At 41.1% G+C, this 287,375-nt stretch overlaps 16 protein-coding genes across 22 annotated transcripts in view; 10 read left to right on the top strand and 6 right to left on the bottom strand.

The window, feature by feature from the left end:
- The window catches only part of psmb12 (proteasome 20S subunit beta 12), a 4,059-nt gene extending 2,664 nt beyond the window's left edge, over positions 1–1,395 (top strand). The window contains exons 5-6 of the mRNA XM_065470332.1: positions 1–24; positions 974–1,395. The exon at positions 1–24 is cut by the window's left edge and continues 121 nt beyond it. Of these exons, the coding sequence (XP_065326404.1) occupies positions 1–24; positions 974–1,101 (152 nt within the window). The 3' untranslated portion in view covers positions 1,102–1,395. The remainder of the gene's footprint in view (positions 25–973) is intronic.
- Positions 1,396–5,500: 4,105 nt separating this feature from the next.
- On the top strand, positions 5,501–10,529 carry psmb9a (proteasome 20S subunit beta 9a). The gene is made up of 6 exons (XM_065471606.1): positions 5,501–5,785; positions 5,943–6,010; positions 6,140–6,271; positions 9,045–9,174; positions 9,855–9,996; positions 10,192–10,529. The coding sequence occupies exons 1-6, from the start codon at positions 5,735–5,737 to the stop codon at positions 10,317–10,319; spliced, it is 651 nt and encodes a 216-aa protein (XP_065327678.1). The 5' UTR covers positions 5,501–5,734; the 3' UTR covers positions 10,320–10,529.
- Positions 10,530–11,330: 801 nt separating this feature from the next.
- On the top strand, positions 11,331–15,710 carry tap2a (transporter associated with antigen processing, subunit type a). The gene is made up of 11 exons (XM_065471604.1): positions 11,331–11,868; positions 12,118–12,232; positions 12,340–12,470; positions 12,585–12,790; positions 12,950–13,147; positions 13,249–13,377; positions 13,759–13,947; positions 14,052–14,225; positions 14,402–14,561; positions 14,733–14,869; positions 15,374–15,710. The coding sequence occupies exons 1-11, from the start codon at positions 11,355–11,357 to the stop codon at positions 15,578–15,580; spliced, it is 2,160 nt and encodes a 719-aa protein (XP_065327676.1). The 5' UTR covers positions 11,331–11,354; the 3' UTR covers positions 15,581–15,710.
- A 55,015-nt stretch (positions 15,711–70,725) lies between these two features.
- On the top strand, positions 70,726–80,255 carry brd2a (bromodomain containing 2a). 2 transcript variants are annotated; one of them, XM_065470326.1, is made up of 12 exons: positions 70,726–71,259; positions 75,362–75,665; positions 75,752–75,889; positions 76,108–76,258; positions 76,348–76,547; positions 76,663–77,151; positions 77,242–77,370; positions 77,491–77,682; positions 77,777–78,036; positions 78,127–78,437; positions 78,544–78,669; positions 78,831–80,255. In XM_065470326.1, the coding sequence occupies exons 2-12, from the start codon at positions 75,387–75,389 to the stop codon at positions 78,956–78,958; spliced, it is 2,403 nt and encodes an 800-aa protein (XP_065326398.1). In that variant the 5' UTR covers positions 70,726–71,259; positions 75,362–75,386; the 3' UTR covers positions 78,959–80,255. The 2 variants fall into 2 exon arrangements, with proteins under 2 accessions (XP_065326398.1, XP_065326397.1); XM_065470325.1 differs by lacking the exon at positions 70,726–71,259 and adding an exon at positions 71,300–72,847.
- Positions 80,256–83,501: 3,246 nt separating this feature from the next.
- LOC135932724 (estradiol 17-beta-dehydrogenase 8-like) lies at positions 83,502–89,029 on the top strand. The gene is made up of 9 exons (XM_065470319.1): positions 83,502–83,547; positions 84,395–84,597; positions 84,671–84,787; positions 85,009–85,104; positions 85,866–85,951; positions 86,026–86,110; positions 86,472–86,514; positions 87,187–87,261; positions 87,355–89,029. Exons 1-9 carry the CDS (start codon positions 83,502–83,504, stop codon positions 87,372–87,374), a joined length of 771 nt encoding a protein of 256 aa, XP_065326391.1. The 3' UTR covers positions 87,375–89,029.
- A 5,034-nt stretch (positions 89,030–94,063) lies between these two features.
- On the top strand, positions 94,064–95,218 carry LOC135933518 (collagen alpha-1(V) chain-like). Of its 2 annotated transcripts, XM_065471601.1 has the most exons (3): positions 94,064–94,230; positions 94,538–94,606; positions 94,771–95,218. In XM_065471601.1, exons 2-3 carry the CDS (start codon positions 94,544–94,546, stop codon positions 95,059–95,061), a joined length of 354 nt encoding a protein of 117 aa, XP_065327673.1. In that variant the 5' UTR covers positions 94,064–94,230; positions 94,538–94,543; the 3' UTR covers positions 95,062–95,218. The 2 variants fall into 2 exon arrangements, with proteins under 2 accessions (XP_065327673.1, XP_065327674.1); XM_065471602.1 differs by lacking the exon at positions 94,064–94,230 and having other exon boundaries at positions 94,501–94,606.
- Positions 95,219–97,327: 2,109 nt separating this feature from the next.
- LOC135933517 (estradiol 17-beta-dehydrogenase 8-like) lies at positions 97,328–101,917 on the bottom strand. Of its 2 annotated transcripts, none has more exons than XR_010573786.1 (9): positions 101,804–101,917; positions 100,657–100,859; positions 100,467–100,583; positions 100,150–100,245; positions 99,244–99,329; positions 99,059–99,168; positions 98,481–98,523; positions 97,731–97,805; positions 97,328–97,637 (listed from the first exon to the last, which is right to left on the bottom strand). XR_010573786.1 is itself a non-coding variant. In XM_065471598.1 (9 exons), the coding sequence occupies exons 1-9, from the start codon at positions 101,847–101,849 to the stop codon at positions 97,618–97,620; spliced, it is 771 nt and encodes a 256-aa protein (XP_065327670.1). In that variant the 5' UTR covers positions 101,850–101,917; the 3' UTR covers positions 97,337–97,617. The 2 variants fall into 2 exon arrangements, 1 of the variants encoding a protein (XP_065327670.1); XM_065471598.1 differs by having other exon boundaries at positions 97,337–97,637; positions 99,084–99,168.
- Positions 101,918–102,276: 359 nt separating this feature from the next.
- On the top strand, positions 102,277–107,152 carry LOC135932726 (estradiol 17-beta-dehydrogenase 8-like). The gene is made up of 9 exons (XM_065470323.1): positions 102,277–102,372; positions 103,318–103,520; positions 103,594–103,710; positions 103,932–104,027; positions 104,847–104,932; positions 105,008–105,092; positions 106,089–106,131; positions 106,809–106,883; positions 106,977–107,152. Exons 1-9 carry the CDS (start codon positions 102,327–102,329, stop codon positions 106,994–106,996), a joined length of 771 nt encoding a protein of 256 aa, XP_065326395.1. The 5' UTR covers positions 102,277–102,326; the 3' UTR covers positions 106,997–107,152.
- Positions 107,153–110,432: 3,280 nt separating this feature from the next.
- LOC135932839 (collagen alpha-2(XI) chain-like) lies at positions 110,433–132,166 on the bottom strand (the record flags this gene model as incomplete). The annotated part of the gene is made up of 58 exons (XM_065470579.1): positions 110,433–110,648; positions 112,096–112,332; positions 112,497–112,565; positions 112,879–112,988; positions 113,115–113,400; positions 113,480–113,533; positions 113,631–113,666; positions 113,775–113,828; positions 113,937–114,098; positions 114,249–114,302; positions 114,432–114,539; positions 114,783–114,836; positions 115,273–115,326; positions 115,413–115,466; positions 115,633–115,686; positions 115,797–115,904; positions 116,014–116,067; positions 116,151–116,204; positions 116,453–116,506; positions 116,608–116,661; positions 116,796–116,903; positions 117,136–117,189; positions 117,316–117,369; positions 118,574–118,681; positions 118,776–118,883; positions 119,172–119,225; positions 119,347–119,544; positions 119,714–119,767; positions 120,198–120,251; positions 120,394–120,447; positions 120,551–120,595; positions 120,877–120,930; positions 121,122–121,166; positions 121,306–121,359; positions 121,448–121,501; positions 121,894–122,001; positions 122,187–122,240; positions 122,406–122,450; positions 122,559–122,612; positions 122,779–122,823; positions 122,921–122,974; positions 123,811–123,855; positions 124,025–124,078; positions 124,256–124,300; positions 124,982–125,035; positions 125,541–125,585; positions 125,693–125,746; positions 125,851–125,904; positions 126,204–126,257; positions 126,503–126,556; positions 128,685–128,738; positions 128,841–128,897; positions 129,278–129,364; positions 129,722–129,796; positions 129,943–130,005; positions 130,094–130,135; positions 131,075–131,128; positions 132,017–132,166. Coding segments are annotated over 58 exons (4,356 nt in total), but the record flags the coding sequence as incomplete, so codon positions are not given.
- A 10,254-nt stretch (positions 132,167–142,420) lies between these two features.
- On the top strand, positions 142,421–143,768 carry LOC135932769 (collagen alpha-1(V) chain-like; the record flags this gene model as incomplete). Its single annotated transcript, XM_065470441.1, has 4 exons — positions 142,421–142,507; positions 142,815–142,883; positions 143,048–143,284; positions 143,757–143,768. Coding segments are annotated over 4 exons (405 nt in total), but the record flags the coding sequence as incomplete, so codon positions are not given.
- A 5,960-nt stretch (positions 143,769–149,728) lies between these two features.
- On the bottom strand, positions 149,729–154,407 carry LOC135932725 (estradiol 17-beta-dehydrogenase 8-like). The gene is made up of 9 exons (XM_065470321.1): positions 154,313–154,407; positions 153,166–153,368; positions 152,976–153,092; positions 152,659–152,754; positions 151,753–151,838; positions 151,593–151,677; positions 150,855–150,897; positions 150,105–150,179; positions 149,729–150,011 (listed from the first exon to the last, which is right to left on the bottom strand). Exons 1-9 carry the CDS (start codon positions 154,356–154,358, stop codon positions 149,992–149,994), a joined length of 771 nt encoding a protein of 256 aa, XP_065326393.1. The 5' UTR covers positions 154,359–154,407; the 3' UTR covers positions 149,729–149,991.
- A 3,684-nt stretch (positions 154,408–158,091) lies between these two features.
- LOC135932681 ((3R)-3-hydroxyacyl-CoA dehydrogenase-like) lies at positions 158,092–161,871 on the top strand (the record flags this gene model as incomplete). The annotated part of the gene is made up of 8 exons (XM_065470298.1): positions 158,092–158,376; positions 158,450–158,566; positions 158,788–158,883; positions 159,704–159,789; positions 159,865–159,949; positions 160,850–160,892; positions 161,569–161,643; positions 161,737–161,871. Coding segments are annotated over 8 exons (807 nt in total), but the record flags the coding sequence as incomplete, so codon positions are not given.
- A 3,306-nt stretch (positions 161,872–165,177) lies between these two features.
- LOC135932723 (collagen alpha-2(XI) chain-like) lies at positions 165,178–205,765 on the bottom strand. Its single transcript, XM_065470318.1, has 65 exons — positions 205,663–205,765; positions 194,578–194,739; positions 192,815–193,025; positions 192,452–192,614; positions 192,185–192,307; positions 190,419–190,532; positions 186,437–186,550; positions 184,857–185,072; positions 183,858–183,911; positions 182,889–182,930; positions 182,738–182,800; positions 182,517–182,591; positions 182,073–182,159; positions 181,636–181,692; positions 181,480–181,533; positions 181,276–181,329; positions 180,982–181,035; positions 180,627–180,680; positions 180,469–180,522; positions 180,317–180,361; positions 179,758–179,811; positions 179,033–179,077; positions 178,802–178,855; positions 178,588–178,632; positions 177,697–177,750; positions 177,555–177,599; positions 177,335–177,388; positions 177,181–177,225; positions 176,962–177,015; positions 176,669–176,776; positions 176,219–176,272; positions 176,077–176,130; positions 175,896–175,940; positions 175,646–175,699; positions 175,320–175,364; positions 175,163–175,216; positions 174,966–175,019; positions 174,483–174,536; positions 174,118–174,315; positions 173,943–173,996; positions 173,547–173,654; positions 173,345–173,452; positions 172,085–172,138; positions 171,905–171,958; positions 171,565–171,672; positions 171,377–171,430; positions 171,222–171,275; positions 170,925–170,978; positions 170,796–170,849; positions 170,579–170,686; positions 170,416–170,469; positions 170,196–170,249; positions 170,056–170,109; positions 169,583–169,636; positions 169,232–169,339; positions 169,049–169,102; positions 168,737–168,898; positions 168,575–168,628; positions 168,431–168,466; positions 168,280–168,333; positions 167,915–168,200; positions 167,679–167,788; positions 167,297–167,365; positions 166,896–167,132; positions 165,178–165,398 (listed from the first exon to the last, which is right to left on the bottom strand). Exons 1-65 carry the CDS (start codon positions 205,730–205,732, stop codon positions 165,252–165,254), a joined length of 5,379 nt encoding a protein of 1,792 aa, XP_065326390.1. The 5' UTR covers positions 205,733–205,765; the 3' UTR covers positions 165,178–165,251.
- An 18,627-nt stretch (positions 205,766–224,392) lies between these two features.
- On the bottom strand, positions 224,393–246,903 carry rxrba (retinoid x receptor, beta a). Of its 4 annotated transcripts, XM_065470311.1 has the most exons (13): positions 246,805–246,903; positions 245,867–246,015; positions 243,380–243,615; positions 242,705–242,858; positions 242,431–242,610; positions 239,459–239,479; positions 237,376–237,536; positions 237,003–237,132; positions 235,676–235,808; positions 232,957–232,992; positions 231,074–231,165; positions 230,828–230,933; positions 224,393–230,176 (listed from the first exon to the last, which is right to left on the bottom strand). In XM_065470311.1, exons 2-13 carry the CDS (start codon positions 245,880–245,882, stop codon positions 230,029–230,031), a joined length of 1,413 nt encoding a protein of 470 aa, XP_065326383.1. In that variant the 5' UTR covers positions 245,883–246,015; positions 246,805–246,903; the 3' UTR covers positions 224,393–230,028. The 4 variants fall into 4 exon arrangements, with proteins under 4 accessions (XP_065326383.1, XP_065326387.1, XP_065326385.1 ...); XM_065470315.1 differs by lacking the exon at positions 232,957–232,992; XM_065470313.1 differs by lacking the exon at positions 239,459–239,479.
- A 10,699-nt stretch (positions 246,904–257,602) lies between these two features.
- Positions 257,603–269,635, bottom strand: LOC135932567 (major histocompatibility complex class I-related gene protein-like). Its single transcript, XM_065470068.1, has 7 exons — positions 269,584–269,635; positions 267,405–267,662; positions 266,926–267,204; positions 265,574–265,870; positions 265,386–265,484; positions 262,327–262,379; positions 257,603–257,737 (listed from the first exon to the last, which is right to left on the bottom strand). The coding sequence occupies exons 1-7, from the start codon at positions 269,633–269,635 to the stop codon at positions 257,603–257,605; spliced, it is 1,173 nt and encodes a 390-aa protein (XP_065326140.1).
- A 5,822-nt stretch (positions 269,636–275,457) lies between these two features.
- Positions 275,458–285,864, top strand: LOC134623138 (major histocompatibility complex class I-related gene protein-like). The gene is made up of 6 exons (XM_065469921.1): positions 275,458–275,513; positions 276,421–276,692; positions 278,659–278,937; positions 279,878–280,180; positions 281,989–282,090; positions 285,731–285,864. The coding sequence occupies exons 1-6, from the start codon at positions 275,458–275,460 to the stop codon at positions 285,862–285,864; spliced, it is 1,146 nt and encodes a 381-aa protein (XP_065325993.1).
- Positions 285,865–287,375: the final 1,511 nt, after the last annotated feature.

Below are 287,375 nucleotides of genomic sequence, written 5' to 3'. Positions count from 1 at the left end.
AATGCCTGCAGTTTGCCACTAACGGTACCGTTTTTTCACCATGTTTACATCAAGATGTTAAAATATTTTGCGGGGAAATTGTTGATTGCATGAAGAGGAAAAATCACAGTACAGGAGAAAATGATTGTTCTTGGAAAATGTTTGCTGGGATTGTGATGAATTTAACATAATTGAAAAATATTTATACATCAATTTAAATTGAACTTTTAACCACATCTTACACTCTTAAGCAGGAGATTTAGCTTAAAGAAATGATCCTAAATGATAAATAAACTGGTACTCATGCAGTGTTTTTCTGGACTTTTACTACATGCCACACACATTAGACTGAATCATAAGCTTTGTGTCAAAATGCAGTTGCAAAGGAGACTTTACATATAACTTTATATTTCATATGTAGTCTTTATATTTTATGCAAAAACTACTTTTCAAGGTTTCTGTATTTAATTATGAGGAAACAGATCAAACATCCAGAGTATCAGTACTTCTTTCTGTTACTCTTTATCACAGGTATTAAATTGGCATTAAAGTTTTTCTATGTAGACTGTGATATATAACATGATACTGAAATTCAAATTTGGGTGTAAAATTGATTTGGTTGCTCCTGTAGTTATTAAATTGTTTTTTTTTAAAGCACAAAAATTCAACCCACCCCTGTGAAGCTGGAGGGTCTGTAACTCAAAAAATATCTAATACACACATATAAATCTTATATATAAACTCACGTTATTGTAAAAAAAAAAAAAAAAAAAAAAAATCAGCTGTTTCTGAGTGGGAGGCTTTCACTGGTGTTATGATGTTATATAAAAATCAAACTTTGTGTTTGTTGGTGACACAGCTGTAAATGTTAGAAGTTGTATATATGCTGGAAACTGATGACTTCTTACTGTTCAACTCAAATAATATTTTTATTCCTGCCTTTCTTCCTCTCCTGCCCTCTTTTTGCTTCATCCTTTTCTCTCCCTGCTCACAGCTCTTGCTCTGGCCATGGGCAGAGACAACGTCAGCGGGGGTGTCGCTCACCTGGTGGTGGTAACAGAAAAGGGGGTGGAGCATGTGGTTGTACCTGGTGACAAGCTACCCAAGTTCCACGATGAGTGACCGCCTTCGTTCCTCCTACCATCAAACCAATGAAATCAAAGAGCGGTTATTTGGACGCTGGATTTGTATTACCTGTTTTGTCTGTTTAGGATGTAACAAGTTAAACACTCAACTGAAGTCAGACTCCTGAAAAACAAGTTATTTCTACTCAGTGAAGACGTTGTGGAAATCTAGAAACACTGCTGTAAAAACAAGTCTTTATTACTGAATTGCAAGCAGTCAGAGGTAGTTATACAGAAATCAACTTTCCACCCTTGTGACCAAACATCAAGTTTTTGTGGGGTTTTTCCATGTCAGAAAAAATAAATAAATAAAAAATAAAATATTTCCATTTCCAAAATTCTTTCTTTTTGTCTTTTCTTGCAATTGTTGCTGTTGTGGTGCTCTTTCAATATTGTAACTGTGTGATTGTAAGTGACAATAGGATTAATAATAACTTTATTTGTATAGTCCTTTTTAAAACAGAGTTACAGTGCTTCACTGTTTGAGTTAAAGCCACACATTGAATTAGACATGCTCAAACATACAGACACATAAAAAGACACTTATAAAAATCTATAAAAATGTGTTTTCATCAGTCATTTGAAACAAATCAGAACAGTCTGAAGGATTGCAGTTTGACATGAGGTATGGAGGACTGAGAGGTGCTTGTGAAAAGTGAAAGGCAGAAGAAAATTAAAGTGTGTTTAAAAGTCCAAGATGATTGAATGACTGTAAAAGTTTGATTTTTAAAATATTTCTGAGGTGAAGAAAATAAGTCTGAATGAGCTTTTAGTGTACGTGAAATTCAAAATCCAGATGTTGGTGATGATTTGATGTTACTGGTGAGGGACCAATGTACTGACCAACCTCCTTAGAGAAACTGTCTGGGCCTTTACAGAAAAGTGCAGCTGTGTGTCATCTGAATAGCAATAGTAGGAGATTCTATCAAAACCAGAAACCTAGCGGTAACAAATAAACATAAACAAATAAACAAAACTGGTCCAGGGATAGACCCACTGGGGGACTCAACATAAGAGGTGCAGATGAGAACATACATTGATTTACATGATTTCTAAATTATCTGTTTGATAAATAATCTGTTGATAAGAGTAGCATGAGCAACAAAGGCTGCAGATAAGTTGATCAGGTCTAAAATCTAATGTTCACCTTCATCTGAGCGCGTTAGAATAACAGTAATTTTCCATAAAACTGTTTCAGTGCTGTGGCTTTGTCTGTAAACAGACTGGAATTTATCAAAAATGTTGTTTCTTTCAGTGAGCTGAAGGAGCTGATGAGCAACAACTTTCTCAGAGATTTTAAACATGAGTTTGGTAATTGACCTGCAATTATCTAAAACTTTGTGATCTAAGGAGGAAAGATGCTGGCTATTTATGCTGGCTGGAAAGCAGCCAGGGGGTTACTATATAACAAAGAGAAGGCAGGGGAAGATGACAGGTCAGATCTTTTCAATGAATTTAGCACAGTTAATGTCCATTGGACAGGAAGAAAAACTTATGTGTGAGAATATATAAAAAAGATTTGTTGTAGAAATCATTTTAAACTTGGACAACAGACCTGGGTGAGAAACTGCCAGTTGACAGGGTACAGACGTGAACTACAACCTGATACTGTTGATTTCAACATTAAAGAAATCTAAAATTTTGTCACAATCATAAGAAGAGGACAGAAGACAGCAAACTGAGCAAGAATCTCCTATGGTTTCCAACAATAACCTTGGACTCTGTTTATTATAGTTAATTAGTGAATTAGCAAAATAAGATGTTCTCACACTCATGAGTTGGATGAGCGTGGTTAGTAACTCCTTCGTGTGGAGGTAGTGAACGTGGAGATTCATTCTGCACTGTCTTCTGTGGAGACTGATGTGATCACTGATCCAAGGGGAAGAACTGATGACTGAGGCTAATCTGACCCTCTACTGCATGACTTTTTAATTTTTTGGGAAAAAAATATTTCTCCCTATTTTGGGGGAGTTTTAGGGTCCCTAATAATATATCAATCATAAAATTTGACACCCTGCCCCCCCCAAACAGATATTGGTTTGTTGCTTCAAGGCAACACTGTGCGACAAGGGTAGTAAAATGCCTTCTATAATAAGTTGTATTAATACAACAAGGATGAACAAATAAATAAACAATGTAAACATTTCACAAAACAATAAAACACCAAAATGCATCCAACATTTGACCCTAACCCTACGCACGCACGCGCGCACGCACGCACGCACGCACGCACGCACGCACGCACGCACGCACACACACACACACACACACGTTGTGTTTCCATCACTTTTGTGGACATTACATTAACTTACATTAATTTCCTGGAGACTTATCCTGACTCTACCCATCACTATTCCCTGCCTGAACCTTACCCTAACCCTGACTCAAGCCTTCACCTTAAAATTGAATGATTTACCTTGCAATTTGTCCCCATAAAGTAGGCGAGACCTCACAATGTGAGTGTGTAAACAAATTTGTGTCCCCACAACAATAAGTAATACACGACCACACACACTGACACCTGCACAGCAATATTGGTATGGCAGGGATCAGGCCCACACAATGTACTTACACATGGCCCACATACCGCAAAGAATGACGGCCCTTTGGTGGCCCAGACCTGGTTTGCCAGAGGTGGCCCACACATGGGCCAGCACAAGGCCAGTTTCAGACACCCTGGTGGTCCTGTGCTGGCCCATGTGTGGATTACCTCTGGCAAACCTGATCTGGGCCACCAAAGGGCCGTCATTCATTGCGGTATGTGGGCCATCTGTAGGTGGTGTGCAGCCACGGGCCAGTTGTAGACATACTGGCCCTGTGCTGGCCTGAACAGTTTCAGCTCTGGCCCCAGATGTCAGCCTAATGTGTACCTTAATCAAGCCATGCAATAACAACATGTGCCGGAACATGCAAAACAGTGCAAAAGTAACATGCCGAAACTGTTCAGACAGTGAATGGACTGATTTTTATATAGCGCTTTTCTACTCTCCCAGATTACTCAAAGTGCTGACTTGATACCAGATCCTGGCCAGACCTGCTTGCTATTTGGGCACTAACACACACACAGACACAGTTACTTTACCAACTGACCCCTGACCCCTGAGCTCCTAAGTGTCCCTCAAACCTCATACTCCTCTACTTCACTGTCACTCCCTGAAAGCTCACTGTCCTCACTTTCTGAGGACAGAAAATGCACATTCCCTTGGTTTCCTTGCATAAAAGGTTTTTACATCCATGTCCTGTAATTATGAGTAGATTGTAAAATAAAAAGCATTGACTATAATCATATAAAGGCACACAAACACATCTCTACACACATATGCAAATGCACTCAATTGCTTGAAATAAATTGGGCTAACTGCGCAGTGTTGCCTTGAGGCAACGAATGAAAATTAACAGTTTTACTGTATAAATAAATTTTAAAAAGTAGAAAAAACAATCAAATATGCTTCTTAGCATATTCATGCACATACAAGTATTTTTTTTAATATACATCTATTTCACTATAAACATGTAAAATAGTGATCTTTATCTTGCCTCCGAATGGAGATGTCTCTCATGTAGTGCAGCTTGCAGAAAGGGGTCCTGCCCCCCCCCCCCCCCCCCAAATATAAGTCACACCACCTTCAACTCATCATTTTATTGGAAAGAGATGTGCCTGGTAGCATATTTTGAAAAAAAAAGTGTTTTTTTTGAAGGGCCAGTGTAAGGTATGAAAATGTGGTTTGTTGCCTCAGTGCAACGCTATGCAGTAGAGGGTTACTGTGCAATCCTATCCAGAACTGATGAACAAACACTATTAAACCAATGAACCCGAGTCCCTGAAATCTGAAAAAAAAAAAAAAAAAAGTTGTGGATACAGTCATAATAGAAAGGAGAGCAGAAAATCTAGCTGCCCAGTGCTCATTAAAGATATAAAACTAAACAAATTTGTCAAAAATGACACATTTGTGAACTTATGCAAATATTATAGATAAACCAAGAGTAAAAACCTTATCCACTGATAGAAGTGTGGCCACAGTTATGTGTGGGCTCAGTAACACTGCACTAAATTTAAAAAATGTTAAGGAATTCTGTGGCAGTGCAGTTAGAGGGATCAGTAATAAATAAAGTCACCTACCAAAATGATTTTTAAATTTAATATCACCAGATGAGAGAAGATTAGAGGATTCACGCAGCAAATCATTGCAGGATCTGGGAGGTAAAGGGAGTAAATTACAATACAACATAAACCGAGAACACAGTTTAAGTATAAATGCGCATTTTTGGCTCCCCTGTTCAGCTGTCATACTTTCTCAGTGCTGACCTACTTAACTGCGTGTAGCACAATGAAGCTCAGCTGACTGAAACACGGGCTGTTACTGGTGCAGCTCACTGCTGAGGGTGAACAAGCCTGACTAACTTTCGATTTCAATTTTATCAGGGAAAACATGGCGTCCGTCTAAAACCTGCCTGTAGAAATCATTTGGTAAATCAAATCAATAGAAAAGTAGTAAAAATAGAAGTTGAAGCATAAACGAAGGCTTTCTAAAACGTAAAAAAGTGAAATAAAACTGGAGCTGCTCGACCAAACGTTTCGGTTTACGTGAGGAATCAGACTGCTGTCGGTGTGTGGTTATCTCTGCATCAGCATGTTGGAAGAAACAGCACCAGAATGGCTGTCAGAGGAGGTGAAAACAGGAGTAAGTATGAAGTTTTATGTCTTTTATAAGTTTGGTGGACTGTTGATGTGCGCAGTGCTGCGCTCTCTCTTATTTCGTGGGCTAAATGCGAAAATTACAGCTGCGTGTTAAGCGGAAGTAATTCTGAATATTGTTTTTTTTTCCCTTTTATTTGCAGACAACCATTATTGGCATAGAGTATGATGGTGGGGTCGTGTTGGGGTCTGATTCCCGAGTGTCTGCTGGGTAAGTCGTGCCCGCGCAAACGTGCGCGTTCGCTGTGTGACCGTTTCTGCCTGCATAACAGTTCCTTCTTCCTCCTATTTTAACATATTCACCCTTCATTCTGAATCTCTCCCTTCATCCTCCACGCAGAGAGACGGTGGTGAACAGGGTGATGAACAAACTGTCTCCCCTTCATGACAAGATCTACTGTGCTCTGTCAGGATCTGCAGCAGACGCTCAGACCATCGCTGAGATAGTCAACTATCAGCTGGATGTGCACAGGTAAATGTACAAAGTACTGAAAAAAGGCTGATACATTGTGATCTTTTCATAAGTAATGTTATAATTTAATAGTAAGATTGTAAAACAGAAAAAAGCTTAAAGTCTGATTAAGCTTGTTTGCATACAGCCCTAACCGTAACCCAGAATGTTGGGATGCTGTGTAAAATCTAAATAAAAACACAAGAATGATTCACAAATCTGATAAACCACTATGTTATTCACAATAGAATGTATAAAAACATCACACAATTGAAGTGAGGAAACTATTTAAAAATATATTAGCTCATTTCACATTTCTATGGCTGCAGAACATATGAAAAAAACATAGGGCCATGTTTACCACTGTGTAGTTACCCCTCTTATTTTACCAACAGTCTGTAAACATCTGGGATATGAAGAGAGCACCTGCTGAACTTTTGAGAGAGTAATGTTCTCCCATTCTTGTGTGATAGAGCAGTTTAGCTAGACTAGACTGCATGCAGATTCTTCTACTACGAGTCATGCTTTTGTTATAGCTTCAGTATGTGGTTCAGCATTGTCATGCTGACATATGTAAAGTCTTGCCTTAAAAAGACATGGTCTGCAGTGGAGCACATGTTGCTCTAAAATCTGTATATACCTTTCATCATCAATCATGGCTGTAGTGGTTGTAGCTCAGGAGACAAAGCAGGTCAATAACTAATCGGAAGGTTGGTGGTTCGTTGGTGGTTCCTGTAGTTTCAGGTAAATGATAAGAGGTAGGAACGTTTGTGCTGGGTTGTTGTTGGGAGGGGGATTAAAAATAATAAAGGATACTCACTGGAGTAATGGTGGGTCTTGTGTGTCTGTGAGTTATGCCTCCAGTTAGATAACACCCACAACCTCTAATAACGGAACAGTTCCTGCCTCCCCCAGTTTGCATGGCAAGTATCATTCAGCAAGATACTAACCCCAAATTGCCCTCGATAATTCCACCAGAGTATGAATGTGTATGAACGTTTAAATTGAAAGCACTTAAAGCATAGAGAAGGTGCTTGTGCGATGGGTGAATGTGGCACTTTGTGCTCCACAACAGTAGAAAAGCGCTATACGAATCAGTCCATTTACAGTGCCTTTTCAGATGTGCAAGCTGCCAACGCCATCAGAGGGTCAGACTTTCAAACTAAGCCAATAACAAGCTAGATGGTCCCATTCCTAGTCCTTAGGGACCGGTGTCCATGTTTTCCCAAGAGAATTTCAAATTGTGATTCATCTGACCACAGAGCAGTTTTCAACAATTCCTCAGTCCATTTAAAATGAGCCTTGGTCCAGAGAAGATGGTGGTGTTTCTGGCTCATGTTCACATAGGGCTTCTTCTTTGGATGACAGAGCTTTCACCTGTGTTTCTGGATAGCACGGTGAATTCTTTGCTCAAAGACAGTTTTTGGAAGTCTTCCTAAGCCCATGAAGTGAGTTTGATGACAGAAACATGCCTGTTTTTAATGCAGTGCCACCTGAGGGCTCAAAGATCACAGGTTTCCAGTACTGATTTTCAGCCTTGTCCCCTGAACACAGAGATTTCTGCAGACTTCTCTAACTTTGTTGATGATATTATGACTGTAGCTGATGGGATATTCAAAGTCTTGAATTTTACATTCAGGAAAATTATTTTGAAATTTTTTAAAAGTAGTCAGCATTTTTGTTTTTGCTGATTGCTGAACGTATGCCCAACTTTACGTCTGAGTAACTCTGCCTCTAAAGGATAGTTTTTTTTGTAGCCAATCAAGTTACTGACTTGTTGCCAGTTTACGTTATTAGCTGTAAAATGTTCCTCTGGCTTTTTCTTTTTAGTATCACTTACTTTTCCAGCCTATTTTTGCCCCCATCCCAAACTTTAGCTCATTTTGAATTTGTTACTGCCATCAAATTCAAAATGAGCTATTTTTTTTCATTAAACAGTAAACTGGCTTAAACTTTTAATGTATTTGATATGTTCTATTGTGAGTAAAATATGACTTCATGAGATTTTTAAACCATTGCAGTCTGATTGTATTTACATTTTACAATGCACCACAACTTTACTGGAATTGGGGATTTATAAGCTTATTAAAAATTAATATGTTTAAATCTATCTCTCAATATCTTTTAACTCTAATTACCTTTAGTTGATTCACCTACATTCCAGTAGATGTTTTGGAACATATAAAAAAAGATAAATGTTAACACTGAGATGGACCAACAGAGTTCTGTCAGCGTCCTGAGTCTTTGACCCAGTATTTTTGTTTTAAATTTGTGATTCAGTCTTATGGAATTAAGAGACTTTCAGGTTCTAGTTCTGTATTACTACTCTGTATTAGTCTTGAGTTCAGTATTTCTTAGTGCCTCTGGGTATTTTGAGTTCTTGGTTTTTGATGTTAATATCCTTTTTCGTGTCCTTTCCTGTCTCATTCTGACAACTGTGCCCCCAGTTTGTTCCCATGTCTGTCTGTCTCCCTGTTAATGTCTGGTTTTCTTGTCTTGTCAAGTTTCTGTGTCTTTAGTTCTAATCTCAGTTTTTTCCAGTTGCCATTCCTATTATCATATCGTGCTTAGTCTGTCTCTTTATCTCCAGGGTCTGTGTGAAGTCCACGCATCTAAGTCTGGTCTCAGTGTGTGTTATTTCCTGTTTTATTTTGATAGTCTTCTGTCTTGTGTATGTGATGTTCAGTTTTGCTTTCTCATCAGTCAGATTCTGACAGTATGACTCTGCATACCAGACAGTACAAGCTGTGATGCAGTTTCATAAAGTATGTATTATTATGTCTTCTTCTGTCAGTATTGAGGTTGGTGAGGACCCTCAGGTTCGCTCAGCTGCCACTCTGGTGAAGAACATCTCATACAAATACAGAGAAGAGCTGTCAGCACATCTAATTGTTGCCGGCTGGGACAGAAGAAATGGAGGGCAGGTCAGTAATCACATAGTTTATTTATTTATATAGCACATTTAGAATCACATGTTGGTGGTTACAGTTTGAAAGGAACAAATAGAGCCTTTAAAACACAGGTGTCAAACTCCAGTCCTCCAGGGCCGCTGTCCTGAAACTTTTCCATGTTCCCCTACTGCAACACACCTGAATAAAATTAGTAGGTCATTAACAAGACTATAGAACTTGAGTGCATGCTGAGTTACAAAGTCAGCCATTTGATTCATGTTACAGCAGCTCATGAGTGAATGAACATGGCGCAACAAAAGTACTTTTAGAAGTACATTTTTCCAAACACTTTACTTCACTTTAATTTACTTGAGTAGGGTTAGGGGTTGCCACCTCAGCATGCACTCAAGTTCTATAGAGTCTTGCTAATGACCTACTAATTTTATTCAGGTGTTTTTGCAGCAAGGAGACATGTAAAAAATTCAGGACACCAGCTCTCGAGGACTGGAGTTTGACACCCCTGCTTTAAAAGATCACTGGGAAAAGTTTCATTAATACATTTGTGGTTCAGCAACATCTGCTGCTTGTTGCTAGGTGCTTTGAATAAAATGCCTTAATGAGCCAACACACTTGATGTTATTACAGGTATCATCCATATAAATGACATCGCTTGGTGATATAATCCCTCCTTTCCTGTGCCCTTTGACCTCCAGGTGTTTGCAACTATGAAAGGACTCCTGACACGTCAGCCGTTTGCTGTTGGCGGCTCTGGCAGCTCGTATGTTTACGGATTTGTTGATGCTGAGTATCGCAGAGGCATGAACAAGCAGGAGTGCCAGCAGTTTGTTGTCAACAGTAAGATTTTTTCTTGTGTTTTTTTCTACAGGGCTTCTGATGATTTGATGCTCAGGGGAAACCAGACAGTTGATGTTTCTTATACTGACTGCTCACAACACCTACTCTTCTATTATGTCATATTACAGCTCGTAAATATGTTAATAACATGCGTTGTAAAAATAAAATTGTGTTGTTCATTTCCCTTTCTCATAGCTCTCTCTTTGGCAATGAACCGTGATGGCTCCAGCGGCGGCGTGGCTTACATCGTCACCATCGATGAACACGGCACAGAGGAGAAAGTGATTCTAGGAAATCAGTTACCCACCTTCTTTGACCAATAGCACATAAGTTGTCCTCACAGAAGCTGTGGCTCACAGTTTTGGCACAACTGTCAATTAACTCAGCCTGTGATGAAACAATTAAGGAGCGGTATACCTTAATAATAAGTTGCTGCATATCTCACTAATATCCAAAGGTATTTCAAGTTTATGTCAACAAACCTTTGTGTAAATGAAAGTCCGTCTTTACAGTTGATTACATTTTTGTTTCATCAAATGAAATAAAATGGAAAAATAAGTTTTGCATTAGATGATGTTTGATTTCTCTGCAAAAGACAATTACATTACACTGCTGCTTTTGTTACTCTTCATCATCAAGGGCAACCGTAGCCTCTTAAACTTGCTGAAGACTCATTATTTAAATCTTTTTAAACAATAAATAGGTAATATTTGGAAAATATTCAGAGCCCCCGATATTCCATACCTCCACAGGGTTAACACACAAAGAATCCTTGGATAAAAATTGAGTGGGAATTTTGTCAAGAATGCAACTGGTGTAAAAATCTGTGCCAAATCAAATATGTGAATCTATCTGCATGTGTTGACCACTTGTAAATAAGGGAGTGGCTGAAACCCCGGATGTTCCTTAAGCCTCAATATAAGTAATAAATGTTACCATCTTTTATGAAAGGCCTCTGGTCAGAGAAACAATTCTCCAAAAACAAATCACAGATTTTCTTCATTTCACTCAACAGAAACAATCTTCAAAGGCTGCTTTATGTTCTAAGGAAAATAAACTGTAACATTCATATTAACATTTGTAACATTCAGTGTCTCGTACACTAAATGTTACAGTTGCAAGTTTAATCCAGGACAATGTCGGTTGTTAGTTTGGATGTGCAGTGAAAAAAAAAAGAACTTCATATAAGTGATATTAAGAAGCGGTTCTGCACTGTCCTGCTTCAGTTGGTCTTCCTTTCTGTATTTGGGTTTATGGGAAACCCCTCATCCTGTGAGAAAATGAAACTGAAAGTAAATAAACCTAAAACTCTGGTCCTGCGACGCAGCAGGTCATTTGAGGACGAGTGTTGCCGAAATATGGCAGCGATCACAGCAACAACAATGCGCAAAGTCGTTGCTTTTACTTTAGCCGTTTCTGTCGACCTTCTGTTGTTTTACGCGTCAGGATTTACGGTGTTTCACAGCGTGTTTGGACACTTTACGCGTCTCTGGCTCTGTGCGGCTCTCCGCTGGTTGGCTCTTATCGGCGTCTGCCTGCTCACACTCGGGGACCCCAAAGCTCTGTTGATTCGGTTTATAACGGCTCACAGTCTGCTCCCCGCGGTGTTTGAGACCGGGACCAACGCGCTTTACAGAGAGGAGAGCGAGTGCGGCCAGCTGGGAGATGTGCGCTGCTGGCTCATGTTCAGCGGAGCTTCGCTCGCTGCTGCGCTGTTTTGGGAGATCACCATCCCGGACACCGACGAAGAGGCCGAAGGCAAAGAGCAGAAACAGAAGTCGAGAGTGCTCTTCATGAGAGTCGTCCGACTGTTCAGACCAGACTATCCCCTGCTGTTTGGAGGACTTGTGTTCCTGTCGCTGGCTGTCATCTGTAAGTATACTGTGATACTTCAGCTCTAACAAAGGTGATGCTAAGATAATAAGACTGATGGCTATGAACACAGAAAAGAATGATGAACACTAGGAAACTTTATTATTGTACATATTTTAAAATAGTACGGTCAATATGGGAGATGTTATCCTCTGAAGAGCTACTATTCTGTTTTTGGAACTAAATTTATTCTGATAACAATGATGATGGTTTATTTGATTTGATTTTTATTTGTGCATCTCTTCTCAGGTGAGATGTTCATCCCTTTCTACACTGGGAGAGTCATTGACATCCTTGGAAGTAATTACCAGGAGAATGACTTCCTGTCTGCTCTCATCTTCATGGGCCTTTACTCTCTGGGAGGGTAAGAGGCAGACAGTGTATTTTCTTCAGGTTTATTCTGTTTCTGTCAATCAAATGTAATATATAACTGACTCTTTTTTTTTTCCAATTTATTGATGGTTTGATTAGTTCTGTCAGTGCTGGCTGCAGAGGGGGTCTTTTAATTTGTGCCATCAGCTCCTACACATGCAGAATCAAAGTTAAGCTGTTTGGGGCTTTGACTCAACAGGAAATTGGATTCTTTGAGACCATAAAGACAGGTAAGGCTGTCATGTGCACACAAAGGACAGAATAAGTAAAGAAGAAAATAAAATAACGAGGCCAAGGAAGGACAGAATGACTTCAGTCAATGCTTTTATCAATTTTCCATGCAGGTGAAATCACATCCAGGCTGTCTAAAGACACTAACCTGATGGGAAGAACAGTGTGTCTGAATGCCAATGTGCTACTGAGGACTTTCCTTAAGACAATGGGCATGATCTCTCTAATGTTGAACCTCTCATGGAAGCTCACATTCCTGGTACTGATGGAGACTCCCATCACTGGCCTCTTACAAAACATGTATGACACACACTACCAGGTAAAAGCAGGTTTACAAGAAACAATAAACTGATACTGAATCCACATAGTCATAAGTGTGTGATGCCATGGAAGTAACCTTAATTAAAATAAAAGAAATGTGAGTGATTTACAAAGGTTTACAGTAAATTTGTTTCCTTCTTTCTTATGCTTTCCTCAGAGGTTGACCCTGGCTATGCAGGACTCTATGGCTTTAGCAAATGAATCTGCAAATGAGGTAGTGTCTGGAATCCGAGTAGTACGAAGCTTTAACACAGAACAACATGAAATCTGCCGCTATGGTGACCGCTTGATGGTCACACACACCATCAAAACTCGCCGGGACACTGTTAGGGCTGTTTACCTGCTTGCACGAAGGGTAAGATGTTTGTTTTTTGTGTCTTTTAGAAAACAGGGTGTGTTTGTACAAATTGTTGTGTATTGCCGTATTCAGCAGCATTGGTGTGTGTGTCTATACAGCTGACAGGGTTGGCCATGCAGGTCTTTGTGTTATACTATGGACGGCTTTTCATCCAGAAAGGACAGATGACCACAGGGAACCTGGTTTCCCTCATCCTGTACCACTCAGATCTTGGAGACAACATCAGGGTATCCCATAATGCTTTCTGTTATGTTATCATTCAGGACTTGTGATTACAAACTTTCAAGTGAATTAGCCTGCAGCATCAAAATCGAAGTTTCTGAGCTCCAAAAATTCCAAAATCACAAAATAACTGGAGACAATATTTTGCTGGAACATAAAACCTAAATGCTGCCTCACCAGGTTTTTAACTCATCCTCAGCACAGGTAGAAGAACAGGGTCAGATGACTGACAAAGTGTTGATGGTTCAAAGCTTTTACACCATTTTTCACTATTTTAAGTATTTGATAGCAAAATATTATATCATATGCAATATTGAACATACATGCATCTCTCTGAAAAAAAGGGTAATTAAGTGATCCATTTACCAAAGACTGTCATCTTCCAGACGCTCACCTTCATCTTTGGTGACATGCTGAACTCAGTGGGGGCTGCTGGGAAAGTGTTTGAGTACTTGGACCGAAAGGCTCTGGTCAGTGCAGACGGAAAACTCCAACCTGATCATCTGAGAGGACACATCAGCTTCAAGAGTCTCAACTTCACCTATCCTGCAAACCCCAACAAAACTGTGCTACAGGTGAGAATGCATTACAGGCGGGTTGGTTAATGTGGGTGTGATTGTATTAGACATTTATTCTGTTAGAATAACCACTGTTATCGTTTAATTATAATGTATGTCAGGACTTTTCGTTGGAGCTGAAGCCTGGTCAGATGATGGCACTGGTGGGTCCGTCTGGAGAAGGAAAAAGTACCTGTGTGAGTCTGCTGGAGCGATTCTACGAGCCTCAGGATGGAGAAATCCTGCTGGATGGAGAACCATTAAAATCCTATGATCACCAGTTCCTCCACAAGAAGGTGATTCATCATGAATCCTGATGCTTTTTGAGAGCTTCAGTCTCCTGTCTGTTTTTAAAATGTCTATTTATTCAAATATACTAAAACATGATTTTTAGATCATTATATTAATAATCTATCTCTGTAAGAAGGTTGTTTGCATTCTACATGTATAATGTGTCGTGTGTGTTTAACAGATCTCTGTGGTGAACCAGGAGCCTGTGCTCTTCTCTGGCACCATCAGACAAAACATTGAATACGGGCTTAAAGGATGCTTGTTGGATGAAATCAAGGACGCAGCAATGAAAGCCAACGCCCACGACTTCATCATGCAGCTGGAGAAAGGCTACGATACAGGTACAGAGTTTAAACTTCCTCTCAGGCTGTTTTTCATGGCTGCATGCAGACCTGCTTTGCATGAAGTTCTTCATCACTGGGACATCAGGACATTGTAGATTTACTCTGTATTATAACATATGAATACGTTTGCATTAAAACTTAATCTGTGACTTTATGTCCGTTTCTCAGAGGTGGGTGAAGGTGGAGGTCAGTTAGCTAAAAGTGAGAGGCAGCGCATCGCCATCGCTCGGGCTCTCGTCAGACGGCCTCAGGTCCTAATTCTGGATGAAATCACCAGCTCCCTGGATACTGAGAATGAAAATAAAGTATGTTGCATATTTAAAGTTCTCGCCAACAGCCAGAAGCTTCTAGGTTTACGATTCAAAGAGGGACTCAAAAATAAAGTTTAATGTGCTTTTAACCCCTACATGGCGAATTTGTCCACTAAACTCAAACACTTATGACTACATGTTGTAACTTTAATACTACAAAAGTCACAAACAGTCTTGAGTCTTCTGCAGGTGTTTAGATCAGAGAGCATTTTGATTATCTGCTCATTAGTCTTGCATGTTTGAAACCATCATAAACATGTATTTATTTCATAACAAAACAGTAATTTATTTAACAGAACATGCTGTTAAAAGTAGTGCAACATTCTTATTTTTCTGTTATATTAACTAATGTTATAAAATTAATTTCTTTTAAAATGTTGTCCTACTAATAGGAAATGTTTTTTGTTGTTTGTTGTCTGTTACCATGCTTTCACATAGAAAAAATAATTCACGAGGTAGATAACTAATAATATATTTTTTCCTTCTGCCTCTGCACAGATCCAGCAGTCTCTCTCCAGCATCCCCAACCAGACCCTCCTGGTGATCGCTCACAGGCTGAAGACCATCGAGAACGCAGATCAGATCGTTGTTGTAAGTGGTGGCAAAGTTAAAGAGCGAGGGACTCACCAGGAGCTGATAGACATGAAGGGAAGCTACTACAAACTGAGAGAGGAGCTCTTCTCTGAAGGAAACTCACCACAGTAACAGTAACAGTAACACTGAGTCTGTGCTGAAGCTCGATGTCCTGAGATCTTTGTGTGTAAAACTGCTGCAAACAGATGTGTGAGAACGAGCCGGAGGTTATGTAAATATTGAATATATGTTGTTTTGTATAGAGTGCTAATAAACCTTTGATTAAATTATACATATGTGTGATTTTTTTCTTGGCTAGATGTCTTCATGATATAATCTTGTTCCATTTCCTGGCTTTTGATAAAGGTGAATAAATGTTTAACACATCAAACGTATGACGCCATAAACCTCGCTTTGTCATTAATCAAAGAGATCAAAAGTTACTTTATTTCCCTCCAAAAACTTTGATAAATTCATCACAGACTCATCTAAATGTGCTGGATTGTTTTCCCATATTTATTTTAAAAGAAAAACCTTTCACTGGACATTTAATGGCTTCGGCTATTTGATACGTTTTTCCCAATGAAGGAAAAACTGAGATGGTCACATTTTCAAAATGCCACGGTGCAGCTGAAATGAAAACAATAGTACCCTGTTACTTTACTGTGGGTCAGACAGGAGAAACAATTAAAAAATAATTAATTGTACTAAACGCCTAAATTACATAAATACTCCTGCTTGTAGTAATCTAAAGGCTTCTGTGACACAGATCGGTGCCTCTCCTGTTCATCGCGTCTCTGGTATCTCTGGTTTTGAACCATCTAACTGCATTTTGATGCCCAGAATGAAAATGAAAGAATTTTCGATGCTGCCATCAAATCTATGTGAGGGTTGGGTTTTTATTGTTCGAGCTGATGGAAACTCCCCGAGTGTCAGAGCTGTTTTTACTGGCAGTGAAGTTTTCTGGAAAGTTGCCTGATGCCATAAACACAAAACACAGCAAAACACCAACACCCCCTATCGACAAAGATCAGACACACCTGAACCAACGTGTTGCCATTTGGTCATCAGTCTGTGCATCCACAAAATGGCGGCTGAGGTCAGGTGACTCAAACGGGGTCAGCATTTGTTTCTTTTGATTATTAATGAACCTTAAAACTTAACAGCACTGTGGCTTTAAAGTTTTATGAACGTGTTGTATTTGTATGTACTGCAGCCCACAACTAAAACAGCACACGTGTATCAGAGTAATTTCTAAAAGATGACATGAAAACTCAAACAGTGGAAACATCACTCACACATTAGGATGTTGCACTAAAACCACAGTGTCTGCTAACAGAACATTTAAAACATGGTGCCATATTTTCCCCGTCCATTAGATTAACTCATTTTCATCAGCAGGAGGGTAAAATGCTCGTCCAGGAGTGAAATTTGGTCTTCTATTTTCTTCTTGAACTGTGTTTTAAATCTCCGGGTCGAGCAATTAAAACGTGTCACAGTCCATCTGAAAACAAAGACTTTTCCTCTGTGTTTAAACTCTGATAGTTTGGAGTTCCCAGGTTTCTGCTAGGTCTGTGTGACTCATTGCTAATCTTGGCTGTTTCCCATCCACAATCATTGCACTGCCTGCAGGTTAGGAAGGCAAACTTCCATCCGCCATCTTAAGCTGACACTGAACACCGAGTCACAAAATGGTCGACACGTGCAAATAAATAATAATGGATTGGATTTATATAGCGCTTTTCAAGGTACCCAAAGCGCTTTACAATGCCATTATTCATTCACGCTCACATTCAAACACTGGTGGAGGCAAGCTACGGTTGTAGCCACAGCTGCCCTGGGGCGGACTGACAGAAGCGAGGCTGCCATATCGCGCCATCGGCCCCTCTGGCCAACACCAGTAGGCGGTGGGGTAAAGTGTCTTGCCCAAGGACACAACGACCAGGACAGAGAGGCCGGGGATTGAACCGGCGACCTTCCGGTTACAGGTGCCCTTCCCAACCCCCCTGAGCCACGGTCGCCCCCGTGTCTAAAGTTAGACACTCGGTAAAATGAAAGACGATTGTGTGTATGGTGGAGACTCAATGTAAATATGTTTATGTACTGTATAAGAATCTGTGTTTCTCTGTGTGAGTGTTTGTGCCTCGAAGCTTTTGCCTAATCACCACTGCACCACACCACCGAGGTGGAAAGTCCCCGCTCTTCATGCTTTCACTTTCTTTTTATTTTATAATGCTTTTTATCCAGTACCAAACTTATCCAAACCACAGACACGCCCAAAGTCTTGTGACCAGTCTCTTTAAAAAAAACAAATACATACACCAACAAATCATTATCAACACTGAACTGAACAATATCGATCATGTAGCTACAGAGAATCACTCTGCAGGTAAAAACTTCCTCCTGGTGTTTATGTGGATGTTACACCACCCACTGAAACACTGCTGCAGACCGAGTGGGACAGGTTTTATTTTTACTCTGTGCTTTGAAGGCTGACGAGGTTTAATCTGACACAGACAATGACATTACTTTTCTGGAAGATGCATCTAAAAGAAAATATAAAAACTGTCATGTTAAAATGTGCAGTAACAGCAGAGCCCCTCCACACATCGAAAATGTGAACTGGAGCCCACAAACTCACAGATCCCAGGTCTGAGCAACGAGTCAGATCCACAAAGGGTCAACCCGGAGACCCAAAGCCTCCATCACCAACGAACAGGGCCCCTGTACAGGTCCTGTTTCCATCCATACCCTGATGCTTCACAGCTGCACAGTATTACATATTCTTAATCATAATCATTATTCCAAGTGAATCTGTTTGTCTTTTCGCGTACAAAAACACTAATCAATCATTTATCCCACTAGTCTGATCATGTAGTTACAGAGCATCGTTCTGCAGGAAAATATTGTGTTTGCAGGAACTGGTTTGTTTGGCAACAATAACAGACAGCTAACAGGTGCCATTTATGATCCTAGTGATTTATGGCAATACACTTTATCTAAAGATTTTAAAAAATATTATAGGCTTTGATCTTATTGTAATTTTCACTTCTGATCACTATAATTTAATATTTTGCAGTAAAACATGGCTGCAGAAGCCTTGTGAGAGTAAAAACAGCTCCGTTAGCTGAATCATGTTACGTCCTTTCAGCTAAAAATGATTGAAAACCACATTTAATAGACATAGTATGATGAACCCAAACTGAGTTTGGATTTGTCACCTGATAGGTTGTATTTGTGGTTGATTCTATATTTTATATTATTTAATCCAGTCTGCAGGCCAAACAGCTAAAATTGAACTACATGGACGTTTTTTTGTATTGTACACATTCATATTTTTGGCATTTGATCAACAGTTTGTAGTTTGGTTTGATTTCTGTACGGTCAGCTAGGGCGCATTGAACGTACAGAAACAAACTTTTGTCCTTTGGAGCTTCATCAGGGTCAAAATGCCGGCTGACCTGCAAATATTTACTCTGTACAGTTTCCACCATTGAGTCATGGAAACAGCTCTACCTTTATTGTGTCAGGAGTGCACGATCATAGAAACTTCTACATTATTTATTTTATATTACATTTTCTGTCACTGAAACACTTTGCTTGCTGTGTCCATGCAGCAGCACAGAGCACTGAGTCATCCTCACAGACTGGACTCTGTATAACATTACACTCACTTCTCTCTAAATCAAAAGCATCAAATCAGCCGATGCAGCACGACACGCAGCAGAAATGACACCAGTGCAGCTTTATGTCCACACTCCATCACATGTTGTTTGAAACATGAGAACATGAGTTTGAACACAGCAGAATAGACTAGAACAGACATGAGCAGCATGCTGCTGTATTAAACCTGAAAAAAATCACTGATCTTAGAGAATAAGATGATTCTTGACAATTATTTTGATCTACAGTTTTTCCTGCAGTAATAAGAGCTGCATATCTTCACTGTGGGGTATTTTATATAGTTTTATTGTCAGGTAAACCTCCCCCAGTCTTCTGCGAATCCCCCAAATTCCCCAGATGATCGCAGGAGTTGCAACATTTAAGGCAGGACATTTGTAAGATTACAGTCAAGAAGTCGTTTCCCAGTTTGATAGCAATGAAATATCCAATCAAATACATGCTGTGTCATGCGGTCAGCTGGGGGAAGTCCCGGCAAAAATACTGAAGCTCTGATCTGAGGTCTGCTGTTGAGTCCAGTGAGAAAAAAAACAGAAACCAATCCTTTACCAGCAAAACAAAACACATGACCTGGATCTGTGATAAAGGCAGAGTAAGAGCGCCGCGCCTGGCTGTGTCTGGCACTTTACCAGCAGCCATGTGACTTACTGTAAGCAGTGAGTCGGGCAGTTTGGTAAAAGTTGGGGACTCTCAGAGAGCTCAGCACTGAGAGGACTGACTGCGCATGACTGACATCTAGTGAGAGAAAAACAGAGCTGAACATGGAAAACAAACAGTTCTCACTCATAAACCACAACAAGACGTGGTTATAAGCAGTGCTGCCATGCTCCATGCACCCGTCAAGGGTCGTTGTTATTATGTTATGATCAGTGACAGCAGTGTTCGAAGCCACAGCAGCTCACAGAAACCCAACAAAACCAGATCAAACAGCAGCAACAGACAGAGAAAGCAACTTTTCCTGCTTATAGAAAACTATAATGTGATTTATGTGCGTGACTCACTTTACATATAGTTTAAGCTCTCTATATTTCAGCAGCTCTACAGATAGAAACCTCATTATGTTCTTGGATTCTGTGAGAGGGTCTGACACAGAAGCTTTATTCAAAGGTCACATGAGGACAGCCAGACGTTCAGGATGTCAGGGCTGGTGGGAGGATTTACTTAAAATAGAGCTGTGATAAAGAGCATTAGACGACCAACAGACCCCCAAAGTGCTGATCTGGGCAAAATATTGAAATAATAGATTTTGAGTTTCCCGCTGAAAATATTGTATTAACACTGTTGTTAAAACTAAGTATTACTCACGCTCACACTTCTATTTGAAATTCTTACCAAACTGCCCAGAAACACCAGATAAAGACAAACTGGGACACCTGTGGACCAGTTTGTTAGCTCGTCTGGTTTTTATGCCAGTTCACTGGAACTGATTCCAAAATCCACAGACTCCCATTTTAAACTGTTCTTCAAATTATTTCATAATAAAACGTTTGCATTATAATAAACAGCATGCTGTTTTTAGTAGCAAATATTCTTATTCCCGCTTTGTATTATATCAAATAGTGTTTTGTATGAAATGAATTGCTTTTTAAAAATTGCCCTAATAATTGGAGTGGTGTATTATTACATTCAATGCCTGTATGACTAACACTGTCTTCTGACATCCTTCAGCCCTGTTTCACTTAAAACAGAATCACCAGCTGGATTATAAACATTTCTTTCTGACTCTCACAGATTCAGCAGTCTCTCTCCAGCATTCCCAACCAGAACATTTTGTTAAGATCACACGCTGAAGACCATCGAGAACGCAGATCAGGTTGTTGTTGCAGAAAAGTTGGGAACCAGGAGCTGATGGAAGCTTTTCACTGAAAGAAACTCACCACAGTAACAAACTGCTCAGTCTTGAAATACTGAGATCATTGTTCTGCACAACTGTGCAGCATAAAGATGTGTGAGAATGGACTGGAGTTTATGTAAATATTTAATAAATGTTTTGTATTTACTGCAATTAAAGGTGAATAAATGATTGACACACATACGGGAAAACCATAAACCTTAACTTATGATCAGAGAGACCAAAGGTTGCTTTATTGGTACTTTATATCCCAAATAAAGATTAATAAGCAGCATCAGAGATTGATGTAAACGTGGTATGGAATGCGTTGTGTCCCACATTTATTTAAAATAAAACCTTAAATAAATTCACAGGACATTTAAATGACTGCGCAGTGAGAACAGTGGCTTTGGCTGAAAGGGGATCCTTTTTTTTTCCACTGAAGTAAAAACCGATGGTGCCACTAAATGGGTGTGACTGTAGTTATGTAATATAAGAGTGCACAGTTCACTGTATGGAAAGAGAAAAAACATAAAAGGTTAACAAACGTGAAAAAATTAAATCCTTCATTAACACTAAGAACCATAAATATTCCAGAATTTCTGTTATTTAGCACAGTTACAGGATCTAAGAGCTGCTGTGTTTTTTAACTCTGGTTTTCAGCCATCGAACTGCATTTTGATGCAATGAATCAAAAAACGAAAGAAACTGATGAATGCCTTCATATCTAATGGAAAGTCCCTGACTATCAATGCTGTTTGTTTTTGGAAAACCACCAGATCACCTCCTTCAAACAGCATAACACCAACCCCCTCTGTCGACAAAGATCAGCCTCAGTTTGACCAACCCGTGTCGCCATTTTGTCACCTTTCCGTGCCTCCACAAAATGGCACCTCAGGTCACAGCCGGACATTCATCAGTGTTTGTTTCTACGTAACGTTAATGAACTTTTATCATCTTTAAAGCTTAGCCAGTGTTGAAGACTTTAGGAATGTGGTCTGCACAGCTAAAGACAACCTTCTGAACAACACTGGTATATTTAATATCTACCTGTATACGGGTTTTGCTGCCTTATTTTTTTCCCTAAACTTTGGAGCTACTTATTCTCATTGGCTGAAGTGTAATATTCCAATGCAGTACTGTTCCTTTATCTACTTAAAGTTTGTTTAAAATCCGATCTAATAAAACCTTCAGCACCACAGCGTCCTCTCCTCAGTAGTTAAACTCTGACAGCTGCCAGGTTTTTGGGCAGCATGACTCAATCTTAAACTTGGCTGCTTCCCATCAGGAGTCACGAACCGCCTGTGAGTTACGGAGACAGGCGGGCACAAAATTACAGACCGCCATCTTAGGCTGACAATCAACACACATCCAGTCACAAAATGGCCGACAACCACGTAAAGTGTTAGATTCCCAGTTAGGTAAAAGATGATCCCCTCCATTACCAATAAGTCATGTGTATACTCAAACACGCGCCTGTAAATATTTTAACGTACACGTGTTTGTGTTCGTATGTACGTGCGTTTGTGTCTCGAAGCTTTTGCCTAATCAGCGTAGCGCCATATCACCACACCGCTGAGGCGGGAAGTCCCCGCTCTTCATGCTTTCACTTTCTTTTTTGTGTAATGCTTTTTATTCAGTGCCAAACTCAACCACACCACAAACACGCCCAAAGTCTTGTTCCTGAAACATGACGTCTGTGATTCTCTGTCAGTTTGTGTTGGTTTGGGGTTTTTTGTTTTGTTTTTTGCAGTGCTTTACATCAAACAGCCACATCAATAATGTCACTAAAGTGAATAATACTGATAATCTGATTTCAGAGCATTGTTCTGCAGGTAAATATTTCCTGCTGGTGTTTATGCGGATGTTACTTCGCCACGTTCCACCCACTGAAACGCTGCTGCAGACCGAGTGGAACAGGTTTTATTTTTACTCTGTGCTGTGAAGGCCGGCGAGATTTAATCTGATGACAAACACTGACATCATAAATTTTACTGAAACAAATATCTCAGAAAATTATGATGTCAGAAATATGAAAACACTCATGTTAAAATTTATGCACCTGCCCAATGGCAGCGTCCTCCACTGAACCCTGCATACTTCAAAGAAACTGACCCGATGGAGTTTACTTGACTCCCAAACTCACAGATCCCCGTCTGATCTGATGGATCACGGTCAGATCATCTAAAGCCCACTGTGTAAACTCCAGGACCCAAAGGATCAAATGCCAACGTCCAAACACAGCATGACACCCTCCACAGGTCCTGTTTCCATCCCTGATGGTTCACAGTTGGACCGTGTTAGGATCCTCACATCCTAACAGATCCTAACACGGAGGATTTAAACTTCAAGTCACCAAGTGTGTGCTACACCATTTTTAGTCTTTAAAATATTTCCTATTTTATAAATTAATGATATCATTAATTTATTATCCAACAACTTTTTTTTCACAGGGTCATGGAAAGTTGTGCATTTGTTTATTACGCCATAAATATATGTATGTGTAACATATGTTTTTAACATTACAGGTGTTCTAAATGTTATTTGTTATTGTGATGCTTGGTGGTGAACCGTGGCTAACAAATCTAGAAGAGAAATATTCACTGGTGCAGACTGGGCCTGAGGCAGATGCTTAATGCAGAGCAGAGTAATTTTCTCTGGGCTAAAAATGATTGAAAGCCATGTTTGATGATATTTAAGCATTTTTAGAATATCAGTCACAGATAAAGCAAACAGTACAGGTATGATAAATGCAAACAGAGGAAGAAGAATCATTTTATTGTCATCATGTCTTCATACAATGAGATTTTATTTTGTAGCTCTCGGCACAGAAAAGATGAGACACTAAGCTCACCCTTTTACATGCACATAAACACACACACACACACACCTGAACATACACACAAAAAAGAAAGACCCTTTATAAAGCAGCACTACATAACTCCACCATGTGTGCAGGTCTGCAGAATAAATATGTGCAAAAAGTCACAGAACTGAAATGGATTTCACAGCTCTGATCAAGCAGCTGTCTCTCAGTCTGGTGGTTTATAAACAGTCCATTGTCAGGGTGGGTGGGGTCTGCAGCGATACGTGTGGCCCTTTTTTGGATCCGTCCAGCAAGTCCAGCTGTTGAAGTTGACTTCGAACAATCCCTAGTGCTACTGAGACAGAGGATGCTTTCTGTCGTTGCTCTGTCGAAGTTCAAAAGCAGCTGAGAAAGTCTGGTCTGTTTTAGCTTCCTGAGGAAGAAGAGCCTCTGTTGGGTTTACTTAGCAGTTTGGTTTGATTTGATACCCTTTAACTAGGAAACAATGGAGTCAAAAATCAAATCAGCTGTGCAACAGAAAAACAACATTTTTGGATCTTTTGTATATTTTATATTTTTTAGTAGCCAAAACTCTGCTCGCTTATCTCTGAACCTTCACGGCCCGTGTAGGATAAAAAAAATAGTGACTTCACAGACTGGTTTCAGCATGCATTACACTCACTTCTCTCTCAACTGAAACTAATGAAGCCGCCAATGCAGCACAAAAATGACACCAGTGCAGCTTCATCATCACGTGGTGTTTGAAACATGAGATCATGAGTTTAAACAGAGTAGAAATACATGGAAAAGGATTGGATAGAATAATCAGGAGGAGCATGGTGCCATATAAACTTCACTGATCTTAGAGAATAAGGTGATTCTTGACAATAATTTTGATCTACAGTTTTTCCTGCAGTAATAACAGCTGCATATCTTCACTGTGGGGTATTTTGTACTGTCTTATTGTCAGGTAAACCCCCCCCAGTCTTCTGTGAATCCCCTAATTTCCCCTGGGTGTCGCGGCCATTGCAACATTTACTGCAGGAAGTTCGTAAGATTACAGTTGAGAAGTCGTTTCACAGCTTAATGGTAATGAAACATATCCAGTCAAACACATGCGGTCTCACACGGTCATCTGAGGGAAATCTGGGCAAAAATACTAAAGCACTGATCACCAGAGAGGAAAAAATACCAAACACAAACTGATCCTCATCAGCAAAACAAAACCCATGACCTGGATCTGTGACAAAGCCTTTAAGGCAGAGTAAGAGCGCCGCGCCTGGCTGTGTCTGGACCTTTACCAGCAGCCATGTGATTTTCTATAAACGCTGTGAGCCTGGCCGTTTGGTAAAGTTCGGGACTTTCAGAAGGCTCGCCACTGAGAGGACTCACTGGGCATGACTGTCATCTAGTGACAGAAAGAAAACAGAGCTGAAAATGAAAAAATAGCGATGACTCATAAACCACAAGAAGTGGTTATAGGCGGTGCTGCCATGCTTCACATGCCTTTGAAGGGTTTGTGTTGGTATGTTATGATCAGATCCACAGGAAACCAAAATCATGTGAGTGACAACAGTGTTTGAAGCCACAGAGGCACACAGAAAACCCACAAAGCAGCTCAGATAGGAGGCAGCATGTTACAGAGAGCAGCTCCTCCAGTTAATGAAAACACTGCTGTAATTTATTTTTGAGTGCATGAGTCACTTTGTATGTTTAAGCTTTATATTTCAGCAGGTCTACAGATAGAAACTCCATGATGCTGTTTGAAGCCTCGACACAGAAGCTTTATTCAAAGGTCACATGAGGACAGCCAGACTCTCAGTGTTTCTGGAGTTCAGCAGCTTGGTGGGAGGATGATGTCATTTACTTAAAATAGAGTCAGGATGAAGAACATTCAAAGACCAACAGCACCCCGAGTGCCGATCTCCAGCATTTCACCAGAACACCGACCACGTGATTTCCTGTAATTCAGTGGCTGGGTTGGTGTTGGCAAAAGATCTGAATGACAGACTTCGAGTGCCCCCAAGTGGGAGTGAAAAAGAGTGAATTAAATGCTGTGAATGTTGTACTGACACTAATACTCTGGTACTGGTGTTGCTCAGACTGCAAAGCAGTTTGGTTTTACGTCAGGACACTGTAACATTAGTGTGTGAAATGTTATCTAATTAAAACTGTTGTCGTTACTGGTTACTGGAGGACCAATAGCACCTCAGTTGTTGATCTCAGACATTTTTTTTACTAGAAACAAGACAACCACGTGATTTCCTGTAATTCAGCTGATCAGGAGAACCATCAGCTGCACTCTGACTGGGTTTGGTGTTGACAAAATGTCTGTAGGTAGATCTCGAGTGCCCCCCTGTGGGATTAAATAATAGTGAATAAAATGCATTGAATTAAGTGCATTGACACTAACACTCAGGTGTTGTTCAACCCAACGTATTTTAAATTCTTACCAAACTATCTGAACAACTTCAGGAGTTTAAAAATGAAGCTGACATAGAAATGTGTAAAACTATTGTTTCTGTATAATACAGCAGATAATGTAACATTACAGGGAACTCATTCACAGGTGGACACAAGTACCAGAATTATTACATATATACGTTTATGATTACTTATTCAGGAAACTCAGGATAGTGGCTATTGAAACATGAAATAAACTAGTCCTGCCTTTTTGAATGATCCTTGGGTCAAACCATACATGTTCAATCATGTATAACTCAACGTTAGTTTGAAATTTCTGTTTTGTTATTATAATTTTCAAACAGGGTGTGAAATACAGTATTATAAGTAATCCTGAAAGCCTCCAGAAAGCTTGCTGTTTATGGTGGCTCGGGATTTAGAGCAGGTTGTCTGCTATTCAGAAAGTCAGTGGTTTAGTCCCCAGTTCTTGCAGTCTGTTAAAGTGTCCTTGAGCAAGATAATGAACCCCCAACATGTCCGTCTGGTTTTGTGTGTGAGTGACTAAAAATGTCTTGAATGCTACATGAGAGAAAAAAAGCCCCGTATACACTACAGTCCATTTACTAAAGTAGGAACAGGTAGAACTTTAAATAACAAACCTAACAGACCTCATAGTTTACTTAGATTATTTAAATGAGTTGAACCAATATAACAAACAGGTGGGCGGAGTTTGTTGATTCACAGCAAGGTTTGAACCTGTCCATTGATCTACTTGTCAGGTTAACTGACCCCTAGTGGCTGTTGGTGTGATTGTAGGTGGTTGTCTGTCTCTCTGTGTTAGTCTCCTAAAAAATAATCAGTTAATGGCGGGTGGTGTGGTGGTTAGCCCTGTTGCCTCACAGCGTGAATCCACCATCTGACCGGGGCCTTTCTGTGTGGAGTCTGCATCTTCTCCCCTGTTTGTGTGGGTTCTCTGTGGGTACTTCGGCTTCCTCCCACAGTCCAAAGACATTTAATTAGTGGCACAAAGTTAACTGATGAATCTAAATTGCCCATAGGTGTGAATGGCTGTGTGTCTCTCTGCGTTAGACCTGCAACAGACTGGCAACTTGTCCAGGGTGTACCTCACTTCTTGCCCTTTGGTAGCTGATGTAAGATACCAACAAGGTCCGAATAAGTTTTTAAGTTATATATTTGACTTACTTATAGTCAAAAGCATGAATATCAAGAGTGAAACCTCTAAATTTTTATCTAGTGGTTGAAATCGAAGTAAAGCATCTGTTTCCTAAGATGGAAATTAATCTGAAAATGTAAAAAAATGTAAAAATTAAAATGGCCACTCGGATTTTTCAAATTACTGGAACAAACAATGAAATTGTGGACATGTATCTGCTTTTGAATGATTATTTCAATTATGAGGCACTTAATTTAGTGCATGTAACAGCCCCTCACATGACATCACATAATGTATTCTAATTTTGTTCATCTCAGTTTCAGTAAAATTGAGGTTCTTGTGTTTTGGCCCTGACAGTTTCTTCTACAGAGGTCAGTCAGTACATCGGTCCTCTCACCAGTAACATCAAATTACCTGCTAAGAACCTTGGTACCATCTGTGGTCTTGAATCTCACATCTCAGAGCTCATGCAGCCTTGTTTCCTTCACCTCAGAAATATTGCAAAAATCAAACCTTTACTGTCAGTCAATCACCTGAAACGTTTAATTCACCTTTTAATTTTCTCCTGCCTTGATTATTGTAACTCACTTTTCACATCTCTCAGTCCTACATAGCATATAGTCTCAAAGAATCACAGCATCAAGGTCCCTAAAAACAAACACTAGCCGACGCTCACACACACCTATTCTTGCATCTTCCAGCGTCCACTTTAAAATCCTGCTTATTTGTAAAGCTCTACATGGACACGCCCCTCTTCATATAGCAGAGAGCTTATCACTGCGGCTGGCCTCTCTGATCCTCCAACCAGAATCTACTAACTGTCCTGCTGATTTTAAAACCAGAAGCAATTGTGGTTTTAATGTTGTGGCGCCCAAACTACAGAACAACTTTCCTCAACCCATCAGGTCGGCTGATTCTGTGGTTTGTGTTAAAAGACTGCTGAAAACTAATGTTTATAAGTTAGCCTTCCTATAATCTTTTCTCCTTTATTTTGGGCCACAGATTACAACAATTTGCTGTTAAAAGAAAACAAAAGTTCCTCTAAATGAAGGTGTGATGGAGCTGTATTATTTTTCATAAATGCCCCATTTTCCATCAGGTTTGCTGTGGTTCAAGCTGCAAATCTGTGTGTGTAATTGTAGCATTTCTCATTTTAAAAAGAGCTTTTCTGTCTAAAACAAACCCTAATAATTAACAGAATCTACAATAATGTAAAATATTTACATGAGGAAAAGCAGAAGCAAATTTATCAGCAGTAAGGTGATTAAAATCACATGTGGAACACAGAAAATCCAAATTAAGAGACAAATTAAAAAAAAAAAAAGCATGATGAGAATAAAAATGTCCACAGAATAAAGAGCATCAATAAAAGAAAAATTAACCCAGAGTAATAATAAGATCTGAAACATGTCCTCGTTGTGTATAGGGCCAGCACATGTTGGGTCAGCTTAAAAGATTACATCAGTGTGAGGACCTTTGCAACATATTCATCTAACGTTCATCTATGTGAATGTTAAAATCTCCAATAATAAGCAGTCTTGACAGGTTCAATGTGGAAGACAAAGAGTCACAAAAATCCTTCAATAAGGAGGTACATGGACCAGGTAGATGGTAAATAAAAACACAGTAAAACTGATTATTTCTTCCATCTTTAAAGATCTTAGACTCAAATGAAAAGGTTTTGGAGCTCACGGCACATAAAGCTGCAGCCAGGCGCCACATCCTGAAGAATACGAGCTGAAGAATAGAAGATAGCTCCACGGGGGAAGTGTGTGTTAGCCAGAAACAGGAAATCCATCTCCTTGGACACAACATAATCATTCAAGATAAAATTCTTATTTGAGATCCTGGGAGGAGATGAGCTGGGATCTTCACTGATGACAGCTGGGCAAAGAACACCGTGCACATAAAACTCACTCATCGGTGGGGAGACCATCAGAGGTGAAGGGAGATATCAAGTTGAACGTGTCTTATCATGCTTGGTTATGTTCTACTGTTAATAAAATATTTATTTATGAGATTTTTAAATCACAGCATTTTATTTTTATTTAAATTATATACAATGAACCAGATTTTGAAACGGTTGTTGTATGCTCCTACCCTCAAGCATGGTCACAAGTTCTGGGTAGTGACTATAGGTCACTGAGAGGCCACCTGTGTGGCAGAAACATACCTCCTGAGAAGGATGGCTGGGCTCTCCCTTAGAGATAGAGTGAGGAGCTTGGTCATTCATGAAGGCCTCAGAATATCTTATTCACAGTATAAACTACATACAGCACTTTGTAAAGCACACAAACACCGATGATTCTCCCATTTTTAGACACATACTGTACATGAAAACAGGACACCAGCTAAACAGCCTGAGGCACAGCTGTATGGGCTCAAATTGTGGTCATAAATATATATATATATATATATACAAATATTTTGTACTTGTAAATCAAATGCGTATTTGTGTACTGAATTTTGTAACATTGTAAACCAAAATATCTGAAAGTTTTATGTTTGTGCATCTACAGATGAGAATTTGTTCAACACAAATTTTGTACAAATTTTGACCTGATTTTTCTTCCTTTCAGCTGATTGGTCAATGTCATGTCAATCACAAATTTAACAATCCAATCCGAGAACTTTACTGAGCTTCACGTCCTGGAAGGGTAATACAGTTTGAAGCTGGAGGATCTCTATATAAATATTCCATAGCAGCTAGGTCCCCTAACTTTCGGTAGCTGTTGAAAGGATAAAGTTGTGGTATATCAGTGGTTAGAAATACCATTATTACTTTAGGATTAGTTTAACACAAAGTCAGGGCTGACCCGGGACCATGGCTGTGAGTCTCAATGCTCAGCATAAAGGTCCTTTCACATCAGACGCAGCATGTGCTGCTAATGCTAACTGCTAACTAAAAGCCAAGGATCCAGAATTTGTTGCGCCGGCTGCTGAGCTCTGTGGGTTTTTAGTAGATGTGTCTCCATCTCTGACTTTATGTCCTCTACAAGAGTTTGTGTTGTTTTATCTTCAAATGTTGAATAAAAACATGCATCACTAATTCATAATGAAGAAAGCTTTGTAACTATTCCCACTAGTGAAGAATGTGTCATTTCCACAACACTGCTTTCCCCCCTGAGGTCCGCAGCGCTGTTGAAAAGGCTCTGGAGGTCTCTGTATAAGAATGTAAACCTGTGACACAAAAAACACCAAACTCAGACCACCACAGACTGTTTTCCTTCGTGGTGATGAAGGAAAACACTGGGCTGGCATGTAAAAGGGCATTTATTCATCCTAATTCACCCCTAATGTCACATAACTTTGCCGACATGTGACCAACAGTAATGTTTTAATGTTCTTCATTATTAAACATTTGCATATAAATAAGTGACATCAAATTCAGTACTTACTTTTGACAGTTCACTCTTCGGCCGCTCCCTTCTGCTGTCTGCCGTATTTTGCGGCAAAATTATCCACACCCACCGCCGCGCTATGAATTGTGGGATATATGGGACCACGAAGCGTGCACTGGACCACGCTTGATATTTGGGGAAATCGACGGCGCATTTGGAGTATGCATTTGAAATACACTTCAAATTGGGACAGCCGTCGTCGCGTGGCGGTGACGTAATCACACTCAAAATGCGTACTTCAAGCGTGCGGTCTCTGAATTGGGACACAGCCAGTATGTGCTGCTAATGCTAATTGCTAAAGAAAAGCCAAGGATCCAGAATTTGTTGCGCTGGCTGCTGGGCTCTGTGGCTTTTTAGTAGATGCGTCTCCTCCTTGTCGTTTCTATCTCTGACTTTATGTCCCCTACAAGAGTTTGTGTTGTTTTATCTTCAAATGTTCAATAAAAACATGCATCACTAATTCATAATGAAGAAAGCTTTGTAACTATTCCCACTAGTGAAGATGGTGTCATTTCCACAACACTGCTTTCCCACCTGAGGTCCGCAGTGCTGTTGATAAGGCTCTGGAGGTCTCTGTATAAGAACGTAAACCTGTGACACAAAAAACACTGAACTTGGACACATACTGACTGTTTTCCTTCGTGGTGATGAAGGAAAACACTAGGCTGGCATGTAAAAGGGCATTTATTCTTCCAGGACCTGAAGCACCCCACCGACAGCCAAACACATCTGTTCTCTGATTGGATTGTTACATTTGTGATTGACATGACATTGACCAATCAGCTGAAAGGAAGAAAAATGGGGTCAAAATTTGTACGTGTAAATTGAAATCCACACGCAGCCAGGGAGCCTGAGCGCAGAGTTTTACACGTAGTTTTTTGCTTTGTATCTGTAACCAGACTTTAACAAAAAAATTTGTAAGTCGTGTAAATATCTTTTACAAACACAAATCTTTTTTACACACACACACAAATTCTCATCTGTAGATGCACAAACATAAAACTTTCAGATATTTTGGTTTACAAGGTTACAAAACTCAGTACACAAATACGCATTTGATTTACAAGAACAAAATATTTATGACCACAATTTGAGCCCATACAGCTGCTCCTATTTGAATAGAAGTATGTTGAACAATACCCTAGTGCCAATACAACATATTAATTGCATTTAATTCTTTCTTCTTTTTTTTTAATCCCGCTCGGGGGCACTCATGTTCAAATCTTTTGCCAAGACTAGTCTCAGCAGTGGACTGCTGACACTTTACTAGGCCAAATGAATTCCATGAAATCGCAGGGTAATCTGGCTTTATGGTGAAAATGCCTGGGCTGGTCATTTAATGCTTTTCTACCTCCTCTCTCTTTTAAGTAAATAAATCTCCCAATTTGTTAAAAAAAACGTGACTATATAGGATAAAATAAAATTTCCACTTTTGAAATGTTTCACACATTTATTTTAAATTCAGAGTTACACAAAAATTATTAACACATGTAGCGTGTTTGTAGCGTTCATACACCTATAAGACCAAGAAGACCGAGAAGACCAAGGAGCTCATCGTGGACTACAGGAGGAATGCTGACCCACATCCACCCATCTACATTAAAGGGGCGGCTGTGGAGCGTGTGAGCAGCTTCAAGTTCCTGCGTGTCCACATCTCTGAGGATCTCACCTGGACGACCAACTGCTCCAAGTTGGTCAAGAAGGCTCACCAGCGCCTCTTCTTCCTGAGGACTCTGAGGAAGAACCACCTGTCCTCAGACTTCCTGGTGAACTTTTACCGCTGCACCATCGAGAGCATCCTGACCAACTGTATAACAGTCTGGTATGGGAACTGCTCCGCCTCGGACCGGAAGGCGTTGCAGAGGGTCGTGAAAACCACCCAGCGCATCGCCGGAGCACCACTCCTGGCATATGAAAAAGAAGCACACATTTGGAGAAACTGTGCTGTAACTTCACATATTGTGAAGTTTTCTGACTAAAGTGACTTGAAAACTTGTGCTGTACAGCTTACTAAGGGGTCCTGTGATGGGCAGTGTGCAATTACACAAAAGAACAAGTTAAATTTCACCATAACGCTGACTGGAGAAAAGGGCAGTTTGGAAATTTAATTGACATTACAACTGATGCACATTACTCTACAATGAGTGCTGTAATCTAACATCAACATTCTCGCCCGTGGAAATAGCTCTAAGATAATAAGAGAATACGGCAAATGAGATCACAGGATGGCCAAAAATGTACTTTAAAATGAGATCTTGTTGTTTCATTGGAGCAGTAAAGTATCGTAACAAAGAATAAGTGCAACTAGAAAGCGAAAATTTCAGAAGAAATTTTAAGTGTGCCTATGCCGCTGGTAAACAGTGTAGTTTGCCATTCATACAGCTACAGAGAGCAAAACTCAGCAGAGCAGCCATTCTCCACCATGAACTATGGTAAAAACAAACACCGCTCGCACCTCACAGATGACAGCTTACAATTTTGGGTAAAGATGAAGTGACTTTGTACAGCCCCGATTTGCAGACGCTGTGCACATAGTTTCATGAGCAGAAGTCCCATTGTACCACGGCAGACCCGACAATGTTTGCATGAACACGCTTTGAAGCATTACGTTATGGACCACTTTTCACACATAGTTGGTGTACCCACACAGCCGGCTGTAGCTTTTCAACTCACAGCCTGACACACACCCAAAAAACAGCCGAGAGAGCACAGACTACGCCAGAGAGGCGTGATTGCAGATGCCGCTCAGGTGGGTCCACCTCCCCTGCAGCGGCACTGCAGACCACGCCCCGCCACACACATCAATCACGTAAAATAAATATTTATGCACTTTTGCATTCACTTTTTGTTTTTTGTTATTTTTACACAGTGTTCTGAATGATTAACAATGGTCTACAGACAATCTTGTGTATTATTATACAAACTTTGGTTGTAAGATGCCCTACCTGGCCCCCTGGCAAAAGCTTTGCTAGATCCGCCCCTGCACAGTTACCAGCTGTCAGCTAAATAAAAAAGGAGCTTGGTGTTTATTTCTCTCAGAAACAGTTCATAACTTCCCTTCAACTCATTCATGTCACCTAAAAAAAAGGTAAACCTGTTTCTCCATCACCAGTTCAGCTCTGATGATTCGGTAAGGTCATCTCCTGGTTTCCACCAGCCGCTTCTACAGCTGTGGCTCCAGCAAACATCAGCTGATACTAGAAATTAAAATCAAATGAATTCTAACAACAGCTGATCAAGCTTAAACGTGCTGCTGTTGTTTAGCGCGATAAACAAACAAGAGAGAAAAGCCGATCATTGATCAGTTTCATGACTGAAGTTTGAACAGGCGAGAGAATGACAGGGGAGGCTGTCATAAAGTTCAACATCAGTAACTTAGCGCGCACACAGCTGTATAGAAACTCCGTCGTGCTAGCTAGCACGCAGTACAAGTTATTATAACTGATTGTAAAAAGTCAGCACAACGAAAATAAACTACACCTAAACTCGGTTTATATCTGACCCAAATAGAGTGCAGTTCATAACTTCTTACCTGAAATTCAGTTCACCTCACGCTCTGACCGGCAGCCGCCTGCTTCTCCTGCCTTCGGTTTCCCTGATCCACGATCTACCACCGGTTGATCGGCGGTCGCCTCGCCGCCTCGTTCCCTGCATGCTCTGTCTGACACACACCGGTGGATAGCTGCCCTCGGTTGTAGCTCCGCGTCAGCGACCACCAAACAACTCAGTTATTTTTTCCACATCGACCAGCATCTGGACAATCCACCGCCTTTCACTGTTTGTACCGTTACTAAAAAAAAACCCTCATCGGCTCATAAAAACGAAAAATAAGTCCAGCTATGACCCTGAGTCAAAAAGACAGCCAGTTAGCTAGCTAGCTGTCTAGCTCTTTGCAGGCACCGAAACCATCAGAGCTAATATGGGATGTCTTGGTAACACGAGCACATATTTGAAGTTTACATCTGGCCAATCCACCACCTTTCACTGTTTATACCGTTACTAAAATGAATAAATAAATAAATCATTTATTTATTTAAAATAAGTCCAGCTGTGACCACGAGACTTTACGAAGGACCGGGTGTGAAACCAGAGTAAGCCGCTCTCACTGTCATCCAGGCCGGCTGTAGCTTGTTAGCAAAGCCGCGCTAGCCACACTAGCCAGCTAGCCTCAAGCAGAAACGACATCGTCAGAACATTGTCGCTAATATGGGATGTTTTGACAAAATGAGCAGATATTTGAAGTTTACACACCTATATTCTCGCCTGAAAATATCTTAAAAGTTTATTTTGTGACCTAGAAACAGTATTAAGAGGAAAATAAAAACTAAGTGATGGCCACCATTGTTTGACTCGGCAGAGGCGTGCTATGAATTGTGGGATATTGAGTTTTCCACCAAGCATTACCGTAACTTTTGAATGATTTGCGCAACCTTAAAAATTCCAATGGCTCCTGAAAGCAGCGACGCTGTGCGCACCGTTGATATTGTCATCATTACGGTAATCCAAATAAGGGTAGACAGGCCGTACTACTCCCGGCATACCACTAGAGAGAGCCAACACACCACAAATGAAGTTTGAAATTTGTATCAGTGGGACCAAAAGATGGAGCCAACACACCACAAATGAAGTCTGTTTCTATGGCGCCAAAAGAAGAATCTTTCTAAATTTGCACTAAAATATTAATATTTAAAAAACTATAAAAGTCATAAACACCAAAAGTGTATACCATACTAGTCCAGCTCCAGCCGCACAAAATGATCTAACATATGTAACCCTATTGTCAAAACTGTTTGGCAGAGAAGCGCGGGAACATTTTCACTAAAATATTAATATTTAAAAAACTATAATAGTCATAAACACCAAAAGTCATAGCACACCATTCCTGATCCAGTCGCACAAAATGAGGTAACATATATGAAGCTTGTCTCAAAACTGCGAGGCAAGATTCGCTGCAAAATTTCAGGCGGAAACTGAAGAATAATAATAACTAGAAAAATTTGCATTTCCTGCGAAAATGCTGTGTGGATGCCTTAACGCTGAAGCTGTCTGCTGAAAAGCTGAAAAAGATGAAAAGTTGCATAAAGTTGTATGGTGGTGAAAAAAAAATGTCACCCTGAGAAGGATCCGAACCGGGGCCTCCAGAGGTCAAGGCAGCTACTCATCTCACGGACCCAAACTCATTCTCACAAAGAAGAGGTGGAGAGACGGACAATTCTGCTGAAATGAGCAGAAGCTGCTGAGAATTGTGCTGGTAAGAGGTGAAAAGGCTGAAAATTTTGCAGAAAAGAAGTGAATCAGCAGAATTTCTGCTGAAAAGAGGTAAAGAAGCAGAACGTTGAGCTGAAAAGAGATGAATCAGCAGAATTTCTGCTCAAAAGAGTTTTTTTTCTGAAAACAGCTGATATTTGTGCTAATAAGAGGTGAAAAGGCTGAAAATTTTGCAGAGGAGGTGAATAGGCAGAATTTAGGCTGAAAAGAGGTGAAAATTCTGCCAAAGACTTCAATCAGCAGAATTTCTGCTGAAAAGAGTTCTGCTGAAAAGAGGTTTTTGCTGAAAATAGCTGAAAAAGCTGGGATTTGTGCTGAAACATGGTGGAAAAACTGAAAATTTTGCTGAAAAGGGGTGAAAAAGCTGAAATTGAGTTAAAAAGAGTTAAAAAAAAGTTTAATTGTTAACTGAAAGAAATGTTGCCATAAGCGGGATTTGAACCCAGGCCTCCCAGTCTGAGAACGGCTGCTCATCTCACTGAGCTAAAACACAGCTCAGCCCAGCGAGCAGAAACAAGTGACCACATTGATAATGTGTTCCATTCATTTCAATGGGCAAAAATATTGCAAAAAATATTCAATATCTCAAAAAGTATAGAAGTTATGAGCACCAAAAGTCATAGCACACATTAGCAGAAAGAGCAGAATTTTTTAAAGTTTGAACTGAGAAAATCGGCTGAAAACTGAGGGAGTAGTTAATCGGCAAAGAACGGAGCAACTAGAGGAATAATAAAGATAAAGAATAAAGAGAAACAGGAAAACAATAGTGTGGATGCCATGAGGCATCCACACAATAATAAAGATTAAAGAGAAACAGGAACTCAATAGTGTGGAAGCCCTTATAGGGCATCCACACAATAATAACTAGAAAAATTTGCATTTCCTGCGAAAATGCTGTGTGGATGCCTTAACGCTGAAGCTGTCTGCTGAAAATGATTGAAAAAGGTGAAAAGCTGCAAAAATTGTATGGCAGTAAAAAAACTGAAAAATTCTGCTAAATACACGTGAAAAAACAGAAACTTTTGCTGAAAAGAGGTGGAAAGGCAAAGATTCAGCTTAAAAGGGGTAAAGAAGTTCAAATTTGTACTGAAAAGAGGAGTGGTGAAGAGGTTTCTTTTGAAATTAGCAGAAGATACTGAGATTTGTACTGATAAGAGGTGAAAGGCTGAAAATTCTGCTTAAAATAGGTGAATCAGCAGAATTTCTACTGAAAAGAGGTAAAGAAGTAGTTGCACTGAAAACAGGTGAATCAGCAGAATGTCTGCTAAAAAAGACATTTCTGTTGAAAACACCTGAAAAATCTGGAATTTGTGCTGAAAAGGGGTGAAAAAACTCACAATTCCGCTGAAACGGGGTGAAGAAGAGGTGTTGGGCTGTTGAGAAGAGTTAAATAAGTTGAACTGACAAATGTGATGATATGGCACAAATACTATGATTGGGTACAAATACTATAATTTGGCACAAGTACTATGATTTAGTACAAATACTATGATTTGGCAGAAATACTATGATTTGGCAATAATACTGCATTTTAGCACAACTACTGAGATTTTTTGAAAATACTATGATTTAGAAAAGATATTATGACTTTGTACAAATCCAATCTTTTGGTACAAATAATATGATTTGGTTCAGATGCTATGATTTGAAACAAATACTATGATTTGGCAGAAATACTATTATTTAGTTGAAATACTATGATTTACCAGAAATACTATGCCTTAGTAGTAATACTATAACATAACAGATATATGATGATTTTGCAGACATTCTGGTTTTACACAAATACTATAATGTGCCAGAAATACTATGTTTTAGCACAAATACCATGATTTGCTATAAATACTATGATTTGGCACATATACTGTATTCAGCAGAGATACTATAACAAAATAGAGAGTCTACGACTTAGTAGTAATACTATAACTTAATAGATATACTATGATTTTGCAGACAGTCTATGTTTTTGCACAACTAGCACAATGTGGCATAAATACTATGATTTGGCACAAGTACTATGCTTTAGTAGAAATACACTTATTGGCAGAAATATTATGTTTCAGTACAAATACTATGATTTGGCAATAATACTGCGTTTCAGTAGAACTACTGAGATTTGATTGAAATACTATGATTTAGAAGAAATACTATGACTTCGTACAAATACTAGGTTTTGGTTCGAATACTATGATTTTCAAAAAATACTATGATTTGGCACAAGTACCATGATTTAGTACAAATACTATGAACTGGCAGAAGTACTGTGATTTAGTAGTAATACTTTAACATAACACATATACTGTGATTTAACAGACAATATGTTTTTGCACGAATAATACGATTTCGCTCAAATACTATGAAATTGCAGTAATACTATAATATTGAAGGAATACTATGATTTGGTAGAAATACCATTCCTTAGTAGTAATACTATAACATAACAGATATACTGTGATTTAGCAGACATAGTATGTTTTTGCACAAATACTACGATTTCGCTCAAATACTATGAAATTGCAGTAATACTATGATTTTGAAGGAATACTTTGATTTGGTAGAAATACTATGCCTTAGTAGTAATACTATAACATAACAGATATACTTTGATTTTGCAGACATAGTGTGTTTTTGCATAAATACTACGATTTCGCTCAAATACTATGAAATTGCAGTAATACTATGATTTTGAAGGAATACTTTGATTTGGTAGAAATACTATGCCTTAGTAGTAATACTATAACATAACAGATATAGTGTGATTATGCAGACATAGTATGTTTTTGCACAAATACTACAATTTGGCAAGAAATACTATGTTTGGGCACAAATACTATGATTTGCTATAAATACTATGATTTGGCAAATATACTATAATCAGCAGATATACTATAACACAACAGAAATTCTACGACTTAGTAGTAATACTATAACATAACAGAAATTTTAATTGGGCACAAATAACATGATTTGGCACAAATACCATGATTTGGCACAAATACTATGAATTGGCAAGAAATACTATGTTTTTGGCACAAATACTATGATTTGCTATAAATACTATGATTTTGCACATATAGTATAATATGCAGATATACTATAACATAACAGAAATTTTAAATGGGCACAAATAACATGATTTGGCAAAAAAATACCATGATTTGGCACAAATACGATGATATGGCAGAAATACTATGATTGGGTATAAATACTATGATTTGGCACAAGTACTATGACTTAGTACAAATACTATTATTTGGCACAAATACTATGACTTAGCAGAAATACTATGTTTTAACATAAATAATATCTTTTGACAGAAAGATGTAGTAGAAGTACTTTGATTTAGCAGAAATACTATTATGGAGGAGTAATACTTTAACATGGGAGAAATATTGATACACACACATATACACAGAGAGTAAAGGGAGCAGTGGCTGTTAAGACTCTGGGCTTGGTATATCTAGGTCAGCTAAATTGGCTGCACCTGCTGTAATCAGCATTTACACACACAGACACAGAGAGAAGTAGGAGTCTTCTTCAGTGTATTTCTCACATTCAGGACTCCCCTCGAACAAATGGCCATCATTTCCTAACCGTAGGGGCTAGAACGCTCATTCTGACACCGTTTTGTTCAGAAGAGATGGGGGAATCTGCAGGTCTTCATAATTCAGAGATAAAATATAAATTATAGAAGATATATGACTTGTAATACACTGTAACTGAGTAGAGGCAAAGCAAAACTGCCTTGACTTGCCCTCAAACAACGTTTTGTAACTCTAAATCTATATGGAGCATCAAAATGATTCTTTCACCGTAAGAAACAGCAGGCTTTGGTGAACAGTCATGGAAATTTTCAGGTCTCTCTGGAAATCCATCAAAAAGATATGACGAGAGAAAAAAGTGCCCCATTTCCAGAGTTTGAAATCTGAAGAAATCTGAGCGAATGACGAATTTCCTACCCTCAAACAAGTGTAACTCATCTCAGAACGGTAATAGGTGAGAATAAACTTCTTGAATTGTGTGCATCAGTAGTGTCTGACGATATATTGGCACAAGCGTTATGTCTCAACTTTGTTTTGTTAAGGAGATATGACGATTTGAAAATGCCTGTCATTAGAGAAATCCAGCGGTGATTTTGAACAAACTCTCCATTCAGTTTCTATGGAGCGTTTTAAGACCTTGTGTTGCTCTGAGGAGATTTGCAAAAATTCTATAAATCCCACAACAATGATAGTCACATTTTCTGAAAGCCAGCAAAAATACCTACGTTTTGATGTATAATTTGTGGGGCTTGAGTGGAAATTGAGCGAGTAGCAAGAAGTTGTTCAGACATGAAGAGAAAATTCAGAAAGGACAAGTGCACACTCTGAGTTAATTGCATAGCAACGATAACAACGCATGTATTTTCTAATAAATCACAATTTTGCAACTGAAAACTTAAAGAGGTATAAGATTAAAATGGTAAAAGATCTGAAAAAGCTGAATCATACAGGAATAGCCCAATAATCTGAGAACATTTTAAAGTTTGAATGGAGTTTCTAGGTGAAAGTATGAGGAAGTAGTTAAGTTTCAAAAACAAGCAAGTTTTAGCAGAATTTCTGAAGATTTCCATTTATTTCAATGGGACAAATTAAAGGAAAAAAGTGTAATATTTTAAAAAGTATAATAGTAATAAACACCAAAAGTCATAGCACACATTAGCAGAAATAGCAGAACAGTTTAGAGTTTGAACTGAGAAAATCGGCTGAAAACTGAGGAAGTAGTTAAACGGCAAAAAACGTACGGAAGCAACCAGAATAAAGTATAAAGAATAAAGAGAAACAGGAACTCAATAGTGTGGAAGCCCTTTTAGGGCATCCACACAATAATAATAATAAATCCGACGAATAGTAATATGTGTGCCTCTTGGCATAGGCACACATAATAATAATAATAATAATAAATCCGACGAATAGTAATATGTGTGCCTCTTGGCATAGGCACACATAACTAGAAAGCGAAAATTTCTGAAGAAATTTTATGTGTGCCTATGCCGCTGCTAATCTGTGTAGTTTGCCATTCTTACGGCTGCTTAGGGCAAAACTCAGAAGAGCAGCCATTCTCCACCATGAACTATGGTAAAAACAAACACCGCTCACACTTCACAGATGACAGCTTACAGTTTTGTGTAAAGATGAAGTTGCTTTGTACAGCCCCGATTTGCAGACGCTGTGCACAGAGGTTCATGAGCAGAAGTCCCCATTGTAGCACGGCAGACCTGACAATGTTTGCATGAACACGTTTTGAAGCATTACATTATGGACCACTTTTCACACATGGTTGGTGTACCCACACAACCGGCTGTAGCTTTTCAACTTACACACACCCAAAAAACAGCCGAGAGAGCACAGACAACGCCCGAGAGGCGTGATTGCAGATGCCGCTCAGGTGGGTCCACCTCCCCTGCAGCGGCACTGCAGACCACGCCCCGCCACACACATCAAACACGTAAAATATATATTTATGCACTTTCGCATTCACTTTTTGTCTTTTGTTATTTTTACACAGTGTTCTGAATGATGAGCAATGGTCTACAGCCAATCTTGTGTATTATTATACAAACTTTGGTTGTAAGATTCAGATAACTATTTAATAAAAGCTAAATATTTTATATGAGAGTAAGAAAGAAAAGTATATCTTTGTGTCCACCTTTCTCTGTTAATGGCCTACCTGGCCCCCTGGCAAAAGCTTTGCTAGATCCGCCCCTGCACAGTTACCAGCTGTCAGCTACACAAAAAAAGGAGCTTGCTGTTTATAGGGAGTGCAGAATTATTAGGCAAATGAGTATTTTGTCCACATCATCCTCTTCATGCATGTTGTCTTACTCCAAGCTGTATAGGCTCAAAAGCCTACTACCAATTAAGCATATTAGGTGATGTGCATCTCTGTAATGAGAAGGGGTGTGGTCTAATGACATCAACACCCTATATCAGGTGTGCATAACTATTAGGCAACTTCCTTTCCTTTGGCAAAATGGGTCAAAAGAAGGACTTGACAGGCTCAGAAAAGTCAAAAATAGTGAGATATCTTGCAGAGGGATGCAGCAGTCTTAAAATTGCAAAGCTTCTGAAGCGTGATCATCGAACAATCAAGCGTTTCATTCAAAATAGTCAACAGGGTCGCAAGAAGCGTGTGGAAAAACCAAGGCGCAAAATAACTGCCCATGAACTGAGAAAAGTCAAGCGTGCAGCTGCCAAGATGCCACTTGCCACCAGTTTGGCCATATTTCAGAGCTGCAACATCACTGGAGTGCCCAAAAGCACAAGGTGTGCAATACTCAGAGACATGGCCAAGGTAAGAAAGGCTGAAAGACGACCACCACTGAACAAGACACACAAGCTGAAACGTCAAGACTGGGCCAAGAAATATCTCAAGACTGATTTTTCTAAGGTTTTATGGACTGCTGAAATGAGAGTGAGTCTTGATGGGCCAGATGGATGGGCCCGTGGCTGGATTGGTAAAAGGCAGAGAGCTCCAGTCCGACTCAGACGCCAGCAAGGTGGAGGTGGAGTACTGGTTTGGGCTGGTATCATCAAAGATGAGCTTGTGGGGCCTTTTCGGGTTGAGGACGGAGTCAAGCTCAACTCCCAGTCCTACTGCCAGTTTCTGGAAGACACCTTCTTCAAGCAGTGGTACAGGAAGAAGTCTGCATCCTTCAAGAAAAACATGATTTTCATGCAGGACAATGCTCCATCACACGCGTCCAAGTACTCCACAGCGTGGCTGGCAAGAAAGGGTATAAAAGAAGAAAAACTAATGACATGGCCTCCTTGTTCACCTGATCTGAACCCCATTGAGAACCTGTGGTCCATCATCAAATGTGAGATTTACAAGGAGGCAAAACAGTACACCTCTCTGAACAGTGTCTGGGAGGCTGTGGTTGCTGCTGCACGCAATGTTGATGGTGAACAGATCAAAACACTGACAGAATCCATGGATGGCAGGCTTTTGAGTGTCCTTGCAAAGAAAGGTGGCTATATTGGTCGCTGATTTGTTTTTGTTTTGTTTTTGAATGTCAGAAATGTATATTTGTGAATGTGGAGATGTTATATTGGTTTCACTGGTAAAAATAAATAATTGAAATGGGTATATATTTGTTTTTTGTTAAGTTGCCTAATAATTATGCACAGTAATAGTCACCTGCACACACAGATATCCCCCTAAAATAGCTCAAACTAAAAACTACTTCCAAAAACATTCAGCTTTGATATTAATGAGTTTTTTGGGTTCATTGAGAACATGGTTGTTGTTCAATAATAAAATTATTCCTCAAAAATGCAACTTGCCTAATAATTCTGCACTCCCTGTATTTGTCTCTCAGAAACGGTTCATAACTTCCCTTCAACTCATTCATGTCACCTAAAGGGTAAACCTGTTTCTCCATCACCAGTTCAGCTCTGATGATTCAGTAAGGACATCTGCCGTTTTTACAGCTGTAGCTCCAGCAAACATCAGCTGATACCAGAAATTAAAAGCAAATGAATTCTAACAACAGCTGATCAAGCTTAAACGTGCTGCTGTTGTTTTGCGCGATAAACAAACAAGAGAGAAACGCCGATCATTGATCAGTTTCATGACTGAAGTTTCAACAGGCGAAAGAATGACAGGGGAGGCTGTCATAAAGTTCAACATGCGCACACAGCTGTATAGAAACTCCGTCGTGCTAGCTAGAACGCAGTACGAGTTATTGTAAGTGATTGAAAAAGTCAGCACAACGAAAATAAACTACACCTAAACTCGGTTTATATCTGACCAAAATAGAGTGCCGTTCATAACTTCTTACCTGAAATTCAGTTCACCTCACGCTCCTGCCTTCGCTTTCCCTGATCCACGATTGACCACCGCGTTAGCAACCACCGGTCATCGGCGGTCGCCTGCCCGGCCTCGAATGTCTCGTTGGCGGCATGTCCTTTCTGTCACACACCGGTGGATAGCTGCCCTCTGTTGTAGCTCCGGCTAGCCACCACCAAACAACTCGGTTATTTTTTCCACATCCAGCTGTAACTCCGATTCTGTGCGACCATTTGCGAGAGACCGGGGAGGTGAAACGAAAGAGAGAGTGTCCCCTCGCTGTCCATTTGCAGCCAAGTGTGGCAGCTAGCTAGGTAGCCGTCTAGCTGTCAGGCAGGACCTACGTAGTCAGAGCACTGTCGCTAAATATGGGATGTCTTGATAAAACAAGCAGATATTTGAAGTTTACACACCTACATTCTCGCCTGAAAATATCTTAAAAGTTTATTTTGTGACCTAGAAACACTAATAAAAGACATATAAAACGAAGTGGTGGCCGCCATTGTTTAACTCGGCAGAGGTGTGCTATGAATTGTGGGATATGGAGTTTTCCACCAAGCATAGAAGCCATTGTGTTTACCATAACTATTCAATGGTTCGCGCAACCTTAAAATCTCCAATGGTTCCTGAAAGCAGCGAGGCTGTGCGCGCCATTGATATTGTCATCATTACGGTAATCCAAATAAGGGTAGACAGGCTGTACCACTCCCGGCATACCACTAGAGAGAGCCAACACACCACAAATGAAGTTTGAAATTTGTTTCAATGGGACCAAAAGATGGCGCCAACACACCACAAATGAAGTCTGTTTATTTGGCGCCAAAAGATGAATTGGCCTAAATTTGCACTAAAATCTAAATATTTCAAAAACTATAAAAGTCATAAACACCAAAAGTCACACCATACTAGTCCAGCTTCAGCCGCACAAAATGATGTAACATATGTAACCCTAATGTCAAAACTGTTTGGCAGAGGAGCGCGGGAAAATTTTCACTAAAATATTAATATTAAAAAAACTATAAGAGTCATAAACACCAAAAGTCATAGCACACCATTCCAGATCCAGCCGCACAAAATGAGGTAACATATATGAAGCTTGTCTCAAAACTGCGGGGCGAGATACGCTGCAAAATTTCAGGCGGAAAAAGGAAAATAATAACTAGAAAAAATTGCATTTCCTGCGAAAATGCTGTGTGGATGCCTTATCGCTGAAGCTGTCTGCTGAAAAGCTGAAAAAGATGAAAAGTTGCAAAAAGTTGTATGGTGGTGAAAAAAAAAATGTTGCCATGAGCAGGATTTGAACCTGGCCCTCGTGGGCTGAAGGCAGCAACTCATCTCACTGAGCCAAACTTATTCTCACAGAGAAGAGATGGACAGACGGACAATTCTGCTGAAATGAGCAGAAGCTGCTGAGAATTGTGCTGATGAGAGGTGAACAGGCTGAAAATTTTGCAGAAAAGAGGTGACTCAGCAGAATTTCTGCAGAAAAGAGGGAAAGAAGCAGAATGTTGCGCTGAAAAGAGGTGAATGAGCAGAATTTCTGCTGAAAAGAGGCAGAAGGTTCTGTATGTAGAAAAAGAAACACTGTTCAACCATGTGTGAAATAAATAAAGAAATGAAATGAAAGAACAACCTGGTTCTGCTCAATCTCACCAATCAGAGGTACTGCCTCTGTCTGCTTCATCAGGCTGTGTACTTGTTTCTGCCATGGAGCGTTAACAATTGTGCTGATAAGAGGTGAAAAGGCTGAAAATTTTGCAGAAAAGAGGTGAATCAGCAGAATTTCTGCAGAAAAGAGGCAGAGAAGCAGATACTTGCACTGAAAAGAGATGAATCAGCAGAGTTTCTGCTGAAAATATTTTTTTTTATGAAAACAGCCAAAAAAGCTGGAATTTGTGCTGAAAAGGGTTGAAAAAAATGAAAATTTTGCTGAAAAGGGGTGAAGAAGCTAAAGTATACCAAAGCAAAGTATTTGTGCCAAAACTTCCATATTGTGGTACTACTACATTACAACATGAATACGGATTAAAGATGAAAGAAACTGGCAACAAATTCCTCCACTACAAACCAGTCTGATACCACTGTGCAGTGTTCATGTTTACTAAGGCACTACCCAAAAAGCAACACAAGAGGGCACTCCAACACAAGAGATGACCTATGTACACTGATGCACTTAGTAACAGTCAGCCTCCTACTTTGCCACTACGTAATACAGCGGAAATACAGTAGCAGAAATACAATGTTTTTGCAGAAGCACTGTAATTTCACTCAAATACTATGAAATAGCAGTAATACTATGATTTGGCAGAAATACTATGTTTCAGTACAAATACTATGACAAAGCAGAAATACTATGACTTAGAAGTAATACTATAACAAAAGGGATTCCTCAAAATACTATGAAATTGCAGTAATTCTATGATTTGGCAGAAATACTGTACTTTGTACAAATACAATGCTTTGGTAAAAATACTATATTTTGATTTTAACTCTATGATTTGAAAAAGATGAAAGCATTGAAAAAGGTGAAAAGGCTGAAATGAGCAGAAAAGAGATGAATCAGCAGAATTTCTGCAGAAAAGAGGCAAAGAAGCAGAACGTTGCGCTGAAAAGAGGTGAATGAGCAGAATTTCTGCTGAAAAGAGGCAAAGAAGCAGAACGTTGCGCTGAAAAGAGGTGAATGAGCAGAATTTCTGCAGAAAAGAGGCAGAATTTCTGCTGAAAAGAGGCAGAAGGTTCTGTATGTAGAAAAAGAAACACGATGAACCATGTGTGAAATAAATAAAGAAATGAAATGAAAGAACAACCTGATTCTGCTCAAATTCACCAATCAGAGCTACTGCCTCTGTCTGCTTCCTTAGGCTGGGTACTTGTATGTATTTCGGTCCATATTAGAAAAGCTGCTAAAATTATAAAACTTTGCAGAATTGTAATAAATGATCAATATAAATGACAGGTCTGTGATAGTGTTTAAATTTGTAATGAAAAAAAAATGTTGAAGCAAGGTGGGATTGAACCCAGGACCTTTGAGCTGCAGAGCCGTGTCATTACTGATTGCGCCACCTGGCAAGGGGGCGGGCGGCTGAAAAACAAATAGATCAGCAATCAGAAATAGATCGCGGTGAGAGGCGAAAAGCGCCGTTTTTTGGAGTTACAAAACGTCGTGTAACTCAAAAACTAGGAGGGCTAGCAGCATAATTCTTGTACTGGGTGAATCAGCGGACTTTGGTGTATTTTGACTGCGATTTTCATAGCTCTTTGTACCTCCGTCGCGGAGATATGACAAGAGAAGGAACGGCTTCATTTTCAGAGTGTGAGAACTGAGAGGAGGACAGATTTCCACCCCTCAAACAAACGTAATTTATGGCTCAACGGTAAGATGAATGTAAAAACGGCTTCCACTGTGAGTGTCAGCAGTGTCTGAAGATATATTGGCACAAGCCTCATGTCCTAACTTTGCTTTGTTAAGGAGATATGGCGACTTCAAAATGCCTCCCGTTACAGAATTTCAGCTCTGAATTTCAAAACCTCCCCATAGACTTTGAATGGGAAGTAACCAGACTATGTGTCACTTCGAGGCAAATTGCGAAAAAACGGTAAATCTCACAATAAAGATAGTAACATTGTCTGAAAGCCAGCAAAAATACCTACGTTTTGATGTATAATTTGTGGAGGTTGAGTGGAAATTGAGCGAGTAGCAAGAAGTTGTTCAGACATGAAGAGAAAATTCAGAACAGACCAGCACACACTCTGAGTTAATTGCATAGCAACCATAGCAACGCATGTATTTTCTGAAAAATCACAATTTTGCAACTGAAAACTTAAAGAGGTATAAAATGAAAACCGTAGAAGATCTGAAAAAGCTGAATCACACAGGAATAGCCCAATAATCTGAGAACATTTTAAAGTTTGAATGGAGTTTCTAGGTGAAAGTATGAGTAAGCAGTTAAGTTTCAAAACCAAGCAAGTTTTAGCAGAATTGTGGAAGTTTTCCATTCATTTCAATGGGACAAATTAAAGGAAAAAAGTGTAATATTTTAAAAAGTATAATAGTAATAAACACCAAAAGTCATAGCAGTCGTTAGCAGAAAGAGCAGAACAGTTTAGAGTTTGAACTGAGAAAATCGGCTGAAAACTGAGGGAGTAGTTAAGTGCCGAAAAACGTACGGAAGCAACTTTAAGAATATTAAAGAATAAAGAGAAACAGGAACTCAATAGTGTGGATGCCTTTGAAGGCATCCACACAATAAGAAGAACTAGAAAGCGAAAATTTCAGAAGAAATTTTAAGTGTGCCTATGCCGCTGGTAAACAGTGTAGTTTGCCATTCATACAGCTACAGAGAGCAAAACTCAGCAGAGCAGCCATTCTCCACCATGAACTATGGTAAAAACAAACACCGCTCGCACCTCACAGATGACAGCTTACAATTTTGGGTAAAGATGAAGTGACTTTGTACAGCCCCAATTTGCAGACGCTGTGCACATAGTTTCATGAGCAGAAGTCCCATTGTACCACGGCAGACCCGACAATGTTTGCATGAACACGCTTTGAAGCATTACGTTATGGACCACTTTTCACACATGGTTGGTGTACCCACACAGCCGGCTGTAGCTTTTCAACTCACAGCCTGACACACACCCAAAAAACAGCCGAGAGAGCACAGACTGCGCCAGAGAGGCGTGATTGCAGATGCCGCTCAGGTGGGTCCACCTCCCCTGCAGCGGCACTGCAGACCACGCCCCGCCACACACATCAATCACGTAAAATAAATATTTATGCACTTTTGCATTCACTTTTTGTTTTTTGTTATTTTTACACAGTGTTCTGAATGATTAACAATGGTCTACAGCCAATCTTGTGTATTATTATACAAACTTTGGTTGTAAGATGCCCTACCTGGCCCCCTGGCAAAAGCTTTGCTAGATCCGCCCCTGCACAGTTACCAGCTGTCAGCTAAATAAAAAAGGAGCTTGGTGTTTATTTCTCTCAGAAACAGTTCATAACTTCCCTTCAACTCATTCATGTCACCTAAAAAAAAGGTAAACCTGTTTCTCCATCACCAGTTCAGCTCTGATGATTCGGTAAGGTCATCTCCTGGTTTCCACCAAACTACACCTAAACTCGGTTTATATCTGACCCAAATAGAGTGCAGTTCATAACTTCTTACCTGAAATTCAGTTCACCTCACGCTCTGACCGGCAGCCGCGTGCTTCTCCTGCCTTCGGTTTCCCTGATCCACGATCTACCACCGGTTGATCGGCGGTCGCCTCGCCGCCTCGTTCCCTGCATGCTCTGTCTGACACACACCGGTGGATAGCTGCCCTCGGTTGTAGCTCCGCGTCAGCGACCACCAAACAACTCAGTTATTTTTTCCACATCGACCAGCATCTGGACAATCCACCGCCTTTCACTGTTTGTACCGTTACTAAAAAAAAACCCTCATCGGCTCATAAAAACGAAAAATAAGTCCAGCTATGACCCTGAGTCAAAAAGACAGCCAGTTAGCTAGCTAGCTGTCTAGCTCTTTGCAGGCACCGAAACCATCAGAGCTAATATGGGATGTCTTGGTAACACGAGCACATATTTGAAGTTTACATCTGGCCAATCCACCACCTTTCACTGTTTATACCGTTACTAAAATGAATAAATAAATAAATCATTTATTTATTTAAAATAAGTCCAGCTGTGACCACGAGACTTTACGAAGGACCGGGTGTGAAACCAGAGTAAGCCGCTCTCACTGTCATCCAGGCCGGCTGTAGCTTGTTAGCAAAGCCGCGCTAGCCACACTAGCCAGCTAGCCTCAAGCAGAAACGACATCGTCAGAACATTGTCGCTAATATGGGATGTTTTGACAAAATGAGCAGATATTTGAAGTTTACGCACCTATATTCTCGCCTGAAAATATCTTAAAAGTTTATTTTGTGACCTAGAAACAGTATTAAGAAGAAAATAAAAACTAAGTGATGGCCGCCATTGTTTGACTCGGCAGAGGCGTGCTATGAATTGTGGGATATTGAGTTTTCCACCAAGCATTACCGTAACTATTGAATGATTTGCGCAACCTTAAAAATTCCAATGGCTCCTGAAAGCAGCGACGCTGTGCGCACCGTTGATATTGTCATCATTACGGTAATCCAAATAAGGGTAGACAGGCCGTACTACTCCCGGCATACCACTAGAGAGAGCCAACAGACCACAAATGAAGTTTGAAATTTATATCAGTGGGACCAAAAGATGGAGCCAACACACCACAAATGAAGTCTGTTTCTATGGCGCCAAAAGAAGAATCTTTCTAAATTTGCACTAAAATATTAATATTTAAAAAACTATAAAAGTCATAAACACCAAAAGTGTATACCATACTAGTCCAGCTCCAGCCGCACAAAATGATCTAACATATGTAACCCTATTGTCAAAACTGTTTGGCAGAGAAGCGCGGGAAAATTTTCACTAAAATATTAATATTTAAAAAACTATAATAGTCATAAACACCAAAAGTCATAGCACACCATTCCTGATCCAGCCGCACAAAATGAGGTAACATATATGAAGCTTGTCTCAAAACTGCGAGGCGAGATTCGCTGCAAAATTTCAGGCGGAAACTGAAGAATAATAATAATAATAATAATAATAATAATAATAATAAATCCGACGAATAGTAATATGTGTGCCTCTTGGCATAGGCACACATAATAATAAATCCGAGGAATAGTAATATGTGTGCCTCTTGGCATAGGCACACATAATAAATCCGACGAATAGTAATATGTGTGCCTCTTGGCATAGGCACACATAATAATAATAAATCCGACGAATAGTAATATGTGTGCCTCTTGGCATAGGCACACATAACTATGTATGAACAAGTATCACTGCTATGAAGTTTCCATGTTTTACATACAGACTCAGGGCTGCTAGTTTCCTTTATGCATTTTCTTATTTAAACGTTGGTGACTTAGAACCTCAAAGTTTAGCAGCACAACACTTGTTTCCTTTTTTCCATCAACTATTTCTTTTAGTCATCTGTGTTTATCACTGCAATATGTCACAATCTGTTTTTTCAATAACCACAAAGTACACAAATACAAGATTAAATATTTTATTTATCAAAGATACAAAATTACACATTCACACAATGAACAAGGTTTCTATAAAAATTACACACAGTGTAAGAAAAACATTATAACATACAAATAAGTGTTTTATGATTATCTGACATAGTTTAAAAGGATAAGAATTAAAGTTTTTTTTAAAAATCGTGTTCTCTGATGATCACATTACATGTATCACATTTTCAAAGCGTAGAGTAGGGAGCAAAGTATTCACAAAAACAGTTTTAGAGAACTTACACACCTTTACTTTTTCCACAGTGCTTGTATGCCTCTTGCAAAACTTTGTACTTTTCACCATAAGACACAATAACTCACGATTATCTAAGACCAGCCATGAAATGTCCGCTTTTCTTCACAATCATTTGTCCCCACTGCTGCTCTCAGATCCAAAGCAGTGTTCTTCACTGGGGGGAAAAATGGCTCTTTTGGTGGTTCATAAAAAATATCTCAAAAAGCGATGTTTTAAGTGGAAAAAAGCTTGAATGTGGTGAGGGGACCAGAAACACTGGGTTGCAGAGCAGTTGGTAAGGACTTGTATATTTTTGGAGAGTCTGCAAAGTCTCAAAAGCTGTCTCGGTTGATTTCAAAAACTCTGATGGGCTTTGCTCGTGAGAAGGCCGTAAATTTGGTCCTGCTCCTTATTGGCTGTGTGGAGCCCGGCTCCGATATCTCATTGGTAGCGGGTGAAGGTCAGCCTTGAAGGCGGAGCTCGTGTGGGTGCAAAGTTTCAAACGAGCTAGGCAGCATTTGGGAGCTGAGACAGCGAGTAAGACAGATTGTCATTTTACCCTGAGCGCTGGATGTGAGAAGATCCTGGGAACACAGACTAAAAGTTTTTAGGGAGACCCCTGTTAACTTGCATAAGGTTTGGGGATAGAGGGGAGACGCTGTGAAGGTATGCTATCGGGGTTTTTGGATATGCTGTGAGCTTATCCTAGGGGGGGTTTTGGGATCATGAGAGTTTGTGACTCAGACTTTGATTCTGAATTTCCTAGTTCAGATTAAACAAATGCAAATAAAATGTAATAAACTTTTCCATCAGGGCATGCAGCCTCTCTCTCTCCCCATCCTCACTGTTACAAAAGCACCAGTTTAACCAAGTACTTCACTATGGTTTAACACACACACACACACACACACACACACACACACACACACACACACACACACAGCTAAAGAGATGGCATTTTTTAGCCATAAAAAGTAAACTTAGAAAATCTATTATTAGAAAAAAATGCTCTTGATGATAAAAATTCTATTCTATATTAATATGAAAATTAAAGAGAATGAAATATAATTTTATTAATAACATATTTTTATTAATATCATATTGTTATGGCTACCATATACTTTATTACTTCCTAGGTCATAAACCATTTTATTGGGGGTCATAAATCACTCAGTTTGACATAGAATAGAAGAATAGAATAATCCTTTAATTGTCCCACAAGGGGAAATTTGGTTGTATGAGCAGCAAAAAAAACCACACATATACAAAAAAGAACAGGACACAGAACAGAAAACCCAAAATATTTACATCATGGACAATAGTTACCAGAGCAGAGTACAGTACAATTGTTAAAATTAGCGTACAGATAGTGTGCAAACAGAGCAGGATACTGAAAGATGTTTAAATAGTTAAGAACATTTAGAATAATTAGAAAAGTTAGAAAAATGCAGATTGTATATTGTACCTGTGCATTAAAAAGTAGACATGTAACTCCAATAAGTTAGTGTATATATAAGCTGAGAAAAGTAATGTGCAGTTATAACAGTAGAAGTTGTTACAGCACTGATGATGACATGAGGGGATAAATCCCTCCTACTGTAGAACACTGAATAATAGTGCCTGAGGTCCAAGAAGGAAGCCAGAAGAGCCTCAGCTTTCCAAAATGTTTAGATGGGAGCAAACAACACTCAGGCTTAAATAATGGGAGTGCTTAATATCATTTCTCCTGAGACACTCATTAAAGCTCGAGTGAAAAAAACTTTGAAAAAGACCAACAGACTACAAGAAAAAGAAAACTGGGTGATTACAAGGGTCGTGTGATCTCTCAGGCTGAGAGGAGGAACTCACTGCAACGAAAAATTAAAAAAAAATTCTCCAGCATCAATGGGACAGTGCCAGAAATTATACCATTAGTGACAACATAATTTTAATGAGAGACAAGGACATTTAGTGAACGATAAGATGAGATGATAAGGTTTCATAGAATATGTTATAATCAGCAGATGAATCGGGGCCGTGGCAGCAGTGACACGGATGGTCCCTCATGGTAAAGAGCCACAAGGGGCCGGTATGTCCATGAGCTTTAGTGACCGAAAAACCAAGATCGTGATACAAGCGGCGAAATAAGCTTCCTGGGAAGGGTGGCTGGCCTCTTCCTTAGAGCGGGGGTGAGGAGTTCAGTCATTTGAGAGGGGCTCAGAGTTGCAACGAGAGTCCTCCACATTGTAAGGAGCCAGCTGAGGTCGAAGGTTTTAAACAGACTGCTCCCGACTGTCCTGTGTTCAGCATAAGTTACCACAGTGACTTAGCTAAAGCTGGGCATACACTGCGATTTTTTCAGTTGTGTTATTCAGCTCCTGCTCAAACTGTACGATTGACTCGCAGTGGTTAAAGTTCGTAGGTCACGATGCAGGGTCTCACACTATACGGCCCGATGCTCTGATGCGACCTGAGTGCTCACACTGTGCGTCCATAACACAAAATCTGTCTCTCGCTCTCCCCCTCTCTGTCTTTCACTCACACAGACACACACACACCACCACCATCACCTTTTCTAAATGCTCATGAAAAACACTAACCAGGCAGCTGCAACTGAGCAGCATCCAACTCTTTTCACGGTTGTTGTGGTCGTGATAATTTTGTCAGGCCACATCGAAAAGGCTCAAATGAGCTAGCCAAAATTCTACAAGTTGTGCCTCCATCGCTTGTGTCCAGATCACACATTGCACTGCCGTGCTACTCCATCTTTTTCACTTCCATTTCTGTGTTTGCGCGTGCACAGTGTGAGAGGCTGCATTGATATCCTCACGAGGGGCGACAGGATTTCAAACAGGTTTGATGAGGATTGATGATCGGGAGCTGGTTGTGAGGTGTTCATTGCTTCTCGTTACCCCATGTATACTACACAATGCACGATACACGATTAAGGCGAAACTCGGGCCGATCCCCAAAACGGCCAAAAATTGCACCGTGTATGCCCAGCATAAGAAAAGAGCCACTTTTCTGACTTTAAGCTCAACAACCAAGTTAGTTTACCCCTCTGGCAAACTGACTACATGGCTCAGTTCTCACTCTAAACAAAGTCCCACATGCTAAATCAGGAAAGAAAACGTGGGTAGCAGCATGAAACACATTGTGAGCAACCCGGGATTTATAACAAGAACTTTCTGATTATTAGATTTTACTGAACGTTAGAGCAGCTTACAGTATCAGAACAACTTTTAAGTTACATACTTGTTAAAATTATTAAGTTATTATGATATAGCTTACTTCCTCTTGGGCTAATAATGGGGCAAATAGGTGAAAATGAAACACTACAAAGCCTAATGTACACCATGGACCCCTGCTATGAAAAAAATAGAATTTTTTGTTACTGCTGGCTAGCTGCACTGAAACATATAAATCCATTTGTTATCCACTTTATGAATGAGGCCTGCTTGGAGGAGTGCCTGTTTGAGTCAGGTGCACTGGTGCTTCACTGGCGTGCTGATCCACACAGGTGTACACACAGGTGTACACGGACACAAACTACACCTTTCTTGGCTGCTACCTCAAAGCACATTGTGTGCTGTCGGTCCTGCGTGCTGCACAACAACATTTAATATTTAGTATTTACTGTTATTTACACTTGGCTAGATTAATGCGATGGTGTTGTTTATTATGTTTCTCTCTTTTTTTGTTTGTTTTCTCTTTTTTCTCTCAACAGGTGATTTTTTTTAAGTGCCCTTTCTCACTGTCCCTCTTATCTGGCTGTTTTTTCCTTCATCTTTCTTTCTACCTTTCCTATCCCCCAGCCATGTCTGTCAAATATCCAAGCTAACATTGATCACAGCATAGAGATCAGATTGTTTATGATAGATAACTAGCTAGCAGCTTTGTTACTGCCAACACAGTTTCCTGGAACTCAATAAGTTATTTATTGTGAAGCAGCGGGCCGGAGCTTGCTTCAGTTCACGTCCACGTCGCTGCTTCATTCAGAGTGAATATGCTGGCTGGTTCAAAGTGACAGGCAGTGAAACTTTGGCACAACACTCCGTGTTTTTAAGATGACTGAAACACCTTTTCACGTATTGTACCACGTGCACTGTGCGTTAACTTTTGCTTTAGTGTATTTTGGACCCATCAAGGAAGCGTTCGCAAATGTGGGAATACTTTGAGTTGGCGACACCCAATAAGGTGAAATAGATTTACTGTCAGTGTTTAGTCAAATATACTCATACACGCTAAAGACGTTAGAAGCCATCCTAAACAACTCTGATGACCCATTTTTATTGTACAAAAAATAAAAAACAAACATCAGTACTCGTAGAATCTGCTCTCTCCTTTGTAAATCGGAGAGATATAAAACATCATTCACAGCCTTCAGGCTTTTCAGTATTCATACAATAATACATGAGCTGTGTCAGACATGTGAATTTCCCTTTGGGATCAATACAGTTATTCTTATTCACAGTGTTATATTATTTAAGGGGTCAGTTTCTTACTGACTGTAAATAAATAAAAGATGAAGATTATGTGGGGAAATAAGATGAAGAAATCTGGGGTGAAAAAGAAAATAATGACACGAGTACAGGCTTTCCATATAAACACATCACAGCACATCAGTCACACCCACTGCTTCATTAACAACATCTTCCCTGTCCAATATTTAATGTATAATCAATGACAAATCCATTTCTCAATGCTTTCATAAAATAATTATTTTCTAGATGGAATTACTCAGGCAGGTGTTTTTTATATGGAATACAAATAACAAATATATAAAATTATACAATTAAGTCAGATTGGGAGGACATTTGAGTGATTCTTGCAAGATTAGTTACAATTTTAAAAAATGTTTGAAAGGTGAATCACAATGTGAGGCTTTATGTGGCAGTGTAACAACCACCGTTGCCAGTAGATGTCACCCAAGAGTGCAATGAATGAAGCTTTGAATAATAAACCAATTTATGGCACAGTGGTTCAAAAAGGTTCGGTGGCTCATAAAGACTCAATTGGCATCACATATGCGAGGCATTATCTGGCAGTGCATCAACCACTGTTGCCAGTAGATGTCGCCCACTTTCATTTTCATGCACTTTCATTTTTACTGCTGCACCTAATGAGGAATAAGTTATTTACTCCTTAATCACAGAGCTAATGTACTAAATCAAAGCTCTGAAGACAACTGTCTGCAACTTTGTGGTTGTAACAGGACAGCAGAGCATGTGGTCTCCTGCTTTCTGATTTGCCGATCTCTCACTCTGGGAGTTTTGCATTACAGCTCCCACTATAAGTGCACCTAAAGTCAAAGTGTGCAACTGTGTTATTGAGAGGGTGCGTTAGAGCAGCTGTATTCACTGATTTGGTTATAATCTGAGTTGTGGTTGTTAGTGTGTAACGAAAAAATAAAACATGAATTACAACAACAATATTTAATACAATCCAATCTGTGTGTGTAATATATATATATATATATATATATATATATATATATATATATATATATATATATATATATATATATATATATATATATATATATATATATATATATGTATATATGTGTGTGTGTAGTTTTATGGTAAAAATGCCTGAACTTTGAAATTGGGGTACAGTATGTCTTCTACTGCTCTTCATTGTAACTATATTTTACCCATTTACACATAAGTCTACAGCACAGAGAGTATAAAAGATGGACTAAAATATGTTAGAATTTGGTTCAAACAGATGAAAGGTTAAAGAGCGAATTTAATGATGAATTGAGTTACAACTCCAGCTTTGACACACATCATTATAAACTATCATTATAAATATAACTACGTCCTAAACATCATTATAAACTACAGGTGTGCAACGCACAGACACACATGTCAGGTAATCAGTGCTTAGTAATACACTAATAAAATAAGTAATTTCAGTCATCAAAATTGAAGCACAAACCTCTTTGGGTAACATTAGTCAGATAATGCATTAATCTAACTTCTGAGAGGTTACAAAACTGTTAAGCATAAATGATTTGTTAGATAAAAGGTTACTGTTAAGCAGGGCAATAACTGCAGGAGAGACAGACCTCAGAGGCTTACGCGGCACAGTAATTAGATTATTAAGCCTGGGTGTGAAATATAGTCAATGTGAGATGATAATAAACTGGAACTGGTAAAGATGAGGTGGCTGACCTTGAGACTGGGAAGTCAGGCGGCATAACAGCGTCTGTGCAGTTGGTGAAACAGCAGTCCAGGGACCAGGGCCCATATCCCTAAAGAATCTTTGTGCAAAAAGTGGCTCCTAGCGGCCAAATTCTAAGAAAATTCTCAGAGTCATGACGTTTTCTTAGAATTTCCCCTAAAAGTGACACGATAATCCCAGTTAATATAAAAGCTATTCCTCAAGATTCCTAGCGCTTAAAAGGGCTCCTAAGGCGAGATCTGCTAAGAGCAGGGAAGAGGACTTTTAGTGGCTTAGGAGTTCCCCTAAGCAGCTGCACAAAATGGCCAACAGAAGAGGCAGGAGAGATACCTTTATGTTCGTTCACCAACTGGGCCAGCAACAAACCTTGCTCCTCAGTCCAGTTCGGCTTGCGAGTCCTTTTTTTCTCCATTTTCTGTGTTTGTAGGATATTTGTTAACAAGCCTTTATAAATAGACCAGCCAGCAATCACAGACATTGATAAAAGCTGAGCCGTGTTACCCTCGTTAAGACCACACTGGACTTGTAATGTTGTGATTTCTACTTCATTAGGGACAGCCCCTTGAGATAGGTCATGTTGTTTTCAATGGGGTCCATATGGGAGTGAAAGTACAAAATATGCCAGCTAGGATGTTGATATGAGCAAATAAGACACGAATCATTATTTGAACAGGGTGTAATGAGTTTAAGTTTTCACATATTTTAGATTCTAATGTTAGGCTATAACCCCTACAGCTTACTATTCATTTTCCAGATATTTTCTTGAATGTGAAATATTATTTACAATTACAGTCAGCATAAGATTAGTGTGTATAATTATGTTTATTGATTTGAGGGTACATCCTTTGCTCATTCTCACCAAAAGCTCATTTCCATCAAATTTGTAGGATCAACCAATCACGGCTTTTGAAATGATGACTCACACCTAGCAACGGGGTCAACCACACCTCCTCACTAAGATAGGATTTTCCATCCATTCCTTGCTCAGAGTTCACTGAAAATGTTCTGGAATCACTTCTAAGCTAAAACTCCTGGCAAGGAATTTTTAGGTTAAGTTAGGAGCTCTCTGAGAGGATTCTCAGAATCTTTAGGGATACGGGCCCAGGTCTAGAGTAGATGGTCAGGCAGACTAATTGCGCATAATAATTAAGACTGACTAATTGGAGGGACAAATACCGATGTTGAGAAAACACGTAGGTCCTTAGCTTGTGTGGTGGCGACAGGGTAAAAACTCTATGATAAACTCGTTCATATTCCTGAGGTCCAGCTTCAGATGGATTCGTCTTGTAACATTGAGTAACGTCGACACACAGCATCGCTTGAGGTTAGCAAGATGCTAGCAGACAGGCTAAAAACAAAGCAAACCAGGCTAGTTACGTAGCAGACTACGTCAGGAAACCAGCCTAAAGGGGCGTGCTGGGCAGCAGCCGTGACACCGAAAGAGCTGAAGACGATGTTACAGTCTCATCAAGACCCAAGATTTAGTAAATCCAGAAAAAACTTTAAAAGTCGGTAATATGGACAAAGCGCCCGGAAGTTACGCCAATAAGAAAGCTATTTTAGCTGAACAACAACAATATTCAATTTAATTTTATTTATACAGCCCCAAATCATAACAGCAGTAACTTCAAAGCGCTTTATATCCTTTTATTATATGTTTGTAACTTCAATTCGTATTACACACCTTACTGCCTTAAAGTCAGTACTGCAGTTTGTATTGAGCAGAGGGTAGAACAGTGTGAGCGCACTCCAGGGAAAACCACATGCTGGTAAGTATAGAAAAGCTCACTGAACCATCAGACCACATCATCCACATAACAGAGAAGTGACAAGTTTAAGAAAGCCCTGCAGAGCCCTACACAGGAAGTGGTGGCACTTTTGATTTCTTTCTTTTCCCTGCCATGGGCATGCTTACTGTTTAAAATAAACAGTGAAAAGCAAAGAAAACAGATGAATCATAATAATAATTTCCACTGTTATATATGTAATATGCAGATTTTAGGAGGTGCAAGTTCATTGGTGCTTCAGTGAGCACAGAAATGGCACACAAATTAGAGGGGAGATACATGCTTGTTGAAATTAAGGGAATCCATGAGCGATTTGGGGTCTTGATAAAACTGGATCTGCAGAACATTATTTTTCTTTTTTTCAGCTTTAATTATTTAGAACTGTCTGTGTGAACAAATCTGTATGAAAACCAGAGGCGGAGGCAGACATTTGAAACACCCGGGGCTTAGCCCTAAAGGGTAGTATGCACGTGGGACTTTTTTTTGGGGGGGGGGAGTTAGAAATGACTGAAAGATTAATAGGCTCTGTTTTGAGTTTTGTTTTAAAAAAATGACTTCATATAGGGAAAAATATATATGACATATGCAGGACACCTTAAACTACTTTTTTAATTAAGCAGCAAGGCAGAACAAAATCAGTGCTGTATCAAGACACGAGGACTAAACCCCAATTCAACCAGACCCAGAACTGATCCGGAATTAAACCAGGACTACAACAGTTCAAAATCAGGACTACTTAGGACTTATCCAAGACAGAACCAGAATCAAAACTAGATGATAGTAGCACTAAAATCATCATAGACCTGCACTACACTTATTTTTTAATTCTACCAAAGTCCACTATTTAGATTCAGAAAAGTTTATATAATTATTTAGCCTTGTTGTGCAAACAAGCCTGCATAACTTAATAAATATATAACTTGAAAAATAACAAACCTAAAAAGAAACACGAGGTACGAGATACATGAGTACCTATGATACGGTGATACTTTTGGTAAACAACCATTTGACTAACATGTGTGTCTCACCTGCTCTTGTTCCCTCTCTGTTCTGTCCTCATTCTCCATCTCCCTCTGTTCCTCTCTCTCCCTCTCTGCTCCTCTCTCCCTCTCTGCTCCTCTCTCCCTCTCTGCTCCTCTCCCCCTCTCTGCTCCTCTCTCCCCCTCTCTGTTCCTCTCTCCCCCTCTCTGCTCCTCTCTCCCGCCTCTGCTCCTCTCTCCCCCTCTCTGCTCCTCTCTCTCCCTCTTTGTGCTGACAATCATCAAATATATAGTTGAAACCAGATATTTACATACTCTTCAGATAAAAACACAAACACTTTTTTAATTGTAACATCAAATCAGACTAAATGTTTGTTTTTTTAGATTGATAAATATAAAAAACATATTTGTTAACTTTAAGAGTAAAGAGAGAAACTATCTGTATTTCTTAATTGTAAATGGCACCAAATTGTATTCAAAACTGAGCCACACTTATGGAGCTCCACAATTCTTTTCCTGGTGTTTTGGTTGACATCTCTTGATTTTCCCATGTCACAGAAACAGGCTCTGTGTTTTGCCTTATATGCATCCACAGCTGTGCCACCAATTTACTCACATGGACTCTACTAACCTATCAGAAGCTTCTTCAGCTCAGAATGGAATCGTCTGGAGTTTTCTTATTAATTAACAATAAACTTAGTGTATATGTTCTCCTAAATTTGATGAAAGTGATAAATATAGACAGCTCTCTCTCTCTTTATTCTGACATTTAACTAATTCAAAATATATTTCAATATTTATCTAAAACAAAAGTTTACTCTAAATTGATGTTGTACAGTAAAAATGTTTTATGTTTTCTCCCTAAAGTGTATGTAAATATCTGGTTACAAATGTGAATATACTGCTGTGTACTGAAATTCCTCTTGTTTTGCATAGAAATATACTGAACAACATACAAAGCATAATATATAAAATAACATTTACCTGACATTTTTCTTTGAAAGAACCCTCTAATGTCCATTCTTATATTTCAGTACATAACTGAAACTGTCGGGGAGGGTAACAACTGAAAATATGAAATAAACACACATGTAAGCTAAGACTCTCTAAAAAAAATAGCATTTGTTCGGCTTTTCATTTCGCCATTTGTTGATTCACTTGAAGAGCAAATAACGTAATATTGGTCAAGTGATCAGTTTGACATCAATCTTTCGTGATAAACCGTCATATTTACATTATTTGTACAGTACGAATGATTTGCTTTGGTACCTGGTCGAACTTAAGCTCTCCCCTGTCTGCCTGGCTCCGTTTCTCCAACAGCGCACTCACAGGCAGCAGCTGCCCCGCCCCCTCGCTCAGTCGCTTAGTGCCTGAGCTCGGATCATACCAATATCAGGGGGGATTTACGCACAGTCGTAAATTCCCACAGTGTGCACTATGTGCTTCGAATATTGTGTGTACTTTTTGTTTTATACAGTTGTCAGCCAGGCATCTAACTATGAAAAAATTACACTCCAAAAGACCCCGGGCTTCTGACAAAACAACCCGGGCTTAAGCCCAGTAAGCCACCCCCACGCTCCGCCCCTGATGAAAACCCAGTCACTTTTACAGTCAGCCAGACATTAACTTAGGCTACACCAATCTTAAGATGCATATTTACAGCATTTTATATTTTAAGTCTGCAATTATTCAAGTTTGTTTAAAACAACATTAAAGTTCTCATAAGCACAAATGTTTTATATCTGTAATTCTTTTCTTCTCCTAATGCTCATTCAAAATCCCATCACAGTCTGCCTTTCTGCAGACTTTCAGCCATTTGGGAGAGAAAATCATCATTTAGTTTACAAATGTTTTCTCTCAGTTTAACTGAAGCTGATTTGAAGCATCGGCAAAGTTTATAAAATCAGGTGATTAACTTAAAAAAACAAAAATAACTGAGAGGCATTGGAGCGGTAAATATAGCAAAAAATGAGCATAATACTAAAGAATGAGAGAATACCTTTTTAATATATCTCATTTTATTCTGAGCTGTAATTTGACCAATAATAAAGATTTTAATTAGTTTTGAGAAAATATGCTGATTCTAGAACATAATATTATTTTGCTATTATTATTCTGTCGAAGCCAAATTGTTTGGAATTTTAAAAAAAATAGAAAACTAGTATAAAAACTAAATAAATAAATACAGTTTGCACTTTTGGAGTGACAGTATGCAGGAAACCAGGAGCATAAAATATGTTTATTCATTTAAAATTTTAACGTAGTCGCCATCAGATGGAGACATAATACAATTCAAATACCAAGTGTGACTTGGAGTGGTCAGTAGATGGCGCCATATGTTTTCTAAACAGGTTAGACGGTCATGCCCACATCAAGTTTCAGGTTCAGGCTTTTTCAGTAATCAGAATATCGTAAATGTGAAAACACATGCACACAGATGAGCTCTAAATGGAGAGACTGTAAATGTAAACATCAACAACAGAACTTCATTAAAAGCTACTTTCATGGCTTATTCACAAGAGGGCGCCACATCATGCAGCTTAACATGATTCACTAAAAGCTTTGAAAAATAAAGCAGACAGACTCATGTTTTTATAAGGATAATACAATGTTTGTCTATAAACAAACACAGATACTTGTCTAATTTCTCTCTCATTATCTCCATCTTAGCCTCCTCCTCTTCCTCCTGTTGGTAGCTCTTGCAACTTCTCTCTCTCCCTCTAATGCACTTCCCAGATCCCAGTCCCCTTCTCGTTTACAGCTTTTCTAACTGCTGTATATACGGACTATGAAAATGCATCAGGCCTCTGCAGCCACAATGGGAGCCCCGAACTAAACGTTAAGCCTCAATATATTAGGGAATGATCGGTCCTCAGGCAGTTAAGCCCTTTCAAGTGTTTAGTGCTTCGAGTGTTTAGTGCTTATATGCCTATAAATGAAAAGTAGGCCATAAATTAAACTAAGCTGCAATGAAGGAGAAACCGTGGTTTATGTTTGTGGGGTAATAATTGCAAATCATCATTAGGCTGTAACACAATGAGTGATGTTGTGGGATTTCAATGGCAACACTATTGTCTTTGGAACAACAGGTCAAGATTCAAATCTTGGCCAGGGCATGCATCCAGCAGGGGTCATGAGGCTTGGCCCCCCATGCTACCCAAGCATACCTCAGAATATGAGCAACATACATAACTGAATACCAGATTAAAAGCAAGGAAAAAAGGGTTCAATAAATGTAGTTATTTATATTCTACAGGCTGCAGCTGTGAACTACAAGATCTGCTTCTAAGGCCTGCAAACAGAGTCATATCCAGATGGAACTACAGCAGGGAGACGACAGTTGTTGATAAATATAAATATATCGGCATAAAAACATTCATAACTTACTTTTAAAACACAATTCAGAAAAGGTTGGGGCAAATTTAGGATTTAGATACTGAGCTCTCAAAGATGTAGCTCAGATCTGTTATACGAGCTCCTGTTTTATAGGTTGGACACAGACAGACTCGACCACACAGCAACTGTGTGGTCTGAGACTGAGTACTTAAGTTCAAAAACAGATAAAAAGTCTACTTAATATTTGTGTGGTTAATCAAACATGTCATAACTGTAAGTCTGTTTTAATAATTTTCTGTGTTTTAGAAATTGTGTTTGCCAGTTTTTCAGTGCTTTTTAAGTTTGGCATGTATCGTTATAATGCTGTTTTTGTTTCACCATTCCTGTGCTTCGTTTCCTAAACATGGTTGGATGAATCTATATCTCTGTATAATTTTCCTTTGTTGTCTGTAAATGCCATCAATCTGTCAGACTGCAGATGAAAATGAGCTTGGATGGTTAAAGCTGATATATTTATGAACTTAAGGGCTCATGCAGATTAATCTGCAATGTCACTTTTAAATAAAGTAAACAAAAACACAACCCCAGTGTCTCAAGTCTGAAAGTTACTCCTAAAAGTGAATCTCCATAATTTTAATTTACGACTGTGGTCAGAAGTTTACATTCACCCATTGTGGGCGTAAAGTCAGTAATCTGGCTCTTTAATAACTTCTTTGAACTGTTTTTTTTCCATGGTGAAATGATTGTACAGCATACATCAGAATCAGAGGATGTTGTCCAGCATTGTCCTCATTTTGGACAACATCCGCCTCTCTGACACCACCTTAAGGGAATGCAGCTCCATCCCCACAACATTACTGGCCTTGCAGATGGGTTTATTGAGTCTGCTAATATCTGCGACCCTCAACCTGCTGCCCCAGCATGCAACAGCTTAGATGATGGTGATGGCACTGGTCACAAGAGACTCCTAAAAAATCCTGAAAGACCTCAGCCACCTCAGAAAACAGAGGCGGCTCTGGCCCTTCTTGTGGAGTGCAGTGGTGTTTATTATCTGTGTACTCTGAGGTATTCTCCACAATGTCCACATCGACCTCCTGGATTGAAACAGGGGTCACAGGTTTCCATCTCATCACCCTCACTGATGAATCCAACCACCGAAGAGTCATCAGAAAACATATGAAGATGGCAGGACTCTGTGCAGTAGCTGGTGTAGAGGGTGAAGAGGAAAGGGGAGAGGACAGTGTCTTGTGTGGCCCCTGTGTACATCTTTAAAGGTTTAAAAAAAAAACAACTGGATGCACAAGTTTGAGTTTATTTTGGATTTTCTTTAATCCACACAAGGTCAAAAATATAAATATAAACGCATCAAAACTGGTTTTGGAAATAATAAAGCAGGCTAACATGAAGCTTCTGGAGACTTTCTGAAAGGTCCAACCTCACCCATGATGGAAATGTGTGGCTTACGCTTAAAAGCTGGGTCCCAGTCAGCAGACCAACTAATTTAAATGAACTTAATCATTTCTGCCCATATGGTTAAGTATCGGGTCAGAATGATTTCAGAAGCTTGTTGGCTACTAAAACCTTCTGATCGAGGTGCAACTTGCTAAAGGACATTTAATCAAATATTAGTGTGGATGTATACACACAGATATGAGCCTGTATTTATAGCACGACCCTGTTTTTGTTACTAAAGTCATTAAAGATGAATGCTGTACAAACATTCCATCCTGGAAAAAGAACAGGTCAAAGAAATCATTAAAAGCCTAAAATGAAGGAACATTTAAATATAAATATGTGTAAACAGCAGTCAGCCTGTCTTCATTATCACTCAGACTTACTCTGTTCTTTCCTGCAGGACTGAATAAACCAGCCAGTTAAACTTTCTACAAACAGCAGTTGGAGAGTTTCAAAGGTTTAACGATTGCACTGTTTTGCATATTCCTGTGAGAGGTAAACAGGCGGGGAGAGGAGGCACAAAGGGATGATAAAACTGCCTTCACACCTGAGGACAACCGTTTTTCTGGCTGTTAAACACACTGAAACAGTTCTGTTTCTATGTCTGTTGCTGTCTTTCACTTTCTTCTTTCTCTGTACTTTGTATATTGTAACTTTCTGCTTCAGCCTTAAAGAGTGGCCAGCAGCAGTTCACAGCTCCACCCTTCAAACAAAACTAGCAAGCCTCAGAGGCATATGCTCCAAAAGAGATTACTCATGTAGGATTAAGCATGATAATCTCATCTCTTGTTCATGATTATCTTTGTTGATTTTGCTGTGGTGTAGCTGGTTTATGAGCTGAACAGTGAGCAGAGCGCAGTGAAAACTGTTATAAACACATTGATCAGAGCACTGGTAACACTTTCATTTCACAGACTCCCCGTCTTTATCTCCACCCAGGAAACCTTCCTCAAGAGAAAGACCGTCTCTATTCATTTGGAAATGTCTCACCTCTCTAGTCACGACTACCCTTTTCTTTTATAATGAAGTGTCCTACTCAGTGTCACACAACTCACTTTGCATGAATGCATAATTAAGCTGCTGTTGTCTTCCTAGTCGTTACTTCTTGCAGGAGTCCAGCCTGTGAGTCTTTCAGTTTCAGGATCTCTGCTCTTTAAACTGCTGAAAGTCACAACGAGACTAGAAATGTGTTGAGCCAGATAAGAAGTAAAAAGGACTTCACTGGTCTTAAAGTTGCTTTTGGTTGATTTATAGCACAAAGAGAAACGAAAACAGTCCCACAAATACAAGCAAAGCATGAAGCAGTGAAAAGAAGGAGTTATAATAACTGTTCATACAACACAGCAGCTACATCAGTTTAACAGAGGGGGATTTATTTTTGACGACTATTATTACAGTATAGCTGGAGAGTCAAATTTATTTTATAGGCTACAGTTGTAATTGAATTTGTATTCTGTTATTTTTGTCATTAAAGTAATATGGATGGTGTTTGTTAGGGTCAGATTTTAAAAGTTAAAAACAGTATAAACACTCACAGTCATGTAGACACAGCAGTCTCAGTACATAACGGATCTGAGCCTGCGGACAAAAACTAAATTAAAGGCGTGTTTCGTGTATATTTTTAGTCACTTTAACTTTTTCTGTGCGTATACAGCATCATTTCAGTTGGTTTCTGGTTTTATGGTTGTATTTCACACCTGGTTTTAGTTTTTAGTTTAGTTAACTACAACAACCTTGGTAAAACGTACTGTAACACTTACCTGTTTGGCTCCAAGGAAGGTGATTTCCACCACAAACTCATAAAGTCATAAAGCTGCAATGTTGGTTGGGCCAAAGTCAAAGGGAGAGCATAAATAATTTTTTTTCTTTAAAGTTGATAAATTACTGTGTGACAGCAACCATGACATGAAAAACAGCTTAGCTCAATAAAATAAATACAGAGCAAATGTAAAGGTATAAAAAATACATACAAAAAATCGATGCAGTAAATCTCAATGTTAGGGGAGGATTTTCTGTATCTGTGACAGCAGAAGTGAAAGGGATGTTAGAGAAAGTGTAAAAGCTGCTCTAAATGAAAATGTGAATGGTGCCCAACAAATATGTGTGTGTGTGTGTGTGTGTGTGTGTGTGTGTGTGTGTGTGTGTGTGTGTGTGTGTGTGTGTGTGTGTGTGTGTGTGTGTGTGTGTGGACGGGTATTAACATCTTCATGGGGACCAAAAATTGGTAGTTTACTATACTTGTGGGGACAAACAGCCCTTGTGGGGACCAAAATCCCGGTCCCCACGAGTTTGAAGGCATTTTTGAGCCTCAAAATGTGGTTTTAGTGTCAGGGTTACAATTAGGTTATGGTTAGGTTTAGGGTAAGGGTCAGGGTTAGGCATTCATTTTTGATGGTTAGGGTTAGGGTAAGGGGCTAGGGAAAGCATTGTGTCAATGAAATGTCCCCACAAGGATATAAATACACACATGTGTGTGTGTGTGTGTGTGTGTGTGTGTGTGTGTGTGTGTGAGAGAGAGAGAGAGAGAGAGAGAGAGGAAGAGAGAAGAACCAATATTCATATTACACCTTTAGGGCTGTGATGCTCATCATCCTAATATCCTCCTGTTGCAGCCTCGACAGGATTGCGCTCGTTTGTATCCTCCTGATTTGTATCTTCTAACACTGAGACCGTTTTAAACCTCTGTTGGGGATTTTGTACCTAATACAGCAGTGCAAAAATCTTTACAGCTGCATGCATGAGTACCCATTCATTTCAGATATTTTCATTCATTTATACACTCACACTGAAAGTGAAGCATTTACAGCACTTTTCTAGTCTTAGAAAACTATTTCCAGTTTATAAGACCAGTTAACCTAAAATGTGTTATATGAAGCTTATCTGGAGCACCTGGAAACAACCCAGCGGGAACAAGAAGAACAAAGGCAAACAGGTTGCATCCATCCAGTCTTTGCTCACCCAACACTGACATACAAGACTGACAGAATGAAACTGACAAAATGTATTTAAAGTAACTTAAAAACATAAAAAAACTGTGAAAACCTAAAAACTGCAAAATATAATATACTGTATATTAATGTATCTTTTACCTCAACATCTCCACACCTTAAAATGGTGCTAATATGGAAACCTACATACACCTTTGTGGTCCTTGAAAAGGCGCATTGTTGTCTTGAGTTGCATTAAGCCCACATTTGTGTAGACGGTACCTGTAGGGACAGAAACAGACTTCTGCTGAACCCCAGGTTCTGTGTTTCTGTGAGTGCATGTTAGCAAAGTGAAAAATGAAATAATAGAGGCATGTGCATCAATAACACAATCAGCCCAATGGAAACAGTGCAAATGTGTTCAGCTTTGCAAAGCAAACAGTGACACATTGGGATGCAAATGAAAAAAGCAGCGAATGGAAAATCAGCAAATCATGTGATTCTACACATGTGAGCCCCACTGTTGACATAGTAAGCATGAGTTAGCATGTGGGTGACATGAGAATCTGCAGAGAGAAGGATGTTTAAGCGATATCAGCACAGAAACGCTGCTGAACGGGAACCTGAACTGCACAGTGAGCTTCTGTATCCGAACACTGCTCCTCACATCAGCAGTAAAAGGAACTGTTGTTGCTAGGGAAGGCTCGTCAGCCATAATGAGTGAATGGACTGAAGCAGAGAGCTGCACATACAAGGTTACGCAAACACGAAAACAAAACCCAGGCACTCAGAAAGCGTTTATTGTAGTGCAATCAATTTAACAACATCTAAGATCCCTGAGTCTGTCTTTCTGTAAGGAAGGAAAAAGCTTCCATGGTAACTGTTTCTGGTTGATTGCTCTCATGTGACAAGATTACGCAGTCAAACATGGATAGAGAGAGCGGGAGACAGAGGGGGGAGTGTGTGTTTGTCAGGGAGAGAGCAGGGCTGATGAGTCAGAGGAGGCTGATTCTGACGTAATCCTCCCTCCTCTTCCTCTGCCTACATTACTGTTTCTTGAAATCCAAGGCTGATCCTGCTTCCAATGCAAGAAACAAACATAAAGGCATTAATGTAACTGACCTACTCTTTACCATCTGTGATTCCATATGTTATGTAACTCTGGATATACTTCACAGTATTTCTTCAGGTTATCATTATATGAGCCTGAGCAATAGTCTAATGCATTACATTTGGGAGATTATTTCAAGATATCTACAACTTTAAATGTACACTCCACTTAAATCTAATGCTATGATATCTAAAAGTACACCTAGTTTAAGTGTACAGGCCTGTGGATTGCTGATTATTTGGTAATTCAGTTCTTTTTAGTTAAAAAAAACAAACATTTCAGATATCCACAGGGACATTATTTCAACATCCACAGTGGTTATACTTACACATCCATGTTATTTGTCCAGGAACAAAAATGACTCACGAGTCATTCATGAGGCTTTCACTTTCACTAAATACAGTTTCACTTTTTCATTCTTGAATAAAATCCTGCGGTTCAAATGGTTTTCTTTCAGAATTTTTATTTCAGATACACATTAGATTTTAACAGGTAAAAATTTCACTTCAGATGTTTAAAATTAGAAGTAAAACTTTTTATGATAAAGTTGCAAATATCTAGAAATGTTTAGCAGTGGACAGAGGATTGAAAAACTCCACTGACTATTAAACTTATGACATCAACAACAACATGTGTCTCAGTCAAAATTATATTCTTTATAGTGAGAATCAAGAAAGACAAAGTCAGTAACTGTACTATAAATAGAGTATCTGTATATTCTATGAGATAATTATCAACAAATACTGCAGTACATATACACCACCTATCAAATTTCAGCTTGCACTGGTGAATGCAAGTGTTTACTTTTAAAATGTGATTTACAAAAGTTACAAGACTAATAAAGAAGAATTATGTAAACAAAATTATGAAATGTGCATCTTTGTTGTCATTATCAATATTGCCTCTATAAGCCCAGCTCGTATATGACACCAGCACCGCAAAACCAGTAAAAATATTTGTTTAACAATAAACAGTCCGTTGATACAAAGATATGATCACATACAGGATATGCAGTTCAGTTTTCATCCACTGTGCAACATTTTCAGGCCGGTTGCACAATAATCACACCCTTATTGTGCAGATTGAGTATTTATCTAGCATCCAACAGATCACCAGCTGTTCCCTGAGTGTGCCTGGGGGAACATGTTTTGGATAACTGCTGTCTAAATGAATTACCTGCTAACTGAAATCTGGGATCAAAAGATGCTGCTTTTATTATTTTTGATAACACAGTTACGTGTCTGATAATCTCATTGGAACCCAGCAGTGAAATGATAAATCCACTTTAACGTGATGCAAAAGTCTCGACTCATCAGGGACTACTTCAGTGAAGCTCATTGTCCATTTTCAAGTCTGATTTGAAATACAAATACACATAAGGTGTTCATAACACTACACAGGCACATAATACCTGAAAAATAACAAGACTAAATTAAAAAATAGAGACAAAAACGGAGATGATGGATATGGGTATAAAGAGACATACATACTAGATAGGACAGGGTGAGGGAATTAATAGATTGTAGTTCAATGTCAGAACAAGTTAAATTGTTGCTAAAAAAAACTATTTACATAAAATCCCCTGTTTATCCCCTTTTCCTGCTTTAACCTGTAAAATAACACTCATCACTTCCAGCTGAATCCCACCTCCTTCCAGGGAACGCTCAGTGCAGAACACAAGAACGTATTTTATGGGTGAAACTGCTCCTGGATCAGCCTCGCCCTTGCACACCGGGGGCATTGTTGGCAAGGCGTCTTCATGGGATAAGCGCATGCGCATTGTTTCATGCTGCAACGCAGACGCAGATCGACAGCAATCACGATCAGAAGAAAAAAACAGATGCCAGTACTTTTTAGACAAACTTCGACAAATGAGATGTGGATTATTAAGGCGATCATAAACGGATTACAGGTGCGAGAGTTGGGGAAATAGCGCAATCAATAATCGTTTTTTTGGTCACGTGGTCAGGCCTGGCCAATCAGAATGTGCCAAATCCAACGGAAAGTATGTCCTTTGTTCGGATATTTCGACAACTTTATTCACCTAATTGTGGCGAATAATCTGTGCGTCTCTCTGGATATGGATATGGACACGGTGTTTTTATGAGCACGGGTTCGCGTTGAACACATTTTATCGCGGTGTTTGCAGAATGCCACGTGTCCAGATTTGATGAACGGGCACGAGTCGTCACATGACTCCCCTCCCCCACCCTGCGCAGGGAATGGGGGAAGAAGGCGGACATGTTTGAGGGAAATGTGTTGGTTAAAAAGTATCGAGGTGGAAGACAAGAAGATAATTTGAAGAAAGGTTTCGCATTATTTTGGGATTTATCATTGGAATTTCTTATTTACTTTACATTCCAGACTTTATTGACTTATACTCAACATTGATTTTATTTTTTTATATATATATATTTAAAAAATGTTTAGTTTAATGTTTGTTTTTACAGCACAATGTTATGAAAACGTTAGAAATATTTGAAGGTGTATTAATATGTGCCAGTGCTGTATCGTGTATTTCAGTGACATTGCAGGGAATTTGTAACCTTGGTGTGGGGGATGGGCGCAGTGGTTAGGTAACCTTTTGTGTGTCGTCGTTTCAATTTGTTTAGGTCGTTTTTTAAAAAAAGAAGCCGCTTATATAGGTTTATGAAGTACGATTTTTGTACAATTATCTTGATGTTATATGGTCTTTTATTGTTTGGTTGAACCACAAAGGTGTGGTGTGATAGTTTAATCTTTAAAACAATAGTTCGATCTTTAATCATTCCCTTGGACTGTATTTGTTAACGTAGTTGTGTAGATATTTCGGTTGGAGCTTGATTTAATCAGGCTTTGGATGAGGTTGTTAATGAAAACTGCTGTGTCATTCAGGCGTTGGTTTCTGTGACCTTATAGGTGTTCGTGTTATTGAAGGTTGTTTTTGTTGCTGTTGAAAGATGTAAACGATGGCTTCAGCACAAACATCGTTTAGTTAAATTAACTGTAAGGCCTGATCTGCGCCCTTTCACAGCGTGTAACTGTGGGTCGTGGAGGCCTCGTTTTACAGGCTTGGCTGGTCTGACTGTTAAAATTGTGGTGCTTTCTTTACCAAGTGTTGGGGATCTTACACCGTTTGCGCGTGTAAATCTAATATACAGCGTTTTACAGGTTTTTCTTGACATTGTGTGTTTTGAGTTGAGGATTATTTGATCATATTACTGTCTCTCAACGTGCTTAAAGATGGCGGTTGTGCTTCTTTTCCCTTAGATAAAAATGCGGATGTACTGTTTAGTACAACGCTCGTGGGAAGAAGCCCTTGGCTCTTCGAGGGTACGCGTGACTGGATGCAACAACCAATAGGCTTCATGGTATTTACCCTGAAAGCCCGCGTTACAGCAGCTTTGACCAATACCCGTCGTCGCTCTCAACACGTTGACGTAATGTAATAGGATAAGGAGCAGGCTGGCTTCCTTGCCCTCGCTTTCTGTGGAGGATAATATGGCGGAGCCAGTTGCATACAGTATATCTTAGAGGCTGTAGAAGGGTGGACCAATAGTGTTGTGCAACTTATTTGACGGACAGGAAAATCTTGCGAATAGGCTGACCTGAATTGCAGGTTGTGGAGTTTCAGTATCCAGGGGTGTGGTCATTTTAACTGACGTCGTGAACAGCCAGTAGAAATTCAAGGGGCGGGGACGTTTTGGGGTAGTGTGTCCAATGGGTTTTGCGACGGGTCTATAAAAAGCCGGGTGTAGTCGCATAGTCGCCATTTCAGCGAAGCAGATTTGAAAGAGAACGCCGTGGCGGGGAACGGAGAGATCTGACGACTGGAGACGGATCCTGGTTTGAGTGTAGCTAAAAACAGAATCCGGATCCATCCCGATGGAAATGGCTGTTAACCCGCCCATTGACAGGTATCTACCGGTATAACTGACTCTCAGCTTTCCATCAGTCGGAATATTGTGAACATTTATGGTTATTTATTTTAAATATAACGGAACGGGCACCCTGTTTGCTGTAATGCCAGTTGAAGAGAGGTGGACGCTGTGTATGCTACAGGAAGGACTTTATCGCGTCGTTACAGGCATTAGAAGTGACTTTCATGTGGAAGAAGTAAGGTTGTTTTGGGCTTTTTAACATAACAACTGCGACTGTTGAGCGCTGTGCCGGCGCCATTTTCGGCTGCCGTTGGCCGCTCTCTCCCACTGTCTAGCAGTTAGCATTGCTAGCGCTAGCCTGAGCCCAAAGGGTTGCTCATGAGACGCGTAAGTATCACATTTGGTGCTGTATGTCTGCGTTTATTGACAGTGACAATTGACAATGCTGACCTGGCATCTTTTAAGAAGGCAATAAAGTCTTTATCTAATGTATAAATGTGGCATTTGTATAGCAGCAAAACCATAGTTAAGCTAGATCGGTGTGCAAGTATATACGTAGGGGAGTCGGGAGCACAGCCACGGCAGAGTCACTGCGTGTTTCGCCGGTTTGTTGTTGTAGCCATGTGGCGGTCATGGGGTTGTTGTGATCGGCGGTGCAACGACTCGCCATTGTAGCATAACGGCTAACGCTCCGTTATCAGTAGCACCACTACCGGTTATTTATGTATTATTAAAGTAGTATTGCCACACATACAGAGAGCCTGTCAATGTCTCTACTGTGGTAAATGTTATTTTTAATGTAGGGTTAACGGTATGTATGTTGGGTGTTTCCCTTGGTTGCCTGGTTACAGCGCACACTAGCCCCAGTAGTTAGCAGCTGCTATCATTTGAACTAATCCGATAATGCCAAAAAACTATGTATCTAAATATTATAAAATTTTAATACTTAGTGGAGAATCTATTTTTGTCTCCTAATTTGTTAAATATTTTTTTGGCCAACATGTTTTTTGTGTAGTGCTGTTAATATTTTGTACATGATTATTTCCCTTTTTAATAATAAAGTACACTAACTGTCAAATGTGTTTCCAACAGTTGTATCATTTAAAATGACTGCTTTACAATAGCTTTGCACTCCTTTTGTTGTATCATGTTGCTAATTCTTCTTACATTTTGTGTGTAGGGTGGATCAGTGCAAACATACCCTTAGGCTATGCATAGGAGACTTAAGCTACTAACCCCATGGGTTATATTACTTGCACTGTTTGCTTAAATGTGGAACTAAAAAAAACAATTTTCTGTTTTGACTTAATGGTAATTGTGCAGCATCCAATAATACAACACCAGCTGTTTCAGGCTTTTGGTAGAGCAGTTTTTATGCGGATGACCTTAAATACCCCTCTTGCCTTGGTTAGTCTTGTAAGTCTTGTGGTTCAGATGGTGGGTCACGGTGAGTCAATACCTTGCAGCACTGAAAGAGGGGACAATTGAATAAACAGAATTGCTGGTTTTTTACATTTTTTTTTTAAATTAAAAATACTAGCAGTAGTGTCACTGTAGATTTGATGCTAATGCCACCAACAGTCCCCATCCAAGCAACCAGACTCTGAAAATACTGTACAGTTAATGACATAAAATACAACGACTGTTACTATATCCAGTACCTGTGACTATGCTGTTTGGCTCTAGAGTGTGTAAGGATATGCTTTCTTTACACCTTAGTGTTATTAAAGGTACACGTGGAGGCACAATGGTAAGTCAGGTCAACACCAGAGTTCAACAGAGATGGTCTTCCTCCGCTGGTGCAAAGTTGTGTTAAATATTGGTAATATGACTTTTGTAGAGAACTGTTTTCTCCTGTCATCTAAACATAACTCCGAAGTCATCAGGCGCTCATAGGTACAGTCATGGTTGCAGAGAACGAGTTTAGACAGTCGGTGTCTCGCACCTGTCAAACACAGAACAACAAGAAGTAGGAGTGGCTTAGTGTTAATAATACTGTGACAAGTTAATTTGTACCCTAAGCTCTGTTTATATATAATCATAATCCTGTGTTAATGACTAATGGGTGGCTCGTGGTAGACAAGGTTAGGAATTAAAATTTTTGTGTGTAAATTTTCTAGACTATTCCAGTCATTACAGTAACATGGCAGCTTAAACTCCTCCCACAATCTAAGTTTGTTTTTTTTGTTTTGTTTTTTAAGCATGGAAATGGGTGTGGGGTTTAAGTCTGAGTGAGACGTGTAGAAGAGGAAGTGCTCGGACCAGTCCTCCCAGTGTGAGCGCTCAGGGTCAGGCAGATGGGTGCTTGCTAACAAACGTGTAGTATCATTTTTGACTTTGTATCAAATTTGACACGATAACAGGAAGCATATGTCAACAAGGGAACACTTATTTATGATGAAAGTTGATTAGCTTTCATGGTAATCCCAGGATGTACAGCACAGAATATTAATTGTAACCTTTCTATAATGAGAAGAAAACCTTCATAGAATTTCATCATCACAGCTCAAACCAAAATACTCAGTTCCTTTGTAACTGTGCTCTCTGCAGCTCCCATGTTGGGCCTGATGCCGGTATGTTGGGAATAATGATGGATCAGAACTGTGGCACAGCTGGAAAACGCATCCGAAAACCTTCACTGCTCTACGAGGGCTTTGAGAGTCCTGGAATGCCCCCCCACAGCCAGATGGCCCCTTCCGGGCCCCCGCAGCCCCCGGTGAAGGACCCCAACCGCCAGGGGAGGATGACCAACCAACTGCAGTTCCTGCAGAAAGTCCTGCTCAAATCTTTGTGGAGGCACCACTTTGCCTGGCCTTTCCACGAACCCGTGGATGCTGTCAAGCTCAACCTGCCGGTGAGTGTATAGTTTCAGGTTTCAGCTCCTGTTTAAAAAGTGAAGTTTGAATGTTTCCTACCCTGAAAATGCCTCTCTTCCTCCAGGACTATCACAAGATCATAAAAACTCCAATGGACATGGGCACAATTAAGAAGAGATTAGAAAATAACTACTACCGCAGTGCCAGTGAGTGCATGCAGGACTTCAACACCATGTTTACCAACTGCTACATTTATAACAAGGTAAGTCTGCCCTGGTCAATATAACCAAAAATTGTCTGTAAAAATATATAGTATAAAATATTTAGAGCAATACTACCCTTGTATATTATGTATCTATATATAAGTATGTCTTTAGATGTTGCCTATAGTTATTAACTATAGTTAATGAATGTATTATGTATAGAGTGTGTTAATATCATTGTTTTAAAACCATTTTGTGTGAATTTCCTTCTCTGCAGCCGACAGATGACATCGTGCTGATGGCTCAGTCTCTGGAAAAGGCGTTCCTGCAGAAGGTGGCTCAGATGCCTCAGGAAGAGTTGGAGCTGCCTCCCCCACCTCCACGTAGCAAGTCAGTAAAAAATGGCAAAAAAGGGAAAAACAATGCAGGTGAGCAGATGCGTCAGGCCAGCAGCTGTAGTACACTCAGGACGAGATCAGACACTTCACAGCCTGATTCTCCTCTTTCACTCTTTCAGTCTCTGGAGGCGTGACAACAGCTCATCAAGTCCCAGCTGTCTCTCAGTCAGCATACTCGCCTCCCACTCCAGAAACGCCTGACTCAATCCTCTCCACCCCACCACAAACCATTTTGTCCAAGAGCATGCCTCACACCTTTCAGACTGAGCAGACCATGCCCACCATCACAGGTCTCCTGCCCACCCAGCCCACGGCTAAGGTAACTGTAACGTTTGACTTCTTGTATTTATATTTTTGGAATTTGTTTATTCATGGAGACTAGTCATGAAACTGGATTCCTCTGACTTCCTCTGTTTTTCTTTTCTCATCTACAGAAAAAAGGTGTGAAGCGGAAAGCGGACACAACCACTCCGACCACCGTACCCATGCCTATAATGAGCACGATGGGCGTTAGTGGCATGGGGCTGGGGCACAACTCACCGCTAACCCTGACCTCTCTGAGGGTGGACCACAACAGCGGAATGGGCATGGGGATGGGGATGGGAATGAATATGAACATGAATATGGGCCGACCAGCAGTGGTTGTGGGCACCAAAGGAGCAGGAGGGAACAGGAGGGGAGTGAGCGGACGACCCATCAAACCTCCTAAGAAGGACTTACCAGATTCTATCCTGCCGCCGCCTGTGCGCCGCAGCAAGCTGAGCCCACAGATGCGTTACTGCAGCGGCGTCCTGAAGGAGCTGCTGTCGAAGAAGCACGCTGCGTACGCCTGGCCGTTTTACAAGCCTGTCGATGCCTCGTCGCTCGGTCTTCACGACTACCACGACATCATTAAACAGCCCATGGACCTCAGCACCATCAAGGTACGCATTCATTCCACAGACTGAATTTATCACTTCTGAAACCGAAGTTCAGAGACTGTTTATCTAAAATCTTTTCTTTTGTTGTTTTAGCGAAAGATGGATGGCAGAGAGTACCGTGAGGCGCACCAGTTCTCCGCTGATGTTAGACTGATGTTCTCCAACTGCTACAAGTACAACCCTCCTGACCACGATGTGGTGGCCATGGCCAGAAAACTCCAGGTGATTTTCTTTGTTTCAATGATTAAAAAATCAATTAGAACTTTTAAATTCTTGCAATTGTAAACTTCTACTTCTCGTTTTCAGTTGCTTTTTTTAAACCAAACCATTTTCTCTCTCCAGGATGTTTTTGAGTTCTGTATTGCTAAAATGCCAGATGAGCCTCCAGCACCACCTAGCTCTTCCTCCTCTTCCTCATCCTCTTCATCCTCCTCTGAGAGTGAGCTCAGCAGCGAGAGTGAGGAAAGCGACAGCAGCCCAAGCTCCGACTCTGAGGAGGAGAGGGCGAACCGTCTGGCAGAGCTGCAGGAGCAGGTGTGTACCGCAGCATGTCTGTAAACACATGTTCACACACAGGTTGTTCGCAGCACTGATGCCATTTTATCTTTTTATTTTTTTGATCTTTCAGCTAAAAGCTGTTCATGAGCAGCTCACCGCACTCTCCCAGGGCCCCATCGCCAAACCCAAGAAGAAGAAAGACAAGAAGGACAAAAAGAAGAAGAAAAAGGTTGAGAAAGAGAAGCACCGGAGGATAGAGGAGGATGTGACACCTGTCAGGCCGCCCAAGACCCCGAAAATGACCAAAACTCCAAAATCTAAGAGCAAGAGTGTGCCCTGCCCCGTGATGCCGATGAAGAAGGCACCGAGCAAGAAAAACAACAAGAGCAAGTGAGTGCTGCCACCTACTGGACAGTTTATGAGTTGACTGTATTGTGCACATTTTTATTTTGTTAAACACTGCCTGCTTTCCTCCAACAGATCCAAAAAGGCCAACGTCATCCCGCAGGTGGCCCACGATCCCCTCGTGAGCCATTTTGACTCAGACGAAGAGGAGGAGACGGTGCCTATGTCGTACGACGAGAAGCGCCAGCTCAGCCTGGACATCAACAAGCTGCCCGGCGAAAAGCTCGGCCGCGTCGTTTACATCATCCAGTCCCGTGAGCCGTCGCTCCGAGACACCAACCCCGAGGAGATCGAGATAGACTTCGAGACGCTGAAGCCGTCGACGCTGCGGGAGCTGGAGCGATACGTCATGACGTGTCTGAGGAAGAAACCCCGAAAGCCATACAGTTAGTGAACCTCATACAACAGTGGAAAAAAAGTTATGAGAATTGGGTTAGTTGATCTTTGGTTAAAGTTCTCCAGCTCATTGATGTTCTCGTCTTCTGTCTGCAGCGAGTAAGAACAGTGCAGGAAAGTCGCGGGAAGAGCTCGCTCTGGAGAAGCAGATGGAGCTGGAGAGAAGGCTGATGGACGTCAGCGGTCAGCTCAACTCTGGAAAGAAGCCGACGAAGACCAAACGTAAGTTGTCCATGGTTGAAGAGTGAAACTTTATCAACACTGACTAAACTGGTCCAGGTGTTGAAAAATGACCAAAAACTACAGCCATGGATCATAATGTAGTTTTCTTGTTTTCCTCTGAGCACATCAGGCCTTGATGTTGTTTTGTTTTCTTCCTCCAGCCGAGAAGCCTGCAGCCGACACCCACACCCAGCCGTCGCGTCTCAGCGCCAGTAGCTCCTCCTCTGACTCTTCTTCATCATCCTCTTCGTCCTCGTCCTCAGACACAAGCGAGTCAGACTCTGGCTGAGAGACAGACTCTTCATATGAAAAGATGTCCCGCTGGACTCTTTTCTCCCCCGAGTGGACTGAACTGATTTAAAGCTGCTGACGGAGCTGCAGGAAGGGCCAGCGAGCCCGGCAGAGATGGAGCGTTCCCGGCGCTCAGCTCCCACCTGAAGGAGGTTCCTGCTCTCCTCCCTGAAGAACCGGCCTCGGCGGGTGGAGCGAGGGAAGCTCCATCTCCTGCACATAAAGAAGATCGAGGCGTGCGTTGGAGGGATAAGGGTGCTAGAGCCAGAATGTGTCTAATTTCTGGAGATAATTTTCCCTTCTCACCGTGCTCCCTGTCTTTATGCTGTATAGACGAGGTGTACAGTTCTCAATACATTTCTTTTATAAAGAAGCATTTTATGGAGCTAATTTATTCCCTCATTGTGGGAACAATGAAACTGGCATGAGCGAAGTCGTTTTTGTTTGTTTCGTTTTTTTTTTTCGAGTGGATAAAGAGGGGAAATGTTTGTGTGTGTGTTTCTGTGCGAATGACATCGTGACGTTCTTCATAGTTTTGACGCAGGCGTTGAAAAAGTGGGTCTGCACACAGAAGCACCTTCAGAACGCATGAGATACAGAGGAGCTGACGAACATCTGCACACATCTGTTGGAGGGGCATGAATGTTTCTGTGTCGGCTGTTTTCTCATCCTTTTCTCTGTAAACGTGTTGCTTTTTCTAATGTGACCAATCTGCTAATAAATTGTGGGGGCGTTTCGTCCTGTGCTCAATAACATCTGTTCCTCTGATTTCTTTAATTCAGTCACAAAAACATCGGATCAGAGAGGTTTCAAATCCAGAAGTTTGTCTTTAAACAATCGGCCTTCGAGATCGATGGCAGCTGAAAGTTTCAGTTTTGAGTTTACTTTGTGTGATTAAACTTTAGTTACAGCAGGTTAGAGACGGCGAGTTTGTGATCGAGTAGACGCCGACGACGGATTCGTGTTGTGATGATGCACTGTTTCGTTTCTTTTCTACTACTAAACCAGTTTGTGATTTTAGGTAAGGTGTGTTTTTTGTTTTTTAAAATCGATTGTTTGTCTGCAGTGGATTATTTATTTAGGAGAAACTTTTCATACTGAAAGCAAACGTTTGTGGGCAGGTTACCGGTCGGGGTTGTGGAAGTGTAGATAACCTACAGCCTCTGAGCATGTTTTTGTTTCCCTTTGATTCCTTTTTTAAAGTATTTTCAGTCTGAAGTTTGTCAGAACCCTGAAGCCTGTGTACTCCATCGCTTCACCTGAACATCTGTACATAAATAAACTGAGACGTCTTTTCACCGACTTTGGCAACGTTTTATTGACATCCTGAGTTCAAACAACACAACATAAAAAAAATACACCAAAGTTTTCAGTTTGGTGATCAAAGAGAGGCGCAGATTAAAGTATTAACTGCAGTTGGTTTATTCTTCTGCTGAAAGAACTTTTTAACCCTGATCTGGACTTTTTAAAACACAAAAGCTCATCACAGACGGGAACAGTACACAACTGGAACTGAGCATTAAAATCGAGTTCCTCTGAATGACGTTCTCACAGTGCCTGACTTCATGTATCCTCACATATGCAGCCTGCATCCTGCTGCAAGCAGTTTTCCTGCATATTAAAAATCCTGAGATTTTCTGACATGTTTATATTGATTATTAATAATTATTACTAATAATAAATAAAAGGGAACAAGCTGATACTCCAAACCACTCCTGCTGCTCTCTGTAACCCCACAGACCAGCTGAAACTTCCAAACATGAGTTTTTTTGACAACAGATAAAAGTCCAGAATAACACAGAAGATCTTTTAAGTATTTGATGTCACATTTAAAATCTATTCTTAACTTGGGAGTCTTAATAAGATTAAACTGAACCTTTTATTAACATTTTATTAATGATATATTTATATCAGCCTTTAAATGTATTCAGTAGTGATGCTGACAGCTGGGACAGATATTTGCTGGTAAAGATATTTTTGTGATATTTTAATTGGATTTTCAGTAAATTAAGGTGTTTTTTCTGTTCCAGCAGAATTAGTTTTTGCTCTTAGTCTAGTTTGACTCATTTTTCATGAAAGCTCCTTGAAAGATGAAAGTGAAAACCAGATGAAGCAAGATGAAGTTACCAGGCAACAGGATCTCTTCTTGGAAAATAAATAGAGCAAAGAGGACACAGTGAACTGGACTTCAGCACATCGCTGACGCTGCTGATAAATTTCTGTTTCATTTCTCAGGAAAAAGCTGGACTGGAGTTTTTACAGACACTTAAAAAAGTGCAAGAATAAAAACAGACAACAGAATTATGACGAAGACGATTGTAAATCAAAACAATGTGTGGCTAAATATATAAATGTTCCTCTAAAGGTTTCTGCAGCACATCAGTGTCAGATTTACTGATCATAAGATATTTAATGAGAATATTTAAATAAATCTACCCAGTAAATAAGGAAAATTAACTATATTCTAAACTATAAACGTTACTGAGTTCTCACTGCGGTGTAGACTGATGCATTGAGTGTTTCTTCTTTAGTCACCTTTCTCACTCACTGTGTGTTAATAGACCTCTCTGCATTGAATCATTCTTGTTATTAATCTCTGTCTCTCTTTCACAGCATGTCTTTATCCTGTTTTCCTTCTCTCACCCCAACCGGTCGCAGCAGATGGTCCCGCCCCTCCCTGAGCCTGGTTCTGCTGGAGGTTTCTTCCTGTTAAAAGGGAATTTTTCCTTCCCACTGTCGCCAAAGTGCTTGCTCATAGGGGGTCATATGATTGTTGGGTTTTTCTCTGTATCTATTATTCTAGGGTCTACGTTACAATATAAAGCGCCTTAAAGTGACTGTTGTTGTGATTTGGTGCTGTATAAATAAAATTGAATTGAACAGACTGATAACAGAGATTGACTGCCCTCCAGTGGCCACAATAAGCAGTTACACCACTGGTATCCTGCCACATGTAAATACTTCCAGTATTGTGGCAACCACAAGAGCACCTGGCTTTAGCCACTGTAAGGTGTGGAGCTCCACAGTAGGCGGAAACGTGTGACTTCGACTTTAATAGCGAAAATTAAATTGCGTTTTGACCACATTGACGGAGCAGAGAAAATATACTAGACAACAGATTAAGTTGAAATTATGAGATAAAAACATTTTGCATGTAAAAAAAAAACAGTTTAGGTTTCAGCAGAAATAACACGTTACACTTAGCATGTAATAGATTTGGGGAGAAAAGACTTTACAAAAAGATACTTTACAAGATACTTTTATTCGTGACATATGTATGTATTGACATACAATTTAATAAAGGCTAACTAAAATCTGGGCAATAAAAGACATGAATAAAGTGCAATGTGCAGTAAATGGAACAATTTACATTGATGTTACAGACAGTGAAAAGTAGTGAAGTGAATTTGTTCAATAAGAAGCAAAAAACAAATACATTTGAAAGTGACCGCTATAACACATTTTTCTTTACTCAAGTAAAAGATAGATACCTCTGTTTAAAAATATTCTAGTAAAAGTATTGACTCATGTTTTTACTCAAGTGGAAGTAAAAAGTACAGGCTCCAAAACATACGTAAAGTACAAAAGTATAAAGTAAGGCAAAGTAAAAGTAGAAAGTAGGCACAAAAAAGTAGCGAAGTAAAGTACAGATACCCCAAAAGTCTGCTAAAGTACAGCAACAAAGTATTTCTACTTCGTTTCTTTCCATTTCTGATGCCAACAATAAATAAATCATATTTTAATGCAAAATGTGGTTTAAAGACTCCAGCTCTCTTACTTAAACCAGAGCCAGGAAACAAACATCTGTGTTTCTCTGCTATGGAGCACGAAAAAAATTACATGTTTAAAAATGACCGTTTTAAATATTTCCATGCTGTAACGCATGATCAGTGTAAGCGGACTAGTTGATTCCTACTAACGGTGAATGACTCTGTCCCAACCTTTACGATCCACTTGCGCGGTTTCCACTGTACCTTTGCAAGTCACGTGTCACGTGTTTCTGCCTACCGTGGTGGTGACGTGTTTCCGCTTTCTGTGGCGCTCCACAGTGGCTGCAGTGTTAGACCCTTCTCAGTGATCGCTGGTATTTAAACAGCTGTAAATGACGTGTTAGACTAGAATCTGTGAAACATATGTTACGAAGGAAATGTGTTTGTTAAGAGTGAAAGAATAACAAATATAACATAACAGTTCTGTAAAGATATTTAAGTGGCCAAAAGTTTGTTTGATTATAATGTAGAAACAATAATCATACAGTCATAAAGATGCCTGCAAAACAGGGCATTTATTTGTTTTTAGATATAACCGCTGTGTAAATCCTGTTGACTACAGTCTATTTGACATTTTAGGGAAAGACATTACACATAAAAACACATACACAACATTTTTGATAGACGGTCACTTTTTGGCCCAACTCCGGTATCGATTTCAAAATAAAATGCCTGTATTGGCTTTTATTCTTTTACTGATGATGTTGGGTTTTCTCGTTTTTTATCGCCGCCTTATGGACAAACCTGAAACTACAACAACAGCAAACTGTCATGGCGGCTGCCACAAGGCTCATCTCAAGGTTGACGCTGGTCACCGGTTAGTTGATGTTTTATTACGGATCATTCACAGAGAAATAAACCCGACAGTTTCTTTTTGTCTCAGATGTTTTTGCTCCGTTAAACCGGGAGAGGTTTTCTCCGCTATCTCCGCAGCTGAAGGAAACTCGCTCTTCATTAAACTTCTCTGAGAGTTCAGAGGAGCTGTGAAGTTTCAGACTGACGTTCAAACTAAGGAGATTTATTCTGTATCATGTGAAGCTGTTGAAAGTATTCAGCTGCAGCTGATTCATATATAATTAGACACATTTGTGCAGCTCGGTTATTGTTGCCGTGGAATAAACCGACGACAGGAAGGATCGTTCATATAAAAATTAGCCTAAAGAGCGAGCCCACTCCTTCCGGTCTGTTTCTCTACCAAAGGTTGGCAGGTTATAAAGAGATTAAAATTCAGGCTGCGGCTCAACATCTGATGCATAAAAATTTCACCTGTGGAGAAAATGTGACTTCATATTGTGTTTTAATGCAGGCAATGTTAATGTTTCCTCCTCATGTTTAAGTCATTTGTAGTAAATCACAACCTTTCATTTTAAAACAGGAAACACAAACATCAAAAACTTCATTTCCAGACAGGCAGCACATCAGCAGCTCCTAAAATATTAAACATGGACGTTTACTCAGAGCAGGAAACTTTGAGCGGACCTGAGAGCCCTGCAGTCGTGTTTTCACGACTAACTCTAGTCCAGATGTTTTTGTGGGAGCTTTTATTTTTTGTTTTCATTTCAGAAACATCCTGAGCTCCTGACGCCTCAGACAGCAGCGTCTCAGGCTGCTGTTTCCTCCTCTCTGCTCCTGCTCTGACTTCACGCTCCTCTCTTCCCACCCAGGTGGAGGCAGTGGGATCGGGCGGGCGGTGTGCCAGCGTTTCGCCTCTGAGGGCGCCTCCGTGGTGGTCGCCGACATCAGCGAGGAGTCGGCCAATGAGACGCTGGGGAGTCTGCAGAGCGACCTCAGAGGGCAGGTCCACACGGCGGCTGTGGTGGACGTGTCGTCTAAAGAGAGCATCAAGAAGCTGTTAACGAGCTTGCAGGTGAGAACAACGCTCCTGCTGCGTGTTCGTCTTCTCCTCCTCCTTTAACGTGAAGCTCGTCTTCCTCCTGCAGACTCGGTACTTCCAGCCTCCCTCGGTGTGCGTGAATGCAGCCGGCATCACTCAGGACGACTTCCTGCTCAACATGGAGGAGGAGCAGTTTGATAAAGTCATCCAGATCAACCTGAAGGTAGGCGGTGCTGACACCTGGCAGCTTCTTCTCCATCTCACTCTGCAGGCTGAGAGACGACTGAACACACAGTTTAAAATGACGGGAACAGCAGAACAGTGACGGGCTGTTTATTTATTTCCTGTTAGTGATTAAATCCACTCGAGCTCAAAGGTAAAAATATATTTGAATCCTGTGTTAGATCAGAGTGAAAGGATTTATTTTTAATTTTTCTCTCCCAGGGTTCATTCTTGATCACTCAGGCGGTTGCTCAGGCTCTGGTGGCCTGTGGAGCGCCCAAAGGATCCATCATTACTGTGGGCAGTATCGTGGGAAAGGTGAGATATGAGCAGGCGCGGTGTGGGTCACAGTTTTGTACAGAAACATAAAAAAATGAGTCAAAATTGGAGATTTTTGTTCTTTAGTTTAATTTAAAGGGAGAAAATAAAATAACAAAAAGAATTAAAGACAGAAAAAAATCTCATTGGTCATTATTCTGTTTACACACACAGAAGTAAAAAAAAACACCCGAACATAAACCTGTAGGCAGGCTTTGAGTTTACAGTTTTGTATAAACTGTCCTGTTTATGTCTCTGGTTCCAAACCTGCACATTATTAATGAAACTCTTATTTTTTGCTCTGAGAGTGAAGCTGAGCTGACAGCAGACTGAAGTCTCAGCAGTGACTCGTCCTGCAGCTCCACTTTAGTTGAGATGCATTCAGTGTCCTGTGAGACGATCGAGTCACGACAGTTTCAGTGTCAGTTTATTTTCCTGCTTGACTTTTTTTGAGTTTCTTCACATCTGTTTGAAATTAATTGTATTTACATTTTATTTTTACATCTTAATTTATATATTTGTGTAAATAAAAGCTCAAACTCAGAATTGGATCTTGTGTTTGTGCTGGCTTCAGGTAAAAGTGCAGTACATGATCCTGCAGATGATGTCTGAGTTTTTGTTGCCTTGAAGTTTTCAAAGTAAAAGACGCATGAAAGATATTGTACTCCAGAAGCAGCTTTAAAAACCACTGCAGGTGTTCCTCTCTCTGCGGGTCCATTATGGTTTATGGGGTCTCATATCTGTGTGGTTGTTGTTTGCAGGTAGGAAACATCGGTCAGGCTAACTACGCTGCCTCTAAAGCTGGAGTCGAGGGTTTAACCAGGACCGCCGCCAAAGAGCTCAGCAGGTAAAATAAAGTGATGCAGCGAGGCGCATGAGCTGACCGGAAACTCACCTGTGTCTCCGCCTCTCTCCCTCCAGGTTTGGGATTCGCTGTAACTGCGTGCTGCCGGGGTTCATTACGACTCCGATGACAGATAAAGTGCCAGAGAAGGTTATTAGCAAGGTACAACACACACACAGACACACACACACTCACAAGTACACACACACACAGGTATACACACACACACACACACACACACACACACACACACACACACACACACACACACACACACACACACACACACACACAGGTACCTGGAGAGGTGATGCTGCTGAATGTGACGTGAAGCTAAAATAAAACATTTGATTATTTTAGTTTTTTCCTTTTTCCAAAACATTTTCAGGATGGAGTCAGATCACTGCAGCGAGCTGTTAAATGTCATAAAAACTCATAAAAATGTTGTGACTGAAATAAAGCTGCCAACATATTTAATTACTTTCTGCTCCTCAGTGAAGCTGCAGCCATGTTTGTGTTTCAGATCGAGTCCTTGGTGCCTCTGGGAAGGATGGGCGAGCCGGCGGGTCAGTTTCACATCACTGATGCTTTTCACTGTCACTCTTCATCCACGACATCAGATTCATACATGTGTCATTCTGCTCCGGCCACACCGACACCAGCTGCATTTATATTAATCTAAAACTGTTGGATGAGTGTGATTTGTACAAACATATATATGGAACATGAGAACATCAGTGTTTCTGCATTTTAGAGTCATCAGCCACTTTAACGAGTGTTAAAATAGGACTGTGTTAGAAAACAGGAGTCACACTGAAACTGTGTCACACACGGTGAAACAACCGTTCAAAATACAGCCAAAATTCACTTTTTTGCATTTTTCTCAGAGAATAACGAGAAACAGATCAAACATCTGTTTCTGTTACACTGCTTCATTAGGATGATGCAGTTTTGTAGTTTACACTGTGACACTCACAGCGGGGAAAAAAACGATTGACGAGTTGAAGTTTTTCAAACAAATGTGTTTTTCAATTCTGAAAAAAAAGTTTAGAGGGCTCAAAAATGCTGAAAAAAATAATGCATATTGAAAAATGCATAATTTCAGCCCAGCTGGTGCACTCTGACAGCTGTAACTCAAAACATTTGTACCATGAAGGTGAATGTTTGCATGGCCTCATAAAACAAACTAAAGTTAATTTATTAAAAAGATCAGCTGATCGTCTCTTTGTGTCCTCCAGAGGTCGCTGATGTCTGCGCCTTCCTCGCCTCGGACGACTCTCAGTACATCACCGGAGCCAGCATCGAAGTGACAGGTGCAGTTTCTCTATAAACTTTTCATTTCACATGACAAATGTTTTCAGTTTAACGAGAATGCCAACACATCAGGACTCGTCTTTCTTTGTCAGGCGGACTTTTCATGGGTTAAATCAGCCGTCCGGCGAGCACGTGACTGAAGACTGTGAGACTAGTTTCTACGTAATTATTATTTTTGACTCTGATTTTGATTTTGTGAATGTTTTTGTAATTTTGATGTGAACCTGTCACATGTTGTCTTAATAAACACTAGAATGTAATGTTGAATCTGAATGAAGCTTTAAAAAAAGTTTTCACATGTTTGTGTGTTTTTGGGGCACAGCTGGTTTGAAGCAGCTACTTTTGAGTTACAGGCATGTTTTAGTTTTTAGTGTCTCCATACCATCATCACCACCAGAGCCTCCTCAGGTTTTCTGTCTTCTCTGAGAAGGTTTACATAATAACTCTGGCTTTAAAAACATTGTTGGAGGTCAAAGGTCAGCACACACAGTTTGAACCTGAAGGCTGAGCGTCCTCAGATGTTGCAGGTGTTTAACTCTGAGCTGTGAGCTGAGCTGCTGGCAGGCCTTTCAGGGCTGTTTGTTTCCTAATCAGAAGCATCTTTGCTCCATCTGTGCTGCAGTTTTTCTGTCTTTTATTGTTGAAACCACAGCAGGTTTCACTTTGAGTCGTCTTCAGCAGATGCTGTTTCTCAGCTAAACATGTGAGTTTGGAAACAGGACGTCTCAAAGACGACGTACCAGCACATTACGTCCAATGTTCCCTCTAAGCTGCGCACGTGCGCAATTGCGCACTGCTGGCACGGTCTCTGCGCACAGAAAATCTGCGTTGCGCACAAAAAAAAATCTAACCTGAATTGAAATTAAAATGAATACTTTAACAATTCTGTTTTGCAGTGTTAGTCAGTAAGTGACTGGCTGCTCCCGTGTGGGATTAGAACGATGCCACCTTATCCCATAGTCCAGCCAATAATGCGATTCACATTCGTATATACGCAGCTAATCAACGTGGTTGACAGGCTATGACAGCGTCCTTATGTGCCGACACCGGAGTTTTAGCTAGCAAAGCGGCGTGGCTGATGTGGAGTGAAGCCTCGTTAATGAATATGTACAACCATTGGAGATGTGAGCAGGACAGACGGAACAACTGACGGAAAAAGTGTGGACTTTATACCAGTTTTTAAATTGTGTTGATAGGCCACGTAAAACCAGAGTTATGATAAAAATATATGTAATGTTTGGTTTTCTTCCTGAATACTATCGTTGTTTATATTTACTGCGGGAAGAAACGGTGAAAACAGCGTTTTATAAGAAAAAAGGCTCGAAAGCCTGTGAGCAAAAACAAACCCCCACCCCCTCTCTCTTTCCTATTCGTCCAAAAAAGTACCATGTCGACCAATCAAAAAATGGTATGGCAACGTGGCATTTAGTTGTTAAGAAACGGGGGGAAGTTTTAGGAGTGAAGGCGGTGCTTTGAGATGTGAGAGATTTGAGACGTTTAGCGCAAATCTTGTGTAGTTAGTGTGTAGTGTAGTCAATAGTTTTGTTGTGTGTGTCAGAACAATGAGGCGACTGCTGAATGTTACAGGTGTTACAGGAGTGATACATCTGCTGTTATCAGGCCTGCAGGTATCAGGCTGTTTTTCTCCTTTATCTCATAGTGGACAGAAATCATTTTTTGGAGTGGCACAAATAATTTGTGTGGCATCAAATTTGATGCAGAACAGCTGATTGTTCTGTAAATAGTTTGACATGTTTATTTAAAAATACATTGGTTGCATTTAAAAAAAAATAGCTGCAAAAAACTTTGTTGTTTGCCAAACTGAGTTACTTTTTTGAAGAAGTAACTATATAATTAATTGCCCAACATTGGTCATTATATACTATATTTTGCAGACAGAGAGTTACAGGACTCTCTCCCAGACCACAGACTCATACTCATAATACAAGTCAGAGCTTTATAAAAAGAAAAAAAGAAAGTTGTGTTTTCGAAATTGGAGTTCAAGTTATTTTTACTTCCAATAGTGTTAACATACTACACAGGCCAATGGCTAGATTTTTTTTTACATTTTCATTGTAAATGGGCTGAAGCAGTTTAAAAGTAGTCTAACATAAATGTAAATGCTGTGATTTGATTATTTTAATAAACCATGTAACTTGGATGGATTAGATGCTGGCGTGACCACAGTGCACACGTCTGATGTCGCTCACAGTGGTCCAAGGGATCGCTCAGAGAGTTTGTGTGTTCGCTCAGACACATGAAAAATTAGAGGGAACATTGCACACAGGTACACACAAACATACACAACGCTGATACCAAACCTGCTGTGTTGTGATTAATGCACCGAGCAAACTGTAAGAGAAGGTTGCTGCAGTTTAGTCATGCAAAAGAAGATGCAGGGATGGCAGTCTGGCATGCAAATGCGTGTTAGTCACATAAAACCACAAAGTGTAAAGTTGTGTAGATCAATGACTCTTACCACCATGCTGCTACAATAAAATACATGCAAATCAAAACTGTATTCACAAACAATCGCCTACAAAAATACGTTATGAAGAGAAAACAGGGGAATATACCCTCCTCACAAAGGTCAGGGGAACAACCATGAATGCATTTACTAACACAATCACGTGCACTGACATTCTCGTAACAGCAGGATAAGGTGCACATTATTGATGTAGAAACTGGTGGTGCAGAAGTACAGTAGGTGCATGCGGTAACATCCTCCCAGACAACGAATTAATCATGCAAAACAGTAACAGGACATCAAAGATGCTCTGTGTGTGTGTGTGTGTGTGTGTGTGTGTGTGTGTGTGTGTGTGTGTGTGTGTGTGTGTGTGTGTGTGTGTCATTAAACTCCATGTAGTGAGCGATCACAGGAAAGCTTCTGTAAGTGAAATAATGATGCTGTGCTGTGATTACCAGCTGATTACCCAATGTATGACAAACCACACCTAGTATCTGGTAACATGACAAACATTATGAAATCCACTGCATCTGTAATCTAACCTGTAATAACTGTAATCCAAAACATAGAGAGAAGAATTTTAAATATCTTAACGCTCTCTTTAAGTCCAGTTTACATGATTATCAAACCTGTGAGGCTATTAACTTCATCTTACAGCAATTCATTAAAAAATCTCCTTTTGAAGGTGTTTGACGTCATTTGTAACCTAAATAAAACAACACAGCTGCACCCTCACTGCCCCAGTGCCCCCACCTGGCCACATGTGAACACACAACATATATGACAACATGTAAATGATAAATAATCCTGTGTGATGGGGATGGAGGTAATGACATGTTAGCGCTCAGTCTGGATTAACGAGAGAAGCTGATGTAATAAAACAAAAAGGGGGCGTGGAGTAACGAGTGCAGAGAGAAAGAGGCAAAAATAAAACAAAAAATTTATGAATCATGTCTAAAAATTTAGATTACACCCCAGCACTTATAAACCTAATAATACATGATGGATTATGAGCCAGTTATGGTTTAAATGCCTCGCTCTCCCTCTCATTCTCCCTCCCTTCCACAAACCCTGCTCGTGTTTTCCCTCGCTCTCGCTCCCTTTTTACCTGTTGGTTGGGGGCCCCAGGTTGGGGAGAGGGGGGCGCGAAAAAGGAGGGAAAGCCTGTTGTTTCCTCATAATAATAGGGGTATTCATGGTCATCCTGCTCCTCATCAAAGTACTGAGACAGATGGAAGGAACACGAAAGCAAGAGGAAGAACGCATGAGGAGGAGTTTAGATTTTCACGGGGAGGTTGAGAGGGGTTTTAGAGGCCATGTAGGGATAAGTGAAGGTTAAGATAAAGAGTATGTGATGCAGCATGGCTCCAACAGTAGGAGACAGGAAACAGCATGATGAGAAAACACAAAGCTTTGACTTTTTTCCACTCATCAGAATCTGTGTCAAAAAGTGTTTAAATATGTCGGTACACAAGAATCTGGATGAATGAGAAAACAGCAAAAAATAAAGCAACAGTAGAAGCCAATGAATAAAATCACAGAGATTTCTATTCATCCAAAAAAGAAAAAGTCATCTCAACAGTATCAACATGACAGGGTTTGGGAGTGTTGGAGCTCTGAAGTGACCGATAATTTATTCTGATTTAACATCAGACAAACTTCTAAAACAAAGTCTGTGTACTTTGGATGGATGCAGACGATGCAGTCACTGCCAGCTCAGTTTGTTTTACAGTGAAGAAGGCACCGAGCAAGAAAAACAACAAGAGCAAGTGAGTGCTGCCACCAGTGGCGGTCCTAGCCTGTTTGGCGCCCTGGGCGAACATTCCCTGTGCCCCCCCCCCCCCCCCCCCCCCCCACACACACACACACACACACACACACATACATATGAAGAGAGAGAGAGTATGCATAGTATGCAAACGGCTACTAAACAGACATCATAATTCGTCATACAATGGGAACAGGACAAATCAACAATTGACACTGACTAATTAATATTATATTATTGTATATATTGTTTGGCGTTTAGTCTGTTACTGTTACTATTTTTACCATTTCTTCTTGGAGGAACTGTAACCCACATAATTTCCTTAGGGATTAAGAAAGTATTCTGATTCTTAATGTTTTAGGAGACATGACCTGCCATTATCCAATGACACATCTGCTTACCTGTATCTTTTGCTCGTTTCTCCTTGTAGGAGCCATAATTAAATGTATTGAATTTTAATGATCACTGGGTTTTCATTTGTTTGGTTGCTATGGTGATGTGTAACGGGAGTCACGTGGGTGCTAGCGGTGACATTAAGAGGGCGTTGTCAGTCTGTCTTTCACTGGTTTGATTTTGACAGAGAGGAGTGCTGGGTAGCCGTAGTTTTTGTTGACCGCAGCACAACGAGTTTCCCCTTGTTGCATTAGAGCTGTGATGTTTTAAGAGTTTGAATCGCGAGCCGATCACATTGCTCTGTAAACTTTTCAAGCACTTTAATAAACAAGCAAGCAATTCCACCTCTTGCATAATTGCGTACAGTTGACTTCGCGTCAGGCAAATAGGCAGGCTCAATCCCCGGCCTCTAGCGACTGTGGAAGTCGCTACACTCCTCCTCTTCTTTTCTCTTTTTTTTAAACTTTAAAAACGGGTTGTGTGTGAGACTTTAAATAAACAAAATATGATATGACAAATATACAAAATATACATTTTAAATTGTTATTGATCCCTTTACCCCGAGTCCTAAGGTGTATATTTATTTTTTTACTCTTAAATATTTATTGTTTGTTTACTTGCACTGCTGTAACTGGAGTCTCGTCGTCTCGTCTCTCTATATACTGGACTGTATGTAGCGGAGATGACAATAAAGTTTACTTTGACTTCAGCAGCGAGCAGGCCCACCGAGGGCTCTCGCGCTCACTTTTCGCGTATAGAATTTTGAAAAAACATCGGTGCAAATTATAAGTCTGTATCATAATGTCTGGTGCTTTCCTGTTTGTTGGTTTGTTTTTATTTTGTTTTATTTTGCCAGTTGGTTATTAGATGCTGCTCCAGCCAGCCAGAGTATCCCGCGCCGCCCCGCAGGAGGCGCACCTCGCAAACGGAGGGCGCCCTTACTCCCAGCAAATGGGCGATAGAAACCCGATCGGTGCCTACGACATTCCCGATTTGTGCTGGCTGATGTCGGGGCAGCATGAGTACGAGCAATTTTTTATTTTTTATTTTTTTGCCGATACCCGTGATGCCGCCCCCACCACGATGCCGCCCCGGGCAACCGCCCGTGTCGCCGGTATCTAAAACCGCTACTGTTCATGATGTTATCCATTTTCAGTGACTTGCAACACAAAGCCTCCTGGTGCAAAATACACTGAAAAGTCCAAAAATCACGTCCTCCATTTGCAGATTGCACTTTATCTCTGAACTTTTTTTTACAACGCCTGCTTTCTTCCCGATCATTGAGGGCGCACCATCTGTAGCCAGGCTGACAGCGCGGGACCAGTCCACTCCAACCCTGTCCAGCGCGCTGACGAGTGCGGTGAAAATATCAGCTGCGGTCGTTGTATCTGTCATCGGTACCAACTCCACGAACTCCTCGGTGACGGTCAATGTGTCATCAACTCCGCGGATGAAAATTGCCAGTTGTGCAACATCTGTAATGTCCGTGCCTTCATCAATTGCAACTGAAAACGCAATAAATGACTTTACTTTTTGCTTCAACTGGCTGTCCAAATCCGCTGAAAGATCAGAGATCCTGTCGGCAACTGTGTTTCTTGTCAGGCTGATATTTGCAAAGGCCTGGTGCTTTTCAGGGCACACAATCTCCGATGCCTTCATCATACATGTTTTTACAAATTCACCCTCACTAAATGGTTTTGAAGCTAGTGCAATTTCATTAGCAATGAGGTAGCTAGCTTTCACTGCAGCGTCACTGATGTCTCGGCTGTGAGTAAACACAGACTGCTGTTTCTTCAAGCCCGCCAACAGTTCATTCACCTTCTCTCTTCTCCGCTGTCCTTGAAAGTTGTCATATTTGTCGGCATGAAGACTCACATAGTGGCAACGGAGGTTATATTCTTTCAGCACTGCAACATGCTGGGAACACACCAAACATACAGCTTTCCCTTTCACTTCCGTGAATAAATAGGAGGATGACCATTTTTCTTGGAACACTCTGCACTCTGCATCCACTTTTCTCTTTTTTGACAGAGACATATTGGGGCAATGAGGGTGCCAGAGCACATCAGGTTTAAATTTCGCGGGCAAAACAAAGTAGCTCACAATTGCTATTGCGCCATCCAATGGACACAATTGGAACAGCAGTTTCTTTATTGAAAAATTGCAGCTCATTTTTATACTTTACAAAATCATCTCACGGGCCGGATTAAACCTGTTTGCGGGCCTGATCCGGCCCGCGGGCCGTACGTTTGATACCCCTGCTCCAGAGACTCCTTCAAGGTCTTCTGTAATTTTACTACTGGAGAGACATGTTTGTACCCGAGCAAGGACGTCAACACGGTCAGTCCAGCAATCTGGAAAAAACAACAACTGTGTCAAAAAACAGGTTTATTAACTAAACTAATAATAATTTGGTTAAATTTCCAACATGTTTGGGTTCCTGAAGCGTTTGTGGTGGTTTCTATTTTCTCATTTTATCTAAGAAAAAAAATTATTTAACATTTATAATAAAACTAAGATGTCAGAGCAGTAATGTTGAGGAAATTTGCCGTCCAGGTTAAAAAAAAGGTGTTTTTATCTGTCTGTGTGAAAACAGGTTAAATGAAACTTTAACTATAATGTGTGACGTGGATCATTGTGGTCACAGGTGGAGATGAGCTCCTGGGACAAAGAGACTCCAGGATCGTGGTACAGTCAGTTTTCCACTGGTAGTAAGGTTAGTAATTAAAAGTTTAATAGTTTAGTTCTTAGCTTGACCTGTTTAACCTTCTTTCCCTCGTTTGTTTGCATCCTTTTCTTTTGCTCTTACACTTTTCCTCCTTGCTGCTTGTTGTCTTATCATTAAATCCTTTCCTCTCCTCTCTGTTCTCCTCCTCCCAGTTCTCCTACGTCAACTCTAACGGTGAGCCCGTGGGCGTGGTCCAGCTGGGCTTCCTGCGCCTCCTGAGCATCCAGGCCCGTCAGAACCTCACCTACCACTGCCACCGCTCCGTGGCCTGGGCCGACCAAAGCGCCAAGAACAACTACAAAAGGGCGCTGCACTTCCTGGGTGCCAACGACGAGGAGCTGAGCTATGAGACCAACCCGTACATCAAAGCCTTGATCGATGGCTGCTCTGTGAGTTCACACACAAAACTACATCCAGACCTGTTAAAGGCTCCGTGTTACTGAAGGTTTTGGAGAGCTGTCACATCTTTCTTCTAGACCATCAAAATGATGATGGTCCAGAGTTAGTCTGACCCTCATCCAGTCCTAGTAAATTAAACTACCTTTTCTTCTGTGATGTTACAGTCACAGTAGAAAAAATTAAATTATTGCCATCACATTACCTTGGAAATGGTTGCTTTGCAGACAGAGAGCAGGTCTACAACCTCTCACAGTCAGCTGAAAACTTCTAAGCAACTTTGGTGCATCAAGGTGCTGCTGCTGTAGTTTATATAATAATATTATATAAACTAATAATATTTTCTGTCTGTCAAAGTGGGTCATTTTTTACATTTTTCATAGATTCCGTTTAAGAAATGGCAAACAACAAACTGTGTGCCTGGAGTTGTCTGTTTTCTGATCTGTTTCCTCTGAAAATGCTCAGGTACAAGGGTGAACTGAAAGTAAGTGAAAAAGTAGACGATGTGCAAAGAAAAACTTTGACCACTTAAAATGTAAAGCAAGCCTGACTCCAAGCAAGACAAACATGAAGAAATGAGAGGAGATCTGAGACTTTGTGTAGTTTAAACCAGAAATGCTCCCAGATAAGTCGAGTCTGCTCTTTGCAAAGAAACACAAAACAGACGAGCTCATCGATGCAGACTGACTCAGATTAATGCAGCATCTTGGCAAATTGTGTTTCTAGATGAAGCAGACATTATTGGCAAACCTTCACCAATCTGTCTGAGAGTGACTGCAGTCGGTCCAAGTCGGACTGCGATTGGTTGGAGACAGTTCCCCTCACAGCAGGCGGTCACCTTGACATCAAAAATGTTCACTCATAAGTTTCGAGCGGCCACTTTTTTACTCATAGTCACAAAGAGGTTGGAGTTTTATGTCGTATGACTGAGCTGTTGGAGGAAGCAGAGTAGTTTAACCCCAAACTGTGTCACTTTCCTCATCAATAACAAAGAGACAGTATTTCATGTTATCTTTGAGGTTGTAGAATTCAGAAAGGTGTTTTAAATTTGAGAACAATCACTAATTACACTATGATGACACACAGTTTCACATGTAGCTGCAAAACATAAGAGGAACATTTAGAGGATTTTATGAAGTGTTTAGCTGTTTTATTCTTAGAGAGGGTGCAACTTGAGTCAGCTGTTTTATATAAAGAAAAGAGCTAACCACGTCTGCTCTGACTTGTCAAAGTACTTGTTCATAGGCAACAACATGGGGAATAATTTCTATTAATAATGTATTTTAAATGCTTTATTATTTAGCAGTTTAGAGCTGTACAGGTTTTCTTGGTAATTATGTTTTTATTTCTGTGCATTTTGTTATTAATTTATCTTCTGGATCAGCTTCATGTTTTGTTTTTTTACTTTAATGTATTTTCCCCAAATCCTCAGTAGCATAATCTGCATTGGTGACAATATTAATTTATGTCTTGGTAATATAACAAAATATCCTCAAATTGTTTATGTGCTCTCCATTAAATATTTATTATGGTCTACTTTAGTGATTGCTGTTTCTATTTGTTACTAGAAGGTGAAACAGCGACATCTTGTGGCCATTCTGAAATTATGCCTCTGTTTTCCTCTTTATTTAGATCAGAATCAGTTTGGTTTCATCACTAGTCACAAACTTTTAAAGAACTGGGATTAACTCGTTAACCTCGTTAGCTTAACTTTGTTCTCTGCAAGTAATTATTTCAAAATGCTTTCAGACATTTTATGTGTTTTTGAGTAAAAGACAGGATTGTTTGAGAGCTGCTAGCTTCACTTTTTATAAAGACAAAAACAGAAACTTCAGTTTTTCTTTGCTCGACTTTTTCACAGACAAATTTTGGCATCGTAATTTTTTTTCTCTCCTCCTCTCAGCAGCTGTATTTAAACTTCTAAAACCAAGACAAGCCCAGCTGTGTCACTCAGAGGGGGGACGTAATGTGCTGGTACGTCGTCTTTGAGACGTCCTGTTTCCAAACTCACATGTTTAGCTGAGAAACAGCATCTGCTGAAGACGACTCAAAGTGAAAACTGCTGTGGTTTCAACAATAAAAGACAGAAAAACTGCAGCACAGATGGAGCAAAGATGCTTGTGATTAGGAAACAAACAGCCCTGAAAGGCCTGCCAGCAGCTCAGCTCACAGCTCAGAGTTAAACACCTGCAACATCTGAGGACGCTCAGCCTTCAGGTTCAAACTGTGTGTGCTGACCTTTGACCTCCAACAATGTTTTTAAAGCCAGAGTTATTATGTAAACCTTCTCAGAGAAGACAGAAAGCCTGAGGAGGCTCTGGTGGTGATGATGGTGTGGAGACACTAAAAACTAAAACATGCCTGTAACTCAAAAGTAGCTGCTTCAAACCAGCTGTGCCCCAAAAACACACAAACATGTGAAAACTTTTTTTAAAGCTTCATTCAGATTCAACATTACATTCTAGTGTTTATTAAGACAACATGTGACAGGTTCACATCAAAATTACAAAAACATTCACAAAATCAAAATCAGAGTCAAAAAATAATAATTACGTAGAAACTAGTCTCACAGTCTTCAGTCACGTGCTCGCCGGACGGCTGATTTAACCCATGAAAAGTCCGCCTGACAAAGAAAGACGAGTCCTGATGTGTTGGCATTCTCGTTAAACTGAAAACATTTGTCATGTGAAATGAAAAGTTTATAGAGAAACTGCACCTGTCACTTCGATGCTGGCTCCGGTGATGTACTGAGAGTCGTCCGAGGCGAGGAAGGCGCAGACATCAGCGACCTCTGGAGGACACAAAGAGACGATCAGCTGATCTTTTTAATAAATTAACTTTAGTTTGTTTTATGAGGCCATGCAAACATTCACCTTCATGGTACAAATGTTTTGAGTTACAGCTGTCAGAGTGCACCAGCTGGGCTGAAATTATGCATTTTTCAATATGCATTATTTTTTTCAGCATTTTTGAGCCCTCTAAACTTTTTTTTCAGAATTGAAAAACACATTTGTTTGAAAAACTTCAACTCGTCAATCATTTTTTTCCCCGCTGTGAGTGTCACAGTGTAAACTACAAAACTGCATTATCCTAATGAAGCAGTGTAACAGAAACAGATGTTTGATCTGTTTCTCGTGATTCTCTGAGAAAAATGCAAAAAAGTGAATTTTGGCTGTATTTTGAACGGTTGTTTCACCGTGTGTGACACAGTTTCAGTGTGACTCCTGTTTTCTAACACAGTCCTATTTTAACACTCGTTAAAGCGGCTGATGACTCTAAAATGCAGAAACAACACTGATGTTCTCATGTTCCATATATATGTTTGTACAAATCACACTCATCCAACAGTTTTAGATTAATATAAATGCAGCTGGTGTCGGTGTGGCCGGAGCAGAATGACACATGTATGAATCTGATGTCGTGGATGAAGAGTGACAGTGAAAAGCATCAGTGATGTGAAACTGACCCGCCGGCTCGCCTACCCTTCCCAGAGGCACCAAGGACTCGATCTGAAACACAAACATGGCTGCAGCTTCACTGAGGAGCAGAAAGTAAATAAATATGTTGGCAGCTTTATTTCAGTCACAACATTTTTATGAGTTTTTATGACATTTAACAGCTCGCTGCAGTGATCTGACTCCATCCTGAAAATGTTTTGAAAAAAGGAAAAAACTAAAATAATCAAATGTTTTATTTTAGCTTCACGTTACATTCAGCAGCATCGCCTCTCCAGGTACCCGTGTGTGTGCGTGTGTACCTGTGTGTGTGTGTGTGTGTGTGTGTGTGTGTGTCTGTGGGGGGGGGGGGGGGGGGGGGGTGTTCGTGTACAGGTGTATGTGTGTGTGTACCTGTGTGTGTGTACCTGTGTGTGTGTGTTTGTGTGGGTACCTTTATGTGTGTGTGTGTGCGTGTGTGTGTGTACCTGTGTGTGTGTACCTGTGTGTGTGTGCGTGTGTGTGTGTACCTGTGTGTGTGTACCTGTGTGTGTGCGTCTGTGTGTGTACGTGTGTGTACACCAAGCAGCAGCATCACCTCTCCAGGTACCTGTGTGTGTGTGTGCGTGTTGTACCTCGCTAACAACCTTCTCTGGCACTTTATCTGTCATCGGAGTCGTAATGAACCCCGGCAGCACGCAGTTACAGCGAATCCCAAACCTGGAGGGAGAGAGGCGGAGACACAGGTGAGTTTCCGGTCAGCTCGTGTGTCTCGCTGCGTTCCCTTGGTCTCACCCGCTGAGCTCTTTGGCGGCGGTCCTGGTTAAACCCTCCACTCCGGCTTTAGAGGCAGCGTAGCCAGCCTCACCGATGTTTCCTACCTGCAAACAACAACCAACATGAGACCCCATAAACCATAATGCACTAACGTAACAGAGCGGATCACCTGCAGTGGTTTTTAAAGCTGCTTCTGGATGAAAATATCCTTCGTGCGTCTTTTACTTTGAAAACCTCAAAGGTAACAAACAGTCAGACATCATCTGCAGGATCATGTACTGCACCTTACACCAGGAACCGTAACTGGAGCGACATCATACAGCCTCAGAGTTTAAGCTGAGAGTCTAAATTACTGTGCACTGCTGACTCTACAGCAAAAACATCAGTTTGAGCTTTGATTTACACAAATATGAATTAAAATTTAGACATTAAAATTTAAATTCAATTAATTTCAAACAGATGTGAAGAAACTCAAAAAAAGTCAAGCAGGAAAATAAACTGACACTGAAACTGTCGTGACTCGATCGTCTCACAGGACACTGAATGCATCTCAACTAAAGTGGAGCTGCAGGACGAGTCACTGCTGAGACTTCAGTCTGCTGTCAGCTCAGCTTCACTCTCAGAGCAAAAAATAAGAGTTTCATTAATAATGTGCAGGTTTGGAACCAGAGACATAAACAGGACAGTTTATACAAAACTGTAAACTCAAAGCCTGCCTACAGGTTTATGTTCGGGTGTTTTTTTTTACTTCTGTGTGTGTAAACAGAATAATGACCAATGAGATTTTTTTCTGTCTTTAATTCTTTTTGTTATTTTATTTTCTCCATTTAAATTAAACTAAAGAACAAAAATCTCCAACTTTGACTCATTTTTTTATGTTTCTGTACAAAACTGTGACCCACACCGCGCCTGCTCATATCTCACCTTTCCCACGATGCTGCCCACAGTAATGATGGATCCTTTGGGCGCTCCACAGGCCACCAGAGCCTGAGCAACCGCCTGAGTGATCAAGAATGAACCCTGGGAGAGAAAAATGAAAAATGAATCCTTTCACTCTGGACTAATACAACATTTAAATATATTTTTACCTTTGAGCTCGAGTGGATTTAATCACTAACAGGAAACAAATAAACAGCCCGTCACTGTTCTGCTGTTCCCGTCATTTTAAACTGTGTGTTCAGTCGTCTCTCAGCCTGCAGAGTGAGATGGAGGAGAAGCTGCCAGGTGTCAGCACCGCCTACCTTCAGGTTGATCTGGATGACTTTATCAAACTGCTCCTCCTCCATGTTGAGCAGGAAGTCGTCCTGAGCGATGCCGGCTGCATTCACACACACCGAGGGAGGCTGGAAGTACCGAGTCTGCAGGAGGAAGACGAGCTTCACGTTAAAGGAGGAGGAGAAGACGAACATGCAGCAGGAGCGTTGTTCTCACCTGCAAGCTCGTTAACAGCTTCTTGATGCTCTCTTTAGACGACACGTCCACCACAGCCGCCGTGTGGACCTGCCCTCTGAGGTCGCTCTGCAGACTCCCCAGCGTCTCATTGGCCGACTCCTCGCTGATGTCGGCGACCACCACGGAGGCGCCCTCAGAGGCGAAACGCTGGCACACCGCCCGCCCGATCCCACTGCCTCCACCTGGGTGGGAAGAGAGGAGCGTGAAGTCAGAGCAGGAGCAGAGAGGAGGAAACAGCAGCCTGAGACGCTGCTGTCTGAGGCGTCAGGAGCTCAGGATGTTTCTGAAATGAAAACAAAAAATAAAAGCTCCCACAAAAACATCTGGACCACAGTTAGTCGTGAAAACACGACTGCAGGGCTCTCAGGTCCGCTCAAAGTTTCCTGCTCTGAGTAAACGTCCATGTTTAATATTTTCGGAGCTGCTGATGTGCTGCCTGTCTGGAAATGAAGTTTCTGATGTTTGTGTTTCCTGTTTTAAAATGAAAGGTTGTGATTTACTACATGTGACTTAAACATGAGGAGCAGAGGACAGGAAACTAACCTGAGCTACAATAAAAAACATTATCTCCACTAAAACACAAAATGACATTTTCTCCACAGGTAAAATTTATTATGCATCAGATGTTGAGCTGGAGCCCGAATTTTAATCTCTGTATAACCTGCCAGCAGCCTGAACTGTGAATAATTAATTAGTGTGCATTAAAAAGAATGTAATGTTATCTTTGGGAATATTTGGTAGAGAAACAGACCGGAAGAAGAAGTGGGCTCGCTCTTTAGGCTAATTTTTATATGAACGATCCTTTCGCCTTTCCTGTCGTTAGTTTATTCCACGGCAACAATAACCGAGCTGCACAAATGCGTCTCAGTATACATGAATCAAATGCTGCTGAACACTTTCAACAGCTTCACATGATACAAAATAAATCTCTTTAGCCTGAACGTCAGTCAGAAACTTCACAGATCCTCTGAACTCTCAGAGAAGTTTAATGGAGAGTGAGTTTCCTTCATCTGCGGAGATAAAGGAAATAACCGCTCCCGGTTTAACGGAGCAAAAACATCTGAGGCAAAAAGAAACTGACGGATTTATTTCTCCGCGAATGATCCGTAATAAAACATAATCTAACCGGTGATCAGCGTCAACCTTGAGATGAGCCTTGTGGGAGCCGCCATGACAGTTTGCTGTTGTTGTAGTTTCGGGTGACACTACACTACCCGATCCGTACCGGAAATCCGATCGGCTGTGTCCAAATTCATGGGCTGCATCCTCCTGAGGACCCGGCCTTCGCGGTCTACGTGGGCCGGGTCCTCAGAAGGTCGGGTAGGCCGGAAGTAAACGGCTGGGGAAATTGGACGGTCTAGCCTTCTGAGTAGCGTCACCGCTGTCTCGGTGGAGTTTAATAAACTCGGCCGTCTGCTCCTTGCTGTCTAAAATATAACAGGACACTGGCGTAAATTCTCGACCATCTCACATTTCTGTTTAATCAGTTTTCTGTTTCTGTCCGACCTTCTGAGGACCCGGCCCACGTAGACCGCGAAGGCCGGGTCCTCAGGAGGATGCAGCCTATGAATTTGGACACAGCCGATCGGATTTCCGGTACGGATCGGGTAGTGTAGTGTCACCCGAAACTACAACAACAGCAAACTGTCATGGCGGCTCCCACAAGGCTCATCTCAAGGTTGACGCTGATCACCGGTTAGATTATGTTTTATTACGGATCATTCGCGGAGAAATAAATCCGTCAGTTTCTTTTTGCCTCAGATGTTTTTGCTCCGTTAAACCGGGAGCGGTTATTTCCTTTATCTCCGCAGATGAAGGAAACTCACTCTCCATTAAACTTCTCTGAGAGTTCAGAGGATCTGTGAAGTTTCTGACTGACGTTCAGGCTAAAGAGATTTATTTTGTATCATGTGAAGCTGTTGAAAGTGTTCAGCAGCATTTGATTCATGTATACTGAGACGCATTTGTGCAGCTCGGTTATTGTTGCCGTGGAATAAACTAACGACAGGAAAGGCGAAAGGATCGTTCATATAAAAATTAGCCTGAAGAGCGAGCCCACTTCTTCTTCCGGTCTGTTTCTCTACCAAATATTCCCAAAGATAACATTACATTCTTTTTAATGCACACTAATTAATTATTCACAGTTCAGGCTGCTGGCAGGTTATACAGAGATTAAAATTCGGGCTCCAGCTCAACATCTGATGCATAATAAATTTTACCTGTGGAGAAAATGTCATTTTGTGTTTTAGTGGAGATAATGTTTTTTATTGTAGCTCAGGTTAGTTTCCCGTCCTCTGCTCCTCATGTTTAAGTCACATGTAGTAAATCACAACCTTTCATTTTAAAACAGGAAACACAAACGTCAGAAACTTCATTTCCAGACAGGCAGCACATCAGCAGCTCCGAAAATATTAAACATGGACGTTTACTCAGAGCAGGAAACTTTGAGCGGACCTGAGAGCCCTGCAGTCGTGTTTTCACGACTAACTGTGGTCCAGATGTTTTGTGTGGGAGCTTTTATTTTTTGTTTTCATTTCAGAAACATCCTGAGCTCCTGATGCCTCAGACAGCAGCGTCTCAGGCTGCTGTTTCCTCCTCTCTGCTCCTGCTCTGACTTCACGCTCCTCTCTTCCCACCCAGGTGGAGGCAGTGGGATCGGGCGGGCGGTGTGCCAGCGTTTCGCCTCTGAGGGCGCCTCCGTGGTGGTCGCCGACATCAGCGAGGAGTCGGCCAATGAGACGCTGGGGAGTCTGCAGAGCGACCTCAGAGGGCAGGTCCACACGGCGGCTGTGGTGGACGTGTCATCTAAAGAGAGCATCAAGAAGCTGTTAACGAGCTTGCAGGTGAGAACAACGCTCCTGCTGCGTGTTCGTCTTCTCCTCCTCCTTTAACGTGAAGCTCGTCTTCCTCCTGCAGACTCGGTACTTCCAGCCTCCCTCGGTGTGCGTGAATGCAGCCGGCATCGCTCAGGACGACTTCCTGCTCAACATGGAGGAGGAGCAGTTTGATAAAGTCATCCAGATCAACCTGAAGGTAGGCGGTGCTGACACCTGGCAGCTTCTCCTCCATCTCACTCTGCAGGCTGAGAGACGACTGAACACACAGTTTAAAATGACGGGAACAGCAGAACAGTGACGGGCTGTTTATTTGTTTCCTGTTAGTGATTAAATCCACTCGAGCTCAAAGGTAAAAATATATTTAAATGTTGTATTAGTCCAGAGTGAAAGGATTCATTTTTCATTTTTCTCTCCCAGGGTTCATTCTTGATCACTCAGGCGGTTGCTCAGGCTCTGGTGGCCTGTGGAGCGCCCAAAGGATCCATCATTACTGTGGGCAGCATCGTGGGAAAGGTGAGATATGAGCAGGCGCGGTGTGGGTCACAGTTTTGTACAGAAACATAAAAAAATGAGTCAAAGTTGGAGATTTTTGTTCTTTAGTTTAATTTAAATGGAGAAAATAAAATAACAAAAAGAATTAAAGACAGAAAAAAATCTCATTGGTCATTATTCTGTTTACACACACAGAAGTAAAAAAAACACCCGAACATAAACCTGTAGGCAGGCTTTGAGTTTACAGTTTTGTATAAACTGTCCTGTTTATGTCTCTGGTTCCAAACCTGCACATTATTAATGAAACTCTTATTTTTTGCTCTGAGAGTGAAGCTGAGCTGACAGCAGACTGAAGTCTCAGCAGTGACTCGTCCTGCAGCTCCACTTTAGTTGAGATGCATTCAGTGTCCTGTGAGACGATCGAGTCACGACAGTTTCAGTGTCAGTTTATTTTCCTGCTTGACTTTTTTTGAGTTTCTTCACATCTGTTTGAAATTAATTGAATTTAAATTTTAATGTCTAAATTTTAATTCATATTTGTGTAAATCAAAGCTCAAACTGATGTTTTTGCTGTAGAGTCAGCAGTGCACAGTAATTTAGACTCTCAGCTTAAACTCTGAGGCTGTATGATGTCGCTCCAGTTACGGTTCCTGGTGTAAGGTGCAGTACATGATCCTGCAGATGATGTCTGACTGTTTGTTACCTTTGAGGTTTTCAAAGTAAAAGACGCACGAAGGATATTTTCATCCAGAAGCAGCTTTAAAAACCACTGCAGGTGATCCGCTCTGTTACGTTAGTGCATTATGGTTTATGGGGTCTCATGTTGGTTGTTGTTTGCAGGTAGGAAACATCGGTGAGGCTGGCTACGCTGCCTCTAAAGCCGGAGTGGAGGGTTTAACCAGGACCGCCGCCAAAGAGCTCAGCGGGTGAGACCAAGGGAACGCAGCGAGACACACGAGCTGACCGGAAACTCACCTGTGTCTCCGCCTCTCTCCCTCCAGGTTTGGGATTCGCTGTAACTGCGTGCTGCCGGGGTTCATTACGACTCCAATGACAGATAAAGTGCCAGAGAAGGTTGTTAGTGAGGTACAACATGCACACACACACACACACACACACACACACTCTCACACACACACACACACACACACAGACAGAGGTATACACACACACAAAGGTACCCACACACACACAAACACACACACACACACACAAAGGTACACACACACACACACACACACAAAGGTACCCACACACACACAAACACACACACACACACACAAGGTACCCACACAAACACACACACACACAGGTACACACACACACACACACACACACACACACAGGTACACACACACAGAGACACACACACATACACCTGTACACGCACCCCCCCCCCCCCCACACGCACACACACACACACACACAGGTACACACACACACACACACAGGTACACACACACACACAGGTACACACACACACAGGTACACACATGCACACACAAACACACACACACACAGGTACACACACACAGGTACACACACACACATAAAGGTACCCACACAGGTACACACACACACAGGTACACACAAACACACACACACAGGTATACACACATACAAAGGTACACACACGTACACACACAGACGCACACACATGCCCACACACGCACACACACACACACATAAAGGTACCCACACAAACACACACACACAGGTACACACACACAGGTACACACACACACACACACATACACCTGTACACGAACACCCCCCCCACAGACACACACACACACACACACAGACACAGGTACACACACACACAGACACACAGGTACACACACACACACACAGGTACCTGGAGAGGCGATGCTGCTGAATGTAACGTGAAGCTAAAATAAAACATTTGATTATTTTAGTTTTTTCCTTTTTCCAAAACATTTTCAGGATGGAGTCAGATCACTGCAGCGAGCTGTTAAATATCATAAAAACTCATAAAAATGTTGTGACTGAAACAAAGCTGCCAACATATTTATTTACTTTCTGCTCCTCAGTGAAGCTGCAGCCATGTTTGTGTTTCAGATCGAGTCCTTGGTGCCTCTGGGAAGGGTAGGCGAGCCGGCGGGTCAGTTTCACATCACTGATGCTTTTCACTGTCACTCTTCATCCAGGACATCAGATTCATACATGTGTCATTCTGCTCCGGCCACACCGACACCAGCTGCATTTATATTAATCTAAAACTGTTGGATGAGTGTGATTTGTACAAACATATATATGGAACATGAGAACATCAGTGTTGTTTCTGCATTTTAGAGTCATCAGCCACTTTAACGAGTGTTAAAATAGGACTGTGTTAGAAAACAGGAGTCACACTGAAACTGTGTCACACACGGTGAAACAACCGTTCAAAATACAGCCAAAATTCACTTTTTTGCATTTTTCTCAGAGAATCACGAGAAACAGATCAAACATCTGTTTCTGTTACACTGCTTCATTAGGATAATGCAGTTTTGTAGTTTACACTGTGACACTCACAGCGGGGAAAAAAACGATTGACGAGTTGAAGTTTTTCAAACAAATGTGTTTTTCAATTCTGAAAAAAAAGTTTAGAGGGCTCAAAAATGCTGAAAAAAATAATGCATATTGAAAAATGCATAATTTCAGCCCAGCTGGTGCACTCTGACAGCTGTAACTCTGAAAACATTTGTACCATGAAGGTGAATGTTTGCATGGCCTCATAAAACAAACTAAAGTTAATTTATTAAAAAGATCAGCTGATCGTCTCTTTGTGTCCTCCAGAGGTCGCTGATGTCTGCGCCTTCCTCGCCTCGGACGACTCTCAGTACATCACCGGAGCCAGCATCGAAGTGACAGGTGCAGTTTCTCTATAAACTTTTCATTTCACATGACAAATGTTTTCAGTTTAACGAGAATGCCAACACATCAGGACTCGTCTTTCTTTGTCAGGCGGACTTTTCATGGGTTAAATCAGCCGTCCGGCGAGCACGTGACTGAAGACTGTGAGACTAGTTTCTACGTAATTATTATTTTTTGACTCTGATTTTGATTGTGTGAATGTTTTTATAATTTTGATGTGAACCTGTCACATGTTGTCTTAATAAACACTAGAATGTAATGTTGAATCTGAATGAAGCTTTAAAAAAAAGTTTTCACATGTTTGTGTGTTTTTGGGGCACAGCTGGTTTGAAGCAGCTACTTTTGAGTTACAGGCATGTTTTAGTTTTTAGTGTCTCCACACCATCATCACCACCAGAGCCTCCTCAGGCTTTCTGTCTTCTCTGAGAAGGTTTACATAATAACTCTGGCTTTAAAAACATTGTTGGAGGTCAAAGGTCAGCACACACAGTTTGAACCTGAAGGCTGAGCGTCCTCAGATGTTGCAGGTGTTTAACTCTGAGCTGTGAGCTGAGCTGCTGGCAGGCCTTTCAGGGCTGTTTGTTTCCTAATCAGAAGCATCTTTGCTCCATCTGTGCTGCAGTTTTTCTGTCTTTTATTGTTGAAACCACAGCAGTTTTCACTTTGAGTCGTCTTCAGCAGATGCTGTTTCTCAGCTAAACATGTGAGTTTGGAAACAGGACGTCTCAAAGACGACGTACCAGCACATTACGTCCCCCCTCTGAGTGACACAGCTGGGCTTGTCTTGGTTTTAGAAGTTTAAATACAGCTGCTGAGAGGAGGAGAGAAAAACAATAACGATGCCAAAATCTGTCTGTGAAAAACTCGAGCAAAGAAAAACTGAAGTTTCTGTTTTTGTCTTTATAAAAAGTGAAGCTAGCAGCTCTCAAACAATCCTGTCTTTTACTCACAATCACATAAAATGTCTGAAAGCATTTTGAAATAATTACTTGCAGAGAACAAAGTTAAGCTAACGAGGTTAATGAGTTAATCCCAGTTCTTTAAAAGTCTGTGACTAGTGATGAAACCAAACTGATTCTGATCTAAATAAAGAGGAAAACAGAGGCATAATTTCAGAATGGCCACAAGATGTCGCTGTTTCACCTTCTAGTAACAAATAGAAACAGCAATCACTAAAGTAGACCGCAATAAATAATTAATGGAGAGCACATAAACAATTTGAGGATATTTTGTTATATTACCAAGACATAAATTAATATTGTCACCAATGCAGATTATGCTACTGAGGATTTGGGGAAAATACATTAAAGTAAAAAAACAAAACATGAAGCTGATTCAGAAGATAAATTAATAAAAAAAAATGCACACCAAGATAATCACCAAGAAAACCTGTAGAGCTCTTTAAACTGCTAAATAATAAAGCATTTAAAATTCCTTATTAATAGACATTATTCCCCATGTTGTTGCCTATGAACAAGTACTTTGACAAATAGCGACACCTTGTGGCCCTGTGCAGTAAAATCATGACAGCAGTTTGGAAGAAAAACAAGAGTCAAGCAGCTCTTTTTAAAAAGATTATATATTACAGAAACAAGAATTTAAAAAAAATTACTTACAGACATTATAAAATACTTTTTTCTCTTTTCAGCACCATATTTTTATGTTGAAACGGCTTCAACACAATAAAAACAAACAAATAGTTGAGGTCATTCTCTCTGGAGGAGGGCAGATTTCTTTGGTTTTGGGTTTTTCGGTCATCCATCCTCCGGTTTCCTGCTATATATATTTAAAAAAGCACAAACAAATAAAACCAGAACCCCAAAATTAAATCACCCCATCATTTTTCACTTTCTATCCCACAGTGGCGACGACCTTCGCCCCCCTGCCTCTCTCACAGCCTCTCTCCCCCGTGGTGGTTCAGAAATGTAAACCGTGCCTCAGTATTTTTACCATCACAGCTCAGATCGATGCAGACTTTAAGTAAAAAGTTGTTCCGCGATTGCAAACCTGCAAAAGCCAACAAGTGAAACAGCAGCAAGGACAGGGACGTGACAGAGGTGGAGAGTCACCGTTTAATCATTACAGTGGAAGCAGGATGTAACAGCACAGTACAGTCGATGCAAACACTAAGACGGGATCTTACAGTAACGTGTGGCCACAGATTCTTATTTTTATTCCGTACAAAAGGAGTTTGAACAGGGCGGAGCACCGCAGTGAGTTTGACCTTCAAGTGTCAGCTGCAGGAAATAAATACAAACCACATGTGACTGAAATATTGGTTGGTTCTTGTTTTTTTAATCTCAAAGCACCCTGTTAGTTTTAAATAAATACAATAGAATATCACTATTTCTGTACAAATGGTATGTAATGCACATCTTCCCCAGGTACAAGCTTCATGAATTAGAAGAGACTACAGGAAATGAAGGAGTCGGAGTGGACACTACACCTTTGACACGTTTGTGTAATTAGCACCTTGCCACACAGGTCAGTAAAAGCGTGCATTTTTATTCGCTGCTGCAGGAAAAACAGGAGGGATCTGAAGCTCAGACATGTTTAAACACTGATGCAAAACAACAAAGAGTCCAGACTCAGCAAACACCGGAGCGGCGTGGTGTTAGCGGCCTCGGTGAGGAGTGAGTTAAAGAATCAGGTCTTTAAAAAAAGGCACCAGCAGCATGCAAATACAACAGCACTGCATTTAGCACAGTTTACAAAATGAATGGCTTTGATTTCACTGATCTCACGTCTCTCCTGCCTCGTGCATGCATCACATCGGCTCAGCGCGGTCTCGCTCCTCTCGGGGTGGAGGAGGGATTGTCCTGCACCTCACCACACGTTAACCTCGGTGCTCAGTTCCCTGTGTTTCTGCCGCTGTCGTTAATTCTTTGGTTCCTTAAAGTGTCAAAAGATCTGAATGTTTCTGAAAGCAGCATGACTGAAGAGTCGCCCCTGATGACCTCACAAAGAGCTTCATCTACAGCTCAGGGGAACGTTTCTGACCTCTGGCTGTTGTTTTATGGTCACGTTTGTCTCCTGTTTTGCTTTCATGTGATTTTAACTGCATCACAGATAAAGGCGGCTGCACGGGAGCCTCTCACAGCCCAAGCGACCGTCAGTCATGCTGCCTGCAGAGTGAATGTCGATTAAAGAAGTGGGAATGAGTGTGACCCGTTTCTGGGAGGAGATGTTGGATGGGGAGGTAGAGGGGGGATCAGAGACGGGGGCTTCAGACCTCAGGTTGCCGGCTCGCTCTCAGGTCGGTGACGTTAAAGAAAACACTGTTTTATGTTGAAGAACGCTCCCTCCTGGTTTTATCTTCGTTTCTCGCGGCTGATCGAAGGTTTCCTCTCCGCGAGTTTTTCAGATTTCTCTCCTCTTTTTTTGTTTTTTGACGTCCATTAATTGTTGGGAGGATGTTGATTCCCCGGACACGCACTTTACTGTGAGCGCGTGTTTGTCTCACAACAGCAACTGCATATGTAAGTGTGTGTCTGTGTGTGTGTTTTATATCATTTACAAATTAATTTACAAATTACTGGGCATGAATGTTTATCATATATAAGTGTGTCTCTAAGTGTGTGTGTGTTTGCGTGTATTGTGTGTGTTTGTGTGTTCTTAGGCTTGGAAACAAACAGGTCCCACTTCAAAACCAAACTGCTGGTTTTTCTCCCCAAAGTCTGACACCTTGATATCCCGCAGAGGAAGATGCTCCAGCTGTGGCGTGCTGATCTCCAGGACCGTCCTGTCGAAGCCCTTACGATACTGAGAAGAGACACAGAGACACACGTCAGAAAACCACAAAATGAAAAATGTTTATAAAGTCTTTGTAAGCTGGAACATTAGTTTGAAAAGAAGGCTGAAGTCAGAGCAGACGTTGTTAGCTCTTCTCTCTCAAAAATAAAACAGCTAAACACTTCATAAAATCCTCTAAATGTTCCTCTTATGTTTTGCAGCTACATGTGAAACTGTGTGTCATCATAGTGTAATTAGTGATCGTTCTCAAATTTAAAACACCTTTCTGAATTCTACAACCTCAAAGATAACATGAAATACTGTCTCTTTGTTATTGATGAGGAAAGTGACACAGTTTGGGGTTAAACTCTTGTGCTTCCTCCAACAGCTCAGTCATACGACATAAAACTCCAACCTCTTTGTGACTATGAGTAAAAAAGTGGCCGCTCGAAACTTATGAGTGAACATTTTTGATGTCAAGGTGACCGCCTGCTGTGAGGCAAACTGTCTCCAACCAATCACAGTCCGACTTGGACCGACTGCAGTCACTCTCAGACAGATTGGTGAAGGTTTGCCAATAATTTCTGCTTCATCTAGAAACAAAATTTGCCAAGATGCTGCATTAATCTGGGTCAGTCTGCATCGATGAGCTCGTCTGTTTTGTGTTTCTTTGCAAAGAGCAGACTCGACTTATCTGGGAGCATTTCTGGTTTAAACTACGCAAAAGTCTTGAGTCTCCTCATGTCTTCATGTTTGTCTTGCTTGGAGTCAGGCTAGCTTTACAGTTTTTAAGTGGTCAAAGTTGTTCTTTCTGCATATTGTCTACTTTTTCACTTACTTTCAGTTCACCCTTGTACCTGAGCATTTTCAGAGGAAGCAGGTCAGTGTTCATAGATCAGTGTTAAACCAGTTAAACCAGTGTTAAACATTCAATCATTCAAGCAAGCATAAAAAAGGCACCTGACTCAGCATGAATCAGTGTTGTGTCTACAGAAAACGGACAACTCCAGGCACAGTTTGTTCCATTTCTTTGGCTGAATCTATGAAAAATTTAAAAAATGGCCCACTTTGACAGACAAAATGTTATTTTTAAACCAACAAGGTGATTCCCAAAGAGCGACTAGTTGAAAACATATCTCAGCATGCTGTGCAGTGTGCCCTTAAAAAAATCTGAGGAAACTGGACAAGACCAAAGTAGTGGTGATAGTCCTAAAAAACTACAGCAGCACCTTGATGCACCAAAGTTGCTTAGAAGTTTTTAACTGACTGTGAGAGGTCGTAGTTTTTTCTAATGTGACTGCAACATCACAGAAAAAGAGGCAGCTTAATTTACTAGGACTGGATGAGGGTCAGACTAACTCTGGTCCATCATACATGATTATGATGGACCAGAGGAAAGATGTGACAGCTCTCCATGACCTTCAGTAACACGGAGCCTTTAACAGGTCTGGATGTAGTTTTGTGTGTGTGAACTCACAGAGCAGCCATCGATCAAGGCTTTGATGTACGGGTTGGTCTCATAGCTCAGCTCCTCGTCGTTGGCACCCAGGAAGTGCAGCGCCCTTTTGTAGTTGTTCTTGGCGCTTTGGTCGGCCCAGGCCACGGAGCGGTGGCAGTGGTAGGTGAGGTTCTGACGGGCCTGGACGCTCAGGAGGCGCAGGAAGCCCAGCTGGACCACGCCCACGGGCTCACCGTTAGAGTCGACGTAGGAGAACTGGGAGGAGGAGAACAGAGAGGAGAGGAAAGGATTTAATGATAAGACAACAAGCAGCAAGGAGGAAAAGTGTAAGAGCAAAAGAAAAGGACGCATTCAAACGAGGGAAAGAAGGTTAAACAGGTCAAGCTAAGAACTAAACTATTAAACTTTTAATTACTAACCTTACTACCAGTGGAAAACTGACTGTACCACGATCCTGGAGTCTCTTTGTCCCAGGAGCTCATCTCCACCTGTGACCACAATGATCCACGTCACACATTATAGTTAAAGTTTCATTTAACCTGTTTTCACACAGACAGATAAAAACACCTTTTTTTTTTAACCAGGACGGCAAATTTCCTCAACATTACTGCTCTGACATCTTAGTTTTATTATAAATGTTAAATAATTTTTTAGTTTTTTACATATAAATGAGAAAATAGAAACCACCACAAACGCTTCAGGAACCCAAACATGTTGGAAATTTAACCAAATTATTATTAGTTTAGTTAATAAACCTGTTTTTTGACACAGTTGTTGTTTTTTCCAGATTGCTGGACTGACCGTGTTGACGTCCTTGCTCGGGTACAAACATGTCTCTCCAGTAGTAAAATTACAGAAGACCTTGAAGGAGTCTCTGGAGCAGCCCTGATTGGGGTCGATCCAGTACTCTCCTGCAGAGGGCGACAGAGGAAAGAGGTGGAAAAATCTAAAAGTCTGACTTTGACTCTTAAAGATGTTCATTCATCATCATCCTGATGTAAGTGTCAGGATCAGCTGGCAGGTGTGTTTTCCGTTACCATCTTTGAGGTCCGGCTGGCTGAGGTTCAGGTCCTGGCAGGTGCGTGCGGGGCTGTCCTGAGTGCCCAGAGGGAAACGCATCGTCTCGATCTCTTGACGGAGGGAGTTGAGAGAGCCAAAGATCTCCTCCATGCCTTCGCTGCCCATCAGGAACTCGGTGCCGGCGGTGTCAGATGCCGGCATGTCAGGGTCAAACTCCGGCGCCAGCTGGCTGGCATCGATGGAGCGTTTGGACTTGGGACTCCTCTGGATGGGCAGCGGCTGAATGACCTCACCAGGTGGGCCCTGGGAAGCAAGTTTATCATTAACTGCAGTTCAGAGAGCACATGGAGAAGATTTAAATGAAGAAAGGTGGGGTACTGACAGGAGGTCCAGGAGGTCCCTGTACTCCTTTTTCTCCCTTTGGTCCAGCTCCTCCCTAAATCCATCAGGAAAAGGAAAGAAGCATTACATCATCACATCCATCCATCTTTGGATTTTCTAACAACTGCACTCATGTTAGCATGTTTACTCACAGATGCACCCTTAGCTCCTTTGATACCTTGAGGACCCTGGAAAAGATGTCAGACTTTAATAAAACGGCTACAATGACAGGTTTCAGGAGCAGGAGGAGGAAGAATGATGTAATGTTCCTGGAATAAAACAGCACAGGCACTTACAGGAAGACCAGGAGGACCAGCAGGGCCGAGGGGTCCGGTGCCTCCAGGAAGTCCCTGTGTTACAAGAAAAGACATGAGAATCCTTTCCATAAAAAAAGAGTCGAATAAAATAACAAGGATTTCACTGCCTGCTCTTCATCATGTGACAGAGGTCAAACTTACGGTCTCTCCTTTGGGTCCAGAGGATCCCTGAGGCCCAGGAAGGCCTCGGTCTCCCTTCTCTCCCTGCTCTCCCGGAGGTCCGATGAGACCGATGAGACCTTGGTGTCCCTTCTCTCCCTTGGCTCCGGGGTCTCCACGCAGCCCGGGCAAACCAGGCGGTCCCTGCAGGAGGAGATGCAGAGAAAGAAGAAAAGAAGAGGACAAAAGCAGGGAGGACAGACGAGAAGAGGAAAGATGGAGGATTAAAGAAAGCAGCAGGAGCAAAGTGCAGCGTCACGGAGCATCAAGTGCAAACTTTGTGTTTGTTCTTACCAAAGGTCCAGGAGGTCCTTTCTCTCCAGCAGCTCCTGGTAATCCTTGCTGGCCCTGAAACACAATTATTAACACACTTAGTGAGCGAACAGCAACACATCATACAACAAGTGTCACACACACAGTGAATTTGTTTAGTTGCTCTTTTAATAAACCCAAAAATGACTGATAAACTGAACTGACCACTGATCCCGGGAGTCCTCGAAGACCTTCGGTTCCTGGTTTTCCTGGTTGACCCTGAGGGCCCACAGGACCCGTCTTTCCTGGGGGACCGACTGCACCTGGATCTCCCTGTGAAAGGTGATGCCAAAGAAACATGATTAAAAGATTCCTTCTTTGCATCAGTAAAGGTTATGCATCACAAAAATAAGATTGATAAGAACCTGAGAAAAACAGAGTTAATCATTTATTGTAGAATCATTATTAGAAATAAAGGGTCAGTAATCAGATGTAAACATAGTTTTGTCTTATCATCTGCCATAAGCTTATACTTACTGTGATCTGTGCAGATCATTTAGTAACTGAAGGACTCACCTTGGTTCCCTTCTCTCCCTGACGTCCCTCTGCTCCTCTTGCACCAGCAGGACCCTGACATGTAAATGAGGTAACAGTGCATCAATGAACATAAGTGATAAAATTCTGTATTCCTTCAAAGTTAATAAGCTTTTCACTAAATCATATAAATGTTTTGTATTTTAAATAGAGGCCAATTAAAGAAGGAAAGAAGGAAAGAAACAGAATAAATGTTTGATGGTGTCCAGGATGCTTTCACTGTGCTGCGCTCAGGGTGGGTGTTTGGGTGGTGAATACTCTAAACATGACTGGTCAGTAAACACAACGAGGCTGCGTCTCCTTATTTGACATAAATCTGCTTATGCTCAGGTAAATAAAATGTCAAACTGCAAAACTCTGTAGTTATTTTCACCCTTTTTTAAAAGCTGGAAGCATTAAAAAAATGTCTATATAGCAAAACTTGCTACTTAAGTGATCTTTCACAGCAGCAGGTTAGACTGGGTGACCTTACCCTCTTTCCTGGGGGGCCAGGAGGTCCGTTCTCACCAGGAGGTCCGGGGGTGCCCTGCGATAGGAGGCAGAATGAGAAGATTGAGGAGCTGGATCATTTCTAATCCTTCATTTCTGTATCTTTGCATCTTTTTTACTCACAGCTTCTCCTGCTTCTCCGTCCTCTCCTCTCTCTCCCTTGGCACCATCCTGACCCTAAAGACAAAGACGATGATGTCAGAGGTTTTTCTTTGGGCTGTTCGGTTCAGCACAAAGCTCAAACGTGCAGTGAAGAGGCTGAACTGAACTGTCGACAGCTGTGGAACCACATTTAACATCCCTGCAAATAAATAAACGTGAATCATTCAAAAACAACACTTACTCTGGGCCCAACCTCACCAGGGGGGCCGGGATCACCAGGGAAACCAACAGGACCCTGAAATTAATAAAAAAAGACCCATGATTAAACACGGTAAAGAGATCTGCGGTCAGTGATCTGTGTGGCAGTCTAACTGTGTATGTTCTGGAGTGTCCAGGTTCTCATACTGGGTTTCCTTTGGGACCGTCATCTCCTGGTCCTCCTCGTCCTCCGGCAGGTCCAGCAGTTCCAGGTTGGCCCGCTTCTCCCTTCTCTCCGCGCTCTCCACGAGGACCCTGTCCACAGAAGTGCACACCTCTTTGTTTACTCATGGATGATATTTAGATATCAGCGACAGGATGAGCTCCTGATGCATCGGCTCAAAATAGTGTTAAGACTGCTCACCTTCTTTCCAGGCTCTCCTACGATTCCAGGTGGTCCGGCCTCACCGGGCTCTCCCTGTGGAACAAACATCACATATTTTAATCCAGTTTTTCTTTTTTTGGACACAAAGCTGTACAAATATTCCCTCAGTACTGCACCTTCTCTCCAACAGGCCCAGGATTACCAATACCACCAGGAGGACCTTGAGGACCCTAAAAACAGACAAAAAACTGATCAAATAATTTCCATCAACAGTTACTCGGAGGGAAAAGAATCAGATAATCTACTTTAATTAACGCTGAACAATGATTTTTAGTTTTATGAGAGTTTACTATGATAAAATTAACTTGATGTAAAAGGTTAGGTACCATTTTATTTCTGTTACTGAAACATTTTTAATAATTCCTGTTTAGCTTCCTGTGAGTTTCACAGAGGTTCAGTAAAAGCTCCAAACACTCACGTCAGCTCCGCTGGGTCCAGCAGGGCCACGGGGTCCTGGAGGGCCTGGAGGACCCTGGAAACATAAAGAGGATTTGGTTATTATCATCATTTCATTAATTTTGTTTCATACGTCATTACCAGTTATTACAATATTCATGTGTTTGTGAAACTCACCATAGGTCCAACATCTCCCGTCTCTCCTTTCTCTCCGGATGGTCCTGGCAATCCCTGCAGAGCAAAGGTCAAAGTTCTGGATTAGGAGCTTTGCATAAGAGTGACGCTCGACGTTCACGAGCATTTCCATCGAATCCAACGTAAAGAAAGGAAGTGTTGTTGCTTTTTGATGTTTTCATGTTTTTTACCTGGAGTCCGATGGGACCTGGCGCTCCTGGGAAGCCTCGAGTTCCCTCGTCACCTTTAGCTCCGAAAGGACCCTGCTGCCCCCTCGGTCCAAGATCTCCATCAGCACCCTGCACCACAGAAGAAGAAGAACAAGGACAAAAACAGGAGATAAGAACAGTTAATGTGCTGTTCTCCTGACTGGATGGGTCTAAACTTCTCATCATATCAGGAATAATCGTGTATATTCATCACATAACTACGTTTTCATTTTAACAAGACCTTTATCAAATCAGTAAAGTAAAAACTGCAGCCATCATCAAATGCAGGCACTTGAAAAAAAAAAAAAGAGTTTCTACTCACAGCTGGACCAGGCTGACCTACAGGACCGAGCGGCCCGGGTGGCCCAGGAGGACCCTGCAAAAAACCAGAAACAAGCACATGAACACTGAGAAACAACAATCATTAAGAAAGAAACAGCATTATTAGATTCTGATCGTTACCATCAGAGGTAAATATTAACCCCTGATTTAAGTCACTCACATGCTCTCCTTTGCCTCCTTTGGCGCCCTTCTGACCGGGCTCTCCAACCTCACCCTGAAACAATAAACAAAATTCATCTTATTTTTTACGCTCTGAGTTATTTTAAACTTAAACTGTTTTCTCTTTGTTTTATATTTGTAGCACCTTGGCCAACATTGTTGGATGTAAAGTGCGTTATAAATAAAGATGCTATTTTGACTCTTGACATACAGGCAGTGTTGGGCAAGTTACTTTGAAAAAGTAATTCATTATAGTTACTAGTTACTTCTTCAAAAAAGTAACTGAGTTAGTAACTGAGTTACAATATTCTAAAAGTAATTAATTACTTGAAAAGTAACTATTGCGTTACTTAAAAAAAAAAAAGTTTAACCCTCTGGGGTCCAGGGTATAATTGGCCATTTTTAACTACTTTTGATTTTCCCTCCACATTTCACCTTTAAAAACTATTTACTTTGCCTTGTTTGGTATCATCCTTTTCAGCACAACCTCACGTGTCTGAATTTACAGTCATGTTTTCATTTTGACAAACTGTGTTAACACAATTGATCTAAAATCAGACAAAAAACATAAAATCCGAAGGAAAAAGTTATATTTTTTACTGTAACAACCACAAACATGTTTAATGAATCATATTTCATAACTTTAAATGCAAATATAAATTGACAATTTTAAAATCATATGCACAAGTTTTGCAAACAACATCACAGCCTGATACCTGCAGGTCTGACAGCAGCAGGTGTATCACTCCTGTTTCTACCTGGAGATAGCAGTCGCCTCATTGTTCTGACACACAACACAAAACTATCCACAACACTACACACTAACTACACAAGACAACACGTCACTCCTAAAACTAAAACTTCCACCTCTTCCTAAACTACCAAATGTCATGTTGCCATATACATTTTTCCACCAACAGGAAAGGGCAGGTTTTTTTTTTTGCTGCTTAAAGCTGTAGCGCCCAGATTACTTACAGCTACTTCTGTGCAACTGATGTAAGATGCGGTAAGCTGAACACAGCTTCAACCGTCTGTTTATTGAAAAATAGTAACGCGACCGCATTTTCTTGTTAGTAACGGTAACGGCGTTGTAACGATAGAAATAGTAATTAGTTACTGAAAAAAGTAACGCCGTTGCTTGTAACCCCGTTATTCCCATCACTGCATACAGGCACCACCTTCTGAAGTGAAACATTCACCCTGCAGCTTTCCAAGAATCTTAAGCTAAGGTGTGATCTCTGTTACTTAGAGCTACTGGCCTTGTCTCCGTCCTCGCCGGGAACTCCAGCTGTTCCAGCAGGGCCGGGCAGACCCACAGGTCCCTGCACTCCGTCGCGACCTGCTGGGCCAATGGGCCCTTTCTCACCCTGAGCAGGAGAAAGAGAGAACAGAGAAATCAATAATTGATATTCATCATTAGCTGGACAGACTAAATTTGATTAACACATCCAGAAGACTCACAGGGACTCCCTTCTCTCCAGCTGGTCCAGGTGGGCCCTGAGGGCCTGGTCTGCCAGGAGGTCCAATGGGTCCAGCAGTACCAGCTGGGCCCCGCTCACCAGGAGACCCCTAAGAAATACATGAAGTCAGCACCAATCACAGCAGGTTTTCATTAAGTGATTAATGAATTCTTAAGTTGGAAGAATGAGTAACAGATTTTAAAAGTTTTTAAAATATTTCTATCTCATAGTGAGAGATTTGAAAAATGAAACAAATACAATGATGGTTAACGTCCAAACTCAGAGTACGCGCTGTTCTCTCCTCACTTAACTGAGAGATCCAGATTTGCCTCCATTATTTCTGCACTATGAACATTTTTTTTAAATGAGTTGTTTTTTAATATGAACAGAAACCTACAGCAGGTCCAGGAGGTCCAGCAGGTCCTTCGCCTCCCTTCAGTCCTCCACCACCCTGGAAGAAATGACCATGCGGGAATAATCATCACACTCTTATTCTAATAACTGAGAGAAGAAATGTTTCTTAAACACCTGGATCCTGGCTTGATGACATATGCTGGATCATTTATACTCACAGGGGTTCCAGGAAGTCCTCTCTCTCCTGGGAAGCCTCTCAGTCCTGCAGGACCATCTTTTCCAGGGCGTCCTGGGGGTCCAGGGTCCCCCTTGGTGCCCTCTTTCCCTGAGGGACCAGGAAGCCCCTGCTCGCCAGGTGGACCTAGAGGTCCGGGATGGCCACGCTCGCCCATGGGGCCGGTCTCTCCTGATGGGCCCTGGAAGGTGGACATGGAGAGGGTTGAGAGAAGAAGAAAGCAATGATGGAAGGAAGAATGCAAAGCAGCAGGGTGTGAAGATGGAGAAGTGAAGTGTTTAAGTTGGCTCGTGATTAAGAAGCTCGATGTGTAGCAGTAACAGTATCTGCACCACGATGAATGAACTCACCTGAGGTCCAACAACACCAGGAGGCCCAGGTGGACCCATTTTACCTTGGAAACCCTGCAAGAGACAAACTCAGTTAACAGTTTATCTAGAAAACACAGACGCTCACATCTCAAAGGCAAAGACGTGTCCTCTCATAACCATCATCACAGTCTCAGCGACTGAGAGGAACCTGGAAAGAAAAATCTGCTGTGATGATTTTTTTTTGTTTATTTGACACAAAACACAAAAAATTCTTCTCCATAAATACAGATTCAAGCATCTCTGTGCATTTAATTTCACAGATCACTACTTAAATACTTCAGACAGACAGAAGACAGCAAAGCTGGAGGAAGACATGCAGTGGATGGTCTGGATTAAAACCCACATCTATGGATTAGCCTTAAGGCATATGGGCCACCTGCTCCACTCAGTGAGCTCAGGTGGAGCCACCTTTAAGAAAGAAAAATAAATAAATGAATTAATAAAAATTACAAATTTAACTTACAACTTCTCCTCTCTGTCCGGGATGTCCTGGCAGGCCATCCTTTCCTGGTGGTCCCTGTAATAAAACAATAAACCAATTTTATCAAACTGTACAAAGTACCTCAGTTTTTTTATTAATAGCTCAGTGATATCAACCTGAATTTGTAACATTACTAAAATCAGTCTGTGAGGAACCGTAAATGAAAACGTTTACTTACAGGAGGTCCCTTTGGTCCGGGGAAACCATTGGCTCCCTGAGGTCCTGGCAATCCCTGAGAAATCATATGTGGTAAAGTAAGAACATTAAATACACGACTCAAAATTAAAAGTAAGTGTTTCCAAGCAGGACACGCTTCTGTGAACTTCAACACTCACCCTCTCTCCAGGAGGACCATGAGGTCCATCACTTCCTGAGGTTCCCTGACAGGAGCAATAAAAGAAGAATGAATTAAATACAAACTCTTCTTTTCTTTATTCAAATTATTTACAGGCAAAAATCAAAAGCAATGAATGGCATCGAGGGTTTTTAGGCAAGTCTTGTTTAAAAAATAAAATCCAGCTCTGACATTTTTGTTCAAATATTAATATAAAGATGAGATCCGGGCAATTTCTTTCACACATTCATGTAAAAATATGAAGTGAAAACAAGATTCATCAGTAAATCACAGTGTGGACAGTTTGTTTCAGGTGTGCAGACAAACCTTTGCTCCTGGTTTCCCCGTGGCCCCCCTCGGCCCTCTCTGCCCTCGGGGGCCCTGATGGTCAAAAACAGCATGTTTAGTTAAGTTACTACGATACACTCAAATCATATGAAGGAATAATTAAATAACTCTGTGTTTCTGCTGATCACCAGAGGTTACACTGATGATGGGTGATGTACTGATATTCTTTAACGCTGTGAGCAGAGCAGCTTCTAAAACCTGAACATAATAAACAGAAAAAGTACCGTCGGGCCTCTTTGTCCTCTCGGACCTGGTTTGCCAGAAGGACCCTGAAGAGAATCAGAGAGACAGTTAACATTAAACATTAGTTAACATTAGAACTTTTGTTATAACCTGAGCATTTTAATCCTTGTTAAGTTTAAATGTCTGACTTTTGATGTTAATTCTTCCACAGAGACGTCGTCTTACCCTTGTTCCCTTCTCGCCGTTTGAACCAGGGAATCCTGGGAATCCAAGAGATCCCTAAAAACAAACCAACATGTAAGGATCAGCTGTTCCATCAGGATCAACCACTGAGTCAGTGTTAATGAAAGGCACGTGCTTCTCTTACCTTTGGTCCTTGTCTTCCAGGATATCCAGGAACTCCAGGTACACCGAGTTTACCCTGGAAACAAACGATGACGTAATTAATCACAGCAGGTGTGGCTGCGTTTTCTAACCTGCTTCACTACAAACCAGCTAGTTATGACTGATTAATGCTGGCATGTAGGTGAGAAAGCTGAGAAGCACTCGACATAATGCACAGGTGTAACGGTTACATTATCTTGTAATAAAATTCATGTTATAAAGTTAAATGTCAGGTGCAATGGAGAAATTCACATCAATAAAACATAAAAAACCCTCAATCATTTATAAAAATTCAAATCCCAGTTTCAGATCCCAGGTACAGGTAAAATATAATTCTTACACAAGTTTGTTATAAAGTATTAAATGATGGTCTGAATAATAAAAAATAATTACTTTTATGCAGTCTTGCTGTAATTAAACAGTTCATACCTTCTCACCAATCAGTCCAATAGCTCCAACCTCACCGGGGGGTCCAACACGACCCTTTGGCCCCTCCGGACCGTCCTCTCCTCTGGGCCCTGATACTCCAATCTCTCCCTGTAAGAGATCAGAGTGGAAACAACGCTGTGAGATTAAATCTGTGCTGTATACAAAGCAATACCAAAGCAAATATTAACATGGGTTAGATTAAAAATCTGGACCAGTCCTTCATTCAGCCATCTAGTGTTACATTAAAGAATCAGCCAACTGACCAATCAGCTGCTTCATTATTCAGACTTTACCCTTTCTCCCTTGACACCAAAATCTCCTTTAATTCCCGGGAAGCCGTCTTCTCCCTGGCAACAAAAACAAATAAAAACACAATGAATAGATGTACATGACATCAACCTTGTTTTTACTTATAAAATGCAGTCACATGATATCTCTGTTTTCCTTTTTTAATCACCAAATGTTCACATTAACACCATCTTATTGTGTAAATGTGATATTTATTCATTTACCTTTTCTCCTTTGTGGCCTTTCAGGCCGCGGATTCCTTGTTCTCCCTGTGATCACAACAATTTCATAATCAGTACATTTGCATTCTAATAAATCACATTAAAAATGTCTTTGCCAATTTCTTTTATGACACATTACAAATGAAGTGCAGTGACCTTGACGCCCCGAGGACCAGGATAGCCGATAGCTCCCTGAGGACCGTTAGGACCCTGCAGACCAAAGAAAGCAGGTTTACAGCACAACACACACTCTGTGGTAACTACGACCACAAGGACAAACCTGACAGAGGTTACAGGTCTCCTGTTATGATGGATAATAATTTGGTGATTTGGGTTTGTTATAGAAGTGATGGAGTGATGGAGTTATGACACCCACCTGGTTTCCCTTGGTGCCAGAAGGCCCCTCCTTTCCTGGGTGACCCTGTGACATGAAAACAGAGAGTTTAAGGCTTAGAAAAGACATCACCTAGCTTTAGGTGGTACAACTTAATAAACAATATAAAGAAAGACAAACATACAGGAGGCCCATCAGCTCCAGGCATTCCTGGGAGACCTGGTTTTCCTGTGGGACCCTGGAGAAGGAGACAAAGCGTATATAAGGTCAATAAATGCTCCTTATTTGAAACGTCTCATATCTGAATGAAGCGCGCTTTTCTGCTTTGTCACTGACGAGTGCGACAGACTCACATGGTTGAAGTATGAGTGAGAGAAAAGTGCACTGACACAGAGTACCAGTGTTATTCTATAAGACTCAGAGTGCTGAAATCACTGCTCGTCTTTTTCCTTCTTTTGTAAGTATTCTCTGGAGGGGAAAGTGTTGATGTGAATGAGGTAAGGATGCATAACTTCACTTTAGTTTCAGAGATATTCATGCTGTCACTGTCACAGCTGCAGCTGTAAGTGGTTGTTGGTTATATGAGAGTGACTGCAGCCTTCATGCAGTAGTCAGCTGTGTGCTGTACTGCGTGTGCATGAGGTAAACCCTGCACTTGATATCAAACTTAATTTAGAAGATTCATTTTTAAGTGGAATAGCATAAGATCATCATCTCTGACAATAACCATCAGATTTTCACCTTTGTGAGATGTGTGAATTTGATTGGTTACTATAATTCTCAAACATCCCACAGACTCCTGCTGTAACAGGTGTTTAAAGATCTCTTCCCGTCCCATCACATAAACAGTTGTTCTCCTCCAGACAACAGCACATCCTACTCCTTTTGTTTACTTTCTCAGTGTCGTCACTGCAGTATTTAAATGTGAGAGTTGGAGAATAGAGTTGAATAATGTAATGAATTAATAATATTCCAACTATTATATGACTGTGTATTGTTGAATAGTTATTCATAGCCAACATTCATTATGTAACTGTACTTTAAATAGAGTATGATAAATATTTAAGGTCTTACTTTCTCTCCTGGGGGTCCGAGGGCCCCCTGAGGTCCCGGCATTCCCTGCAAAAACCCCCCAAAACACACGTGTGACCTTTAATCAGTTTATGTAATTATTACAATTTAAGCATTAATCTTTCTTTATATCTTTGTGTGCATGTTCCTGCATAGCTATTCCCATACATTATCACGTATCAGGTACGTGATAATGATCAGGTGTTCTGTGTCTCACCTGAGTTCCTGGGGTTCCCTGCTGACCTGGAGGTCCTGGCTCACCTTGGGGACCCTGAGAAACAGAAGAGGAGAGAATAACGATCAGCGCAGGGCAAAGTGAAAGGCAGAGGAGGAAGAGAGAATCTGTCAGGAATTAGCTAAAAGAAAAGCTTTGTGTTAACATTATGAGTTGTGATCTTAGATGTTCAAATACACATGATAACATGATAACATGGAAACTGTTACTGACCAAGCTTCCTTTGGGACCGTGGGGTCCATCGTTTCCTCGAACACCCTGAGAGAAGAGCGAGAGGAAGAAATTAAAAACAATTCCCCATAAATGTCTGAATGTCAGCTTCTAGTCAAAGCATCCAGGGAACAGGAACTGAAAACATCATCTCTGGTGCTTTGCTCAGCATCACTCATAGAAAACGAAACATGTTGATGTCGATGCAGGTTTGTCTTTGTGGGCATCTTCCTACTTAAAGTGCAGTCGTCTAATTTTACACAGGTTTTTGGAAAAAAGTGCACAAAGTGTTCGTCTGAAAACGCTGGTTTGTACTTAAACATGTTATAAAATTTGAAAAGAAATGTGAGAGTGTAAGGTAATAAAAAGTGTTCGCTGTGTTTAACATTACATATTGAAAATCTGTAAGAAAAATACGTGTAACAAAAACACTGATGTTTCTGCTTCTGTCATATTAAACTGATGGAGTAAAATTCCCTTAAAGCTAAAACTTTACTTTAGCAGAACAAGCAGAAAGTTTAAATATATCATGCATTCATTTTTTTTACATGTTTTTATTGTTTTGAGGAGACTGTGGGAACATCACATGCTCATTTTTAGATTTGGGATGAAACCAGGTGACTGGCTGTTGGTTCAGGTGGTGCTGTGGGTGCTCAGTGGTCAGAGTGGGGTAAAACAATGCAGCCAAAACACCAGCAGAAGGGTGGGTGTGAAATCGCTTTTACTCACAGGAGGTCCGGGGATTCCTGGAGGACCTTTGGGTCCAAGCAAACCACGAGGTCCCTGCAAACACACAAGGACACACAGGCGTAAGACGCTCATGCAAACCAAGATCATTCACTCACACATACTAATGTTTTTAATGGAAATGAAAGGAAAACATAATTCATAAAGAAAGAGAACTTATGTGTTTATAAAGTATAAATATATGTGCAGAATGAGCTATTTAAACAAGTAATCTGCATTTTCCTTCTTTATCAAATCTAAAAGTTTGACCTTCAACTAGCTGCATAAAAAATTTCAGTGATTCTAAAAGCACGTTGGCTCCTCCTCTGTCTTTGTGTTACTGCACTACATTATTAATTACAGTAAAGATCCCTAAAATATCATAAAGGCATGATGATTATGAAACAACAGGTGCAAAGGTAACCTTGTTATGTGAGATATAAAAACAGAGGCATGTATTTTGGGGGACCATTTAAAACACAGACAATAAAAGCACGAGTAGAATATAAATAGAAAATAGTGGGAGATGTAGAATCAGCTGGGCTGTCACTGAAACACTCACTGGTTCACCTGGGAGACCCCTGGGTCCAACGTCTCCATCATCTCCCTACAAACACAGAAGAAGAAGCACGTTATGGATGAAAAGATGCTGATCAGCAGTGACACAATATCTGAATGTAATAATAAGATTATAATATTCGCAGATCTACGTACCCGCTCTCCGTCCTCTCCTGTGCCCCCTGGTGGTCCCATTGGTCCAGAGTCACCCTAATAAAATATAAGGATGAAGCAGATGTAAATAAATTATTCTCCAGTGTTAATAAAGATTATAACTGAAAAACAATCATTGTTTTTGAGTTTGTTGGACTGACCCTGTGTCCTTTATCACCAGGCAGACCAGGAAGACCATCAAAACCACGGTCGCCCTGTGAAAGAGACAGACATAAACATTATTATCTCACTTTAGAAGATAGAAATACATCAGAAACGATCTTAATACAATAACAATGAGTCAGCATACGGCTGAGGCTTTAGGATCCATGAGAAAGACTTTGATACAGCTGAATAATCAGGGAGAACAAACTGACTGTGTCGACGTTTTGGCACCAAAATGACACCAGGATTTAAATTTTAATATCAATTCTTATTGGACCAATAAAAAAAGCTACAGAGACAGAGTGGAGGCTTCAGGCTGGTGGTGTTTAAATAAAGGCAGTGAGGGTACCTTAGCTCCAGGCTCTCCTGGCATTCCTCTGGCACCATCGGCTCCAGCACGGCCCTGTGAGGAGCAGAGGAAGAACATGTTTAAGTAAACCTACGTTTAAAGATGGCTTAAAGAGGACCACAGGTGAGCATCTGGATGGACAAAAACCGGCTTTTAGAGGTTTTTAAAACTTTCTGGTGACAACCTGAACTGCAGGCCTGAAACGACACCTACTCTCATAAAACTTAAAAAATAAAAAATAAAATACAACGACAAGTGATACACACATCTTAATAAAAATGTCAGCTGTTCATACTCACTCTTCTTCCTGCTTTGCCTGGAGGGCCCATCAAACCGTGGGGTCCCCTTGGACCCTGAAAATAAACCAGAGGCCCGTCAGAAGTGCCAGTTATAACTGTGATCTCACAGACATGGGCTGAAAAGGTTCACTTAAAACACAATACAGGAGTAATAATAATTAAAGCTGCAAGCAGCGATATGAGGGCCCTCGCACCCCAGCATGTCGAGCCAAGCCCAACATCTAAAAACCAGCGCTTCAGATCTGATGTCACATTGATGGAATTCATGCATTTATCCACCAGCTTAAATTTTATGTCATTCAACTATTATTATAGTCATCCCACTAGGTGGCGCTCTAACCATTACTGACAAATGGCATAATAAACATTTCCGAGCTCGAGTCTCATCACACCTGCCATCTTTGGGAGAGATTGGACATTTTGTTTTGGAGTGACAGCAGATTACTGCTTTTTGGCGAGGGATTGAAACTCCACGTGCCGCCATGACCACCCCGTTTCCCTGAACGTAAAAAGCTTCGCAATTTAACATCACAAAGGTCTTTAGATTCAACACACTGGAGATTGGGTCAATATGATGAAATCCCTTGGAGGAGTTCGTCAAAGAACGGTGCCTGAAAAGTAGCGAAATTGTCGCCAAAATTAGACATTAATTTCAAAATGGCTGACTTCCTGTTGGATTTGGGATATTGCTCCAAGAGACTTTTTTGTACATCTTGATATCTTCCATAAGCCTACCAGGTTTCAGACTCATAGATAAAACACAGAGCAGGGGCTGTTGTTTTGAAATTTTGTAGGGGGCGCTGTGGAGCCATTTTGGGCTATTCAATGAAAATGGTAAAATAACAAGAAAGCGCTCATCACATTGGAGGTGTGCGCCAAATTTCAAGACATTTTAAACTTTCCAAGCCCCTCAAAAGGCACTTCATTGTTCATGGTGAACTGCGTTGCCACCAGGGTGCGCCGTTCAGTTTAAAGTCACAATTTTCTCACTGAAGCATCATGAGGGACTGATGGTGATATTCACCGCTTTTGAAGTGGCCACGATGAACCTGTAAAAGTCAGTACAACAAAATGAAAGACATGACATTTCCTGTTGGCACTAGGTGGCGCTCTTCGTATTCTTGACAATGGGCACATCAATCTGTTCAGGGCGGGTCTGTTATCATGCCTATAAAGTCTGGTTCTGATCAGACTGGATTTGATTGAGTTATACTAATTTGTTTCTTCATGGCGAGACATCAATGTTCGCCATGCTGCTGGGGTCACACCCTCTGACGAAAAGTCACAGTTTTCACTGTAACCCAAGACCAACTCCTTAAGGCTTTCCTGGAGAAATTTGAGGGTGCAAATGTCACCCATCACAATACTGTACCCCAAAGTGTAAAACATGACATTTCCTGTTGCCACTAGGTGGCGCTGTCCCTGGTGTCAAATATGGCAGTTGAAATATGTTCAGGGGTGGAGCCTTATCATATGTGTGCTCTTTGGTCCACGTCGGACCATGTATGACAGAATGAGTGACAATAAGATTTTCATGGCAAGTCATCGAAATTCGCCATGGCGCCACGGCCTCACGGTATTGTGAAAACTCAAAAGCTCCGCAATTTAACATCGCCCAGGTGTGTAGTTGACACAGACCAAATATGAAGCTTATACATTCAAATCCCAAGGAGGAGTTCGAAAAAGTTCGAGGCATGGAAATGGCAAAATTAGAGCCAAAATGTCACCTTCAATCCAAAATGGCGGACTTCCTGTTGGGTTTGCGTCAATGGTCCCAATAACTTTTTAGTTCGTCTTGGCATGATACACATGTGTGCCAAATTTCATACATGTAGCTCAAAAGATGTGTTCGTAGGGCTGCATTTAACAACGCATAGGTGGCGCTACAGAGCCATTTCCCACTGCTCATATGTGTAACCATGAAAATACAAAATTTTTCACCAGACCTGACATGTGTGCAAAATTTCATGAGTTTTTGAGCATGTTAAAGCCCTCAAAAAGGCAATTCATTTCAATGAAAAATAATAATAATAATAATAATAATAATAATAATAATAATAATAATAATAATAATAATAATAATAATAAACAGAGCAGATACAATAGGGCCTTCGCACTTTTGTGCTCGGGCCCTAATAAAGTCACTGCATTAATAATTTTACACACAGCTGTTGTGATTTACCTGAGGACCGGGGTCTCCAAGCTCTCCCTTCAAACCAGGACTTCCTGGACTTCCCTGAAAGAGACTCAATCATCTCAGTCTCATTTTATTAATGATGATGTCATATACACTTAGAGAACAGACCGATTATTATGATCCAAATGAAAGGTAGCGTACCAGGGGTCCAGGGCGTCCGGTGAATCCCATTGGTCCAGAAGGACCCTTCAGAGCCATCTACAGAAAACATGACAGCTCCTTATAGCAGTGATTCAGGAAGAAACTCTGTTTGCATATTGATTTATGTTCCCTGGATAAGATCATCATCTTAATGTTCACAGGATACCTGCTGTCCTGTTCACAGGTTTTCTGTTATATTTGTGTTTTTATAACACATCATCTCTGTTCTGTGTTCTCTTACTGACCACATTAAAGTCTTATTCTGATTCTGAGTTTTCATAACATAAATAGAAAAAAAGAAAATAATTAACAAAGTGCAGTTTTTAATGAAATATTAGAAACAATGTCTTTCACAAAAGGTGACAATACCAGGGCGAAACAAAGCATCAGTAATCCACTCGTAGATAGAAAAGCTGAAATAAAAACTCATATCTGACCCTGGCTTGGGATAAGATGGCTGCAGCCTGAGCTTCCTGTGCAGAAACGACCGGCCCCTTGTCTCCTCCACTCTGCCCGAAGCGGAACTGCAAACACAGAACAAACATTCAGACTCAGACCTGATCAGTGACGCAGGAATTACTCTAACATATATATAAAAAACAAGGAATAAACATTTGAGCAAGCTCAACATCTGAGAGCATTCCTATAGACTGTAGCTGTGTTCAATGAGGAAAACCCAAAATAATCTAACTTTGAAAGACCCAAATCTCGATGCTTATAAAAAACCAACACTGACCCCTAACCCCTAACACGGACAGTAAAGAGTTAAAATACATTCAGATCTGGTTTAAACAAAACATTTGTCCAAATATGACTCATATTTATAGCTATTCTGATAGTTTCCATAATCAGTAAAGGCTGAAAGGTTAAAGGTGACTTACAGGCAGCATGAGTGAAGTTCCAGGAGGTCCAGGAACCCCATCAGCTCCAGGAAGACCAGGCCTACCAGGAGGGCCCTGCAGGATATCAGAGGGGCAACGGTGAGTCGGCCAGTATAAGAATTTAAAAACATGATCAATTCAGCTCCTTTTGTATAGCACATGTGTAACACACAGATTCAGATCCATGCCTACAAACCTTCAGATAAAGGAAAAATACTCACCCTCTCTCCGGGGTCACCGGCAGAACCAGGAGGTCCAGAAGATCCAGGGGGTCCAGTGGGGCCCTGCCAGATAAAAATTAAGAGTTCAAATATTTGTTGACAGAAAGTGAGGATTTATTTTTTAAGATGGAGAAAAATAATATTAACTTACAGCAGGTCCCTCAGGTCCTGGAGGTCCTTCAATCAGCATCCCCTGCAAAATCCAAAATCAAGTAAAAAGACAGACAAACCCTCCACCAACAGACGTCCTCTTAATGTCTACTCCATTAATCCTCTAATGGGTAATGAGCAACACTTCAGAACGTTTCTTAACTGGCCTCACAAGCTACAGCGCCACAAATATTTTTGTAAAGGTAAATGTGCATAACTACAAGGTTAACTGGCCACTTTGTTAGGTACACTGGTTCAGCTGCTTGTTAACACAAATATCTAATCAGTGATCTGAAAAAGAGAAAATATCCAGTGAGTGCAGTTCTCTGGGAGAAAATGTCTCAATGATGTCAGAAGTCAGAGGATAAGGACTGCTTCAAACTGACAGCAGGCAGAGAAAACTTAATTAATCACCAGTTACAACAAAAGCATCACTGAATGCAAACTGTGTTGAACCTTGAACAGATGAGCAGACCAGGTGCTGCTCCTGTGAGCTCAGAACAGGAAACTGAGGCTACAATCAAAACTGGACAACTAGAAAAAAGTTGCCTGGTCTGATGACAATGCAGGAAGATGAACCACAGAGCTCAGATTTCCTCAAACTGGTTTCTTGGATAAGACAGTGAGTTTACTGTATTCACATGACCTCCACAGCCACCAGACCTCAGTCCGACAGAGCACAGAGGATGTGCATTACAGATGTGCAAATCTGCAGCAGCTGTGTGATGCTATCATCACCAAAGTCTCTGAGGAATGTTTCCAGCACCTTGATGAATCTAAAGAATTAAGGAAGTCCAAACTGACTCTAACAAGCAGCTCCTAACAAAATAATTGGTGAGTGTATGTCTTGGATTACTGTGAACAGGATAGTAATGGGAAGGTTGCCAGTGCAATTCCTTGTAGCTTCTGGTAAAACAACACCCCCCCCCCCCCCCCCCCCCCCCAAAACATCCGGTCAGGTAAAACTGTTGAATTGACTCACAGGCTCCAAGACAGCAGGCTCGCCTTTCTCTCCTTTCTGGCCTCTAACAGCAGCCTGAGGAAAACACACATGCAGTCAATAACAAGTAAGGACAGAAAAAGTGTGTACAAAGTCACTGAAAGCATATTTCAGTGTTTTGACTGCATGCACTGACACAGAGGACAGCGACAGCATATATCAAACATTATCGTACTAGAGTTGATAAAAGAGTAAAATAAAATGAAAACCTGCTCTGCTTGAATAAAAGTGTAAGCTTGTATCCAAATACCATTGATTCAGCAGCTCTCCAAACTGTCGGTCCATGACTTACAGACTTATTTATGCACAGATACAGAATCCTCTGAGCTTAGCACCAAAAAACAAAGACATACACTCAAAACGACATTCAGGGCAAAAGATCACCTCTGAATGCCTCTTTATGGAGCGTATGTGACAGTATAAGTTACTGTTAGGCTCAATACACACACTATAAAATCAAACCCATTTCAACCACTGCTGTGATGACTTGACTTTGCCTTGAAATGCATTCGCTGTCCGTTTCTCTGTGACTGACTGAGTTTGCAGGCTATAAAACGGAGACTGTGAACAAATTTTACATGAATGTCGTCCACTCTGAATTCAGTTTGGTGAATGATGGTCACTGATGGTTCATGTATCCAGTCTGGATAGCTGAAGTTTCTAAACTCCTTTTTAACTCCATGTTTGAGGACCATCTCTGTGCCAGTTCTCAAAGCAGGGTTCAGTGTTTGTGTTCAAATTAGCTCCCAGAAATCAGAAAGTGAATAAGAGAGGTGAGTAAACAGAAGGCATGCAGATAATCTCTCTCTTCAGTGGCAAACTCAAACAAGTCACGTGACGGGACACCGAATGCAATTTCACGATACTTTGTAGAGCTGGTTGAAATGTTTTTTGTGTTTTTGCCTCTGAAGCAAAGCGACTTACGCCTCCCTCGTCTGTCACAGCGGACAGGGCGGGGCCAATGTTGCCATCAACCTCTGCAGTCTCTGGTGATGGTTCATTGTAGTCCCTGTAGTTATAGTCGTACTCCTTAAGGCCCACGTCCCCAGTCTCATACTCCTCGGTGAAGAGCTCTTCTCCAGTACCACCCGCCTTGGCGGCGTCTACCTCTTCTCCCACCAGTGCTGGCTCCACCTGAGGCTGTGACGAGTTTATCGTAGCCACAGCGGGATGGACGGAGGGGCACGAGAGAATGATTCAAGCAAAGGAAAAGAAAAGGAGCAGAAATGACGAGGAGAATAGTCAAAGAAAGGGACAGAGGTGTGCAGGACGGGGAAATGTTCAGGGTGGAATTGAAATAAAGAATGGAAGGAAAGGAGAAGTGGAAGAGGAGCATACAGAAAGAAGTGAGTCTTACCTTTTATAAATAAACAGTCACAGAGGGAGAGAACACAACAAGACATCTGGCAGACCGTACAAGCTACAGACGATCAGGTTTATCCTGGAAATCCTAAATCTTCCATTAATCATCTAAAGTTTAGTTTATTCTGGAATAATTTCACCAAAGCTTTTTAACATCAGTCCTCGTGATGACCTGTAATCAAATATGTTCTCATAACTGTAGAAGTTTGAGAAGGAAAAACACTCTTTTAATGGTGAAGCTAGTGTCTGGTACGTGCACACACAGAACTGATGTTAAACACTTTGTGAAAGCGAGCTGCTACGCAAAGCAAAAACTATGTTATTTCTTTTTTTTTTTTACTTACCATGTAAGTTTAATAACAAACAAGAATCCAGTGAATTTACTGCAAAGTTTTCTAATATAAAAAAATCCACATTGCATTAATATATCTGACACACCCTCCCTGATAATTATGAATAATGTCGATATTTGGTTTCTAAATCATATCCTGAAAAGAAAATGTGGCAAAAATCGAAACTGGAAAACAAAACAAAATCAAAAATGTGATGAATTTGCAAATCATCTAGACTACATCTTTAGTACAGTTAGATTTTCTCTCAAACAAGAATGCATTTAATTCATCTCTTTTTTTGCTCTGGTTGAAAGCACATATCAAATATCCTTATGTGGATCCTGTTTTCACAAGATGTTTGTTCTTATGTCGAGATAACGACAATGATGGATCTCGAGATGAGAACAAAACGGGATTCTTGCTGTTAGGAAAAACGGGAACCACGTAAAAATATCCGATGGTACACTCAGATGATTGCGGTGCATTCTGTTTTGAAAGAGGTTTTTCTTATGTCTTGTCACGTGACATCGATGCCAACAAAACAGTGATGAGTGGTTAGAAAAGTAAACGGAAAAACAAAGAGCTTAAACTACTTTGTTACACTACAAAGACTGGGCTCACCACCACACAGGAATCACATCATCCTCAGGGAGGTTTTATTAAAACCACTCGTCTTCTTTTTGTCTCTGTGTGTTTATTTTCAGCTTTGCTGTTGGTATATTTCTAATTCGCATGTCAAGTTTAAGCTGTTCTGTGGACTCTAGCTTGACTTGATGTGTGTTTCTGATAAGTGTGTTATCTTCTTTTTACCTGTACAGCGTTTTCTTCTTGTCCAACCACCTCACCCTCTGGCTGTGTGAAGGTCTCCTCATAGTAATAATCAGTCTCTGTAGGGGTGTGGCCAGCCTCAGAATATTCAGTGTCTACATCCTAATTGGTCAAGTTGACAGGAAGTGGGGGAGCAGGGAGGAAGTAAGCAAATTCGATTGAGAGAGTGTGGTTAGTTCAAAGTCTGCTTCTGGTTCATGATGAGTTAAAAGAAGAAATGAGACATGAAACTGTGGTTGGCAAAGGCAAAGAGCTTTTTAGCTGCAACTCACATGTTTAAAGTTTAAAGAACCGTTTTTGAAAAGAAATTTCAGGTCGTTTCAGAATCTCAGTGACTATAAATGTTGCCTTACGCAAGATTTAGAGAGTCATTGAGATAACTGTGGTGAGATTTCTTTTCATTTCTTCGCTGAACCATTTTTGCTTTTTAAAGCTCACAAGCCAAGACTTAAGAAAGGGTGAAATATGCTCGTATTGGTGGTAGAACTGAGAGCTTCTAGCCATCCCACCAGGTGAAAACATCATAACATGATGCTCTGGGATGAACTAGTTTCACCTCAGGATGAGACAACAGTGAAACAACCCCATTTAACAGCCTCACAGAACACGACACAGTGAAGTCGATCACTGCTTTCCAGAGCATGCACCTCACGTGTCTCCACCTCGATGAACATTTACTGAAATTCTGATTTTAAGCAAAGCATGATGGAAAGTTCTGTGAAGCTGCTTTACTCACATGAGATACAAAATATGACAGCAGACAGGGAGACGGAGATCAGGGAGAAAACACAGGTACGCAAAAAACAACCAAAACATAGAGAGGACAGAGTGACAGGGAGGTCTGATGTGTTGCAAGTGTGTCAAATATGATAGTATGTGTTGCATTTATGTGCCATAGCAATCCATGCTCATTCATTAGACCAGTATGTTAAAGGTTTCCCCGGAAAGAAAGAAACAGAGGGCTGGAGTGCGTTTATGTTCTGACATCCAGTTTCAGCAGCTTGAAGGTAGGAGTGAAGTAAAGAACAGTGAAACCGTTCGATTAGCCATGCTTCACTTTGCACCGCTGTACCATATCATATGTAGAAGTTGGCGTGATCATGGAGATCATATGATATATGAACAGACAGCTTGGTATGAACCAGCTTCCATTCTGAAGGCCAGATTTTGCATCATCGAGGATTTGCATCAAAATTACTGAAAGTTCAAAGAATTCACAAAAGAAAGCAGGAAAAAAAAGGTTTCATAAAACTTTTGCTGCAGATCCTGGATGATGGAAAGATCTGGAAAAGAGATCGGAAAGATGGGACATACGACTCGGGCTGTTCCAACCCAAACATCGGCCTCCTGCTGTACCTGCTGATAACGGTTGGTAACTTTCTTCGGTGGGACTCCAGTTCCGCTCAGCGCTGTTTTGCCAAACGGTGGGAAAGGTTTGTGGAGCGATTTTATATCCGGTACTTTGTTGACTCTTGTGGGTCTGGGTGGAGTCGGTCGGACTGGGGCAGATGTTGCAACTGACTTCGTCGGGGGGGAATCCCTGACGAAGTTATTCAGCCGTTTGCTCACCGGGGGGACTTTGGTCACAGCTTTAACGTCTTTGACGTCTGCCTTGCTTTGGGTTTTTACTTTTGGAGCTTTAGTGGCTGCAGATTTTGTAGGTCCTGGTTTTGATGCTTTGGTGGGTTTAGGTGCCTTGGTGGCTTTGACCACAGTTGTTTGAATTTTTGTTGTAGTTTTGTGGTTGCCATTAGCCTTAGCCCCACCATTGCCGTTACCTTTTGCTTTAACATCGGTGGCCGTTTTGCCGTTTCCATTGGCTGTCTTCTCTGTTGTGGCTTTTCCATTGCTGCTAGCCTTCGAGGTAACAGGAGCTTTCTTCTCAGCTACAACCTTACCATTGCCATTTCCATTTACTTTGACCTGAGGTGTTGGTTTGGCTCCAGTTGTAGCTTTTGCATTACCATTTGCTTTCTTCACAGCGCCAGTTTTACCGTTGCCATTCTTTGCTGGGGCAGCTGTGGGCTTAGATTTGGTTGGTTTGATTTTAGACAGGAGGACATCTGCTGCAGTGGGCTTTGCTTTGGAGGACTTGGAAGCTTTGGTGGGCATAGGCGGCTTGATGACGAGTTTATATGATCCAGACTTGACGGGTTTAGCTGGAGTGGGCTTGGTTTTTATAAGTGTGGGTTTAGCAGATGCTGCTTTCTCAGTGAGTGCCTTCTTCTAATATCCGTGATTATTGTTTGGTTGAGATGTTAATTTGTATGTAAACGTGAATATGGACAAAGACAATGAGAGAGAGTGGAAGATGACAAAGATACACGGAGATGGGGAGGGGGATGAAAAGCACAAACAAGGGATGACAGAAGGAGAGAGAAAGACAAGAACGCATGTTTTGAGAAACAATGACATAAAGATGGCTAAGGCTCGGATGATTTACTGAGACTGTACAGGCATTACTGGATACAGCACAGAAGCACACTGACACCACTTAAGCATTAAATCGGAATTTACACCAAGCTAGCCAAACAATATGAAATATTTCATGTCTATGAACCAATTTATTTGAGTTTGTTTTTGCTGATCTCTCCAATAATGCCATTCCCAATACTAAATAACAAAGCAGCATCTTTGTGCTAATAAGAACTGAGGCTGTGGTTTGGCAGAGGCACTGAGAGCGTGATCGGGCAGGTAAAGCTGGCTGCAAAACACTCACACATACACACACAGGCAATGTTCCCCCTAAGCTGCGCACGTGCGCAATTGCGCACTGCTGGCACGGTCTCTGCGCACAGAAAATCTGCGTTGCGCACAAAAAAAAATCTAACCTGAATTGAAATTAAAATGAATACTTTAACAATTCTGTTTTGCAGTGTTAGTCAGTAAGTGACTGGCTGCTCCCGTGTGGGATTAGAACGATGCCACCTTATCCCATAGTCCAGCCAATAATGCGATTCACATTCGTATATATGCAGCTAATCAACGTGGTTGACAGGCTATGACAGCGTCCTGTGCCGACACCGGAGTTTTAGCTAGCAAAGCGGCTGGCTGATGTGGAGTGAAGCCACGTTAATGACAACGTGCACAACCATTGGAGATGTGAGCAGGAGAGACGGAACAATTGACGGAAAAAGTGTGGACTTTATACCAGTTTTTAAATTGTGTTGATAAGCCACGTAAAACCAGAGTTATGATAAAAATATATGTAATGTTTGGTTTTCTTCCTGAATACTATCGTTGTTTATATTTACTGCGGGAAGAAACGGTAAAAACGGCGTTTTATAAGAAAAAAGGCTCGAAAGCCTGTGAGCAAAAACAAACCCCCACCCCCTCTCTCTTTCCTATTCGTCCAAAAAAGTACCATGTCGACCAATCAAAAAATGGTATGGCAACGTGGCATCTAGTTGTTAAGAAACGGGGGGAAGTTTTAGGAGTTGATGCGGTGCTTTGAGATGTGAGAGATTTGAGACGTTTAGCGCAAATCTTGTGTAGTCAGTGTGTAGTGTAGTCAATAGTTTTGTTGTGTGTGTCAGAACAATGAGGCGACTGCTGAATGTTACAGGTGTTACAGGAGTGATACATCTCCTGTTGTCAGGCCTGCAGGTATCAGGCTGTTGTTCTCCTTTATCTCATAGTGGACAGAAATTATTTTTTGGAGTGGCACAAATAATTTGTGTGGCATCAAATTTGATGCAGAACAGCTGATTGTTCTGTAAATAGTTTGAAATGTTTATTTAAAAATACATTGGTTGCATTTAAAAAAAAAATAGCTGCAAAAAACTTTGTTGTTTGCCAAACTGAGTTACTTTTTTGAAGAAGTAACTATATAATTAATTGCCCAACATTGGTCATTATATACTATATTTTGCAGACAGAGAGTTACAGGACTCTGTCCCAGACCACAGACTCATACTCATAATACAAGTCAGAGCTTTATAAAAAGAAAAAAAGAAAGTTGTGTTTTCGAAATTGGAGTTCAAGTTATTTTTACTTCCAATAGTGTTAACATACTACACAGGCCAATGGCTAGATTTTTTTTTACATTTTCATTGTAAATGGGCTGAAGCAGTTTAAAAATAGTCTAACATAAATGTAAATGCTGTGATTTGATTATTTTAATAAACCATGTAACTTGGATGGATTCGATGCTGGCGTGACCACAGTGCACACGTCTGATGTCGCTCACAGTGGTCCAAGGGATCGCTCAGAGAGTTTGTGTGTTCGCTCAGACACATGAAAAATTAGAGGGAACATTACACACAGGTACACACAAACATACACAACGCTGATACCAAACCTGCTGTGTTGTGATTAATGCACCGAGCAAACTGTAAGAGAAGGTTGCTGCAGTTTAGTCATGCAAAAGAAGATGCAGGGACGGCAGTCTGGCATGCAAATGCGTGTTAGTCACATAAAACCACAAAGTGTAAAGTTGTGTAGATCAATGACTCTTACCACCATGCTGCTACAATAAAATACATGCAAATCAAAAATGTATTCAGAAACAATCACCTACAAAAATACGTTATGAAGAGAAAACAGGGGAATATACCCTCCTCACAAAGGTCAGGGGAACAACCATGAATGCATTTACTAACACAATCACGTGCACTGACATTCTCGTAACAGCAGGATAAGGTGCACATTATTGATGTAGAAACTGGTGGTGCAGAAGTACAGTAGGTGCATGCGGTAACATCCTCCCAGACAACGAATTAATCATGCAAAACAGTAACAGGACATCAAAGATGCTCTGTGTGTGTGTGTGTGTGTGTGTATGTGTGTGTCATTAAACTCCATGTAGTGAGCGATCACAGGAAAGCTTCTGTAAGTGAAATAATGATGCTGTGCTGTGATTACCAGCTGATTACCCAATGTATGACAAACCACACCTAGTATCTGGTAACATGACAAACATCATGAAATCCACTGCATCTGTAATCTAACCTGTAATAACTGTAATCCAAAACATAGAGAGAAGAATTTTAAATATCTTAACGCTCTCTTTAAGTCCAGTTTACATGATTATCAAACCTGTGAGGCTATTAACTTCATCTTACAGCGATTCATTAAAAAATCTCCTTTTGAAGGTGTTTGACGTCATTTGTAACCTAAATAAAACAACACAGCTGCACCCTCACTGCCCCAGTGCCCCCACCTGGCCACATGTGAACACACAACATATATGACAACATGTAAATGATAAATAATCCTGTGTGATGGGGATGGAGGTAATGACATGTTAGCGCTCAGTCTGGATTAACGAGAGAAGCTGATGTAATAAAACAAAAAGGGGGCGTGGAGTAACGAGTGCAGAGAGAGAGAGGCAAAAATAAAACAAAAAATTTATGAATCATGTCTAAAAATTTAGATTACACCCCAGCACTTATAAACCTAATAATACATGATGGATTATGAGCCAGTTATGGTTTAAATGCCTCTCTCTCCCTCTCATTCTCCCTCCCTTCCACAAACCCTGCTCGTGTTTTCCCTCACTCTCGCTCCCTTTTTACCTGTTGGTTGGGGGCCCCAGGTTGGGGAGAGGGGGGCGCGAAAAAGGAGGGAAAGCCTGTTGTTTCCTCATAATAATAGGGGTATTCATGGTCATTGTGCTCCTCATCAAAGTACTGAGACAGATGGAAGGAACACGAAAGCAAGAGGAAGAACGCATGAGGAGGAGCTTAGATTTCCACGGGGAGGTTGAGAGGGGTTTTAGAGGCCATGTAGGGATAAGTGAAGGTTAAGATAAAGAGTATGTGATGCAGCATGGCTCCAACAGTAGGAGACAGGAAACAGCATGATGAGAAAACACAAAGCTTTGACTTTTTTCCACTCATCAGAATCTGTGTCAAAAAGTGTTTAAATATGTCGGTACACAAGAATCTGGATGAATGAGAAAACAGCAAAAAATAAAGCAACAGTAGAAGCCAATGAATAAAATCACAGAGATTTCTATTCATCCAAAAAAGAAAAAGTCATCTCAACAGTATCAACATGACAGGGTTTGGGAGTGTTGGAGCTCTGAAGTGACCGATAATTTATTCTGATTTAACATCAGACAAACTTCTAAAACAAAGTCTGTGTACTTTGGATGGATGCAGACGATGCAGTCACTGCCAGCTCAGTTTGTTTTACAGTGAAGAAGGCACCGAGCAAGAAAAACAACAAGAGCAAGTGAGTGCTGCCACCAGTGGCGGTCCTAGCCTGTTTGGCGCCCTGGACGAACATTCCCTGTGGCGCCCCCCCCCACCACCCCACACACACACACACACATACATATGAAGAGAGAGAGAGTATGCATAGTATGCAAACGGCTACTAAACAGACATCATAATTCGTCATACAATGGGAACAGGACAAATCAACAATTGACACTGACTAATTAATATTATATTATTGTATATATTGTTTGGAGTTTAGTCTGTTACTGTTACTATTTTTACCATTTCTTCTTGGAGGAACTGTAACCCACATAATTTCCTTAGGGATTAAGAAAGTGTTCTGATTCTTAATGTTATAGGATACATGACCTGCCATTATCCAATGACACATCTGCTTACCTGTATCTTTTGCTCGTTTCTCCTTGTAGGAGCCATAATTAAATGTATTGAATTTTAATGATCACTGGGTTTTCATTTGTTTGGTTGCTATGGTGATGTGTAACGGGAGTCACGTGGGTGCTAGCGGTGACATTAAGAGGGCGTTGTCAGTCTGTCTTTCACTGGTTTGATTTTGACAGAGAGGAGGGCTGGGTAGCTGTAGTTTTTGTTGACCGCAGCACAACGAGTTTCCCCTTGTTGCATTAGAGCTGTGATGTTTTAAGAGTTTGAATCGCGAGCCGATCACATTGCTCTGTAAACTTTTCAAGCACTTTAATAAACAAGCAAGCAATTCCACCTCTGGCATTATTGCGTAAAGTTGACAGCGCGTCAGGCAAATAGGCAGGCTCAATCCCCGGCCTCTAGCGACTGTGGAAGTCGCTACACTCCTCCTCTTCTTTTCTCTTTTTTTTAAACTTTAAAAATGGGTTGTGTGTGAGACTTTAAATCAACAAAATATGATATGACAAATATACAAAATATACATTTTAAATTGTTATTGATCCCTTTACCCCGAGTCCTAAGGTGTATATTTATTTTTTTACTCTTAAATATTTATTGTTCGTTTACTTGCACTGCTGTAACTGGAGTCTCGTCGTCTCGTCTCTCTATATACTGGACTGTATGTAGCGGAGATGACAATAAAGTTTACTTTGACTTCAGCAGCACGCAGGCCCACCGAGGGCTCTCGCGCTCACTTTTCGCGTATAGAATTTTGAAAAAACATCGGTGCAAATTATAAGTCTGTATCATAATGTCTGGTGCTTTCCTGTTTGTTGGTTTGTTTTTATTTTGTTTTATTTTGCCAGTTGGTTATTAGATGCTGCTCCAGCCAGCCAGAGTATCCCGCGCCGCCCCGCAGGAGGCGCACCTCGCAAACGGAGAGCGCCCTTACTCCCAGCAAATGGGCGATAGAAACCCGATCGGTGCCTACGACATTCCCGATTTGTGCTGGCTGATGTCGGGGCAGCATGAGTACGAGCAATTTTTTTTTTTTTTTTTTTTGCCGATACCCGTGATGCCGCCCCCACCACGATGCCGCCCCGGGCAACCGCCCGTGTCGCCGGTATCTAAAACCGCTACTGTTCATGATGTTATCCATTTTCAGTGACTTGCAACACAAAGCCTCCTGGTGCAAAATACAGTGAAAAGTCCAAAAATCACGTCCTCCATTTGCAGATTGCACTTTATCTCTGAACTTTTTTTACAACGCCTGCTTTCTTCCCGATCATTGAGGGCGCACCATCTGTAGCCAGGCTGACAGCGCGGGACCAGTCCACTCCAACCCTGTCCAGCGCGCTGACGAGTGCGGTGAAAATATCAGCTGCGGTCGTTGTATCTGTCATCGGTACCAACTCCACGAACTCCTCGGTGACGGTCAATGTGTCATCAACTCCGCGGATGAAAATTGCCAGTTGTGCAACATCTGTAATGTCCGTGCCTTCATCAATTGCAACTGAAAACGCAATAAATGACTTTACTTTTTGCTTCAACTGGCTGTCCAAATCCGCTGAAAGATCAGAGATCCTGTCGGCAACTGTGTTTCTTGTCAGGCTGATATTTGCAAAGGCCTGGCGCTTTTCAGGGCACACAATCTCCGATGCCTTCATCATACATGTTTTTACAAATTCACCCTCACTAAATGGTTTTGAAGCTAGTGCAATTTCGTTAGCAATGAGGTAGCTAGCTTTCACTGCAGCGTCACTGATGTCTCGGCTGTGAGTAAACACAGACTGCTGTTTCTTCAAGCCCGCCAACAGTTCATTCACCTTCTCTCTTCTCCGCTGTCCTTGAAAGTTGTCATATTTGTCGGCATGAAGACTCACATAGTGGCAACGGAGGTTATATTCTTTCAGCACTGCAACATGCTGGGAACACACCAAACATACAGCTTTCCCATTCACTTCCGTGAATAAATGGGAGGATGACCATTTTTCTTGGAACACTCTGCACTCTGCATCCACTTTTCTCTTTTTTGACAGAGACATATTGGGGCAATGAGGGTGCCAAAGCACATCAGGTTTAAATTTCGCGGGCAAAACAAAGTAGCTCACAATTGCTATTGCGCCATCCAATGGACACAATTGGAACAGCAGTTTCTTTATTGAAAAATTGCAGCTCATTTTTATACTTTACAAAATCATCTCACGGGCCGGATTAAACCTGTTTGCGGGCCTGATCCGGCCCGCGGGCCGTACGTTTGATACCCCTGCTCCAGAGACTCCTTCAAGGTCTTCTGTAATTTTACTACTGGAGAGACATGTTTGTACCCGAGCAAGGACGTCAACACGGTCAGTCCAGCAATCTGGAAAAAACAACAACTGTGTCAAAAAACAGGTTTATTAACTAAACTAATAATAATTTGGTTAAATTTCCAACATGTTTGGGTTCCTGAAGCGTTTGTGGTGGTTTCTATTTTCTCATTTTATCTAAGAAAAAAAATTATTTAACATTTATAATAAAACTAAGATGTCAGAGCAGTAATGTTGAGGAAATTTGCCGTCCAGGTTAAAAAAAAGGTGTTTTTATCTGTCTGTGTGAAAACAGGTTAAATGAAACTTTAACTATAATGTGTGACGTGGATCATTGTGGTCACAGGTGGAGATGAGCTCCTGGGACAAAGAGACTCCAGGATCGTGGTACAGTCAGTTTTCCACTGGTAGTAAGGTTAGTAATTAAAAGTTTAATAGTTTAGTTCTTAGCTTGACCTGTTTAACCTTCTTTCCCTCGTTTGTTTGCATCCTTTTCTTTTGCTCTTACACTTTTCCTCCTTGCTGCTTGTTGTCTTATCATTAAATCCTTTCCTCTCCTCTCTGTTCTCCTCCTCCCAGTTCTCCTACGTCAACTCTAATGGTGAGCCCGTGGGCGTGGTCCAGCTGGGCTTCCTGCGCCTCCTGAGCATCCAGGCCCGTCAGAACCTCACCTACCACTGCCACCGCTCCGTGGCCTGGGCCGACCAAAGTGCCAGGAACAACTACCAAAGGGCGCTGCACTTCCTGGGTGCCAACGACGAGGAGCTGAGCTATGAGACCAACCTGTACATCAAAGCCTTGATCGATGGCTGCTCTGTGAGTTCACACACACAAAACTACATCCAGACCTGTTAAAGGCTCTGTGTTACTGAAGGTTATGGAGAGCTGTCACATCTTTCTTCTGGACCATCAATGATGATGGTCCAGAGTTAGTCTGACCCTCATCCAGTCCTAGTAAATTAAACTACCTTTTCTTCTGTGATGTTACAGTCACAGTAGAAAAAATTAAATTATTGCCATCACATTACCTTGGAAATGGTTGCTTTGCAGACAGAGAGCAGGTCTACGACCTCTCACAGTCAGCTGAAAACTTCTAAGCAACTTTGGTGCATCAAGGTGCTGCTGCTGTAGTTTATATAATAATATTATATAAACTAATAATATTTTCTGTCTGTCAAAGTGGGTCATTTTTTACATTTTTCATAGATTCCGTTTAAGAAATGGCAAACAACAAACTGTGTGCCTGGAGTTGTCTGTTTTCTGATCTGTTTCCTCTGATAATGCTCAGGTACAAGGGTGAACTGAAAGTAAGTGAAAAAGTAGACGATGTGCAAAGAAAAACTTTGACCACTTAAAATGTAAAGCAAGCCTGACTCCAAGCAAGACAAACATGAAGAAATGAGAGGAGATCTGAGACTTTGTGTAGTTTAAACCAGAAATGCTCCCAGATAAGTCGAGTCTGCTCTTTGCAAAGAAACACAAAACAGACGAGCTCATCGATGCAGACTGACTCAGATTAATGCAGCATCTTGGCAAATTGTGTTTCTAGATGAAGCAGACATTATTGGCAAACCTTCACCAATCTGTCTGAGAGTGACTGCAGTCGGTCCAAGTCGGACTGCGATTGGTTGGAGACAGTTCCCCTCACAGCAGGCGGTCACCTTGACATCAAAAATGTTCACTCATAAGTTTCCAGCGGCCACTTTTTTACTCATAGTCACAAAGAGGTTGGAGTTTTATGTCGTATGACTGAGCTGTTGGAGGAAGCACAAGAGTTTAACCCCAAACTGTGTCACTTTCCTCATCAATAACAAAGAGACAGTATTTCATGTTATCTTTGAGGTTGTAGAATTCAGAAAGGTGTTTTAAATTTGAGAACAATCACTAATTACACTATGATGACACACAGTTTCACATGTAGCTGCAAAACATAAGAGGAACATTTAGAGGATTTTATGAAGTGTTTAGCTGTTTTATTCTTAGAGAGGGTGCAACTTGAGTCAGCTGTTTTATATAAAGAAAAGAGCTAACCACGTCTGCTCTGACTTGTCAAAGTACTTGTTCATAGGCAACAACATGGGGAATAATTTCTATTAATAATGTATTTTAAATGCTTTATTATTTAGCAGTTTAGAGCTCTACAGGTTTTCTTGGTAATTATGTTTTTATTTCTGTGCATTTTGTTATTAATTTATCTTCTGAATCAGCTTCATGTTTTGTTTTTTTACTTTAATGTATTTTCCCCAAATCCTCAGTAGCATAATCTGCATTGGTGACAATATTAATTTATGTCTTGGTAATATAACAAAATATCCTCAAATTGTTTATGTGCTCTCCATTAATTATTTATTGCGGTCTACTTTAGTGATTGCTGTTTCTATTTGTTACTAGAAGGTGAAACAGCGACATCTTGTGGCCATTCTGAAATTATGCCTCTGTTTTCCTCTTTATTTAGATCAGAATCAGTTTGGTTTCATCACTAGTCACAGACTTTTAAAGAACTGGGATTAACTCGTTAACCTCGTTAGCTTAACTTTGTTCTCTGCAAGTAATTATTTCAAAATGCTTTCAGACATTTTATGTGTTTTTGAGTAAAAGACAGGATTGTTTGAGAGCTGCTAGCTTCACTTTTTATAAAGACAAAAACAGAAACCTCAGTTTTTCTTTGCTCGACTTTTTCACAGACAGATTTTGGCATCGTTATTGTTTTTCTCTCCTCCTCTCAGCGGCTGTATTTAAACTTCTAAAACCAAGACAAGCCCAGCTGTGTCACTCAGAGAAAAATAAATTATTTATTCTCAATGATCCCAACTAAACCGCCACAAGATTGGTTCAGATCTCTAGATTCATATATGTCCAAATTCCTTTGGAAAAATAAGCCCCCACGTATAAGCTTAAAAACACTACAAAAGACCAAGGATAAAGGAGGATTAGAACTACCTAACTTTCAGCACTACTTCTTAGCCAACAGGCTCCAATTTATCTCAGGATGGCTAAAACATACCCTCTTAGATGAACCTTGGCTAGATGTAGAACAAGCACTTTGCAATAATCTAGAGATTTCAGATCTACCATTTATCAGCTCAAACATTCAACGACATGAATGCTTCAAAAGCGTCAACATTAGCTCCTCTCTGACAGCATGGTGGGAGTTTCTGAAGTTGACAGAGTCTTCATTAATCCCATGCAAACGTACACCTATCTGGAACAACCCTGACATATTACAAAACAATAATATGATAAACTTTTCAGATTGGAGTGGTAAAGGAATCAAATATTTAGAACATATACTAGAAGGAACAGAATTTATTTCATTTGACAGACTAGTTACACAATATGGGATCAACAAGAAAAGATTTTTAGAATATCAACAAATTAAATCCATAGTAAAAAAGAAATTTAAACCGGGTCAAGTTGAACTACAAACACCACCAAGTGTGGTTCAATTTCTTACTCTTAAAACCCCCAAATTACTATCCAAAATATACAGAATGCTTTCTAAAATAGATGAATCAATATCACTTCCTATTGCAAAATGGGAAGCGGATTTATCAGTTAACTTAGACCAAAACTTCTGGTCTCAGATTTGCTTAAAAACCTTTCATCTAATTAGAAATCCCAGTCTTCAATTAATTCAATACAAAATACTACATAGAGTGCACTATACAGGTCATCGGATGTTCAAGATGGGCTTTACGTCTACCAACAACTGCTCACACTGCCAAACCAATTCACTGGACAATTATATCCACGCTCTTTGGTTCTGTCCACCAGTTCAGAAGTTTTGGCATGAGATATGTGAAGACTTATCGAAGTGTCTGAAATGTAACATTCCAACTTCTCCTTTAGTGTGTTTGTTGGGCAGCTTAGATAATGTCACTTCAGAAAAGAATATAGCCCACATGGTTTTCACTGCCCTATGCATAGCCAAGAAAACAGTCCTCATGAACTGGAAAAATAAAAATAATCTTAATTCTAACCAGTATAGAAATTATCTATTAGATTACATTAGTCTTGATACAGCCTCTGCCACCACATCAGATCAATTGCTCTGGGCTCCTTTGATCAGCTCCATCACCTAGTGGGGGTGGGGGGTCATAGTTTGGTCCCACCTTTACTGTTGTGATTGGTGTGGGGGTAGGGACAGGCTTAGGGCGTCGGGGGGTTCCCCAGGAGCATCTTCCTTGGGGGGCTCAACCCGGGGTAGCGGTCATGGCCAATTAAGGGCTCTGTTGGCTCTTAGGTGACGGTTTCCTCGTGGCTGCGTGCAGCGGGGCTAGGGGAGGGTCTGTGCTGACGGACGTGGGTTACTGACCTGGTAGCCTGGCTGCCCCTGGGTGGGTCCGGGACGGGCGTGAGGTTCTGGGGGCGCTCCGTCTCTGGGCTGGGGCCCTGGCCGGGCCTCGGGGGCTTGGGTCCTGGTTGGTGTGTTGCTGGGGTTGTGGGCGGGTGGGTATATGGGGGCCCAGTCCTGGCGCAGGGCGCCGCCAGTGCATCGAGCCACCTGGGGGACTCTTCAACTGGTGGGGGAGGTTGTCACATCTTGCAGGAGCTTTCCTCTCCTCAGGAATTCTCTCTGCAGGAGGGGGAGATATAGGAGAGGTGGAGGAAGATCTCAGCCTGGGCGTCTATTGTCTTGTGTAGTCTGGAAGATGAGTGGATGATGGGGTGGGTGCAGTTTTCTCTGTAGTGGGGTCGGGTGGGCTGTCCCGGGCTCTGTGGGGCCGGGCGGCGCTGCTGCACTGGGCCCTGGTCCGGATGGGCCTGGGCCCCCTTTCCCTGGCGGGTTGCAGAGCATGGGGGTGCCTACTGGGGTCAGCGGGGAAGCTGGCCCCAGGGAGGGGTCACTTGCCCCTCCCTTTCTTCCCTCCCCATCTCCAGCTGCCTCCCTCTTCCCGCCCCACCACAATCACCCACACATGCAGGGCCTTGGGGTAGGGGTGTGTCACCAGGGTGCAGAGGAGGCATCCCCCCCCTCTGTCCCCTTCTGGCTGCCTCTGCCTCAATTTTATCTCACAACTTAGACATTCACATTACTCACACTCTCATAACACATACATATAGGATCTTGGGGGTGGGCTCACAACACGGACTCCAAATTACCATCAGGGTGTACACCTCACCCCTGGCGTCGTTGCCCACCTCTCAATTTTAAATACACGTAGACATTGAGGGCTATCAGGAGGGGCTATGCGCCTACCTGCTGCTCTCTGGCAGGTAGCTCCATGCCCTCCTGGGTTTTAATTGCACCTTAGAACACATATACATCAACACTACATATGAGCGGGTAGAGGGAGGTTTGGAGTCTTCACACACCCCCGGTCTCTGCGGCCTGCTGGAGCGGGGGGGCTAGGAGGAGGAGTTGGCCGTCCGACTGGGGTCTGGGGTGTGGGGCCTCTCTGCTGCTGCGGAGTCGGGGCAGTCTGCTTCTCCCCACTGCAGGGAAAAGGGTAACACCACCTGGGTCTGGGTGCAGTTTCCCCCTCCAGGGGCAGGGGTACCTAGACCCGGTTCTTAGAGTACGCTTGGGGAGTGTGATTGTGTGTACAGCGTCTCTTTATGTCTGTCTCCACGTTGGTTGAGTGTGGAGTAATTGCCTATGAGAGCATGAGGGTGGGAATGGATGTTTGTATTTGAGTGTGCCTGTATGTCTGTGTCTATATGTCAGGTTGGGTATCAGACGCCACCTCTCTGGGGACATCTCAGGCCCTCCAAGGTTTGGAGGCCTATCTCCCCCCACCACTTCCCCTGCCGGTGGCGGACGCCCTCAGACATCGATGCGTTGGTGGTTCTTTGTGTCCGGGGGTGGGCGTCCGGGTACACACCGGCTCACTCCTTGGTGGCTGCTTATCGGGGCCTGGAACCTGGGGCTCGCTCGGGCCACTTCGGGGGTGGGGTGCCCTCGGCCTCTCGGCCTGGGGCTCGGTCACTCAGGCACAGCTGGCTGCCGGCGGAGCTCACGGGCACGTCACTGCAACCCCCCCTGGCTTCTGCTCCGCGGCTGCTGAGTGATCCCTCATCTGGGACTCTCCTCAGCTCTTTCTGGGACAGTGGCGCGGCTGCCCCTCTGTTGGTCTTCCTTGGTCTCTTGTGTTCTGGGGGCCTCTGGATGTCTGGAGTTTTGATCTCCTCCATACCTGCTTCATGCCCTGGAGGATGGGACTGTGGCCCCCCACACCCTCTAGCAGATCATTACATTAAGGAACCTTTTAAATACAAGCGCGCTCATGCTCACAGGTGTACACACAGGTGATCACACACACAAACTACACCCTTTTTGGCTCCTACCTCAAAGCACACTGTGCGCTGTCGATCTTACGTGCTGCACAATAATGTTTAATATTAAGTATGTAGTGTTATATTCCCATATATCATTGTGATGTTGTTTATTCTATTACTCTCGTTTTCTTCTGCTTGTTTTCTTTTTTCTTTCTCAACAGGTGATCCAGGTGATCGATATATGTATTTTTTGTCTGCTTATTTTGTTTGTTTTGTTTTTTCCCCCCTCTTTCTTTCTCCCTTTTCTTTTCCCCTGTCCCGTATCTAGCAAGTAAAAAAAAAAATAAAATAAAATAAACAATAAAAGGTAAATCAAATGGACCATTACGGCAAGGCTGGGATGGTCCATTTGGTAAAGTAAATCCGTTGGGCATCTTTCTTCGCCTTTAGACAATAATTCTGATGGCAAAAGAACCAAACGGGACAGGTTTAAAAAAATAAATAAATAAATAAAAAAAAATAAAATAAAGACAAAAACAGAAACTTCAGTTTTTCTTTGCTCGACTTTTTCACAGACAAATTTTGGCATCGTTATTGTTTTTCTCTCCTCCTCTCAGCAGCTGTATTTAAACTTCTAAAACCAAGACAAGCCCAGCTGTGTCACTCAGAGGGGGGACGTAATGTGCTGGTACGTCGTCTTTGAGACGTCCTGTTTCCAAACTCACATGTTTAGCTGAGAAACAGCATCTGCTGAAGACGACTCAAAGTGAAAACTGCTGTGGTTTCAACAATAAAAGACAGAAAAACTGCAGCACAGATGGAGCAAAGATGCTTGTGATTATGAAACAAACAGCCCTGAAAGGCCTGCCAGCAGCTCAGCTCACAGCTCAGAGTTTAACACCTGCAACATCTGAGGACGCTCACAGGTTCAAACTGTGTGTGCTGACCTTTGACCTCCAACAATGTTTTTAAAGCCAGAGTTATTATGTAAACCTTCTCAGAGAAGACAGAAAGCCTGAGGAGGCTCTGGTGGTGATGATGGTGTGGAGACACTAAAAACTAAAACATGCCTGTAACTCAAAAGTAGCTGCTTCAAACCAGCTGTGCCCCAAAAACACACAAACATGTGAAAACTTTTTTTAAAGCTTCATTCAGATTCAACATTACATTCTAGTGTTTATTAAGACAACATGTGACAGGTTCACATCAAAATTACAAAAACATTCACAAAATCAAAATCAGAGTCAAAAAATAATAATTACGTAGAAACTAGTCTCACAGTCTTCAGTCGCCGGACGGCTGATTTAACCCATGAAAAGTCCGCCTGACAAAGAAAGACGAGTCCTAATGTGTTGGCATTCTCGTTAAACTGAAAACATTTGTCATGTGAAATGAAAAGTTTATAGAGAAACTGCACCTGTCACTTCGATGCTGGCTCCGGTGATGTACTGAGAGTCGTCCGAGGCGAGGAAGGCGCAGACATCAGCGACCTCTGGAGGACACAAAGAGACGATCAGCTGATCTTTTTAATAAATTAACTTTAGTTTGTTTTATGAGGCCATGCAAACTTTCACCTTCATGGTACAAATGTTTTGAGTTACAGCTGTCAGAGTGCACCAGCTGGGCTGAAATTATGCATTTTTCAATATGCATTATTTTTTTCAGCATTTTTGAGCCCTCTAAACTTTTTTTTCAGAATTGAAAAACACATTTGTTTGAAAAACTTCAACTCGTCAATCGTTTTTTTCCCCGCTGTGAGTGTCACAGTGTAAACTACAAAACTGCATCATCCTAATGAAGCAGTGTAACAGAAACAGATGTTTGATCTGTTTCTCGTGATTCTCTGAGAAAAATGCAAAAAAGTGAATTTTGGCTGTATTTTGAACGGTTGTTTCACCGTGTGTGACACAGTTTCAGTGTGACTCCTGTTTTCTAACACAGTCCTATTTTAACACTTGTTAAAGTGGCTGATGACTCTAAAATGCAGAAACAACACTGATGTTCTCATGTTCCATATATATGTTTGTACAAATCACACTCATCCAACAGTTTTAGATTAATATAAACACAGCTGGTGTCGGTGTGGCCGGAGCAGAATGACACATGTATGAATCTGATGTCCTGGATGAAGAGTGACAGTGAAAAGCATCAGTGATGTGAAACTGACCCGCCGGCTCGCCTACCCTTCCCAGAGGCACCAAGGACTCGATCTGAAACACAAACATGGCTGCAGCTTCACTGAGGAGCAGAAAGTAAATAAATATGTTGGCAGCTTTATTTCAGTCACAACATTTTTATGAGTTTTTATGATATTTAACAGCTCGCTGCAGTGATCTGACTCCATCCTGAAAATGTTTTGGAAAAAGGAAAAAACTAAAATAATCAAATGTTTTATTTTAGCTTCACGTTACATTCAGCAGCATCGCCTCTCCAGGTACCTGTGTGTGTGTGTGTGTACCTGTGTGTGTGTGTACCTGTGTGTGTGTGTACCTGTGTGTGTGTGTGTGTGTACCTGTGTGTGTGTGTGTGTGTCTGTGGGGGGGGGGGTGTTCGTGTACAGGTGTATGTGTGTGTGTGTGTGTACCTGTGTGTGTGTACCTGTGTGTGTGTGTTTGTGTGGGTACCTTTATGTGTGTGTGTGTGCGTGTGTGGGCATGTGTGTGCGTGTGTGGGCATGTGTGTGTGTGTGTGTGTGTGTGTACCTGTGTGTGTGTACCTGTGTGTGTGTGTACCTGTGTGTGTGTGTGTGTGTGTGTGTGTGTACCTGTGTGTGTGTGTGTGTGGGGGGGGGGGGGTTTACAGGTGTATGTGTGTGTGTGTGTGGGCATGTGTGTGTGTGTGTGTGTGTGTTTGTGTGGGTACCTTTGTATGTGTGTATACCTGTGTGTGTGTGTGCGTGTTGTACCTCGCTAACAACCTTCTCTGGCACTTTATCTGTCATTGGAGTCGTAATGAACCCCGGCAGCACGCAGTTACAGCGAATCCCAAACCTGGAGGGAGAGAGGCGGAGACACAGGTGAGTTTCCGGTCAGCTCGTGTGTCTCGCTGCGTTCCCTTGGTCTCACCCGCTGAGCTCTTTGGCGGCGGTCCTGGTTAAACCCTCCACTCCGGCTTTAGAGGCAGCGTAGCCAGCCTGACCGATGTTTCCTACCTGCAAACAACAACCAACACGAGACCCCATAAACCATAATGCACTAACGTAACAGAGCAGATCACCTGCAGTGGTTTTTAAAGCTGCTTCTGGATGAAAATATCCTTCGTGCGTCTTTTACTTTGAAAACCTCAAAGGTAACAAACAGTCAGACATCATCTGCAGGATCATGTACTGCACCTTACACCAGGAACCGTAACTGGAGCGACATCATACAGCCTCAGAGTTTAAGCTGAGAGTCTAAATTACTGTGCACTGCTGACTCTACAGCAAAAACATCAGTTTGAGCTTTGATTTACACAAATATGAATTAAAATTTAGACATTAAAATTTAAATTCAATTAATTTCAAACAGATGTGAAGAAACTCAAAAAAAGTCAAGCAGGAAAATAAACTGACACTGAAACTGTCGTGACTCGATCGTCTCACAGGACACTGAATGCATCTCAACTAAAGTGGAGCTGCAGGACGAGTCACTGCTGAGACTGCAGTCTGCTGTCAGCTCAGCTTCACTCTCAGAGCAAAAAATAAGAGTTTCATTAATAATGTGCAGGTTTGGAACCAGAGACATAAACAGGACAGTTTATACAAAACTGTAAACTCAAAGCCTGCCTACAGGTTTATGTTCGGGTGTTTTTTTTTACTTCTGTGTGTGTAAACAGAATAATGACCAATGAGATTTTTTTCTGTCTTTAATTCTTTTTGTTATTTTATTTTCTCCATTTAAATTAAACTAAAGAACAAAAATCTCCAACTTTGACTCATTTTTTTATGTTTCTGTACAAAACTGTGACCCACACCGCGCCTGCTCATATCTCACCTTTCCCACGATGCTGCCCACAGTAATGATGGATCCTTTGGGCGCTCCACAGGCCACCAGAGCCTGAGCAACCGCCTGAGTGATCAAGAATGAACCCTGGGAGAGAAAAATGAAAAATGAATCCTTTCACTCTGGACTAATACAACATTTAAATATATTTTTACCTTTGAGCTCGAGTGGATTTAATCACTAACAGGAAACAAATAAACAGCCCGTCACTGTTCTGCTGTTCACATCATTTTAAACTGTGTGTTCAGTCGTCTCTCAGCCTGCAGAGTGAGATGGAGAAGAAGCTGCCAGGTGTCAGCACCGCCTACCTTCAGGTTGATCTGGATGACTTTATCAAACTGCTCCTCCTCCATGTTGAGCAGGAAGTCGTCCTGAGCGATGCCGGCTGCATTCACACACACCGAGGGAGGCTGGAAGTACCGAGTCTGCAGGAGGAAGACGAGCTTCACGTTAAAGGAGGAGGAGAAGACGAACACGCAGCAGGAGCGTTGTTCTCACCTGCAAGCTCGTTACCAGCTTCTTGATGCTCTCTTTAGACGACACGTCCACCACAGCCGCCGTGTGGACCTGCCCTCTGAGGTCGCTCTGCAGACTCCCCAGCGTCTCATTGGCCGACTCCTCGCTGATGTCGGCGACCACCACGGAGGCGCCCTCAGAGGCGAAACGCTGGCACACCGCCCGCCCGATCCCACTGCCTCCACCTGGGTGGGAAGAGAGGAGCATGAAGTCAGAGCAGGAGCAGAGAGGAGGAAACAGCAGCCTGAGACGCTGCTGTCTGAGGCGTCAGGAGCTCAGGATGTTTCTGAAATGAAAACAAAAAATAAAAGCTCCCACAAAAACATCTGGACCACAGTTAGTCGTGAAAACACGACTGCAGGGCTCTCAGGTCCGCTCAAAGTTTCCTGCTCTGAGTAAACGTCCATGTTTAATATTTTCGGAGCTGCTGATGTGCTGCCTGTCTGGAAATGAAGTTTCTGATGTTTGTGTTTCCTGTTTTAAAATGAAAGGTTGTGATTTACTACATGTGACTTAAACATGAGGAGCAGAGGACGGGAAACTAACCTGAGCTACAATAAAAAACATTATCTCCACTAAAACACAAAATGACATTTTCTCCACAGGTAAAATTTATTATGCATCAGATGTTGAGCTGGAGCCCGAATTTTAATCTCTGTATAACCTGCCAGCAGCCTGAACTGTGAATAATTAATTAGTGTGCATTAAAAAGAATGTAATGTTATCTTTGGGAATATTTGGTAGAGAAACAGACCGGAAGAAGAAGTGGGCTCGCTCTTTAGGCTAATTTTTATATGAACGATCCTTTCGCCTTTCCTGTCGTTAGTTTATTCCACGGCAACAATAACCGAGCTGCACAAATGCGTCTCAGTATACATGAATCAAATGCTGCTGAACACTTTCAACAGCTTCATATGATACAAAATAAATCTCTTTAGCCTGAACGTCAGTCAGAAACTTCACAGATCCTCTGAACTCTCAGAGAAGTTTAATGGAGAGTGAGTTTCCTTCATCTGCGGAGATAAAGGAAATAACCGCTCCCGGTTTAACGGAGCAAAAACATCTGAGGCAAAAAGAAACTGACGGATTTATTTCTCCGCGAATGATCCGTAATAAAACATAATCTAACCGGTGATCAGCGTCAACCTTGAGATGAGCCTTGTGGGAGCCGCCATGACAGTTTGCTGTTGTTGTAGGCTGTGTCCCAATTCAGGGTATGCACGCTTGAAGTACGCACACTACGCGTACTACGGACGGTGCGTACTATAAGTACGGGAAGTGCGGAAGTGAGAGGCTTGTGAAATGGGAAGGTCTAGCCTTCGTCGCGCTGTTCAGGTTGCCTAGCAACCATGATACTAACCGCAAGAAACGTGTCATACAGCTTTGTGTGACAGAAATGAAGGAGAAAAATGTTTTGTTGGTCCTTCAGTTTTGTCATGACATCACTTTGATTAGTTGAGTATCTGAGGCTGAGACCACGGGACTGTAAAACATGATAGTTGGGCTTCATTTCTGTACTGAACAGTCATTTAAGATTAGTTAGTAAATAACAATCAGCTAATATTGTTCATGAGACTAAAATCATCTCACTGTGGTAATTTAAATATAATATGGCCAATATTATATGTATTGTCAGATTATTATGGTATATATATATATATTACAGGATATATTACAGCAGTGAGCTTGAACTCTGGGTCAAAGATTTAAGTTGCAGTTATTTATATGTCCTATCACCTTAAATCTTCACTCAAAGACAAGTATCTTTGACAGTGTATATATAGATGTATTATACATAAGAGACAAATATTGTTCGTCTAATATGTTGGCATTATTACATTTGGCTCAATGCTTACATATGTGTGTAAAAAGGAAAATGTACGAGCTGTGAAAACTGTTTCTGATACAATGAAGAGTAGACTGATATATTAAATATTCCTTTATTGGGTGAGAAAATCAGACCATGTCATAACTGCTTTAAGTCATACAGAATAGATATCAGAGCCTTAAACAGGCTGACTTCTGCTAAATGGGTCAAACTGGGCAGAAAGTATATGATGTTACACTATAGATCAACTTACCTCAGAATATATAAAGCATATAAACAATTACAGCAATATGATGCAACAAACAGCAGTACTACTAATCCAAAATACTCAAAGCTTCATAGAACTGAAACAAACATTTATTTTTAGCTCCATTCTGCTGCTGATACATACTTTAGGTTTCTGAATATTAAACTTGTTGCTGCCTTTCATAGTGTGTAACTTGAAGGCCCTGAGTACTTTCTCCCACACTGAAAACACTGGGATGATAACATTATTTGAACATTACCTAATAAGACTGATTCAGGACAGACAATTAGTGATTTTAAACTTTTCTACCAGTCCTTCACAAACAGGGAACAGTCTGTCTATTCTCTCCATCTGTCAGCTGCTGCTGGCTCTTCCTCCTCCTCTTCCTCACACACTGCTGAGTTTGTCCTGGTGGATCATCAGGGGTGCAAAGCCTCACAGATGATGTGCAGCAGTGGGTCCCTCAGTCTGTCCTCACTCTGGACACTTGCAGTTGTCACACATGGAAATCAAATGTGTGATAAGCTGCAGGATTCAAACACAAGTGTAACTTATAAACACATGTTCATACTTTTATTCCACAATCAGAGAGAAAGAAACAGAGAGAGAGTGCAGGACAGACAGACAGGTGACAGTCTCAGGTGTATACACTGCTACAAAACAGCACAAGAGAAGGAGGATTTAGCGTTTGTGTTATTACGAGTGCTAAACAAGAAGAGTCCCAGATGGTACAGTGGACACATGTGTGACTCCTGTGATTAAAGCATCTTTCTTTCAGCTTAACGAGTGAACCGTCAGCTCGTTCAAACACACGTTAAAGTCCGTTTGGCTCGACACCACCGAACAGAGGCAGCAATATAACATAGCTAACATTAACAGTGCAGTGAATCCTGCTTGTGCCGTGATATTCAGGACTGCAAACCGAGCAGCATCACTGACTTTCAGCTTGTTGTGTTTGTGGATATATGACTGACTTTAATTATCCATAAAATAATCACATTCTCTGTAAGATTAAGGTCAACTATATATATATATATATGTTTAGAAGTAAAGGCTTTAAAACCAAGTTAACGCTGAAAGTGCAAACATCACTAATGTCACATAACTTTGCCGACATGTGGCCAACAGTAATGTTTTAATGTTCTTCATTATTAAACATTCGCACATAAATAAGTGACATCATATTCAGTACTTACTTTTGACAGTTCACTCTTCGGCCGCTCCCTTCTGCCGTATTTTGCGGCAAAATTATCCACACCCACCGCCGCGCTATGAATTGTGGGATATACGGGACCACGAAGCGTGCACCGGACCACGCTTGATATTTGGGGAAATCGACGGCGCATTTGGAGTATGCATTTGAAGTACACTTTGAATTGGGACAGCCGTCGTCGCGTGGCGGTGACGTATTCGCACTTGAAATGCGTACTTCAAGCGTGCGTACCCTGAATTGGGACACAGCCGTAGTTTCGGGTGACACTACACTACCCGATCCGTACCGGAAATCCGATCGGCTGTGTCCAAATTCATGGGCTGCATCCTCCTGAGGACCCGGCCTTCGCGGTCTACGTGGGCCGGGTCCTCAGAAGGTCGGGTAGGCCGGAAGTAAACGGCTGGGGAAATTGGACGGTCTAGCCTTCTGAGTAGCGTCACCGCTGTCTCGGTGGAGTTTAATAAACTCGGCCGTCTGCTCCTTGCTATCTAAAATATAACAGGACACTGGCGTAAATTCTCGACCATCTCACACTTCTGTTTAATCAGTTTTCTGTTTCTGTCCGACCTTCTGAGGACCCGGCCCACGTAGACCGCGAAGGCCGGGTCCTCAGGAGGATGCAGCCCATGAATTTGGACACAGCCGATCGGATTTCCGGTACGGATCGGGTAGTGTAGTGTCACCCGAAAACTACAACAACAGCAAACTGTCATGGCGGCTCCCACAAGGCTCATCTCAAGGTTGACGCTGATCACCGGTTAGATTATGTTTTATTACGGATCATTCGCGGAGAAATAAATCCGTCAGTTTCTTTTTGCCTCAGATGTTTTTGCTCCGTTAAACCGGGAGCGGTTATTTCCTTTATCTCCGCAGATGAAGGAAACTCACTCTCCATTAAACTTCTCTGAGAGTTCAGAGGATCTGTGAAGTTTCTGACTGACGTTCAGGCTAAAGAGATTTATTTTGTATCATATGAAGCTGTTGAAAGTGTTCAGCAGCATTTGATTCATGTATACTGAGACGCATTTGTGCAGCTCGGTTATTGTTGCCGTGGAATAAACTAACGACAGGAAAGGCGAAAGGATCGTTCATATAAAAATTAGCCTGAAGAGCGAGCCCACTTCTTCTTCCGGTCTGTTTCTCTACCAAATATTCCCAAAGATAACATTACATTCTTTTTAATGCACACTAATTAATTATTCACAGTTCAGGCTGCTGGCAGGTTATACAGAGATTAAAATTCGGGCTCCAGCTCAACATCTGATGCATAATAAATTTTACCTGTGGAGAAAATGTCATTTTGTGTTTTAGTGGAGATAATGTTTTTTATTGTAGCTCAGGTTAGTTTCCCGTCCTCTGCTCCTCATGTTTAAGTCACATGTAGTAAATCACAACCTTTCATTTTAAAACAGGAAACACAAACGTCAGAAACTTCATTTCCAGACAGGCAGCACATCAGCAGCTCCGAAAATATTAAACATGGACGTTTACTCAGAGCAGGAAACTTTGAGCGGACCTGAGAGCCCTGCAGTCGTGTTTTCACGACTAACTGTGGTCCAGATGTTTTGTGTGGGAGCTTTTATTTTTTGTTTTCATTTCAGAAACATCCTGAGCTCCTGACGCCTCAGACAGCAGCGTCTCAGGCTGCTGTTTCCTCCTCTCTGCTCCTGCTCTGACTTCACGCTCCTCTCTTCCCACCCAGGTGGAGGCAGTGGGATCGGGCGGGCGGTGTGCCAGCGTTTTGCCTCTGAGGGCGCCTCCGTGGTGGTCGCCGACATCAGCGAGGAGTCGGCCAATGAGACGCTGGGGAGTCTGCAGAGCGACCTCAGAGGGCAGGTCCACACGGCGGCTGTGGTGGACGTGTCGTCTAAAGAGAGCATCAAGAAGCTGTTAACGAGCTTGCAGGTGAGAACAACGCTCCTGCTGCGTGTTCGTCTTCTCCTCCTCCTTTAACGTGAAGCTCGTCTTCCTCCTGCAGACTCGGTACTTCCAGCCTCCCTCGGTGTGTGTGAATGCAGCCGGCATCGCTCAGGACGACTTCCTGCTCAACATGGAGGAGGAGCAGTTTGATAAAGTCATCCAGATCAACCTGAAGGTAGGCGGTGCTGACACCTGGCAGCTTCTTCTCCATCTCACTCTGCAGGCTGAGAGACGACTGAACACACAGTTTAAAATGACGGGAACAGCAGAACAGTGACGGGCTGTTTATTTATTTCCTGTTAGTGATTAAATCCACTCGAGCTCAAAGGTAAAAATATATTTAAATGTTGTATTAGTCCAGAGTGAAAGGATTCATTTTTCATTTTTCTCTCCCAGGGTTCATTCTTGATCACTCAGGCGGTTGCTCAGGCTCTGGTGGCCTGTGGAGCGCCCAAAGGATCCATCATTACTGTGGGCAGCATCGTGGGAAAGGTGAGATATGAGCAGGCGCGGTGTGGGTCACAGTTTTGTACAGAAACATAAAAAAATGAGTCAAAGTTGGAGATTTTTGTTCTTTAGTTTAATTTAAATGGAGAAAATAAAATAACAAAAAGAATTAAAGACAGAAAAAAATCTCATTGGTCATTATTCTGTTTACACACACAGAAGTAAAAAAAAACACCCGAACATAAACCTGTAGGCAGGCTTTGAGTTTACAGTTTTGTATAAACTGTCCTGTTTATGTCTCTGGTTCCAAACCTGCACATTATTAATGAAACTCTTATTTTTTGCTCTGAGAGTGAAGCTGAGCTGACAGCAGACTGAAGTCTCAGCAGTGACTCGTCCTGCAGCTCCACTTTAGTTGAGATGCATTCAGTGTCCTGTGAGACGATCGAGTCACGACAGTTTCAGTGTCAGTTTATTTTCCTGCTTGACTTTTTTTGAGTTTCTTCACATCTGTTTGAAATTAATTGAATTTAAATTTTAATGTCTAAATTTTAATTCATATTTGTGTAAATCAAAGCTCAAACTGATGTTTTTGCTGTAGAGTCAGCAGTGCACAGTAATTTAGACTCTCAGCTTAAACTCTGAGGCTGTATGATGTCGCTCCAGTTACGGTTCCTGGTGTAAGGTGCAGTACATGATCCTGCAGATGATGTCTGACTGTTTGTTACCTTTGAGGTTTTCAAAGTAAAAGACGCACGAAGGATATTTTCATCCAGAAGCAGCTTTAAAAACCACTGCAGGTGATCCGCTCTGTTATGTTAGTGCATTATGGTTTATGGGGTCTCATGTTGGTTGTTGTTTGCAGGTAGGAAACATCGGTGAGGCTGGCTACGCTGCCTCTAAAGCCGGAGTGGAGGGTTTAACCAGGACCGCCGCCAAAGAGCTCAGCGGGTGAGACCAAGGGAACGCAGCGAGACACACGAGCTGACCGGAAACTCACCTGTGTCTCCGCCTCTCTCCCTCCAGGTTTGGGATTCGCTGTAACTGCGTGCTGCCGGGGTTCATTACGACTCCAATGACAGATAAAGTGCCAGAGAAGGTTGTTAGCGAGGTACAACATGCACACACACACACACACACACACACAGACAGAGGTATACACACACACAAAGGTACCCACACACACACACACACACACACACAAAGGTACACACACACACACACACACACACAAAGGTACCCACACACACATAAGGTACCCACACACACACACACACACACACACAGGTACACACACACACACAGGTATACACACATACAAAGGTACACACACGTACACACACAGACGCACACACATGCCCACACACGCACACACACACACATAAAGGTACCCACACAAACACACACACACAGGTACACACACACAGGTACACACACACACACACACACATACACCTGTACACGAACACCCCCCCCCCCCCCCCCACAGACACACACACACACACACACACACACACAGGTACACACACACACACACACACACACACACACACACACACACACACACACACACACACACACACACACACAGGTACACCCACACAGGTACACACACACACACACACAGGTACACCCACACAGGTACACACACACACACACACAGGTACACACACACACACACACAGGTACACACACACACACACACACACACACAGGTACACACGCACACAGACACACACACACACACACAGGTACACACACACACACACACACACACACACAGGTACCTGGAGAGGCGATGCTGCTGAATGTAACGTGAAGCTAAAATAAAACATTTGATTATTTTAGTTTTTTCCTTTTTCCAAAACATTTTCAGGATGGAGTCAGATCACTGCAGCGAGCTGTTAAATATCATAAAAACTCATAAAAATGTTGTGACTGAAATAAAGCTGCCAACATATTTATTTACTTTCTGCTCCTCAGTGAAGCTGCAGCCATGTTTGTGTTTCAGATCGAGTCCTTGGTGCCTCTGGGAAGGGTAGGCGAGCCGGCGGGTCAGTTTCACATCACTGATGCTTTTCACTGTCACTCTTCATCCACGACATCAGATTCATACATGTGTCATTCTGCTCCGGCCACACCGACACCAGCTGCATTTATATTAATCTAAAACTGTTGGATGAGTGTGATTTGTACAAACATATATATGGAACATGAGAACATCAGTGTTGTTTCTGCATTTTAGAGTCATCAGCCACTTTAACGAGTGTTAAAATAGGACTGTGTTAGAAAACAGGAGTCACACTGAAACTGTGTCACACACGGTGAAACAACCGTTCAAAATACAGCCAAAATTCACTTTTTTGCATTTTTCTCAGAGAATAACGAGAAACAGATCAAACATCTGTTTCTGTTACACTGCTTCATTAGGATGATGCAGTTTTGTAGTTTACACTGTGACACTCACAGCGGGGAAAAAAACGATTGACGAGTTGAAGTTTTTCAAACAAATGTGTTTTTCAATTCTGAAAAAAAAAGTTTAGAGGGCTCAAAAATGCTGAAAAAAATAATGCATATTGAAAAATGCATAATTTCAGCCCAGCTGGTGCACTCTGACAGCTGTAACTCAAAACATTTGTACCATGAAGGTGAATGTTTGCATGGCCTCATAAAACAAACTAAAGTTAATTTATTAAAAAGATCAGCTGATCGTCTCTTTGTGTCCTCCAGAGGTCGCTGATGTCTGCGCCTTCCTCGCCTCGGACGACTCTCAGTACATCACCGGAGCCAGCATCGAAGTGACAGGTGCAGTTTCTCTATAAACTTTTCATTTCACATGACAAATGTTTTCAGTTTAACGAGAATGCCAACACATCAGGACTCGTCTTTCTTTGTCAGGCGGACTTTTCATGGGTTAAATCAGCCGTCCGGCGAGCACGTGACTGAAGACTGTGAGACTAGTTTCTACGTAATTATTATTTTTTGACTCTGATTTTGATTTTGTGAATGTTTTTATAATTTTGATGTGAACCTGTCACATGTTGTCTTAATAAACACTAGAATGTAATGCTGAATCTGAATGAAGCTTTAAAAAAAGTTTTCACATGTTTGTGTGTTTTTGGGGCACAGCTGGTTTGAAGCAGCTACTTTTGAGTTACAGGCATGTTTTAGTTTTTAGTGTCTCCACACCATCATCACCACCACAGCCTCCTCAGGCTTTCTGTCTTCTCTCAGAAGGTTTACATAATAACTCTGGCTTTAAAAACATTGTTGGAGGTCAAAGGTCAGCACACACAGTTTGAACCTGAAGGCTGAGCGTCCTCAGATGTTGCAGGTGTTTAACTCTGAGCTGTGAGCTGAGCTGCTGGCAGGCCTTTCAGGGCTGTTTGTTTCCTAATCAGAAGCATCTTTGCTCCATCTGTGCTGCAGTTTTTCTGTCTTTTATTGTTGAAACCACAGCAGTTTTCACTTTGAGTCGTCTTCAGCAGATGCTGTTTCTCAGCTAAACATGTGAGTTTGGAAACAGGACGTCTCAAAGACGACGTACCAGCATATTACGTTCCCCCTCTGAGTGACACAGCTGGGCTTGTCTTGGTTTTAGAAGTTTAAATACAGCTGCTGAGAGGAGGAGAGAAAAACAATAACGATGCCAAAATCTGTCTGTGAAAAACTCGAGCAAAGAAAAACTGAAGTTTCTGTTTTTGTCTTTATAAAAAGTGAAGCTAGCAGCTCTCAAACAATCCTGTCTTTTACTCACAATCACATAAAATGTCTGAAAGCATTTTGAAATAATTACTTGCAGAGAACAAAGTTAAGCTAACGAGGTTAATGAGTTAATCCCAGTTCTTTAAAAGTCTGTGACTAGTGATGAAACCAAACTGATTCTGATCTAAATAAAGAGGAAAACAGGGGCATAATTTCAGTATGGCCACAAGATGTCGCTGTTTCACCTTCTAGTAACAAATAGAAACAGCAATCACTAAAGTAGACCGCAATAAATAATTAATGGAGAGCACATAAACAATTTGAGGATATTTTGTTATATTACCAAGACATAAATTAATATTGTCACCAATGCAGATTATGCTACTGAGGATTTGGGGAAAATACATTAAAGTAAAAAAACAAAACATGAAGCTGATTCAGAAGATAAATTAATAAAAAAAAATGCACACCAAGATAATCACCAAGAAAACCTGTAGAGCTCTTTAAACTGCTAAATAATAAAGCATTTAAAATTCCTTATTAATAGACATTATTCCCCATGTTGTTGCCTATGAACAAGTACTTTGACAAATAGCGACACCTTGTGGCCCTGTGCAGTAAAATCATGACAGCAGTTTGGAAGAAAAACAAGAGTCAAGCAGCTCTTTTTAAAAAGATTATATATTACAGAAACAAGAATTTAAAAAAAATTACTTACAGACATTATAAAATACTTTTTTCTCTTTTCAGCACCATATTTTTATGTTGAAACGGCTTCAACACAATAAAAACAAACAAATAGTTGAGGTCATTCTCTCTGGAGGAGGGCAGATTTCTTTGGTTTTGGGTTTTTCGGTCATCCATCCTCCGGTTTCCTGCTATATATATTTAAAAAAGCACAAACAAATAAAACCAGAACCCCAAAATTAAATCACCCCATCATTTTTCACTTTCTATCCCACAGTGGCGACGACCTTCGCCCCCCTGCCTCTCTCACAGCCTCTCTCTCCCCCGTGGTGGTTCAGAAATGTAAACCGTGCCTCAGTATTTTTACCATCACAGCTCAGATCGATGCAGACTTTAAGTAAAAAGTTGTTCCGCGATTGCAAACCTGCAAAAGCCAACAAGTGAAACAGCAGCAAGGACAGGGACGTGACAGAGGTGGAGAGTCACCGTTTAATCATTACAGTGGAAGCAGGATGTAACAGCACAGTACAGTCGATGCAAACACTAAGACGGGATCTTACAGTAACGTGTGGCCACAGATTCTTATTTTTATTCCGTACAAAAGGAGTTTGAACAGGGCGGAGCACCGCAGTGAGTTTGACCTTCAAGTGTCAGCTGCAGGAAATAAATACAAACCACATGTGACTGAAATATTGGTTGGTTCTTGTTTTTTTAATCTCAAAGCACCCTGTTAGTTTTAAATAAATACAATAGAATATCACTATTTCTGTACAAATGGTATGTAATGCACATCTTCCCCAGGTACAAGCTTCATGAATTAGAAGAGACTACAGGAAGGAGTCGGAGTGGACACTACACCTTTGACACGTTTGTGTAATTAGCACCTTGCCACACAGGTCAGTAAAAGCGTGCATTTTTATTCGCTGCTGCAGGAAAAACAGGAGGGATCTGAAGCTCAGACATGTTTAAACACTGATGCAAAACAACAAAGAGTCCAGACTCAGCAAACACCGGAGCGGCGTGGTGTTAGCGGCCTCGGTGAGGAGTGATTTAAAGAATCAGGTCTTTAAAAAAAGGCACCAGCAGCATGCAAATACAACAGCACTGCATTTAGCACAGTTTACAAAATGAATGGCTTTGATTTCACTGATCTCACGTCTCTCCTGCCTCGTGCATGCATCACATCGGCTCAGCGCGGTCTCGCTCCTCTCGGGGTGGAGGAGGGATTGTCCTGCACCTCACCACACGTTAACCTCGGTGCTCAGTTCCCTGTGTTTCTGCCGCTGTCGTTAATTCTTTGGTTCCTTAAAGTGTCAAAAGATCTGAATGTTTCTGAAAGCAGCATGACTGAAGAGTCGCCCCTGATGACCTCACAAAGAGCTTCATCTACAGCTCAGGGGAACGTTTCTGACCTCTGGCTGTTCTTTTATGGTCACGTTTGTCTCCTGTTTTGCTTTCATGTGATTTTAACTGCATCACAGATAAAGGCGGCTGCACGGGAGCCTCTCACAGCCCGAGCGACCGTCAGTCATGCTGCCTGCAGAGTGAATGTCGATTAAAGAAGTGGGAATGAGTGTGACCCGTTTCTGGGAGGAGATGTTGGATGGGGAGGTAGAGGGGGGATCAGAGACGGGGGCTTCAGACCTCAGGTTGCCGGCTCGCTCTCAGGTTGGTGACGTTAAAGAAAATACTGTTTTATGTTGAAGAACGCTCCCTCCTGGTTTTATCTTCGTTTCTCGCGGCCGGGCGAAGGTTTCCTCTCTGCGAGTTTTTCAGATTTCTCTCCTCTTTTTTTGTTTTTTGACGTCCATTAATTGTTGGGAGGATGTTGATTCCCCGGACACGCACTTTACTGTGAGCGCGTGTTTGTCTCACAACAGCAACTGCATATGTAAGTGTGTGTGTGTGTTTTATATCATTTACAAATTAATTTACAAATTACTGGGCATGAATGTTTATCATATATAAGTGTGTCTCTAAGTGTGTGTGTGTTTGCGTGTATTGTGTGTGTTTGTGTGTTCTTAGGCTTGGAAACAAACAGGTCCCACTTCAAAACCAAACTGCTGGTTTTTCTCCCCAAAGTCTGACACCTTGATATCCCGCAGAGGAAGATGCTCCAGCTGTGGCGTGCTGATCTCCAGGACCGTCCTGTCAAAGCCCTTACGATACTGAGAAGAGACACAGAGACACACGTCAGAAAACCACAAAATGAAAAAGGTTTATAAAGTCTTTGTAAGCTGGAACATTAGTTTGAAAAGAAGGCTGAAGTCAGAGCAGACGTTGCTCTTCTCTCTCAAAAGTAAAACAGCTAAACACTTCATAAAATCCTCTAAATGTTCCTCTTATCTACATGTGAAACTGTGTGTCATCATAGTGTAATTAGTGATCGTTCTCAAATTTAAAACACCTTTCTGAATTCTACAACCTCAAAGATAACATGAAATACTGTCTCTTTGTTATTGATGAGGAAAGTGACACAGTTTGGGGTTAAACTCTTGTGCTTCCTCCAACAGCTCAGTCATACGACATAAAACTCCAACCTCTTTGTGACTATGAGTAAAAAAGTGGCCGCTCGAAACTTATGAGTGAACATTTTTGATGTCAAGGTGACTGCCTGCTGTGAGGGGAACTGTCTCCAACCAATCACAGTCCGACTTGGACCGACTGCAGTCACTCTCAGACAGATTGGTGAAGGTTTGCCAATAATTTCTGCTTCATCTAGAAACAAAATTTGCCAAGATGCTGCATTAATCTGGGTCAGTCTGCATCGATGAGCTCGTTTGTTTTGTGTTTCTTTGCAAAGAGCAGACTTGACTTATCTGGGAGCATTTCTGGTTTAAACTACGCAAAAGTCTTGAGTCTCCTCATGTCTTCATGTTTGTCTTGCTTGGAGTCAGGCTAGCTTTACAGTTTTTAAGTGGTCAAAGTTGTTCTTTCTGCATATTGTCTACTTTTTCACTTACTTTCAGTTCACCCTTGTACCTGAGCATTTTCAGAGGAAGCAGGTCAGTGTTCATAGATCAGTGTTAAACCAGTTAAACCAGTGTTAAACATTCAATCATTCAAGCAAGCATAAAAAAGGCACCTGACTCAGCATGAATCAGTGTTGTGTCTACAGAAAACAGACAACTCCAGGCACAGTTTGTTCCATTTCTTTGGCTGAATCTATGAAAATGTTAAAAAATGGCCCACTTTGACAGACAAAATGTTATTTTTAAACCAACAAGGTGATTCCCAAAGAGTGACTAGTTGAAAACATATCTCAGCATGCTGTGCAGTGTGTCCTTAAAAAATCTGAGGAAACTGGACAAGACCAAAGTAGTGGTGATAGTCCTAAAAAACTACAGCAGCACCTTGATGCACCAAAGTTGCTTAGAAGTTTTTAACTGACTGTGAGAGGTCGTAGACCTGCTCTCTGTCTGCAAAGCAACCATTTCCAAGGTAATGAGATCACAATAATTTAAAAACACAGTTTTTTCTAATGTGACTGCAACATCACAGAAAAAGAGGCAGCTTAATTTACTAGGACTGGATGAGGGTCAGACTAACTCTGGTCCATCATACATGGTTATGATGGACCAGAGGAAAGATGTGACAGCTCTCCATAACCTTCAGTAACACAGAGCCTTTAACAGGTCTGGATGTAGTTTTGTGTGTGAACTCACAGAGCAGCCATCGATCAAGGCTTTGATGTACGGGTTGGTCTCATAGCTCAGCTCCTCGTCGTTGGCACCCAGGAAGTGCAGCGCCCTTTTGTAGTTGTTCTTGGCGCTTTGGTCGGCCCAGGCCACAGAGCGGTGGCAGTGGTAGGTGAGGTTCTGACGGGCCTGGACGCTCAGGAGGCGCAGGAAGCCCAGCTGGACCACGCCCACGGGCTCACCGTTAGAGTCGACGTAGGAGAACTGGGAGGAGGAGAACAGAGAGGAGAGGAAAGGATTTAATGATAAGACAACAAGCAGCAAGGAGGAAAAGTGTAAGAGCAAAAGAAAAGGATGCAAACAAACGAGGGAAAGAAGGTTAAACAGGTCAAGCTAAGAACTAAACTATTAAACTTTTAATTACTAACCTTACTACCAGTGGAAAACTGACTGTACCACGATCCTGGAGTCTCTTTGTCCCAGGAGCTCATCTCCACCTGTGACCACAATGATCCACGTCACACATTATAGTTAAAGTTTCATTTAACCTGTTTTCACACAGACAGATAAAAACACCTTTTTTTTTTAACCAGGACGGCAAATTTCCTCAACATTACTGCTCTGACATCTTAGTTTTATTATAAATGTTAAATAATTTTTTAGTTTTTTACATATAAATGAGAAAATAGAAACCACCACAAACGCTTCAGGAACCCAAACATGTTGGAAATTTAACCAAATTATTATTAGTTTAGTTAATAAACCTGTTTTTTGACACAGTTGTTGTTTTTTCCAGATTGCTGGACTGACCGTGTTGACGTCCTTGCTCGGGTACAAACATGTCTCTCCAGTAGTAAAATTACAGAAGACCTTGAAGGAGTCTCTGGAGCAGCCCTGATTGGGGTCGATCCAGTACTCTCCTGCAGAGGGCGACAGAGGAAAGAGGTGGAAAAATCTAAAAGTCTGACTTTGACTCTTAAAGATGTTCATTCATCATCATTCTGATGTAAGTGTCAGGATCAGCTGGCAGGTGTGTTTTCCGTTACCATCTTTGAGGTCCGGCTGGCTGAGGTTCAGGTCCTGGCAGGTGCGTGCGGGGCTGTCCTGAGTGCCCAGAGGGAAACGCATCGTCTCGATCTCTTGACGGAGGGAGTTGAGAGAGCCAAAGATCTCCTCCATGCCTTCGCTGCCCATCAGGAACTCGGTGCCGGCGGTGTCAGATGCCGGCATGTCAGGGTCAAACTCCGGCGCCAGCTGGCTGGCATCGATGGAGCGTTTGGACTTGGGACTCCTCTGGATGGGCAGCGGCTGAATGACCTCACCAGGTGGGCCCTGGGAAGCAAGTTTATCATTAACTGCAGTTCAGAGAGCACATGGAGAAGATTTAAATGAAGAAAGTTGGATTACTGACAGGAGGTCCAGGAGGTCCCTGTACTCCTTTTTCTCCCTTTGGTCCAGCTCCTCCCTAAATCCAGCAGGAAAAGCAAAGAAGCATTACATCATCACATCCATCCATCTTTGGATTTTCTAACAACTGCACTCATGTTAGCGTGTTTACTCACAGATGCACCCTTAGCTCCTTTGATACCTTGAGGACCCTGGAAAAGATGTCAGACTTTAATAAAACGGCTACAATGACAGGTTTCAGGAGCAGGAGGAGGAAGAATGACGTCATGTTCCTGGAATAAAACAGCACAGGCACTTACAGGAAGACCAGGAGGACCAGCAGGGCCGAGGGGTCCGGTGCCTCCAGGAAGTCCCTGTGTTACAAGAAAAGACATGAGAATCCTTTCCATAAAAAAAGAGTCAAATAAAATAACAAGGATTTCACTGCCTGCTCTTCATCATGTGACAGAGGTCAAACTTACGGTCTCTCCTTTGGGTCCAGAGGATCCCTGAGGCCCAGGAAGGCCTCGGTCTCCCTTCTCTCCCTGCTCTCCCGGAGGTCCGATAAGACCGATAAGACCTTGGTGTCCCTTCTCTCCCTTGGCCCCGGGGTCTCCACGCAGCCCGGGCAAACCAGGCGGTCCCTGCAGGAGGAGATGCAGAGAAAGAAGAAAAGAAGAGGACGAAAGCAGGGAGGACAGATGAGAAGAGGAAAGATGGAGGATTAAAGAAGGCAGCAGGAGCAAAGTGCAGCGTCACGGAGCATCAAGTGCAAACTTTGTGTTTGTTCTTACCAAAGGTCCAGGAGGTCCTTTCTCTCCAGCAGCTCCTGGTAATCCTTGCTGGCCCTGAAACACAATTATTAACACACTTAGTGAGTGAACAGCAACACATCAAACAACAAGTGTCACACACACAGTGAATTTGTTTAGTTGCTCTTTTAATAAACCCAAAAATGACTGATAAACTGAACTGACCACTGATCCCGGGAGTCCTCGAAGACCTTCGGTTCCTGGTTTTCCTGGTTGACCCTGAGGGCCCACAGGACCCGTCTTTCCTGGGGGACCGACTGCACCTGGATCTCCCTGTGAAAGGTGACGCCAAAGAAACATGATTAAAAGATTCCTTCTTTGCATCAGTAAAGGTTATGCATCACAAAAATAAGATTGATAAGAACCTGAGAAAAACAGAGTTAATCATTTATTGTAGAATCATTATTAGAAATAAAGGGTCAGTAATCAGATGTAAACATAGTTTTGTCTTATCATCTGCCATGACCTTATACTTACTGTGATCTGTGCAGATCATTTAGTAACTGAAGGACTCACCTTGGTTCCCTTCTCTCCCTGACGTCCCTCTGCTCCTCTTGCACCAGCAGGACCCTGACATGTAAATGAGGTAACAGTGCATCAATGAACATAAGTGATACAATTCTGTATTCCTTCAAAGTTAATAAGCTTTTCACTAAATCATATAAATGTTTTGTATTTTAAATAGAGGCCAATTAAAGAAGGAAAGAAGGAAAGAAACAGAATAAATGTTTGATGGTGTCCAGGATGCTTTCACTGTGCTGCGCTCAGGGTGGGTGTTTGGGTGGTGAATACTCTAAACATGACTGGTCAGTAAACACAACGAGGCTGTGTCTCCTTATATGCTCAGGTAAATAAAATGTCAAACTGCAAAACTCTGTAGTTATTTTCACCCTTTTTTAAAAGCTGGGAACATTAAAAAAATGTCTATATAGAAAAACTTGCTACTTAAGTGATCTTTCACAGCAGCAGGTTAGACTGGGTGACCTTACCCTCTTTCCTGGGGGGCCAGGAGGTCCGTTCTCACCAGGAGGTCCGGGGGTGCCCTGCGATAGGAGGCAGAATGAGAAGATTGAGGAGCTGGATCATTTCTAATCCTTCATTTCTGCATCGCTGCATCTTTTGTACTCACAGCTTCTCCTGCTTCTCCGTCCTCTCCTCTCTCTCCCTTGGCACCATCCTGACCCTAAAGACAAAGACGATGATGTCAGAGGTTTTTCTTTGGGTTGCTCGGTTCAGCACAAAGCTCAAACGTGCAGTGAAGAGGCTGAACTGAACTGTCGACAGCTGTGGAGCCACATTTAACATCCCTGCAAATAAATAAACGTGAATCATTCAAAAACAACACTTACTCTGGGCCCAACCTCACCAGGGGGGCCGGGATCACCAGGGAAACCAACAGGACCCTGAAATTAATAAAAAAGACCCATGATTAAACACGGTAAAGAGATCTGCGGTCACTGATCTGTGTGGCAGTCTAACTGCGTATGTTCTGGTGTGTCCAGGTTCTCATACTGGGTTTCCTTTGGGACCATCATCTCCTGGTCCTCCTCGTCCTCCGGCAGGTCCAGCAGTTCCGGGTTGGCCCGCCTCTCCCTTCTCTCCGCGCTCTCCACGAGGACCCTGTCCACAGAAGTGCACACCTCTTTGTTTACTCATGGATGATATTTAGATATCAGCGACAGGATGAGCTCCTGATGCATCGGCTCAAAATAGTGTTAAGACTGCTCACCTTCTTTCCAGGCTCTCCTACGATTCCAGGTGGTCCGGCCTCACCGGGCTCTCCCTGTGGAACAAACATCACATATTTTAATCCAGTTTTTGGACACAAAGCAGTAAAAATATTCCTTCAGTACTGCACCTTCTCTCCAACAGGCCCAGGATTACCAATACCACCAGGAGGACCTTGAGGACCCTAAAAACAGACAAAAACAACTGATCAAATAATTTCCATCAACAGTTACTCGGAGGGAAAAGAATCAGATAATCTACTTTAATTAACAATGATTTTTAGTTTTATGAGAATTTACTATGATAAAATTAACTTGATGTAAAAGGTTAGGTACCATTTTATTTCTGTTACTGAAACATTTTTAATAATTCCTGTTTAGCTTCCTGTGAGTTTCACAGAGGTTCAGTAAAAGCTCCAAACACTCACGTCAGCTCCGCTGGGTCCAGCAGGGCCACGGGGTCCTGGAGGGCCTGGAGGACCCTGGAAACATAAAGAGGATTTGGTTATTATCATCATTTCATTAATTTTGTTTCATACGTCATTACCAGTTATTACAATATTCATGTGTTTGTGAAACTCACCATAGGTCCAACATCTCCCGTCTCTCCTTTCTCTCCGGATGGTCCTGGCAATCCCTGCAGAGCAAAGGTCAAAGTTCTGGATTAGGAGCTTTGCACAAGAGCGACGCTCGACGTTCACGAGCATTTCCATTGAATCCAACGTAAAGAAAGGAAGTGTTGTTGCTTTTTGATGTTTTCATGTTTTTTACCTGGAGTCCGATGGGACCTGGCGCTCCTGGGAAGCCTCGAGTTCCCTCGTCACCTTTAGCTCCGAAAGGACCCTGCTGCCCCCTCGGTCCAAGATCTCCATCAGCACCCTGCACCACAGAAGAAGAAGAACAAGGACAAAAACAGGAGATAAGAACAGTTATTGTGCTGTTCTCCTGACTGGATGGGTCTAAACTTCTCATCATATCAGGAATAATCGTGTATATTCATCACATAACTACGTTTTCATTTTAACAAGACCTTTATCAAATCAGTAAAGTAAAAACTGCAGCCATCATCAAATGCAGGCACTTGAAATTTAAAAAAAGAGTTTCTACTCACAGCTGGACCAGGCTGACCTACAGGACCGAGCGGCCCGGGTGGACCAGGAGGACCCTGCAAATAACCAGAAACAAGCACATGAACACTGAGAAACAACAATCATTAAGAAAGAAACAGCATTATTAGATTCTGATCGTTACCATCAGAGGTAAATATTAACCCCTGATTTAAGTCACTCACATGCTCGCCTTTGCCTCCTTTGGCGCCCTTCTGACCGGGCTCTCCAACCTCACCCTGAAACAATAAACAAAATTCATCTTATTTTTTACGCTCTGAGTTATTTTAAACTTAAACGGTTTTCTCGTTGTTTTATATTTGTAGCACCTTGGCCAACATTGTTGGATGTAAAGTGCGTTATAAATAAAGATGCTATTTTGACTCTTGACATACAGGCAGTGTTGGGCAAGTTACTTTGAAAAAGTAATTCATTATAGTTACTAGTTACTTCTTCAAGAAAGTAACTGAGTTAGTAACTGAGTTACAATATTCTAAAAGTAATTAATTACTTGAAAAGTAACTATTGCGTTACTTAAAAAAAAAAAAAGTTTAACCCTCTGGGGTCCAGAGTATAATTGGCCATTTTTAACTACTTTTGATTTTCCCTCCACATTTCACCTTTAAAAACTATTTACTTTGCCTTGTTTGGTATCATCCTTTTCAGCACAACCTCACGTGTCTGAATCTACAGTTATGTTTTCATTTTGACAAACTGTGTTAACACAATTGATCTAAAATCAGACAAAAAACATAAAATCCGAAGGAAAAAGTTATATTTTTTACTGTAACAACCACAAACATGTTTAATGAATCATATTTCATAACTTTAAATGCAAATATAAATTGACAATTTTAAAATCATATGCACAAGTTTTGCAAACAACATCACAGCCTGATACCTGCAGGTCTGACAGCAGCAGGTGTATCACTCCTGCTCTCTACCTGGAGATAGCAGTCGCCTCATTGTTCTGACACACAACACAAAACTATCCACAACACTACACACTAACTACACAAGACAACACGTCACTCCTAAAACTAAAACTTCCACCTCTTCCTAAACTACCAAATGTCATGTTGCCATATACATTTTTCCACCAACAGGAAAGGGCAGGGTTTTTTTTTTGCTGCTTAAAGCTGTAGCGCCCAGATTACTTACAGCTACTTCTGTGCAACTGATGTAAGATGCGGTAAGCTGAACACAGCTTCAACCGTCTGTTTATTGAAAAATAGTAACGCGACCGCATTTTCTTGTTAGTAACGGTAATGGCGTTGTAACGATAGAAATAGTAATTAGTTACTGAAAAAAGTAACGCCGTTGCTTGTAACCCCGTTATTCCCATCACTGCATACAGGCACCACCTTCTGAAGTGAAACATTCACCCTGCAGCTTTCCAAGAATCTTAAGCTAAGGTGTGATCTCTGTTACTTAGAGCTACTGGCCTTGTCTCCGTCCTCGCCGGGAACTCCAGCTGTTCCAGCAGGGCCGGGCAGACCCACAGGTCCCTGCACTCCGTCGCGACCTGCTGGGCCAATGGGCCCTTTCTCACCCTGAGCAGGAGAAAGAGAGAACAGAGAAATCAATAATTGATATTCATCATTAGCTGGACAGACTAAATTTGATTAACACATCCAGAAGACTCACAGGGACTCCCTTCTCTCCAGCTGGTCCAGGTGGGCCCTGAGGGCCTGGTCTGCCAGGAGGTCCAATGGGTCCAGCAGTACCAGCTGGGCCCCGCTCACCAGGAGACCCCTAAGAAATACATGAAGTCAGCACCAATCACAGCAGGTTTTCATTAAGTGATTAATGAATTCTTAAGTTGGAAGAATGAGTAACAGATTTTAAAAGTTTTTAAAATATTTCTATCTCATAGTGAGAGATTTGAAAAATTAAACAAATACAATGATGGTTAACGTCTAAACTCAGAGTACGCGCTGTTCTCTCCTCACTTAACTGAGAGATCCAGATTTGCCTCCATTATTTCTGCACTATGAACATTTTTTTTAAATGAGTTGTTTTTTCATATGAACAGAAACCTACAGCAGGTCCAGGAGGTCCAGCAGGTCCTTCGCCTCCCTTCAGTCCTCCACCACCCTGGAAGAAATGACCATGCGGGAATAATCATCACACTCTTATTCTAATAACTGAGAGAAGAAATGTTTCTTAAACACCTGGATCCTGGCTTGATGACATATGCTGGATCATTTATACTCACAGGGGTTCCAGGAAGTCCTCTCTCTCCTGGGAAGCCTCTCAGTCCTGCAGGACCATCTTTTCCAGGGCGTCCTGGGGGTCCAGGGTCCCCCTTGGTGCCCTCTTTCCCTGAGGGACCAGGAAGCCCCTGCTCGCCAGGTGGACCTAGAGGTCCGGGATGGCCACGCTCGCCCATGGGGCCGGTCTCTCCTGATGGGCCCTGGAAGATGGACATAGAGGGTTGAGAGAAGAAGAAAGCAATGATGGAAGGAAGAATGCAAAGCAGCAGGGTGTGAAGATGGAGAAGTGAAGTGTTTAAGTTGGCTCGTGATTAAGAAGCTCGATGTGTAGCAGTAACAGTATCTGCACCACGATGAATGAACTCACCTGAGGTCCAACAACTCCAGGAGGCCCAGGTGGACCCATTTTACCTTGGAAACCCTGCAAGAGACAAACTCAGTTAACAGTTTATCTAGAAAACACAGACGCTCACATCTCAAAGACAAAGACGTGTCCTCTCATAACCATCATCACAGTCTCAGCGACTGAGATGAACTTGGAAAAAAAATCTGCTGTGATGATTTTTTTTGTTTGTTTGACACAAAACACAAATAATTCTTCTCCATAAATACAGATTCAAGCATCTCTGTGCATTTAATTTCACAGATCACTACTTAAATACTTCAGACAGACAGAAGACAGCAAAGCTGGAGGAAGACATGCAGTGGATGGTCTGGATTAAAACCCACATCTATGGATTAGCCTTAAGGCATGTGGGCCACCCGCTCCACTCAGTGAGCTCAGGTGGAGCCACCTTTAAGAAAGAAAAATAAATAAATGAATTAATAAAAAAATACAAATTTAACTTACAACTTCTCCTCTCTGTCCAGGATGTCCTGGCAGCCCATCCTTTCCTGGTGGTCCCTGTAATGAAACAATAAACCAATTTTATCAAACTGTACAAAGTACCTCAGTTTTTTTTATTAATAGCTCAGTGATATCAACCTGAATTTGTAACATTACTAAAATCAGTCTGTGAGGAACCGTAAATGAAAACGTTTACTTACAGGAGGTCCCTTTGGTCCGGGGAAACCATTGGCTCCCTGAGGTCCTGGCAATCCCTGAGAAATCATATGTGGTAAAGTAAGAACATTAAATACACGACTCAAAATTAAAAGTAAGTTTTTCCAAGCAGGACACGCTTCTGTGAACTTCAACACTCACCCTCTCTCCAGGAGGACCATGAGGTCCATCACTTCCTGAGGTTCCCTGACAGGAGCAATAAAAGAAGAATGAATTAAATACAAACTCTTCTTTTTTTATTCAAATTATTTACAGGCAAAAACCAAAAGCAATGAATGGCGTCGAGGGTTGTTAGGCAAGTCTTGTTAAAAAAAAAAAAATCCAGCTCTGACATTTTTGTTCAAATGTTAATATAAAGATAAGATCCGGGCAATTTCTTTCACACATTCATGTAAAAATATGAAGTGAAAACAAGATTCATCAGTAAATCACAGTGTGGACAGTTTGTTTCAGGTGTGCAGACAAACCTTTGCTCCTGGTTTCCCCGTGGCCCCCCTCGGCCCTCTCTGCCCTCGGGGGCCCTGATGGTCAAAAACAGCACGTTTAGTTAAGTTACTACGATACACTCAAATCATTTGAAGGAATAATTAAACAACTCTGTGTTTCTGCTGATCACCAGAGGTTACACTGATGATGGGTGATGTACTGATAGGTTATTCTTTAACGCTGTGAGCAGAGCAGCTTCTAAAACCTGAACATAATAAACAGAAAAAGTACCGTCGGGCCTCTTTGTCCTCTCGGACCTGGTTTGCCGGAAGGACCCTGAAGAAAATCAGAGAGACAGTTAACATTAAACATTAGTTAACATTACAACTTTTCTTATAACCTGAGCATTTTAATCCTTAAGTTTAAATGTCTGACTTTTGATGTAAATTCTTCCACAAAGACGTCATCTTACCCTTGTTCCCTTCTCGCCGTTTGAACCAGGGAATCCTGGGAATCCAAGAGATCCCTAAAAATAAACCAACATGTAAGGATCAGCTGTTCCATCAGGATCAACCACTGAGTCAGTGTTAATGAAAGGCACGTGCTTCTCTTACCTTTGGTCCTTGTCTTCCAGGATATCCAGGAACTCCAGGTACACCGAGTTTACCCTGGAAACAAACGATGACGTAATTAATCACAGCAGGTGTAGCTGCGTTTTCTAACCTGCTTCACTACAAACCAGCTAGTTATGACTGATTAATGCTGGCATGTAGGTGAGAAAGCTGAGAAGCACTCGACATAATGCACAGGTGTAACGGTTACATTATCTTGTAATAAAATTCATGTTATAAAGTTAAATGTCAGGTGCAATGGAGAAATTCACATCAATAAAACATAAAAAACCCTCAAATATTTATAAAAATTCAAATAAATACTTGTTTCAGATCCCAGGTACAGGTAAAATATAATTCTTACACAAGTTTGTTATAAAGTATTAAATGATGGTCTCAATAATAAAAAATAATTATTTTTATGCAGTCTTGCTGTAGTTACACAGTTCATACCTTCTCACCAATCAGTCCAATAGCTCCAACCTCACCGGGGGGTCCAACACGACCCTTTGGCCCCTCCGGACCGTCCTCTCCTCTGGGCCCTGATACTCCAATCTCTCCCTGTAAGAGATCAGAGTGGAAACAACGCTGTGAGATTAAATCTGTGCTGTATACAAAGCAATACCAAAGCAAATATTAACATGGGTTAGATTAAAAATCTGGACCAGTCCTTCATTCAGCCATCTAGTGTTACATTAAAGAACCAGCCAACTGACCAATCAGCTGCTTCATTATTCAGACTTTACCCTTTCTCCCTTGACACCGAAATCTCCTTTAATTCCCGGGAAGCCGTCTTCTCCCTGGCAACAAAAACAAATAAAAACACAATGAATAGATGTTCGTGACATCAACCTTGTTTTTAATTATAAAATGCAGTCACATGATATCTCTGTTTTCCTTTTTTAATCACCAAATGTTCACATTAACACCATCTTATTGTGTAAATGTGATATTTATTCATTTACCTTTTCTCCTTTGTGGCCTTTCAGGCCGCGGATTCCTTGTTCTCCCTGTGATCACAACAATTTCATAATCAGTACATTTGCATTCTAATAAATCACATTAAAAAATGTCTTTGCCAATTTCTTTTATGACACATTACAAATGAAGTGCAGTGACCTTGACGCCCCGAGGACCAGGATAGCCGATAGCTCCCTGAGGACCGTTAGGACCCTGCAGACCAAAGAAAGCAGGTTTACAGCACAACACACACTCTGTGGTAACTACGACCACAAGGACAAACCTAACAGAGGTTACAGGTCTCCTGTTATGATGGATAATAATTTGGTGATTTGGGTTTGTTATAGAAGTGATGGAGTGATGGAGTTATGACACCCACCTGGTTTCCCTTGGTGCCAGAAGGCCCCTCCTTTCCTGGGTGACCCTGTGACATGAAAACAGAGAGTTTAAGGCTTAGAAACGACATCACCTAGCTTTAGGTGGTACAACTTAATAAACAATATAAAGAAAGACAAACATACAGGAGGCCCATCAGCTCCAGGCATTCCTGGGAGACCTGGTTTCCCTGTGGGACCCTGGAGAAGGAGACAAAGCGTATATAAGGTCAATAAATGCTCCTTATTTGAAACGTCTCATATCTGAATGAAGCGCGCTTTTCTGCTTTGTCACTGACGAGTACGACAGACTCACATGGTTGAAGTATGAGTGAGAGAAAAGTGCACTGACACAGAGTACCAGTGTTATTCTATAAGACTCAGAGTGCTGAAATCACTGCTCGTCTTTTTCCTTCTTTTGTAAGTATTCTCTGGAGGGGAAAGTGTTGATGTGAATGAGGTAAGGATGCATAACTTCACTTTAGTTTCAGAGATATTCATGCTATCACTGTCACAGCTGCAGCTGTAAGTGGTTGTCGGGTTATATGAGAGTGACTGCAGTCTTCATGCAGTAGTCAGCTGTGTGCTGTACTGCGTGTGCATGAGGTAAACCCTGCACTTGATATCAAACTTAATTTAGAAGATTCATTTTTAAGTGGAATAGCATAAGATCATCATCTCTGACAATAACCATCAGATTTTCACCTTTGTGAGATGTGTGAATTTGATTGGTTACTATAATTCTCAAACATCCCACAGACTCCTGCTGTAACAGGTGTTTAAAGATCTCTTCCTGTCCCATCACATAAACAGTTGTTCTCCTCCAGACAACAGCACATCCTACTCCTTTTGTTTACTTTCTCAGTGTCGTCACTGCAGTATTTAAATGTGAGAGTTGGAGAATAGAGTTGAATAATGTAATGAATTAATAATATTCCAACTATTATATGACTGTGTATTGTTGAATAGTTATTCATAGCCAACATTCATTATGTAACTGTACTTTAAATAGAGTGTGATAAATATCTAAGGTCTTACTTTCTCTCCTGGGGGTCCGAGGGCCCCCTGAGGTCCCGGCATTCCCTGCAAAAACCCCCCAAAACACACGTGTGACCTTTAATCAGTTTATGTAATTATTACAATTTAAGCATTAATCTTTCTTTATATCTTTGTGTGCATGTTCCTGCATAGCTATTCCCATACATTATCACGTATCAGGTACGTGATAATGATCAGGTGTTCTGTGTCTCACCTGAGTTCCTGGGGTTCCCTGCTGACCTGGAGGTCCTGGCTCACCTTGGGGACCCTGAGAAACAGAAGAGGAGAGAATAACGATCAGCGCAGGGCAAAGTGAAGGGCAGAGGAGGAAGAGCGAATCTGTCAGGAATTAGCTAAAAGAAAAGCTTTGTGTTAACATTATGAGTTGTGATCTTAGATGTTCAAATACACATGATAACATGATAACATGGAAACTGTTACTGACCAAGCTTCCTTTGGGACCGTGGGGTCCATCGTTTCCTCGAACACCCTGAGAGAAGAGCGAGAGGAAGAAATTAAAAACAATTCCCCATAAATGTCTGAATGTCAGCTTCTAGTCAAAGCATCCAGGGAACAGGAACTGAAAACATCATCTCTGGTGCTTTGCTCAGCATCACTCATAGAAAACGAAACATGTTGATGTCGATGCAGGTTTGTCTTTGTGGGCATCTTCCTACTTAAAGTGCAGTCGTCTAATTTTACACAGGTTTTTGGAAAAAAGTGCACAAAGTGTTCGTCTGAAAACGCTGGTTTGTACTTAAACATGTTATAAAATTTGAAAAAAATGTGAGAGTGTAAGGTAATAAAAAGTGTTCGCTGTGTTTAACATTACATATTGAAAATCTGTAAGAAAAATACGTGTAACAAAAACACTGATGTTTCTGCTTCTGTCATATTAAACTGATGGAGTAAAATTCCCTTAAAGCTAAAATTTTACTTTAGCAGAACAAGCAGACAGTTTAAATATATCATGCATTCATTTTTTCTACATGTTTTTATTGTTTTGAGGAGACTGTGGGAACATCACATGCTCATTTTTAGATTTGGGATGAAACCAGGTGACTGGCTGTTGGTTCAGGTGGTGCTGTGGGTGCTCAGTGGTCAGAGTGGGGTAAAACAATGCAGCCAAAACACCAGCAGAAGGGTGGGTGTGAAATCGCTTTTACTCACAGGAGGTCCGGGGATTCCTGGAGGACCTTTGGGTCCAAGCAAACCACGAGGTCCCTGCAAACACACAAGGACACACAGGCGTAAGACGCTCATGCAAACCAAGATCATTCACTCACACATACTAATGTTTTTAATGGAAATGAAAGGAAAACATAATTCATAAAGAAAGAGAACTTATGTGTTTATAAAGTATAAATATATGTGCAGAATGAGCTATTTAAACAAGTAATCTGCATTTTCCTTCTTTATCAAATCTAAAAGTTTGACCTTCAACTAGCTGCATAAAAAATTTCAGTGATTCTAAAAGCACGTTGGCTCCTCCTCTGTCTTTGTGTTACTGCACTACATTATTAATTACAGTAAAGATCCCTAAAATATCATAAAGGCATGATGATTATGAAACAACAGGTGCAAAGGTAACCTTGTTATGTGAGATATAAAAACAGAGGCATGTATTTTGGGGGACCATTTAAAACACAGACAATAAAAGCACGAGTAGAATATAAATAGAAAATAGTGGGAGATGTAGAATCAGCTGGGCTGTCACTGAAACACTCACTGGTTCACCTGGGAGACCCCTGGGTCCAACGTCTCCATCATCTCCCTACAAACACAGAAGAAGAAGCACGTTATGGATGAAAAGATGCTGATCAGCAGTGACACAATATCTGAATGTAATATTAATATTATAATATTCGCAGATCTACGTACCCGCTCTCCGTCCTCTCCTGTGCCCCCTGGTGGTCCCATTGGTCCAGAGTCACCCTAATAAAATATAAGGATGAAGCAGATGTAAATAAATTATTCTCCAGTGTTAATAAAGATTATAACTGAAAAACAATCATTGTTTTTGAGTTTGTTGGACTGACCCTGTGTCCTTTATCACCAGGCAGACCAGGAAGACCATCAAAACCACGGTCGCCCTGTGAAAGAGACAGACATAAACATTACTATTATCTCACTGTAGAAGATAGAAATACATCAGAAACGATCTTAATACAATAACAATGAGTCAGCATACGGCTGAGGCTTTAGGATCCATGAGAAAGACTTTGATACAGCTGAATAATCAGGGAGAACAAACTGACTGTGTCCAGGTTTTGGCTCCAAAATGACACCAGGATTTAATTTTTAATATCAATTCTTATTGGACCAATAAAAAAGCTACAGAGACAGAGTGGAGGCTTCAGGCTGGTGGTGTTTAAATAAAGGCAGTGAGGGTACCTTAGCTCCAGGCTCTCCTGGCATTCCTCTGGCACCATCGGCTCCAGCACGGCCCTGTGAGGAGCAGAGGAAGAACATGTTTAAGTAAACCTACGTTTAAAGATGGCTTAAAGAGGACCACAGGTGAGCATCTGGATGGACAAAAACCGGCTTTTAGAGGTTTTTAAAACTTTCTGGTGACAACCTGAACTGCAGGCCTGAAACGACACCTACTCTCATAAAACTTAAAAAATAAAAAATACAACGACAAGTGATACACACATCTTAATAAAAATGTCAGCTGTTCATACTCACTCTTCTTCCTGCTTTGCCTGGAGGGCCCATCAAACCGTGGGGTCCCCTTGGACCCTGAAAATAAACCAGAGGCCCGTCAGAAGTGCCAGTTATAACTGTGACCTCACAGACAAGGGCTGAAAAGGTTCACTTAAAACATAATACAGGAGTAATAATAATAAAGTCACTGTATTAATAATTTTACACACAGCTGTTGTGATTTACCTGAGGACCGGGGTCTCCAAGCTCTCCCTTCAAACCAGGACTTCCTGGACTTCCCTGAAAGAGACTCAATCATCTCAGTCTCATTTTATTAATGATGATGTCATATACACTTAGAGAACAGACCGATTATTATGATCCAAATGAAAGGTAGCGTACCAGGGGTCCAGGGCGTCCGGTGAATCCCATTGGTCCAGAAGGACCCTTCAGAGCCATCTACAGAAAACATGACAGCTTCTTATAGCAGTGATTCAGGAAGAAACTCTGTTTGCATATTGATTTATGTTCCCTGGATAAGATCATCATCTTAATGTTCACAGGATACCTGCTGTCCTGTTCACAGGTTTTCTGTTATATTTGTGTTTTTATAACACATCATCTCTGTTCTGTGTTCTCTTACTGACCACATTAAAGTCTTATTTTGATTCTGAGTTTTCATAACATAAATAGAAAAAAAGAAAATAATTAACAAAGTGCAGTTTTTAATGAAATATTAGAAACAATGTCTTTCACAAAAGGTGACAATACCAGGGCGAAACAAAGCATCAGTAATCCACTCGTAGATAGAAAAGCTGAAATAAAAACTCATATCTGACCCTGGCTTGGGATAAGATGGCTGCAGCCTGAGCTTCCTGTGCAGAAACGACCGGCCCCTTGTCTCCTCCACTCTGCCCGAAGCGGAACTGCAAAAACAGAACAAACATTCAGACTCAGACCTGATCAGTGACGCAGGAATTACTCTAACATATATATAAAAAACAAGGAATAAACATTTGAGCAAGCTCAACATCTGAGAGCATTCCTATAGACTGTAGCTGTGTTCAATGAGGAAAACCCAAAATAATCTAACTTTGAAAGACCCAAATCTCGATGCTTATAAAAAACCAACACTGACCCCTAACCCCTAACACGGACAGTAAAGAGTTAAAATACATTCAGATCTGGTTTAAACAAAACATTTGCCCAAATATGACTCATATTTATAGCTATTCTGATAGTTTCCATAATCAGTAAAGGCTGAAAGGTTAAAGGTGCCTTACAGGCAGCATGAGTGAAGTTCCAGGAGGTCCAGGAACCCCATCAGCTCCAGGAAGACCAGGCCTACCAGGAGGGCCCTGCAGGATATCAGAGGGGCAACGGTGAGTCGGCCAGTATAAGAATTTAAAAACATGATCAATTCAGCTCCTTTTGTATAGCACATGTGTAACACACAGATTCAGATCCATGCCTACAAACCTTCAGATAAAGGAAAAATACTCACCCTCTCTCCGGGGTCACCGGCAGAACCAGGAGGTCCAGAAGATCCAGGGGGTCCAGTGGGGCCCTGCCAGATAAAAATTAAGAGTTCAAATATTTGTTGACAGAAAGTGAGGATTTATTTTTTAAGATGGAGAAAAATAATATTAACTTACAGCAGGTCCCTCAGGTCCTGGAGGTCCTTCAATCAGCATCCCCTGCAAAATCCAAAATCAAGTAAAAAGACAGACAAACCCTCCACCAACAGACGTCCTCTTAATGTCTACTCCATTAATCCTCTAATGGGTAATGAGCAACACTTCAGAACGTTTCTTAACTGGCCTCACAAGCTACAGCGCCACAAATATTTTTGTAAAGGTAAATGTGCATAACTACAAGGTTAACTGGCCACTTTGTTAGGTACACTGGTTCAGCTGCTTGTTAACACAAATATCTAATCAGTGGTCTGAAAAAGAGAAAATATCCAGTGAGCGCAGTTCTCTGGGAGAAAATGTCTCAATGATGTCAGAAGTCAGAGGATAAGGACTGCTTCAAACTGACAGCAGGCAGAGAAAACTTAATTAATCACCAGTTACAACCAAAGCATCACTGAATGCAAACTGTGTTGAACCTTGAACAGATGAGCAGACCAGGTGCTGCTCCTGTGAGCTCAGAACAGGAAACTGAGGCTACAATCAAAACTGGACAACTAGAAAAAAGTTGCCTGGTCTGATGACAATGCAGGAAGATGAACCACAGAGCTCAGATTTCCTCAAACTGGTTTCTTGGATAAGACAGTGAGTTTACTGTATTCACATGACCTCCACAGCCACCAGACCTCAGTCCGACAGAGCACAGAGGATGTGCATTACAGATGTGCAAATCTGCAGCAGCTGTGTGATGCTATCATCACCACAGTCTCTGAGGAATGTTTCCAGCACCTTGATGAATCTAAAGAATTAAGGAAGTCCAAACTGACTCTAACAAGCAGCTCCTAACAAAATAATTGGTGAGTGTATGTCTTGGATTACTGTGAACAGGATAGTAATGGGAAGGTTGCCAGTGCAATTCCTTGTAGCTTCTGGTAAAACAACACCCCCCCCCCCCAAAACATCCGGTCAGGTAAAACTGTTGAATTGACTCACAGGCTCCAAGACAGCAGGCTCGCCTTTCTCTCCTTTCTGGCCTCTAACAGCAGCCTGAGGAAAACACACATGCAGTCAATAACAAGTACACACGCTCACACACACACACACACACACACGCACACACACGCACGCACACACATGCGAGACAGAAAAAGTGTGCACAAAGTCACTGAAAGCAGATTTCAGTGTTTTGACTGCATGCACTGACACAGATGACAGCGACAGCATATATCAAACATTATCGTACTAGAGTTGATAAAAGAGTAAAATAAAATGAAAACCTGCTCTGCTTGAATAAAAGTGTAAGCTTGTATCCAAATACCATTGATTCAGCAGCTCTCCAAACTGTCGGTCCATGACTTACAGACTTATTTATGCACAGATACAGAATCCTCTGAGCTTAGCACCAAAAAACAAAGACATACACTCAAAACGACATTCAGGGCAAAAGATCACCTCTGAATGCCTCTTTATGGAGCGTATGTGACAGTATAAGTTACTGTTAGGCTCAATACACACACTATAAAATCAAACCCATTTCAACCACTGCTGTGATGACTTGACTTTGCCTTGAAATGCATTCGCTGTCCGTTTCTCTGTGACTGACTGAGTTTGCAGGCTATAAAACGGAGACTGTGAACAAATTTTACATGAATGTCGTCCACTCTGAATTCAGTTTGGTGAATGATGGTCACTGATGGTTCATGTATCCAGTCTGGATAGCTGAAGTTTCTAAACTCCTTTTTAACTCCATGTTTGAGGACCATCTCTGTGCCAGTTCTCAAAGCAGGGTTCAGTGTTTGTGTTCAAATTAGCTCCCAGAAATCAGAAAGTGAATAAGAGAGGTGAGTAAACAGAAGGCATGCAGTTAATCTCTCTCTTCAGTGGCAAACTCAAACAAGTCACGTGACGGGACACCGAATGCAATTTCACGATACTTTGTAGAGCTGGTTGAAATGTTTTTTGTGTTTTTGCCTCTGAAGCAAAGCGACTTACGCCTCCCTCGTCTGTCACAGCGGACAGGGCGGGGCCAATGTTGCCATCAACCTCTGCAGTCTCTGGTGATGGTTCATTGTAGTCCCTGTAGTTATAGTCGTACTCCTTAAGGCCCACGTCCCCAGTCTCATACTCCTCGGTGAAGAGCTCTTCTCCAGTACCACCTGCCTTGGCGGCGTCTACCTCTTCTCCCACCAGTGCTGGCTCCACCTGAGGCTGTGACGAGTTTATCGTAGCCACAGCGGGATGGACGGAGGGGCACGAGAGAATGATTCAAGCAAAGGAAAAGAAAAGGAGCAGAAATGACGAGGAGAATAGTCAAAGAAAGGGACAGAGGTGTGCAGGACGGGGAAATGTTCAGGGTGGAATTGAAATAAAGAATGGGAGGAAAGGAGAAGTGGAAGAGGAGCATACAGAAAGAAGTGAGTCTTACCTTTTATAAATAAACAGTCACAGAGGGAGAGAACACAACAAGACATCTGGCAGACCGTACAAGCTACAGACGATCAGGTTTATCCTGGAAATCCTAAATCTTCCATTAATCATCTAAAGTTTAGTTTATTCTGGAATAATTTCACCAAAGCTTTTCAACATCAGTCCTCGTGATGACCTGTAATCAAATATGTTCTCATAACTGTAGAAGTTTGAGAAGGAAAAACACTCTTTTAATGGTGAAGCTAGTGTCTGGTACGTGCACACACAGAACTGATGTTAAACACTTTGTGAAAGCGAGCTGCTACGCAAAGCACAAACTATGTTATTTCTTTTTTACTTACCATGTAAGTTTAATAACAAACAAGAATCCAGTGAATTTACTGCAAAGTTTTCTAATATAAAAAAATCCACATTGCATTAATATATCTGACACACCCTCCCTGATAATTATGAATAATGTCGATATTTGGTTTCTAAATCATATCCTGAAAAGAAAATGTGGCAAAAATCGAAACTGGAAAACAAAACAAAATCAAAAATGTGATGAATTTGCAAATCATCTAGACTACATCTTTAGTACAGTTAGATTTTCTCTCAAACAAGAATGCATTTAATTCATCTCTTTTTTTGCTCTGGTTGAAAGCACATATCAAATATCCTTATGTGGATCCTGTTTTCACAAGATGTTTGTTCTTATGTCGAGATAACGACAATGATGGATCTCGAGATGAGAACAAAACGGGATTCTTGCTGTTAGGAAAAACGGGAACTACGTAAAAATATCCGATGGTACACTCAGATGATTGCGGTGCATTCTGTTTTGAAAGAGGTTTTTCTTATGTCTTGTCACGTGACATCGATGCCAACAAAACAGTGATGAGTGGTTAGAAAAGTCAACGGAAAAACAAAGAGCTTAAACTACTTTGTTACACTACAAAGACTGGGCTCACCACCACACAGGAATCACATCATCCTCAGGGAGGTTTTATTAAAACCACTCGTCTTCTTTTTGTCTCTGTGTGTTTATTTTCAGCTTTGCTGTTGGTATATTTCTAATTCGCATGTCAAGTTTAAGCTGTTCTGTGGACTCTAGCTTGACTTGATGTGTGTTTCAGATAAGTGTGTCATCTTCTTTTTACCTGTACAGCGTTTTCTTCTTGTCCAACCACCTCACCCTCTGGCTGTGTGAAGGTCTCCTCATAGTAATAATCAGTCTCTGTAGGGGTGTGGCCAGCCTCAGAATATTCAGTGTCTACATCCTAATTGGTCAAGTTGACAGGAAGTGGGGGAGCAGGGAGGAAGTAAGCAAATTCGATTGAGAGAGTGTGGTTAGTTCAAAGTCTGCTTCTGGTTCATGATGAGTTAAAAGAAGAAATGAGACATGAAACTGTGGTTGGCAAAGGCAAAGAGCTTTTTAGCTGCAACTCACATGTTTAAAGTTTAAAGAACCGTTTTTGAAAAGAAATTTCAGGTCGTTTCAGAATCTCAGTGACTATAAATGTTGCCTCACGCAAGATTTAGAGAGTCATTGAGATAACTGTGGTGAGATTTCTTTTCATTTCTTCGCTGAACCATTTTTGCTTTTTAAAGCTCACAAGCCAAGACTTAAGAAAGGGTGAAATATGCTCGTATTGGTGGTAGAACTGAGAGCTTCTAGCCATCCCACCAGGTGAAAACATCATAACATGATGCTCTGGGATGAACTAGTTTCACCTCAGGATGAGACAACAGTGAAACAACCCCATTTAACAGCCTCACAGAACACGACACAGTGAAGTCGATCACTGCTTTCCAGAGCATGCACCTCACGTGTCTCCACCTCGATGAACATTTACTGAAATTCAGATTTTAAGCAAAGCATGATGGAAAGTTCTGTGAAGCTGCTTTACTCACATGAGATACAAAATATGACAGCAGACAGGGAGACGGAGATCAGGGAGAAAACACAGGTACGCAAAAAACAACCAAAACATAGAGAGGACAGAGTGACAGGGAGGTCTGATGTGTTGCAAGTGTGTCAAATATGATAGTATGTGTTGCATTTATGTGCCATAGCAATCCATGCTCATTCATTAGACCCGTATGTTAAAGGTTTCCCCGGAAAGAAAGAAACAGAGGGCTGGAGTGCGTTTATGTTCTGACATCCAGTTTCAGCAGCTTGAAGGTAGGAGTGAAGTAAAGAACAGTGAAACCGTTCGATTAGCCATGCTTCACTTTGCACCGCTGTACCATATCATATGTGGAAGTTGGCGTGATCATGGAGATCATATGATATATGAACAGACAGCTTGGTATGAACCAGCTTCCATTCTGAAGGCCAGATTTTGCATCATCGAGGATTTGCATCAAAATTACTGAAAGGTCAAAGAATTCATTAAAGAAAGCAGGAAAAAAAGAAGTTTCATAAAACTTTTGCTGCAGATCCTGGATGATGGAAAGATCTGGAAAAGAGATCGGAAAGATGGGACATACGACTCGGGCTGTTCCAACCCAAACATCGGCCTCCTGCTGTACCTGCTGATAACGGTTGGTAACTTTCTTCGGTGGGACTCCAGTTCCGCTCAGCGCTGTTTTGCCAAACGGTGGGAAAGGTTTGTGGAGCGATTTTATATCCGGTACTTTGTTGACTCTTGTGGGTCTGGGTGGAGTCGGTCGGACTGGGGCAGATGTTGCAACTGACTTCGTCGGGGGGGAATCCCTGACGAAGTTATTCAGCCGTTTGCTCACCGGGGGGACTTTGGTCACAGCTTTAACGTCTTTGACGTCTGCCTTGCTTTGGGTTTTTACTTTTGGAGCTTTAGTGGCTGCAGATTTTGTAGGTCCTGGTTTTGATGCTTTGGTGGGTTTAGGTGCCTTGGTGGCTTTGACCACAGTTGTTTGAATTTTTGTTGTAGTTTTGTGGTTGCCATTAGCCTTAGCCCCACCATTGCCGTTACCTTTTGCTTTAACATCGGTGGCCGTTTTGCCGTTTCCATTGGCTTTCTTCTCTGTTGTGGCTTTTCCATTGCTGCTAGCCTTCGAGGTAACAGGAGCTTTCTTCTCAGCTACAACCTTACCATTGCCATTTCCATTTACTTTGACCTGAGGTGTTGGTTTGGCTCCAGTTGTAGCTTTTGCATTACCATTTGCTTTCTTCACAGCGCCAGTTTTACCGTTGCCATTCTTCGCCGGGGCAGCTGTGGGCTTAGATTTGGTTGGTTTGATTTTAGACAGGAGGACATCTGCTGCAGTGGGCTTTGCTTTGGAGGACTTGGAAGCTTTGGTGGGCATAGGCGGCTTGATGACGAGTTTATATGATCCAGACTTGACGGGTTTAGCTGGAGTGGGCTTGGTTTTTATAAGTGTGGGTTTAGCAGATGCTGCTTTTTCAGTGACTGCCTTCTTCTAATATCCGTGATTATTGTTTGGTTGAGATGTTATTTTGTATGTAAACGTGAATATGGACAAAGACAATGAGAGAGAGTGGAAGATGACAAAGATACACGGAGATGGGGAGGGGGATGAAAAGCACAAACAAGGGATGACAGAAGGAGAGAGAAAGACAAGAACGCATGTTTTGAGAAACAATGACATAAAGATGGCTAAGGCTCGGATGATTTACTGAGACTGTACAGGCATTACTGGATACAGCACAGAAGCACACTGACACCACTTAAGCATTAAATCAGAATTTACATCAAGCTAGCCAAACAATATGAAATATTTCATGTCTATGAACCAATTTATTTGAGTTTGTTTTGCTGATCTCTCCAATAATGCCATTCCCAATACTAAATAACAAAGCAGCATCTTTGTGCTAATAAGAACTGAGGCTGTGGTTTGGCAGAGGCACTGAGAGCGTGATCGGGCAGGTAAAGCTGGCTGCAAAACACTCACACATACACACACAGGTACACACAAACATACACAACGCTGATACCAAACCTGCTGTGTTGTGATTAATGCACCGAGCAAACTGTAAGAGAAGGTTGCTGCAGTTTAGTCATGCAAAAGAAGATGCAGGGATGGCAGTCTGGCATGCAAATGCGTGTTAGTCACATAAAACCACAAAGTGTAAAGTTGTGTAGATCAATGACTCTTACCACCATGCTGCTACAATAAAATACATGCAAATCAAAACTGTATTCACAAACAATCGCCTACAAAAATACGTTATGAAGAGAAAACAGGGGAATATACCCTCCTCACAAAGGTCAGGGGAACAACCATGAATGCATTTACTAACACAATCACGTGCACTGACATTCTCGTAACAGCAGGATAAGGTGCACATTATTGATGTAGAAACTGGTGGTGCAGAAGTACAGTAGGTGCATGCGGTAACATCCTCCCAGACAACGAATTAATCATGCAAAACAGTAACAGGACATCAAAGATGCTCTGTGTGTGTGTGTGTGTGTGTCATTAAACTCCATGTAGTGAGCGATCACAGGAAAGCTTCTGTAAGTGAAATAATGATGCTGTGCTGTGATTACCAGCTGATTACCCAATGTATGACAAACCACACCTAGTATCTGGTAACATGACAAACATTATGAAATCCACTGCATCTGTAATCTAACCTGTAATAACTGTAATCCAAAAAATAGAGAGAAGAGTTTTAAATATCTTAACGCTCTCTTAAAGTCCAGTTTATATGATTATCAAACCTGTGAGGCTATTAACTTCATCTTACAGCAATTTATTAAAAATCTCCCCTTGAAGGTGTTTGACGTCATTTGTAACCTAAATAAAACAACACAGCTGCACCCTCACTGCCCCAGTGCCCCCACCTGGCCACATGTGAACACACAACATATACGACAACATGTAAATGATAAATAATCCTGTGTGATGGGGATGGAGGTAATGACATGTTAGCGCTCAGTCTGGATTAACGAGAGAAGCTGATGTAATAAAACAAAAAGGGGGTGTGGAGTAACGAGTGCAGAGAGAGAGAGGCAAAAATAAAACAAAAAATTTATGAATCATGTCTAAAAATGTAGATTACACCCCAGCACTTATAAACCTAATAATACATGATGGATTATGAGCCAGTTATGGTTTAAATGCCTCTCTCTCCCTCTCATTCTCCCTCCCTTCCACAAACCCTGCTCGTGTTTTCCCTCACTCTCGCTCCCTTTTTACCTGTTGGTTGGGGGCCCCAGGTTGGGGAGAGGGGGGCGCGAAAAAGGAGGGAAAGCCTGTTGTTTCCTCATAATAATAGGGGTATTCATGGTCATTGTGCTCCTCATCAAAGTACTGAGACAGATGGAAGGAACACGAAAGCAAGAGGAAGAACGCATGAGGAGGAGTTTAGATTTTCACGGGGAGGTTGAGAGGGGTTTTAGAGGCCATGTAGGGATAAGTGAAGGTTAAGATAAAGAGTATGTGATGCAGCATGGCTCCAACAGTAGGAGACAGGAAACAGGATGATGAGAAAACACAAAGCTTTGACTTTTTTCCCACTCATCAGAATCTGTGTCAAAAAGTGTTTAAATACGTCAGTACACAAGAATCTGGATGAATGAGAAAACAGCAAAAAAAAGCAACAGTAGAAGCCAATGAATAAAATCACAGAGATTTCTATTCATCCAAAAAAAGAAAAAGTCATCTCAACAGTATCAACATGACAGGGTTTGGGAGTGTTGGAGCTCTGAAGTGACCGATAATTTATTCTGATTTAACATCAGACAAACTTCTAAAACAAAGTCTGTGTACTTTGGATGGATGCAGACGATGCAGTCACTGCCAGCTCAGTTTGTTTTACAGTGAAAAGAATGAATGTAAGCTTGCAAAGCCTATAATACTTAATGTAACGTGCACAACCAGTCTCAGTAAGTAAAGAGGCTCCACCTTAAGCCATCGTGATGCCAAATTCTTATACTTGAAAACCAATGAGAATTTAACACAGTTTTATGTTCTAACAGGTCCTTTTCTTTCAATCCAATGTATTTTTAAAAAAATGGAAAAGACACTGATGTTTGCTTGTATCATCCTCATTCCCCTACCTTTCTGTGTTCCACTGCTCTAAGAAGTCAACAGCATAAAATCATAAAAGTGTAAAAAATGTAAAATCACAGCTCTGAGATGGGACGATGACAACGCCTCTGCTTTACGTCACCGAATGGGAGACACAGACTGTGGAGGTGAGGAGGAAAGCGGATGGATACAAACTGTTGCTGATGACGAGGATGCGAGAGAAAGACAGAAAGGGGGAGCAGCACTTTGATGACATCATCAGATGACCCAAACTGAACCCAAGGACTTCATTTTCAGATGAACTTTAGTAGATTTAGTTTGACAACTAGACTTTTTAGAATTTTAAAAACTTTTTCCAGAAGGTTTAAAATGTATTGTTTACTTTTTTCTGATCTCAAGATGTTTTCAATATGTTGTATTCTAAGATAAATAAAAACAATAAATAGTTAATAATCCTAATGATAGAAGTTTAACAATGGCATAGGCAGTGGAACTGATGGATATAAGAGAGATATTTTGACTACTGCACTTTGCACTGACTGCTTAAAGTTTATTGTAAGCATTCAGCAGGCTGGTCAGTTTTAGCTCTTGTTCCTGCTTTTTATCTTTCAATAGATACAAAATATATGTTTTATTTAAATTATTGGGATTCAGTGACAAGTTTTCTTTCTCCAGGAAGTGTCACAGAAATCCAAAACAAAGTCCGAGATTCTGTTTGGGCATCTTTTACCGGAGCTACAGACGAGCCCTCAGTTTTGTGAGCTGTAACTGATGCTCCTCAGGGCTTTACTTTATATTTACTTTGTGTCAACAAAGCACCACGAATGTGACTCTAACAAAGGTTATTGTTTCCTGTAGGAAGATTTTTAGATATTAAATCACTAATGAATTGATGTCTGTTTCCGGACTTGTTCTGCTGTGGTGTTACTCACGTATGTGTTGGGGTCCTGAGCTTGGGTTTTGGGCAGAGGGGAGTCACAGTCAGGGCTGTAGTGTTCACAGAAGTCATAGGCAGCTTGTGGGTTGGAGGCAATCATCAGCTGTTGGATGTCTCCCTGTGGAGGAAAAAACAAACACATAATTAGAACTTGTTTCTGTGTTTCTGTGACCAAAACACGAACAAACGTGTGATTTTCCTGCTCAAACTTTGTTGCCACCCAGTCAGTGACATCACAGTTTATCTTGATTGAGCTCCTCACCTGGAAAACCTCCTCGTCCAGCAGGCGGGCTCCAAACACTGTGATGCCATTGGTGTCAACCACTGCCTTGTTGCCCCTGGGCAGAGGGCGGGTCATCTTCTTCTTGCAGTCCAGCAGCAGTGTCACGTTCTTCTTGGAAACAGAGAAAGCAATGCGATGCCACCTACAGACGAGGAGGAGGAACCACAGGCAATTCAATGAGCAACGTGAGAACAGCCTTACATAAACAGCCATCAGCAACCCCTCAAAAAAAAAAATAGAATTTCCACACAGCCAGCAAACACTGGTCCCATTCACACCTACACCACCACAATCATGTCATTTCAACTGGTCACAAACTGGTTGTTGTTGCTGGTTACTGACTTGCCATCAGCCAGGTTAACGCCTTTGAAGAGTGGGTAGTCCTCGGGAGCTGGCTTGCCGTTCTGGTCTTCGTACAGGAAAACAGGTGAACGTCCCAGTTCGATACCCAGCTGCTGGACGCCCTGCTCGCTGTAGATGGAGAGGAGGAAGGCCTGGAGGCCAGCCTGGGCTTTGACCAGAGCCATGACGGAGAAATTCTCCGGGAAACGACCTGAGGATGAGAGCGAGGGAAGTATCAACCATATTTGTGGATGAGGAAAGATGACAAGAAGGAAGCATTTAGGGAGAAAGGTGTGCAGACTGGAAAGGAACATAGAGGCAGAAAGTGGTAGAAATGTGAAAATAACACTAATGAAGAGCTTTAAATGATTAAATACACATGTCAGCATGAAGTGCTTTATTTATATTGTCACGCTATGATCCCACGTGGAGCTGGCATAGATGGTGTATCATATAATGACAGCTGGAGAAAGAAGGCTGAACATCAGCTTTGACTTTTGAGGATTTATTCACAGCCACATAAGTGCTACCGTCTCCTTTCTGCCCTCACTCCGGGGTGTCAGGCAGCTTCTAAAGTTAATTTGTTGTGGGTCTTCCACATACTTTAACTCTGCTCCTGCACTGCAACACATAATTATACTTTATATCCACGAGCATCACGCAGAGGGCTCAGCTGCTCCACACAGCTCAGTGCAAACACATACCACGACCTGTAAGAATAATTACAGGTTTCCTGTCTGGAATTCATGATAAATACTAAATGCAAAGCTGTTTTTACACTGTGAGGTGGAACAGGTTTAAATAATACTACCTTAAAGGTTAAATTCCTTTTTCCCAAACAATCTTAAATATTAAAATCAGATAAGATCTGCTATATGGCAGTAATACTGTGTAAAATTGATATAGCCTGCAGCTACATTCAATATATAAACCCTAATTATTACAACCTAAGTTAATTATTACAACAGAAGCTGTCAGATTCATGGCACATTTATGAACAAAAGAAAAGACTTTTCTCTGTCTGAGACTGGGTTTGTTTCAGTCTTGTGCTCTTTCAATGGCATCTATGAAGAATTTTAACAAAATACAAACAAAAGTCTCTTCACAACATTTAACTCTGTGCCTCAAACTTTTTTAGACATATAATTATAATGTTCATACTTTAAAAAAATGCCTTAAACGCCTCACAATAAAAGCTGTTGTTCTGCAGCACTGTGCAAAAATCTCCCTTCACTTCTTTAGATGTTGCCAAAGAGACATATTTGTTAAATTTTAAAAGTAGTCTTGAGCTGCTTTCTAAAACGTATCACTGCATGATGTGCACCGTATCCTTAAAAAAGCAGCATGGATGCATTTGAACAGAGTATGGAGCAAAAGGAGAGCTCTGAATGTCCTTCAAGAAGCCTGGAGAAGTGAGTTCAGACTGTGTTGAAGAATAATGATAGTCATATCAAATATTCAAGCTGTTTTTGCCTTATATACTCTTACATACTATGCATGTAGGTTTGCACATTTAATAAATTGTTGCACCCATTTTCAATTTTTCAAGAAAAATATAATGAACTGAGGGGTGGCTCATCCAAAGTACTGTACTGTACCCAACTATTGTTGTGTCAAAACACTTGGCTGTAAGTTGGCTGTGTAAACCAAAAATGATGATATATCAGGTGTATTCACCCCTGAACAGCTGAACTCTGCAGCTTTGCTTTGTTTCTAAGGTTAAAAAAGCTTTTTACAAAGCGACCAGCCAGGTGGAGGCCTACCTGAGAATAGCTGCTTGGTGGGTGCGGAGATCTGGGCCTTCTTGGTGATGCGGAAAGCATGATCGGGGCTGCTGGAGCGACGGGATGTGCAGAAGCCAGGGACCTTCTTCACACCCTCAGGGAGAGAGGGAACCTGCAGAGCCCGTAACACATCGACCGGGTCTAATGACAAAGAAACAAGCAAAGAAAACAGTCATTACGGTTATTTTTAAGAAGTTACGTTCACTAAGTAAACAAGTAAAATCTTAAGGCTGAAGGTTTAGTTGCTAGAAATACTGCAAAATGACTCTAAATCAGCACCTTACACACAGTCATCATTAACACAAACTGGTCTGTGGAGCTTTCAGAACAATGGAAACTAAAGAGATAACATCTGAATTACAGCTGTTTCTGCACAGAGTACTTAACTCTTTTTCTTCAAGCAACTTAAAGAAGTCCAGACGCTTTTCTTTCCAAGATCTTTAGACCACCATGACCTGGATGACTGAGAACCTTCACAGACAACTCTTTTTTTCTTTGCATTCAACTCAAACAGAGTGAGAAAAAACAGCCTCACACATTGAGTGATTACTGCACAGCAGGCCTAAATATTGTGTGTTCAGCTGTTTTCTCTAATAGCTTTCTAGAAGGCTGTCCGTCCTGTAAGCTGTATAGAAATAACTGAAAAGACCTTTTTAATATTGCCAAATATTTTACAAAAAAGGGGCAGTTTTATTTTTCATTGCAGTCATTCTTTGCAATTTTCCCCAGAGAATCAAAAAAGTCGATCTCAAATGTTCTCGAATCACTAATGTGATATAGGATCAGGTCCAGCAGATGCCCACAATGGCTGCCACTGTACATTTAGGTTTAATGTAAGAAAGGGGGCCCTGTGTCAGAGCGAGCGGGCAGCCGTCCAAGCCACATATATGAAGCAGTGCAGGGCAGGTACAGGAAAGCTCCGTTTAATGCAGAGCGCAGACAGTGGCGTCTATTCTGCTCGCGTTTATCGAGCAGCTGAAACAAGCGGCTGTTGACGTGATCGCGCTGAGTCAAATGAAGATTTGTCTGACACCACACAATCATTTCACAGTCCCCCCTGACACGCAAACGCAGGAATGCACGCGCTCGCTCGACAAATATTCAACACATACCTGAACATCGTACAATCACACACACACAGCCTCACATCCCGTCTCCACATCGGAGGTCAGCCAGTCTGTTTCTGCACTGCGGCTGACTTTCTCACATTGCTCAAAGGCACTGTGTCACTGAGGAACCTCTGAGGTTCAGGGTGTGATTCCCTTTATGATCAGCTTAAACAAACAGAGCTGTGACAGCAGGTCGAAGCAGACGTGCTTATAGATACTAAACCCAGCATTTAGAAATCAAACAGTAATACTGCACAGGGAGAAACTTATTATAATTATATCTTATTAAAAATGCTGCTCCCTGTACATCAGTCAGGAATGTCTCTGTTTGAAACCAGCATCCTTGAAGTATTGATTTTTATTATCGGCATGTTTTAAGGCTGGATAGTTTGATATTTATAAAAGGCTGCATAACTGCTTGTTAGCAGCATCAGGGAGACGTTATACTGTCACTGTAGCAGGTCCAGGAGTTTTTTATTATATATAAATCTACATGATTCTCATTTAAAGACTTAAAAAAATAACAGTGAAGTTTGTTTCTTATGAAATGCTCAGAGCTGCTCTGCACTCTGCTGTCCACTTAGATAGAATAATAAATACACATGGCACAAATTCTGCCAAGGTGTGAAAACAACTGGCCTGCATAAAAAAACCAGTGAAGTGTAATTACAAAGTATATCTGACTGAGGTTTTAAAGTGAGGCAGTTACATCCTCCCTCAGTGTTGGCGAGCCTCTCTGTGTTTGAGCTTACTTTACTGTTAACAACCAATTAAGCTCATTTACAGCCACCCTGCTGTGGCACCTCTCATAATAAACTTATAGCATCACTGATGCATTTCTCTGGTACAAAAAAATGACAGAAAAAAAAATACCACAAGTCTTTTTCGAGACATATCAGCTTCTATATGACAAGTTTCTTTTACTTTTTTCACCCTGCAGCCACATTAATAAACCGTCATTTCCACGTACTTCAAATAACGTCCTATTTATAGACAACCTGTAATTATTCCACCCTCAGCATGTTTAAAAAGCACAGTGGACCATATAACAGCATGGCACTCACTCTAATAACAGCAGGGGCACTGTTACCACTGTGGACATCACAGCCAAACATGTGAACAGTAAAGAAGTGAAACAGTGTGAGACGTGTGTTTCCTAAACTATCGATCAGGCACAAAGTTATAGATCAGACTTCAGAAGACAGAATCAGGAGTAAAGTTTCAGATTCAAAGTGTGAATGACAGAGTCAGAAAAAAGCAATGATGTAATCAACAGTTTGACTACATCAGCATCATAAATGACTTTAAGTTGTCACAGATCATCAGCCTTCACCTGTCTGCTGCTGTCAAACATAAAGATCCACCGTCAGCGGCTCGTACTGTGACAACATGAGGCTATTTATTGTGTTTATCAGCCATTTATGAGGTTTACACTGAGGTTGCCTCAAATCACACTCGTCCCATCAGAGGTGCGTATGTTTAGGTGACACCCAGTTTATCAAGAGCACAGTTTATGAGATCGTGCCCACAAACTGTAATATTTATTCAGACAGAGCAAACGGTGCATTAATATTGACTCCTCAACCACAGCCCATTAACGTCACTCTGCACCACAGAGAGAGAGAGAAGGAGGAAGAGAGGAAAGGGAAGATGTACAGTTTAGGGAATATAAGGAAAAGGAAAGCTTGAAGTTAGTGAAAGTGGAAACCTGAGACAGGTTAAAACAGAAGACACAAATGAAGAAAAATCCTTCAATAATATGAAAAGAAACTCTAGACTTTTCTACATTTTTCATTTTCAGACATCGGTGTCTCGACTGCATTAGCTGTACATGATATAATAAAGTAAAAAGAAGTAAAGAACAAACAGGAGAAAACTAGGCTCCATGCTATCCCTGACTTTCAATGGAGTTTCCCTAAATTGAAAAAAGCTTTCCAGGACCTGGAGGATGCTGATCTATTTATCTGCATAACTTTTAAGTCTTTTGCAAATCTTTGCAGCAAAAAGAGAGAGAAGAGGTCCAGGCAAAGGTGGTGTGTGTGTTTGTGTGTGTGTGTGACAGCAGACAGCTTGGTTCTGTGATGGCAGGATACTGGATCGGATTGCACCCCGAGCTCCCCCAGTACGCCCAGTACAATGTGCCGCTCTGTTCCCGACTCCCTGTCCGGCTCACATTTGCAGACGGGGCCCTTCCTGCCCGAAGGACCACAATCAGGACAAAAACACACCCACAAAAATAACACGCTGGGCCACAGAGCTACACACAGCCAGGCGGAGAAAAGTGCACCGATACGTGAGATGAGGAGTGGGAAAAATGAAACTAGACAAGGTAAGAAAACAGACGGCACAAGCTCTCCTTCTTCACTTCTCTCTCCTTCCTCTTCCCAGTTCCTTGCTCGTTCGTACCATAAGCGCTAACAGATGGCTGCAGCCTTTTGATGTAAATGTGGGCTAATTACTCTGCTGTCATTAAGACAGGAAACAGGGCTCCCAGCCACCCGAGGGCACATTACAGTAGCCTGTACAGTTATACCTACTGACAGCCTGAACATCTATCTATCTATCTATCTATCTATGAACACAGCAAGTGTAAACACTGAAAACAGTGTTAAAATTGATTAAAATCTCTACTTAAAATCTATTAAGTGAACCTGAACAATGCCACAATATATTTTAAAAAGATTATCAGACTCTGTCTGTGTGTTTTATCCTTAAACCACGGAGTCTGGAATAATGGTTTGCTGTTCAGTGTATAATGAGCTGCTGGAGCATGGAGTAGATGTATTTTTGAACAGGTGCCCCACGACTGAAACAATCCTGTCCCTGTTACACTGGGAGCCACCCAGTTACACCGAACCACAACTGACCAAACACGCAGACCACAAGCTTCTTCCACTGTGATAGGAAACACATGTGATACTCATGGTGGCGGTCACACTGTAAAATGACTCGTGCAGCTGAAACTGCAATAAGCTCCTGCAGGGTTTGACCTGCTGCAATTCCCCAGAGTCACCACTAGATGGAGCCGAAAGAGACTTAACTAACTTTGTGACATGAGCACAGTCGAGGCCTGTTGAAGGGCTGGAGCCACACATGTTACACCCACACGCATAAGTGTTTACATGTACACACTCAGTGCAAACAGACACACTCACAGGAGTGTGAGATAAACTGTGCTTGTGCGTATCGACAAAGTAACTGCTAACAGGAGTCGGTACACTCTGTTAACGAGCAGCTTCATTGACTTAACAGAAAACACAAAGCAGCTGGACACGCAGATTAAACTCTGTATGCACATAACGTCAGAAAGAGGATTACTGGGGAGGAAAGCATGCACAGAGAAGGAATAAAGCTCGTTGTGTTCCTCATAAAGAGCACGAGACCTTAAAAAACTCCAAAAATATTAAACATTAGGAAGAAGGGACTCATAGTGACACGCATCCGATCCATCCACTTATTCTGTACAAACTCTTCTTGGATTAGAGTTTATCGTAATGTACAATGACTTAAAGGACACTCTAGACACGTTTAAAAAGTTTAAAACATCAAAATAAAGAAAAAAAAGAACTAAAGACAAAATTATGGGTGATAGACTTCGGTTAAATATTACAATATCTTTATTTGTTGAAACTTGTGTACGAGGTGACTGAGTTCACTTGATTCCCCCTCCACTGCTTTGTGACTAAGACTATTTGTGTGTGTGTGTGTGTGTGTGTGTGTGTGTGTGTGTGTGTGTGTGTGTGTGTGTGTGCGCGCATGCGTGCCCTTTGTATTTCTGGTACAGCTGTGCCAAATACCAGACACACACTCCAGCTGACACCATGACCTCTCACCTCTCACCTTTACACAACTACAACGTTGTCAGGCACAAAGAGCAAGAGAAGTGCTATATTGACCATGGACTAACACACACACACACACACACACACACACACACACACACACACACACACACACACACACACACACAGATAAGCACTTTAGAGTCACTCATATAAGAAAATACTTAAAAAAAATTAAAACTAATTTCCAAAACTGTCTCATAAAAGTTGTTCTGTGATCACCAGCTGTGTCTCCATCCAGCCTGCTGACCACAGAAGCTTGCAGCTCAAGCTCCAGGTTATAATTTCCAACATGCTGCTCTATAGTTATGATTTATTTATAATGCCTGTGTATACAGACAGAAAATCCATTATGAGAAGCCGTGCTGTAAAAAGGGAGTTATTTGAATTGACATGATTTATTTGGTGTAAGCCGAGGCTTTGATTAGTCAGTGTGTGGCTGTTTGCAACATAAATGTTACACCATGTGACACAATCTGTAACTAAAAGAGAGAAAACCAAAGCAGGACTCGCCTTTGTACCACACGAATGTCACTAAATCTTCCCTGAAAACCTGAAGGAGGCCAAAAAAAAGAAGAAACTGAACAGACAGCAGCAGATCGCTAACACTGGAGGTAACACACGTGGATTAAGAATATAATAATTCAATAAGAACAGTTAATCCACTTAAAACATAAAAGTTAGTGCCATTCATCCTACTCTGCTCCAGAAAGCAAGTCGAGTTTGTGAACTTATTTGAAGTAGAAGATGATAATATTATTTTTCATATGAGCATCCGGCACTCTACCAGTACATATATGACAGAAAATAAGAAAAACCTCATTAGATTCACTTTAAATGTCTTTATTTCTACTAAACTTGGTCTTATTTTAAAGGGTGCCTCTTTTGCTTTCTTTGCTTATCCTGTAATCTCTGATGGTCCTTTAAAGTCAGCGCTCAGTGAGTTTAACTGTACTGCAAATCCAGTCATTCCTTTGAAAAAACAAACAAAGCATCTGTCTCTTTGCCTTTATACTTAAGCTTGTATGCTTTGTTTTCAGCTTTTAATACCTGCCTCTAAGTTTAGAGTATCTGCACTAATGAATCACAGTCTCCGTGTGGTTTATAAGTAACTGCAGGGCAGTGCCAACATTTACTGTACGGCAGCTCCCCGTGTGCCATTATGTGGTCTGTGCCAGTCTGCGTGTGCGTCCCCGATGATGCCAACGTGTATCATGCAGAGTCTCGTGTGGTTTCAAAGCTGCAGGCCGCAGTCTCAGTTTGGATCTGAGGGTGGCTACTGACACCACAAGGCCTACCCGGGACCAGAAGGCCCCGGAGCAGGAGGCAGTGACGAGTGAGTCCCTGTAACTTACTATCACATGGAGCAGACAGAGAGCAAAGGCACAAATTAGACACCAGTCTTAAGACCGTTGGTGCCCCTGTGCTGAATGAGCTGAGCTCTGGCTGTGCTTCACAAATCTGAACAGTGCACATCACAATCTACACTTTTAACTGAAAAGCACTCATTACACTGAACACTTTTATAACAGAGAAAGAAAAATGAGCATCAGTGCCAGTTTACTTGGGTTCACATAATTCTCTCCTTATAAAAGCTGTTTGTAGACTCCACACACATAAACTGGGCCATTTCACAGAGAGACCTTCTGAAAACTGCTACTGCACATTACCCACAATCTATATTTTACCATTTAAATGCTGTAAACAAACACAGATCTGAAACTATCCACAGTAGAGATAATTTATTTACCATAAATCAAACACTTTAAGTAAGAATGAACCAGACAAAGAGGCGATAAGAAAGAGAGGAATGGGAGCAGTAAGCAGTTGGAAATCCCCTAACAAACACACCACACACACACACACATACACACACACACACACGCTCATCATGTATTCTGTGGCAACAATTTAGCTGCAGGAACACATGTGAGGCGGCGGTGGGTAAACACCACTGCAGGGGGAATGCATGAGAACTTTGACTCGTTGTAAAGTTGTGTTGAGGCTCTTACTTATGCAGGAAAATTATCCCTTCAGGACTGCAACATTTAAAGCATTCAACCCTCAGAAATCCAAGATAGAAGGGGATAAAGTCTGAAGACACCTCAGTAAATCTGAAAAACACCGACTCTGAATACTAGAAATTCTGTCGTTATTATAGAATTAAGATCTAACTGGGACTTTCCCTGTCTTCCACACATTACATGCTGGGATAAACTCCATAAATGCCACTCCACCTGTGAGCTCAATAAAGACAAACAGATTTAGAGACAGGATTAAGTGGGACAGCTGGTGGTTACTGCATTAAGAAAATGTAAGGCCCCAAAATCTTCAAAGTGCTTTTCTGTCATCGTTCATGCTTCAGGGTAGCATTTTCCAGTGAAGTCTAAAAACATAACTGGTTAAAGCCACAATTTAAAACTATTTTCAAATGCATAGACAGCATTGATGTCTGGAAAAAAGATGTACATTAACATTACATGTAAAATCACACAGCTGCTCTCCATACCCTCCCACATCAACTTCCTTGAAGCAGCAAAATAACAGTGACTAGGAATAGCATCCTATACAGACAGCCTGTCATTATAAAGTTGGCACGCTCTCACGTCGTTCTTGCACATCTTCTGCTCAAACAGAATGTCTCCCAAGAACGACTATCCCCACGCACAAACCGCTAAATCATCACCTATAAAACTGTGGAAACGAGACCAACTATCTTCAGCTAACTCAAGTCTGCAGTGCTAATGTGGTTTCGTCTGAGAAAGGATTTCACAAGTTCACAGTCTGAGGGGATGTCGTGGGTTAGAAATGAGGCCTGACAGTGTTTCAGCATATCTCAGCTTTGACGTATGCATGTTTAATCTTGTAGGTCTAGACTGAGAGAGTAGGTCAGCGTGTCACATATTTTGTTACAATACTGGATTCAATAACGCATCAATCCAAGAGTCAGGACAACCTGTGGAGGCTCGAATCCAGGAAACACAGGAAGTGTTAAAGATGAAAAGTAAACCGTGCACAGTGTAGGCTGCGCTGTGATATCTGTGTCAGTGTTCAGCTTCCACTTTGTTAATAGTTTTTAAACTACTGGATATTAGATGGCATTCTGACAGGCATTAGGAACATGGGCTGTGTTTGCGATGAACTGTGCATTTCAGGCAACCTGCTCTCACATGTCGTGTTCTGCACCCAAAGACACTTTACATTACATATGGTTAGGTTTAGATTTAAGCACTGGTGAAGATTTATTCATCCCAAAAGTAGACATAGAATGAGAGGGAGCGTGAGAACTGCCTGCAAGGCTCGACTTAGGGCAGAAGTCAGCTGAAAGTTTGGTGTTTTACAAAGTCTCTGAGAAAAAACTAAACCTGATATTGTAACTGCATGTTTCTCCTCACTGTGATTAGACAGAACTCTTTATCTCAGTTTTAAAGTGATGGCTGTTGGATGTAAAATGCAGATATTTGATGGGGAAAGGCTCCTGATGGCCAAGTGTAAAAAATCTGAGAAAAAATAGAGAAGTGTGCAAAAAAAAAAGTAAAACAGAGGAAAGAGGATAGATGTGCCACATCAGGGGAGCATGATGACAGGGCAGGGGAAAACCAGGGGGACGGGGTTAATGCTGCTAAACTGAGTCACGTGCGGCTGAAATACCACACACTTCCATTCAATCACAAGAATGAGCTGTCAGGCTCCTGCTCCACCGCCACATATAGTGGCTCTATTCACTGGCAGTGAGGGAAGAAGAGAGAGCGGAGTATGTTATGTTTAGGCTGAGTGAGACAGACTGCCCTTTGAGGAGCGGTCGCCTTTGAAATGAGGTTGAGGAACATCCATGTCAAGAAAATATTGGCCTCTGAATTTCTGCTTCTTTGAACAAAACTCTGCTTTCATGTGTTTCTGGGCGTGTTGCTCTCTGGGTGATGGCAACATCTTCATTCTCTCAGGACACATCTGAGAGCAAACATCTGAGATTCAGACCATCTTCCCCCCTCTGAATCTGCATTTCACCGCCGCAGTGTGGCGCTGTTACAGTTTACTCTGACATCTGCTGCTGAGCCACACCACGCACACAGAAACGCGTATGCAGTCCGTGCACTGGGCCAGTGTGAGCAGGAACCCCCCACACGCGCACGCAGCACACCCTGAGAGGTCGCGTGAGTGTTTAACTTGCGTCACGCTGACATTATCACAGAGCAGGTGATTATAAAACTTTTTTTCCTACCAGCGAACGAAACCCTGTGATTTAGTGTATAAGCGCTCACAGCCTACCCGGGCTGCTGCACACAGAGGCACATTCATGCAGATGAGGCATACGTTTCCACACCCTGAGCTGGACACAAACATCCATAGCTTGCAGACGCACATACGCAAACACAAGTGCACAAAGCACGCACACACTCGCAGACACTGCTCGCTTTCAATTCCGAACCCCTGCGACCGAGCTGTTCCGCCGCATAACAACCTATTCATGAAAAGCAAAAATGTCTCCAAAATACACACGGGACACGGCTGGAAGGTGCAATCGCCTCTCGCAATCTGAAATTGGAAACGCGGCCAAAGAATACATTGGAGGAGGCGAGTTGTACCACAGAAGCCCCCGCGGTCCGTAAAGTGCTGCAACTGTGCTGGCAAACAGCGCACACTTAGAATAAAGAGCCAACCTGTTAACGTCCAAAGCAACAACTGCTTTAAATTATAAAAGTTCATGACATCTCAAATAGAAAACGTTTATAAATCCACTGCAGTGAAAATTTTTTTATTTTTAAAACAGTTACAGTTTGCGCTAAAACACAGCTTTTTGTGCCACGCTTTAAAAAAAGTTTCTTTTCAGGTAAAACTAAAAAGCATCAAATACGCGATTTTTTTCTGAACTAATCCAGACTATAAACGCGGATAAATGGATTCTGTTAAAAATAACTTGAGACGACTAGCGGTCTATCAAGGAACAGCAGCGCATACGGATCATTCCTTCAACAAATCATGAAGTCAACAGTTTAAAATCCCAAACTAAAATAATCCTGGAAAACCAGCCTGGTGTTGGCTGGGAATACAGTTCACTTTGTCTTATTGAGATCTCTCAGAAATCCCTCCTCTTTGAACAACCGGAGGCAGTGATGGACGGACTGGTGCACAGGCTGAACTGGTAAACACATTCATATGGTTCCAGCTGGTAGCCCAGTGCACACAGAGTCCAATATTTAGTTAGAATAAAAGAAAAAAAAACTAAAAATACTAGAATCCAACAAACCAAATGTTTTATTCGACAAAGCTGCTCAGAAACTACCAAACAGGATTTTGCACCGTCTTATCCCATGCCCCCCTCCGGGTAGGGGGCACAGAAATGAGCACCATCCTGTCAGAACTATTCGGAACTCTACATAACAGGGTCAAGCTAATACAGAGCATATAGAGTTCAGATCAGAAGAAAACCACAAAGAAACTGATCAGATTAAAACATATAAAAAATATCTGCATGTTTCGTAACAGAAACAGATGATGACACCTGTCAGACGTCTGAATGCAGAGAGGAAGACAGATTCCACGAATGTGAAATTAACAGCTTGTTTGAATGCATTAGTTTTAAAGTGGATAAAGGCCGTTAATGGTCATAGAGAAAGACAGAATGCCGGAGAATATTAGTTTATTTTTTTTCCAGATTCAGAATCGGACACCTCTGCATCACCTGATCAGTATTTTCCAACCAATATCAGTTCGATATCAGCAGTTAGTCGTTAGTATGGTTCAGATTCAGGCCCCAAAGAGAAACACAAGTCACAAAAGACCGTTTTAGGAATAAGTCCTTTAAGTCCTCAAAATATAAACGTCTAACTACGTAATTCTTGCAGGCAGCAAATACCAAACAGATTTAGATATTTGGATCCCGTGGGGCCCACTGATGGGGCACTGCTGCCCTCATTCTTCTGGGAATAAGTAAAGAACCACGTCAGGTGCGCAAACGTCCCGTAACGGAGAGATACAGACTCATTACGGCCACAGTTTATTCAAACAGATGGAGTTTGAGACAGAAAAACAAAACAAAACAGGAAACCATATTTTAACTGTTTAAAGAATAAAAATAACCTGATCAATAATAAGTGGAAAATCTGTCTTACCTGCTCGAACCACAGTTGTTTGGCACACGGCGAGCGCCACGGTTACCAAGGCGAAGGAGGTGAAGTCCATGCGCCATGGTCTCCGTTTCTTCCGGAAGGGACAAGCTCCAATATCCATAGTGTTGCAGTAGTTCTCCGGCCTGGGTCAGCTGTAAATGTGGGATATGGGGGAAGTTATCCTCTCGCAGAAAGCCAGCCGACGAGAGGAGCCCGACTGACCCTTCTGTGAGTAAAACAGACAAAAAGGCACGCCTCTGGAGACGTCTTTACCTTTCTCCGGAAACCTTCCTTAATGAGTTACCTATATTAATGCACCAAACCTAAAGACTAAAATGGGTTTGGGGTGAATAAATATATTGTATATTGAAGTTTAATCCCTAGCACTGAAGCCCCATTGACTCAGATTGGGTACGAGTACCCAAAGTGGAGAGAGCAGAGAGAGACCTGGAATCACGCTCTCTCTCCCTTCTCTCTCTTTCCCTCTCTCCTTCTTTACTTTCTCCCACGAAGAGTGAGAGCGGTTGTGTATGTGTGTGTGTGTGTGGAGAGAGACAGAGGGGGAGAGAGAGAGCGAGCGAGAGAATGGTAAAGGTGGAGAGGGAGGGAGAGGGCGTGCGTAATAGCGCGCCGGGCGCACATAGAAGTACGTGTACGAGGAGAGTCTGGGAGTGGAAACTGGGTCTTTTCTTATGATCGAGCCGCAAAGATGTTTCAGCTTTTCTGTTAACTGTGAGTTATTAACTCAATTTCAGTGAAACCTTTTTGTGTTTGTCTCGATTCCCTCTCAAAAGCCCAAATTACTGAGATGAGTATTTATCTTTGCCACTTCCTGCTTTCTGCGTCTGTACCTGCGACAGGTAAATGCAGGCTTTGTAGAGCAAGCAGGGCTGCTCAGGTAAACTGAGGATGAGACGGCTGCTGTGCAGAGCAGCTGAATGAACGTTGAGTCAGCCAATCAGACCTCTGTCCGCGCCACTAGCCACGCCCCCTCGGCTAAATCCTCGAAGTTCTACCCTTATTCTGATTGGTCGGCCCCACGTGGCCTTGTTTTGCAGGTGTCGGATGGAGATGGAGAGATGAGAATATTATCTTTCATTTATTGTGTAAAGAACTTTTAGGAACTGGAGATTTGAAATAAAATATTTGAGAAGTTCGGAGACAAAGTTAGAGAGACAAGACTGAGATATGTGCACAGGAGGGAAACACGGCATAGGATGTTGAAAATGGAGCTGCCATGCAGGAGGAGAAGAGGAAGACATCAGAGAAGATTCATGGATGTAGTGAAGAAGGACATGCAGAGTGTGACAGAGGAGGATGTAAAGGGAAAGGCTGATGTGAGGGGAGATCATTCACAGTGGCGACCGCTAAAGGAGCAGCAGAAAGAAGAAAATGAAATATCTGTGCTGAAAAGAAAAAAAAATGTTTGCATGTAAGAAAACATGCAGACACTCCAAATTCTCAAGACATAAACCAAACAAATGAATTTAGTACTGGAAGAATTCTGAGTTATGCCTCAGAGAGACTTGAAGAATGTACACCTGATGGCTTTACATTGTACTCATCCATTTATTTAACAGCACAAACGTCCAATGAGGATCACTCAAGACTATCCATTAATTCCCATCCAGATTTCAGTCAGTCAGGACTCCACCTCGATCTGTCTGCCCTGCATGTGCACCTTGCAGTAGATGGCACCATGTGATGGCAGCCGTCTTTCTTCCTCAGATTCAAGATTCAAGCTCAAGAATGACACACTCTCCCTCCTTTCCTGCGCGGTACAGATGAGGATGGAAAGAACTAACGTACATTTCCAGCCTTTTAATATTTGTAAATACATCAGATTATTGCAGATTTTGACCTTAACTGTGCAAAAAGCTGATGCAGTTTAGGATGCTTTAAGATTCACCAAGGACATTTAAATACTAAAGTTAACACTGTTTGAGTGAATCTTTAGTAGCTACCCTCCTTACTCTTGCACCTTATAACAATATCATGCAAAGAAGAAAAATAACCGGCATGTTTTTAATGGCTAAGGAATGCTGCCTTAAGACATAATGAACTCTTTGCCAACAAAACCACAACCTGTCATCTCCAAAATTACCAGAGATGAGTCAAAAGCAACTGAACATCATAAATTTTAAGAAATTGTAGTACAAAGACACTGAAGTAGATATTTTACAGTATCTAACAGGTGTTTATGACGTCCCGTGCTGCTGTGTAAACTGCACGAGCACTTCTCACATTTCAAATTAAAAACCTAAAGTAATAAATATGTGTTCAGACACCTCAGCTTCTTCTTTGTTTTTTACATGCACGGGTTGAAATCGTCTCCTTAACAAACACAAACCCTGTTAAGCAGTAATATCAAACACACATTCCTTTCATATAAACTCAAAGCTGCTTTCATTGGCCTACATGTCCTATACGTATATTTCAAAGCTGCCTGTGTGCCCTGCTGTAAACGCTCCACACAGCCCATGCTTACTCACTTTCTTTGAATGCAGACTTCACATCCAAAAAGCAGCAATCAACTGTAATTATCTCTTGATGTTCCATACCGCTCGCTCTTTCTCACCACCTTTCATTTCTTCTCTCCTATTTCTGTGTGATTCTCTGAGGGGAAAACAGGGGTGTGTTTGCATTCTCTGCTAAATCCCAGATAACTGCCCTCACTAACAACTGTTCAAAGGGCCTGGTGGTAATGGCAAAGTACACAAAGGAAAATAGGGTATAAGTTATTTACTTAACATGCAAACAACACAATTTTTCATCACCACAATGCCGTAATTCTTTTTGATGTTCTGCAAACGTTAAACCTAAAATAGAAAAGAATGCTTTAGATCTGAGCAGCATCACGGCTCAGGTGACTTTCAGTCAGTTTGATATGATGTCATGTGTGTTGATAAATGAATGATAAAGGTTTTCCTTTATTAAAGACTTGTACTTCCAATCACAAGTTGACCTACTGCCTGCTGTTTTAATATTTGTTTATATTTAAATGCATAAAAAGAGGAAGTGTGAGCAGATCCATTCCTAAATTACAGGAAAATTATATCATAAAATCTCCTACAGGCATGTATTTAGGACTCCACTTCCTAAACTGGAGCTAAATAGTGTGGAGACTTTTCCCCTCCCCCTGAGTTTTTTACTAAAATACTTCAAATGCAGCAGTGAGCAGCATGGCCCAAACTGCATGACAATATCTGGGTTATTTATTTGAAAACACTGTCAGTCTGACCCAACTGAAGAAAAATGAAATTAAGGTATTTCTTACAGTGCAGATAAGAAGTGGATTATGGCAGCAGACTAAACATAAGCATGCTACGAGTATACATTAAAAACTAAATATTTATGTCAGTGTGGCAACTTTGCTGAGTGTGAGGGTAATGTCTGGAAGGAAAGGCATTTCCCAGGAAGTATCTGTGGCCCTAACACCATAAACCATTACTGTATCCGGGTCGTGAAAAAACAAGTTTTTTTTACCACAAGTTTTATAAATAAAGTTAGCATGTAAAAGCACAACCAATCACATTCCAGCAGCCTGTGAGCTGCATGAGAGCGCTGCAGAAAATGAAAGGAGTCTCATTGCAGTTGTCAGGCTTTGTAGAGCCTCACTGGGCCGCCAATGAGGCTCTACAAAGTTCTGTAAAGAGTTACACAACTTTTTAAAAAAAAAATTTAATAAAGTTTTTAAAAATGCTTCAGCTAACACAACATGCACACGGTTCAAAATGTTAAGTTGACAAAACTTAAAAAAAAAATTCAAACCTTTATGTTGTTTCCACTTTTTACTTCTATCAGGTCAAGTTGGCCCAACTTTTCTTCAAGTTGAAAAACTGAGTTATCACATGTTTTTACAGTTGGTGGGTAAACTTCATGCTTGTGTTTGGGGCACATTAATACTAAAACGTTTCAGTTTATTATTTTACATATTTCATATTTTATACTGATCATTTATAGAAGAGCAAACATCACCCAGAAAATGTGCTGAGCAGTCAAACCCTCCTCAAAACATTCAGACTGACATCATTTACAGAAGAGCCTGAGCTTTCTACATGCAAAAAGTTTTCATACATTAAATGCGTACGATCAATAAGAAGAAAAAACACGGGGCTCATGTTAACAGTCTGATATCCACATGTTGCTAAAGCACCCGAATTGATGTTAACATAACGTGACTTTATCTTCACACAGAGTCGAGAACACATTTTTAAGAACGTTTATTACTAAAAGTCTCAACTAAGATCCAAAAAGTTTGTTGGACAATAAAAAAAGTAGTTTAGCTTTAATCAAGTTTTTTCATTGAGTGTAAATTCACTGTTTATAGGTTGTATTCTTCACCAGTGATGACTAACACTGCAGTATAAAAACTCTGAGAATGCTGCCACAGTTTCTGTAGCACTGGTTATATATCATGGACAACGCTGGATTTGTCTTATTTATTTATTCTATTTATTATTTATTCATTTTTAAATCAGGGGTTTAAACAATGATTAACTCCACCATCTACATTTGAAGAACATGTGTTCTAGTAGCAGGACTCTCCCTGGCTCAGATTAGGCCTTTGCTCTGCATACAATGAATACTGGGCGACTTGATGTGACATAAATCTCTGCATCCTCTTGTTACTTCTGATCATTTAATAATATTTATTACATTTGAGTTAAAGAACATAAAACAATTTAAAATCACAGTTCTGGTGATTTACTTTTGGCTCTGGCTTAAACTTCTTCTGAGGGCATCAAACTTGTTCAGCGTTGAAAAAACTCTGATACTAAATTTCACGTGAAGAGAAAAAGGACACGCTTTAAGTACCGTGTCCGTGTTTGAGCCGCTGTGCAGCAGTAATGACTGCTAAAAGAAGAAAACGCACTGCCCTCTCATAAGAAACTACAGGGGTGAGCTCTGATGAGAAGGGCCGGCCATTCTGTGATCACTCAGCGAAACCATCAATAAGGCTGCTGCATCCATCAATTATCCATCAAGAATCATGAGGAAAATGGGCCCGGGCACTTTTAGACCTAAATATTATTACATGAAAACCAAGGAAAATATAGCTTTCCATGTTCACAGATGCAGAAGAAAAACCATGAAAGTTTTCTTTGTTGGAATAAAAGTGGAGGTCAGCAGAACAGCTGCAAGGCTGAAAAATCAGAAAGAGTTAAGCACAAAATATTAGTAAATTTAATGCATTTAAATGGCGTCTAAATACCCTACACTCAAAAGTTACTCTATCATCCACAGTCCAGCTTTACTGAGCTGTTATTTTCTCTGTAAGAGTATTTGTACTAAATCAGAAAGTCCAGGAAACGCTCCCTCAGTGCGGCCGCTCTGGGTTTTTATTTTGGCTTTCTAGACACACTGGATCGAGTGTTTTTGAGGACAGACTGTTTGTTTCTGGCTTCCTTGTGCTCTGAAAGTAGATGCCACGGGCCGTAAAAAGAGACACCCCAAGAGACATCTGTGGTATGTGTTTGCTTTTAACTGTACATACAGCTTTGATTCACTTAACCTAAAGCATTCAAGTGGAGAGCTTTTGTTGTATTCATGGTTGAATCACAGACAGAAGACAAAGTGGTGTTCTTGTTTGTTGCCCTTTGTTTTTCACTGTAATGTTACTATGTTGCCAGTTTTCTCATCTTAAGAACAAAAGTTTCTATTCTCATCCACACAGGATATCATAAGAAAATTTACTTACAACAATAACTGAGTCGGTTGGGTTAATGTTGAAGAATTAAACACAGATCCCAAATGTGGAAATTTGTAATACGACGAGGAACAGAAATTTAACAGATTAAAAACAGCAAAATATGGTCTTACGTGTTAATTTGGAAAAAAAAAACAAGCTATAATAGTTTTGTTAACCACTGAACATGTACGCTGTATTCTGACATCCAAACCAAAGACCGCATATCTGCAACTACATGCAGGTGCTTGAGCAGGTGCTTAGGCTTACAGAGGCATTGTGCACCTCTGCAGGGCAGTTTTGGATTTAAAGAGTAAACTGGAGGAAACACTAAAACCAAGACAACAGCAGGAAATAAAAGAAATGCAGTTCATTCTGTTGTTTAGTTACATTTCTTTACACAGATCAGCATAATGTGGCTTTAGTTGTTAGCCGGTGTTGCCGTCACCTTGTGAGAGTTTGTCTGTATGTGTGTCAACATGGAAAAATGTCATCCTGGAGACACCTGGAGTTGCGGAAACTACCACGAAGGTGGTTTTGAGTACTTTGGCCAGTGTCTGTGCGCCCAGATGTCTGTGGATAGATTCTGTCATGGCAATAGAAACTGTCCAAATGGAGCTCTGAAACTTTACAGGTGCGTCGCTGAGATACAAATGAAGCCAAGGTCAGTGAAAGGCGTGGGCAGACAACTTACTGAGTTTGCAGTTGGTCTGATATCATCACAAAGTTGTCTCTAGTTGTCTAGACTAACTACCCGTACAGTCAGAGCCTGGGCTGCAGGACATTTATCAGCTGGACATTTGAATCACTGGCCAGCACAACCGCAGAGTTTTATGATGAAAGTAGTTTGATGTGAACTACAGGGTGACAAAAAGACTGATGGCCTCAGACATTCGGTCACCGCCGAGTGGAACGCGGGTGGTGTCGCCCGGTCTTGTTATTTGCGTTTGACGGTGCACGAAGCAGCCAGTTTACCCGTGTAGGAGTAAATTTCTATTTACAAGGCAAAATAAATGTAATAATGTGCGTGTATATGTTCACAAGCAGACATTTGATTTGTGGGCTCACCATCAAAATTGTAATCAACGCATTTTATCTTTTACTTTATTGTGGCAGCTCTATAACATCTCATTATTTTGTTGCTTTTAGAGCATGAAAAATTGAAAATTTGGGTTTTAAAACGTTTAGTTCAGTTTTAGTATACAGTGTGTTTTATCCAGTGTGACCACACCCTTTCCCAAGTACAGCAGAAGCAAGCGTTCCCTGGCAGAAGCAAAATCCGCACAATCTGCTAAGCATCCATGTTATGGAATGACCACAAATTCCAAAGAACTAGGACTGCACGTATTCCTTCAGTCGCAGCATGACTTCATCATCCTCAAACAGACTTATGGCAAATCCCTGTGACCACTTTAACAAGAGGTGAGGCTGCGAAAATACCCTGACATCCAAAAGCAGGTGCTTACACTTGTTCTGTCCAGAAAAAAGGAAATAACCTGTGAGGCAGGTCAGTGCAAACCCTGTAATTACTCAATTAAGCTTCAATGTCAGCTGAGCGGGGATTAATAAAGCCTTCTAATTTTCCAGACAGAAATTTAAGGGTTTTAAGAGCCCAGAGGCCACAAGGTTTCCCTGAGGGTGCGCTCCATCAGACGTGGCCACCCACTGAACAGATTTCTCAGAATTCATCCAATCAGACAGCAGAAAAGTCTTTGCTGGCTGTAATGCTGGTATACAGCTGATAAAGCCACATAATGTGGCAACATCTGAGTCAAGACAAGCAAGGGAGACTTCAAGGATAAATGAAACCGAGACAGGGAAGTCTGCAGAGGGAGAGCAAGAGATGGCATTAGCTCAGGAGATGGACTCAGCAAGTGGCTGTGGGCAGCTCGCCCTCTCTCTCGCTCTGCCATTTCCAAAAGGAGAACCTTGTAATTACAATAAAGCGACCATATTATATTGCTGACTTCCTTGAAAAGTCTGTATTTTACTGGGCAGGGCTGCAAACGCACACACACCCTGCTAGCCACAACACACTGAAATAGATCAGAGCAGGGGCTCGCTGGGAGGAAAGAGTAAGGGAGTGGACTGATACTCTCGGCACCAACAGTGGCTCCAAAGAGTGAGTGTGTGTGTGTGTGTTTGTGTGTGTTGAATACACTCCACTCGTCTTACTAAAACAGTGTGAAGGTGTGCTGAGTCAGGTAAGTAAAAAGGAAAAGAAGGAGGAAATTTATTTGGAGAATGGCTCAGTGATTTTGAATCTGGCCACCAAACACACCCAGCTAACCACATACCTCGAAATAGGCAGGGGAGGAGGAGGAGGGTGGACAACGAGGGGTGACGGTGGGACAGAACGAGGGAGAAGGAGGTACAGCGAGGGTGCACACAAGTGGGTGTGTTTTTCTCTGTGGGGTGAGTGTTTGCGTGCCAGCTGATGTATAACAGAGCATATGTGTGTGCAACACAGAGGGACGGTTTATATATGAGCACACTGTATATTTATAAAGTACACAAGTCCTTTGATGATAATCGATAAACTGAATAGTAAAGAAAAAAAAAAATACAAAAGGCGTGTGTGTGCCTTTCTAAGCGTTTCTATTCCATTACTTTCTTTCAACACTTAGCAATTCTTTTCTGGGAGTTTGAAGGCAGCTTCTTTAGCCTTTGACGTTAAATATAGCAACAGGAGAACTCCAGGATTTGGTCAATTTAGCACAATTACTCACTGTTAGAAGGTAATTTGCCCAGGTGGTGCATAATAGTTGTACTAATAAAAGGCAACTGAAAGAACTGTGGCTATAGCATGAACAAAAAAGAGAAGGTATGCTATACTGAGCCATAAAATTATCTATATATATAAATATATATCACTAGATATTTGAGCAGCAGGTTTCACCTAAGGAATATTAAATTGTCAGGAGCTGAAATTCAGCCCACTAAAAGTCTTACTGTGCTTCACAGGGGCCACAGATCCATATCTAACCAACAGTGAAATGGCACAGAAAAACGTGCACATTAGTAGCAGCAATTCATTTTTTCTCTCATAAATGCCAATGAATATTGCCTAAGCCTCAAATAACCACATCTAGATTTGCATCTAAATACCAAAATCCCTGAAATGAAACAGAGCCAGAGATGGTGGAGAGCGATAGGACTCACATGAAGGTTTGAGGAAACTAGTGCCTGGGAGGGGACGTTAGGGCCGTGGAAAGGTACAGGCAGGAAAAAAGTCACAGCAATGAATAGAAAGGGAGAGCTGGTGGTGAGGGGCACACAGGCATGCAGAGGGTGAGAGGCAATGAATGAGGGCCATTGATAAAGAGGGAAAGCGCGGACAAGGGTAAGGGGAGGGAGAAAGAGAGGGAGGGAGGAGGGATCAAAAGGTATTTACACATCGAGATTCCAGAATAAAACTGAGGAGGGAGAAGGTGGCTGCAAGGATGGGCAGATGCATCTGACCTACTGACTAAAACACAGGGTGGAACCTCGGCGACTTTGACACAGCAACATTTTTGTGTCGCTAAAGCTGCACGTTTTTCCACAAATGAAGTCACCTCAGCAGCCGGCAGACAGAAGCCTTCAGTAAAGTTTAGAGAAGAGTTTCCCTCAGAATGAGAGCACAAAGGTGACCTCAGTCCTAAAGTGCTAGTTCCCATGAAAACACAAAAATAATCCTTCGGTGTGGTCATGGTTATACTGTTCGAGCACAAATACAATTACATATTTTATGAAGGTGGTGGATATGTAGTGCCTCTCCAGGAGACTTTCAGATGCCCCAAACTGCATTTTCTGTGTTTTTTCCACTAAAGTAAAACCTGTTTCCAAAAAGGGTTAGAGCTTTGTGCTGGATTTAAATATAATCATAATGCATCTTTTTTAAAAAAAAAAATATATATAAACCTTTTAAATGTTTAAATGTAAGCGTTTTATGGTTATTTTGAGTTTGGTGTTTAGGACAGATGCAGGTTTACCTCCTTTGGTAACTGAGGAGAGTAGATGCTGTAGTCTTAAAGTCAGTTTCCCTGTTTTTTCCACAATGAGCTAAATGTTCATGAAGTATTTTACAAAGTGGAGAATCCTTTTCCATGTTTACGTTAAAGCTAAAAACAACTTATCAACTTCATAAATTTCTGAATAATCAGGTTGGAATATTTTCCACTATTTTCCCTTCTCACATGTGACACAACAGGAAATGATCCACCTCAAACATGTTTATACAGTTATAAATGTTCCGCTTCAAACATTGTTGGAATTGCTACTGAAAGTAAAAACCTCAGGATGCTGGAAAAATGTACATAAAATCAATGAAACAAATTGAGAAAAATATTTTCTCATTTGAATTTTACATCTCACAGAAGTTGGGATGGGAGCAACAAAAGGCTGGAAAAGTTAGTGGTACTAAGAAACAGATGGAGAAAATACAGGTTTATGATATTTACAAATCATTGTGTTTGTTTACATTTCTCACAGCATCCCAACAGTTGCGTAATTTGGTCACAAACTGGGTATAAAAAGAGCATCGTATAGAGGCAGTTTCTAAGGAGTGAAAATGGGAAAAATTTAATCAACCAGCAAAAAAAAAAAAAAAAAAAAAAATCTGTCTACAAATTGTGGAACAATTTCAGAATAATTATCCTCTAAATGATATAGTGAAGTCTTTGAATAACTCATCATCTATAGAACATAATATCATCCAAAGATTTAGAGAACCTATTTCAAAATGACTGAGGAAAAGTAGAAAACTATTCTACAGTCAGACGAATTTAAACTTCAAATTCTTTTTGAAAAACGTGGATGCTGCATCCTCCAGACCAGGGGTCTCCAACTCCAGGCCTCGAGGGACGGTGTCCTGCAGGTGTGTCCTTGATCCAACACAGCTGATTCAAATGGCTAAATGTCCTCCTCATGTCTTGAAGTTCTCCAGAGGCCTGGTAATGAACTAATCATTTGATTGAGGCCTGTTGACCCAGGGTGATATCTAAAACCTGCAGGACACCGGCACTGTAGGACTGCAGGACTGTTGAGCAGCTAGAGTCTTCTCTCAGACAAGAATGGGATTCATTTCCCAGAAGTCCTGCAGCTGGACTCCTCTGTTTCCAGATGTTTAGAGACTGTTGTTAAAATGAGAGTGGTAGACACAAACCTCTCCAAACTTATTGGTGCCACCAAATTTCAAAATGAGTAAATAAGTATCAGTTTATGCATTTTCCAAATCATTGCACTCTGCATTCACATTTTTCACAGCATTCCAACTTCTTTGGAATTGGGGTTGTACTCGGGGTGGTTTGGTGAGGCGGAGCTGCTGGAGTAATTTTCTAAAAACCGAGTGAAACCCATGTAGAACTCCCTAAAAAGAAAGAAAACTAAGATGACTGAATGAATATCATGAAAATTAACAGCAGTGCAAATAAATCTGTGTAGGAACCTGGTTGGTGAGGTGTTACACTTCCAGCACTATAAGCTGCAGTTCCCTGTGAAAGACAGAGCTGCTGACTGGCTCTACAAAGACAGGAGAGCACTTTAAAGTGAAAACAAGCTCGTCTTCTTCATTGTAAAGGATGAAAGAGGAGAAGCACCAAGAATGTGAGGCATTAGGAGTATTTGGTTGGTTGAACGATGAAGGGACAGAGGGCAGCGAAGCCCAGCTGTAACCCCTGACTAATCAGCTGGACTCTGCGAGGTGGAGGTGAAGGTCGGCTGGGTCAGTTTGGCATTAGGTCGACACTTTGCTGTGCCTGACCCAGCTGAGCATTTCAAAGAACGATGGAGGAGCTGCAGCTGAAGCGAGGAGCTTAAAGGCTCCTTTCACACCAGCTGCTGAACTGAACTCCTCCACGAAACGCGTTAAAATTTCAAGATGGCAAATGAGAGAAACAGTCACCCTCAATGAAAAATGGAGGAGACTATAAAATTTGGTTTAAGGCATATTAAGGGATTCAGCTTCAGGTTTGGTAGCAATTACATAAAAACAACAAAAACCCAGCACAGTTAGTTCGGAAAATTAACATAACGCTGGGTCTTAGCAGGACAGCAGAGAGAAGTTTCTCACTGGTGCATCTGTCATTATTTAAACTGTACTGTACACTTTCTACGTGACAAGTCTTCATGGTATGTATTGAAGATGAAAACCTCAGTGCATCATGGGAAGCCCCTGCAGCCAAGGTCTAGTGAAGCTTAACTATAGGAGGGTTCAGGGTCACCTGATCTTTAAGCCTGATCTTAAAAGTAGAGTGAGTGTCTGTCTCCTGAATCCAATCAAAGACTCTGAGTAGACACTGAAAGATAAAGTTCATTTGTTTTTCTACAATGTGGGAACCCATCAGCTAGCCTCTGTGGGTCCAGCCTCTGGGGAAAAAGGCTAATTTTTCAGGGCCTCCAGACATCCGGAATGAGATTTTCTATTTCCGTTACAATCCTCAGTTTGTAGATAGTGATAATCGCTGGCCAATATAATCCCTTTTTTAATCTCCACATAAATTGTTTACCTGAATATAACGAATAGACATTTAAGCATGAGTGATCAATAGGACTTGGACTACAAGAGGAAACCAGAAAGCTTCTAGTGCCAGTTTCACACAGATTTGACACATTAACATACAGAATCAGTTTGTCGAGATTGCCGTTGATGCTGGTTTGAACAGACAACTAACAAACCTGAGATGTACCTGTCGGTAAACCAGGTGAAGTCAGTACAGCAACCAGGTCGTGTTGTTATCTCGACACGAAGCTTCAATGTACTTGAACATTTGTGTGTTCAAGTACAAATTAAACGTTTTCATTAAGCTTTGATTTAAAGCAGACACACCTGCATATTATTTAACTTTCATTTTGACATGTTTGGCATACAATAATTAAGTATTATATTGTAGTATTACAAGTGTGATCATCGTGCTATCGGCCCACGTTTGCAACAACCTGTGTTGCAACAGCAATAAAGATAACTCAGCTCACTTTTAAAGGCACGCTCTGCAGATTTACTTAACCTGAACTTAACAACTGTTTCCACCGACGAGTGAAGGCTCAGTCCCACTCTCACAGAGCTCACTGACAGAGGGACTCCTCAGCCTGCCGAGGTCAACGAGGAATGCACCGGGGAGGGGGGAATGTACCACAGGGGTGTTGAAGAGTGGGTGGGGAGGCAGAGGAGGAAACCCAGAGGGGGGAAACAGAAGGGTCTTTTGTGAGACAGGAAGCTGCTGAGACCAGGGCCTTCTCTCTGGTACAGTAGACAAATCTGGGATATGAGAACCATGGCGAGAGCAAAGGTGAGGTGCAGCGAGGAAGGCGGATAAGATCGAGGACAGACGACAACAAAACGGCAGATTAAAACAGATCAAAGTGTAACAAGTGAGGCGGAAGACGAGAACACAGTGAGAACCTAAGGTGCTCGAAAACCTACATAGTGTGATTTATCATATTACTCCTCTTTTGATGCAATTATCGATACACTGACTTCAACAATAAATGTTTTTATTGCAACATGCAGTCAGTTAATTTAAACCTACTTGTGTTGAGGACAAACTTAGATGGGAGAAAGAGGACAGAGGTAAATCAGAAAGCTTACAAACTGAGCTAAAATATTAAAATGAATTGATTCACTGATAATAGCAGCATCACTGCACTACAGTACCATTGTTCTGTATTATAAACCCACAGTTACAGTACTGTAGCAGTGCTGTAACTATTACACTATGATTCCCATCCCTGTGTGTCGGTGAGACTTGGCTGTCCTACAGACAAAAGATCAAAAAGAGGGAAACAAATTAATAATTTCCAAAACATGAGGCTGAACATAGAGATGCACAGTATTGGTACACAGACACAGTTAATGAGGTCAGGGAAAACTTGCAATAAAAACAATCTGAGCTCATTCCGGTCTGTCTGTTCATCAAAGAGCTTTTCATCTTTGCCTGCAGCTCAGTCCCATCCGGGTCATTACTGTACGAGCAAAACAGCCGAGGATGCAGCATAAATGAAAACACAACGCTCCCTCTTCCGTCTTCTGTCTGCCAATCTACGCTTCCCTCCTTCTGCATCTACTGGATTCCCCTCGCTGACACATCGCGCCCCTCTCACGTTCAGTCCTGGCAAACAGTCAGGAGCTCGTTAATCTTCCCACACACAGACTTCCCACTCGCTCATCATTACGGTGAAATTAAGAGGCAGAGCTTTGCGATGTTATTTCCATTAGAAATGCTTCAAATCTTCCATGCACACCGGAACCCATCAATCGAGGAGGACCCTCGATTGATGGGTTCCAGCTCTACAGATTATTTTTATTATTAAACTTTAATATTTTTGAAAAAATGATCAATAAGATGATGGAGTTTGTCCATGACTTTAATAGATTAACTACACCTGATCCATACTTTGGTAATATGAACATTGCTTGCATTTGTTTGCCTCTACTGACCAATCATGTCGCACTTCTAGGAATGTAATGTATTGAAATTTTATGTCTATTTTCCCACTTTTTTGGTGTTTAGATCTCTTAAAATAAAAATTTAAGGCTGAATGATTTTTATATGACCAGTAGAACCAGTTACTTGAACTGAGATGGACAAAACAGGCAGTCATTATGCTTAAAGGATTATATTTGATTTTCTCTCCTGGTTTAGGTTTTTTACCTTTACTGTAAAATGGAGAATACACCACAAACTGCACGTAAAATGTAGTTTTGGGGCACATTCCTTGATTACGTGCCCAGTTGGCACCACCACGATGTCTTCCTTTAGGCCTTTCTCTCAGCCTGACATATATTTATCTGCCATGTTTCTTTGATTTGAAAGCAAAACCAACTATCCTCAAATGTAGAATTATATACTTTGTGTGGGACCCGTTCTCAGTTTCACCCAGATTTAGCTCTGCTCAGGAGGCGCTCTCAGTCATCTAAGTGCACGCTGGCTCAGAGCTGGTCTGTGTATACCCAAAACCTAGCATATCATTACGCCTGAAAGAACATGGGGACAGTGGCTGACCAGTAATTTGGCTTTTATAAATGTTGTCACCACTCATTCCAAGGTTTGTCCCCGTCCCAAAAGTCTGAACCGTACAGACATAACATAAAAAAGACAGAAACGTGACTTTAAACTTGAAATGAGACAGTAATGGCGTTTCCAAGTATCTAACATGTACCACCCCGTGTCACCTAACAGAAAAGTTTTATTTAATCACAATAAACTGTCACGACTACCTTCAGTGGGTGGTTTAGCAAGATAACTGTTTTTGTTTTCATTTATTTTACTTTTTCAGAGTAGGTTAGCTTACCAAATATGACCGCTCTCCACAGCACCATAATGGACCCCTACCATCCCTCCACCCCGTTTTCCCTTCTGTCAGCAGGGAAGTGGTGCTGCAGGATCTGTGCGAGGACTACCAGTTTTTTTAACAGCATCATATGTGAGGATAATAAACACTCAGCCCTCATTCTCCCAGTCTCCTTTGCAGATCCATACACATTCATCCTCTGTTGGAATCTAGAGCATGGAAGTGTGTTCATTCACAGTTGGTGAATAAACAACAGGACACAGTAAAATACATTAGATGCCACTATCCACGTCTAATTATGTTCATTCTTTTATGTGCTGTGAATCACGCACATATTAAAAACTTCATCCTAAAGACTTTTCTGTTAAATGGACTTTAACAAGGAAAATAACCTTTTAACATCCAAGTAAAGGTGGTTTAAGTCCCTGTAAATACATTTCCTTCTCTTTGACACCTGTATGCATACGGATGCATTTCCAGGTTTGAAAAATGAAGCCATTTCTGTTTTAAGAAATGTCTTCTGCCCAATGAAGGCATCAGGGGCAACTTGGGGCTCAGCATCTTGCCCAAGGTTACTATGAGTAGGGGAGCCAGGGTTTTGAACCATCGACGTTATGATTAGTACACTACCCGCTCTCCCTCACATTTATGGGCTCTCTCACTAATTCTGGCTCATAATGAATTAAAAATTAAGTATATTTTTCAAATTGAAGGACTGTCTTTCGTATGAAACTACACAAGTAATGAGGACACGGTTTGACAGTCAAAGCTGCCACATCTCGTCACATCCGAGTTTTTGCACGCAAGATCTTGATGGCGTAAACGCTCAAGGCTTCAGGAATCTTTAGGTGATTGTCTCGTATACCATCTTTTTTCCTCTGCAAAGCTTCACCTCAGAGTTAAACAGAACTTTCTGGTTTGTTTTGCCTCTTGGGGCTTTTTGAGGTCTCTTTAGTGCGATTATCCGACACGTGTGTTTTTCTGTTTTCATGAGTGAATATCATTCTGGGGCTTCAAGATGTGGAGTCAATCAAACAATGGACATCACAGTGGTGATGTTATTTTTTATATACAGCCTTTCCCACTAATACATGTTTACTTTAACTGGCTTCTAAAGTAGTTCATTCACTTCTAAATTAAGTTTATACTTTACATTTAATTACTAGTGTTTATACTTTGTCTTATAAATAGAGAGATGATGTTTTTGAATGATCTTTTCCTACTTGTGTTCTGTGGTGTAGGAGGCGGAACAGGGTCATTGCTTTTGTGTGTATGCTAGTGCAAAAAAAACAAAAACAACTAATTATTTGTCCCTGCAGTCACCAGCATTAGTAGTAATGCTTAACAGATCTGCAGTAAACGGAGGTTTAGCATAAAATACACAAAGAGTTTAAGGTGGATTTTAAGAAAACAACAAAAACCATGTAAAAAAAAAAGCTCAAAGGGGATTATAGTGTTTATTTTACTGTGTAGGCCAAATAGAAAATAACAGTGAGCAGAAAACACACCTGACATGTTCTCCCCCTGCGTAGTATTTGCCTCTCCAAAGAGTGCACAGGCTCAATAAAGCTCTGTCCTCCTCAGGTGTGTGTGTGTGTGTGTGTGTGTGTGTGTGTGTGTGTGTGTGTGTGTGTGTGTGTGTGTGTGTGTGTGTGTGTGTGTAGACGATGTGTGGGGTATTCTACCACACGGGATCCACAAAAAGTGACTTCAAACACATCATGTTTATTCAGCGCAGGGAAAAAACATTTACCCGGTGAAAAATCGACATTCGCTTAGCAGGAATTAGGAGGAATTTGACCCCTGGTATAAAGGTGTCTTTCTACAGCCCTCAGCCTCAAATAGCAGACAGGAGAGGGGAGGGGTGAGAGGGCAGGAGAGCCAGGAGGAGATTGGGGACAGAGCAGGAAAGAAAGTGAGACAAAATGCAGGCAGTCAATATTAGAGAGTGGATGAAAAGCAAGACAACAGAGACAAAACTGTGATGAGGAAGGAAACGTGAGGCAGGAAGAGAAGCAAACTCTGAAGATGCTAATGGGCCTTAGAAAATGTTGAAAGCCCAGGCAAAAACATAGCTGCAAAACACTTAAACAGACCGCAAAGCTAAAGGTCAGCTATAATTAAATGCTGTTATTTTAATTCACTAAAAGTGATATTTCAGAAGTTTCAAAATGCTGTGTTTAGTGTCAAAATACAACTTTACGGGAAAATAGTGACTCTAACCAGGTGGAAACCTTTTTTTGGAATCTAAATAAACATCATTTGACAAATATATTCCTGGATCAAACTGGGAAACTGACTGTCTACCACTCCAAGATGAGAGGTTATAGGGTCTTCTCTAAATAGAGGCTGCTGACTTGGCTGTACTGAGCTTCCAGAACAGAGACTTTATTGTGCCTGCGCCCTCTGCTGGCAGCAGGTGGTACTTCAGGAGCAGCTCAGAGTGGCACACTTGGCTCAGACATCTGTAGCATTCAAAGTGACGCTCAGCATCCTTCTAATCTGTCTTAGTTTACTTATCCAAGTCAGGATAACCATGACCAGCTAGTGATTTGAAGCTTATTCAGCACCTCTCTGCTCTGAAGTGATGGAAGGTGTTAAACACAAACTCTGAAAATCTGACCCATATATTTCAGCTTTTAAAAACCTCCAGTCTAATCTGTAATCTTTGGCATAAATCAGATTGAAAAACACAGAAGCAGCTACAGTATTATTGCTATGCTTCTATGGTAATGTGTGGTTTCCCATGTTACAGATCCCTCAGAGGGAGAGTAGTTACAGGTATGAAAAGTGCCAATGAATAACTGGCATTTCTGAACACGCTTATAGAAAACAGGCACTTTGTGGTCTAAAATAGTTGATTTATCAGATTCCCTGCAAACTTCTATTGATTATAAACATATTCAGGATTAAAGTTGCTTTTTAATATGACCTAAAACAAATCTGATGGTTCTACATAGTGAGCTAAAGCTTCTCTTAGTCAGGAGGAAAAGGAGATTTTTTTTGATGCACTGTCAGACGAGGGAGGAGACAGAAAAAAGGAGGTGGCACAAAAGTGAAAGAGCATTCCCCTAGCTACATCTCTAAGAGACACAAACTCACAACCACATTTTTCTTAACATTTAAATATGCAGCAGAGAGAACAGAGCCACCAGTGTAGGGTGAAACCTATCAGCAAAGTATCCTCTGATCTTAGGTCTGCTGCATCCTTATTGGTCAAGGTGTGCAAAGTAGGCAGGGAAAGAAATGCAAAGCAATTTTACCAAGGTGGGAGGAGACGGTCGGGGGCTACGGTTGCTGAAAATTGGACAGGACAAAAAGGTCAGTGCTCCCTCTAGAGGTGGAAAGATGGGAGTGCGGTGCCAGTGGTCACTCGGGGCCCTGGGGTCCTGCTGGACTGAGGAGGATATCGTTTCCCGAGGCAGTCGGAGCGGAGGCGGCATGTTCCCTTACATCTGCGGTCAGTCGGTGTTTTAAAAGAAACTGAGTGCACTCTGGTAACTTTTATCATCTTATAGACTTAAAAAAAAAAAAAAAAGACAAACACTTCTCGTACAGTATTAAAACCTTTACTCATGATACAACAAACAGAAACGAGATTCAGAATTAATGACTGAAAAAAAAAAAAGATTCATATTTTTTTTTTCTTCTTTCAATCCCCAAAGCACACAATAGTCAATCAGCTCCACATGTACGATGGAGTAAGATACAAACAGGACAAAGAACAGACACAAGAGAAAGAGAGAAATTAATAACGAGTGACAGATTCTTCCATTCTGATTTTACAGTTCTTGTTTAATACTTTGTAATAAACAAAAGATGAATAGCATAGATTGAAAAGACGGATACAAGAAACGAGACAAAGAAACTGTGTGTGAAGTTTTTAAAGTGAAGAGTAAACAATTAAGGAAGATTCTAGATCTACTGGAAAATAGTTTTTCTGTTTTTCTTCTTGATCAACAACCGAACACCTGATCTGAGTTCTTTAAGTCCCTGCCCTTCTTCTCCTCCCTCCTCGGCTCTCTGACCTACTCTTCGCGGTTCCTCCAACCTCAAACACAACCACCTCCTCCTTCAGCGGAGAAATCCTGTTCAGCTGATCCTTCCCATCAAGTTAATGTAACCAGACCCTGCTAACCACACCTATGCATTTTAGTGGGCTATGCACTGTTTTCTCTAAGGTTAGAACCATATTTTCTCCCTCATAATCTAAAACAGACTCTGAAAGGCTTTTGAAACGTCCACTTTTAGCCAGACAGGTAACACCCAGCGGCAAAAATACCAAACCAAACCCAGCTTAAGAAGAGCAGGTCCAGGACTAGGCTAGGCTAGCCCTCTTAAATCGTTCCTTATCCTAATTTCACTCATCGATGCATTTCCCTCTCCTTTATAAACCAAAGCAGATCTTTTTCGGGTTATTAGGACCCCGTGAAAAGCACCAATGCACAGCTTGAGCACCCAGAGGGGTCCACAACACTGATCCACTTCTCTCTCCTGTGACCAGCACGTCCCCTCTCCACACGTGCTAGCATTCAACTCCTATTAGGGCCCCTCGTTAGTAAGCATCACAGACGGGCCGAGGTGAGCACACACTCTGCACGATAATCACAACATATGACATGAGAGACAAGCGCTGGGGACTGAGTGGCCCTGCATTTAAAAATGGCCGCAAACAGCTTGGCAGTGATAAATAAACCAGTGAAGGTGGTGGCGGTTTTGAGGCTGCACAGCACACTCTTTAGCGTCACTGATCAAACAGGAGGGGCCTTGGCGCCGGGGTTAAAACGTCCAATCATAACACGGTGATCAAATCTTCAGTCACAGCCCGCAGGGGGAAAAAGCATATTTAATCAACGTCTTTATTCTCAAAAGCGAGTCATTTCAAAATGTAACAAAGATGGCGACAACAATACTGCTACACAGTCAAAAGGTCACAGCATGCGTCTGCCTTGAGTGCACAAGGTTGCAACGACAAACATTTGTGGGCGGTGCGGCGCAATCCCGCGGCCCCCCGGTGGAGACCACAGATCGCAGCAGCTCTGCCGTCAAGTAAAGTAAGCAAAGAGGGACACACACCACGGGATCCCTTCGCCATAGCTCTCCAAAGCTTTGTCCCACGATAAGCTTCACATCCATTTCAAACGAGTCCATTCTGATGCAAAGCCCGACAATTTTCAGCCCACGTGGGTGACTGAACGTTAAGTTTAAAAAAAAAAAAAAAAAGCAGTGGAGATGGGGCAGTACAGGAAGGAAGGAGGCTGGGCTGTACTGACAGAGCATCGGGCCAACGAGCGAGTTCATCACCCCTCCAGCCTGGCTCCCTTTCCTGCACCATTTTATTATTTCACGCAACTAATTTATTTAACAGCGCTCAGCAAGTCACAGCCAAAGCTACAGTTTCTGCCAGTCAAAAGGCGCAGCTGCAGAAGATTCCATACACATGTGCATAAAACCTTACACATACCTTAAAACAAAAGCTAAAAAACAAAAGCACCCAACCACCAGCTTTAGCCAGGACAGTCAGCCTGAAAGCTTGAAACGTCTTAGCACATAAAACCTGCAACAACTGTATCGCTGTTTTACTGTATCTGTTTATTGTCTTCTAAATGCTAAGCTCAAAGCAAAAATAAAGGAACCTAAAAAAAAAAAATAGCATAGCACAACTTAAATACATTGCTGTTATATGAAGGGATGGGAATACCTAAATGATTTTCCTGCCAATTAATATTAACTTATGTAACAGACTAAGCTAAAATGTACTAATGCCAGAAACACAACAGATATATTGCATGACAAGTTGAACCACAATGAGTATACAAGTTGCATATTTTGACTTTTGAAGAATCACCAACAGAGATCGGCGTCCGTTCAGTCAACTCTGCATGTGTGTCTAGTACTTAATGTCAACTAGTGAACCCTCCAGCACTGTGACTGGCTGTATAATGATTCCCATCCCAAGGTATAAACACGGTGCAGTAGCAGCAGGCTTAAACATTCAACAGAGGAAGCTCCAAAGCTAAAATCCTGCAGAGAAAGTTTCAAGGATATCAACCAACCAGAAGAGGAGATTATTCTCACCATCACACATCCTGAAGTCGGCATACTCTCTGAGCGGCACACGGAGGAAAAAAAAAAGAAGCTTGTTTAAGGTTCAAACCTAATCCACAGCCCAACTGTCTCAGGATAACCAAACCTGTGTCCAGACCACAGATTTCAAAGCTGAATGGCTGCAGAATCACTCAAGTCTCTATTATTTCATCTGAACCACCTCAAGTCACTAAAGCACTGAGACCATACTACAGCTTATACAGTACAAGAATGCTGGTAGATGCTCGTGCATCTCACCTAAATCATGAGCTTATCACCATCTCGCTTTGTTTGCTAATACATAACACGAGTCAGCAATGGTGCATAAGAGAATGAGCTTTCTCTGCACGTAGGAAATTAATGGACATCTGGAGACTACTTTGTTGAGTTGATCGTTTTTATGCAAGGAAAAAGAAGAAGTGAAACAACACCAAACTCTAAGGTTAGACCAACTTATATGTTAAACACAACACCTGTTTTACAGGTCAACTGCCAGCCTCTATGTCCACATCACATGGGGGAGGCCGTGGATCCTCTCTGAGAAGAAGTATTTGGACTATCTGCAGGGCGGGAAGCTCTTTGCTCATTCTCGTAGCTGGCGGACCCCAAAATTCAACAGCTACTTCCACTGCTTCCACCAGGCAAACTGCTTCCTATAATTACAAAACAAACTAACTCTGGCTGTAACTGGTAGAGCACAGAGCCTTATCAGCCACAGCCAACAAGTACAAGCACTTTGCTGGTATTCATTTTCCACAGTAGGGAGACTAAAATAAAGGCAGGGGTCATTAAAAAAAAATGAAAAAGAAAACTTCAAGAGGGAGATTCAGTTTTAAGCAAGAGTGGAGAACGGCTGTCTGATTTGTCTGTGTACTTGCATACTGTAATTGCATTGATGTAAATGTGCAAGTCTTAAATGAAAAGACCGTATTCGTTATTTAGCACCTGGTAGAGGACACTTGTGCCTCTTCCCTGTAGAATGATACTGCAAAATGTGTATCTAATTTCTATTCAATGTGGTGACTAAAAAGAAGGCTAAATATACTTCAGAATGTCAACACTCTTTTAAATACTAACAAAAATGGCAGCAAATCTTCATGTGTACCCCAGTATTGCTCGCCTTTGAGCACGTGTAGACGGTTTAATTCATAGTTTTAATATCTCCTGATCGTGTGGTAGCTGCATTTGACTTTTCACTGTAATTCTCAGATTCAGTTGCTCACAAATTTCAATCACAGTAAATGTCAAGTGCCATTGTCAACAAAATCAAGCCAACCAATTACCAAGAACTACAGGAAACATTGGCAGAAGTTGGTGCAAAAGCAGCATTGAGGTGTGGTTTGGCCCTGGGCTCAAAAAGGTTCAATGGTGAAGGTTTAATGGTTGTCACATGGGAATCAAGTCCAATGTTGATTCAACAGCTAAAAATAGAGCTTTATAATTTGTTTGGTGGAGCCACATCTTTGACGTTCTCAAGTGTGAACAGGCCTTTGTTTTCACATGACTCCATTTTTTTCTATTATTTACATCTACTGTACAAAAAGTTGCAAGCACCGAGCCCATACACAGTGAGTAAAGTTTTGAAAGAGTAGGTAGTAGGTGTAGGATTTCCATTATATAGAATCACAAGTTAATTCCAGGAGAAACATGACATACACGAGGATCTTTGTAAACATGGGGGCATCTTCACCGAACACGAGATCTATAACGAGCTGTGGGTTGCAAAATTACGCCAATGGACAAATTGTGCAAATCTCAGCTGCTGCTTTTTGTATTGCACAAATCCTGCTTTAACAGAGAGTATGAGTGCAGCACAGCATGCCTCTCAAACAACATAACTGCTGGGATAATCTTATTTACTGAAGAGTTTCCCTGAACTGCAGACAGACTGCTCAGTTACATGCACAACTGCTCAGGGAGAAATTCAAATCATTTTCCTCTTTTGTGTTCAACACACAATCGATTAAAAAAAATATTTCTGCCATTTAAAAAACCCCCATAACAAATGTAGATGTTCAGCTGTGCTGCGTGTCAGAACAGTAACGGTAATATAGTCAGTATATTCGAGGTTAGTGTAAACATCCAATCTCATTATTATTTGTTCAGGATGTGACTGAATTTTTATAACAAGTCACCACATCTGATTTGAAAATAACACAACAATAAGAAAATCCTACACTTAGTACCTTCAAGTTCATCTTAGATGTCTGAGATGGTCAGATGGTCATTTCTAGGAAACAGAAACATTTATACAGTTACAATTCACAAAAGTGCATAAAAATGACCACCAGCAAGAGGAGCCGTTAAATGAATGGGAAGTTAAATGAATACTCTTTTTTTTTTTCTTGCATGAAGCTGTACTTCCTGTGAGCCTCAAGCTGTTTAAAATGCCAACCATCTGCCAAAGTAGAGAAAAGGATAAAATAAAACTTAAAAAGAAAAGAAAAAGAAAATAAATTCAAGTCATTCTTCTTACAAAGCCCGCTGTGCGCATCAGGGCGGGAAGGACCATGTTTGCCTGTTCAAAGTCCTCCCAGCCCCCTTTTTCCTGGATTTCAAAGCCTTGGAAAAAGCTCTCATTTCATGAGTACAGTACTTCAAAATAGAAACTTAAACAAGTTTCAGCATGAATAAAAAGCATAAAACATTTCAATTTTTACAAGATTGGATGAGCTCGTTGGGAGGGTGTTTCTGCCTGTCCATTACAGGGCACCTCCTGACAATAAGAAAAAAAATGTTTTTGATGATGGACAGTTGATTGAAATGCTATGCACCTGATTTCAAGCTAAAATCAAACATGAATAACTAACTGGCTAGTGATGGATACAATATGCAGAGGTGCAACTAGCAGTAACCCAAGTAAAAACAGGGGAGGTACACCAGTTACACAGAAGCAAAAACCCACTGCGAGATGAAGATGGGAAAACGGAAGGCTAACTTAAAATTAAGACATTTACTGTATATGTAAGATAAAAAGGGCGTGTATTCCTTGAGTCATAACCCCCATGGAGGAAAACTGGATATGGGAAAACAGGTGAAAATGTGTGTGTCTCAGTATTAGGAAACTTCTTTTCACAGCCATATTATCTGTGTATTAGTTACATCATAGGTCAATCCATGGTTGCAATTTCAGGTATCTGCATGCGTGTGTGTGTGAAGACAATTAGCCAGGGTGAATGTGTGTTTTTGTGTGTACATTAAAACCAGCAGGTGCTGCAGTTAAGTGAGGCCCAACAAGGAGAGCCAATGGCCCAACACAAGGGGGTCGTGTTGGTAATCCTGGTGTGCACTGGATCCTGACCGGAACAAAGCTGGCTCCTCCTCTAGGTGAGCTGGTGAGGCGCCTCTAGCATCTCCATCAGGAAGGTGTCAATGGGCGTATCACCAATCAGTTTAAAGAAGAACAAGTGCTCCAGGCACTTTAGACCAATGGAGCGCAGTGCCGGGAGCCGGAGGAGGAGCTTTGCAAACCTGTAAGACAGAAGGAACGATGAGGGAAAAAATGGCCACCGACCTGGTAATGTCTTAAAATCAATTAAAATGCACGAAAAATTGTGAATAATTCTTCAGATTACAGAAAGAAAGCATCCTGGATAATCTGTTATTATAACGTATTTAAGCAGAACTAACAGTTTATGTATTCCAATTCATTTTTTCACAAAGTATCTGTTCATAGTCACGATATCTAACAGTGTACAGCTCAATTTATGCTTATAGTACACGTTCTCCGAATCTGCCCCTATTACTGAATTGATTTTCAAGCTACAGGAATATCAGCTACACGGCTACTTTATGCCAATCTGAGTTATCTGATACACCTAAAAAAATAAATTATAAATTGTTTCATTTTTTAAAAAAAGTCAGCGTATTTAAGAGGACTTGATTAAATGCTGCCCAGGATTCTTGGCTGTTTTATAACTTCACACTATGAGCACAATTAAATTTTATCAAGATACAGCCATTCAGCCATTTTGTTTGGTAACAGCCCAGAAACTAATTCAGAAAGGCAGACTGTGTATCAGCTGCTCTGTGCAGCGGTGATGAGTGTACGTGGGTATGTGTAAACAGCAGAGCCAACAGTGACTTCACCTCTTGTCTGTATTCACATGTGCGATATCTTACCTTCCCTGCTGATCGGGATATTTCTGTTTGCAGTAAGCCTCGAGAGATGCGTACACCCTCTCTCTTAGGAGCTCCACCTCACTGGAGTTGGACAAACCCTTAGCATCTTCAGGTAAAAACAGAATATTTTCATTATTTAAACAGTTTAAAATTCCTTCAGTTTTCCAGACATTAATGAGTCTGTTTAATTTTAGTTTTCCCATTGACACTTTCACATAATTTTCAACATTGCACCTGCCCATGTACCTGGATTGAAGAGAATGATTGCTCGAAGGCAGCCCAGCTCTGTCTTGTCCATTTGCATGTCTCTCATTTTACTAACAAGCTCTGTCAAAACCCTGAAGAGAGGAGAGGACAAGAGATATGCAAAGAGAGAAATCCCAAACGGAGACAGTAGGAAAAAGCCGGAAGAGAGAGAGGGGGAGAAAAAAAGAAAGGATTGTGCCAGTGAAGAAGAAAAAGAGGGGGAAGCGATAAAAATAGGAGAAAGTACATGAGAAAAAGACAATATTAAGTGAAACAGAGAGACCAGATGGCAAAACCACTGCTATTTATGGTTACTTATTAATATAATGACTGTAAGTTAGGCCATGGCTGAAAACTGCTGGTTCTGCAGCTGCACCGGTGACTGAATCTGTCCTATCATGAAAATGGCTGGCAAATGTCAAAATCTACAATGACTGGAGAAAAAAAATGGTTTGAGTAATTAATTTGTGTCTTTCCCTCAACTGATCATGGAGGAGACACACTCAGTTCAGAAAAATATTTTTCATTTACCAAACACAGACACATAATTTGGACCAAAGCTTTTGAGAATAAACCCAAAATGTATTTAGTGAAGGGAACATATCCTGCTGTTCTTCTGATTCTCTCATGTCTATGTTAAACAGGTGTCCAGTTTTTTTTCTTTTTTAACTCTTCATTTCAAGTACAAAGCTGTGGCTGTGGGGACAGCAGTCCCACCCATCTGCTGTTCAAACCTCCTGTTTGAAAGGCACAACCAGTGAGAGGAGGTAAAACGGCTCGTTTCAGGCAGTGGATGGACTGAGGACCTGCACAGGGACCGAGGTGGAAATAAGCCCAATACATCCCCTGTAATTCCTAACAGTAATCCTTTTAACATAATTTAAGGTTTAAAAAAAACTACACTTTTCCAGGACTGTCACCAGCATTTTGATGAAATGCTCACTTTTAAAATAATTTCTTAAAATTAAAAGTAGAATGGCTACTTTTAATTTTTCACAACTGCATGAATAAATGCAAGCAACTAACAAAAACATAACCTAAACATGAAAATGTCACAATAACAACATTTTCAAACATTTCATTCAATGCATTTATCAAGCTTTAGTAGATGTTGTGTTTTGCAATCTAAACTATTAAGTGTTTCCCCTCCAGGCAAATGAACTGAGTGAAAGAGGAATGGGATACAATCCAGAGAGTAAGAGGAAGAAGTGATGACCGTTAGAGACTGCTTATTTGCTTCTCCATCATCCTTGATCAGAAACGAACATCTGTTTTTAATGACGGGGATTTTTAAACAGACACCGCCTTAACCAACATCACGATGCACTGCCAAATCAATTGTTTTATGCACGGCAGCGCTCTGGATAAATGCCTTTTTTTCCCTTTACATATTTACTTGAGAAAGTGGAGGAAATGAGGAGTAATTTATGGGGTACATGTCATTATTTTTATACTACGGGTATTTCCCATCTGACAGCAGCCAACAACACCTCCACTATAAATTAGGGGATCTAAACTTTAACCGAGGACTTAGGTAATACAGTATTTGCTGTTCACAAAGGCAGTCCACACATTTTGTTTCACTCGGCAGTCGTCTAACCTAAATATACTTTATGTTCTAAGAAAATGAAGTGCCAAAGTGCAAAACATTCAGTGAGAGGATGCATTCAAAGCCACAAACAACACATGGTGTCTGACAGCACGCCTATCATTTACAATTTTTAGTAGGTGATGTTCAGACTTGTATCCTGTTGTAAGAACCTGGCTTGCAGCTGTAAGGCTGCAGGAAAGTATCAATGTTTCCACGTCGTTTGTTTGTTTGTTTTAAGGTTGACTCAAAGAGGAGGGGTTCAAGGAAGGTGTTTGTGTAGTGGGGTAATTACCTGTCAAATATGGCCCCAACCTCGGCATTGTGCGCCCTGTGTATTCAATCACAATGTGTTATTACAATGTCATTACACAGTTACAGTACAGTACTTTCTGTTCTGAGCCCTTCAGCTGTACAGGTAGTGCACAGGTAGTCCATGCTTACATGTGATGTGACATGGTTATATTAAATTTGATGTCTGGTTTAAGGTTTGCTTTATTGTGCATGTACTGTTACATGTTGCTAAATATGGACCTCTGTTAGAAATTTGATGTGCTTTATTACATTATAGTGTGCAAGCTCACATGATTCAACGATTTGCACATGTATTAAAACAAGCACAGGCTGTAACAGATTTTATGAGCCAAATGCAGGACAGCAGAAAAAACATCTTATAAACAAGGCCCTTCAACTTTTAAATGATGATTTTTCTAGCTAAATGTTAACAGATCTTGAAAATAACCTGAGTAAATGTCACTGAACTGTGTCTGTTGGATGAAGAACAGAGGCTTGACGAGCAGAATACAACATTCAGGACAACAAATTAACCACACACAAAAAAGGAAAATAAAACACATTTAAAACAGCACAAACACAACAACAGAGATGCTGTCGACCTTTGTCATCGATTTATTGTCATATAAATGTGAAGAGTATGTAGGCAAAAGGTCACAGTGTGCTTGTTTCCTGTGTGTGTGCTCATTACGTTATCTTTCCTCTTGGCCATGTAGTCAGTAGCAGCATTATAATATACTAAATTTAACTGTTCAGTAGCTTCTTTGAATGAGGTCAGCAATGACCATAATTTAGTATTCAACTGAATGAAACACTGCTAGGCAAGGACTGGGTCTGCTTGTTCTAGGAAAGGGTCATTGACCAGGGAAGCAAACAGGAAAGGATGTGCAATAATCAATGTACTTTCTGCCTGTCCAAACTCAAAAGTAAGATGGTAGCTTTCAAAATAAGACACCAGAGTCAAGTCACTATTAAGACTTACATCTTTTAAACCTACATCGTATTAATCTGGACCTGTCCAGCTTTTGTGTTTGCTGAAATTTGTCCGTTAGTTGGTGACGTTAAATGATGTGTTTTTCAGTTTGAGTTTGTGTGTGGAGTTTCTTTCTTTTCTTTTTTTTAAAGAGCTTGTGGTATTTTGCACTTCAGGGCCATTAAAGCAAGACGTCTACAGCGAGTAACGTGTTACAAAGAAATATCCACATCCTCTTTCATAAAATATGGTTCAGTAGACTCAAATAGATGCTGATGCCAAGCGGAAACAGAAGCCTGCTGCTAGTAGAGAGCAGTGCTATGAGAAAATTACCTTTGAGCCATTTGCAACAAGCCCAGCATGATTCGAACCAAACTGGATTTGAAGCCAGGATTAACCCTTTGTAGCAAATTAGTAATCTATTAATTTGTAACTACTGTGAATTAAAACACTGTGATCAAGCCAAAACTTTAGATAAGATTAACCAAGAGCTGCAATACGCATACTGTTTTTTAAAATCAATGCAAAAACCGGCTGACATCCCATCATGACATAAAACACATTATTACACCTTACCTTTTAAAGTATTAAGTGATGGAAGCTGAAATAATGCAGAAGACTAGAGAGGCCACGTATGTAGTAATGAATAGTTTTGGCCATAATTATGTGAGTAAATTGAAAAGTTTCTAATGCATCAACTGCAAACAAACAGTGCACTGTTTTATTCTGGGTCGTCGTCCAGCAAACCTCTCGGCTACGAGGGGAAAACCCCCGCTCAGCGCAGCCACACATGCCTGGGGTGCGACTTGGCCGGTCAGTCGGGGAAATTTGCCCCCTTCGTGAAGCTGGCAACTTTTCAATCTTTGGCCTGCGGTCATAAACGCTACGTGGATTGTGATCTGATGATGGTTTCTTGTAAACACACTGGAGTTTGTATCAGAACTTTTATCATTTATAAATGTGCTACAAGTGTCCCTTTGTATATCTGCATCCATATTAAAGCACGATAATTCAAAGAACATAAAGTTTGACATCTTTAACTTATAATTAAATCTGTTAATGCATGTTAAGCTAGACGTACTGAAATTGTGGGGGGGAAAAAAGATAATAAAAAAGGGAAGATTTAACACCTTTTAACATACTTATGGCCTCTAAAACATTCTGCACAATAATTAAATTATAGTCACATATTTTTAAAGACATTTCCATTTCATATTTGCACATAGGATTGTACATTTGCCAGCCATTACCACATTACCAGATTATACGATGAGTGATATGCCACTGAGTGTGCAGGAGTTTGCATGCATGCCTATTGCTAAGTATTAGTCACCAGCCTCCCTGGCATGCGCTGTGATCCTACAGGCAGCACTACAGAAGCAAAGTCTCTCAGCCAATTACAGCCAATGCAGAACACAGCAGCTGCAGCCAGCCAAAGATGAACACTGTAACCTCGATTCTTGTTCACTAATCCAGAGAAACCGAAAGGGATTTCATTTTGGCTTTCCAGGATCCGCTTATTTTACTCTATAGTACATGATTTTATACTGCATACATGTAGACGTAGTACACTTGAGATTCAAAGTAGAACGGCTTCTGAAAATGCACTTATATAACAAAGCTAAAACCCTCTAGTGAACACAATTTTCAGTTTCATGCCGCCTTCTCCCTAAAGCTGCGGAGAGTCCCAAATGTTGTTTGTGTGTCAGAGTTACACAGTTTGTGTTTCCATACATTGCAGCATTACCTGTCAAAGATAGCTCCAACACCTGCACTGTGGGCACTGTTCCTGTGGACATGCAGGCCTGTGGCCAGTAAAATCCCGTCCTTCACCGAGATGGAGCGATGGGAGAACGATGCAATCAGGAGCTCATTCCAGCCTGTTGAAAAGTTGGTGTCTCAGTATCTTAAATGAGGTTTATTTTATGTCTAAAAAACAAATACATTAACCTTCATTTATTAATAAATGTTTATAAAAGCTTTAATTTCACCCTGTAAGCACATTTTTTTTAACCACACGATTGCCTTCATTTGAATTTGGTCGATTTTAATCTTTGGTTGCATCTAAAAATGGCAGAAGACCCTAAATAATTTCCTGATCATTTCAATATAAAAAAATGTAAATAAAATTCAGCAACTACTGGTGCAGTGGCTAATACATGAGACAGATCCCCAGTTCAAGACTAGGACACACAAAGCCAGCCTCAGTGGGTCACAAGCTACTGTGCTCCTTCTGCAAAGCCCAGAAAAATGGGAGAGATCAGGCAGAACATCAATCATAAAATGTGTGGAAAATCAAAGACACGGATCCATTCAGTGTGAAAACCCGTCAGAAATAAGAGAGCATCCAAATTTACCTCTATAGTAACTTTACTTCACAAAGCACAAAAGCAAAAAATGTCAAATACCCTTGCAAAAATATTGTGCAAGTTTATGCTTAACTTTTCTTGACTGTAGTGGCTGCTGTTGTAATAACTGCATCAAATATACTGCTCAATATATAAATAAGTAAATAAATATGGGAACACTTAAATGAAACATGACTGATGAAATAATTATTCAAGTTGAAAATCTTTACTGACACAGTGTGCAATTTATTGAGAACAAGACGTAACAATGGATCTTGAAAACCAAAATAATGAAATCAAAATAACATCAAAGAGTTAAACTTAACATTGTTAAATTGTTTCCTGAATTTCTTTGATCAGCAAAAGTGATGTTTGCATTCTTCTTTGATGCACAAGTGAGGCTAAAAGCTGCACTGGAAGTTTTAAGACCGTGTTACAGTAAAATATAGAAAATCCTGAGAACTAAAGATTATGTAAGATTAAAATGTTTCAATTTTGATGGATAGACCATATGGTGTACTTTATATCAATCCATGCATGGTGAAGATCAAACTGTAATGCCATTGTTACAAAGAACTGCAGAAAAATGTTCATTGTTTGCAACAACCGCCCTGTTAATTGTGCATTTTTAAAACTGTTGGAGTATATCATGATAGTTTTAACTAAGAGTAAACCCAGTAGAATCTCACCTGAGTCATTAGACCGGATCAAATCAGACTGACTTACCTGCACGTAGCAAGATGACCTGGTCATCCAGGGGTAACTCTGAGAAATGAGGGATCCTCTTGGCCCACTCCACCAGGGTGAAGAGCTGCTTGTCTGCTGCCTGGCAGATGTTGGTGACTGGATCGTTGGGCTGAAACAAGCAGATTTTCAGTATTAGTGGTACGGATTTCATTGCAGCTTTAGTGCATTACTATGTGCCTGTGAATAATATTTAAACTAATCTGACGTCTAACAGTAACTGTTTCACGCAAAGCTCAAGAAACACATAAACTGGGAACTGCTGTACAGTTTGTTTAAACTCAAACTTCCTTTGATAATTATTTCTATTGTTAAAAACATCTAAAGGGTTTATTTCCACCCCCAGGCTACTCACAGAGCTGCCGCCCGAACTTCCATCTGCATGCAGCTCTGTCTTCTGCTCTACGGCCATCTCTGCTTCCAAAATCTTCTCTACTGGCATCTCCTCGTTGACTGCACTGGTCGACTCCACCTCACCATCTCTATCCTTGTTCCTCTGCCGCTCCTCTTGGACAGCTGCAGGACAAGGGAGAGAGGAACACAGGGGAAAACAATAAAGGGCAAGAAGGTTGGAAGGGAGGAAAAAGTAGGAAGAGCAGAAAGGAGAAAAAAATGTGGGTGGGTAAAATGAGTGAATGTATGTTATTATGAGAGGAGGAGGAAAAGTACACAAGCAAAGGTATGGCCAAGAAAGCAAATGATTTGGGTAGGCAGGCAGATGTGGAGAACAAGAATAAACAAAGATGAGCCAAGGTAAATAAAGTGAGAGATGCAGAAATGGAGAATAACAGATAATGTGTGAACAATGAGGGATAAAGATTGGTGTAGGAAGAGGTGAGCATACAAAAGGAAAGAAGCAGAAAGATTCAAATGAATTTTGAAATATGAAAAGAAACAAACAGCAGGGAGAGAGAGGCACATGTATACACAGTTCATAAAAAAGTCTCTCATACTGTCTTTCATACTTCTTTCAGGTCCACAACTAAGGCAGAAATAGACCAATTAAGACATACCACATAAATTATTAACAAACCATTTTATAGACAATCAGGAAGAAATTACAGTGAAATCAAACTCAGAGTGTAAGCGCTTTTTCCTAGATTTAATTCCAATTCCAGGCAATTAACAGTTAATGGCTGGAACAAAGTTTTTGGAACTATTAAATCCCTGCCCTAATAAAACTAGGTTTCTATTTTCATAAAGTTCAAGCAATCTAGTTATTGCAGACAGCGCCCATGTAAATGCAATCAATATAAATCCATGAAATCACTCTACTTTCCCTTTTCATGAGGTATTAAAAAGCTGTGTTTAATAAAAATATGGTTTTCATTCACTTTAGATGACCTATTTTTGTGAGTTTTTTTAATATACACAGTAACCAGATTTTTAAAAAGAAATAAAAAATAAATGCACAATTACATTAAATGTTAAAATAATCAAATTCATAGTCTGTTACAAATGATTTGCAGTCAAATGTTTTGACAGTCTGATATCCTGCAGACATCAGCAGATGCAGATTATGTGACTTGGCCGCTTTGGTTTGTTTAAAGTACCAGATTTATGCCATTGACCTAAATTTTGTAATAAGACTTGTTTTTTTAATAAAGCCTGTTTAATAAGTGTACAAGCTGACAACCTGTTGCTGTTGTAGCAGTGCTAAAGTCATTCAGCTGCCTTTCTGGAGATTCTCATGTCCACCATCCTGGACTAAAGCTGGCGACAGTAATTCTGGTTCTGCTTGCTGGGAGATCCGCTGTGAGCTGGAAGGCTACTGAAACCAGAAACCGCAGCAGGTGGAGGACTGGTTATCTGCCACTACGGCTAGCTCACTAAGGCAGCAGAGCAGAACAGAACCAGGACTACCAGTGCCAGCTCCAGTATGAGACAGTGAAGATGGAGTCTGTCTGCAGTGCAAGACAACAGCTGGTTGGCTAATTAAAAGAATCTGGATACTGTTTTTAAATCTACTTTATGTGTCCAACAATCTGCACTGATAATTGTTGCACTTACAGGGAAAAATAATAATAATGCCAGTGGCAGCAGGGTTATAAAAGAAACATGTATCCTCACAGTATTCTTACTACTACCAAGCATCAGTTTATTCTTAAATAAATGTTTCCACACGGATGAGGACCTCTTTTGTAAGTGTGACTCTACTGGGCTGCACCTGGTTAAGAGCATAGAATAGGTAACTTAAACTAGTGTAATGATGACTGAACGAGTGGGCATACTCAGCAAACTTTCCCTGTAACCATGAAGGTTAAAAACACATGGGGAAGTAATTCAAGGCTGGCACTGGTCCTCCTCTCAGCACTGGCAAGAAACAGTGGAAAAATATTTTAAACTAGCTGCTCCTAAATGATAGGCAATGTAATATCTCTGCTTCCTGCTCACTCATACGGCACAGACACACACCCCTCCCTCCCTCTTCTCCTTACATCTGTCGTTCATCTTGGCCACTACAGAAGGAGGGTGGGGGAGAGAGATCGAGAGGAAACAAAAAGAGGAAGAGAGGGGGAAAGGGGTTAGTGTTTACAAGGCTTACCCACCCCCATCTCCCTCTCTACCACTCTTTACTCGCTCTTTCTATCCTCCATCGTACACATATTAAAGCCTTTTCAGTCATGGAATATGTAGCATTGCTGCTTTATCAAGCTCATCATTTAGATTTGGATGATTTGTGACATTTAACAGGCAAGAATAGAAAGCAGAGGAAGTTGCATATAATTTAAGAGATCATTACAGTCCCTTTAAGATACAAGTCTTTTCCATAATCAGCATGAAGTGAGATTAGCTCTCTAATCTGAGTGTCAGGCAGAGATTACACTCCCTTGCAGAAGTACATGCAGACAGCTGCAGACACAGAGGAAGAGTAGTTACTTCTATTATATTACTTTGTAGCAAGCGTGGAGCACTTTTGGAGGAAGCATACAAAGTAGATGTGTGGACAAATCTGCATGGCCACAGCAATTTAGAAGGAGCGCTGACAGCTACACAAAGCTTTGTGTATAACTTCTAATGTTGAAATTTGTGTCACGCGGACAATCACGGTGTAGCAGATAGGAATACAACAGTGGCGTCAGCAACATTTCCAGCAGCTTTACTCAAATTTGCAGCATCCGAATGATGCCTGGAATCACATGGAAGCTTGTTAAGAATAATTTATTTTGTTGTTATGACTGGTGAGGAAAATATACAATAAAGACATCTCACATGAATTGGTTCTGATTTTTTGCATGCCTTCCATTTTGATCGCTCTGTTTAAAATATGATTTTATTAAAGGGGTTAAATCCTACTTGGACAGATCTAGTGGGGTTTCCATCTTGTCTGTTACGGTTAACTGACCTGCGTGCTTATACAGGCACGAGACCAATTTGTTAAACTGTCATCAGATTAAGACAGAAGTGTGTGTTTTTTAAATAGTTTTACACATGTATTGCAGCCCTCAACTTCTCTATATTGTTATTTTACAGCACAAACCACAAACACAGTGAGCGTGACATTAGCAAGTCGTTAGCTTGCCACTTCCCTTGTAAAAAGGTGGACTGTGGTGATGTGCAAATAACTCCGGTACATAGTCCAGAAGATTTACCTCTACTGAAATGATGTCATTAGTGCTGCCTACTGAACACACTATCTAAGCAGCTTTCTCACCCTAAACCACATGGAGTAGTGCTAACGTGTGAAAACAGCTTTAAATAAAGGAAGAACATTTGCAAGCAGATGTGTTTAATTTTATTTTTATGGTATATCATAGCTCTTAAAATGTTGGGTGAAGTTAAAAAGTTAGGCTCAGAGTTAGGCTGCAGAAACTGCAGACATCAAGTGCCACAGAAAGCATGCTGCCTCGAATGTTACTAAATCTGTGCTGACTTAATACTCCACAACCACAGTGACAATATCAGCAACAACAGTGGTGACATACCTTACATTTAACTTGCATTAAGTCATTATCAATGTTCAAAAAATATGCATTGTACAACGCTAAGGAATTCAGTGCTGATTTAATAATAGGACACGAGAAAGCACAGGGTGCAATATGGTTAGCTTACTTACACTGCTCAACTCTAAGATGCTTAGCAGCAGATAATCTCAGATGGACTGGCTTAAAATGGATATAACGTAACTTTCAGTGTTAAGACACTTGTACAAGGCAAGATACAGATGAGTAGATGTTTGTAAAGGTTTCTTAAGGACAGCAGTGAGAATTCTGAATGGCGTTTGATGTTTCGTGCTAATTGCCATGTGATCCATTTTAACATTGTTATTGTTTAATAACTGTTAACAAGGCATGACGTCTGAGTAAATATCATTTTCTTTTTCATTAATCCAATTTATGGGACAGACATAAAGCTCATTGGTAGTGACACAAAGATAAACAACTGATATATATATATTTTTTAAGTTAAAACCTCAGTTCAAATCTTTTCTGTTTGTTCCACTGCGGTCTAAAGACACAAATTAGTCAAATTAATTTGTGAAAAAAAGCACAAAATTAGATCAGGACAAATCAGTGTCAGAGGTACTGTTCAGGCTGTGTCAGGCTGAACTACAGTGCACACAAAAACACAGCAGAGCAACCACAATGGAAGAAATATGCACTTTGGTAACCTCACACAAAATTTGTCAAAAGCTACAGTTTTGAGCAGGGTTATACCGAGGTGTGAGCTTATTTATTTGTATTTCAGAAAAATGTTTATTTCCTATTTTCACTTCTTTGTTTTCACTCTCCGTTCCTTCACTCGTGCTTCGGCTCACTGAAGCTGCTCTCCATTTCTCTCTCTCACCCTTTGAATGGGGACATTAGGGGCCAAGATTCAATGCTGTGTTTACAAACAGTAACCAAAGATTTCTGTGGTATACTTTAAAGTAACCAAACTGATTTTTACAAACTATTGCGCAGTGTGACTGTGAGGGGCTGGCTCAATTGCTTCATGTTGGCTACTCCACCAGTCAGAAATGATCACTGCTGCAAACCCCACCCATTACATTTTCACAAGTACAATCCCCCAGGCAGGGACTTTTTTGGAAGTTTAAAATGGAACTTAATTTAGATACTGGTTCCTGCAGCAAAGGCACCAAGGCCAAAACACAACACTGGGCCTATTGAAAGCGCCTTTCAGGACATTATTCTTGGCCTTTTGTTATACAAGAATAAATTGCAAAGCTAAATCAGCAACACTCTCGTCTAACTATTAACAGTAAAAAACCTTTTAAACGTTTAAAAAAAGAAATTGGTGATTTTATAATGGATTTTAGGACACTGCAAGTTGTAAAGGATGCAGAAAGTATTTTGTGTGTGAATATTTGGCTCTTCGTGTGTTTAACCTAAACTTGTGTGGATAAACAGGAATAACACAGAGGAGATTTAGAACAAGCAGATTACAAGGCCTTTTCCTGCTGGCTCACCTTCTCTCTTCATGCCCATGGCCAGGCACTTCTGATAGCGGCAGTACTGGCAGCGATTCCTCTGTCTCTTATCCACAGTACAGTCTTTATTGTCCCGACAGGTGTAGGTCAAGTCTTTTCGCACTGTTCTTTTGAAGAAACCTTTGCAGCCCTCACAGCTGTAGACGCCATAATGCTTACCTAAAGAGAAAAGGGAATAATTGCTTTTAATCATACATGAATCTAACTCAGAGGCAACACAAAGAAAGTAGCTGTATTTTAGGCGTTTACTCACCAGAGGATCTATCTCCACAGATGGAACAAAGACGTTTCTGGGAAAGCATCGGCCCAGGGCTGTGGGATGACAGCTGTTTCAAGCCCAGTGGAGGTTTCACATCATCGGAGCTGCTCACTGCATGAAGCCCTGACATCGACACTGTTGAGTTGATCTGAGAAAGCAACAGAAAAGATGCAAAATGCAATGAAAACCAGGCTTTTTATGATACATTATTCACTATTCCTTTTTCATCTCTGTAAGAATCCAAAGACTGTGTTTAATATTACCATCAAGACTGCACTATAAACTTTAGAGGACACTGAAAATGAAACATGGGCCCTTTGCACCTAATTTTTAACCTACTTACTCTTCTCTCTCTCTGCCAAATGTTTGAAAACAGACAGCTATTAGAATCTTCCATGTAAATAACAAAAAACAGAAAACAATATAAATGGGCTCATAACAAAGAACAAACATTTTTGATATCAAAGACTAACACTAAAGCAAAAACAGCATTTTTTGAATACTTTGCGTTTAATGTTGAGCATATACAACGTGAAATATTTTGAATGATACTGATTTACAGAGTAAAGTTGGTTTAGCCATCACTTTAGCTGTAGCAAGCTCTAAACCCTACAAAATGACTGATAGAGCCACATGTACTGAACCATACTAAACAAAGCAAAATGTCACCTGGGGGCTGCTAATTGGGCCGTAACCCACTGACGGTGTGCCAGGTAGGCAGGGCGACCCCAGCGAAGAGCTGATAACAGAAAAGGGGGAACCGATGCTGCTGATGGGGCTATTGACCCCGGCAGTGGTGATGGGAGGCAGGGAGGTCATGGAAGCTGCAGCTGAGGGAACCAGCGGAGGGGAGCGCTGGCCCGAAGGTGGGGAGGACACAGACGAACTGTCTGGGCTGTGGGAATCTGATAACAGACAGCAAGATGAACAATACAGTAACTTTCATTATTCATAATAACAGTACACAGCAAAAACGCCTAAGTCTATGGATGGCTTTCTCAGCGATGTTTCATCAGTGAGATGTGTGTGAAAAGTATGGAAAACAAACTGCATTAAGTGAGAGCTTACACTAAGAAAGTATAAAACAACTGCTTAACACTTTAGTTCAACAATACCTAAAGTAACTTAAGCCTTTAAGTCATCAGGAGCTCCACAATATTGTCACATGACAAAACTAAAAACATTATTTCTACAAGGGATGTTGCATCGTGGATCAAGCTTTTTTACAAGCTGCTTTACAACCGTGCAACCACATCAGTAATGTCCATCCACCGTTTGCTCTTCCTGTCATATGGAGTGCAAGGATCAGTGCCCGAGCAAAGCTCAGTTGAGTCACTTGTTTACATTTGGGTCACACGTCACCAGCAGGTAGTATCGGCTCCTTCACAGCTTGGTTGTAGTCAACAGTTTGTTTCTGCCTCAAGTGGTTTCCACCGTTATCAGGAACAGCTTCCCTGCATATTTTGCAAAGCACTGTGCTTTGTTGGAGGTTGCTGAAGAAGCTCCTTTTTTGAGTGGTAAATTATCATTGGATGCAGACACGGGGCTCCTACTCGTACAACAGATGTGCCCAAGCTCGTCTCATTTAATTATATCATGATGTCCTCCTGAGGCCCAGCCTACTCATTTATGTCCTCTGTAATGGACATTTGTTTTTGGCCTATATCTTTTGACTTACTAGAGCTACTCTACTAAGTCCTGATGTGCTCAACAGAGGACATCCTGACCTTTCCAATGATATCTCATGTGACTGGGTGGCCTCTTTTAGCTCCAAAGAGGCAGGAAATTATAAAACAAGTTAAACTGAAAGATACTTTTTTTCTTTGGTTCTCGGGAGGATATGCCATTTCTATATACGTAAAGATACCTGTATTATCGTGGATGAGGTGATATAAATTTCTCTTTGCTTTTAACATTGACTTTAGGGCGAAATTAAGTCAAATGGAACTCAGTAGTTATTCTTTACATTTCTAAAGGCAATAAAAAAAATTCTTACTACAGCAATTTGCATGGGTTTTAGTAGAAATGTGTGTTTGTTCTATGTTATTGGTGCAATATGTGAAAAATATGAATATTAATATGAATAAATGTACTTCATTTGTCTGAAGACCCTATTTGACTCTGCAATTTCAATCAAATTTATTTTAAAAAATAGTGACAAAAAATATTGTTGTAAATAATACATAAATTGTGTTCTTCCCCATCATCATTCCTTAAACTAGTCGGTTCCTTCCAAAGCAGCATTCTTGCTGCTTTGGGCCATGTACTGGCTGTCGTCTGATGTAATCACTTTTTCCCCCCTTTTTTTCCCCAGGAACAAAAATCAGGGAATCACGTCGTCTCACAAATCATCTACTGCAGGCCGAGAAGAAAACAGTGCTTTCAAAAACAAATCAACAAAGTCATCAAATTGTGCCTTATATTACTCAGATTTGTGTGTGTGTGTGTGTGTGTGTGTTTAATTTTAAGTGGTGCATACTTTCTCAGCTGTTCATGTATTTCAGGGGAAAATAAATAAATAAATCTCCATCACTGGCATGAGTTGTTATTACTTTCCTGGCTTGGGAATAAAGGTTCAAAGTGCTGATAGTCTGAAACGTTTTGGATCGAGGTTAATGAAAAACAGAATTAGAGTGAAGAGTGCCTTCTTTTTAGCACAGTAACAACTTTATGATTGCCTCACAGTGAAATATATATATAATTTATTTTTTAGCTTTGACATGTTTTTATAGTGCATCGTTTAATTCTATTCCTACATTAGAACCGTCAAGTTGAACACATAGATTCAATCAAATGGGAGATTTTATTTTTAACAGTACAACAATTATTAAAACCTACTTACTTTTAGAAGAATGGCAGATGATATTTTGGACACCACACACTGATTTATTTAAAAAAAAAAATCTTTTACCTGGTCAGCTGTGTCAGATATAACACATCTGTTTAAACTTCAGCACTGTGATGTTTAAGCAAGTCTTGTTTTAGTTTCTGTTCCTTCATACCACACATCTTTCATAGCTACGATTTTACAACAGATAATAGTGTAACATTGATCTATTAATAACACTAGTTTCCAGATGCAAGTTATCTAGACAATAATCCTGTCTGCAGTGCCGAAAGATTAATCTTTGCACATTAGTTCTTCCATTTGCTTACCTCTGCTGTCTCCCATGATGGTGGTTGGGGCACACTGGCTTACTGACAGCTACAAGCCGACGTGCTTCCGTCTCTAACAGCCCGATATCAAACTCTAGACCGCGGACTGAGGCCCGGGCCGGAGTTTTTTTGGGAACCCAAAAACGGCTCTGAAATTCCAACACAAGAAAGAGCACCGTATAAAACAGGAGTGTGACACAGAGGGCTCATTTGGGCATAAAGATGCAAAACAAAACTATCGAGGCTCCTATCTTTACACGGCTGTGAATTCTACCTGTGCTTAGCATTATAAATATTTGCGTATTTGATGCATTTTGGGTGATTTTACGTAACGTTACAGCTGGACGTTTTAAAGCAGCCAGCTGCTCAGCTGATGCCAAGATTGTCTTTTATAGTACAGATCGAAACACCCGTGTTATATTCCGCAAATAAGCAGCATGCTGATACCAAAACACTGCCTGTCTTATCTGGGTTCAACGAGGTGAATAAAACACCCCAAACCAAATGAGATGGAGCCCAGACAGATGGCAACAACCCATCGTTTCTCCATGCTAGCTAACGTTAGCCAAAGCTCGTAAACTAACCTAGCTAACTTGCAATGTCTGTGACTACCGAGAAGCAGAGTGGCTTGTATTACATAAAAATCAAGTGTCATTAGACCGATTAACACTTCCGTTAAAGCTAACAAGCTCTGGTAATAAACTGCGTGAAAATCATAGTTTAAGTTGGCAAAACAAGCCTATCGCTAAAGCTAACTACACTTAGCTACGTAACTTGGCTAGCATGCTAGTTACCACGAAAGCTTCGAAGGAGAGCGAAACTACCGAGAACAAGCCACCCCATCACTCAGTCCTTCTTCCCCTAACTATACAATCTTTTTAAAAACACTCTGAATATTTTAAGTAAATATTTCGTGCAAATAAATGGAAGTTACTAACGGTTTAGCGGCTCAGCTTCTCCGCATGAAAAGATGTGGCGACTAGGCCTCGTGTGTGTCTGTCTCTCCCCCCACTTTGCCTCGTAGTCAACCCTCCCTCCCCCTGCAAGGATGAAAACATGATGATGATGGTGGAGGATTTGGCTTAGTGCTCTCTTACAGCTCAACACTGGCTTCCATTGCCTCTTTAAGCAGGACGTGGACTGTGCGGTGGTGTTGTGCCCCACATGTCACTGAGTGAGGGAGACACATCCAGCGAGAGGGTCAAGAGGTCAAGACTAGTTCAGCTCAGTATGTCAGCTGCATAGATGAAAAGGTTACTGGCAGACACTGAGAAATCAATGCTAATCATAATAATCCTTTATAGCCTTTGTGGTCTTTTCAGATTCAGTATTCAAAACACTTAACTACCTAATTATTCAAAAATATTCTTTTGTTATTGCAGGAGGTGCAGATATGTAAGGCCTACAGAGGAGACTGATGTTTGAAGAAGAAACATGTTAATGGCTGCTTTGCACCTGCAATGGTAAAAAAAAAAAGATTTGTCTTTGTGGTGTTATCAAGAAAAAGCTATGCATATCCCAATACAATGCAAATTCAGCTGTGTTTACCTCAAATGTACCTTTTATTCTTTGTAAATATATCAGCTGTGAAAGTTATTAATAGTTTATATTCTCAACAGCTGCATTGGCAACACCTATAGAATGTTCAAGCAGATTTTTTTCTGATCTTTTTTTCCCCATTTTCCTTTTAAAAAAGGGATGTTGGAAAAGTCTGTTGCTTTATGTAAAAGGAAAATCATTTAAAACTTGATGAAGCAGCTACAATCAATTTATATAAACATAAAAGAAACAGCAATGAGATTTGAGGAGACATCAAATAATCTGTAATGATTTCACAGTGCTAAGGTGACTCAAGCGTACATACCTCTATTCATACATTACCACTAGTTAAATGCAAGATTTCTTCTTGATGGAAGAAATCCATCAGTGAAGGGATGCTGGCACTCACAATTGTCACAGTTTTTGTTGCTTTTGCCAAAATTAATGCTTATATATCTGTCATACATTAGTCTTTCGGGAATGTTTATCAAGGTAACAGCTTAGTTTAGTTAGCTTTACTTAGTTTTTAGGTTTTGTGTCTGAGATGTATCGACATTACTAGCTGGCTGAACTGGCTGAGTTCAGATTTATTAGTTTAGAATGAATGAAAAATGTTCCCTGTCATGCCTTTCTTGCTTTCATGTGGTCTGCCAGCCTGCGCATTTTAACTAGATTAATTATTTATACCATTTATGAACTGCAGTGTTGATATCGCTTACATTTTGACATAAAATATAAGAAATAATCCATTACATTTTGAAATCTTAGAGCCAGAATGTGTGTCGATGTTACAAATTTACAAACTCTAGTGCAAAAAAGTTGGAACATTATGTACTTAATGTATGTAATTAATTGGCCAGAGGGGCCGATGGCGCGATATGGCAGCCTTGCTTCTGTCAGTCTGCCCCAGGGCAGCTGTGGCTACAACTGTAGCTTGCCTCCACCAGTGTGTGAATGTGAGAGTGAATGAATAGTGGAATTGTAAAGCGCTTTGGGTGCCTAGAAAAGCGCTATATAAATGCAATCCATTATTATTAATGTAAATAACATCAGAATGCAATGATTTGCAATGGGTGAGAACAGGTATCGAACTGGAATAGTATTTAATACATGACTAATGAGTATTATAAAAGTAATCATCAAATTTGATAAAGTCCGTTTAGCATGAAGGGATATAAAGTACATGCTCCTAATTCACCTTTCACATCAGCAGTTTAACCTGATGTCAGTGGGGATTGTACATTTATATGAACATTTACTGAGAATCAGTCCCTGTTTAAACTGGCTTAAACTGTGTGATCCATCAGAATGTTTTGCCTCCATTTTTATAATTTCCCTTTTCATTAATGCAGAGATCAGAAAGCAGTGAGATCGAACCCGCAGCAGTGGAACTTCTTTCACACCTGCAAACCTTGTTTGTATGCTGCACAGGTGATTAGCAATTAGTCAAAGAACTGATAAAGAAGAACTGATAAAGGCAGGAGTATCAATAATATCTTATATTAGTAATATTTACTCCCAGATACAGAGGAAGACATCTTTTTGCTCCTGTATTTTATTCAGTTTTAATTGTTTGATATGTATTTGAAAAAAAAGATGTAATTCCTCTAATTTCACCATCTGCAAACATACATATTCAGAAAGAAATGCTGCTATTTTTAAGTGTAAACTACATTTGAATTTCAATATCTAGTGTTTCTTTTATATGAAAATAAGAGCAGTGTCATAAAAAAGACTGTTCCCGTGTTCCCGAACTGTGTTTCAAAAACAACTAATGGAAAACCCATGATTCATGATTTAGCAGGTTCTTCCTTCCATCTGCTGTGGCTGAATTCTTTACGTTTGTTGGTGCTTTGTCACCCTCAAGGGGCCTAAAATGGTATGACACAATAACAAAAAACATGCTGCGATAACTACGCTCCAGATTTTATTGCAATACTGACAGCTACTGTTTTCCAGTTGAATACTTTTAAGAGAATAGTGTGTTTTTTGCCTCATTATCTCATAAATGTTGTGGAACTTTTCTACTGTCTGTAAGTTAAATTAACTTAATAAACATTATAAATAATTTTAGTGATTTAAATAATGAGACAAAATCAACAACCAGCAAAACCTGTTATCCTTACTTATGTGTTAAAATAAATTGTAATATATTTGTCAGTTTTCAACAGGAAAAATAACTTAATTAGTTGATACAATAACATGTAGACTTAACTCAAGAGTCTACCACATAACTCCAGAAGAAGAAACACATCGAAACAGAAAGACAAATTTTTAAATTGTAGTTTTATTATTGGTACTCTTAATACAATTACACACATGGCAATGATTTTAAAGGTAATACACAGAGGAGACACATAAGAGCAACAGCTGATCAGTTAGAAGTCCTGCATCTAATTAAATTCAGTGGTTCAGGAGATTTCCTTTTTGTCTGCTAACACAGTGACACATTGTGTGATGAGTTTATCTCTGTAATCTGAAATTTCATAACGATAGTATGAAATTAAATCACGTCAGTCTACTTACAACACCAGCTGAAAAACATCTGCACTCAGTTGCTTCTTCTACATCCCACAGTCCTCTTCACATTCATCAGTTTTTGTGTTTGGACTGTGCATTCAGTCTGCAATAAAAGAAATCCATTTCCAGTTTAAATGCAGTCAGAATTTCGTGTTTTGCCACTGAGCACTCAACCTGGTAGAAAAGATCCTGAAATTAAACATAAAAGCCTGAACTTTGACCTCACGCTCAGTCTTTCAAACCTGTGCTACAACACAAAGACAAATCACTGCAAACGAACTGTCCCAGTATTTTAACCTGCACTGTACAGTACATCTGCATGAGCAACTGCATGCGTGTGACCACATGTGTGTAAGTGCTGCATGAGGGATTAGCCTCAGTGTGTGTCCACCAGTGATTAGCCTGGTCAGTGGGCCTGTTGTGCATTCACACAGGCCATTAGCATATTAATGCAGCCTCGCTCTTGATCTCCCTCCTGCCCTCTCTCTCTGCCGCTCAGCCTCTCCCTCTCCCTCTCTCTTTCTCCATACATATTTCCCAGACCGAGTTGTCGCTTCCTGCAGCTTCAATCTATAAATCTCACCAATTTACGCCACTCGTGCTGTGAAGCAGCGAGCAAACTCGCCACAGAAATTTCAAGGTGCCTGCTCTTCTTTTCCCTCCAAAAACTGTCCTCTTGTCCTTCTCTCCCTCCCTCTCTCCGTCAGATCCCTGCCGTCTTTTTTCATCCCACTCCCCCAGCTCGCTCCCTCTCTCCCTCCACCTCATTCAAATCCTTTACTTTCACTCATTTTCCCTCTTCTTTCTCCAAGCCTGGCCCCTCGAACTTTGTCAAACACAGGAAAACACACAGAAGCAAACTCACAGGGGCAAACACAGAGGAGGAGACTACACACACACACACGCACACACATGCACACACACACACATTTATATGCGCACACAGAGTAACACACACAAATTCCCTCCCCTCATTCATTCTACTTTTCTGTCACTCTCACCCCTTCCAGTGCAAATTTAGCAGGACCCTCTCTAGACTCTGGTGCTGAAGTGCGAACCGGACACATTCAACTGTACTTAACGCGGTGAGAGCTATTCAGTCTTTTCTGCTCCACAGACAGACTCTTACCTCCTTTCCAAAATGGGACCCTCCTGATCTGCACTGCCAGGCATCTCCAAGAATTTAGACTTTGCACCTGTGCAGAGAGAAAAATACATATTAGTGAAGCCAAATGTCACCGGCAGCCAACTGGCATTGATTTAATCACATCTCTGAGAAAGTTTGCATCATTTAGCAATTTTGCACATTATTTGCGTTTTGTAAATGGCCAGATTAATTCAAGATGAAGTTCTTTCTCTTTACTATTCCTTTGGCTGCTTTCCACCTGCTGTCTCTGTTTGGTGCCAGTGCTTTTCAGATCAGTGATGATATTAATTATTCACCAGCTTCTCTTCACTGCACACCTAGATTGACTGAAATATTTACAATTTAAGAGCTTGTCATTTGTCATAAGTGAAACCTTTGATCAGTTTTCTAAATAATGCTCCTGTGGGGGGAAAAAAGTTAAGCTGACCTCCAAAAAATGTCAAGAGAGGTTCTTACGGGTTTTACATTTACATAAGCACACAGTCTGCTCCTTTCTCTGTTTGTCTTTCAGTGTCTTTCACTCGTCCACCCGCAAAGCCGCCGGGCTAGAGCCCACCAAAGGTGGTCTTTCCCTCGCTGATTTTCAGAGGTCAGGGGCGTGATGTCCATCCACAACTCCTGGTTTCACAAAAGCACATGCAAGAATTGCGTTTGGACAATCAGCTCCGGACCTCCATCCTTTTCTTGGTCATTCGTAAGTGTGCACACTTGGACACTCGGGTGCATGCCCTACTTAAAGTAGGCTTCAGTCCACTAAGGCCAGAGACTGATTGGCGTTGGTCCACCCAAAAAATCTCTTCTCCACTTGTTGAGCTTTACTTTCATAATGGAGGATGAACAAAAAACTAAAAGGATTGTGAGCCCATCACACAGGAATGAGCGGGAAGGCGAAGAGAAAAAAAAAGAAGAGAAAAGAAACAGAAAGCTTTAACTCATGCTTGTCCTCTGTGCCGGTGACACCATGATGAACGAAGGGGTCACCACCCGGGGGCAGGCCCGTCCAAAGGGAGCCAGCGATGTGACCTTGTACAAAAGAAGAAGTGAGTCCCCCAACGGTCACACGGATCAAAGAAGACAAAAGCCCGAGATGATAACTCAGCACAGCAGTGGAGCACATTATTATCAGACACATGAGTAGAAGCAGTAGTAAATTTCACAGAGTTCGATGCAGGCGGGTGGATGTGGGAGGGCCTGCAAACGAAAAACTAAAGCTCTGACCCGCTCTAATCTGATTTGCCGTACGCAACATTTTCTCTTTATCTGATTCGCTCCGTGAGGCGTTTTCTCTTTCTGTGGGACCCCATCTTTATCCAAATGATGTGGTCTTTGGTGAGGCCTGGTCTATTCATGGGAACCCCATGTGCTGTGTGCCCACCATTGAGGTGCAGAGTAGCATGGCCACAAAGGATGGCAGCGCTTCAGAAAGTCCTCTCCTTACAGTTGAAGTCTCTGTTCAGGATAAAGTTTGTGGTTAAACCACAAAACCAGAAAATCCAACAAATGTAGTAAAATTATAAAAAAGTGAAAAAAAAAGGTGTTAAATGTGGTCTAAACTGCTGAAATAAAGAGGAAGAGAGTTTTATATTGCAATATTTAACTTAAAAACATTTGACGTTGGTCTTCTTTGTAAAGTAAATGATTTCTGTCATGAATTAACATCAGACTGAACGGCTGAAACTTTTCCCATGAAACTGACTTTGCAATAAAGTTTATCGTCCTTGACTAATACCTGCATTTAAAATATTTGTCCTACACTTTTAAATAAAATAATGTGCTTCAAATCTCCATGAGGTGCTGGTATTAAAACAGGCCTGAAGGCCCAAACTTTGCTCTTCAGCTCCTGTTAGCACACAGGCTACTTACAGGTGTACATTTAAAACTGTTTAAATCTGCTGGAAGAAAAAAAGAGAACGAAACAGCAAAAAACCCAAATAAACAAAGAAGGAAAAATACAAAAACCCAACAACAAAACGCACACAAAATCAAGAAGACAACAGTGCAGTAGCACCCAGTGTTTGAACCCTTCGGGGCCTAAAATCTGGACCACCAGTTACAGCAAAAAGCATATGATGAAGTCCCTCACAGCCACAGAGCGTTCATCCTTACATGTGCGATGGACATCTCCGCCAGTCAGTCTTCCTCCCTCGGCTCTGGGCCGAATTTCAGCGGCATCGCTGTCGACGTCTGACCGCACTTGTCCCACTTCTCCATCTTTCACTCTCTCTGCCTCTGCCTCCTCTGATCCAGCGTCCTTCTTCCTCTCCTTCTTCAACCCTTTCTGTCCGGCCCTCCCTCCGCCTTTACATTTCCTTCGCCCCTGTCTTTCTCAATTTCCCCGCCCTCTCTCTCTCTCCTTCTGTTTCTCTCATTCTCTGTCTCTCGCTCTCTCCCTCTCCTCATTTCATGCAGCGCTGGGGTTACCTAAGAGACTGGGCCTCAATGGAGAAAATCTCCTTTGGTACAATGAAATGGGTGAGAGGCAGAGGGGAGGGGAGGGGAGAGAAATGAAGGGTCTGGGGGGACTGGGTAGAATGAGGGGGTGCTGGACACAGGAGGGGAGGGAGAGTTGGGGGTGTGAGAGTAGAGGGATAGTGGGATGCAGATCTATGCAGGGATGTAAGAGGGATACGAAATCCCAAAAAATTGAATAAGTGGTTTCGCTTGTGTGATTTTGCCTCAATGGTCAGTGCTTTGCTGGTTGCCTGTGATGCCCCCCCCCCCCCCCCCCACCCCCCCACCCCCCTCACCTGCTCTCCACTCAGCCTGGTTTGTCTAACAAAAAAAAAAAAACTACACTCATTTGAAAAGTTTGAAGCTAAATTTCCCCCAAAAAACATTAAAAATGTAACTAACATGGTATAATGCTCTTTTTTAAAGGGAATTTAAAGTTTGACCTCACTTAAATGTTTTCTTTTTTTTTTTGCAAAACCACCATTACCACAGTTGAATACCATTTTGATAACCATGAGATTGGAGACCTCGGTGTCAGTAGTCTCCGTTTTGTTTGTTTATTTGTGTCTTTGCTTGCCGTGGGGATCAGAGCTCTCTTTACAAAGAGTGTGTTTCAGCAGCATAAACTCTCTGTTCTGTTCTTCAGCCCCATTCAGCACAAGTAATTACACTGTTCCTCTTACATCTATTCAGTGTCTCTCTCCAAGAGATGTTCCTCCCCAAAATAAAAGACAAAACACATGCAACCTTGTTTAGAGGTTAGTTACTGATTAGCACAGAAACTGTTGCAGTTCATTTTCCCGGTGCACCTTATTGAGCTCCTCAGCGATTCTTTTCAGTTTGTCGCTTGTCTCTGGGTTGGCAAACAGATCCCCCGCTGCTCAGCTCTGTGTCTTTACAACTCTCCCCGAGCCCCTTTTCTCATCGAAGGATGTGAGAAAACAATGGGGCTAATAAAAGAAGCAGAGATAATTACAGCACGGCAAAGAAGTTTGCGCTCCTACGCCCCAAAACCATAAATACCACCGGTGTAAAATCGGATATGTGGGTGACTTTAGGATGTCTTTTTACACGCTTTTCTGTGCCAACAGCGGAAACTTATTCTTATTCTCATGTATGTCCTGTGTGCATGCCAGGGTGAATCTGGGATCTCTGTGTTAATGACTCTATCAGGCCCTGATACCCAGAGGCCCCTGCTGAGGGAATGGATCCAAAGGGATTGGGGTGTTAGAATGTGGCACAGAGGGTGGCAGAGTTGAGTTGGGGCGCGCTGTGTGTGTGAGTGTGTGTGTCCGAGGATGTGTATGTGTTTGAGACACGGGAGGGAGGGGAGGAAGGGGGTGCGGGCAGATTGTCCATGGTACTCACCCCTCCGGGCGGGGCTGAATGAAGTTATTTCCAGGCCCCTGTCCATCTGTTACCGTGGCAGCAGTGGTGACCAAGGTGTTGCCATGGCGAGGTGGACACAAAAAGGCGTGGCGTGGGAACGAGTCCAGGGGTCAGGAGTAAGTGTCAGGGGGTCAAGGGTCACAGCCAGCTGGACAGCACACAAGAGGAGGCCGGGGTGAGAAAAGAAGGAGGGAAGGTTTGATTTTCGTTTTCTTTTTCATCCTTTCTTCTCTCATTTTTTTTCACTCTGGAAGGAGACGTCCGAAGAGTGGACACCAGTGGACATTAACATTGAACTGGGGTGGTGAGATGAAAAAGTGGAGGCGGAGGGGCGGGGTGGGGGTGGGGTCGCTGAGGATGAAGGGAATGAGAGGGGCCGTGGGGTTCACAGAGCAGGGCTCCCACAGCGTCCAGGCTCTGGGAGGCAGCGCTGCATTAGGCCTTACTGGTGTCTAATCGCACATTGCATTTGACAGGCAATTGACTCCGGTCAATGTACACGCAAATGTGACTATTGAGAGGATGTGGCCGGCTGCATGTGAGTGCGTGTCTGTCTGTGTGGCCACAGTCTGCACTTTACCCGGATAAGTGATACCTCAAAAAAGACAAAAGGCCCTTTGGACAACATTTCATTCCTTTCGTTTTAGACCTCAAAACTGCTCGCAGACAATGAGACAAACTGAAGGGAGGTAATGAATCAAACTTTTGCTCAGCATGGGAAAACCATTTTCTACATGTTTTTCCCATCTCATATCATTACCTACAACTTTTCTTTCATGCACAAATTGTTGCCCATGTACTGCAGCGTGCGACCAGCAGCACTTTTAAAAGTTTAAAAAATGGATTAAAGTTTATCAAAATCAAATGAGGAGGCTTCTTTCCAGTGAAGGGCTATCTGTTAAAGACTGCACAGTTGGAGCCTCATTTTACTGGCATCAACTGTGAGAAAGTAAATATGTGTGTGAGTGAATAATACTGAAGGAAGGCATACATAAAAAGCACAACCTGAGACCAGAGTATTTGGTTTGTTAGTAAATGTCATGTGTTTCTAATAAAATCTGCTCATATGAGCTTATGTTGGTGGAAAACTCAAAATTTAAAATGTAAAATAGAACCACTGAAGATAATTTGACCTTCAGTTGTTCATAGACACTGCACACAATTCACCTTTAACTTCACCCCATGTTTTTCTTTCTGTAACAGGCAGGTAACCAAATATCCGACTCAGTAAAAAGGACATGAAGTTGTTTCTAACTTAGCAGCTCACACAGCTCACTCTGTCCAGGCAGCTTCCTCACCTGCACCAAATGCAGTCAGAAAACTTCTCAGCTGATGTGGAGCCTCTCCTGCTGCCTGCGTGAGAGAAAGGACAATACTTTGACCCGATGACGTCTGAAGTTCATGTGTAAAAATGCCTCAAACTACTTTTTTTCTCCACGTTCCCATGAAAAAGATGTTAAAATGAAAGTTTGGAGAGTGAAAAATATCAAATGTTTGATTTCATAGATTAAAGTCACAGTTAACACATTTTAAGTAACACCTAAAAACACCTATGTGAGACTGAGGCCTTTACCATAGTTTTTATTACTTTTTATCTTTTAAAAGTGAGATTCCAGGCTATGACAACAAAAGGTGTCTGATAATAAAGCTGATAATGATAAAATGAGAGCTACACCACGAGGGATACACTAATACTGTTATTAAAACTGAATCATGTTCATAACCAGGGACAAATAAGGCATTAGACTGGTTTCAGTACAGACACGAAGGAAAAAGTTTGCATGTGTTGAGATGCTTTTGCAGTTGCGGCTCTTTTAAAACCACACTGTTACTCCCCTGGCCTTCAACCCAGTGTGAGATATCTGTGATCTTATGTTACTTTTATGAACTCGTTTATTGTTTAACTTCTACAACTCGTACAACAAGTAAAACATTGCAAAGCTAACTAATCAACTGTTCTTGCAAAATATACCCACTCACATACCTGCCAGACTGAAAGATGTGAACATACAGTCTACAGGTCAGAACTGGCCCACCAAAGGCTCCAGTCTGGTTCACTGGATGGGTCACACAAGTCATTAAAAACTCCAAGTTTTCAATAAAATGCACTGCTATTCCTGGCGTTTGTGACGCTAACATGATTAACACAAGAGCTACTGCGTTACTGCTCCACATGAAGATGTAAAAACTGTTTTTGTTTAGATTACACATATTCTACATGTCATGTGAAGGTGTGTGTGCCACTCTTAGCTCGAAATTATTGAAGCAGACTGTAGAAAACCTGAGGTCTAAGTTGGTATTGCTCTTTCTTTTTCTTTTTTTCCCTTAGAATTCCAGTTTGATACATTCTTTTTGTAAATTCATGAAATGTGGATATTTTCAGGATTTATCTGTCATTTTTTATAGGTCATTGTGAAGTGTTTCAAATAGATGGGCCTATGTGTGGTCAAATTGGACTGCATGAACTGGACTCTCATAAGCTTTCAACTATGGCAGCAGCAAAGAGCGAGAGATTGAAATGTCCATCTGCCCCGTAGCGAACGGAATCGACGGCCAACCTCGAGCCGCATCAGTGGATAACACATTATGACAACGTGGATAAGAAGACGCTTACAATGCAATTACACACACAAGAACACACACACAGACACACAAATACATAGAATAAACACATAGGGCCCCTTTAGACTTTAATAGTTGCCGGGATGAAGGGAGTGCGGGATCCATACTCCTCCGCAGCCCACATTAATAGGATTAGGAGCAGCCTCGGGAGGACGTGGCAGGCCAAGTCCAATGCTCCGTTTGACACCTTTTGTCCAAAAGCCCTGAGATGCAGATCACAGCAATAGGATGAGGGACAAAAGCTTTTGAACATTGTGTTGTAGCTACAAATATATCCTGATGGGAGAACGCTGAGCCTCGAGGTCCACAGCACATAAAACGAACAGACGGCGATTTTGACAACTCAATCAATTTTCAAAATGGAGAAAACATGTTTTCTCCATTTAATCCATAAAATGCCTTCACCGGCAAAGGCCGGATTCTGATAGTGATGTTTATACATTATTAAGTATTGGAAAGTTTCTGAGATGTGAGTTCTTTACTTAAAAGTGAGAGCAGATCCTTTGGTAGGAACATGTACTTCTCTTGTCTTGTGGCTTCTACTCCATTGTGTATTTATTGAGTTATTTCAACCAAACCATTAGAAGAACCACTTCCTGTGCACCACAGGAAAGACATCATACACTGGATCACAATGACAGCATGCATGATGCCTGGTATACAGTATAAAATAGTAAATTCTGGTATAAATGTGTAATTTCAGGTGTGAAGTTTTTCTCTCTTACATAATACATAGTGGTGTTTAAAAGCTCATTAAAAACACAGTATTTAATTTTTTGGATATTTTGGCATGTATGATCTGAGTTCATCATTCTCCTTAAATGTTCCCTTTAAAAATTCAGGAGTGATGAGTAAATATCCTGCTGTAGACCACAGATGGAAGCTGACGCAGTGACTGTCACAGTCCTGGGGTCTGGTGACCAGGGTTTGTGTGTTTTTGAGTTTGGGTAATATTTCTTGGTTTTGTATCAGGTACCGTTTTTGTGGTTATGTTACTTTCTTGCTCTTGGTGATTATATTCTACTTCACTGTCCAGTCTTTTCCTGTTTGTTGTGAGTCTTGTCTCTGTTCCATTCCCCCAGTCACAGTTTTAAACACGCGTGTCTTGTCTGCGTCTACATATTTGTCATGCTTCTTGTTTCATTTTGATAGTCCTTGTCCAGTGTGCTTTTGCTTCCCCTTTGTCTCGTTATGTCAGATTTGTCCCAGTTGTGTTCCCACCTGTTCCCCATCCTCTCGTTATCCTGCTGGTGTATTTAAGTCCTCAGTCTCCCTCTGTTTGTTGTTATATTCTCCATTTTTGCTGTGTGTTCCTAGTAAGCTCCATGTTCTCAAGCTACATCATGTAATGTCAAGTCTCATCTAGTTATTAGTAGTCAAATACAAGATTTTTAGTTGTAGTTCATCTTTTGTTTGTTTCTGTCAGCATTCATACACGTAGTTTTAGTTTTTATTTTCCAGCAATAAAGCTGCTGCCTTTATTTAAGCTTTCTGTCTCCGAGTGCTGCGTTTTGGTCCTACCCTAGCCTGCCACACAGCTTACCATGACACTGATATGTCTGAGGGAGAAATTTTGCTGTTTAAATTAGAAAGGTGTGATCGGTATATGAGGCGAGGAAAGAGGTATGGTATGTTGCCTCCATATGGTTTTGCTCCATTTATAGTTGCATGCCCAGGGGAGTAAATATGTGCAGATAGACTCAGTCACAGTCTCAGAATCAACCTTAATGTGTTAAAAAGCTCCACAGTGAGTGGAGCAACATAAATACTGAGTGTTCAGTTAGGGAAGGACAGCAGATACTGGTTTGAACATGCTGGTCGGTGGAGAGATGGCACATTCTTGTCTGCTTCCACTTCCTCCTACAGTTCACATCCATTTTAGGTTTTCTGTTTTCCTAAGCTGGCTGCAGGTCTCTGTTAATCCAGTGACAAACTGGTGACCTGTCCAGGGTTTACACCACTGTTTGCCCAGTGTCAGCTCGTCTAACGAAGTCCAACCATGACCCTGGTTGGATACATGGATGGGCACAATGGTTACATGATTGTAACACCATTTTTCATGTTTATCAATATGAAAAAAGTCAATATTTATCATATCACAAATTCAATAAAGGAATGCAAACACATCAAATGTGAGAGTACACTGAAGGTTAAGAAAGAATGCAATGGTGCCATCAACCCTTAAATATGAATGTGGATTTCTGGTGGATCTTCCTCTTGTGTCATGTATGAATAAATCTGGCGCACGTGATTCACCTTTACAGGTTTTATCATCCTATTTTGAAATGTTATGTTTTAATTTCTCTCACATTGATATTTGGGTCGTTATGTTGCACTGAGAGCAGGCGGCAGCTCGTCCTCGGTTTGAGCGATTATTGACATTCCCAGCGATCTCCTCACATCCCGTGCCACAGCGAGGTGACACAGAGATTCTCTGTCCTCTGTCCTGCCAGTTCACTCTGGGAGAGCGACCAAAAGCAGTTTTACAACCAAGAGCTGCTGACGCTCACTTCCTGCCAAGAATAAGAAAGAGGAGGTTCAAAGTCTTCTGAGGCACACATACCAACAGACATGCAATGACGCACACGTACAAACCTGGCTCATGTGTTTATAGTTTAGTGATGGATGTGTTCATGCTACACGACCTCTTCATTCTTGTTTTTCCTACAGCCTAAACTCCCATAATCCCTACAATAAATGTTTGGAGAAATTTCACTGAAGTACAGGTGGATGAAACAAGTCCATGCCTGTTCTTTGGTCCTATAGAAACGAGTCCTGAGTCTTCAAAACCCCATAAGTCACAGGGACACATTAATTGATTAAGGAATAAATCATTTATAATGATTGTTATATAATTAGAGTAGGTTGAAAAACAGCAGCAGTGATGTCTCTAACGGCTAATGTCCTAAAACCAGTTCGCCAATCATTCCAATCCTTCTGCTGGATGGTTGTGCAAAGTGTGAAAGTAGCAGAAAGTCATTAATATTCAGTTATTTTAAAAAATAAAATACATTGTTATACCTTATATGGTGATACCAGTGTCATTAAATATCCATTGGGATCTGTATTCAATTCATTTAACTTTGAATTCTGCGCGTTGGATAAATTCAAGTGTTTGTTTCATTAGTGGTGTTTAATACTTCTATGACCAAAACTAAACACACATTTTCAGAGTGACTTTCCTGTTCTGATTTGTTGCTGGCTGTGGAGTTCCTCTCTGCTGACTTGGAGAGCTGTCGTCAGCATAAATGCTTCACACTACATTTCTTCTTTGTAAAAAATACATTAAAACACAGGAACAAATATTTCTGTTACAAAACACACGTTTCTGAGCTTATTCAACCTTTACTTCCATTTCTTAAGAAGAAAGACTGAAGTTTTCCTCTCGTTTGAGTCTTTGTATTGATCAAAGCTTAACAAGTCTGAGACCTAATGAACAGTCAGAGAAATAAAAACTAATTTTGCGCAGATACAAAGAAAGTAACTCTACTGTCCTGATTCTGATGGAGGCAAAAGGTAAATTTAGTATCATTACCTTAAATATATTTTTAAACACCAGGATCAGTCCTCTCAGATGCCTCTGTCTGTTTGGACTGGCTGATAGACGGAGTTAATAAAGACTTTATCTTATATACCCACAGAGGCTGCTGTGGTTGCTGGGAGAGTTACGATGCACCTGCAAACATTTGTCTGTCTCTGGTAGGTTACATAAGAGTCACCCACTGTGGTGTCAAGTTCCAGCTTCAGTTTTAAAATGTAATGTCAAAATCACAAGACATACATACAGGTCAGCACTGACCCCAGCGTCTATATCAGAGACACAAAGGAGGGGAAGGAATATGTAAAATGAACAACTGTCTGCTGCACATGGCTCACACCATACATCTGTACTTCCCCTCTACAACAACAGCATCCTGCAGCACTGCAGAATAAATGACTCAAAGATGGAAGAAAACTTTCATCAGTCAAAAATTCAAAAGACCTAAACCTAAACATCCCTGTTAAATATCAAGGAAATTAATTTTAAATTGATCCTTGTCGTGCTGGCCACATACATTATTTCATATGTCAGTAGTCAAAAGTCATTTATTATCAGGGTGGACACCTTAAAATATAGACACAGTCTATAAGTTACCATCACGTGGATGGTTAGCTTTTGGACTTTTCAGAGGTTCATTTATCGTTTTTAGTGTAAAAGTTTGTTGTGGACACAGAGTATCAGATAATGTAGCGACATGTTTGCACCACAGAGCTAAAGTTTCTTTTTTGTGTGTGTAAAACAGTAAATGTGAATAAATCTGGTCATTTTTTAAATGCATTCTGAGGCTTTTCTATGCTTTAAAAGCTTAAACTTATAATTTAATGTCTAATAGATTTTAAGGTATGGAGATCACATCTTAACTTTGCGTTGTGTGTGGTAAGGCTTAGTTCTTAGTTGCTTTAAACTTCTTGACATCCTCACTCTTTTTTTCCTCAGCATTGAAAGAGTCTGATGAATCAATAAAGCCAAACCAAAAAAAGAGTAGCAGAAATGTCTGAATAAGAGCCAGCAGCCAGAAATGATCACAATGGAAGAGCTTCAGAGAAAGGAAAGCCTTCATGTCATGAAGTCATGTCTTCTAAAAAGAGTCTGTGTGTGTGTGTGTGTGTGTGTGTGTGTGTGTGTGTGTGTGTGTGTGTGTGTGTGTGAGAAAGTATGAAAAAAAGCGCGGTGCATGTGATTATCGGACAACGGCCGGACAGAGGCCACGCAGGGCAGGCCGCAGACGGACGCACAGAAAGGGACATTTACCTTGAACTCCACTTGTCCCGTCTCTGGGGCGGGGTCAGGTATTGTAGCCAGGCCTGACAGGGTCAGGAGGGGACAAGAGAGGGAGACAAGGGGAGGTGGGTGGGGAGCAGGGACACAGGCTGGCCCCGGGGTCGTGGGGGCTACCCTCATGGGGGGCCAGCGAGGGGGAGGAGGGTAGGTATTGGCAGATTTTCGAGGGGTGCAGATGCTCAATATGCAGATGTCTAATCGAATTGTGCTACGATGAATTGGTTCTCCCTCCTGATTTGCATCAGGACAATCCCCAGCAGCAGCTCAGGGGTCAGCGGAGTTCCCCTGGACAAAATGAGCAGCCGGCTGCAGACGCCCCTGAGAACGTGTGAACTTGAAGTAGACTTTACTCAGTGACAAGGATATTGATTGATTCAAATGTCTGTCTGTCTAGGAGTGCGTCTGACATCTGTCTTTCCTGTGTTTCTCCAACTATGAAAAAAACATATATTGTTTTTTAGTGTTTGAACTGCACTTTGGATTTGACTAAAATAGCCCTAAAACTAATACAGCTACTAAGAGTGTGTGAATACAACCTGCAGTGAGAAGAGAATCTATCTCTATCTATGTATCTATCTACAAACACAATGTAATTTTTAATATGTAATGTAATGTATAAAATTGTGGAATGGAAGTATTTAGCTGCTGTACTGATTAAGATGTTTATCAGCACATAAACTCATCAGATTGATGCAAATAAATAAGAAAAAACAAAGCAACAAAATAACTGTTCAAAGGCACAAAAAAACTACATCTGTGCTATTTCACTAAGAAAACCTGATTGTCTGTGTTTCATTGAGACAGTTTTCCATCTTATGCAAAATCATGTTTATTTAAATAATTTACTTTCTCCTGTTTTAAATCTAAATATATCAGCAAGTATAGATGAATATATACTTACTATTTTACTGGATCATTATTCTGACACTGAGGCCTTCAGGAGAAGAAGGTCAAGACCGAAGCCACCTTTCCTCTCATAGGTATAACTCCCCTAGAATAAAAAAAACAATAAAAGACTAATCTCACTGCCAAATTTAGTGTTTTCCTTCAAAAAATAACCCATTTGAAAAACCAGAGGTGTGGAAACACACTGACAGCCTGTTTCCTCTGTTGTGATTTCTCTCATGGCAGAGATTTCAGATTTGTGTTGCCCTCTGGTGGTAACAAGGAAAAACACACACTGAGGCTGAGGATTCAGTGAAATGAAAACTGTTGGTTGGCGCTTGTTACAGCGGGTTTTATTCATCCTCACACATTTAGTGTGTATGTGTTTCTGTTCATGACATCAATTTTCATCAGCTGATTAGGCATCATATTAGAACAAGATGAAAAAATATAAAACCAAACTGCAAAGAAACATCAGAAAACAGTGACTGCAAAAGTCCAAAAATTGAAACAGGGCTTAAAGTAAATTCAAAAAAATCTCTAGATGCCGTTGTTCAATACAAACAAATGGATGCTGTTTGTTGTTTTGAAAATGTAGTAAAGCTAAAATAAAGCCAGAGGCAGCTGATGGAAACATCCCCACTGAGTCATTGTTCACGTGTGAATGAGTCATTACAGGTGAATGCTGACTCTTTAGCCATTTACAGTTTCTGTCTTCAAAAATGAAGATGGGAAGTAAATCAAATATTAGAATATTATATTTGTGATGTGTGAGCTGTGATAACACATCCATAAAAAACGTAACTTTAACAGATACTTAGTGCTCTTTGGCACACCTGAGAATGTAATCTGGCCAGAAAAGAAAAAAAAATGATGCCAAAAACTGGAGTTCATCCAGCGGCCACTTGATGCTGCTCTAAAAACCAGTCAGTCCCAACTTGAGCAAATAAATTACTTACTTCTAGTTTGCTACAAGTAAACACAAGCAATTGAGTGAGACTGTAATATTTTATTAGTGTATTACTTTGCACATTAACAGGTGTTAATCATCAGCTGTTAGCTGATGATATCACCATCCAAATTTGGTCACCTGCGGCTCCAAAAATCCACATAGCAGACTTATGCTTATGTTGAGGTCTGAAAAATGTGGAGACCAGAAATGGATCTGACTTTTAAGATGCCATTCAAGTAAAATTTAGTCTGTTTAGTCTGTAAGTCTAATCTATGAAAAATCATTAAAAAGTCTCCAAATACATACAGAGACAAAAATTTGACACCAGATGTTACAGATGATGTGCTTTTATCTCTTTGTAATCACAAAATTAATACAAAAACAGAAAATAAAGAGTAAAAACATAAATGTAACTAAAAACAAAAACGTAACTACCATTAACAGTTAAAAAATAGATATATAATATCCAAACAACTGCAGTTATTTATTCTGTGTGTCATCCAGTACCTTACTTTTTTTTAGCGATACTGTGAGGCACACATATATGTAACGGTTTGACAATAAACTATGAAACTTGTTTAACAAGAAGAGTACAAAGTTTGTATCTCAGCATCTATTAATTATTGGTATGCAGGCTGGAGTATCTGTTTGCCTTCAGAGATGCTGTGAGGAGCTGCAAAGACAGAAACACAGTGTTAGTGAAGACACTCCTCTGTGTCTAAAAATATCAATAAGATACTCAAGAGTAACTCAAGAAAATTCTGACACCTTGGTGACAATATAATTTGGAGTTAAAAAAGGATTATTATCATAAAGTACAACGAGACCTCATGGTAACACTAGGGACTTATTTACATGTAATTCCAGTGTATTTTATTTGAAATTAAAATGTAATTATATTAAAATACAAATACTAGGCAGGTACTCTTGAATACAAGAGCAATAATAACGTTTTTTACAAAAAATAAATAAATAAATAAATACATTTAATTCATGTTTAAGTAATTTTAAGTAATGGAACACTTCAGATATTTAACAGGAAAGGAGACACAAATTATACTGTAAATAATTTTAAATACAGCATGAGTCATCTTATACAGTCCTAAACAGTTTTTCAGAAAAACAAAAAATATTTCACAGTCTTATCATGCTGTACTTTTTAAACTCAAAAATGAAAACTACTGCCTCTTACTTTTCTTTGTTTTCATAAATGCCACTTTGCAAGTGATGATGATGACAACAAGAATAGCCAGAGCAGCAATGACGAAGATAATAATATCAGTTTGGTTCTCTGTTGAACAAAAAACACATTAGCAATGTTAAAGAGTGCTTAGTAGTTGACTTATAATGCTGGTGTGAAAAATCTAGTTTTAGACTTGCCTTGATTTGTTCTAATCATTCCTTTGTCAAGTTTGGTAATGATGTTGTCATCGGAGAGCCGAAACACACAGTCATATCTCCTCCAGTCTTCAGATGTGACCGATGAAACATTCAGATCGACACTCATCTGGAAGGTCCCATCATGGTTTGGATTGATCTCTCCTTTTTTCACACCTTCATGGATCTCCTCTCCATCTTTCCTCCAGAACATCACGGCTCTGTTAGGATAGAAACCTGTAGCGTGGCAGCTGACTAGAGAGGAGGGAGTCTTCTGGAGGAGAAACACTGAGGGAAGAACTGGAGAGTGAAAGGATGTAGAGATTTGTGCTTATGTGATCAAGATATTATGTCTTTTTTTTTTAACATTGTGTGCTTAATGGGATGCTAACTACTGGTAATTCTGAAAAAAAAAATCCCATAGTTTGTTTTCCACTAATGGTAATTCATCATGTCTGTTACAGTACATACAGTTACAAAAAAAAGTCAAATTTTTTACATTTCAGCATTTATGTGACCTTAAACATAATCTGCTTTTCAACAAAATTCAAAGTAGGAAAATAAAACCAAATTGAATGAATGAAACTAAAATATTAACTAGCACACATTTCCTGAAGAAAAGGAGTGAGTATTGCACACATATGGACAAAAGTACTAAATTCATATATTTTCTATGTCAAGTGCCATTGCCACAGATGCAATGGCAATGGCACTTGGCAAGTCAAACGGCTAGCAATGCGCACTTTATGGATTATTAATTAACTTATTAATCAAGTTTGCTAGTGTCAGCTGATAACATCAACTTCCCATAAAAATTTGGTCACGTGTGGCTTCAAACATTCACGTAGCACAAATGCTGATTTTATACTTCAGAAATGTGCAGTCCATCACCACTGATGTGCAAAAAAAAAGAAAGAAAAAGCCCAGCAAGCCATGCAGTTTGCATAGCAAGGGTTGTTTTGCACAGCTCATTGAATTTAAGCTCTGTTAATTCATTCCCAAAATAACAATTAACTCTGTGACTAGTGTTACTGAAAAGTAGAAGTGTTTTGAATGCTGAGTTTGGATAGTGCATAAATCCAGTATCACGTGGAATTAAAATAAGGAATTCAAGCATATATCCTGCACATCAGGGTACTCACAGACAAATTTCTCTATGTATGCTCAGTCATCCAGGTAAAGGTAATTAAAGCAGGAGAAATATTTCTCTGCACTGAAAATGCTACATCCCAAGAACTAAAGAAAAGTTAACCATAAGCTGTGTACAGGGAAACCGGGAGAAAATATTCCCTGTGAGCTGCTGAAAAGTTACTGCACATTAAAATCACAGAGGAGCATTGCTGTATCCAGTTTACCCGTTTTCTGCTGAGAGCTTTTCCAGAACTTTAAATATTTCTGAAGCTTTTCAGGGCAAGCCTTCATAACAAAGTTTTTCCAAAATTCACATCTGTATTTATCTCCATCCCACTCATGTTTGGTGACGACAGCCTGTGGCCTTGGAGTAATCCATGTTAGAGTTTTCAGGTCCAAAGATATTAAGTCTTCTCCATCATAACCGTACTGTTGATAACCAACAATATCCCCGGTCACATCATCCCATTCACAACCAGCCATTTGTTGAACTATGTGGACACCTGACAGACCAGCAGAGTAAAGTAGAAAGGCACAATGAGATCCCGGAGTATTCAACCATTAGAGATTAAAATAAAGAAACTATGCATCAAAAGTGCTGCAGTAATATGTGAGCAAACTGTCATTTTGTGCTTCTGTAAAAACTGTATAGCTACATCTGTTTGACAGCAAGCCAGGAGAAATATTTTTTTCTGTGACCTACCTCCAGTGTGGTTAAAGCGCTCCTTAAACTTGTTACTTTCAGATTTAAAGATCTGTCTGTAACTCCTGCAGTTCTGTGTGCTGCTCTCCCAGCGATCGCCAACAACGATGTTCATCCTGTCTTGTTTCAGTTCAGTTTTCTTGATGCTGGTGTCATAGTAAGCTACCTCTGCTTCGTTAAGCAAAGCAACAGCTACAAAATCTGGGAATTCTGTGACTCCACTTGATGATGTGAGGAAGAACCTCAGAGAGTGTTTTTCTGTTAAAGGCAAGAAAACAACACAATCTGTATCTTGGATTATTTTTCCTGCTGCAAGTTCAATTTTTTCCCATATATTTAATTTTCATTTTGTAACTCAGGTATTTCCCCATTACTATGACTGAAAACATTAAAGCATATTAAAGCTACAGTGGCTTGCAAAAGTATTCGGCCCCCTTGAACTTTTCCACATTTTGTCACATTACAGCCACAAACATGAATCAATTTTATTGGAATTCCACGTGAAAGACCAATACAAAGTGGTGTACACGTGAGAAGTGGAACAAAAATCATACATGATTCCAAACATTTTTCACAAATAAATAACTGCAAAGTGGGGTGTGTGTAATTATTCAGCCCCCTGAGTCAATACTTTGTAGAACCACCTTTTGCTGCAATTCCAGCTGCCAGTCTTTTAGGGTATGTCTCTACCAGCTTTGCACATCTACAGACTGAAATCTTTGCCCATTCTTCTTTGCAAAACAGCTCCAGCTCAGTCAGATTAGATGGACAGCGTTTGTGAACAGCAGTTTTCAGATCTTGCCACAGATTCTCGATTGGATTTAGATCTGGACTTTGACTGGGCCATTCTAACACATGGATATGTTTTGTTTTAAACCATTCCATTGTTGCCCTGGCTTTATGTTTAGGGTCGTTGTACTGATGGAAGGTGAACCTCCGCCCCAGTCTCAAGTCTTTTGCAGACTCCAAGAGGTTTTCTTCCAAGATTGCCCTGTATTTGGCTCCATCCATCTTCCCATCAACTCTGACCAGCTTCCCTGTCCCTGCTGAAGAGAAGCACCCCCAGAGCATGATGCTGCCACCACCATATTTGACAGTGGGGATGGTGTGTTCAGAGTGGTGTGCAGTGTTAGTTTTCCGCCACACATAGCGTTTTGCATTTTGGCCAAAAAGTTCCATTTTGGTCTCATCTGACCAGAGCACCTTCTTCCACATGTTTGCTGTGTCCCCCACATGGCTTGTGACAAACTGCAAACGGGACTTCTTATGGTTTTGTGTTAACAATGGCTTTCTTCTTGCCACTCTTCCATAAAGGGCAACTTTGTGCAGTGCACGACTAATAGTTGTCCTATGGACAGATTCCCCCACCTGAGCTGTAGGTCTCTGCAGCTCGTCCAGAGTCACCATGGGCCTCTTGGCTGCATTTCTGATCAGCGCTCTCCTTGTTCGGCCTGTGAGTTTAGGTGGACAGCCTTGTCTTGGTAGGTTTACAGTTGTGCCATACTCCTTCCATTTCTGAATGATTGCTTGAACAGTGCTCCATGGGATGTTCAAAGCTTGGGAAATCTTTTTGTAGCCTAAGCCTGCTTTAAATTTCTCAATAACTTTATCCCTGACCTGTCTGGTGTGTTCTTTGGACTTCATGGTGTTGTTGCTCCCAATATTCTCTTAGACAACCTCTGAGGCCGTCACAGAGCAGCTGTGTTTCTACTGACATTAGATTACACACAGGTGCACTCTATTTAGTCATTAGCACTCATCAGGCAATGTCTATGGGCAACTGACTGCACTCAGACCAAAGGGGGCTGAATAATTACACACACCCCACTTTGCAGTTATTTATTTGTAAAAAATGTTTGGAATCATGTATGATTTTCGTTCCACTTCTCACGTGTACACCACTTTGTATTGGTCTTTCACGTGGAATTCCAATAAAATTGATTCATGTTTGTGGCTGTAATGTGACAAAATGTGGAAAAGTTCAAGGGGGCCGAATACTTTTGCAAGCCACTGTATATCACTGTATTTAATTCTAGTGCTTTGTCCTGTGAGTTTCATGTGGCCAGTGCAGCTATATCTAGTTAACTACATGTTATACTACAAATTTAAGTGCTCCTGACATTTAAACTCACTTACACAAACACACAGTGCATTTTAAATGTATAAAATTTGATCTTACCTGCAAATGCAACACAATAAAGCAGGAGTAACAGAAACAGAAGTGTCTTCATTTTCCTGGGGTAAGGCGTGGAGCTGAACAGAAGAGTGTTGAATGTTGGACTGCTTCCTGGTTTTATGAAATAGGATACGTGAGGCATGTTTACCTGAATAAAGGCTCATCTCTAAACAATCCAAAATATCACAGTCATGATCACACAATCTTATTCTTATTCAAAGTATAATTAACTCTAGCACAGAGTTATTCTAATCTTTATAATCCCATATATTTTATGTGATTCTACATGTGTTTTTTAATCCACTACCTGTAACCTCAACTGTTTTATTTCATCATAATTTTATTGGATGGAAGAAACAAAAAGCATCTGTTTATTGTAACATGTAACGTGTAATGTTTATATAAATATCAGGACCTTATTGCCTTACCTTTCTCCAGAATGTCACCCGTTTCTTCCACGGTGTCGCATAACCTACTCCAGTGATCTCCACCTCCTCTGCAGGTTCTGGAAAAATGCCAGTATCGCCTACAAAGCAGCTCATTTTCAACCAGTATAATTTGTTGACTCCCTTTGTGTTTATTTGAGGCAGTTTTGCCTTAGTTTTCCTCAGGAGTACATGTGCTCATAAATTCCCGTTTATGACGCTTATGCGTACATTTAATAAAGAAGATCTGTAGCTACTTGTCTGACTGCATTTCTGGGCATTTGGGTTTCTTGTCTGTTCTTTTTTATGCTTTTCCATGCTGTCAAAGTCTTCCACCATTGCTGTAGCCTAATCATTTTCACATGCTTCATTTTTGAACAGTCATTTTAAATGACACTTTTGAAGAGGCTAGAAAATATCCAGACTGTGTGTTTTTGATTTTATGGTTCCTGATAAAGGCTCTGAGTAGCCTGAGACAAAGTTCAGGATTGCTTTGTGGTTTTGATTTGGTTTAGATTCAACTAGGAGCTGGAATCCTTCCGTAGATTTTTTTGATCCATGCTGACTTGGTAGCATCACACAGTTTTGCAGATTTGTTAGCTGTACATATATTATGGAAATCTTCCCTTCCAGCACATCCCAAAGTCTATTGGACTGATATCTGGTGACAGTGGAAGCAATTTAAGTACACTGATATCATTGTCATGTTCAAGAAACCAGTTGGTGATAATTTGAGCTTTATGACATGGTGTTATCCCACTGGAAGCAGTTATCAGAAGATGGGTACACTTTGGTCATAAAAGCATGGACATGGACATTGGGAAGCTCATCTGTAACCGGAAGGTTGCCGGTTCGATCCCCCTGCTCTCTCTGTCCTGGTTGTTGTGTCCTTGGGCAAGACACTTCACCTACCGCCTACTGGTGTTGGCCAGAGGGGCCGATGGTGCGATATGGCAGCCTCGCTTCTGTCAGTCTGCCCCAGGGCAGCTGTGGCTACAACTGTAGCTTGCCTCCACCAGTGTGTGAATGTGAGAGTGAATGAATAGTGGAATTGTAAAGTGCTTTAGGTGCCTAGAAAAGCGCTATATAAATGCAATCCATTATTATTATTAAGTGACATCATCCTCACTTTAATCCATTGCTCACACACACTGCGTCACCATAAAGAATATATTTATACTGTTAAAAGAAATGTTAGAAAAACATGTCCATTAAATACAGGTGATCTAGTTCTTAACAATTTTCATGACGTATTATTATTTTTCTTCACTCCCACTGACACTTGTGTTGTGAATATCTAATAAAAAACAGGAGGCAGGTTCACTATGACCCGAACTCCAGACTCACAGGAAAAGACCATGCCAGTGTTACAGCATACAGCATTTACAGCAGTATAAAGTTAAGGAAAGTTTCGTCATGGTTCAGGATGATTTAAAAATGTAATGGTCAACGTGTGAAATGGACGTTAGGATTTGTCAGAATTAGTCCATGGAAATGTGATAAATGTTACCTTCTTATAAAGAATGAATGTAGTTTTTCATTCATTTAAATACAGTATATATTACAGTAAATACAGCATATAAATTAATTAAAAATAAAACCTAACCCGCCAGCTTCTAGCTTTGATTGACAGGTGTAGAACAAACCTGATGACACGAACGCCTAAAAAACGTAAGTGAACCGAAGACATCGGTGTTGATCCATGTTGATCAATCATTGACAATCTGGTTGTTGTTATTTTGTAAGTACTAAAGATGTACAGTAGCAGTATATTTAAGTATATTGAAGCTCATGCTTTTCACTGGATCGATCATGGTAGAATAATTAGCAGAATACACAAATCAGAGATCCGTGCTGCATTATGGTAATTTACATCAAATTATGCATGGTTCTAGAAGATATTTAAAACCTTTGTTTAGAGACCAGTGCAGAGATCAGTACAGTGTACAGTATGGCTGTCAGAGCATCGTGGTGTGGAGAGAAGGAAGAGAGAACCCAAATGCAGGATTTAGGTAAGTGTAGTGTGAGTGGAATGAGGATGATGTTTATTATAATCAACGAATGAACAGAACATGAAATGGAGGACTGACTGACTGACTGAATGGCTGGCTGGATAAACAGAAAACACACACGGAATAGACAATGACAAGACAATGAACTGGAGGATACTAAGGACTTATCGCAGCATGGGCCATATAGGGCGGATTGGACCCCTAAACAGATTCAACACAGACACTAATTGAACGTTACTATGATTTATTACAGAACATATTATATTATTATAGAACATAATGAACAGAGACTGACAAAGGGCTAACATAATAAAACAGTTAATGTGAACATGTGGAAACTAAAGAGAGAACATGAATAAACTCAAAACACTGGGTCAACGACCCAAGAACCCTGACAATGGCATTAAATATAACTTTACAAAAAATCTAGTAATAATTGCTACAAACAAGAAGATCAGGAGAACAAAGTCCCTCCTTTTGTTTTGCCAACAAAGTGCTAATTGACATATTATTGTGATGGTGTGAAGCAACATACACTTATAGTAAGTTAAGTGTGTTTGTGACACTGAAATGTTACCACCTTTCAAAAAGTGATGAGAAATTTTATACACAAATGTATGCTTCAGTGAATCAAATCTGAAAATGTTTGCTAAGTCAATATTTCTGTGAAGGTTCTCAGTCATCCAGGTCATCGTAGTCAAAGGAGCTTGGAAAGAAAAGCGTCTGGACTTCTTTAAGTTGCTTGCAGACGTTTCACCTCTCATCCGAGAAGCTTCTTCAGTTCTAAGGTCAAATGGCCGAGAGTCCCAGATTTAAACCCAGTGGGAGTATCCCCCCAAAGAGGGACAAAGGACCCCCTGGTGATCCTCTAATCACATGAGCCAAGGTGTGAAAGCGGGTGTGGGACCTAATCAGCCAGGGTTTCGGGTGAGCTCATTGTGAAACCTGGCCCCACCTTGTCATGTGAATTCCTGAGGTCAGATGGCCCAGGATGTGAGTGGGCATTAAGGCGTCTGGGGAGGGAACTCAAAACTGGATTATAGATGGCAGACAGTTGGTGTCGTAAACCACCGCCTCTGTTCAAAGATGGTCGCTCACATTGGACATAAATGGCTTCTTTCACTCCTCTTTCAAACCATCTGTCCTCTCTGTCCAAAATGTGAACATTGGCGTCCTCGAAAGAGTGACCTTTATCCTTAAGATGCAGATGGACTGCTGAGTCTTGTCCTGTGGAGGTGGCTCTTCTATGTTGTGCCATGCGCTTGTGAAGTGGCTGTTTGGTCTCTCCAATGTAGAGGTCTGGGCATTCCTCGCTGCACTGTACAGCATACACCACGTTGTTAAGTCTGTGTTTTGGAGTTTTGTCTTTCGGGTGAACCAGTTTCTGTCTGAGTGTGCTGCTGGGTCTGAAGTACACTGGGATGTCGTGCTTGGAGAAAACTCTCCTGAGTTTCTCTGATACACCGGCTACATAGGGGATGACAACGTTGTTGCGTCTGTCTTTCTTATCCTCCCTCGCTGGTGTCTGATCCTCTTTTCTGTGCCTCTTTGCTGACTTTATGAACGCCCAGTTAGGATAACCGCATGTTTTGAGTGCTTCCTTTACGTGTGTGTGTTCCTTCTTTTTTCCCTCAGGCTTAGAGGGAACATGTTCTGCCCGGTGGTGTAGGGTCCTGATTACTCCAAGTTTGTGTTCCAGAGGGTGATGGGAGTCAAAGAGGAGGTACTGGTCCGTGTGTGTGGGCTTCCGGTAAACTTCGATGTTGAGGTTGCCATTCTCTTCAATGTGCACGGCGCAGTCCAGGAAAGGCAAACAGTTATCCTTTGTGTCTTCCCTGGTGAACTTGATGTTCTTATCCACAGCGTTAATGCGCGCAGTGAAGGATTCCACTTCTTGTGTCTTGATTTTGACCCAGGTGTCGTCTACATATCTGTACCAGTGGCTGGGTACTCTCCCTTTAAAAGAGCCAAGAGCCTTCCTTTCCACTTCCTCCATGTAAAGGTTGGCTACAATAGGTGACACGGGGGAGCCCATGGCACAGCCATGTTTTTGTCTGTAGAAGCCTTCGTTGTATTTGAAGAATGTTGTGGTAAGGCAGAGGTCTAACAGTGTGCAGATCTGATCGGGTGCGAAGTTGGTCCTGTCTTCCAAGGAGCTGTCTTCTTGTAGTCGTTTTCTGACAGTCTCCACTGCTTCCGTGGTGCATGCATGTGAAGAGAGAGACTACATCAAAGGACACCATGGTTTCATCTGGACCCAGGGTAAGTTTCTGGACCTTGTCGGTGAAGTCGGTGGAGTTCTTGATGTGGTGTGGGGTGTTCCCCACGAGAGGTGCAAGGATGGTAGCAAGGTGTTTCGCAATGTTATAAGTGGCTGAGTTTAAACTCCCCTGAATGGCTACCCTGAGGTACCCCTGAGCAAGGTACCATCCCTACACACTGCTCCCCGGGCGCTACATTGGTGGCTGCCCAATGCTTCACTGGGTGAATGGGTTAAATGCAGAGGATTAATTTCCCTACGGGGACTAACACATACTTATTATTATAATTCTTATGAGGCATAATGAACTGAGCTCAGGAGTGTCTATATTGATTGACTGAAGTCCAATCTTTGGGAGCTAGAATTCTCACTGGTTTGTAGGGGATCAAATACATAATTTACTCAATGACAAGCGATGCAACTTGTAACTTTTATGTAATGTGTATTTTCTGGATTTTTGTGGAGAGTCTGTCCCTCTCCATTAAAATGAAACTATCTTAAAAATTGGAGACTGAGCAAAAATACAACTCAGCAGTAGATCAAATAAATGTTTTCCTCAATATCTTATTTTCTTCTGCATGTGAGATTCAGACAGCGATGGCTTGTTGAAGACCTTTGCAATTAGAGATAAAAATGAAAAAGTAAAAGAAAGAATAAAAGCGTGGAGAAGCCAGAGAATAGAACATGTATGCAATTTACAATGTCCTATAAGATGTTAACAATGCAGCAGTATTTTCTAGTATTTATACTGTGGAATAATGAAACAGACATGCTTCTAGCACTGACTTCCTTTGACTGATGTCAGTCTGCTTTAAATGTGGAAAACATTTACTAGGAAGTGAATTTCACTGTGTTGTGAAAACAGTGAACCATTACAAACATTGTGTTGAATGAATGTGAAGCAAGAACAAAATAAAGTCCTGCAAGTTTTCTTTTTAGTTAATTTTGCATTGATGGTATGTCTACTCCAACTAAAAAAAACAATAATTACTTAGTTACTTAATTACTGAAGTCAAATATTGAAAACATCATTCCTTTCACACCGCGTTCACTTGCAGGGTGTCATATTCAGAATGCCAAACTAGGGCTGCACCAGGAAGTAACTTTAGACTGAACAAACCTATTAAACGACTCGACTCCTTTGGTAGTTCTTCAGTTCGAGTTCAGCTGTCTAACCATGATGAAGAAGCTAATGATCCTGCTCTTTCTCTGCCATATTGGATTTACAGGTAAGATCACGATTCAAAATCAAAAAACATTATAATTTCATATTTACTTGAGAAGATTATTCTTAGTGAAAGGAATGTGACGTAGTTAGTGGCATGACAACCAGTCAAACAGCTGAATCAGTTATTGTTGTCCTACAGTGAAAAACTCCTTGAGGTTTTATGTCATATCTTTTGGAGCCCCAAACATTCCATATTATGTGAAGTTGAGGAATGTTGAAAACATGCAGGTTAGGCAAATTTTAATGTTTGTGAAAGGGTGTATTGCATGAGCATCAGAATTAGCAAACATGCAGACTTTATTTACTTAAGTAAAAGTACAGATACCAATTTAAAAAAATGCTCCAGTAAAAGTTGAAGTACTGAAGCAACTTTTCTAGTCAAGTAAGGTGAACCTTGTGCTATATTAATATAATATTAAAGTAATATTAGTACATGAGAAATGTAATATTTAAATCTAAGATTAGGTTAAATTAAAATGAATCTAAATCTATAGTATAGCACCTACTGAGAAACAACAACAACAAAACAATAACAGTACTTTCCATGTTTAAAAGATATAGATTATTGGTAGCACTCAAAAAAATTATAATCAGTATTATTTTACCAAAATAAAATGTAGACTAAAATATAACACATAATTTACTTCTTATGTTGTCAGTACATGGATGGCATATAGGACTGAATAAGACAGAAATTACAGAGCCATCGGTATTTAGGGACTTGGGTTAAGTGTAGAGCTGTAAAACTTTGATTAGAGTCATCAGTGACACTGACAGGTGAATTTACAGTTCCTCTTCTACTTTGATGAGAATATGCTAACTAAATCATGAATGAATTAATCATATTTCTGATGATTTCTGATAACTTTGTGTTTTATTTCCTAATACTAACATTATACACATTTATTTGCCCACAGTGAAACACTCACTGATGTATTTTCTCACTGGGTCATCTGGGATCCCAAACATCCCAGACTTTGTGGGTGTTCGAGAGCTTGATGGCGTTGAGGCTGGCTACTGTGATATCAACAACAAAATAATACAGCCAAGACAGGACTGGGCAAAACAAATATTAGATGATGACCGTGCGCACTTGCAGATGTACACTTATCTGTGTTTTGAGAATATACCAGACTTCTTTAAGGGATTAATTTTTACATTGAAGCAGCAGTTCAACCAAACTGGAGGTGCAGTATTTCCTTATATATGTAATATCATTATAAACCATAGGACATATATAAAAACAAATATGAATGTAGAGTTGGTTAAAGACTTGATTGAGACCTGAAATTCTCAGATACTGCTATTGTGAATATTCATTAAAAAGCTAATACAATAATACATTTACAGTACTACATTGTAATCTTCAGTTAAATCATTGGTAGATTTAGATTTTCCTTTAAAAAGTAAAATCAAAACTGTTTTTCTGCTTTTTATAGCTTATAGCCCTGGAGTCAGTGGCGGTCCTAGCCTGCTTGGCGCCCCGGGCGAACACGCCCTCTGGCGCCCCCCCCCCCCACACACACACGGACACATATATGACCCTATATATGAAGAGAGAGAGAGTATGCATAGTATGCAAACGGCTACCAAACAGACATCATAATTCGTCATACAATGAGGACAGGACAAATCAACAATTGACACTGACTAATTAATATTATATTATTGTATATATTGTTTGGAGTTTAGTCTGTTACTGTTACTATTTTTACCATTTCTTCTTGGAGGAACTGTAACCCACATAATTTCCTTAGGGATTAAGAAAGTATTCTGATTCTTAATGTTTTAGGATACATGACCTGCCATTATCCAATGACACATCTGCTTACCTGTATCTTTTGCTCGTTTCTCCTTGTAGGAGCCATAATTAAATGTATTGAATTTTAATGATCACTGGGTTTTCATTTGTTTGGTTGCTATGGTGATGTGTAACGGGAGTCACGTGGGTGCTAGCGGTGACATTAAGAGGGCGTTGTCAGTCTGTCTTTCACTGGTTTGATTTTGACAGAGAGGAGGGCTGGGTAGCCGTAGTTTTTGTTGACCGCAGCACAACGAGTTTCCCCTTGTTGCATTAGAGCTGTGATGTTTTAAGAGTTTGAATCGCGAGCCGATCACATTGCTCTGTAAACTTTTCAAGCACTTTAATAAACAAGCAAGCAATTCCACCTCTCGCATTATTGCGTACAGTTGACAGCGCGTCAGGCAAATAGGCAAGCTCAGTCCCCGGCCTCTAGCGACTGTGGAAGTCGCTACACTCCTCTTCTTTTCTTTTTTTTTAAACTTTAAAAACGGGTTGTGTGTGAGACTTTAAATCAACAAAATATAAAATATACATTTTAAATTGTTATTGATCCCTTTACCCCTGGTCCTAAAGTATATATTTATTTTCTTACTCTTCTTATATTTATTGTTTGTTTACTTGCACTGTTGTAACTGGAGCCTCGTCGTCTCGTCTCTCTATATACTGGACTGTATGTAGCAGAGATGACAATAAAGTTTACTTTGACTTCAGCAGCGAGCAGGCGCACCGAGGGCTCTCGCGCTCACTTTTCGCGTATAGAATTTCGAAAAAACATCGGCGCAAATTATAAGTCTGTATCATAATGTCTGCTGTTTTCGTGTTGTTGGTTTGTTTTTATTTTGTTTTATTTTGCGAGTTGGTTATTAGATGCTGCTCCAGCCACCCAGAGAATCCCCCGCCGCTTCGCCCTCTCCTCCCTGTGCCGCAAGCAGCAGGCGCACCTCGCAAACGGAGGGCGCCCTTACTCCCAGCAAATGGGCGATAGAAAACCGATCGGTGCCTCTGACATCCCCAATATGCGCTGGCTGATGTCGGGGCAGCATGAATACAAGCATTTTTTTTTTTTTGCCAATGCCCGTGATGCCGCCCCCCACCACGATGCCGCCCCGGGCAACTGCCCGTGTCGCCCGTATCTAAAACCGCTACTGCCTGGAGTGAATCTGTTTTTGTTTCTTGTCTTTCTGAAGCTTTTTTCTTGTAATCTTAATAAATCAGGTCTAAGAAAATGTTGGCAGATTGTCTGACTCGAATCATAAGCATAACACAAACACTGGAGAATAACAGTGCCTCACACAGTGCACACTATAAACATGGTTGTTGAAACATCTGTTTTCTCTTTCACTGTTCAGGTGTCCACATTGTACAGAGGATAGATGGCTGTGAATGGGATGAAAACGCTGGAGAGGTGACCGGTGTACTTCAGTATGGATATGATGGAGAAGATTTTCTTAAATTTGATATTAAGACATTAACATGGATTGCGCTGAAACCAGAGGCTGCCATGATCAAACAGAGCTGGGATGCTGACATAAATGATAAAAAAGACGATGAAGACTACTTCACTCGGATTTGTCCAGAGAAGCTCAAGATGTATTTAGACAGTGCGAAAACCTCCCTGGAGAGAACAGGTACCTTTAAATTGATTATTTTTTCGAATGTATAATGGAAAAACATTTACTCTGATTTTATATTAAAAGATTTAGAAGATAACTGTGCTGCTACAATATTTCATTGACAATTGCTGGTTAAAGCTGTGATTATTAACTTCTTTAGGCAAAAACTGTATTTAGAGATGGAAGGAAAAATAGAGATTGACAATGATTGTCCTACTCACTCATACTAGTCTGTTAATCTAACAGCATTTTAGATAACTAACACTAACACACTCAGAACACACACACACACACACACACACACACACACACACAATTTGCAGGGAAAATCTAGAGTTCGTGGAGAGAGTCCATGCAAGCACAAGAAAAACAAATACATCACTGATTAAAAACCAGGACTTCTTGCTTTGATGTAACAGCATTATTAGTCAGTATTTCACACCAAATCACAACAACAGTTGCCTCAAGGGACTTTATACTGTAAAGTAGACCCTGAAATAATACAACAGAGAAAACCCCAACTATCATATGATCCCGTTTGAGCAAGTGCTTTGGCAACAGTGGAAAGGAAACACTCCTTTTAACAGGAAGAAACCTCCAACAGTACCAGGCTGAGGTAGGGGGAAGGGGGAGGAGGAAGAAAGGACAAAAGACCTGCTGTGGAAGAGAGCCAGAGATTAATATAATAAGTAATAATTATGATATGAATCATAGTTTGATTCTCAGGTTTACTTGACTTTCATCAGCAATTATTTTCTGCTGCTAGTATAATGGTTTTCATCTAACATGTACACTACATTTGCTTCTGTATTTTTCATCATATTTGCCTATTGAATTTCTGTGTCTTTAATTTTGTCTAATCTAATTCTGTGTGGATTGTTTCTCATCTTTTCTACTTTTCCATTCATTTTCACCCCTTCTGTCCATTGCCTCACCTCAACATTCCTTCTCTCAGTTCTTCCCTCTGTATCTCTCCTCCAGAAGACTCCCTCCTCTCCAGTCAGCTGCCACGCTACAGGTTTCTATCCTGACAGAGCCGTGATGTTCTGGAGGAAAGATGGAGAGGAGCTTCATGAAAATGTGTACCACACAGATGTACTCCCCAACCATGATGAGAGCTTCCAGATGAGTGTCAGTATGAATGTTTCATCATTTACACCTGAGGACAGGAGAAGATATGAGTGTGTGTTTCAGTTCTCTGATCCTAGCAGCGCCATTGTCAAAACATTGGACAAAGCAGTGTTCAAGACCAACTGGAGTAAGTGCAGTTCACCTCAGAAACACTGATTAGCTCATGTGAGCCCAATGAGAGCATTAACTGTTGCATTTTGAATATTTCAACTTCACTATTTCATGACAGAAATAGTGAAGTTGAAATAGGAACCATAGTAACGGAAAAGTGTTTTTCCTGACACATAGCATCCTAGAGAATGACCTTCTCACATATGTCTCCAGCCTGTGTGCAGGTGCCTGATCTTAAATGTTAAGAGGTACTGAAATTGTAAAAATTTTTAGCAATCAGCAAAGAATGGAATTCCAAAAACACCATCAGTTGCTCGAGTCTGTCTCCCTGAACTGACTACAAGAAAGCCTATGACATTGCCACACACATGGATTCTGGAACTGTACAAAATCAGTTTGCACATGTTTTAAATCATCAAACCACAGTAAATATTGGACAAAGATAACACACGTAAACACAAAATGCTGTGTTTCATCATTTATTTCTCCTAGTGAGGATTTAATGCATAAATTAACTGTGGTGTTTCACACAAGCTGAGCTCAATTTCTCTAGCCACATCCAGACATGATTACTGCCACACGTTCTCAATCAAGAAATCGCTTAATTAGGACCTGCCTGAACAAATTGGAGCAGACCAAAAGTTCCTCAAAAGCTCCTCCCCATGCCAAGGAAATTCAGGAATAAATAAGAAACACAGTAATTGATATCAGTGAGTCTGATCATAATACCATTTCTAAAGCTGTGGGACTCCAGCGAATCACTTGAGAGCCATCATCCACAACTGGCGAAAACATGAAAGAGTGGTGAACCTTCTCAGGAGTGGCTAGTCAACTTAATTTACCCCAGGAGCGCAATGACGACTCATCGAGGATGTCACAAAAGATCCCAGAACAACATCCACAGAACTGCACATTTGGGTTCTGCAGCAGGACAACGATTCAAAACACACCAGCAAGTCCACCTCTGATTGACTTGAGAAAAATAAACTGAAGACATTGGAGTGGTCAAAGTCCTGACCTGAATCCGATTGAGATGCTGTGGCATGACCTTAAAAAGGTGGTTCATGCTTGAAAACCCTCCAATGTGGATAGATTACAACAATTTTGCAAAGATAAAGGGGCCACAGTGCTGTAAAAGACTCATTGCAAGTTATCGCAAACACTTGATTGCAATTGTTATTGCTACAGATGGCCCAACTAGTTATTAGGTTTAGGGGACAATCACTTTTTCCACACAGGGCTGTGTAGGGTCGGATTTTTTCCCCTTAATATTAAACATCTTAATTCATAAACTGAATTTTGTGTTTACTTAGGTTATCTTTATCTAATATTTAAATTTTGAGGTTCAACTTGAGAAAAAGGCAGTGTAAAATATAAAAGTGAGATCAGAGGCCAAATGTACCATAATATTTTAGATCTTTATATAGTACTTCCTATATGTTGAAAACACAAACCACACTTGTAAGAATAATAGTGTCTAAGTTATAAAGCTTTTTAATTTAATTTCTAAACAATAAACCACAAAGTTGACCTTTAAGACCTTGGTGGTAAAGGATATTTCATGAATTGTTAACACGATCACTCTAACATAATCCTTAAAAGGTTTTATCAGAATTTATTCAAAACCTTTTGAGTTATCATGTTTACAGACAGAATGATATGCATGCATGCATGCATGCAAACACTACCAAAAACATAACCTCCTTTGACCACATCAACAACCTTAGTTTGTAGAAGAAAACCCACATGCATAAAATGATAGCCAGATGAATGCACCTTTGTTCTAAAGAGTTTTTCTGTGAAATTCATCTTTTTCTTTTTCAGAGAAACCGAGTAATTTGATTGTCCTCATCATCATTGCAGTGGTTGTTGTTGCAATGATCACCTTGATTCCTGCTGGATACATTTTTTACAAAAAGAAAAAAAGTGAGATGCTTTATTTTTCTTGTTTTCTTTAATTTTTCAGGTTTTAAAATATGAGTTTTCTAAAACTTACTATTTTAAACATTGAGCATTAAATAGTCTAATTATTACAGTCAAAGTCAAAATAATCAGAGGTGTAGTGTACTGGAGAAATAGTGTAAAGCATGTAACAGAGTTGAGTCATTTTTACATATTTGTTAGAACTCAAATTCCAAGTGGACAGCAGGAAAGCAGTAATAAAATCCAATCAAAGCAGATTTCTTATTATATTTGATAGCATGTGACTTGCATTGCTTTCCACCGTCTCATAAAAAAAAAAAAACCCCTGTGATTTGTGTATATAGACTGTTCCACGGACCCCCTCTAACTACTGCTAAGATGGTACATTCCTCCCCTCCTGGGTTTGTGTTTAAAATTACAATTCATAGTTTTATATGTGAATTATATAATGTTAAATTACTATTAAACAAATGACTGACTAAGTATTTTAGACTTTAGTTTACTTCAGCCATATTCCATATAAATCAGGTATCATAAAAATAGCTTCAAATACAGTCATGACAATAAAAGAATATGACTTTAAGGACTTAACAACATTAGTTCAGTAATAGTACACCAACATCTCTGATACATGCACTAAGGGAACACTGAATGACCTCGTGGTTTTTGTCCATAAAACTACTCATCTAAGATTACCACAATGTAAAAGATCTCTCAGCAAAATCATGCAACAGTTTAGGCACACTGTTGCCCCGATCAAATCAGTGAGCTGGGATTTTTTATTCTAAACATGAACTACTGTTACAGCAACAGACGTGGACTACTGGTGCCCCACAAAACAACTCAATGTCCAGTATGTGAAGGAGCCAAACACATGCCTTCTCCTCTCGTTAACCGAGATAAACTGCTGCCATATTGGTTTTACATCTATACTGTCCAGTCTCTCCTGGTGGACATGGCATACAGCAGCATTGTTTAATCTCATTAGAGTCATTGTTAACCTTACCCATCTTTTTAGTCTTCTGAGAGCACCGAAGCTTCTTTTAGCCTCAGTACATGTGTTTTATCCTCAGATTAAAATTATTATTATGTGCTTGATGTGCCTCACCTTTGGCCCTGGCTCCTCCCCTCTGACTGCACTAGGACATATTGCCACCTGATAAAATAACACATTGATTCGTGCCATATAAAAAGTGAGACATGTCAATTCAGATTCTTTGTCAAATATACACCAATGAATCAATTTATATCAGCAGCCTAACAATTGTCATGATAATAAATACTAGTTAATAGTGCTGGGCGATATGGAAAAAATATTTATCACGATATGAATTATTTTATATCATGATAACGATATATATCACGATATACCACCTGACCTGTGGTCATCTAGAAAGTACGCAGTCTGTAAACAGCGAGTGCCGAGGGTGCAGTGTTTGTTTTGAGTTACCGTAAAGCATGTCGCAAATCCGGGTGCACGTATAGCAGCACCAGGTCACAAACCACAAGATGGAGTTTCTTTGCAAAAAATATCATTTTTTTATACTTTATTTTCTCTTGCATAAAGTTAAGAGCATGTATAGTGAGAAGACAACACTAATATATTTGCCACAGGCTATTTAACCTTTTAAGACCTACCATAGAACCAAGTCCGCCAGAGCTTATCTTTATGTTTTTACATGCTGTAGTGCCATTTGTGGGAGCATTTCAAGTTTCCATATATCAATACAACCGTTATAGCCCAAATTTTAATAATATGTATGCATTAAGTCCATAGTAACTACATAAATTGCAAAAAATTGTAGTGCAATAAACTACAAAAAAATTGAAAATCGTTTTTGTTTTTAGTTTACATATATTTCTAGTTAGAAAAATTTAAGAGGTGTATCCCTCAAAACTGTAAATTCAAAAAAGTTGCACAAAATAGTTTCCAACCACGAGAAATTTATTTTGAGTGTCTTCATAGTTTTATTTTTGAGATACACTAATTTTTATATACTACAGGAAAAATGAAAATAAATAATATAATGCATCAAAATAAACTATTTCCAACAGTGTAATTTGAGTTCTAAGCATCCCAGAAACGATACAGAAAAGCATAAAGTCAAACATGACTTTTAAAAACACCAACATAGGCTTATAAGGCCCTTTCGCGAACATGACTTCACTTCCGGTTTCGGGCAGGTAATGGCGGACATGCGATAGTTCGCGCTGACGTATATGCCAACGTAGGAAGTGTTATGAACATCGGCAAAGCGTGTTTCTGGAATATTGTGTTTTTGTTGCTGCAAGTTTGGAATATTATGTTTTTGTTGCTGCAAGTGCTTCTTATGCAATTTTTGCAAAGCTATATGTGGAAGGAAACCGTGACCTAGGGCAAGCTAATGGCATTAGATGTAAGTACAACTCCTCCGGTTTCACATGCAAAAAAAAATTATTGCGCTACCTTACGTGGTTCCAGTTCTACAGGGATTTAAAAATAGTTAGGTAAAACGGAGTGTACCTGCTCCGACCGGTTGTAAAGGGTTAATTATATATTTTATGTAATAATTTATAAAATTTGGGTTAGAAACGATAGAAACGATAGAAGACAAATGGCACGATAGACACTTTTCTATCGTCCACACGATATATATTGTCATATCGCCCAGCACTACTCGTTAATCTGTAGCACCAAATCATCAGTCAGTCACCTGTGACCTCGCCTCTTCACCTCTGTCCGAGCTACAACATGGCAGAGCTGCCTCTGTCACCTGATAAATAACAGTGAGACATTCCAAATACATGCAGTCACACATGTGCTTCAAATACAGTCATGAACCAGCAAGTCATCATCCAATTTCACCTGAGATCTTGTATCACCATTGCTCTCTGAGCTTTGTGTTGGTTGGAATATTTGCAAAATCATGACTACCTCATGATATTCTGTCTCAAAAATTAACCCTATGAATATGTCAGTACCATTAGGATGAAATAATTATGTCACCAACATTTTAACGTTATAACGTTAAATTTTAACAGCCTCTGTAAACTAATATTACAATACACATTTTATGAGTGAACCTGACTTTAAGTGACTTACAGGTTTCTTTGAAAAATACTTTCTTATATCCAGGTTAATCCTTTTTGCTGCCATCCTCCTCTCCTCCTTGCAGCTCCTCGCAGCGCAGGCTTGCCGCTGCTAAAACTAAACAGAGCTCCCTGAAAGGCACAGCCAATCACATTGGCCATATTTGTCACATGACGTAGGACTCCAGTAGAGAATGTAATTTAACTCTTTTTGCACCGCTGGGTGAATGAGACGTTGACAGATCGTTTTTTTCTTTCTATCGAGTTTGTTTTTCTTTACTCGAAGAGATCAAATTATTGGTGGGGACAATTCAATAATTGCTGGATATTGGTGGGGACATGTCCCTTCCGTCCATGCCAAATCTACGCCCTTGAGAGTGACTATGTACCACACGCTCCGCTCAAGCATTCTGTTCCCAGACATCGTTATATCACAACCACCGTGAGTAGGCTGTGCTTCCCTCTGTGGACTCTGTTTTGCCTAAGACACTGTATGTTTGGACTACAAAGACTCTATTCAGAGTGACACCTCAGTTTCTAGTTATTCACCTGATGTCTCTACTGTGATGTTCAGAAGAACATCACATCAAGAAGGCCATGAGTAAAAGTGGTTATCCCAGCTGGACTTCTGTCAAAGCCAGGAAGGCGCCAAAAGAAAGCTCCAGTCGATCCAGGAGAGAAGGACAACCGCTAAGTGAAAACCTGTAGTGATCCCATATGTGTCAGAAGTATCGGCACATCTGAGACGCATTTTTTCTAAACTCCGTGTCTCTGTGGCTTTTAAACCCCAAATCCAGCAATTGTTCATTCGGTTTCTCAGATAGCTACTGTGAGTGATAAGAAGATTTTTTTATCTGGTTATGGGAAATATAAATGCAAGCTTAAAATAAATGAGACAAGTAAGATTTTTTGTTTGCAGCTCAGTTCTCAGCTCATATTTAAAAAGGACATCAACTTGCAATCTCTCAGACTGGGGTCTTGGATGCGGGGCCTCCCTGCTACTTCAGATAAGGAGGCGGTCTGCTTTCCTCCACCCCCAGAGAGAAAAGTTACATCTCCTGGGTCCGGGTATGGTTTGCCCCTCTGGGGGCAGGGGTACCTGGACCTGGGATATAGAGAATGTTTGGGGAGTGTGAATGTGTGTACAGTGTCTACTTGTGTCTGTCTACATGTCGGGTGAGTGCCGAGTGTTTGTTTGTGTATATGGGGGTGGGAATGCACGTTTGTGCCGCGTGCGTCTGTTCGTCTGTGTCTATATGTCAGCTTGGGTCTTAGACTCCACCTCTCTGGGAACATCTCAGGCTCTCCGAGGTATGGAGGCCTATCTCCCCTCACCACACTCCCTGCCGGTGGCTGATGCCCTCAGACGTTGGTGTGTTGGTGGTTCTTGGTATCTGGGGCTGGGCGCTCATGTATGTACCGGCTCACTCCTGGTGGCCGATTGGCAGTGCCTGGCGCCTGTGGCCCGGCTGGGCCCCTTCTGGGGGGTCGGGTGCCTGGCTCGGTCCTCTCTGGCACAGCTGGCTGCCGGCAGAGCCCGCGGGCACATCACTGCAACCCCCTCTGGCCTCTGCTCCGTGGCTGCTGGGTGACCTCTCGTTTGGGGCTCCCAGGAGGGTGGCACGGTTGCCCCTGTGGTGGTTCTCCTTGGATCCTTGTACTCTGGGGCCTCTGGATGTCTGGGGCCTGGATCTTCTCCATACCTGCTTTATGCCCTGGGGGACGGGGCTATGGCTCCCCACACTCCCTAGCAGATCATTACATTTGAATACAAGTGTGCTGATCCACACAGGTGTGCACACGGGTGTTCACGGACACAATCTGCACCTTTCTTGGCTGCTACCTCAAAGCACACTGTGTGCTGTCGATCTTGCATGCTGCACAATAACATGTAATATTTAGTATCTACTGTTAGCTAGTTTATTGTGATGATGTTGTATTTATTATGTTGTTCTTTTTTGGTAAATGGCCTGTATTTGTATAGCGCTTTACTGGTCCCTAAGGACCTCAAAGCGCTTTACGCATTCAGTCATCCACCCATTCACACACACATTCACACACTGGTGATGGCAAGCTACACTGTAGCCACAGCCGCCCTGGGGCACACTGACAGAGGCGAGGCTGCCGGACGCTGGCACCACCAGGCCCTCTGACCACCACCAGTAGGCAACGGGTGAAGTGTCTTGCCCAAGGACACAACAACCGAGACTGTCGGGGCT

Source organism: Pelmatolapia mariae, linkage group LG22 (assembly GCF_036321145.2).
Source record: "Pelmatolapia mariae isolate MD_Pm_ZW linkage group LG22, Pm_UMD_F_2, whole genome shotgun sequence".
NCBI lineage: Eukaryota > Metazoa > Chordata > Actinopteri > Cichliformes > Cichlidae > Pelmatolapia > Pelmatolapia mariae.
The sequence above is the reverse complement of the archived record's forward strand: the minus strand, read 5'-3'. Positions and strand labels throughout refer to the sequence as shown.

Excerpts from the sequence above, each read along its gene's own strand:
- psmb9a (XM_065471606.1), top strand. The coding sequence starts at position 5,735 with ATGTTGGAAGAAACAGCACCAGAATGGCTGTCAGAGGAGGTGAAAACA. Across the intron at positions 6,272-9,044 it reads TATCAGCTGGATGTGCACAG|TATTGAGGTTGGTGAGGACC; the intron begins GTAAATGTACAA and ends TTCTTCTGTCAG. Across the intron at positions 9,175-9,854 it reads ACAGAAGAAATGGAGGGCAG|GTGTTTGCAACTATGAAAGG; the intron begins GTCAGTAATCAC and ends TTTGACCTCCAG.
- tap2a (XM_065471604.1), top strand. The coding sequence starts at position 11,355 with ATGGCAGCGATCACAGCAACAACAATGCGCAAAGTCGTTGCTTTTACT. Across the intron at positions 12,471-12,584 it reads CTTTGAGACCATAAAGACAG|GTGAAATCACATCCAGGCTG; the intron begins GTAAGGCTGTCA and ends TTTTCCATGCAG. Across the intron at positions 13,378-13,758 it reads ATCTTGGAGACAACATCAGG|ACGCTCACCTTCATCTTTGG; the intron begins GTATCCCATAAT and ends GTCATCTTCCAG.
- brd2a (XM_065470325.1), top strand. The coding sequence starts at position 72,816 with ATGGAAATGGCTGTTAACCCGCCCATTGACAG. Across the intron at positions 77,371-77,490 it reads CCATGGCCAGAAAACTCCAG|GATGTTTTTGAGTTCTGTAT; the intron begins GTGATTTTCTTT and ends TTCTCTCTCCAG. Across the intron at positions 78,037-78,126 it reads AAGAAAAACAACAAGAGCAA|ATCCAAAAAGGCCAACGTCA; the intron begins GTGAGTGCTGCC and ends TTCCTCCAACAG.
- LOC135932724 (XM_065470319.1), top strand. The coding sequence starts at position 83,502 with ATGGCGGCTGCCACAAGGCTCATCTCAAGGTTGACGCTGGTCACCG. Across the intron at positions 84,788-85,008 it reads TCATCCAGATCAACCTGAAG|GGTTCATTCTTGATCACTCA; the intron begins GTAGGCGGTGCT and ends TTTCTCTCCCAG. Across the intron at positions 86,515-87,186 it reads AAGGATGGGCGAGCCGGCGG|AGGTCGCTGATGTCTGCGCC; the intron begins GTCAGTTTCACA and ends TGTGTCCTCCAG.
- LOC135933518 (XM_065471601.1), top strand. The coding sequence starts at position 94,544 with ATGAGCTCCTGGGACAAAGAGACTCCAGGATCGTGGTACAGTCAGTTT. Across the intron at positions 94,607-94,770 it reads AGTTTTCCACTGGTAGTAAG|TTCTCCTACGTCAACTCTAA; the intron begins GTTAGTAATTAA and ends TCCTCCTCCCAG.
- LOC135933517 (XM_065471598.1), bottom strand. The coding sequence starts at position 101,849 with ATGGCGGCTCCCACAAGGCTCATCTCAAGGTTGACGCTGATCACCG. Across the intron at positions 100,860-101,803 it reads AAGGTTGACGCTGATCACCG|GTGGAGGCAGTGGGATCGGG; the intron begins GTTAGATTATGT and ends CTTCCCACCCAG. Across the intron at positions 97,806-98,480 it reads AAGGGTAGGCGAGCCGGCGG|AGGTCGCTGATGTCTGCGCC; the intron begins GTCAGTTTCACA and ends TGTGTCCTCCAG.
- LOC135932726 (XM_065470323.1), top strand. The coding sequence starts at position 102,327 with ATGGCGGCTCCCACAAGGCTCATCTCAAGGTTGACGCTGATCACCG. Across the intron at positions 102,373-103,317 it reads AAGGTTGACGCTGATCACCG|GTGGAGGCAGTGGGATCGGG; the intron begins GTTAGATTATGT and ends CTTCCCACCCAG. Across the intron at positions 103,711-103,931 it reads TCATCCAGATCAACCTGAAG|GGTTCATTCTTGATCACTCA; the intron begins GTAGGCGGTGCT and ends TTTCTCTCCCAG.
- LOC135932725 (XM_065470321.1), bottom strand. The coding sequence starts at position 154,358 with ATGGCGGCTCCCACAAGGCTCATCTCAAGGTTGACGCTGATCACCG. Across the intron at positions 152,755-152,975 it reads TCATCCAGATCAACCTGAAG|GGTTCATTCTTGATCACTCA; the intron begins GTAGGCGGTGCT and ends TTTCTCTCCCAG. Across the intron at positions 151,678-151,752 it reads GCCGCCAAAGAGCTCAGCGG|GTTTGGGATTCGCTGTAACT; the intron begins GTGAGACCAAGG and ends CTCTCCCTCCAG.
- LOC135932723 (XM_065470318.1), bottom strand. The coding sequence starts at position 205,732 with ATGGACTTCACCTCCTTCGCCTTGGTAACCGTGGCGCTCGCCGTGTGC. Across the intron at positions 185,073-186,436 it reads TTGGACAAGAAGAAAACGCT|CCTCAGGTGGAGCCAGCACT; the intron begins GTACAGGTAAAA and ends AACTCGTCACAG. Across the intron at positions 181,534-181,635 it reads CCGGACGCCCTGGACCCCTG|GGAAGTCCAGGAAGTCCTGG; the intron begins GTACGCTACCTT and ends AGTCTCTTTCAG.
- rxrba (XM_065470311.1), bottom strand. Across the intron at positions 242,611-242,704 it reads CTGTGGAGATAGATCCTCTG|GTAAGCATTATGGCGTCTAC; the intron begins GTGAGTAAACGC and ends TTTTCTCTTTAG. Across the intron at positions 232,993-235,675 it reads GTTGGAGCTATCTTTGACAG|GGCGCACAATGCCGAGGTTG; the intron begins GTAATGCTGCAA and ends TTGAATACACAG.
- LOC135932567 (XM_065470068.1), bottom strand. The coding sequence starts at position 269,635 with ATGAAGACACTTCTGTTTCTGTTACTCCTGCTTTATTGTGTTGCATTT. Across the intron at positions 265,871-266,925 it reads AAGCTCTCAGCAGAAAACGG|TTCTTCCCTCAGTGTTTCTC; the intron begins GTAAACTGGATA and ends TTCACTCTCCAG. Across the intron at positions 265,485-265,573 it reads AATGATTAGAACAAATCAAG|AGAACCAAACTGATATTATT; the intron begins GCAAGTCTAAAA and ends TTTGTTCAACAG.
- LOC134623138 (XM_065469921.1), top strand. The coding sequence starts at position 275,458 with ATGAAGAAGCTAATGATCCTGCTCTTTCTCTGCCATATTGGATTTACA. Across the intron at positions 276,693-278,658 it reads GCAGTTCAACCAAACTGGAG|GTGTCCACATTGTACAGAGG; the intron begins GTGCAGTATTTC and ends TTCACTGTTCAG. Across the intron at positions 280,181-281,988 it reads AGTGTTCAAGACCAACTGGA|AGAAACCGAGTAATTTGATT; the intron begins GTAAGTGCAGTT and ends TTTCTTTTTCAG.